The sequence below is a fragment of the Myotis nattereri genome (assembly GCF_964212035.1).
Source record: "Myotis nattereri genome assembly, chromosome: 16".
In the NCBI taxonomy this organism is placed as follows: domain Eukaryota; kingdom Metazoa; phylum Chordata; class Mammalia; order Chiroptera; family Vespertilionidae; genus Myotis; species Myotis nattereri.
The window spans coordinates 54,919,558-55,122,439 of NC_138091.1; the positions used below are offsets into that span (position 1 = coordinate 54,919,558).

At 62.8% G+C, this 202,882-nt stretch overlaps 8 protein-coding genes across 15 annotated transcripts; 2 read left to right on the forward strand and 6 right to left on the reverse strand.

The window, feature by feature from the left end:
• Nucleotides 1–3,838: 3,838 nt before the first annotated feature.
• Nucleotides 3,839–55,552, reverse strand: CYTH1 (cytohesin 1). 7 transcript variants are annotated; one of them, XM_081110352.1, is made up of 13 exons: nucleotides 55,438–55,552; nucleotides 19,207–19,289; nucleotides 18,231–18,295; nucleotides 16,131–16,197; nucleotides 15,796–15,914; nucleotides 15,129–15,209; nucleotides 14,101–14,213; nucleotides 13,350–13,498; nucleotides 12,944–13,055; nucleotides 8,403–8,479; nucleotides 7,388–7,453; nucleotides 6,798–6,952; nucleotides 3,839–5,137 (listed from the first exon to the last, which is right to left on the reverse strand). In XM_081110352.1, exons 1-13 carry the CDS (start codon nucleotides 55,457–55,459, stop codon nucleotides 5,059–5,061), a joined length of 1,188 nt encoding a protein of 395 aa, XP_080966478.1. In that variant the 5' UTR covers nucleotides 55,460–55,552; the 3' UTR covers nucleotides 3,839–5,058. The 7 variants fall into 7 exon arrangements, with proteins under 7 accessions (XP_080966478.1, XP_080966477.1, XP_080966476.1 ...); XM_081110351.1 differs by having other exon boundaries at nucleotides 7,388–7,459; XM_081110350.1 differs by lacking the exon at nucleotides 55,438–55,552 and adding an exon at nucleotides 32,829–32,915 and having other exon boundaries at nucleotides 7,388–7,459.
• Nucleotides 55,553–61,026: 5,474 nt separating this feature from the next.
• On the reverse strand, nucleotides 61,027–84,714 carry USP36 (ubiquitin specific peptidase 36). Its single transcript, XM_081110338.1, has 21 exons — nucleotides 84,654–84,714; nucleotides 82,642–82,792; nucleotides 80,743–80,999; nucleotides 80,038–80,259; nucleotides 78,229–78,339; nucleotides 77,560–77,662; nucleotides 75,162–75,229; nucleotides 74,682–74,752; nucleotides 73,677–73,759; nucleotides 72,715–72,826; nucleotides 71,558–71,698; nucleotides 70,862–70,962; nucleotides 70,057–70,195; nucleotides 67,750–68,406; nucleotides 67,094–67,221; nucleotides 65,784–66,305; nucleotides 65,239–65,432; nucleotides 64,985–65,086; nucleotides 64,035–64,150; nucleotides 63,587–63,736; nucleotides 61,027–62,711 (listed from the first exon to the last, which is right to left on the reverse strand). The coding sequence occupies exons 2-20, from the start codon at nucleotides 82,668–82,670 to the stop codon at nucleotides 63,605–63,607; spliced, it is 3,288 nt and encodes a 1,095-aa protein (XP_080966464.1). The 5' UTR covers nucleotides 82,671–82,792; nucleotides 84,654–84,714; the 3' UTR covers nucleotides 61,027–62,711; nucleotides 63,587–63,604.
• Nucleotides 84,715–90,025: 5,311 nt separating this feature from the next.
• On the reverse strand, nucleotides 90,026–122,932 carry TIMP2 (TIMP metallopeptidase inhibitor 2). Its single transcript, XM_081110376.1, has 5 exons — nucleotides 122,512–122,932; nucleotides 98,830–98,930; nucleotides 98,470–98,578; nucleotides 94,489–94,613; nucleotides 90,026–92,734 (listed from the first exon to the last, which is right to left on the reverse strand). Exons 1-5 carry the CDS (start codon nucleotides 122,639–122,641, stop codon nucleotides 92,537–92,539), a joined length of 663 nt encoding a protein of 220 aa, XP_080966502.1. The 5' UTR covers nucleotides 122,642–122,932; the 3' UTR covers nucleotides 90,026–92,536.
• Nucleotides 106,679–108,433, reverse strand: CEP295NL (CEP295 N-terminal like; the record flags this gene model as incomplete). Its single annotated transcript, XM_081110346.1, has 1 exon — nucleotides 106,679–108,433. The coding sequence occupies one exon, from the start codon at nucleotides 108,431–108,433 to the stop codon at nucleotides 106,724–106,726; it is 1,710 nt and encodes a 569-aa protein (XP_080966472.1). The 3' UTR covers nucleotides 106,679–106,723.
• Nucleotides 122,933–133,868: 10,936 nt separating the features above from the next.
• LGALS3BP (galectin 3 binding protein) lies at nucleotides 133,869–144,538 on the reverse strand. The gene is made up of 7 exons (XM_081110345.1): nucleotides 144,239–144,538; nucleotides 143,431–143,726; nucleotides 142,541–142,732; nucleotides 141,910–142,041; nucleotides 140,200–140,452; nucleotides 137,212–139,002; nucleotides 133,869–134,591 (listed from the first exon to the last, which is right to left on the reverse strand). Exons 2-6 carry the CDS (start codon nucleotides 143,480–143,482, stop codon nucleotides 137,871–137,873), a joined length of 1,761 nt encoding a protein of 586 aa, XP_080966471.1. The 5' UTR covers nucleotides 143,483–143,726; nucleotides 144,239–144,538; the 3' UTR covers nucleotides 133,869–134,591; nucleotides 137,212–137,870.
• Nucleotides 144,539–148,237: 3,699 nt separating this feature from the next.
• CANT1 (calcium activated nucleotidase 1) lies at nucleotides 148,238–155,339 on the reverse strand. Its single transcript, XM_081110359.1, has 4 exons — nucleotides 155,240–155,339; nucleotides 149,857–150,507; nucleotides 149,420–149,623; nucleotides 148,238–148,696 (listed from the first exon to the last, which is right to left on the reverse strand). The coding sequence occupies exons 2-4, from the start codon at nucleotides 150,443–150,445 to the stop codon at nucleotides 148,326–148,328; spliced, it is 1,164 nt and encodes a 387-aa protein (XP_080966485.1). The 5' UTR covers nucleotides 150,446–150,507; nucleotides 155,240–155,339; the 3' UTR covers nucleotides 148,238–148,325.
• Nucleotides 155,340–161,948: 6,609 nt separating this feature from the next.
• C1QTNF1 (C1q and TNF related 1) lies at nucleotides 161,949–181,294 on the forward strand. The gene is made up of 4 exons (XM_081110375.1): nucleotides 161,949–162,163; nucleotides 175,402–175,567; nucleotides 178,707–178,846; nucleotides 179,388–181,294. The coding sequence occupies exons 2-4, from the start codon at nucleotides 175,419–175,421 to the stop codon at nucleotides 179,936–179,938; spliced, it is 840 nt and encodes a 279-aa protein (XP_080966501.1). The 5' UTR covers nucleotides 161,949–162,163; nucleotides 175,402–175,418; the 3' UTR covers nucleotides 179,939–181,294.
• Nucleotides 181,295–193,035: 11,741 nt separating this feature from the next.
• On the forward strand, nucleotides 193,036–201,808 carry ENGASE (endo-beta-N-acetylglucosaminidase). Of its 2 annotated transcripts, none has more exons than XM_081110342.1 (14): nucleotides 193,036–193,143; nucleotides 194,285–194,352; nucleotides 194,463–194,664; nucleotides 195,555–195,703; nucleotides 196,393–196,550; nucleotides 197,051–197,199; nucleotides 197,432–197,597; nucleotides 198,408–198,511; nucleotides 198,843–198,951; nucleotides 199,134–199,324; nucleotides 199,832–199,980; nucleotides 200,399–200,507; nucleotides 200,794–200,908; nucleotides 201,114–201,808. In XM_081110342.1, exons 1-14 carry the CDS (start codon nucleotides 193,058–193,060, stop codon nucleotides 201,531–201,533), a joined length of 2,175 nt encoding a protein of 724 aa, XP_080966468.1. In that variant the 5' UTR covers nucleotides 193,036–193,057; the 3' UTR covers nucleotides 201,534–201,808. The 2 variants fall into 2 exon arrangements, with proteins under 2 accessions (XP_080966468.1, XP_080966469.1); XM_081110343.1 differs by having other exon boundaries at nucleotides 193,052–193,143; nucleotides 200,402–200,507.
• Nucleotides 201,809–202,882: the final 1,074 nt, after the last annotated feature.

Below are 202,882 nucleotides of genomic sequence, written 5' to 3' on the forward strand. Positions count from 1 at the left end.
GTCTGCACCCGGTGAGGCCAGGTCTGTACCCCGGGGAGGCCAGGTCTGCACCCGGTGAGGCCAGGTCTGCACCCCGATGAAGGCCAGGTCTGTACCCGGTGAGGCCAGGTCTGCACCCGGTGAAGGCCAGGTCTGCACCCGGGGAGGCCAGGTCTGCACCCTGGGGAGGCCAGGTCTGCACCCGATGAGGCCAGGTCTGCACCCGGTGAAGGCCAGGTCTGCACCCGGGGAGGCCAGGTCTGCACCCCGGGGAGGCCAGGTCTGCACCCGATGAGGCCAGGTCTGCACCCGATGAAGGCCAGGCCTGCACCCGGTGAAGGCCAGGCCTGCACCCGATGAGGCCAGGTCTGCACCCGGTGAAGGCCAGGCCTGCACCCGATGAGGCCAGGTCTGCACCCGATGAAGGCCAGGCCTGCACCCGGTGAAGGCCAGGCCTGCACCCGATGAGGCCAGGTCTGCACCCGGTGAAGGCCAGGCCTGCACCCGATGAGGCCAGGTCTGCACCCGATGAAGGCCAGGCCTGCACCCGGTGAAGGCCAGGCCTGCACCCGATGAGGCCAGGTCTGCACCCGGTGAAGGCCAGGCCTGCACCCGATGAGGCCAGGTCTGCACCCGATGAGGCCAGGTCTGCACCCCGGGGAGCCCAGGTCTGCACCCCGGGGAGCCCAGGTCTGCACCCCGGGGAGGCCAGCGTCTCCGCTTCTCACGCGTAGGCAGTGAGCCCCGCGGCATTTATGAAACCTCCGTCTGACCAACGGCCCACGATGGTCTTTGACGCTTCCTTCTGGGATTTGAGCATTAGTTTCCCGTGGGGTCTGTGACCGACTCTGAACGAAGCGCAGGGTGTGAGCTGTGGGAGGCCCCTCGGCGTGGCGGGTCTGTCCCTGCGTCACCGAGACCGTCTTGTCTTTTCTCCGGGGCCCTTGATTCCTGCCACTTGACAGTGCGCCCCGAGGGGTGTGAGTCGTTCTCCCTTTTCTGTGTTTTGGTTCTTTTAGGTCCCTTGTATTCCCATCACAGCTTTAGGGTCAGATTGTCAGTGTCTATAGGGTGTGCCCCCAGCAATGCACCCGCCTCTCACAGCTCAGTTGCTGCTTCTTTCTCCCAGATTTAACCAAGTGCAGTTAGTAGGTCATTCTGAGTGTGCATGCATTTTGGGGACAACCTGTATTTTTTAAAAAATATATTTTATTGATTTTTTACAGAGAGAAAGGGAGAGGGATAGAGTTAGAAATATTGATGAGAGAGAAACATCAATTTAGCTGCCTCCTGCACACTCCCTACTGGGGATGTGCCCGCAACCAAGGTACATGCCCTTGACCGGAATCGAACCTGAGACCCTTCAATCCGCAGGCCGACGCTCTACCCACTGAGCCAAACCAGTTAGGGCGACACCTGTATTTTGTAAAAGCTTCTGGGATATTGCTTAGGACTGCACTACACCTGCAGGTCAATTCAGGAACTGACATCTTATTGAGTCTTCTGGTCCATAACCAACAGGATCCTGTCTCTCCATTCGGTTAGGGCTTTTCTAATTCCTCTCAGCAATTTTGCCAGCTTTCTGCAGCTCTTTATCAGCAAGCTGCTTCCCAGGAGATATTTACACACACACACACATACACACACCCTGGTTCTCACACACACACACCGATTCTCACACACACACACACACATACACACACCCTGGTTCTCACACACACACACCGATTCACACACACACACACACACACACACACACACCCTGATTCACACACACAGACACACACACAGATTCACACACACAGACACACACCCTGGTACACACACACACACACACGCGCACACACACACACACCCTGGTTCTGTAACGCAAAGGAAACATTTTAACAAGAAATGAGAAAATACCCACTGTTGGAAAACATTCTTCCTACAGATCCTACTATTTTGAAAAACAGATGTTATGAATTATCTCCATGGTTACACCGATCTTCGTCGCCAAATACAATAGAACTGTCTCACCTGCTAGCATACCTCCTATTCGCTCACTTTGAGAATCTTGCTGCTTTAGAAACCCTCCACGGGGACCATCCCAGGGGTTGAAACCATTTTATCAAACATCTGAAAATAACACTTCTTCCTGTTCATTTACTTATTTTATCTAAAAAGCTTTTTTTGTAAGAATTTATTTGAGCCAAATGGATGGCATTCTGGGAACTGAGACCCAGCGCTCTCCTTCCGTTTGTAAGGAACCCTGACCAGCAGGAGGGGAGATGGAGACGTGCTGGCCGGTGTGTGACTGCATTGTCGGCAGAGGAGCCTGGAAAATGAACGTGTGATTTAATCGCCAGGGCGAGTCGTCCACCTCTACCCTCAGGGCCCGCGGGAGCTCAGCTCACCCAATGCGGCCACGGCACGAGCCCCGGGTTTCTGACAAGAGCCACTTGTCACTGGGCACTGGGGAGCCCCCCCACCCCCCGGACACACACACAGAGCGGATGATGGCAGTCTCCCACCTGACTCGGTGCAGAGCGGCGCTATCGGATGGGCGTTCATCAGCAAAGCGGGCGCTGGACCGTCTGTTGAACCTGTAAGCGTGATTGACACGCCAGCTCTGAGCAGGTGCCCAGAAGACGCCCCGAGGTGGGCACAGATGAGCAGCCCTCCCGCAACCCTGGCTGCATGGGGCTCGGCCAGAGCTGCCCCCACCCAGGGGTGCAGGGTCTCGGAGTTAGAGCCAACTCACAGACCCATGTGCTTGTCAGGGGCCCTCAACTCCACGGTAAGAGGAGTTATGCTGGGCCCTGCAGACGCTCACAGGTGCCGACCGGGCGGGCTGAGCTGACCACGCTGACTGCCCCACTCGGGACAGCGAGTTAGCCCAGTCCTGGGGTTAGAGCTTTGCGTCATAAACCATCAGCATGAACGGCCACCCCAGTTACACCAGAATGTCGTCACGTGAACCACCGACACCACGATGGATGCGCGCTTTTTAAAATATATTTTTATTGATTTCAGAGAGGAAGGGAGGGAGATAGAAACCTCAATGATGAGGGAGAATCACCGATTGGCTGCCTCCTGCACACCCACCCTGGGGATCAAGCCTGCAAACCGGGCCTGTGCCCTGACCAGGAATCGAACCGTGACCTCCTGGTTCATAGATTGAGCCTGGCTGGCCGGGCAGTACACGTGTGCTTGTGCAGTGAGCGCTGTGCAAGTCAGGGTGCGGCTGCTGCCTCCACAGCCCAGGGGCTTTGCGGGGAGCCCCACGCTCCCCCTGGGGCCCAGCCTCAGCACGCAGGGCCCAGGGCCCACTGAGGACCGATGGGTGTGAGATCTGGCCCTGAGTCCAGACACTCTCACTACCCGGGAGAGTGGGTCACATGGCGTCCATCCTCCCTCTGCCCGTGGAATAGGCCAGGGCCCTCGACAGAGGCCTGAGCGGCCTGGATGGCGCCAGAAGCCCCGTGGAGTGTCCCGACGGCCTGGGACCGGGCTCGTCCAGTTCCCCGAGCTCTCGGAGCCTCCAAGGCCCATGCACAGCGCCAGGCGCCTCCCCGTCCTGGCGGTTTTGGAGGAGACGCTGCTATGAAATAAACTCTGTGATTATGGGAAACTCGGCACGCGGTGCAATTGAGAGGATTACTTTTCAACTGTCCGTGCGGGGGTGGGGGGGGTGGGGGGGGGTGCAGGCAGGTGCTGACAGGGACACAGCAGGGGTGAGGGGGCAGAAGCAGCCCAGGGAGAAGGAGGAGGGACTCCCAAGGGGAGTCAGGTCTGTGAGAAGTGCAGGGGCCTCAGTGAAAGGCAGGAGGAGTGGAAGGGGCGAGGGGGGACAGACAGAACCCAGATGGCCACGCGCTGGGCAGACTGGAGTTTATTTGCTGTACTTCCTTGGCGCTAGTTTACAAAGAAAAAACCCAACCAAACAAAAACAATTGGAATAATAATTATAATTCTTTAAAAACCCTGTCAACAGCTTTCAGTCATTTCTTTATATTTTATATTTTGACAAACTTTTTTTAAACAAATACAAAATAATCTGAAAGGAGAAAAACTGTACATGATAATTTACACCCCCGATAAATAGACTCACACTGACGCCGGCAGGGGAGGGCTGCGGCCCCCAGGAGGCCTGGGCTTCGCGCTCGGCCTGGGCCTTCACGGGCTCCCGCGTAAAAGCACCTGAAGCCACTCCAGGGAGGACCTGTCCCAAGGGGACGGCCCCACCCCCCACCCCCCTCGCTCCCACCAGCCCCTTTTCCGAAAGCGAATTCCAGAGATGTGAGCGCCCTCCCATCGGGCCTGCAGGCGACAGGAGCCGGTCCCTGAGAGAAGCAGGGCCAGGCTGCTCCAGCCCTTCACCCCACAGGCCGGAGGGCGGGCCCCTCCCTGTCAGAAGGGACAGCGAGGCCACAGCACAGGCCGCCTGCCCGCCCTGCTACCCTGCCCTGCGGGCTGACCAGGGAGGAGGTGTGCGCAGGACGGCGCACCCGGGGGAAGCAGAGCCACTGGGCCTGCCGGTCACCGGGCTCTGTGGCCGCCAGTTTGGTTATTCGGATTCAGCGCAGAAAAACGCGTTCTGTCCTAAAGCCCAGGCGTGGGTGCCAAGGGACGAGCAGCGGAGTATCTGGCACGTTCTCCCGCTCAGCACTCCTGGTGCCTGGGACACACCCAGACGGGGCGCCAGGGTCACGTCCCTGCTGCTCTGCCGCCGGCCCAGGGCCCCCACCTGCCCGACGGGCAGGAAGCACGTGGACAGCTCTGCTTCACCTTTTTCTTTAAAAACAAAAACAAAAATATACTTTATAGGACGTGGCTTCTCTTCCATGCGCTTTCTCGACGTGTAACACTCGGCAGAGGCACGGTCCTGAGCGGGGCTGGAGGCTTCCTCCCGGGAAACCCCGAGCGGCAGTGTCCCGGGCTCGGCCGCGGCCGCTGAGCGGAGACCGCGTGGGGCTCTGCACGGAGCTCCTTCTTCCCGGAGAGAAGCTCGGCCCCTCTGCCCGCGGCCCGCCCGCCGGCTCCCACTGGAAACCACCGGCGAGGCTGAAGCAGGAGGCAGGGCGGCCCCGCCCGCGCTCAGTGTCTCTTGGTGGAGGACACTTTCTTCTTCCGCGCGGCCAGCATCTCGTAGAAGGGGTCCCTGCTGATGGCTGCCCTGGAACAGAAAGGGGGCGGAGAGGCTGAGGGAGGGCGAGGGCCCCTGTGCCCGCGCCCTGCCTGTTCAGGGCCCGCCCGCTGTGTCCGCACGACAGCTAAGGGACACGTGGTGCAGGCGATGAGCCAGCGGGGCGCTCCCAGGGCCGGACGGGGCGCATTCTCCCAGCTGTGCTCTAACTCGGGCAGACAAGCGTGTGGCTCAGTCCCATGATGGCAGCTGGCATCCGTCAGGGCAGTGACGCTGCGACCCAGCCAGCCCAGCTGCACAGGGCGGCCAGGTCTGCCCCGCGTCTATTTACATGTGTTTATTGATTTCGGAGAGGAAGGGAGAGAGAGAGACATCAATGATGAGAGAATCGTCAATCAGCTGCCTCCTGCACACCCCGCACTGGGGACTGAGCCAGTGACCGGGCCTGTGTCCTGACCAGGAATGGAACCATGACCTGGTTCCTAGGTCAATGCTCAACCACTGAGCCACGCTGGCCGGGCCCAGGTCACTCTGAGTGCCTGCACTACTCGCTCCATAACCCGGGCCCGGCACTGGGCCCAGGACCGGAGGGGCCGCACGAGTGCCTGCCGAGCCGCTCTCATGTTCCTCATTTTCCAGGCCGAGCTGGTTGTGCTCGGAAGGGCTGAATCTGAACTCGCTTTTCCAGAGAAGCGGCGGCCATGTGCCGACTGCTCTGGGGCAGCTCCCAGCCCCGGGCCCACCGGCTCTGCCCTGACCGGTAAGTGCCAGCTCCTGCGAGCAGGGCCGTTCACCAGCGACACTGTGTCGTGAGCCATGTCCCTAGGCCTCCTTGGGGACGCCAGAACGGGCAGTGCCTGCAGCGTGTCCTGAGGGGACCTCCGAGGTTAGAGGGGTGTCGTTTGCTCACAGCTGGCTAGCCCGCATGGCGCTGGCTTTAGTGGAGATGCCGCCAAAAGGGCAAAGACTACAGAGCATCAGACCTCCGGACAGGCGGCCTCGCGGACAACGCCCCTCCCATCGGACCCGGCAAGGACTTCGGGCCTCCTCGGGCCTCGAGTCAGTGTGGCCTCCCTGGTCTCCGGGGGAGTCAGAGGCCGTCACAGGGAGACGCTCAGGGAGCACTTGGGGCACAGCTGACGGACGAGGTGCGGGGGGGAGAGCGAGGCGAGGCCGTGCACAGGAGGCAGCAGCTCGCATGGGGGCACGGCAGCACCCTAACAGGCTTCGCAGGCAGAACGGGGAGCAAGCCTGTCCTGTGATCACCTCTCCTGCCGGCAGAAACGTGAGTGAGCTGTCCCCGCCCCCGCCCCCCCGCCCCCCCCCCCCCCCCCGCCCGCAGCTCCGTCTGCACTGGCGCAGGAGCCTGGGCACCCCGCCCCCCCAGCTATGGGGCTTCAGGCCAACATAGCCTGATGGGCCTGTTTCCTCATCTGTAAATGGGACTCAGAAATGACAAAACACAACCCCTATCACCAGAGCTGCCACCGTGAAGACGAGACCTGCTGCCGAAGACCTGAGAAGACCAGCCCCAAGAAGGGCTCCTGGCCCCGCCCGCCCGCGGCCTGCTCCCTGTGGGCTGGGAGGTCGCCTGGGAAAGCCAGGTCCGAGTGCTGGGACCCAGGAAAGTGACCTGTGGCTTCAGAGCCAGGAACACGCGGGCGGGAAAGCAGGCGGGTGCAGGCGCTACCTGATGCGTCTGATCCACTCCTCCTTCTCCTCGGGCGTCGGGGCGGAGATGCGGTACACGGTGTGGTTGCCCTCCACCACGCGCCCGTCCGCCTCCGTCTTGCAGGCCTTGATGACCTGGTCCTTACTGTCCGGGATGTACAGCTCGAAGCAGTTCTGCAACCAGAGCGGTGGTCTAAGCGATGCTGAGCACGCAGCAATGACCGTGCCCCGAGCCTCCACGCAGGCCCACAACAGGCCGCGCTGGTCCTGGGGCGGCGTGGCTGCTGAGACTGCAGGCTGCGTCTAACCAGGCCCCTGGGCAGACCCCCCCAGACAAGCAGCTCTATGGGTGCCTGGACGAAGGCGGAGCCAGCAGCAAGGCCACGACGTCCGAGGCCCACCTCTCCCGCCAGGCCGCCAACCGAGTGCCGCTCAGCAGGTGGAAGAACCAAGAAGTTACTGAGGCCTCGGCTTTGGCCTGAACACTAAATCCAAGGCACGCAGTCTCTTCCGATGCGTCTTTTACGTGACCTCGGCACTGCCTTTCTCTGTGAAGAGCTGCGCCACGCCCCCCCACCCCCCCCACCCCCGCTCACCGCAGGTACTCACTGGCTTCTTGGAGTCCTCCACCTCCCGGATGCTCAGGTTCTCCAGCGGGATGATCCCCCGGGGCTCCTTGTCCTGCGGGGGTTGGGAGCTTAGCCTCGGTGGGCAACACCTGGCTCCACACACCCCCGTGGGCCTTCTCCCACCTTCTCCTGCCTCAGCTGGGCCCACATCGATGCTCACTCAAGGACAGGGTCAGAAACCCCATGGGCGCCGTCTCAGCACCCCACCTGAGTCCCCATCACCAGAGGCCCCAGCAAAGAGCACGCTCAGGGCTCCAACAGATCCCGCAGGAGCCGTGGCTGGCCCTCAGTGGGAAGAGGCGGCGCTTTACATGGAACACGCGTGCCTCTGCCTGCCCTGCTCCTCATTCGGGCCTCAGTGCTGGAGTCCGAGGAGCCCCAGTGCCAGGGCTAGCTGTCCCGGGGCATTATCGGCTCATCACCGCCTCTCCCCAAACAGAGAGCGAGCGCCTCGTGACAACTCACCCAGGACCCACACGGGCACCTCAAAGTCCTGCCCAGGACACAGCAACCTTGTTGCCCCCTCTCTGGCCCTCCTGCTGGGAGGAGCTAGTGATCCCACAAGTACCTACATACAGCCAGACAGCCAGACAGGTGACACACAGCCAGCCAGACAACTCCACACAGACAGACAGACAGATGACACACAGCCAGCCAGCCAGCCAGACAGCTCCACACAGACAGACAGACAGGTGACACACAGACAGCTCCACACAGACAGGTGACACACAGCCAGACAGACAGCTCCACACAGACAGACAGGTGACACACAGCCAGACAGACAGCTCCACACAGACAGACAGACAGATAGGTGACACACAGTCAGACAGACAGCTCCACACAGACAGACAAGGTGACAGTCAGACAGACAGCTCCACACAGACAGACAGACAGGTGACACACAGACAGACAGCTCCACACAGACAGACAGGTGACACACAGCCAGACAGACAGCTGACAGCCTGGCCCAGGCACAGGCGCCAGTGGCAGCTCACCGTCGTGTACTCAAAGTAGTACAGGCAGTTGTCGGTCAGGATGAACCAGCGGCGTTTCCAGGTCTTTACCCGACCACCTGAGAACAAGAAGAGACGCGTGTGGGACGGGAGGCGCCGGGCAGGGCAGCCCGCAGCACGCAGCCCCCTCCGGGCGAGGAGGAAGCGAGGGCAGGGCCCAGGGGACACGGAGACCATGGCAAGGCTGACATCGGTGACAAGACAGAGCCAGACAGAAGCGCCTTTCACGAGTGCAAGTGTGTGGTACAAGCACAGCAAGCAAGCGAGGCGGCGCCCGAGATGAGGCCAGGACAGCGATGAGGATGAGCACGGGGTGGGGAGGGGGCCGGGATGCGAGGGCGCGCCACGCAGGTCTGACTGGGGCTGGGAGCTTCTCTCACACAAAACGAGGGGAGAGGGCCAGCCCGTCCGCGATCAGCCCCGCATGGAGCTGCTGCATCAGAGGGGAGGGACGGGGAGGAGGACTTCATCCCGTCGCCAGGGAACCAGCTCTCCTGGACGTGGGACCACACCTTCCTGGGGCCATGAACCCACTACCTCCCGCCTCCAGACCAGTGTCCTCACTGGGGACGCCCAGAGTCCTGTCTCGGGGGGCTCCCGGCAGCAGGGCGTGCTCACAGGAGACTTGCAGCAACAAGCAGACGGCCTCCTGAGCACCGAGTGCAGCTGCGAGCTGGGGGGCACCCTTGTCCTCAGCTAGAAACACGCAAGTAGCCCGACGTCCTGGGGAGGTGGCCGGGAGACTGGCCTGGCTGCGTGGACAAGCCCTCCTGCCTCGGTCACGACCACGACCATCCTTTTCGCTCCACTTGATGTAAGTTGAGGGAAAGCTCGCTGCGCGTGAGCCTACACCATGACCCAGAGGCCTCAGTGCCGACACGCGTGGCTCTCTAAGTGCGCGTCCTGTGGGCGGCACAGGCTCTGTCCGCCAGCTCGTCACTACGGAGCGCAGAGCATAGCTTCCCGAGTCTGCACAGAAGGCGAGGGCCTCCGTGTGCAGCCAGTGTGCCCTGCTCTCTCCTCCCTCCTTGCAGAGAGACGGGGGTTTGGGTGGAGTGCTTCCCACAAGGAGGTGCCTGCGGGTGAAGAAAGCCTGCAGCATAGGTCCCTGTGCAGGGTGGGCTCTGCGTGGGGCCTGAGCTCCCTCCAGGGAGGAAGGGGGGAGGGAGGGGGGAGGGCTGACCACTGGCACCAAGGTCTGAATGGCACAGCCTCGGCCAGGGGCAGGATTGGCCACCCGCCCTGTGCTGGGTCGGGCAGGCTGGCCCCTCCCCACAGCGGTGCAGGTACGTGAGCGCGGGCCTCTGGTGCCGAAGGCGAGGGTGAGGGGCGTGGATGGAGATGTGACATGCACGTGGGAATGGGAAGACTGGGCAGACCGAAGGCGTGAGGAAGGGAAGACACGGATTTCCTTAGAACTGGAGCCATTTGGATGTAAAAAGGGCCCCTGCCCATCTTGGGGTCCGAGAACTCAGCTCTTCTGCCTCTTGGGCCTCCATCCCCACACAGGGCTCCGCACCCAGGACACCTGGCCCCTCGCTGCTGACCATGCACTTCCCTCGCGGGACCCCCGGGACTTGGGGCTCAGGAGGCCATGGGAGGTCAAGGCCAGAGGGAAGGGGAGTCTAGTAGCAAAAGCAAAGCTGGGCGCCCTCCCCGACAGAAAGGCCGGCCGTTCCCTGAGCACCTGCGGCGTCACAGACTGCCCGGCAGCTCCACTGCGTCCCGGGGGGACACTGCGTGGGAAGAGCAGAGTGGGACAAGCAGACAGGTCAGTGCGCACCTAGGACAGTCCCTGTGGAACTCACAGGGCCACACCGCTCACAGTCCCGCCCGAGGGGAGGCAGAGGCAGCTGCCAGTCCCCAACGCTGTCATACGTCACTGCTTGGTGGCTCTTTCTCTGGGTGGCTCTGCCACGTCGAGCTGAGCCGACGCCTGAGGAGCTCCTTGCCTGGGAAAAGCACGTTCCCCAAACCAGCACGTGCAGAGGGACCCCGACAACTAAGGCCGATCTGGGGTGTTTAATGACGACTCGTTGAAAAAAAGGAGGGAGAAAAACAAGACAAAAAACAGAGCCAAACCCGGCCGGCGTGGCTCAGTGGCTGAGAGTCGACCTATGAATCAGGTCACCAGCTCGATCCCCAGTCAGCACACAGGCCTGGGTTGTGGGCTGGATCACCAGTGCGGAGCGTGCAGGAGGCAGCTCATCAGTGATTCTCTCTCATCGTTGATGTTTCTATCTCTCTCTCCTTTCCCTTCCTCTCTCTGAAATCAATACGTACATATTTTAAAAAATATTTTAATAATAAAAATATAAAAAACAGAGCCAAGGTTGGAATGCCCTCCCCGACACCTAGGACTTGAGCAAAGGGGCGTCCGGGCGTCCTGGTTCTGTCTCCGTTCAGTCTCCCTGGGCGTCGTCCTGCGTTTAGGAACCACATCCCCAGGTGCCTCTGGCACAGCGGACGGAGCCCGGTTCTGGGCGTCGGACGCCCCTCTCCACTGTGGGGGTGACTTTCTCAGCAAGGGCGCTGGGATCCCACCACACAGCCCTGCGTGGCCAAGGAGGAGCCGGGGTCCCCTGGCTTCTCGCACTGCCGCCCCAGGGCAGCGACTGCCCCTGGCGCCTCCCTGCCTGGCCACCGGGGCCACTCCTCAACGGGACCGGACCTGCCCAGTTCCCCAGGGACTGTACGAGAAGTTAGAAGCAGCATTAACACTACCACCAGCAACTAAAACAGGCCACCGAGTAACAAAGCCAGAGGCTGCAGCAGTCACAGCGCCGGGCAGAGCGCGAGCAGGGCGAGGGGTTACATACCTCCTGGAGTTTGGGGCAAGGAAAAGGAGCCAAAACCATGGAAACATACAAACGAGGGAGAAAAGAAAATTAAAACAAAGAAATCAAATCCACCTCCTTAGTGCAACGTATTAGTCATTCACGACTGCTGGGGGAGGGGCACGGGGCGCGGGGCTGGGGGCAAACATGGCCCCCGGCGTGCTGCTGCCTGGCCACGCCCCATGGGAAAGGGGGATCCCAGGCATTGCCGAAACCTGCCCCCACGGGCCCCCAATCAGCTCTCAGGAAGCGGCCGCAGACGGGGCCCAGCACTCCCGGCAGAGTGAGGAGACGAGGGGGTGGACTTCCCTCAGCGGGTGGCACTGCTTAGTGTGTGAGAACGCACACGCGGACCCATGCATGCTCGTGTGCGTGTGTACACAAGAGTGCACGTTCTGCGGCGATCCGGACACACACCACGCCAGGCAGCTGTGAAGCCCCGAGGACGGGGTGCTGGGGCTTTGGGGAAGGAACGCAGCGACCCAACAAGTGAGACCACGCTTCAACTGTTCTTTTTAAAAAACACGGGGAGTCTCGTGCATCTGCGTGTCCTGGTACAAGCACCGAGGCGACCCTTTGCTGATCTGATCTCGGCCTCGCTGGCCACGCTGGCCACGCTAGCTCCCTGGCCCGCATCAGCGCTGACACAAACCCTGCTGGAGGGACGTACGTGCAGATGCGTGTGCCGTTCCCTTCCCAGCAGCCCCCTTTACACCCGAGCCACGTGGCGCGGAGGGCGCAGAGCGGCGTGGCTGCCTCTGTGGTCGGTAAGCGAGAGCCTGAACCTCAAGGACCCCCTGGCTAGAGGTGGACGGAGCGCTGGCTGAGTCGGGAGCCCAGGACTCCCCCAGCTTCGGGAGCGCACGGGCGAGTCATTAGGCACAAACACGGGCTGGGCTTTCAGAGGAAATGGAGGCCCTGCCACTGTCCCGCCGGCCAGCGCTCCCAGGTGGGTCAGCAGCGGCTGAGCGACTTTGACTTCCCGCCTCCCGGGCAGCTGCAATGGGGAGCAGGACCCGCTACCGACGCCCTGACAGTGTGGGGCCTGGGCTTGCCAAGGCTGAGGCAGAACAGAGCACTCCCAGCAGCCAAACCCTGGCCTCGCCCCTCAGGCTCCTCTGGGCTCTGGACGGTTGATGGAAGCCCCTCCCTTCTCCCTTCTGGTCACTCAGCCCCTCCCGGGCCACGTCTCGCCATCGAGCGCACGGGCGCCCCAGGGAGGAGGAGTAACTTGTTTTCTGCATGGAGGGCATTAGCGTGGCTGGGTTGGGGGTGCTGCGGGGTGCACGCAGCCGGGCCGAGGTTCGCCATGCACACGCCCGTGAGCCAGATGCAGAGCATGATGATGCTGGGGGTGCGGGGTGCACGTGTGTGATGGGAAGTAGAGATGGACGCAGCTGGCCACCGCCAGTGAGCGAGAGGGGGCGGGGAAGAGGAAGGACCGGGCGCGTGGGGTGCAAATGCACGCGGCTGTTTCATGGAGAGGGAAGTCCCCCCACACTCGGGTGTCCCCTTGGGCACTGACTGGCTTCCATTTCCTTCTGGAGGTGGGTTTCGTGGTAACAGTATGGATGCCTCCCGAAGGCCCGCCACAGCGCCTCCGTGAGCACCCGAGTTCCCACACTCGTGCACGCATGTGCGCGCGCCCTCACAGGGCCGAGTCGGGGCTGAGCGGAGGGTCCTCACCGAGCTTCAGGAGCCAGCCCTCGCGGTCCGGGTTGAAGAAGGTGTGAGTGAGGTCGTTCCCATCGTCCTCCGGGATTTTGAAGGGCTCGTTTTTGATGCTCTCGTAGAGGTTCTGGGAGAGACAGCGCCGCTTGCCTCTGGTTCTAGAAACACTCCCTCCCTCCTCTTGCCTCACCCCCACCAGCACCCTGCACCCGAGGCCACACGCCTCTGGGCAACAAGAACAGAAGAAACAGCTCCTGCCTCGGGCGACTCCGGAGACAAAAAAAGGACGAGCCTCAGGCCAGCCCAGGAGGAGAGAAAGCAGCATGCGCCAGCTTCCCGTCCATAAACCACCGTCCTGGCCCCTGGCTGGGCCTCCCACGGCTCCTCTCAGCGCGAGGACACGCCCCCGACGGGCACTCACCCGGAGCAGCTCCTCGGGCAGGTCCCCGCCGTCGTTGATGCCGCGGTTCATGGCGATGAACCTCTCCACTGTGGGCTTGTCTTTGACGTTGGGGTTGTGCAGGCTGGTGTTCAGCATGATGATGGCGAACGAGAGGACATAGCACGTGTCTAGAGAAGCGGAGAGGCGCTCAGAAGTGCCCAGGAGGAGCAGGGCATGCGGTGGCGTTGAGGCCGGGACACGGTGGTGCCTGGCACTGGGTACTGGGCAGCTGGGCCGCCCCGGGAGAGCCAGGCGACAGTGTCCAGAACTCAAAGGGCCCCCTTTCTCAGACCGTAAAGGACAGCACCCTGCAGAGCACCGGGAGAACCACACCCCGCGCCAAAGAGAATCCGTATCGATCTCCCCCGCTTGGCGGGCGCACACTGCATTTACTCCCGTCTACACGGCCCTCCGCGGTGACACATGGCCAGTGTCCTCACTGAGCCACGCTGTGGCTAAACTGGAATTAAAACAGGCACGTAGTTTGAGTCCCGATCTCATTAGCATTTTCCTATGTCAATTAAGAACTTTTAAAACATGATTTTTAAGTGACATAACTGAGAGAGACCACAATTTATATGCCTCCTCCCTGTGGCTGGGTTTCTGGGGGGTTTGCTACTTTTTCCTGCTGCAAACGCCCCCTCATCGACGTGCTCAGGCAGGCGCCCGCCCTCTCTGCGAAGGCCCGAGCGCCGAGAGGAGCCCGCAGGCCGCCGCGCCGGCCGCCTACCCGTGGACTGGAACACGCCGGGGTTGCACTGGCAGTAGCGCTGGGCGAACGCCTCCATCATCCGGTCGATCTTCTGAGCCTCTCCCGGCAGCCGGAAGCTCCACAGGAACTGCCTGCGGGAGGGAGACGCTGTCACGGGCGGGGGCACCTTCCCTTCCCCGGGACCTTCCTCCCGAGGCCCAGGGACACGTGCGGGGCCCAGGGACACGTGCGGGGCGAGGCTCCCAACAGTGACGGCTCGGGCACCAATGCGCCGTCACACATCACTGTGTCCCGGGCACAGGCGCGGTGCGCGAGAAGCAGTGAACACCAGCACCTCCCTATGAAGAGGGGCTGTCCTAAGAACCACACACGGACTGACACACGGCCAGGGCTCTCGTAGGTGAGCCCGGCTTCCGGAGCACGGGGGGCGGGGGTGCAGCCAGACTCTCCCGCCCCTCACGGTGGCCCCTTGGAGCCAAGACCCATGGCCACAGGCTGACCTGTCCGCTCAGAGACAGCACAGGAAGTGAGGCACACAGCCCCCACGCAGGGAGAACACCCGCGGTAATTTCTCGGAGAGCACAAACGAGCAGGTTCAGGAAAAATGAAAGTTTACTTTTCTTTTTCTAAAATGAGGGGCACAGGTACCTACTTCCTATTCCAAGGCTAAATTAAAGTGTTTTCTAAACTAAAAATTGGGAAAGACTTCAAATTTTAAATACACGTCAATCTCCAGGAAGAATATTAACTGAGGAACCTGAGGGAAGGTTTTGCAAAGTTTGCCCTCAGAACACAACGTGGTTCCCTCACTTCCACCATCATCCCAGTCACCGCCCGCAGAGGGCATCTCTTAGGGCACTTCTGGGTTCCCACAAGCCCAGCACTGCCATTTCCCCACCCGGGAGGCAGTGCCACCCTACAGGGCCACCCGGGAGGCAGTGCCACCCCACAGGGCCACCCGGGAGGCAGTGCCACCCCACAGGGCCACCTGGGAGGCGGAGCTGAGACTTGGCCCCGCTTCCAGGCATCGCCTGGCCTGCACTCACCGCAGCGCTTGGACCAGGTTCAGGTCGGTGAACTCGTGTAAGCCCACAAATGCGTGGAGAACCTGGATGTTAAACTCGTCTCTATCAAGAAAAACAAGACATGGGGTGGGGGAGGAGGGGGGTGGGGAAAGCAGGTGTCAGACCCTGGAGTCCAAGGGCGTCCCATCCCCCCCCCAGCCGGGCAGTTTCCTTGCCCCTGAGTTCTGCCTCCTATGAGCTCAGGAGCAGCAACTGGGCCAGGGAGGAGGCACCGCCTCCTCTGCCCACTGCATGAGCGGACGAGGCACCCTCACACCAGCTGCTGCCCCCAGGGCCACGCCCCTCAGCTCGTGAGAATGCTACTGCTTCAGGGCAAACTGCCATCAAGAGCCCAGCATTCTCAGCCAGACAGTGTGGTTCAGTGGTTGAGAGTCGACCCATGAACCAAGAGGTCACTGGTTCGATTCCAGGTCAGGGCACAGGCCCGTTTCGGGCTCCATCCCCAGTGTGGGGTGTGCAGGAGGCAGCCGATGGACATCTTGCTCATCGCTCATCGATGTTTCTATCTCTCCCTCTCCCTTCCTCTCTCTCTAAAATCAGTAATAAAACAACCTGTGAAAAGAGAAGCCAGCATTCTGAGGCTTTCCGTGTGACTCGGCCTCCAGCTCCCGCCGCGCCCTGGCCTCACCTCTCCCCCAGGTAGTCGCCGATGGCCGTCTTGTTGAGCCCCTCGCCTTTGTACAGGAACTGGGCGATGTCCTCACAGGTGTTCTTCAGCAGCTCGTTCTCTATCAAGAACTGGATCCCCTAAAAACGCAACGAAGATGCGGGGATGCTCACCCCGGAAACATCTAGATAGGAAGCCGGGGGCACGGGACGAGGGGTGTGGTGCCCCGGACACAGGGGCGTGTATGATAAACACGCCGCTCACAGCGCCGGGCCACCTCGTGGGCTGAGCCTGCACGGCGGGTGAGCAGAACCAGCACCTGAATGCCCAGGGCCCGGCGCGTCCTTCGCTCTTACCTTTTTAGGGTCCATGTTAAATTTTTTCCTGCCCATGGCCACCTGTTTGTTCCTCTGCATGTTTTTCCTGTAAAACAACCCCAGCAGCCACGTCGGTGCCGGCACCAGGAGGGTCTGGAAGACCAACGTGACTCCCAGGCGCTCGTGGTGATGCAGGCTCTGAGGGGTCTGCCGTCCACCCAGGAGGCCCCACCCCGACCGGGCCTGCGCGTGCTCCTTCCCTCGGGGCTGTTTCCCATAGTGTCTGACTTTATTAACCTCTTCTTCCCACGCCACACGCTACCCCAGGCTAGAGTCCCGAGACGGCCAGCAGTTTGCTAAGTTGTGCAACTCCTACCAGCCAGTCTTCACACATGTTCGTCCCGCAGGAAGTGGAAGTCACCCCCAGCTGTTCGTCCCTTCTCCTGCCGGTAGACACTGAACTATTTCCATTTGGGCTATCTATATAATTTATATGAAAAGCCAGCCCCCGGAACGCCGTAACAACCAGAACGACTGGTTGCTATGATGTCCACTGCGGCCAGCCAACTGGCCAGATCAGGGGGTGGGGCCAGCCAGCCAATCTCCCACGGCCCCTCCCCACTCCACCCCACCCCTGATCAGCCTCTCCCACCCCAACTGAGGGCAGGGCGGCCGGCCAACCCCGCCCCCCCGCCCAAGGCCCCTCCTCCCAGCCAGCCTCGCCCCTGATCGCCCCCCCTACCCCAATAGGGGGCAGGACCGGCCAACCGACTGCAGCCCCTATCCCATTAGGGGGCAGGGCCGGCCAGCCAATCTCCTGCAGCCCCTCCTCACACCCGGCCCCACCCCAGATTGGCCCCCCCAACCCTGATCAGGGGCATGGCTGGCCAGCCAATTACCTGCAGCCCCTCCCCCTGGCTGGCCCGCCCCTGATGGGCCCTCACCACCACCCCTATGGCCGGCAGCCCCTCCCCCCAGGCAGCTCCACCCCCGATCGGCCCCCCCACTCAGATCAGAGGCAGGGCCAGCCGGACCCCACCCGTGCAGGAATTCGTGCACTGGGCCTCTCGTTTAGATAAGGATGCTCTGACCCTCCCTGCACAAGGCTGCCTTTCCCGAGTAAACCACCTGCGTGTGGCCTGCTGGGCACAGTGTGGGTGCACGTGCAGCATGAGAGATGGCCACAGTGCTGGCCCCGTGGCTGGCCCTTATCCTCCCCCGCCTTCTGACAGGAGGCCGCCAGGTTCTTTCCCTCAGCCACCTGAGTGCGGAGGGCAGCCGCGGCAGGTCTGGTGTGTCTCTTATGACCAATGGTGGTGAGCATTTTCCATGTGTCTACTGCACACAGCCTCTTGGAGAAAGTGTCGTTTCAAGTTTTTTGCCCATTTTTTATTTGGACTGCCTTTTTTTTTCAAGTTGTATGCATTCTTTATATACTGGTATATATTCTGGATACAAATCCTCAAATACAGGTATTGCAAATATGTGTTCCTTGTCTGTGCAGTATCTTTTTTAAGAGCAGGAACTTTACATTTGGTGAACTCCAATGTATCCATTTATTTTAAGCTACAGCTTTTTAAAACTGAGAAGGAGGCACGAGCTAGAACTGACACCCAGAGGCTGAGTGGCGAGCTAGCCCCTGGACCGACAGCCTCCCTGACCCACTGGCAAAGCCCCACGCGTTCCAAGCCCCGCAGACGGAAGCCAGGGGGTGTCAGGCTTGAACACAGCCCTGGGTGAATTAGACACAGCCCGGCACGTATCCAGCAGCTGCATGCGGCCAGGCGCCCCATTCAACTACCCTCTCATTCCCCGTGTTCCACGGGGTGGGAAGAGGCACAGCCCACAGCGCTCACCCTCTGCCGTGACCGCCTCCAGCCTCGCGGTCAGGTCCGCGTTAGGAGCGCAAACAGCTGGCGAGGGCCCGCACGGGGCACGGCAGCTCCGCAGGAGCGAGGGCACGAAGGGCCGGCACTGGCAGTTCTGCAGTCGGCCCTCCCGACTGCCCGCGCCCTCGACTCCTCGGTGCCACGGGAGGAGCAGCAAGGCGGCCGTGCACGGCACGCGCTCGCGGGACTGCGCTGCAAGGGCGGGGGGTGTGCGGGAAGCGGCGCCCCCGCCGCCACGGGATACACTCACCTCTCCTCCGTGGAGCCCAGGTTTTCAATTTCATTGGCCACTTCTGCTATCTCATCCTTCAGCCTCTGCAAGACAGACATCGTCACCGCGTCCCCCAGTCCCAGTGCTCAGGCCACATGAAGGCCACCAGCCACGGCCAGAGGCGCTGGGGACGCCTGCCCCCCGCCCTGAGCCGCCCGCAGAGAGCGCGCCAGCTGCCGCCGCCACAGGACCGAGGCCGCCGGGGCTGCCAGGCAGCGAAGGGAACGCGCCCCGCCTGCCGCCCGCCCCCTGCTGCTTCCCCTCCTCGTGCAGGTGAGCGGCATCAGAACGGTCACCGCGGGGCAAGGCCCTCCGAGCGTCACCATCACCGTCACCGGGAAACGGGAAGCAGAGAGAGAGGGTGGCGACCACCAGACACCGAGCAGCACCCGAGTGGGAGCCTGCGCTCTGCACGCCCCTCCCCGCACCCAGCTGCCCAGCGCTACCCCTGCGCATAGCTGCCGGACAGTCCCCGACGGTGGCTCTGCAAGGGACCAGCGAGCGCTGCTCACGGCCTGGGGCTGGCTGACAGGGGTCCTGACTGACACGGGGATGGCTGATCGGGGGGCTGGCTGACTGGGGTCCTGACTGATGCGGGGCTGGCTGATCGGGGGGCTGGCTGACTGGGGGCAGGGGGCTGCCTGTGGACTCGGGGACCAGCAGCTGCGCTGGGCCCTGCACAGCCAGGAGCTCAGTGGAGCGACGGCCACCTTCCGCAGGTGTTTCCCGCTTGTCTTACAGACGAAGAAACTGAATTCAGGGACTGAAACGCTGGCGCTGAAGCCGCTCGCCCAGGAGGTGGCGGCGCCAGGCCGGACGCGGGTCCCGCTCCTTCTGGCATCGCCCCACCCGCCCAACCCCTCACCCTGAGCCCCCGCCCTGCCTGCCGAGCAAGGACTCCCCACACCCACTCTGCCCGGCGCTGTGCGTGGGGGACACGGCGGCCGCCGCCTACCTGGATGTCGGCCAGCAGCTCCTGCTTCCGGCGCCGGATGTTCTCCAGCTCCTGCCGCTCCTCGGCAGTCAGGTCGCTGGGCACTGCGGGAGGAGGGCGCGTGAGGAAGCTGTCCTCTCACCAACCCAAAGCCAGGGCCACGGAGGACCAAGCTCCCAGCAGGTGCGTGAGGCAAGGCCCTGTACGAGGGGCCAGGGAGAGGCTGGCTGGGCGGGGGAGGGGGGGGGTGTGAGGTGAGGGTGAGGTGAGGCTAGCGGGAAGGGAGGGGATCACAGCGGAGGCTTCAGGCCCTAGTTCACCAATCTCCCTCGGCCCCAGCCCCCTCCCCCAAGTCCAGCTCCACGGGAATGATACCCGTGACACACTCAGGTGGGGGTGGGAGTGGGGGGACGGCAGAGCCGCGGGTTGGGTGCCTCTCTGGGGCGGGCAGGGGCTGTGCGCACAGAGAACAAACCTGGAAGGACAAGCCCACCCGAGGCCAGTGCTGAGCGGGGAGTGTGGGGTGGGGGGAAGCTCTCATCCTGACACACAGTCCCTTCCCATTCCCAGCACAGCTCCCCACGTCCAGCTCTGGAGCAGGTGCTGGGGCTGCAGAGCATGTGATCGGGAAGGGGGGCAGGGGCACCAGCAGCCCCGCTCACCCCGCCCCCCCGCACTGGGTCCCGCACACATCAGTGCACGGTGCGCCCGTTCCATCGCCCGGGACGTGGGCCGCCCTCGCCCTCCCGCTGCTGTGGGATGGAGGCCCCGAGCGGACAGCGCTGCGCCCTGCCTGGTGCCTGCAGCTCAGCGGGCGGCCCCGCCCTCGGGGACGGGCACGCGCTGGCGGCCGGGCATGGGCGCCTGTCCTCCGGGCCGGCGTCTGAGTGGGTCAGCTCGGTGCATGGGGTGGTGGCCGAGGGCCACGCGTAGCTGCAAGCGCTGGGAACGTGCCGAGTCCAGTGTGAGACGTGCTGGGTGAGATGCACCCCGTCTTGGCACGACATAGCCGGTCCTTGCTGTCTCACGGGGCCCACACGGGCCTCCGGGTCAGGGCCCCGAGAAGGGAACGCGGCGGACCGGGCAGTCAGGGTCACACCACTGTGGCCGAGACGCCTCCACCCGCCCAAGGGCAGCTGCTCCCCCCGCGTTTCAACACCGCGCCCCCCGCGAGGTCTGCCGGGCTCATCGCTGCCGCAACGGCGGGGCTTCCCTTTCCCGCTTCCCCGGCCTCTCCAGAAAAGCCGCATTACACCCACCCGCACAGCGACACGCACGGCCCCGTGCCCCCCGCACTTTCCGCTGCTTCACGGAGGGCCCGCAGTGGCGCCCGCCCGCGGAGCTGATTGGCTTCCCCAGCGCAGGGTCCCAGGCCAGCCCTGCTGCGCCCACACGTGTCCGGGAGAATCGGGGTGAGCGTCCGCACGCCGCCTCGGGAGAAGCTGGGCTAAGGACAAGTCGGCTCCGTCAGCGAAGCCACCGGAGCAACACCACGCCCCGAGCGCGTGCCGGCCTCGAGGGGACGAGGGCTCTGGTTCCCGGAGACCAGGGTTCCCTTTAAGAAACTAGTTTCCGGGGCTTCCAGACAACACACAGCCACGGAAGGGCACACGGTCATGAGGGGTCCCTGTGAGCTCCGCCCCCGCAGAGGTGAGACGGGGGTGTCCAGGCTGCTGTGCACCCGACGCCCCGTCTCATCGTCCCAGCGGGCAGGCCGCGGTGGTCTCTGTGCACAGGGACTGATTCCCAAGCAAAAACCAAATGGCTGGACCCTCCGTGCATGAGCAGCAAGCGTGGGAACTGGTGCCCCGGGGTCTCCCTGAGGAGGAGAGAAGGCCCACCTGCTGGGGGCCCTGGAGGACAGTGTATGTGTGTGTGTATGTGTGTGTGTGTGGCGGGGGGCCCTGGAGGACAGTGTGTGTGTTGGATGGGGCCCTAGAGGACAGTGTGTGTTGGGGGGACCCTGGAGGACAGTGTGTGTGTTGGGGGGAGCCCTGGAGGACAGTGTGTGTGGGGGGGGGCCCTGGAGGACAGTGTGTGTGTTGGGGGCGGCCTTGGAGGACAGTGTGTGTGTGTGTGGGGGGGCCCTGGAGGACAGTGTGTGTGTTGGGGGGGGCTCTGGAGGACAGTGCGTGTGTTGGGGAGGGCTCTGGAGGACAGTGTGTGTGTTGGGGGGGCTCTGGAGGACAGTGCGTGTGTTGGGGGAGGCCCTGGAGGACAGTGTGTGTGTTGGGGGCGGCCTTGGAGGACAGTGTGTGTGTGTGTGTGGGGGGGCCCTGGAGGACAGTGTGTGTGTTGGGGGGGGCTCTGGAGGACAGTGCGTGTGTTGGGGAGGGCTCTGGAGGACAGTGCGTGTGTTGGGGGGGGGCCCTGGAGGACAGTGCGTGTGTTGGGGGGGGCTCTGGAGGACAGTGTGTGTGTTGGGGAGGGCTCTGGAGGACAGTGTGTGTGTTGGTGGGGGCTCTGGAGGACAGTGCGTGTGTTGGGGGAGGCTCTGGAGGACAGTGTGTGTGTGGGGGGGGCTCTGGAGGACAGTGTGTGTGTGTGTGGGGGGGCCCTGGAGGACAGTGTGTGTGTTGGGGGGGCTCTGGAGGACAGTGCGTGTGTTGGGGGGGCTCTGGAGGACAGTGTGTGTGTTGGGGAGGGCCCTGGAGGACAGTGTGTGTGTTGGGTGGGGCCCTAGAGGACAGTGTGTGTTGGGGGGACCCTGGAGGACAGTGTGTGTGTTGGGGGGAGCCCTGGAGGACAGTGTGTGTGTGTGGGGGCCCTGGAGGACAGTGTGTGTGTTGGGGGCGGCCTTGGAGGACAGTGTGTGTGTGTGTGGGGGGGGCCCTGGAGGACAGTGTGTGTTGGGGGGACCCTGGAGGACAGTGTGTGTGTTGGGGGGAGCCCTGGAGGACAGTGTGTGTGTGTGGGGGCCCTGGAGGACAGTGTGTGTGTTGGGAGCGGCCTTGGAGGACAGTGTGTGTGTGTGTGGGGGGGCCCTGGAGGACAGTGTGTGTGTTGGGGGGGCTCTGGAGGACAGTGCGTGTGTTGGGGGGGGCTCTGGAGGACAGTGTGTGTGTTGGGGAGGGCTCTGGAGGACAGTGCGTGTGTTGGGGGGGCTCTGGAGGACAGTGCGTGTGTTGGGGGAGGCTCTGGAGGACAGTGTGTGTGTGGGGGGGCTCTGGAGGACAGTGTGTGTTTCGGGGGGGGCAGAGGAGGCAACTTCCGAAGTTCACGCCAAAACCACTGACCCCAGAACAATCCTCAGGAAGCAGGAGGGCAAAGCAGACGCATTTCAGACGCACGAGGACGCAGAAAGGTGAGCTTCCGCGAACCCCTCAGGAAGAGGGCTGTGTCCATAGGACGGGGACGTCTCCAGTCCCCGAGGGGACACAGGCTCATGGGGTGGGGAGGTCAACACAGGAAGCCCCTGGGCGCCGGACGTCATCAGAGACGGGATGATCAGGACAAGGTGATGGGAAAGCATGAGGGGCTCTGACAGGAGCGGCACCACGTGGTCTTCTCTCAACAGAACGAACAGGCACGGCTGGGGCATGGAAACCCGGCGCCATGCCGAAACCAAGGCTGCCACAGGCCGCCTGATGCAAACGAGTCAGTTCCCACAGCGTCTCCCCAACATGACAACCGGGGACCGCGAGCCGCAGAGCACCTGCTGCCTGGGAAACAGGAAAATCCGGACCTGCAGGCGGCCCGGCATGATGGCACTCGGCACCCGGCACGGCCCTGGGCACTGGGGCGAGCGGTGGCGGTGGGAGGCGAGGAAGGGACAGCTCCCGAGAGAGGGAGCCCGTTGGAGCGCGTGGCTCCTGGCGGGCGGTGCCGGGTCCTTGCCGTGAGCTGTGCACAAGGTAACGTCCGAGTCCACCTGTGGACACGACATGGAGGCCAAGGCGGGTTACAGACCACGAGTGAGGCCACCGCCCATGCGCATGTCACAGGGGAGGAGCGGGCAGAGGCGTGAGCCGGGCGGGCACCGTGAGGGCAGGGAGGCCCCGTGGCTTCCTCTGGGCGGGCAGCAGACCAGGCAGGAAATCCAGGTTGCAGCCATGGGGACGGAGTGTCGGAGGGAAAAACAAAGGGACCGGACATTGTGAGAAGCTGACAGTGGGCGCGAGCGGGAGGGGGATGGAGGGCGTCAGGAGGTGGCCTCTGGCGTTGACAGACCATCAGTGAGGTAAGAATATGAAGTCTGGCCCGGCCGGCGGGGCTCCGCGGTTGAGCGTCGACCCAGGAACCAAGAGGTGGCTGGTTCAACTCCCAGTCAGGGCACAAGCCCGGGTTGTGGGCTCGATCCCCAGTGGGGGCGTGCAGGAGGCAGCCAATCCATAATTCTCTCTCATCTTCGATGTTTCTCTCTCTCTCTCTCCCTCTCCCTTCCCCTCTCTCTCTAAAATTCAATAAAAACACATTTTGTTAAAAAGGAAAGGTAGGCAGTCTGGCAGCCCCTGCCGATCGGCAATCAGTGGTGCTTCCGGGAGAGGGTGTGAGGGCGAGGAGACGGGTGTGAGCTCTTGAAACTGGCTAGAACGGACGGCTCATTAGGGAGCGTGCACATGAACAGAAAGCGAACCGCGAATGCGGTCGCAGGGCCGGGCGCAGTGTGGCGGTGGCCGGACAGAAGAGGCTTCGCTTCCCACGGTGCCGTCCGAGTGGACGAGTCAGCTCGTCACTCCCCGGAGCAGGTCCTGCCTCCACCCCCCCCACCTGGAGTCACCTCTTCCCCCACCTCAGTCACCCTCCGTCAGTGCTGCTGCCTTCGGGTTCAAAAACCAGCTAAACACTTTTTTAAAAAGATTTCATCAGATCTCATTTTTCTAATGAAACTTTGCGATGAGAAAAAAAAATCTACCATTTTAACCAATGTGTTTCCTCTGCGTAAACGTACCGATGCGACATCCACCCTTCACTCTCACACTGCCCACGAGGGAGAGCCACGGGGAACTGCTGCACCATTCCCGGCTCTGGCTGCAGGGCGACGGCGGGACAGGCCTGAGCTGGGACTCGGTAACCACACCGACTCGGACCCGAGACACGCCCCCGCCCACGCCGTGGCTTTCCTGCGTGGCCACAAGGGTCAAACTGCAGAGGCCAGGCTGACGGGCCAGACGGCAGAGCAACGAGCACTCCCCCGACCGCCACGTGCTGCAGCCACGCGTCGGAGCAGGAGGCCGCTGAGCCCTCTGCTCTGAAGAGAACGGCAACGTGGGGGCAGCAGCCGCAGAGGACGTGGCGCAGCGCCAGGGCCCGGCCTGGGGCTCATGTACAAGGTTAATTTACAAGGTGTCCTGCTCTCGCACGGGGACCAGCCTGGTGCCGGCCCCTCGCAGGGTTCCGATTTAATGAGGACGATTAGAGAGCCCACAACAAGGGCCATGTGTTCCGCTGTGAACAGAAGAGCCACACAAGGAAGCTTCTATTTCTTTCTTTATTTAAATGCTGCTCTGCAGATTTTACTGGTGGCAGAAACCCAGAGCTGAAATGTGCCCCACGCCGTGCATACAAAGGAGCTGTCTTAAAGGGACAGGCCTCCTGCAGCCAGCGGCCTGTGAACAGTGCAGCACCTGCTGCCCATCAAGGCTCCTGCCCACTCTCCCTGCTCAGCGCCACGGCAGGTGCCCAGTGCCCGCAGGAAGTTCACGGGCAAATGCCAACGCGGGTCTTCTGACAGCAGTTTCTGCTGAGCAGAGCACGGGCCGCTGCCAACCCAACGGGCCCTGTCTGTCCTCCATCCCAGGGGCCTGAGCGAGAGTCAGCGTGTGCATTGGGGCCCAGACACCACTGAGGTTGGCGGCCACACGAGGGCCCTCTGCTGCTAAAGACGCAGTGGCCTTCTTTCCTCCACCACGACACCCAACAAGCGTCCTGTCACCCATCTCAGAGGCCTGCCTGTCCATGGAGGGTCCAGACTGAACCCAGCGCAGGGGGGCCATGAGCCTAGAAAGCCTTACCTTTCCCCAGTGGAGGGACCACCTGGCTCAGCTTCTCCCCAGCCCAGGAGGCATGGCCTGCCCCACACACTGCGCCCGGCCCTGCCCACCTGCCCACACACTGCACCCGGCCCTGCCCACCTGCCCACACACTGTGCCCGGGCCCTGCCCACCTGCCCCACACACTGCGCCCGGCCCTGCCCACCTGCCCCACACACTGCGCCCGGCCCTGCCCACCTGCCCTGGACAGGCTGCATCTGATGAGACTGAGAACTCAACCCAGCTCAGAACCCTGCTCGCCAGCACCCTGCTTGCCCAGGGCCTCTGCCTAGAGGGGCAACGGCCATTTACAAACAGCTCTGGTCAAGAGGGCTAATCTGGGGACTGTCCAGGTGAAAGCAGTGCCCCCCGCCCCCCGCCCCGCAGACCGGAAGATCAAAGCGCCTGCTGACACAGAAGTCCAGCCTGGTGAGTGCTGGTCCCGGCGAGGGGCCCCTGTGACATCACCTCACCCTGCGCCGCCCTGTGGGTAAGTCACCTCATCTCCCGGGAAATCCCAGGGACCAACAACGTGAAAAGTCAAAGGACTAGAAAGAACTCAGGCTTGGAAAACATACGAATGTTCAGCAAACTTCCTCAAAACTGGGTTCCCACTGGCGTTACACATGCGTGGGGGGTCGGAGCTCCAGACAGAATGCAACCAGGCCTCAGAGCCTCTCCAGGAGAAAGGCAACAGGGTCCGAAAGACAAAAGGCCGCTCAACGCTGCGGGAGCCTGGGGTTCAGGGACAGGCCTGGGGAGCTGGCAAGACCAGAGCTGGGCGCGAAGGGGGGTGGGGGGGCACGGCAAAGGGATGTGACCGTAGCCCCAGACCTGGTGCTAGTGCAGGGAGCGTGCTGCTCGGCCACGCCACCTGACAGTCTGTGACTCTGGGAGCCACAGCAACCCTTTCTCAAAACCCCATTCCCCGGCCCCAACGAGGACAGAGTCTGACCCCCACGGCCACGGGCCGAGGCCAGGATGCTGAGGGAAGCCAGCCGCTCACACGCACCCGGAGCCGTCCAATCCACCGTCAGCAAGAGGAAGGTGGGCCAGGGCTGGGGGAGGGGACGGGCACTGTTTAAGGGGGATGGAGTTTCAACTTCATATAAGAAAGTGCTAGCGATAACTAAGTGTATTGGACAGTAACGGAAGTGTATTTAACGCGGCTGAACTGGACCCTAAAAAAAGCATATTGTACATTACACATAGTTTATAATTAAAAATAAACACAGATTAAGCAGCGACGTCCTGACTTCCCGATTTCTGCTCATCTCCGTTCCCCTCCCAAGAACCTGTAATTTGATGTTTGTGTAGAAATGGCAAAGAACTGTCTCACCACAATCTCCGCCTAAGAGGTTGTGAACGCATGTCCCCAGCGCCAGAGCCAGGAGGAGTTAAGCGAGAGCTGACGTTCACGCAGCTGCCGCCCAGCAGGTCGCCGACACGCATGTTTAGACTCTTCTAGTTAAAATTCTTTCCACGCAGAACCCGCTCTCCCCTCGCAGGAAGCAGTCAAGGTTTATCACCATGTTCTGTGTTTGCAGGGAAACTTTCCTACGTGCTAACCACCAGCTCCGCCTCGTCCTCCCAGCCGAGAGCCCGGGGAGAGTGGGGACCCTGCACAGGGTCCCTGGCACTAGTCAGCCCGTGACCTTGGGGACCCCCGCCCACCCGTTTCCCAAGCACGCACAGGCCTGTGCCAGCCCTGCCCCCGTTGCTGTCTCTCAGGAGCTGGCACTGCACCCTTCACCTACCGCAGAGAAGAGAGGGATACGTTTCATCTAATGAAAGCTGGAAGCCGAAGACTCAGTTGGCATAACCAGCCAGCCAATGGGAAAGGAGGTCAAATTTCAAGACAGCGAAGGAAACTACGTCATAAAGCGTTACCCTAAGAGTGTGGTTTAGAAAGCAAGCTAGCAGCTGCCTCCACAGAAGCGAGCAGGAAAGCCTGTGAAGACCCTCGACCTGCTCGCACCTGGACCTGTGCTCTGCCTCCGCCTCCCGGGCTGCGCCAGGGGCCTTGGCTCTCAGGAAAGCCCGGAATTCCCTGCCCCCACACCTAACCCTCCGCGCCGCCCCCTTCCTCCAGGGCCTGCAGGCCTGTGCCAGCTGCGATCACCCCCACTCCTTGCAGCCGCCACACACCCCTGCACGCCCAGAACAGAGGCTCGGGGTCAGGCAATCTGTTCCCTCCGTCACCGCACCAGGAACTCAGTTGCACGCCGGCCCTCGGCAGCCTGGTTCCTCCGCACGGCGGCCGGAAGCGACCCCAGGACCAAATCAAATGCCCGCTCCTTTCCTACGCACAGCAGACAGAGGGCTCTCCCTCGAGGCGAGGTCCAAGTCCTCAAACCAAACAGAAACTCCTGCCGCAGGTCCGAGGCAGACTCCCCTAAACGTGCCCCTGGGCGTCCTATCCTCACCGAGCAGGGCCTCGGACTCTGGTTAGCAGCTGCTCTCCACTCTCAGGCGGAGATGAAACCACACCGAGTGCCTGCCCAGCTCTCGGAGCCAGAGCAGATGCGGGATCCCCCGCAGCCGGGCGGGGCCGGACACGGAGCTCCGGGCTCCTGGGTGGCAGGTCCAGAGGGGCCCCCGCGCTCCACATGATGCTCCACACCGTGGGCCCCCGGCCATCCAGCGGCCTCTTACCCCTGGCAAGTCCTCTCCTGCGGCCCCAGGGTCCTGGCAGCCCAGGGCAGCGACGTCAAAGCCGGGGCAGGTCACAGCTGTCCGCCTCAGAGCCCATGGTGGGCCGGCCCCGCGGCCCCGCAGCCCCGGGCTTCTGGGCGCTCCCGCGGCGCCTGGTGGAGGGAGCGAGGGAGCGGCACGGCATGTGTGCCAGCTCAGCCAGGGTGGAGGCGGCGGCGGAGGAAACAAAAGCTGCGCGGAAGCCGAGCAAAGGGAGCCGGGCTGGTGGGGAGGCGCGTGGACGGGGATGAGATGGCGGTGTGGTGCGGGGCTGTTGCCCGGCTGGCGCTCCGAGTGTGCGCTGCTTGGCTCCTCGCAGGCTCATTTCCATGAATGCAGTGATGGCCGCCCCTCCTCCGGCCCCGCTCTCCCCACCGCCTGCCTGCGGGGGAGGGGTGCACCGCCGCATTTGCTCACAGGCGGCCTGGCTCCTCTCCCCTGGAAGCAGACCCTGATGGCTGCATCCCGGAGAGGTTAACCCTTGCTTGAGGCGCCTCCTCCCCTCACTGGGCGGTGGACATCCACGGAGAGCAGGCTGTGCTGACACCCCTCGGCACAAGGCCGTGCTCTGCTCTGCACCAGCAGGCCGTGCTCTGACCACCTGCTGCCCACATCCCCCCTCCCAGCTCCGAGGGCTCAGGCCCCACTGCCCATGGATGCTCCGGCCTCTCTCCGAAAGGGCACGGGTGTGCTGGCCCGTCTACACGCCCGGGCAACGGCTCTGCATCCCGACCAGAGGCTGCAACGTCACACTCCAGCCCACTCTGGTTCAGTGTGACCCTGAGACCACCCTGGACGATGGCCAGTGACGAGGCACATGACAACAGCTGAGAGCTTGGTGGTGAGGTGACGAGGGTCACCAGGCACAGGTTTGGGACCCCAGGCGCAGGCCCCCACATAAACCCGGGAGTGACACGTGGATCCCCCCTGCGCGGGGCCAGCGCCCATAACCCCCGGCTGTACTGGACCCACAAACAAGGTAACTTCTGTGCTGACACTTCCATTCAGAGAAAACAGGGTTGTCACCAGCCACTGACCCCCGTCTGTCCCCACAGAGGGGCCCCGAGCTGCCGCGATGCAGGAAGCCCCGGGGGGTTCTCCTGGAGGCTCCCTTACAGAGAGCACAGGGGGCTCAGGTGCCAGAGAGGGGGCGCAGACCAGCTGCTGGTCCGGCAAAGACTTCACTGGATCTCGAGGTCAGAGGTCAGGCCTGCGTGAGCCTCTGTGGAGTGAGGAAGAGCACAAAAGCCAAGACCGGACTTGAGGAAGGAAGGAGGGTGCTGGGCGAGCCTGGGCCCTCAGCACCCGACTCTCCTGCCCGTCCTCCCCGAGCGTGGGGCCAGGTCCGTACACCCAACACTCACGCGCTCAGGAGACACGAGGTCCCGAGATCGTCTGTCTTAACTGTGTGACTCCGGTGTCCCCCGGGGGCCCAGCGATGGGCCACACAGGTCACCCGTAACCCACTCCTGCCCCGTGCGCCTGTGACCTCAAAGTGCCTTCCCAGCAGCGGTCCCCACAAGCTGCAGCCCCTCCTGGAGGCCAGTCTTCCCTTCAGGGGAGTCTGCGTGAGCAGGAGCAAGAGCAGGTATCGTCTGCGAAGGTCCCTGGAGAAGTGAGGAGTGGACACTAGGGAGACCCAGGTCTAGCCCCCGCCTTGATGTCACCGGCAGCACACGGCAGGCAGGTTCCATCAGCTCCACGCAAACACGCTTCCACGCACCTTCCAGAGCCACAGCGAGGGGGGCCACGGCAGCCTGCAGGACTCCCGTGTCCTGGTCTGGACGCCTCCCGCCCAGGTCCGCAGCACCTGCCTGGCCCCGCCTCAGCTGAGCACTCTGCAGGCTGCAGGGCTGAGGGCCCACCCGTGCCTGTCCCACCCAGCACTGCCTTTTCTCTCCGACAGCTGCTCCTCAGACACCCGTACCTGCCGCCTCCCTCATCCCCCTGCCTCCGGGCCCGGTCCTGCCCACCTCTGCTTGCGTGGCAACAGGACGTGGAGGCTGCAGAAGGCCCAGGACAACGCCGCCTTCTCAGAGGGGCCGAACCCACGCCCCTCTCTGCTTCCCTCTTCACAGGAAGGAAGGGCAGCCTGACCCTGCCAGCACCACGGCTGTTCGGCGCCAGGTGCCACTAAGAGCCGAGAAGACCAGAGTCCGTCCCCTTTAAAACCTGCCCAGCAGATGGTGGCGCCGGGCTGCGGCGCCGGGTGCTTCTGCGCCAAGCACTCCTGCTTTAAAATAAAGATCTAACCATTTCTGATTCTGCAAAATACAAATGTAAGCCCCGAGGACGGCTGTGAGCACTGTCTATGGCAGCCGTGGGCAAACTACGGCCCGCGGGCCGGATCTGGCCCGTTTGAAATGAATAAAACTATTGAAAAAAAAGACCGTACCCTTTTATGTAATGATATTTACTTTGAATTTATATTAGTTCACACAAACCCTCCATCCATGCTTTTGTTCTGGCCCTCCGGTCCAGTTTAAGAACCCATTGTGGCCCTCGAGTCAAAAAGTTTGCCCACCCCTGGTCTATGGGAATGGGAATGGCACTTAGAGCCACAGCACCCGGCTTGTCCTTCCAGAGCCCAGCTCGGCCTCAGCAGCCTGTCCAGCGCGGGGCTGCCCGACAAGGACTGCGGACGGATGGGAGGCGGTGGGGTCAGGAGGGGGCAGTGCTGCAGACGCCCCAGAGCCAGGGCCTCGTGCAGGCGTGGCATCGAACTCCACCCGGGGCAGCTTATGCACCCAGTGCCATCTCACTCCCACCTGGCAGCTTAGAGCTTCAAGTGCTTAGTCGCTTGCATTCTTACTAGGACTTCACAGCCAAGTCCAGCTGTGGGTGTGAGCAGTCTACCCCAGGCAGAGCCAGACCTCGCTCGGCCCTGCGGAGGCCTCAGCGCTTCGCCTTCTCTCACGGTTACCGTCGGACCCCCGCAGTCAGCCCTGGCTGAGCTCAGGGCCAGATTCCCACAGCTCAGGCCCTGCCAAGTGGGACACACGGGCCGTGGGGTGGGGCGGAGCCCAGCTGCAGCACACACGCCCAGTGCTCGGAACGGACGCCAGGACGCTTCGGCGAGGTCGAACCTCTGGCCAGGCCTGGAAGGACGAGCAGACCCCCAAAGGGAGCAGCAGAGGCCAAGGGAGGCGAGGAGGCCGGGCGCGGCTGGCGCCTGGGTCGGGTCAGGGTCGGGACACGTGGGGACCGGACAGCACGTGGAAGAGAGCCTAGCAAGTGCCTGTGAGGTCCATGTGTCCACACAGCGAGGAGTTGGGCTCCACCCTCGGGAACGGCTCAGGGCCCATCGGGGGATAAGCATTAAAAAGGTGAGAATGAGCAGCTGATGCCGACCGGGCAGCGAGGACAGCAGCGCCCGATGCGCGCGGGCAGCCCTCACGCAGACGCACCTGCGGGCACTGGGATGGCAGCTGGTGGGCGAGCCCTCCCGGAGGCCCGCTGGCGCCACACCTGCCGCGGGGCGTGGGTCTGCGTGAGCACAGCAGGCGAGGCCCCGCTGCTTTAGAGCCGCGTTCAGAAGGCCGCTCCCCGGCAGGGCGCCCCTCCTGCAGCCCCAGCGAGAGCAGCCGCGGGCGCGTGAGGCCCGCGAGGAGGGACCGGCCGGGAAGTCCACAGCTCCCCCACTCCCACCCCTGCCTGACCGCCACGTCTGCGTCTCCTCTCAACACGGACACCGATGCCAACCCTGGAGAGGACCGCAGGCGGGGAGCCAGGACCCGCCGCTCCTCCAGGCTCCCAGCTCGAGGCCGCGGTGCCCATCGGCCCTGCCCGAAGCGACGCCCGCCCCGACAGGCAGCAGTCCGTGGGCAGGCCGCCACGCAGCCGTTCACACCGCCTCGGGGTCGGAAGCCGCTCACCCGGAGGGCAGGCCTGCCCCCTGCGGTCCCAGCACCACGGCACGACGTGGGCTGTCCTCGTCCACTCTCACAGTGGCCCCTTTGACCCAGAGGCCTTGGCTGCTGTGGACTCCCCTTTCAGGCACCAGGCCCGCCACGGGGCCTGCTCAGCCCGCCCGGCCCGGCCTCTGCTCCTTCCCTCTTCCAAAGCCAAGTGCAGCCGGCCCGTTCCCCCGGGCTCCCCACACGGCACAGCTTCCCAAGCCGCCACAGGTGTGTCCCAGGTCCCCTGAGGTGGGACTGTAAAGGGGGCTCACTGCACCAGTTAAGGAGACGCAGAGACAGGACCCAGAGCGGACCATAACTTCACGAAGCCCACTGTGCAATGCAGCCTAACGTGCATTCCACTCACTCATTTGCTACCTACTGGCTCCCACACACCTCCCTCCCTACTAGCTCGCGGCCAGCCCCACTCCGTGTGCTGTGGCCTCAAACCGCTGCACATGGTAACACACACACGTGTCCACACACATCCACACACGACCCGAGTCCAGCGTGGCGAAGGCCTGGCCTGCGCTGTAGACGGCCGTCTGTGGAACCTTTGGGAGCTGTGAGCGCAGAGCCTGTCACCCTGACTCACAGTCGGCTGAGTGTGGGTGTGGCGGTGAGGGCTCAGCCTTCCCTCCAGCCAACGGTGGGGGGGTGGGGGGGCTCCCTCTGCAGGTTCCCTGTTCTCCACACTTTACCCCAAATCCTCGGTGCCCGCACTGTCCCTAATGTGACACTTCCTGGTGTCACTCAGTCTGGAGTTAGCTGTGACTGCCACAGCTTCTGACGACTGTCACTCGGGCAGGAAGTCGGGCACAGTCACCAAGTCAGAGCCCGCTCCCCAGGGCACCAGGCAAAGGCGAGGGAAGGAGGGCCTTGGTTTAAACACACACACGCACACACACACACACACTCGCCTCAGCGTCTGACCGCCAGCGCGCTCCAGCCTCTCCTGGGAGCAGTCACAGGGCAGCCTGGTGCCACTCCCCGGAGGCAGCGAGCCTGCGGCCAGCTCTCACGTATGATCAAAAGCGATACTGAAACCCCACTCTGCACCCGGCCAGGACGGACTCACCATCCTCCTCTTCGGCTTTAAGGACCATCTTTCCCGGCACACAGGACCCTGGGCAGCAGTGAGCTCTTCCCCTGACAGCCAGGCAGTGCCTCCCGGGAGGTGGGGCTGGGTGGGGCCAGAACACCTGCGGGGCGGGGCGGGGGGGGGCGGGGCGGGGCACAGAACAGCTGGCTGCTTCCTGACCCAGGAAGTGACTGGCTGCGCCCTGGCCAATCAGCCTCCTGCCACAGAAGGCTCACTGCTCACCGGCACTATTGGGCCACCACCCAGTTCCTCAAGTCAAGCCCAAGTCCTGGGCGTTAACCCTCTCCTCCCTAGAGCAGCTTGGACGGCGCCAGAGTCAGCAACGGCTGCCCTCTGACCTCTCCCGGCCCCCTGGGCACAGAGCTGCTGTCCCCTCCCCACTTTCCAGGCCTTCCTCAGGTGACCTCTCGGGGAGCCCCGCTCCCCGCATGACCTCACAGCATCTCCCAAGACAATGACTAAGAACTCGTCATCACTGGGTCCGGTAACGAGATCACAGGCAAAAAGCAGAAGGCAATTTTAGAGGCAAAAAACCCCGAGGGCGACATGCGTGGGGCATGTTCACTGCTGAGATCAGAGAGCATCAAGGCGGGGCTTTCAGTCGCCACCCGGACACGGTTCTTCCGGACTTGTGTGTTGTTCTCGCGCGCTCTCATGCACACCTTCCTCTCCCTACAGGCCTGCTCTCGCTCTCAGAGCACCGATGAGAGCCATAAAGCTGTGTGAGGTGTCTGTCTCTCTCTAGATACATTCATATCCTCTCACGATCAGTATGCAAGCACAGACAGAGGACTCCACAGGAAGAAAAGGGGTGTGAGTACAGAGAGAGCGGAGGTTTCACACTGTTGTACAACCAGCCAGTTACTTTGGCGCACCTTCCGTGACTGCATGACTCGCTCGGCTCTACGCCGCCCACACATTCTCACACCAGGGACCCGCCAGCCGCAGGCCAGGGTTCTGTCTGGCTCCCATACGCCACTGGCGCAAGGACACAGAAGAGCTGCCACTCAGGCCTTGAAACTGGGCGCACGGCAGCACACCTGGCCCAGCCCGGGCTTCCGTGTGAGCTCCGCGGTCCCACAGCGAGGTGCACACTGCGGCTAGAGGCGGCTGCACAGGCGGGTCTGTCCTTCAGACAGAAACCTGAAGCTGTCTGACTCATGAGGAAAGTGACTGCGGAGCTTATCATCCATACGGGACGTTCTGGAGACTGAAAGCAGGTGCTATTCAGAATGACATCAGCCCACGGGGGAGCCGGCCAGGCCCCGCAGGAAGGACACAAGGGACAAAGGAGCCGGCCAGGCCCCGCAGGAAGGACACAAGGGACAAAGGAGCCGGCCAGGCCCCGCAGGAAGGACACAAGGGACAAAGGAGCCGGCCAGGCCCCGCAGGAAGGACACGCGGACAGAGGAGCCACCAGGCCCCGCAGGAGGACACGCACACACCCTCTGAAGAGACAAGTGTCTAAGGCTGCAAACAGAAACCCCAGCTTCCTGCCCCGTTGCCCGCCCCCCATCTGCTCCCTAGAGGGAGCGCTCCAGCTACTTCTGCTGCTTAGCCCAGCGAAGTTTCTAAAGGACAGGCTCCCGCCCAGCCCACTTCTGGGCACAGCTGCCTGCCCGGAAGAGGAGGACTTAGCTCTCACTCCACCCGCACACGCGCACACCCACCAGCACACGTACATCACATCCCCGAGGAAGTTCGGGTTTCCATCGGTTGGCTCACAGCTTAGCTGACGTGTCTGTGACTAAAGTCACAGAGGATCAGGGTCTCTGGTTTCCTGTTGGCCTGGCTCTCTGTGGCTGTCACTGATTGATCGCCAAACGCTCTACTAAGGCACGAAACTACCGAAATGGCCAGCGTCCACGTGACGGTTCTCCGGCGGCCTCCACGGATCCCGCGCCCGCTCCAGCCCGTCCTGCGCCCGAGCCTGCTCCCGACAGCTCCCGGGAGCCCCAGCCCTCAGCACTGGCTTCGTCAGGTCCCCGTTCCCCTCCTCCTTGGGTTGCGAGCTGACTTCGGTGGGGCGCCTCCTCCACTATGCAGCACAGACAGGGTGTGGAGGGTGGGTTTCCTGGTGTGAAACTTCCTGTCTAAATCACCTCTGGTCTTCCCCCTGCTTGACTGACAGCTCAGCTGGGTATGGAACTCTAAGGGGAAACCGTGTCCTCAGATGACGGAGACGCTCCCCGCTGTCTGTCCCTGACTGCGCCAGTGGGTGCCATTCTCATTCCAGGCTTTCCTACGTGACTTCTCCCCTCAGGAAGCTTTGAGGCTCTGATCTCTACCCTCGATGTTGCAAAACGTCATAGTGAGGTGGCAAGGTTGTCTTTTTTCATACGTTATGTCGGCTACTAGGCAGACCCTCCCGCTGAAAGCTTCTATTCTCTAATAACGCCCTATCCCTTTTTTTTCAGTTCTCATTTTTTGGAATTCCTATCAGTTAGACATTAGACCGCCAATGTGGATCATTTCATTTTTCTTACCTTTTCATTCTTACTTTTATCTCCTTCTGAACTGCTTTCTAGGAAATATTCTTGCAATGGACTGAATGCTTGTGTTCCCCAAAAAGTCATATGCTGACCTCCCCCATGAGATGGTGTTTGGAGGGGAGCCTTTGGGAGGTGAGCAGCGGCGAGGATGAGCCCCCAGGAGGGTGGCCCCTGGTTCCCCAGATCCACAGGTGCCTGGGATACTGCAAACTCGCTGGAGGCTCCTTCTACCTGGGTGGCCTGAGAAATGTGGACTGCGCTTGTCCTCACAGACATGGCGGGCAGCGAACGGGTTGTGGGAAAACTCCAGGACAAAGAAACATGCTTGTGTCACAAAGAATTCAAATGGAGAATCCCTGGCATAGCCCCTGCCTGCACCTGGCACCGCAGCGATGGCACTGATCACGTCGCCAGGGCACACCTTTGTGTGGGGCAGAGTTTTGCCACTTTCAAAACAAAAAGTCAAAATCAGCCCTAACTGGTTTAGCTCAGTGGATAGAGCGTCGGCCTGCGGACTGAAGGGTCTCAGGTTTGATTCCGGTCAGGGGTATGTACCTTGGTTGTGGGCACATCCCCAGTGGGGAGTGTGCAGGAGGCAGCTGATCGATGTTTCTCTCTCATCGATGTTTCTAACTCTCTATCCCTCTCCCTTCCTCTCTGTAAAAAATCAATAAAATATATTTTTTTAAAAAGTCAAAATCAATTCAATATAAAAATCAAAACCCCAAACCATGCCCTTTGTTTATTTTATGACACACTTTGAATTTCCAAGAATAGTCATTAGCTTTTCAAAAAAAAGGAATGAAGATGCAACTCTCTTCACAGGGGCTGACCACACTCTCCACGAACACTCCCCACCCCCGCCAGCGCACACTGGTTCGCGTCGGTGCGACCTCAGTCCTGAATGGGTGGGGGCCCTGTCCCCAGGGAACCCTGCGTAAGTGACAGCCCGCTTCCTCAGGTGACGCAACGAAGCCCGACAGGCCCGCACTCAGCGTCACCAGCACCAGCACCGCCGCCCCCGGGGACACCTGGAAACGGGCCGCGCATCCTTTGGAAAGTCTGATGTGACAGTCACGGCGCTAAACACGCCATTCTCCACAAAGACAGCCGCAACAGCCGCATCACTGCATCACTGACGTCACTGACAAGAAGGAAGCTCCGGCTGGAGGACTTCCCGCGCACCTGCCAGCAGCGGCTGCCGCCTTTCAAATGCCCCTTACAGTAAAAGTCACAGTGGACGTGGCGGACTCGATCCATGCTGCCCTCTGCTGGCGGCTGGCAGCTGTGCGCAGGCTCACCAGGAGCCGTCCTTGCCCAGGCACCGAACTACCTTGGATGGACAGACGCACAGAGGAGAGAAGTCACGCTCTCCCTGGAACACAGGCCACGCCCTGAAACTTATTTCTCAGAAGCTCTTGTTCCGACGAAAGCTGCTTTGCCTTTGTCCCTACTCTCGGCTCCTCAGTGGGAACAGTAAGAGCCCCAGGCAGCCCCAGGCAGCATCACAGCTGGTGGTAGATGCGCCGGCCCCAGGAACTGGAGAGCGTGCGTGTGGGAGGGAGGTTACGAAAGCACTCAATATGGGGGTCTGGGCAGGCATCACTGAGAACATAAAATCGGGCTCCCCACCCCCCAAAACCCAGAACGACCAGAAAGCCTCCTCCTTTCCCACAGTCTGAGCTGCTCGAACCTCCCACTCCTTCTCTCGGAACCTCCCACGTCTGGGTCCCGCCACGTGCAGCATCTACGAGGTCAGAGCCCAAGGCCATCGCCAGGGAGGCCTGGGCTGGGGGCCCCGAGGCCGGGCACTGCGCCTCCCCCTTCCAGCCGTGCCGTCTCCGGAGCAAGTCTCGTCACCGGGTCCCCTGCATCCCTCACTCTCAACCGCAGGAGCTGACGCGCTGGGATGCCGGCCTCCACTCCCAGCTGCGCGCACACACCGCGGTGTTTCCAAACGCACGCCGCCTTTATCCCTAGGGACCCCGTTTGACTGTGGGTTCCGTTTAACCGCCTGTCGGCTGTGACGTGGCAGCTGGGTGCCGGAGAGCCACAGGCCCTGGACCAGGAGGCGGCCGTCACGCACCCGCGGGATGTGGACAACTAGGACTAGAGGCGGGCCCAGCTCTTAGGGGAAGGACATCAGGAAGAGAGTGACATCTGATGGAGGACTGGGGAGCTCAGGAAGCAGGGCCAGCCTCGGGGGGCATGGCGCCGTCTGGGAGAGCTGGGCGCTCCCGGACAGAGCTGTGTGGCACAAGGCCCCGGGCCACCAGCGCGGCCTGGCTCCCGACGCCCACCAGAGCCCGGCCATCCACGAGGCCTGCCCTCTGCCCTCACAGTGATGTCTGCCCCTCCAGGCCCCGGCCCCCCTCCCTCTCCCCTGCACACCTCCTCGCCCACATCCCGCTCCTCCTGGCAATGCTGTCATGCCCAGCGTCACAGAGAACACCTGGGAGGGCTGGGCTGCGGCGCAAGCTCTGAAGGAGCTGAACGTCACTCGTGACAAAACCTTGCCGGCCACCTGGAAAGGCCCTTCCTCGCGTGAGAGACCACAAACACCTCACACCGAACCCCACCCTGCAGGGACGCTGGGCCTTTCCTCCGGATCGGGGAGAAAGGCAGGAGTCCGCTTCCAGCGGACCCAGAGAGCCCAGCTTCCTCACCAGGTCCTGGCCCCAGAGCCTCGAGCCCTTGCCACGCCACTCACTGGGGCAGGCGGGGGCGGGGGCCTGGGAGGGGAAGCGGGGGGCCTGGGCGGGGAAGGGTGACACCACCGCCGTCACAGCTGGTCCCACCGGAGGGAAGGCACCTGAGCCAACCTGTTAGAAGCCGTCGCAGAGCTGTAACAGGCCGCTGGGTACAGAGCCCATGCACAAGGCAAATGCTAACACCCCACGTTACCTACAGCGCCCTGAGTCAAGGCCAGCAACGCGCAGGCTCCTGGGAGAAAAGGATGAGAGGTATGGAGACTAGAGAGGCCTCAAGAATGCAGGGAGAACGTGCTTTGACCCAGGACACTAACCATGTCAGGGTGCCTGGGGCCCACGGACTCAATGCCACTGCAAGTCACACCCAGCAGGCCGTGCTCGCTGTAGGCATGTACCAGTGTGGTGCTGGCCTGGGACAGGCTGACAGAGCAGAACCCAGAACTGCTGGGGCATGAACACTTGCCCTAGGACAGACTGGGGGAAATCACAGACGGCCTTTCTCTAAATGCCGCTGGACGCATATCCGGCCTGAGAACACCAGGAAGTGTGAGTGTGAGTGGTCACGGCAGTCTCTGTAGCAATTGCCCCAAACTGGAAACCACCAAAATGCCCCTCAGAAGTGGAACCAACTTTTTTTTATTGTGGCGCATTCACACCACGAGGCAGTGCACTCTGGTGAAGATGACAGGCGACAGCTACATGAGACAAGGTCAGATAAATCTCACGGACATAATGGTAAGCAAAAAAGGCTGCCAAGTAGAAGGGAACTTTATTGGGAGAGCCTCATAGCAAATCCCAGAGAAAGTGTTGAGAACAGACTAAACGTGTCCTAATGTGCTAGCCCAGAACACAGACCCCACATACCCCTCCCAGGACACTAATGTTTTATCACCCCAAAAAGCCATCTGTACCCACTGGCAGGCAGGCACTCCCAGCTGTCCACACAACCCAGCCCCCGGCGGTCACCAGCTGATGGACGTTTGGCTATTGTGAATAATGCTGCAATAAGCACTCATATAAAATACATTTTTATTGATTTCAGAGAGGAGAGGAAGGGAGAAGGAGAGAAACATCATGATAAGAAAGAATCATTGAGCCCTAACCTGTTTGGCTCAGTGGATAGAGAGTCGGCCTGTGGACTGAAAGGTCCCAGGTTCGATTCCAGTCAAGGGCATGTACCTTAGTTGCAGGCACATCCCCAGTGGGGAGTGTGCAGGAGGCAGCTGATCGATGTTTCTCTCTCACCGATGTTCCTAACTCTCTATCCCTCTCCCTTCCTCTCTGTAAAAAATCAATAAAATATATATTTTTAAAAAGATACAAGTACCATGCTAATAAGGTACAGTCTTAAAAAAAAAAAAAGAATCATTGATCGGCTGCCTCCTGCACGCCCCCCATGGGGATCGAGCCCACAACCTGGGCTTGTGCCCCGATCGGGAATCGAACCCTGACCTCCTGGTTCATAGGTTGACACTCAACCACTGAGCCGCGCTGGCCAAATACTTATGTATATTTTTGTGTGGTGTACAGCCTTTTAAACTATGTATGTCTATCACTGTAGTAAAAACAAATGTTCTCTCTGAATCCCAGCTATTCGGTGAAGCCCAGCTGCGAGCCCTGCGGCTCTCTAGCCGCGCCCACTGCGCTCCTGTGTGGGCACAGCTGGCGGTGCTGGCCGGTTTACGAGTTTCACCTCTGAACACTTTACGACATGCGAACTGAGACTTCATTCTCCGGGGTGACAGCGCCCGTGAACCTGCGTGCTGTGCGCCCAGGTAATCACACAGTAACCACCTAGGTGTGCCACCTGCTCCGCATAAACCCCCGCCATCCCACCGCGTGACCATCCTGGGTCACGAGGGAAACGTCTGACGATCAAGCAGGTCTACGCGGCTTGCAGGCGGCAGCAGTGACGGCCATCAGGCAAGTTCAGTCTTGAAGCGGATTACAGGAGAGCACCAGTCCAGCGCTCGTTGTCAGTTGAATTCCTGTGGCCGGAACTTGGGGAACACAACATTCCCGTGTGGGGGTGCACGAGCCCCTGCGTTGTGTGCGCCACTAAACCAAGGACAGGAGGTGTTAGGCTCCGCCTCACTGGCAGGAGAGGCGGCACCTGCAGTGACAGCGCGTCACGAAGGCGGTTCTGGGCAGGGAGCGCGGGGCCGTGGCCGAGGACGCCCGCCTTCCCTCGGATGCACAGGCACCCACTCCCCTCCCTCCTGCTTCCTTCCCTCCTCTGCTCACGAAGTGCACATCACCCCCTTTATCTGTGAAACCACAAGACCAGCCTTACGCCATCGGCCTCCACCCATCCTTGTCTGCTGACCGAGAGCACACTGCGGGCGGAAGCCAGCACGTGACAGAGCTGGCAGGAGGCACCCCAGGCCCGCTGTCGGGGGAGGGGCGGCCCAGGGGGCAGAGGAAGACCACAGCCCCAGCAGCATCTCAATACGGTCGTTCCTGACCTCCAGCTGCTGTGAAGTCTAAGCTCCGTGTCTTAGGAGGCAGGTGGTCTCGGGCCAGAACAAGTGGGAAACGCTAACGATTTTCGGAAGGGCGCGCCCTCAGCGTCTCTTTAAGGTCCGACCACTGTTTAAGGCACCGATTCGTCTGGTTGCTGACTCGCTGACACCGAGCTCACACCTCAACGAAGCTACCGACACACGAGCCTTCTCCGTGGGCACATCTCAGGCTTCCGGCACCGGGGCCATTTGAAACAGTCTGATCCCCAACAGGAAGCACAGAAATGTGGCACCAGCAGGGGGAGGTGGCAACTAGGCAGGGGAAGGTGGCACTGGGCAGGGGAAGGTGGCACTAGGCAGGGGAAGGTGGCACTGGGCAGGGGAAGGTGGCACTGGGCAGGGGGAGGTGGCACGGGGCAGGGGGAGGTGGCACTGGGCAGGGGAAGGTGGCACTGGGCAGGGGAAGGTGGCACTGGGCAGGGGAAGGTGGCACTGGGCAGGGGAAGGTGGCACTAGGCAGGGGAAGGTGGCACTGGGCAGGGGAAGGTGGCACTGGGCAGGGGGAGGTGGCACGGGGCAGGGGGAGGTGGCACTGGGCAGGGGGAGGTGGCACTGGGCAGGGGGAGGTGGCACTGGGCAGGGGCCTTGGGCGCCTGCTTATGGCAGGCGAGCTGCTCTGACAAGGCAGGTGCCGCCACTCGCACTGTTCAGAAGCGCCTCCGGGGCTGACCTGGGTTACCAGGAAATGGCGGTGAGCAGGCAAATTCACAAACACGGATCCACAACCACCAGGACCGGCCTATGAATCTGGGGGACCTGGGAGGACAGGCGGTACGTAAAGCTATTGGTTATATGGAATGATAACCCCAAATGTGCAAAAGATCCCGTTCCGGGGACGAAGCAGAGACACCTGACCTACTTTACAAGTCTGCAACCTGTTCCCGCTGCTTGTGGTCAGGGGACCCTCCGTCCGCCTGTCCCCAGTTACAGAGCCGACCCCCCCTCCACTCCGGCGGTCACAAGGGGGCAGGGAAAGAGGAGCTGCAGGTATGGCTCTCCCACCGCCATTTCCACAGGCACTGCCTGCAGGGCAGCGGAGGAGCCTGTCGCCCCTCGCTCTCGGGCTTCAGCTGTGAGCACAGACAGGCGGAGAGCCCTCAGGAGCAGGTGACGGTCTGCACCCCGACACGTAAATGCACGATGCCACACAGGCGCGTGCAGTCACGGGACACGGCCTGGGAAATGCCTAATTAGACACAGTGGCAGGTCGGCCCGGACCGTGAACTTCCTGTTTGTTTAGCACAAGGTAGTCCTGTGCGACCGTGGCTGGGAAACAAGACCTCCGAGATCACACTGCGATGGGCGCAGGGGGCACCGAGTCCTCCCCGAAATCACGCTTCCTTTCCGGAAGCCTCCGGCACGTCCACGAGGGAGCTGGGGGCTCCTCGCCCCTCCCCACCCCACAGGCCGCAGCCGGTAAACGCCTCAGGGGCTGCTGCCAGCGTGGCAATCAGCGGGAATGTGGCTGAGACAAACATCCCATTAAGACAGCACAGCGCACAGTGAGGACTGAGGGGACTGAGGGGCACGCGCCTCCCGATCTGACGAGACCACGGTTCCCGCTGGGAGTCGAGCGACGTGGCCGCGAACCCGCCTAGACCGGCCGCCTGCGGACGGCCATCCCGGGCGCGGGGATCAACCACTGCGATCAGCCCCCTCCGCAGAGCAGCCTCGGCGCCGGCGCCGGGCAATAGGAGGCCCCGGCCCTTCAGGAAGCTCCCGCGGTGCCGCTTCGGCAGCACGTGCGCCGAGATGGGAACGACACGGAGATGAGCGAGGCCCTGCGCACGGATGACAGGCAATCCCGGAAGCGGTCCGTGTTAAAAAAGAAACGAAAAGCAGCAGCTTCCCCGCGTGGCGTGGCGGCAAGAGCTCGGTGATGGCAGGGAGGCCCCCGCCCGCCGGCCACAGGGAGGGACCGAGTGGCCGTCCTGGCTCAGCCATAGTGTTCGTCTCGCAAATGTCCCGGGCAGAAGCCACGCACTGCCCAGAGAAGCTGGTCTAGACAGAGACGCACGCGAGGCTGGTGGAACTTTCCGGAAGGCCACCGCCCCGGCTCTGGTTTCCGCAGTTCTCTTGGGTGGATGTGCCCACCCCAATTTTAAGATGGTACACAATTGTGGGGCTTTATTTACTGCAAGAATGGAAAAAATTTTTCATTTAGTTTCTGACTGTTTCAAGTTTTATGTCACTTTTTCCCCCGGTAAATACAGATTTTTTTTATTGGTGCAAAATGATACTAATACCATTCTTTAACCGATTCGGATATTATACTATGTTAAGTAAGAGCTTTTCTAAGAGTTATTTTAAAAGCTACAGGCCTCTTACACACCTTCCTTATCACTATCACATTTTACATAGAATAATGAAACACTTATCGATAGAACTGATATGAGTTGATAGAACTCTCTGGAAGGCATTTAGCAGCACACACCAAGGCTAGAAATCAGAAGCTGAACTCACGGACCCAGGACGCCCCTCACAGGAGTCCAGGGTGAGGAAAGAATCGGAAATGTGTGCGAAGTATTACCAACAGCGACAGCGCTGCTACCGGAACAAGGCGGAAACCTCTGACCATTAAGGAGGCGCCTGTACTGGGCTTCCTGTGGCAGAGACAGCCACCATGGGCCCCGCACGCCGGGGTCACATGCAGCCTGCGCTCCCAGGGTGGGGTTGGCCTGTCTGCTGCTGGACAGGTGCCAGGCCCAGGCCCCCACTCCTCAGCTGCGGACCAAACCCTCAAGGGTGGCCATCGTCTGGGCCCATCCTGTCACCTGCAGGACTGGTCGGGGAAGGGCGCTCCCGGCTGAGGCCCCCCCGTCCAGCTCTGACCCCGCGCCCTGCAGCCTGCTCCGGCCCCTCCTGTGACAGGGTGGGCGCCTTCCCCGCCAGATGCCGCTAACGAACTGCTCATGTACACACTGCAATGGCAAAGAGAAATGTGTGTTTAAAAAACCTACAAAGTGTTCCCAAAAATGGCGGGGACTATCTCTTAAGCTTATTCTAAATCCTGAAATGGGAAACAAAGTTTTTCATCCATTCGTTACTCTTATAATATCCCAAAAAGGACTGAAGGCGGGGAACCCAAAGGAAGATGCAGAGAAAAAAGCCAGAGAGGAAACCGCACCCAAACGTCCTGGTGGTGGCTCCTGGGCCCTCCCTCTACTTTGCATGTGACTGAAGTTTGCATAACGTTCTGGTTCTCTGAGCTGAGGGAAGAGGGTGTGCAGAAGCCCCAGCACCCCCAGCACCCCCAGCACGCGATCACCATCAGCCCCCAGGACAGACCGAAGCCACTCAGAGGACACCTCTGGGAGTGGGAAGGGGCAGCTCCCTGCGCCACTTCCTGCTGAGACAGGCTGTAGGGTGGCCCGTCAGGGGCTGCCTAGCAACAGGGCACCCGAGGGAAGTGCCTTCCGAAAGGAACAAACACACGTACAGACACGGAAGCCCAGTGGGGAGGGGGATAAACTTGGTCGCTGTAAAGGGAGTTAAAAACACACACAAAACCCAAGCGTGGTTCTTTTTTGCTTCTTTGGTCGGCTGAGCCTCTTCTACAAACCTCTGCTTCAAGGCTCAACACCAGCCCCGGGAGTTGTGAATGGTCTCCAGCAAACCACATCAACCAGACGTGGCAGCCGAGAGGCGAGGAACACTCAGTCCCCCTCCTCCCTCCCGGGACCCTCACATCCTCACCCCTCATTTCACGCAACCCACACAGGAAACGAAGGGAACCACTGGTCGGGCCCACAGGCCAGGGCCGGGCGCGACCGGGAGAGCAGTGTGGGGCTCCTGAGCCAGTCTTCCACTCGGGGCCTCTCCACTGCAGGAGCTGAGGCGTGTGCACCGCATGTACGTGCACCCACTCATTCATTCATTCATTCATTCTTGGGTCCTACCCCACAGGACCTCCTTCATAAGGTTTGGTTCCAACAGGGCCCCAGAACATAGAGCTTTTTTAAAACTCAGTAGAAACTGCTTTCTCAAAACACTCACCCAGGCCGCAGCCGGGAGGTCAGTTGGTGGGCGCGTCATCCCGGATGCCAGCAAGGCTGTAGGTCCTTTCCCGGCCAGGGAAGACCTAGGTTGTGGGTTCAGTCTCTCGTCGGGCATGTACAGGAGGCAACTGATTGATGTTTCTTTCTCACATAGATGTTTCTCTCTCTCTAAAATAAATTTTAAAATATTTTTTAAATAATAAATAAAATAAAACTAGTAAACATCCCAGGTGAGGATTTTTAAAATATTGATTTCAGAGAGGAAGCGAGAGGGGGAGAGAGAGAGAGAAACACCCATGATGAGAGAGTGTCATGGATCAGCTGCCTCCTGCATGCCCCACACTGGGGATTGAGCCCACAACCCGGCCATGAGCCCTGACTGGGAACTGAGCCGTGACCTCCTGGTGCATAGGTCGATGCTCAACCACTGAGCCACACTGGCAGGGCCCAGATGAGGATTAAAAACAACCCTCACCCAGGTGCCTGCAGCTCGGTCAGGTCCGGGAGCCCAGCTGACGGGCTGACAGACTTGCGACAGGAGCCAAGCAAGCCACTGCTGTGGTCCATCAGCCAGGACCTGACTCCTCCACGGACAAAGGCCCCCCTGGCCCTGGGCATCATGGTCCCTTCAGGAACGTGCGTGGGAAGAGCCCTCCTTTTAACACTGTTTCAACCCTGGTCTCCCAGCCCAGCAGCTCTGAGGGCTTTCAGTTGAGCAGGGAATGCTGGCACTTCGGCAAACACAAACCCACTACAACAGGTCTGAAGATTTTTAATCAGAAGTAAAACGTAATTCTACACAGTTGGGAAGCTTGGTTGCTTAGAGCGCCATCCCAATATGCCAAGGTGTGCGTTCGATTCCTGGTCAGGACACACACAAGAATCAACTGACGAATGCATGAATAAGTGGAACAAATTGATGTTTACCTCTCTCCTTCCCTTCAAAATTCAATAATTTTTTTAAAAAGTAATTCTAGCCCTGACCAGTTTGGCTCAGTGGATAGAGCGTCGGCCTGCGGACTGAAGGGTCCCGGGTTCGATTCCGGTCAAGGGCATGTGCCTTGGTTGCGGGCACATCCCCAGTAGGGGGTGTGCAGGAGGCAGCTGATCGATGTTTCTAACTCTCTATCCCTCTCTCTTCCTCTCTGTAAAAAAATCAATAAAAATATATTTTAAAAAAAGTAATTCTACACAGATATCAAATGTCTGATGACATCACTTCTTGAAATCAACATTCACCCTAAACATCACCATCACACAGCCACCATTAGCATTTTTACCGACTGTCAAGAACTGCCTCTCTGCTCTCTGCGTCATCCTCACTCCTGTAAATCCAGCTGGTGCCCTGCCCTCTCCCCTCCCCTCCCCATGCCCTCCCCCCTCCCCTCCCCTCCTCATACCCTCTCCCCTCCCCTCCCCATACCCTGTCCCCTCCCCTCCCCATGCCCTCTCCCCTCCCCTCCCCATGCCCTCTCCCCTCCCCTCCCCATGTCCACTCCCCTCCCTATGTCCTCTCCCCTCCCCATGCCCTCTCCCCTCCTCTCCCCATGTCCACTCCCCTCCCCTCCCCATACCCTGTCCCCTCCCCTCCCCATACCCTCTCCCAGGCCATGGATTAGCTTTGGTTTCAGTGTTTGATTTGAATTCTTATAAAGGTTATACAGGTTTTTCTTCAAACAAAGAATGTCGGTTGATAAAATACAGATGTCTTTAATAAGCAGGATTTATGAGCAACCTGCTTTTTCACTCGGTATCCAGTGGCCTCTTCACGCCGGTAAGGCAGACAGGGCCTCACATCTGAGACGTGTACATATCCGAGCCCGAGCCACAGCCTCGAACAGTCAGCAGCTCCAGGTCGGCTCCCACGGCAGCGCTCGGCCGTTCCTGCTCACGGGGCGAGGCGACGGCGCACACCTCGGCTTCCCAGCCTTTTGAGCCCAAATGGACCTGGTTCTGGTGCCCTCCAGGCTGGGGTCTCTGGTGCAGCCACGCCGCAGGGCCTGTGCGCTCCAGAGGCCTGGAGGTGGGTGAAGTGTAACGTATTTTTGTGAGAAATCAACTGACCTTGGGGAAACACAGGGCTGCAGTGGCTCCACCTCCTGAGCCCTTTGAACTCCCCTTTCAAAATCCAGAGTGACTTTCAACTGTGCTCTTCTACCCACTGATTCTACTGTAAGGGTGCGTTATGACTGTTTAAAGTAGAAGTTTTAATTCCTTGTTAGAATGCTACTTATACACATATTTATGTGTTTAAGGAAATGGGAGAGTACAACGGTATCAGAAAAAGGAAAGAATGCAGTCAAAAATCTGGCTTTGTAGCTTTGAAATCTATTCAGGGTGAAAATTAAGCCAAATGAGGATTTCACAGGAAACTGGCGGAGGACCGGGACCCGCCGCTTCCATCACGTGACGGGGACGCGAGCAGCTCTCTGGGAAAATCATCAGCGATCTGCTAGCCAGTCCCTCCCCCGAGCAATGAGCTCCTTCCCGTCCAGCTCACTGTCCAGGGCTGTGCCCACTGCCGGACACCAGGACCATCCTCCTCACCATCGAGCGAATACAAAACCATTCCTGAGACGGGCCGAGCACCCTGTCCTCGCGTGGCTGACAAACAGGACAGGCCGGGGGGTCAGAGAGCTGCTGCTCTGCGGCTTCCCTGCCCCGAGGGAGGAGGGCGCTTCTACACCCAGCAGCGCTCAACAAAAGGAAGGCCGCAGGCCTGGGCCGGGGAGGTGCCAGAGCCTCCCCTCAGAAGAAAGAGGCAAAGGTGGCACCGTCCACCCCGGAGGGTCCCAGGGACAAAAGCACCAGGTGACTGTCCCAGAGGGGTCCGCCTGCCACGCTGGGCCCGCGGAGCTGCCGCGCTCCAGCCAAGGAGCTACAGCCGCCAGCCAGCTGACCGGATGGGGATCCACTGGGTTGCCTGGTGGAGGCCATGGAACCACAGGGCCCTTCTCGTGGAGAGGGAGGTGGAGAGCCGTGTCAGAGGGAGGAGATGTGTGGACTCCTCCAGACCATGTTCTGGGGCCTGAGCCAAGACACAGGTGGCGTCTACCAGGTGGAAAGGCCAGGCCTCCAGAGGAACCAGCAAAGCGATGACTGCGCTCTTCTGTACAGCAGCCGTGAGAAACGGACACAGTCATGCCCAGAACGGTCCGGACTCACAGCTGCTACCAAGAGGCCCAGTTGGTCTCCTGATTACTTAATTGTGAAAAAAAATCAGCGACCATTTTAAATGCTTTTTGAGACACATGAGTTCATCAAACACCTTAACACTTCCTAGAATCAAGTGGACTCACACCCGAAGCACCTGCCTGAGGCCACAGCCGCCTCGGATGCATTCCTTTGCTGCTCGCCACTCGCCCTTCAGGCAGCACAGCCCTGCTTCCGGTCTCATGTCCTGTTTAAGATGTCCCTGCACCCTCCCGGCGGGTCCGCACTGAGACCGTCCACACTGGCTGTCCAGGACCCGGCGCAGAAACCGAGCCCCAAGCTCTCGGCCAAGGACGGAGACCGAGCGGACCGGCACCTGCAGGCCAGAGGGCCCGGCGCCAGCTCCAGCTACGCCTCCCGCTTCCTGGGGGTCCCGAGCAACTTCCGTGTCCGAGTTCCACATCAAACACCCGGGGGCGGGGAGACGGGGGAGCCTGAGGACCCATTCACAAAGGAGCCTGCAATGGAGACCCACTGTCCTCATCTATTAACAGCCTGAGACTCCTGCCTTCCTGCTTCGGGGCTTTACGCAGCGCAGGAGACCACAGGGCCACCAATCGGCGCAGGAAACCACAGGGCCACCAATCGGCGCAGGAGACCACAGGGCCACCAAAGCAGCGCAGGAGACCACAGGGCCACCAAAGCAGCGCAGGAGACCACAGGGCCACCAATCGGCGCAGGAGACCACAGGGCCACCAAAGCGGCGCAGGAGACCACAGGGCCACCAAAGCAGCGCAGGAGACCACAGGGCCACCAAAGCGGCGCAGGAGACCACAGGGCCACCAAAGCGGCAGGAGCCTGAGTGGCCTGGGCAGGCGAGGCAGGGGCACAGGCTGCTTAATTCACGGGGCCGTCTGGGTGAGGGGCCCTGGGGGAATGGGAACTCGAGCAAAGGCTGGATTTGGGGGACAAGCACCCCGAGTGAACAGCTGGAGAGGCCGGGGTGGGGGGGGCGGGGGAGCGGCTGAGCTCTGTGAGAGGCCAGCAGCAGGACCCCCAGCCCCGGGTGGAACCCCTGGTCCTACTGCGATGCCACAGACCAGAGTCATCTCCATTCCACTGAGGAGGCCTCAGGGCTTCACTTCCTCCCCACTCTGTCTGGACGCTGAGGGAGATGGCAGAAGTCTTGGTCACAGTGACAATCGGCAGGAGTGGCCGAGTGGCCATGGCGAAGAGGCCGCCAGGGTCACCCTGGCCGAGCGGCGTGTCCCAGGCCCTGCACCATGGCCCTGGCAGGCGCTCCCACAAAGCCCGTTTTAAACACGCCTTCAAACAGGAATGAGGGGGCATTCTCGCGGAGCAGCGCTGGGTGAGGCCCGTCTCAGAGTCCGCAGGGACCCGCGGGTCCTGTCGGGTGACGAGGCAGCTCTCCCGACAGGGACACGGCTGCCAGGTGGGAGCCTGGGGCAGGAGGCCTGGCCCTCTCTCCCTCCAGGGGGACACCTGTCTTCCCAGCGCTGCCCCTTTGTGGCTGAGTTTCCCCTTTCAACGGCCTTTCTCTCGTCCGGAGGGGCGGCAGGAGGACGGCACAGTCCCTGGAAGGGGCGGAGGCAACTGCAGCGCGATGTGCGAAGCAGGATCTCGCACATCGCTGGTATTAACCCGGACCTGCTTCCCTGGCTGCTCATGCAAATCCTGGCCGCCCAAGCCCCACACGTGTCCTGGCCCAGCAGCCCTCAGGGTCGGCTGCGTGACCGGCGCCACAGCACCGGCCGGTTCCCAGGTGTCCGGGAGGAAGGGCCGGCTCTCAGCCAGCACCACCCACAGGCAGGGACCGAGGCCTGGCTTCAGCGTCTGAGCCGCCACCTCCTCCAACCTCGACCCGAGCAGTAACCAGGGGCTCCTTCAAGAAATCTGTTCCGTCACCAGCAGCGCGGGTATGAACCGAAACAACACCCAAACACGAGGGAGAGGGTGAGAGGGGCGGCAGGAAGCACGGGGCAGGGCACGGCTTGCTCTGCCCGCTCCCTCCCTTCCACACCAGGAGGTGGTTCGCTCAAACACACGGAACACTGGGGCACGAGGCCCCCCGGCACCCACCGTAGGGTCTGGAACTCTCCTGCTGCCGGGCCCGCTCCATCAGCTCACCTGGCCGCTGCCACAGCGCCCTAAGGATCGCCCCACCGCCCGGCTAAGCCACTGGCCCGAGGCATCTTCCTAAAACGCAAAATACTCACCGTGGCCCGAGAATGAAGTCCTGGTAACACAGGACCCTCCGGACTCTGTCCCCTCCTGCAGCCGCTCGGGCCTCCTCCCGCCCGTCCAGGCTCACAGCCCAGGGCAGCTCCCCGGGGCCAGTTACTCCACAGCCGGCCTTTGCCCACTGCCCAGCCTGACGCGTATTTCTGCCACATTCACCTCGTTGGCGCCAACCCCTTCCCAACCCAGCTGGTCTGGGAGCCCTCCTGGGCCCGGCAGGCCCGCCCTCTCCGCAGGGCTGCTGGGTGCTCAGGGTGCTCACCACGTCTCCGTGCGGCCCGCCTGCTGGGCTGCAGACGCCTGCGACCTGCTCCCAGGACCAAGCACACGCTCCCCCTGCAGACACGTTAACAGCACACACTCCATCGCTCACAGCCAACAAGAGTGCCCACGCCTGACCGTGGCAGGCGCAGGCTGCTGCTGAGCCGGAAGCCTTCCTGGGGCCGAGTGGGAGACGAAGGGGCTCCCGGGAAGGCGCCGTCCCGGCCCTGCGCTAACGGTGACCAGAGGGAAGCGCGCAGCAGTTCCAGGGGGTGTGGACGCACTTCTGGCCGTTTCTAACTCACTTCCCCCTCCCCTGCCTCTGTCATTGCAGGTGAAACTGAGTAACCTTCACTCAAGAGCCCACGGGGAAGCGGGAGGCAACGGAGCAAGGGCAGGCTCAGGCAAAGCGCTCTCTGGGGAGCCTGTCCCAGCCTTTCATGGGGGGCACTCCACCAGCCAGGGCCCTCCGGGTGGAAGCTCCCAGCCTCTGCCTCACGGGTCTCCTCCCCCTCCCCGCCAGGGGACCTGAAGCTGCGGGCACCCCTGAGCCGAAGGCACTCCTCGGGTTCTCACGCAGAAACACCTGACCTCGAATGCATGAACCAGAAGAAAAACCCACCTGGCGAGATGGCTGACGACACCGGCCACTCAGAAAGAAGCAGGTGCGAGCCGCGCCCCGGCCTGCGCTACCATCATAAGCCAGGCCCGCAGGCGCCTCTTCACTCACACTCTCCTCTAGAAAACATTGGCTGTTTGGCCAGAAGACAACGTTATCGGTGAGAGACCTTCAATCTTTAAGACAAAAATTAAGTGAAGGAAATAAGTGACTACAACTGGTCAAAATCTGACCCAAACCCGTCAGGACGAGCAAATGAGAAAAACGTAAACCACTGGATTTGACAAAGGCCATAGAAGGAGCTCGTCGCAGCTCAGTAAGTAACGAAACCGCCAGCCATAGGCACCGCCAGGCCCCCGCACGAACAGGCCCAGAAGCCTCTGCAGCCCAGCTGGTCACCAACAGCTCTGATGAGGGGCCATTCTGTGCCCACTGGACTGCTTTTGCGAAAGCTTTCAGATGCTCATCCTCAGCACTGGCACGCCTGCAATGACCGGCATGTCCCCGGCACCGCTATGAACGGGGGACTGGGACAGACAGCCTGTGGGAGCACCGTGCGTGGAGCATGTGTGTGCCCTCTGGCGCTGCTGTCACCCTGGAAGTCTCCCTTACAGACCACGAGATGTATAACGGGAACCCGATGTTCCAGATGTTCTGAGAAAGCCCTGACTCCACAGGGCTGTGTTCTTCTCCATAAAAGCAAGTCCTTAAGTGTGTGAGCAAACTGGAGGCCCAGGGCAGTCATCAGTATCAGAGAGAAACAGACAGTGGTCTGGCCGGGGTCAGACCCACAGAAAAGGTCTTGTTGGGTTTGGAGCGAAGCACTGAGGGCGAGCCCGGGCTCCCCGCGTGCCAGCTCTGCCCGGGCTCCCCGCCTGCCGGCTCTGCCCGGGGTCCCCGCGTGCCAGCTCTGCCCGGGCTCCCCGCGTGCCAGCTCTGCCCGGGCTCCCCGCCTGCCGGCTCTGCCAGGGGTCCCCGCCTGCCGGCTCTGCCCGGGGTCCCCGCGTGCCAGCTCTGCCCGGGCTCCCCGCGTGCCAGCTCTGCCCGGGTCCCCGCGCCAGCTCTGCCCGGGTCCCCGCGCCAGCTCTGCCCGGGTCCCTGCGCGCCGGCTCTGCCCGGGCTGCTCTCCTCACACTGTTCCTCCTCACTCAGCAGCAGGTGCCCGGGCCGCAGGCTCCTCCAGCGCACAGGCAGGAGCCCGCCGCCTCCCCTGAACGCAGGGGCCCTGCCGTGGCCCAGAGGCCGTCCTGCTGGGTCTCCTCTCCACCCCACGCGGAAGCGTGGCTCCTGCCGGCAGCTCTCCTCATGGTGCCGACGGGGTCATGGAGGAAGCTAATAAAACGCAGGTGGGCGCCGGGCGGGAGAAGTAACGGCCGGGACCGAGGTTACACTGAGTGGCCCTGCCAGCCTCTCCCGCACATCCGGTCCGAGAGCGGCGGGCACTGCACGGGCCCCCTCAGGAGCCGCGCATCCCGGGGTGGGAGCCTGTGGGACCCCAGGGAAGCCGAGGGCCCGCACGCTCACAGGAACCTTCAGGCTCAACTTCCCCGGGTTCGGAGCAGCGCGGAGCTGCGGGCTGAACGCCTCCGCTCAAGTTCAGAGGCACCAGAGGAACTGAGTCACTGGGCCTCGCCCTGGGCAGGGTACCCACCAAAGCGAAACACCTCTTCCTTTTGTGAGTGGCTGCAGGAAGTACAGGCCTAACGAGGAGGCGTCAGAAAGGATCTGAGGGGATGGAGACCAGTCACGGGCAACATGAATGTCTTTCTTAAAATGTCCGTTAAGCTCTTAGAAAATCACGAATTCCCTATTTCTTTTTTAAAAAGCTTTAAAGTGACTTGTTTCACCTTCCCCACCCCCACACATCTTCATACTAGAGCGCGTCACACCAGGTGTGTCTGTGGGACCCCTCACCTGTGCAGTGAGCCCTGCCTGGACAGCTCGCCACTCAGGGGCATCCACGCAGAAGGGCTTCGGAACCCAGGGGGGCGTCCCGGATCCACGCACCGCCCACTCACAGGCGTCCAGCCTTCCTGCTCGCTGCTATTTTCTTTAATCGACCGGGGCCTCTCCACTCTAAGACGCACCCTTTCTTCAGCATATTACAAATGGGTTATGTTCTAAAGTTTCTCTGATCCAGTGGCAGCCAGGAAATCGTAACCTATTTCCCCCAAAACTATGTTAAAAACAGTGGCTGTGTCCCAGGTACGAGAGAGTGTGTGGTGGGGGGCAGCCGATGGGTTCATGAGGCCGCGGCGGGCATTTCCTGGTGAAATGTGGGATCTGTAGCTGTCATCTCGCAAAGTGAATTCCCTGTGACACCCAGGAGGGAAACGGGCAGTTCTGGAAACTCGGGCCAACCTCCAAGAACTCAGAACCTTCCTCTTCGAACGATCATCGTACACGACGAGGTGCTTTCTCTGGGGTGAGCCCTATGGTGGGGATCCTCTTTCATTCAACCTTCCTGGTTCTTTCGAAATGCTAAGCAGATGCATAAAGAAGAACAACCCTTTCCCCATCTTTACGTGTGGTCAGTAGAATAACAGTCCCCAAAGATGTCCAGGTCCGGAGCCCAGGACCTATGGCTATGGCGCCCGACCTGGCAAAAGGGAATGACCACTGCGTGGTTCCGGCTGGGGGCCCGCACGCGGGGTTATCCAGGCGGGTCCAATGTAACTCCAACAGAGAGGCAGCCGTCGGGGAGAAAGGAGACCATGCTGCCTGCTGGCTGCCTGCTGCCTACCTGCTGGCTTTGAAGGCGGGAGGGGGCCACCGGCCCAGGAACATGGGCCGCCTCTAGAAGCTGCAAAAGGAAGAAGACGGGCGTTGCCCTAGAACCGCCAGAAAGGAACGCAGCCCGAAAACACCTCGAGGTTCGCCCGTGAGCACACGTGGACTTGCTAAGATAATGGATGGACACGAATGGATGTAGTCTCGCGCCACCACGTCTGTGCTGCTGTTGCAGCCGCCATGGGAAACGAACGCACCCTGCTTCCCCGCACCCTCCTAAGCACAGATTCAGGCCAGGCCTGGTGGCAAGGCAGTCACTGACTAAAAGCAACCCAACCAACCACTTCCTGCCTGGCCCGGAGGTAGGAACTCCAGGAGAGGGGAGAACGCCTGGCAGGGCACTGGGTCTGGGAGAGATTAAACGGCCAGAGAAGGTAGAGAAAATAGATCCTCCCCACTCCCCCCCCCCAAAAATAACCCACAAAAAACTAGAGAGAAGTCAGGAGGGGAAAAAATCCTTCGGAACCAGCCAGAGCAGTGGTTCTCCACCTTCTGGCCCTTTAAATACAGCTCCTCATGTTGTGACCCAACCGTAAAATGGTTTTCGTTGCTACTTCATAACTGTCATGTTGCTACTGTTATGAATCATAATGTAAATATTGATATGCAGGATAGTCTTAGGCGACCCCTGTGAAAGGGTCGTTTGACCGCCAAAGGGGCCACGACCCACAGGTTGAGAACCGCTGAGCCAGAGGGTTTTTTTGTGGGGTTTTGTTTTGTATTTTCAATCACAGAGAAAAGCACACACAGCTTTGACTCGGAAGGTAACTAGGGGACATCTGATCTGATGGGCGCCCGACCCACGCGGGCCAGGACCTGCGGCCGCGCTGGGGTCCCCAGAGCTGCTGGCCCCTGGCGGTGGCGGCGGCTCGGGGTCCAGCTGCAGGTCCTAAACCCACCTCCTGGCCAGTCCAGTTCCTCAGCGACTTTCTGGGCAACAAGCAGGAAGCCTGCGCTCGCCCCGGAGCCAGCGCCGCTCCGGTGGCCACATGAGCGTTTTCAATCCTGCGGCCTCAGCCTCACGGACACGATGCTCACCCCAAACCACCTTCCCAAACGCCCGCGTTTCGGGCTATTTGAGGGGGACACCCTGGCGCCGGCCAACGGACAGGCTCAGGGTAGCGGGAGGGAGCCGGGGCTCTGAAGTTTTCGCCAAGTTTCCGCTGTCTGGGTGCACACGCGACAATGCCAACTTGGGTCTCGGTCACCGCCCCAGCCCGGCGGTGCGCCCCAGCCCGGCGTTTTGGGGTCAGTGGCCGATGGACCCGGTCCGCCCTCATTCACCGGGACCGGCCGGGCGGCCAGACGCCCAGGTCCCGCCCCGGCGGCACCCCGCTGCCCCGCGCCCCGGCCGCAGAGGCGTCCCGGGGAAGCCCGTGCGCTCCGGGCGGGTGTGCTGCTTCCTCCTCTTCCTTTCAGACAAAGACACGGACCGGGGCGCACAACTTCCAACGCCGGGGGCCGGAAACCCCGAGCGCGCAGCCGGGGGCGCCGGGCGCTCCGGGGGCACCCGCAGGCCTGCGCGGGGCGGCAGCGGCCGGCGACTCAGACCCCGCGACCCGGCCCCTCCGGCCCTGCGACCCCGGCGCCTCCCGGAGACCCGGGCGCCCTCCGCCTCCCCGCCTCCCGCGATTCCCGGCCGGTCCGGCCCCCGGAGTCGCGTCCCGCACCACCATTCCCGCGAAACACGAGCCGCCAGAGGCGCCGCCGGGCCGGGGACAGGAGGAAGTGCGGGAGGGGGCGTCCGCCGGCCGGGCCGCTGGCCGTGGGCCGTACTGACCGTAGCTGTCGTCCTCCTCCATGGTGCCGGTGCCGGTGCCGGTGCCGACGCCGGGCTCCGCGCCCGGCTCGCTGCTCGCCCCTCGCGTCCTGCCGCGTCCGGCCCCGCTCGCCTCTGCCGGGCTCCCAGCCCCGCCCCCGGCCCGCGCCTCCCGCGGGGCGCCCCGCCCGCCGCCGCCCGCACCCCAGGCACGCGGCCACCTCCCGGCCCGCGCCTGCGCACGCGCGCCAAGGCCCCGCCCCCTCCCCGCGGCCCCGCCCTGCCGCGCCGCCGGCGCGCGCACTCCCCTCACCCCCAAGGACCCCGGCACGCGGCAGCCTCCTGGCAGGCGCTTGCGCACGCGCGCGCTCAGGCCCCGCCCCCGGGCCCGAAGCCCCGCCCTCCAACCCGCTCGGAAGCACACTCCCCGGCACGCGGCCGCTTCCTGGCTCGCGCCTGCGCCCGCGCGCCCGCCTGAGGCTCCGCCCTTTGGACCCGCCCCCTGAGCCCGAGGCCCCGCCCCCACCACCTCGCGGGCCCAGCAGGTTTCGGGTGTCGCAAGGACCGCGCAGGATCTGAGGCTGGCGCACCCACCCAGGCCCGCAGCCCGCAGCCCGGCCGCCCACAGAGGCCCGAGGTCGTGTCCGGCCACTGAAGGGCAGGGTGGTCCTCGCTGACGCCAGCCATGCCGGCCAGGCTGGCCCAGGGAGGGCCCGGTCCTTGGCCCCAGGCCGCAGAGCCCTTGGGATTCATTTGAATCTTAGCGCAAGGACCCGGGCCACCAGTTGTCTGCCTTCACACTTCCTGTTATTGTCTGAATTTACCTTATTTCCCAGCATTTCAGGATTTTAGTGACCCTGACACACGGGGTTGCTGGGGGGGGGGGGGCTCAGCCCTGACCCTGGACATGTGCAAAGCCGCTTGGCGTTCCCCCCGGGGGAGGTGGGACCCCGCTCGACGCCTATCCTTACTGGCCAACCCTGACACGCGCCCCCCAGCACATCTCCCTGGTTCTAGACAACAAAGACAAGTCACTAACTCTCGTGGGCAATCACATGATGAGGAATCTGCGCTTTCCTGCGGATCTGCTCTGATTAGCTCTGACCTGGGCGAACCTCGCACCCCTGCACCTGCTTCCCACCCACGAAACGCAGCCTCTGCCTACAAGGCGCCGGCTTCCACGCAGAACTGATCTCCGATGGGACTGGTCCGCCGCCGTCTTCCCTGAGGCTTCTGTGCAGCTCATAGTATTCCAGCCGGGTGAGATGGCTTTTGACACAGCAGCCTAAGGAGCCCTACTCGTCGTCCTGTCGGGGTGCAGCTCTGGCCCAGGCTTCTTAATCCCATGAACTGACTCTCCCCGGACTTTGGTGGACAACCTTGATGTCCCCTGAAGTCTAAGATGGTGTCTATTTTTATCCTCCTAAGATTGATTCTGGTGTATTTGCAAGTTTGATCACTGATTTCATCAGATTTCGACATCTTGGCCTGAGGTCCTTCCGTTTTTTGTGGGTTTTTTTTTTAAATGTTTTTACTGATTTCTGAGAAAGGGGGAGAGAGAGAAACATGGATAGGCTGCCTCCTGCATGCCCCCTACGGGGAATCCAGCTTGCAACCTGGGCATGTGCCTTGACCAGGAATCGAACCGGGGGGCCTCCTGGTGCGTAGGAGAATGCTCAACCAAGTGAGCCACCCCAGCCCAGCTGTCCTTGCGTGGGTTTTTTTTATAATTAAACATTTTATTTTATTTCTTTGTTAATCTTCACCTGAGGATATTTTTCTATTGTGTTTTTTTTCTTCTTTTTAGTGAGAGTAGATAGGAGGGGGATAGACAGAGAAAGAAAAACATCCATGTGAGAGAGATGCATGTGCCCCACCCAACCAGGGTCAGGGATCGAGCCTGCAACTGGAGGTACCTGCCCTTGACCGGAATTGAAACCAGGACCCTCCAGTCCGTGGGCTGACACTCTAGCCACTGAGCCACACTGGCTGGGCTGTCCTTGAGCAGCTTTGATGCTCTTAGAATTGCCCCACTTTGTCTGGGAGTCATCACAGTGGAGAGGCTCTCCCCAATGTTTACTACCCTCGGCCCGGGAGTCCCCAGAAGGCTCAAGGCATTCCTTAGCCGCTTTCTTCCCTGACCAGTATGAGGGTGTCCCCGGCCGTCAGAACTCTTGCTCAATGACCAAAGCTCAGGAATGAAAGATAACATGGTGATTGTCACCATCTTCATTCCCAACTTGTTACCTGACTCCCAGACTGGGTAGACCAGGATAGGGAGGCATACTGGGGCGATGCTAATCACCTCCATTAGCCGGGAACCTGACTGGCTGGCTACACATTCCTGTAAGTACCATCGTTTCATTACTGCAGTGTTTTCAACCTGCAGGTCCCGCATGGTTGAGCGACCAATCATTAGGAGAAGGCAGGATAAACAGCCGAGAACCCCCGCCCGCTCTCACCTGTAATAGGGCACCGCCTCCCCTGGGCGGGGTTACTCTGCATCCTGCCTGTGGGGCACCGCCAGGACATTCCATTCCTCACAATCCCCACAGGGAGCCTCATCTCCCTAAGGCAGCTTTGGAGACAGGCCCACAGAGGTCACAGGTTAGAGCCCTTAGGAGTTCGGGTCGGCGAGCTTCCTGGCTACCAGCCATGGAGCCCGGAGAGACCTCAAAGGCGAGGCGGGTGCCCCAGGCTCCTGGAGGCCCCCTGGTGAGGATGGGAACTCACCGAGTGGAGGCTTCCGACCCAGACCCCCCTGCCCCTGCCCCACCCCCTTCTCGGGCCTCACGGTGTCAGTTCAGAGAACCCGGAAAATGGGTCAGGCTCCCTGCGGGCCTCGCTGTGGTCTGTGGTTCAGAGGTCGATCCGCCTATAACAACTTCGTTTTTTAAACTGGCGCCTCCCTTCCTTACATAATCTCAAGAATTAGAATTACGATGGAAGTCTTTTAAGCAAAATCTAATTTTTTTCTGCGCTTAGTTTCCGGCAGAGTTTCACATTTCCTCAGGCCCCGGCTCAGGCCTCAGCAGGGCACAGGGCGCTGTTCCACTTTCCTGCAAGGGAACACCCGGCTCGTGTGGCTCAGGGGTTGAGCATCGACCTATGAACCAGGAGGTCACGGTTAGATTCCTCGTCAGGGCACAAGCCCGGGTTGTGGGCTCGATCCCTGGTAGGGGGCATGCAAGAGGCAGCCAATCAATGACTCTCTCATCATCGATGTTTCTCACTCCCTTCCTCTCTGAAATCAATAAAAACATGTTTTACGTCAGCGGTTCTCAACCTGTGGGTCGCGACCCCCTTGGGGGTCAAACGACCCTTTCACAGGGGTCGCCTAAATACATCCTGCATATCAGATGTTTGCATTATGATTCATAACAGTAGCAACATGACAGTTATGAAGTAGCAACAAAAATAATTTTATGGTTGGGGGTCACCACAACATGGGGAACTGTATTAAAGGGCCGCGGTGTGAGGAAGGTTGAGAACCGCTGTTTTAGAGATGATGCATCTACAAAGCGAGAAGGTTCCCAGTGAGAAGGGCAAAGACAGAGAGAGCAGTGTGTAGACTATTTCCACTTGTAATAGCGACCCCTGTGTGTAGTATACATAGGTGGTGGAACAGGGGGTTCGATGGGAAATAACTTCGCAGGGTGAGCTGATCACCCGTTCCTAACGGGGCAGGTCATGGTGGACAGTCACGCCCAGGCCGATAGCTCCTTTAGTGAAAGGTTTTAACAAAGCCTGGCCTGCTCTGGCCAGTGGCCCAGAGGTTAGAGCATTGGCCCACGCACCAAAGGGTCATGGGTTCGATTTCCGGTCAAGGGCATACCAGTTCAATCCCTGGTCCCGGTGCATTTGTGAGGGAAATCGCTGTTTCTTTCTCACATCGATGTTTCTTTCCCTCTCCCTTCCTCTCTCTGGAATCAATGGGGGGAAAAAGAGAATTAAAACATAGTAATAATAAAACTAAGGATTTGTTTTGTTGCCTTTCTCCTCTCCCATCAGGGCGAGGCAGGAGGTTCAGCTAAAGGGTCTGGTCAGGAAGGAACGCCCCCCCCCCCCTCCCGCCATGAGCCCGTGTGCCCAGGGACAGGTGAGGGAGAGACGGGCTGAGGGTCCACGTGCCGCGGAGGCCACCAGAGCCGCAGGACGCCCGATGTCCTCCAAGGCTCCCTTTCACCCAATTCCAAGCCTCTGCCTCGGGGGCCGGCGCTCCGCCAAGGCCGTGGCGGGGAAGAGGGGGCAGTGAGGGCTGACGGACGCCCCAGGATGCCTCCCGCTGCCCAGAGGAACGCCTGAGCCCACCTTCCCCACCTCCCGCAACCTGAGGCCAAGGGGTGGGGGTGACTGTGACAGGGCAGGGCGGTGACCCTTCCGGAAGCCAGCCCCCGACCCTCCCAGCCCAGGGGCAGTGGGCCAGCCCGTGTTCAGACTAATGGACACTCATGCAGGCGGCCTCAATAAACCCAAGGCAGGGACCTCTGCCCGACCCTGTCTGCAGGCTGCGCCCAGGGCGGTGGCACAGGGGAAGGGCAAGGGAGGGCGCTTCCGTCAGCCAGAGACCACAAGTGCACGCTCACGCAGGCCAAGTGCACGCTCACGCGGCCGGGGCGGCATCGCCTTGCTTTGCAAGCCCCCAGGTTTGATTTTGTGAGAGCTGCAATTTCCTCCGCGCGGGGCACTGGGCATGTGTGTGTAATAGAACTTGATTGTAGCCAGCTGTCTCCAAGTTCCCCACCGCCCCAGAGACAGCTGGCCCCGCGCCCGTGGCGACAGGAGTGGGGGGAGGGGGAGGGGCGGGGCAGCAGAATTTCCAAGGCGATGACACTGATGGGCGTGGGGGGCATCTTCTGGGCAGAGTCCATGTTCCTTAAGCAGCTTTCCCTGGTCACAGACCCCTGGTCCCTGGGAGTGCTGGCCTTGCTGGGGACCTCGGCCGCCGGCCGCCAATGGGAGGCGCCTTAACTGTGGCCAGAACACAGCAGAGAAAGACCTGCTTTCCCTTTCCCACCAGAGCTGGAGGCGCCCGCCCCCACCAACTGCTCACCTGGACATAGAGGATCAGGAGGTGCTTCTGTCCCCCCCTTGTCTTCCTCTCTAAAAATCAATGATTAAAAATATTTTAAAAATGTTTTTTATTGATTTCAGAGAAAGGAGAGAAACATCGATAGCCAACCACTGATCGGCTGCCCCACTCTGGGGATTGAGCTTACAACCCGGGCGTGTGCCCTGACCAGGAATCGAAACATGACCTTAGGGTTGCTGCTCAACCACTAAGACACACCGGCTGGGCTAAAAAAAAAAATTAAAAAATTAAAAAATATATATACACATATATTTTAAATATGTATTTTTTAAATGATCATCTCTTAATTTATTTTTATTGATTTCAGAGAGGAAGGGAGGAGAGATAGAAACATCAATGATGAGAGAGAATCATTGATTGGCTGCCTCCTGCATGCCCCACACTTCGCATGTGCCCTTGACCAGAATCAAACCCGGGACCTTTCAGTCTGCAGGCCAACGCTCTATCCATCGAGCCAAGCCAGCTAGGGCTAAAAATTATTATTTTTTTAAATCAAAGGAAAAGAAACAAGACATAGGCAAGACTCACAAAACCTGGTTACTTTATTGCACCAAGATCTTGGCAACATCGGGGTCCACAGCCCCTGGAGGGAAGTTCAGAGAATGGGGCGCAGACCTCCATACAGTGGCAGCAATGGCAGAGATAGGGGACGGAGAGGTGGCCCCTCCCACAGACCCCGGACCCCCACACCTCCACTCTAAACACAAAATTAAATTAAACCCCGATTCTAAGTGAGCAGAGGCCGCTGTGATAAAAGCTCGTTGTTTATATACATTTATATACGCACACGTCATCTAGAACCGGACTCACTCCCTGGGCCCAGTTTGGGGCATGATGCTGGGATGTCGTGGGAGGGAGGCCTCGCCGGACAGAGATGAATGCTCAGCGCTGCCCAGTGGCAGGTGACAGACAGCTCCTCAGGAGGTCCTACAATGACCCCATGGAGGAGGGGGGGTGGAGGGCAGGGCTGCCCCCGAGGCAGGGCGGGAAAGAAAGGGGATGAGTCTGTCAGACAACAGCACCCACTACTCCCGCCAGGGCTGCAGGAAACGGGGAAGCAGCTCCCAGGGCCACGCAGGCCACGCACCGCACGAAGGAGAAGGCCCTGCCCAGAGGCGACAGGGACAAAGTGCGGGTCTCTGAGCAGGTGAGGCTGACAGGCCAAGGCAGGCCCCTGAGAAAAGGCAGCCCAGCCGCTGGCTTTCTTGGGACCAGACGGCCCCCATGCGGCTGCTGACATCTCCCAGCTTTTCAGAGAAAATGAACCCAGGAAGGAACACCCAGACGACCCCCATGAAACAGTGCACACACCTCCCCGCAGCCCCCAGGGCCAGGGCACGGCCGTCGGGAGGGGCGGGGGGAGTGCCGCCCTCGGTCCGGCTCCCCGTGCAGCATCTCCCGGAGAAAGGAGCCGTGATTGTCAGATTCACTTGTACCTTCGACCCCTGGGTCACCGTGATTGTTCAGGAAAACGTCACCCCGACCGAGGCTTGCCCATGATTACTACTTCCCACGTGCGCAGGTAAGGGATCGGCAGTTACAATCGGCTAAACTGCAAAGCACTCGCCCGCGGAGCAGGAAGCCAGGCCTGCAGGAGGGAGGACATGCCGCTGGCGCCCCGGCCGGGGAGAGGACGGTGTGAAGCAGTGACAGGAAGAGGCCCTCCCCATGGCCACCTGGACAGAGGCCGCGGCCTGCGGCTGACGGGGTCGGGAAGGCGCTCAGAGCGAGCAGCAGCCGAGGGGCGGGGGCCAGCTCCGCAGTTCAAGCCCCAAACAGCCGCCTGCTCCCAAGAGCGTCCAGTTCCCTGCGAGGACGGGGGCCGGGCCGCCCGGCTCCGCTTTCTGAGCTGCCGGAAAGGCAGGCAGCCCCGCGAGGGACGGGCAGGCGCAGGCGGGGCCGCAGCCGCCAGCAGCAGGTGGTGGGCGGCCTGCCGAGAACAGCGACCAGCGGCCACGGCACCCCGATTCGCCAGCGCGAGAGCGCAGCCGCCGGCCCCCTCTGTCCACGAGCGGCCCGGAGGCGCCCAGTCCCCGCCGGCAGCCGCCTGCTCCCCCGGCGCCGTGCTGTCACCAGAGGCCCCGATCTCCGGAAGCCGGGCCGCGGCGCCATCCTCGGTGCCGGCTGGCGGTGCAGGCCCCGGGGTGACCCAGCCAGGAGTCCACACGGACCGCTCCCAGGAAGCGATGCCATCTCCGAGCGTCTGTGGGGCAAACAACAGTCATCCTGACAGAGAAAGGGCCCTGCGAGTCCCCTCCCACCCTCCGGCGCGTCCAACAGGGACCCACCCGGGCACTGGAAGCAGCAAGGCCGCCTCTGCCAGTGACGGGGGTGCGTGCACCTCGCTCCACACCCCACACCCCACGCCCCACGCCCCACGCCCCACGCCCCACACCCCACACCCCACGCCCCACGCACTCTCACTCACTCCACCACACTCACACTCCACCACACACTCACACTCCACCACACACTCACACTCCACCACACACTCTCCACACACACACTCACACTCCACCACACACACACACTCCACCACACACACACACACACACACACTCACACTCCACCACACACTCACACTCCACCACACACTCACACTCCACCGCACACTCACACTCCACCGCACACACACTCTCCACACACACACACTCCACCACACACTCACACTCCACCACACACACTCACACTCCACCACACACACATTCCACCACACTCACACACACACACTCACACTCCACCACACACACACACACACACACTCCACCACACACACATTCCACCACACACACACACTCCACCACACACTCACACACACACACTCACACTCCACCACACTCACACTCCACCACACACACACACACACACTCACACTCCACCACACACTCACACTCCACCGCACACACACTCTCCACACACACACTCACACTCCACCACACACACTCACTCCACCACACTCACACTCCACCACACACTCACACTCACACACTACCACACACCCGCACTCACTCACATATACACTCACATTCACACACATGCTCATTCACACTGACACACCAACCCATAGCCCACACTGACCTATCTCGGCAGCAGTGCTCAGCGGCGGTAGCTGAGGCTGGCAGCCTTGGCTGGATGAGTCACAGACCAAAAGTTCCGTCTATTCTGAAGTTTCTGGAAGGCATTGAAGTTTCTTTTCCTTTCTCTCTTGAACTTTTTAATTTTCTTTTCCTGTTTCGAGAATCACAGGTGTCACAACTGTCAGAAGGCGGTCTCTGGTCCCAGTGGCCACTACGTGCGACACAGCTCTCAACGCGCAACATAACAAGCTTACTCCTCCCGTGGCCTCTGGGAGGCGCCCACTCCCCACTTCACAGATGAAGGGACAGGAGCGACCGGGGACCAGTGCCCTGCCCGCGGCCACATTTACGCGGCCGCGCAGCACCTGAACCTGGCACCTGGCTCCAGTCCGGGCCACAACCACGTCAAACCGCCCGAGAAGCAGGCCTCCGTGAGCGGGTCGCCGTACCTTCCCACGATCGAACTCTTCATCCCAGTCGTCGATCACCGCGGAGGCGCGGGCCAACCTGCTGTCGTGCATGGCATCCCGGCTGACAGCCGACACCTCGCCGCCCCACGTCAGAACTGCAACAGACACGCGTGGTGGCCCCTCCGATCCCCACCACCCTCACTATTCCTCCTTTTAAAGGCAATTAACTTTGCCGGGACAACACCGGTTCTAGATCTGAAGTGACCGTTCTCTGTCCATCGCCGTATTCCGCACCACAGCCCACCCGGCCGTCCCTGTCCGCACACAGGCGCCCCTTCACCCTACAACTACCCCTCCCCACCCCGTGCAGTTGTTTCTAAACCCCCGGCCTCATCTGAGAAACAGACACCTCGTGTTCTTTCTCCGGGTCTGACTTATCAAAACGAGCTTGCGAGTAAGAAGCCCCCCTGAGTGCTGGGCCTGTGCTACTGCCCCCTCCCTCCTGGCCTGGCCTGGCCTGTCCCCCGGGGTGCACGCTCTGGGCTCTCCCACTCTCCTGCCCCCGGACCCAGGGAGAAGCTGTTCTGGATCTTTCCACAGATAACCTCCGCCCCGTGAGGACCAGTTCTTAACCTCTGTGCGATGGGGTCAGACAGGACCGTGTAGACCAGCGGTTCTCAGCCTTCCTCATGCCGCGACCCTTTAACACAGCTCCTCATGTTGTGGGGACCCCAATTTCATTGTTACAGATTGAACATCGTTAAAGCATAGTGATTAATCACAAAAACAGTATGTAATTATATATGTGTTTTCCGACGGTCTTAGGCGACCCCTGTGAAAGGTTCGTTCAGCCCCCAAAGGGTCGCGACCCACAGGTTGAGAGCCGCTGGTTTAGACCCTCTTCCCATCTTTACAGCCAAGTGACACCTGCGTGCTCCGGGCACCAGCATCCACCCCCAAAATGACAGAAGCCCAGGCTGGAGCAGCACCTTTCTTCCCGTAGGCTTTATCCGACGCGCATTCGAGCAGCTCCCACACCACGCTGGCGCCGCGCTCCCTGGACCAGGAGTGCCGAGGAGTCTGCTCCGGCCCTGCGAGCAGACACACTAAGTGTGCGTTGGCAGCCACCATGCGGGGGCGCCCACCCTGGACTCAGAGCAGGGCTCCAGGCCAGTCTTCCCGCCGGAAGGGGTGGCCCATGAAGCAGCCCTCCACCCAGGACCCTGCCCCGCCCGGCGCACACCTGCGAGGTCCCCGGGACTCTGGCCGTTGACAGCAGGCGCCGGGCTGCTCCCGGGGACGGCAGGGCCCCTCCAGCCTCCGGGGTGCTCCTCCTCTTCTCCTTCCTGCCGGGGCTCCGGCTTTCTCTTTTTCTTCTTCTTTTTCCTTGGAGATGCTGCCGTGGCCTCTGGCTCGACGTCCGAGGGGGAGCAGCTCCTGGGGTCAGCGTCAGCACTCAGCTCCCTCCCCCTTCCACTGGCGTGCCTGACCCACGGTCACCCGGACTAGCCCCACCCTGAGCCTGGCCGGGGACCAGTCACGCTGCTGTCCACGCCACAGCCAGGCATGGGGGCGCTGGAGCTCCACCCAGGAGAGCCCTACCAGCGGGTGACACGAGTGCAGGGCCAGCCGGGCTGGGTCAGGTGACCGCCTGTGCCTGGTGCCAGCCAGGTATGCTGCTGCCACCCACTCGCCCGGGTCAGCAGTCTGGACCTGCCAGCAACACCCACGGGGGGGGGTGGGGGGCATTGCTGGTGGGAGGCAGGGTGTCTGGCTCCTGGTTCTCACCTGTGCCAAGGCGGGTCCTGGCGGAGGCAGGCTTCACCTTCTCTGCCAAGGCCGTCCACTCCCTTCCTCCTCCTCTTGCTCATGTGGGGGCTGTCCGTCCTGCATCCCACCGGCCAGCCATTCACCAGGCCCCGGCCGTTCCCGGGCTGCTGCCCACCCTCTGCCTCCAGGCTGGACGCTGGTCGCTCCACGCTGCCCTCCGGCCTGCGCTCGGGGCTCCACTGCAGGCGGGTGGCGTCCGTGTCCTCGGGGCGCTTCTTCTTCCTCCTCCTCTTTTCAGGAGGGGCCGCTGCCTCCCCAGCCTCCGAGCCCGGCCTCGGGGCCTCTCCCAGGTGCTTCCGTTTCCTCTTCTTACAAAGGCTCTGGAGGGGCTCGCTGGCCTCGGGCTGGTGTGGGGGGGCCCGAAAGCCCCCGTTGACCTGAGGCAGGGGAGCACAGGCGGAGTTCGGGGGGCTGCTGGGCAGGGTGGCGGCGTGGGGGTGCTTTGGGACGCTGGATGATCCGGGAGCAGGTGACACAGCCCTGTGAGGACAGACGGGCAGTGAGACAGCTGTTCTCAGACCCAGGCCCACTCTCAGCAGCCCCCTCCCCCCAGGAACCTCAGCTTAAAAAACTGGGTGTAAGTTAAAAGACAGACTAGTGATGACATTCAGGCCTACTTAAGATCAAGGTTAACAAAAGTCATTGTCTCTCTCTGTTTCTCATCACCAAGCAGTACAATGTGCGTCTGCAAACTCCACTATTTTGCATTTTTGGTACAAATATGTAAAAGCTACAATGAATCCCCACCCTCGGGAGTCTCGGGGTGTCCAGGCACAAGAAGGGCCATAAGAGGGGCCCGGACAGGCCTTTGCATCTTCCACTCTGACTGTGTCCTCGGGGATCTGGGGTTCAGGGGAATCAGGGAATCCGATTTCACCAGGGGGCCTCCCAGGACGAGCGGGGACGAGGGACGGAGTCTAGAGCAGGTCAGGTCGGCTCTGACCTGTGCCCCGCTCGCTATGGACCCAGAAGGGTTAACTCTCCATACGGAGACCCCCACCTGAAAATGACTGACCAGAACGCCAGCCTGAGGTCACCAGAGAAACAGTCACTGTCACCATCTCCACCAGAGCAAGCTACGATGCCCACCGACTGTCTACACCTCACCACTCTGCGCTTTCCGGAATTACAAGTCAGACAAAGAAAACTGCCCAGTAAATACCTCACGCGCTTCAGGACCTGCCACGTGCACTGGCCTCCCGTGGCGGCCACCGCAGTTCTCGTGGGCGCACGGGGACAGCAGCCGCCCCGGCCCGGCCCGCGCTTACCTGCTGGCACCCACAGGCCGGGCGCAGGCGGCGGCGGGGTGAGTGGCTTTCCTGGGGTGGGTGAGGTCGGACAGTGGCGGGGGGCGCGGCGCTCGGTCAGTGCCGGGGGCCCTCCGCAGGGGGCTGGCCTGCAGTTATTGACATAAATAAAAACTTGGTGGTCTAAGAAAGTTGTGGTGAGTGAGAGGAAAAATAAATGTAAAAAAAAAAAAAAATACAAAAAAACAAATGAAAGAGTTCAGAAAGCAGGATGGGGGACAGCGAGGGGTGGGGGTGATAGAAGAAGAATCAGAAGTGTTTTTGGTTAGAAACAAAAAGGAAAAAGGAAGGAAATTTCAACAAAAGCCCAAGCAGGCCCATTCCACCACGGAGCTCTGCGTTGCACCCAGAGGCTCCAGCGCCCGTGTCCCGTGTCCCGCGGCCGCCCCGTGCGCCCAGCACCCCGTCCTCCCTCTGGATCCTGGTTCCTCCCCTGAGAGAGGGAGGCCTGCATCGCCCCAAGTCTGTCAGCACACGGAGTGACAGTGGGAAATCAGGGTTCTCTGAACCCCAATTCTGGGAAAGCCCCTCGGATCTGCAGTGCCCAGGAGGCCCCAGGGTCTCGCTCCCCCAACCAAGCCGCCCGACACTCCCAACCACGACACCCCAACACCCACCTTCTTGGCAGAAAGGGCCAGCCTCTTGGCGGGCGGAGGAGACATGGCGCTTGCGGGCTCGGTGGCCATGCTGCTCAGGGCAGGGGCCCGCGGCTTCCCCACTGTGGAGGCTTCGCCGTTTAGCAGCGCCCTGGGCGGGCCGGCCGTGGGGGTCCTTCCCTGAGAGTCACAGAAGCGGGCGGCCCCGCTCCTGGGGGTTGGGGGACCCTGGGCGGGGTCGCTGCTCCCTGAATGCTCGGGGCTGGAACTGCTGGAGGCTGCCCTGTCCGGGGCAATGCCCGCAGGCCCGTGCCCGTTGGCGGTTGCTGTGGGCACGAGCTTGGGTGAGGTAGAGAGGCCAGCGCCCCTGCCATCCCAGGAGCCTGGCCTATGGCTGTCACCCCTGCCGCTGGCCCCGTGGGACCCCGGAGAAGTCTTGAGGGGCGGGGAGAGGTGCTGCAGGGGGGCCGACTTCTTGACTTTCTTTCCAGGCTCATCCAGGATGGTCGGCAGGGGTGTGGGTGCTTTGGAGAGTCGGGGGGAAGGGGACCCCAAGGGCAGCTTTGGAGGAATGTGTCCATTCTGAGCCTTTAGGCCCGACAGGAAGCCGTTCCTGGACACGGGCACACCCGTCTCCCCGGGGGCCTGCAGCTTCCTCATGGCCACTGGGTCCGGTCTCTGAAAGACAGCGGGCGGGGCGGTCAGACCTGGCAATGCTCCGGCAGGTGCGGGCACAGTGCGCGCAGCAGGCCCCGGCCACGCAGGAAACACGCTGTGACTTCTCTAAGCAATCTTACCCACGGGCGTGTATCTTTACAGCCGCCTTCACTGTGAAAGCAGCACATTTTCACCAACATTTGAGAAATACAAAAAAACATAAAGGAAAAAATGACCAGTCCCATCCCGTTGCACAGCCACCGATGAACACACGGCGTTCTCTCCTTGGGGCTTGCTTCTGCAGGTTTGGGCCGCAGAGGGAGACCAGAAGGCTTCCCGATCCACCCTTTCAGACTCTCAGGAAAGGTCTGTGATGTTGGGCTGGCAGCTGCACGGTCTCCAGGGGTCCTGGAGTCCCCACCACAGGGAGTCCTCACCCCCCATGCAGACCCACTCCATCAGAACGCGAAGCCACGGCTCCGCATTCGATGCTGCCACCTCCCACCCCAGGCCTGAATCTGAGCATTTACCATCACAGCCGCCCAACCACTTCCTGGCTAGTGGAGTCTGTGCTTAAAAACTACTTGTTAGCTCTGACCGGTTTGGCTCAGTGGATGGAGCGTCGGCCTGCGGACTCAAGGGTCCCAGGTTCAATTCCAGCCAAGGGCATGTACCTTGGTTGCGGGCACATACCCAGTAGGGGGCATGCAGGAGTCAGCTGATCGATGTTTCTCTCTCATCGATGTTTCTGACTCTCTATCCCTCTCCCTTCCTCTCTGCAAAAAATTAATAAAATATAAAAAACAACAACTATTTGTTAAACGAACAACCAAGGGACTGGATCTGTCTCCGTGTTGGTCGGTGTAACTGCCTGGAGACGAGCGGCGGCCTGGGACCGTGTCCGTGACCGTGACCGCGCCCAGTCTGACCCACTGCGCCCCGCACCGCTCAGCGAGGGTTTGTTTCAAGCGTTTGCTCACTGACCCTGAGCCCGACTCCCGTCGCTTGAACGCTGGCGTCCTCTGCACGGCCCAGGTTGCATCACTGAGCGACTCCCTCACCTGCCTCACTGCTTTGTTAGGAACACGAAGCTCAACTTTTTTAGTAGAAAACTCCAAATACACACAAAAGCAACTTCAAAGGTGTTTCTTAATTGTTAACGTTTTGCTACATTAGTGCGTGTGCACCTCCCCCATGTTTCTCTTTCTGACCATTTGAGTAAACTTTAGACACGAACCCTTCTCCCCCCTAAGGACATCTGCCGCTGAGAATAAAGGCACCCCCTGGACACACCCAGTGAATACGTTAGGTCAGGGTATCGCGCTGGTGCTCTCCACACACCCTCAGCACTAAATGTGCAGACGGATGCGTTTTCCCGATGCTTCAGGCCAAGGGTTTGCTCAGCGAGCCTGTCCCTGTGCTTCTGCGTGGCAGCTGGTCCAGAGCAGGGACACAGCACGACCGTGTCCCGAATTGCTGGGTCATCACTGACCCTCCTCCTGCTCGCCCTGTCAGCTGACGACCGACTTAGGAGAGCGCATGGACCAAAGTAGGACAGGCTGTCTGCCTCTCTGCCCCCGGCACAGCGCAGCCTGCAGAGCTGGCTCCCCCACGGCCCAGGAGGCAGTGCGTGTGGCCGCGACGCAGGCACCGATCCGCTTGAGCAGGTACCTTTCCAGGCAGCAGGGACGAGAGGGTCCCATTGCTGGCGCTCTTCCTGCCGTGGTCGGGAGCCCCACCGGGGCGGCCGGAGAGGGCGGAGCCGGCCCTGGAGATGGCGCCCTCGGGACTCTTCTTGGAGCCTGGGATTCTGTCCAAGAAGAAAAGCGGTCAGGGGCTCTCCACTAGCGCTGCCGTCGTTACAGAGCCTCAGTGTGAGAAGGAGCCAGGGTACATAAAGTCAAGGTGACAATTTCGCTAAAATAAAAGAGAAGGCAGAAACCCGGAGACGCCTGACCCTCCTAGCCTGTGTCTCTGAAAGCCCCCTTGGCCCTTGACCCACGTGAAGTTGTCAGGTGGCCTGGGACATGCGCTCGTATGGCAGAGGGCGAACTATAGTTACAGCTCCAAGATCAGAGGCTGTTTCTCAGAAAGCCAGACTGACGCCTCCAGCTCCTCATCCAAATTGAGCAGAACACATACGAGGCTGCAAAAACTCCTCCAGCCTCCACGTTCTCCCACCCAGGTCGGTGACAACCAGCCCCCACAAAAGGCACCTTCCCAAGGTGCTCTGCGGCAGCCCACCCTGACCACTGCCCACAGAGGAAGGGGTGCTGGCTAGCCAGTGTCTCCGGTTTGGGCACCAAGAGAAGCAGTCACTTCCGCGTCACATTCACGTCACCCCCCCGGTGGGGGCAGAGGGAACCCTGCTTGGACCTTCCCAGAGGCTCTGGCTTTTACAACAGCCAGAGGACGTGGTCTGAATGTTCCTCCTGGTGGACACAGCCACACCCACGGTGAGGGGGGGGAGCGTTACCGCAGGTAGAAGAGCACGTAGGCCTGCTGGTTCAGAACCACCTTGATGTTGCTGGAATGGACCAGGGAATCGTTCATCTGGTACCACTGCCCGTTGCTTGCCTGGAGCAGCCCAGGGGGAGGGAAGACAAAACGAACAGCAGACATTCCATGAGCCTCACTTTTAAACAGGCAGCAAAGAATCCACTGCGCACCGCTACCCACATTAACTGGCCATGATTCCACGTTAAAATATCTGCTACCTGCCTCACCGTGAACGCGACCCCACCCCTCCTTCCTGGCCCACAGTCCCAGGCTCTTCCTCCCGAGGGCATGTGGGCAGCTCCCATTAGCGAGGCGTCTCCACCACCTCTGGGCCTCCCCGCGTCGTGTCCTGGGTTCTAGGCCAGAGCCTAGCTCAAGTGCACCCACACTGCCGACCCCGCAAGACAGTCTCAGAGCCGCTGCCCCACGCGCTGAGGCCACACTGGGCCTGAGCACCACTGCAGAACACGCCACTCCCCAGACACGCGTGCTGCAGAACACGCCACTCCCCAGACACGCGTGCTGCAGAACACGCCACTCCCCAGACACGCGTGCTGCAAAACACGGCCACTCCCCAGACACGCGTGCTGCAGAGGCTGCCTCTGTGCCTGGGCAGACCCGCCCCCCAATTTGCCCGGGTGCACCCTCCGCCGCCCACCGTGCGGGCACCAACCTTCACGTAGCAGTAGTAGTGCCCGGCGTGGCAGCTGTGGCCCGAATGGACCAGGACGGCGTACAGCCCGTACACGACGGGCTCGCCGCTGCTCTGCGACATGTACGGGCGGATGTTCAGAAACTCGGGGTAGCCCACGTCCTGTGGGGAAGCCAGGAGAAGGCGGTTGCAGGCTCTGCATCTGGCTTCCTTAGATCAGCACGCTGTGGTGCTTGCCTGCACATCCTCCCCCTTACCGATGGACTCCAAATTCAAATGCTCACACACGCCCTCGGCTGGCGAGCCCAGTGCAACCTGCCCAGATGCGGGCCCAGATCAAACTGTGTCCCAGATGGACGCGTTCCGCCGGGCAGCTCCACAGGACCTCACTCCCCACCGACCACTTCCCCCTGGCTTCCCGGTGTCTGAGCGGCACAGTGTGGTGGGAGTTCATACCTACCAGTATGGCCAATGAATGAGTGACTCCCCAGACAATTAAGTCTAGAAAATCCTTCATAACAAATTCCCCTCTGGGAGAGACAAAATGCTACATAGCTTAATAAAGGCTCTGAGAAGGCCTGCAATGAAAAAGAACTACTGGCATTTCAGAAGCAGTGGAGCACGGAGCACTGCCAGGGCACAGTGCTGACGTGCTGCCGAGCACCCACCGGGAAAGGCTGACCTGGCTGGCCAGCGAGGCAGCCGGGGCTCAGGCCAGGGCCTGGCCCCAGATGGTGTCACGAGGCTCTAACCCAAGAACAGACCCCTCGCTCTTATGCAACAAGACGTCTTCTGTTAACACACAGCCGTGCAGACAGTAAGCTTCACTCCACACCCACAAGAAGCCACCGCCTGTGGGTGCAGCTGGTCTGGACACGAACAGGACACAGAGGACCAGAGCCTTACAGTCCACGTCCATGTCCATCAGACGCTCTTAGGGACATGACCCTGCCCTGCCATCAGGAGCAGCCCAAGCCGGGAGAGGGTGGGAAAAGCCTAGGAAAACAGTGCTTCCTGGACAGGACTAAGTGCGCGTCGTGGCTGCTTAAAGATTTTGTAAAAAGCGCAGATTCCTGGGCCCGTCTTCCAGGGATCTGGACTCACTGGCTCTGGGTAGAGCCGGAGTCTGTATTTTTAAAGAGCAGCCGCCGAGCAGCCGAGCCCGCGGGGGCTCTCACCTTGGTGATCTTGCCCCCGCTGAAGTTGGCGAAGCGCTTGAGGGAAAGCGTCAGGACGTTGGACGCCCTGTGGATGGTGAAGCGCTTGCTGGCGGGCACCTTCTTCTTGCACCTGAGGGGAGAGAGGGGGTCAGCTCGTGTCCCCAGGGACCATCCTCACACTAGTTGAAAACAGTCACACTGCGCGGTAACAACAGCTCTTCCTGAACGAGACGTGTGGCTCCTGCATCCCTAACCACCAGCGCCACCGCGGGGAAGGAAGCCGCGCAGGAAGCAGGCCAGGCAGCGGAAAGCACTTCCCAGCTCGAGGCTCAGATGCAGAAGTGACTGTGGGCTGACACAGCAAAGAACAAACCAGAGCCGACCGGCTGGTGACAGCGGGGCAGGCAGGGACTCGCTGCACAAAGCCAGAGACACGGAACGAGAGGGAGGGGCAGGCGCACGGACAGGCAGCTTCCAGGCACAGGAGTGGGCCTCGGGGGTGCTAGACGGGGTGTTTGGGCACAGAATGATCAACCCAAAAGCAGAATTAAGAAAACTGTTCTTTACAGCTTTCAAACGACCTAACTAGACAGTAACAACACTCCCCCCACTGAGCCTGCACAACCCCCAAAGGACGGGTCAGAGCGGCATCTGCGGAGGTGGAAAATGCCAAGAAAACGCAAGTAAGGGCAGGTGCGGAATGGGGTCATCTAAGGGCGGGGTGGCAGCGAGGCCCTGCAGCTGACGGGTGCGTGCACGCCCCTGGGACACGGGACCACTGCCGGGCCTGCTTCCCACGAGGACAGGGAGGCCCCTGGGGGCACAGGGAACGCCGCGCAAACGTCGGTCAGACCACGGGGCGCTGTGTCCGTGGCCTGCAGTTTGTTGGAGGACAGGCTGATGGTCCTCAATCCATGTGGGCGGGCCACGCGCAGGCGGGAGGGGCCCCGGCCGTGCCGGGTCAGGTGACCGGGACTCACCGGGCGCACATGTAGGCGTTCTCCCCGCTCAGGGCGTCCGGCCTCACGAAGAGTTCGAGTGCACGCACGATGTTCGCCGCCTGCTGAGGGCGGAACGGAGCGTGAGCGCGGAGCAGGCTCCCTCCGCGGCGCCAGCACCAGGCCCTTCCAGGCTGAGCAGCACAGCCCACACTGCGCTGGCACAGAAACTGCCCGCCGCTGCCACCTGGGGCTCAAAGCCATAGCAGAGGGACAGGGGAGCCGGGCTGCCCCCCTTCCTGCCCCGATAGGCAGGCTCAGAGCGGAGCTGACCGGGGACTGGTCCCGGGTTCCACACACCTGCATGCTATCTTTGTTTTTTAAATGAGAGAGAGAAACGTGCACAGGAAAAGGCTGGAGAGAAATGTGTGAACATGCTGGTTCCTGCTGTGAGGACGATGCTAACTGAGCATCTCCCCTCACCTGGTGGGTATGGGCATGTGGGCTGGAGTGGGGTGGGTGGGTATGGGCGTGTGGGCTGGAGTGGGGTGGGTGGGTATGGGCGTGTGGGGTGGAGTGGGGTGGGATGGGGTCGGTATGGGCGTGTGGGCTGGAGTGGAGTGGGGTGGGTATGGGTGTGTGGGGTGGGGTGGGGTGGGATGGGGTTGGTATGGGTGTGTGGGCTGGAGTGGAGTGGGGTGGGTATGGGCATGTGGGGTGGGTATGGGCATGTGGGGTTGGGTGGGGTGGGTATGGGCGTGTGGGCTGGAGTGGAGTGGGGTGGGTATGGGCGTGTGGGGTTGGGTGGGTTAGAGTGGGGTGGGGTGGGTATGGGCGTGTGGGCTGGAGTGGAGTGGGGTGGGTATGGGTGTGTGGGGTGGGGTTGGGTGGGGTGGGATGGGGTGGGTATGGGCGTGTGGGGTGGTGTGGGTATGGGCGTGTGGAGTAGGGTGGGGTGGGGTGAGGTGGGGTGGGGCTTTTGGCCCTCTGTCCGCCAGGTCCTATTGCAAACAGACTGGGGGTGGGGGGCGGGGGGGCTGTGTGTACCCGGATCTCCAGCGCCACGTCCAGGTAGGGGTCGTAGGTGTCCGACACGCTCTTGCACACCGAGCACTTCACTGCAACAGAGCAGAGGGCGGTGGTGGGGCAGATACCCCACCAGGTGTCCGAGCCCTAGAGCCACAAGGTCCCCCGGCAAACCAGCCCCTCGAGACCTCAGCATCCAGAGAGAGAGCTCATGGGCCCCCAGAGTCCATAAGACGACGTACATCAGGCCCAACGCTGCCCCGAGGAGCTAGGGCGCCATGGGAAGAACTGCTGCCCTCACTGCACACGTGCTTGATGGCTCGCTCACACTTCCTCCCAGGAACAGGGTGCCCGTCAGGCACAGCTCGGGCACAGGGCGTCTGCGCCCAGACCCGGGCCTCGGGTCCTGCCTAGGAAAGAGCCCAGCCAGGCGCTAGCTCTCAGCATCCCCGGTTCCTCCTCAGTCCTGACAGAAAGGGGGAGAGAAGAGCTTCCGCTTACCACGCGACCTGAGGCAGCCTCCAAAAATCTGGTGGACCAAAGTGGTGGCCTGCGTCTGACGGTCCAACCTGTGAAAGAGCCCACAGCCGTCAAGCGGACGCCAGGAAGCAGCCAAGCAGCGCTGGCTCCCCGCCCACTGCACACCCCAGGGCATTCCCCCACAACCGGAGTCCGGCATACACAGCGGGGGTCTCGGCAGGACCCCGGCAGTGCTCGGATCCACGTGGCCCGCGCCCCACACCCACCCCGCAAGCCTCCCGTTGCTCTCAGTGGGCGACCTCGCTCCCAGTCCCCCGCTCAGGTCCTGATCAGTCCTGCACGGTCACCTCACCCTCCTCCACTGGTTGGGCATGTGCCAGCCTCCGATCGGGGACAGAGGCCACCGGGTGGGTCCTTTCCGCAGGACAGAGGGGTCCCAGGCAGGGGCTCGGGTCGGGCAAGCCTGTGCTCAAGTCCCCCAGCCCGTTTACTAACTACAGGACGCAGAGCACAGCGCCTGAGCGCTCACGTGAGGAAGACTCTCGAAGCAACACCATATCCAGCCTCTGCTCTGGGTTTTCACCCGCAGCCCCTGCACCTGCCTGACTCATTCCTCAGGCCACCGAGACCGCCAGGACACTAGCCGCATCGGCCTTAGCCTTCTTGAAAAAGATGGAAACTCCACAGGGGACGCCCAGCGCGGCCCGCTCCCTCCCAGGACAGCGTCCCCTCCACCGGCACCTGCCCCTCTCCCCAGACACCTGACTCCGCGGCCAGGGCTCCTCACCACATGTAGCGGCCCGGAGGACTCTACACACGTGCGCGTGCACATGCACACCTACACGCACACGCACACACACACACACACACACACACACACGAGAAGGCCCCAGCTCAGCCTGCTGTCCAGTCTATGTGACTGTTGACAGCAGGGCCACCCGGACCCCGGGAGCTCGGGGGGGAAACACTCCAAGACACATGGGGACCAAGAGTCACCAAATCCTTACTTTGCAAAGTCAGGAAATGAAAAGTGAACGGCACCACCTCCGCTCACCACCACCATCCACAGGAGGGACACTGAACCCCACGGCAGCCAGGAGACAGCAGCGCCCAAGTCACCCAAAGGGGCCGGGACGGAGCGAAGGGAACCACAGGACCCTCTCCGTTCGGCCCGACAGCCTCAAACGCCAGATGACTCGTAAGCAGGACACGGAAGCGATGCCAGCCGCCGGCATGACGCCACCCGGCCTTGGTGCAGGTCACGTGTGGTCCAGAAACACAAGTGAGGGAAACGGGGGAACCAGGCATGGCCCGAGTCACAGGAAACCCACAAGGACGCAGCTCTCAGACTTGGGGACCAAGGCACAGCGGGGAGGCAGCCCCCGAACATGGCGATTCTCAGCCAGAGGCCAAGGCAGACGGGCTCCCCGGGGAACCGGGCGGTGAAGGGCAAGAGAAGAAAGGAGAAACTCGGGGCCTGAGAAACCACGGCAATACCACAGCCACCCAGCCCTGGGCCTGCCCACGGAGCGCACTCCCCCGGGCCGGCAGGAGGGGGCGCCGGGGTGAAAGCCGTGCAAGTCGCCCAGTTCCGGGGACAGATGAAAACTGCTTCCACCCAAGCAAGTGTGGTTCACGCAGGAAACAGTGAACCAGAAGCAAACCTGCCCTCGAGGAAAACTAGCCCAGAAACAAGCTCAGAGCAGGGGAGGCGCAACCCGCACTCCCGGCTGCGTGAGCGCCTTTGGGGGGCAAACACCACCCCGAGTAGGAGACTTTCCAACTCAAATAAAAGAGAGTTCACTGAGCTCAGGAAGGACGTGGAAAAAGACTCGTGTCAGACACGGAGGCTGAGCTGCCAGTGCCCCTGGAAGAGGGCGCGGGTGAAGCCCACTGCCCAGACCTTAAACCTGAATCCGCCCCCCTTCAGCCCAAACCCAAACTCATGCATCCTACCCCCAGCCCAGCCTCCCCAACTCTCCCGCCTCCAGAGCCTGCCTCATCCGTCTGGCCCAGGGTCAGGGTCAGGGTCAGTCATGGTCCTGAGAGCTCCGCCTGGGCAGGGCTGGGGCCCAGTGCACTGACGTGCTGCGCCCACCCGCACAGCACCGCCTGCCGCTGTGGCCTCGCGGCCCAGCCACATTCCTCCAGGCCAAGCCCGGGGGTGGAGGGGAGCAGGTGGGAGGCTCCTGAGAGCTGCGTCCTGGGCTCTCCACTCAGCCCTCACACACCCTCTCCTGGGCTCTGAGCACCGGCCACGGCACCTGGGCAGGGGGAGCACAGAAGGCCTTTTCCAGGGAGCACGTGCAGCCTGTCTGAGGTCAGCAGGTCTGGACCTGACGCCATAACGCAGAGGAAACGGGGTGGGAGTGAGGCCTGGCCGCCCCCAGTGAGGAAAGGTGGGGAGGGCAGCACGTACTTGGCATAGCCGCTCAGGCAGGCCTTCTGCATGGCGTCGATGGTGTACCGCAGGAACTCGTGTGCGTCCTCCTGGTTCCCGAAGCGGAAATGCCGGGCAATCTCTGCGGAGGGGGGAGGGAGGAGCACCGTCAGACGGGAGGGGAGCCCCTGCTTCTTCAACGCCCCACGTGCATGCCCACCTCCCGGCGACCGGTCCACGGCAGACCTTTGCAAGGGCGGCGAGGAAGCAAGCCATGCACATGTGACACCCCCTCATGGCCCAACTTTCCAGGCTCAAACCCTCCCCACTGGACAGGAGCAGGGGCTCGGGGTGCCCACGCCGACCATAAACCCCCCCCCGACCCCGCATTCCCAAGCCGATGCAGCACCGGGGGATTCATTATGCTTCCACCCACCTGGCTTCCAGCACCAGCTCCCTGTTCCGCCCGGTGGGAGGCCATCGGACTTGGCCTCACCCCATCTCTGTCGCCCGCTCATCATGCTCACCTGCCCCCACTGTGACACTGTCCTCAGACCCCGACCACAGCCGTCCAGAGCCCACTGCCCTTCAGTGTGCGCCGCCAGCCCTCCACACCCAGTCACTGGCCCTGAGTCTCGGGACGCCCCGTCCCCTCCACACCCAGCAGCCACTGTGGAGCCCGCAGGCGGGAGGCCGGGACCCACTTACTTCTCAGGTCCCGGATGAAGGACACGGGCTTGATGGCGTTGCCGCTGTTGGCGAAGGCCTGCACGAGGTGGTTCTGCATGACGCACAGCATGCAGAAGCTGCCCTGCGGACCTGCGGGCGAGGCCTGAGGTGAGGCTCCCCCCCCTACACACACACACATACATGCAGAGGCCGTGCCCAGACTCCCCCCACACCTCAGGGCCACGACCCCCCGCACACACACATACATGCAGGGGCCGTGCCCAGACTCCCCCCACGCCTCAGGGCCACGACCCCCCACAGCTGTGCTCCTCTCCCCCGTGACCGCGTCTTGTGGGGACCCCTGTAGGTCCTCCTGCTCCTTCAGCACACTTGCTTACAGAGATCAGGCCTGATGCCCAAGGCGGAGTTCAGGGCACTGTGTCTCTGACTCCAGCTGCGTCACGGGCCACCAGCCAGGACACTAGGGCTCCTGCCCGCAGCCTGCCCGCGGCCCCCAGGAGGTGCCCGCTCCCGTGTCAGGGCTCAGGAAACCTACGTGAGGCCCCGTGTGGTCAACAAGTCCCGTCTGTGGGCCCAGCCTGGTGCCTGGTGTCAGATCACCAGGCGGCAGACACGTGCCCGAGCTGGCAGCAGCTGACCCCCCAGGCCGAGTCCGTCACCGATCCTGTCTGCTCCTCCCAGGCACTAGGCCAGACAGTGGTACGACCTGCCTTTAGTTAAAGTTATGAGACGCTGACGTAGAAAGAGAAGCACAAGACCGTCCCACCACCGGCTCATTTTAGGTTTCCCCAGGGAAGCACTAGTGAGCCTGCCCCCTCCCGGTGCTCAGCCCTCCCGCGCCTCCATCAGAGCCCGCAGCCCAGCCAGGCCATCACCACCTGAACCCCTCGGGGCGGGAAGACTGCGCACCCCGTCGGCGGCACTGCAGCTGCGGGTCAAGCTTCCTTTGCATCCACCCCCACGGTGTGCGACCACAGCCTGCTGTTCAAATCCCGCAGCCTGCGCTCAGCCCTCGCACACGCGCGGAAGGAGCACAGCCCATTACCCAGCCCGCTAGGGGACGCTACCCGCCCTCTCCCGCCGCCACGGCGGTGCTGCCCCGAACGGCCCCGTGCCCGTATCCTGGTGTGCGACCGTGACTGCAAGGGCGAGCATATCCTGCAGCACGGAGAGCTCTCCCAGCAGGTTCCACTCCACCCTCTCCCTCTCCCCGCCAGCACCCAGACACCAGCGGCCCAGGCCCCTCGGAATCAGCACTGAGCAGCACGCAGCCTGTTCGCCGCACACACAGCAACGCCACTGCGGCCCCAGCCGGGTGGCTGAGTCAGCTGGAGCGCTGTCCCGTACAACACGAGGCTGTGGGTTCGGTTCCCGTTAGGGCACAGACTTAGGGTGTGGGTTCGGTTCCGGTCAGGGCACAGACTTAGGGTGTGGGTTCGGTTCCGGTCAGGGCACAGACTTAGCTGTGGGTTCGGTTCCCATCTGCACCGTCGTCCTCCACAAGGCACAGAGCCAGTTTGGGCCCAATCCCCGCAGGCCAGACCGAGAGACTCGAAATATGCTCAGAGAAGGAAATATGCTCAGAGAAGGAAATATGCTCAGAGAAGTTTGGAGACCGTTACTCCTCCTGAGCAGTGCGTTTTCATGGCCTGTCCCGCAGCGGGCACCCCTGAAGTTGGGTTTTATCGGTTACTAGGTGTCATGAAACGTCACCCCTAAGTGTGATCCAGGCTGCACGGGGGCGCCACCAGCACGCGGGTCTAATTAGCCCAGCGGTTCCGGGCCTCGGAGCCCCCCCCCCCCATGGCCCCCACGGCGGGCACTCACAGCTGCGCGCGTGCTCCCGGGAGAGCAGGTAGTTGGCCAGCGGCGGCGTGTAGGTCAGGCACTGCACGGTGGAGTTCAGGAAGCACGTGTTGCCCAGGTTGTGGAGCCCGGCGCCCACGCGGTAGACGCGCTCCCACTTCAGAGACAGCCGCTCCACGGGGAAGAGCACCTTCTGCGGGGCGGGGACGCCGTCGCCTCCGCTCTCGGACACGCGCTCGCAGCCTGGGACGGACAGGGAGAGAGGGTGATGCACTTCCAGGCGCAGACAGGACCCGGTGAGTGCACTTGGCCGGCGCCTGTCCAGCACGGCAGCGAAGGGAACTGCTGTGCCACTGACTGGAAGCTCCATCAGCCCAGGAGGAAGCCCAGGCACCCAGGACCTTCCCGAGGGCGCCGGCCAGGACTTCTAGGCCTCCCACGGCGAGAGGGGGAGACGCAGGGAATGACGAGCGGAGGAGCCGGGCCCGGCCCCCTGCAGCTTCTTTCCAAGCCCAGGGCTGTGAAACACGCGTTCCCGGGAAAGCTAAGGACACGCTCTTTCTGCCCGGCCCCGGGTCACTACCTCTGCAACCCAGACCCAGGGACCCCACAGAAACTCACAACCCTGACCAACCTGCTCTGGTTCCTACCAATCGGTCAACGCTTCGCCCACCCACCTGGTGACCACCCAGCGAGGCCCCCTGCCCGCCTGCCCGGCGTCTGTACCCGGCCTCCTGGCGGGGGGCTCGTCCCCGCGGGGGCGCGCGGCGCCCTCCGGCCTGGGGTTCAGCAGCACGTATCTGCTCCGCAGGGACTGCAGCTGGTGGGAGAAGCTCCGGCTGGCCGGCTCGAACTCGATCTTCTGCAGCAGGACCTTCTTGGCAGAGGCGGCCAGCAGCCGCCCCAGCTCGCCATCGTCGGCCGAGTCCTTGCGGCCGGGTTTCAGGGCTTCCTTCAGCTTGTCGACGATGGGCATGGCGTCACTGCGGGGCGAGAAGAGCACGGGGCCCGGTAGCCAGGGGCCCGGACAGAGTCCGACTCCGAAGAGCCCTTCTTTGTCACCGGGAGCGCTCCTCTGGGCGGCTGCCAGCCCTACCGAGGAAGCGTGAACCACGGAGCCACCCGGACATGGAGGGTCCACGCTGCTCCTCTCAGAGACAAGGTGCCTCTGCAGAGAGCGCTGGACAGACAGGCGGCACCGGGAGGCCAGGGCCCCCTCGGGCGTGCCTCTCTCCCTCAGGGAGTGGGGGCTTCGTGCACGTTCCGTCCAAAGGCGCCCGGGGGTCCTAACGCGTGCTCTGAGCTAGGGAAACACCAGTTCTCACGCGACACTCTGGTTACACACCCACGTCCACGTAACACAGGGACCAGTGAGGCAAGTCGAGGAGCGCGCTTGTCTGCCCAGACCCATGCTCTCCAAATCGAAGCCACGGCCACACGTGGCCACTGACCACGTGGGAGGAGGCCGCTTCAGACCGTGCAGTGAGTGACATACCCCAGATTTCGAGGACTTAGTATGAGAAAGTAAAACATTCCAATAGTCTTTAGGTTGCTTATATGCTGAAATGATATTTGACATATATTTGGTTAAATAAAATAGACCGTGAAGCTTAATTTAAGCTTCTTCTTTTTCTTTTTTTAAAATATATTTTTAGTGATTTCAGAGAGAAAAGGAGAAGAGAGAGAGAGAGAGAGAGAGAGAGAGAGAAAGAAACATCAATGATGACAGAGAATCATTGATTGGCTGCCTCCTGCACGCCCCATTCTGGGAATCGAGCCTGCAACCTGGGCATGTGCCCTGACGGAGAATCAAACCATGACTCATGGTTCATAGGTCGATGCTCAACCACTGAGCCACACCAGCCGGGCTGCTGCTTATTTTTTAACATGGCTCGTGTAACACTTGAAATTGCACCCGTGACTGCATATGGGACAGATCACCTGCATAAAGGGACGGTGACGGGACTAGATGGTAAACACGAGGTGCCCAATGCAAGCAAAGGCAGCGGGGCCCCGGGCTCCGGAATGGGCAGGCCTGGCTGTCCTTTTCCACTTTAAACTCCAGGGACCGTCACTGTGACTCCCACAGGCCCTAGTCTTTATCAGACAGGGATGAAAATACTCCACAGGGTGTGAAATCAACGGGCCGACAAGCCCTGGACGAGGGCTGAGCGCCGGCTAGAGGGAGGGTGCCGGTGAGGCGGCCACAGAAACTAACAGACAGCAGCCCATCGCCTCTGCCAGCTTCTCTTCCCACCCCACAGCCACAGCTCGGACATTCCAGGCCCCGTTAGGAAAATAGGTCCCCATCAGAACAGCGCAACCCCCTCAGGCCCCTCCCGCCAGAGCAGCACCGACTACGCCAGGAGCGCCCAGACCTCGGCTCTGATGAGAGCCGATCACGTTTCTGGCCATGAAGCGTCCAACTTCACACATGGGCCAAGTCTGTTAGTCCGTCAAAATGTCTGTAAAGTACAGGATTGTAGAATGTATCTTTAAAAAAGAAAGTGCACGTTCTTTGAGGAAATAAAAGCATCCTTCGGGGGGAGGGGGGATCCTCTGAGAGCCCTCACCCTGCACGGTCCCATGCGGGAAGGGATGAAAGGCGCAGGGACACGCGCTTACCCGGGACGGGGGAGCCGGGGCTGCAGCATGGGTCAGGCTCCGGGCCAGGCTGGGCGGGTGTGGGGCCGGACCCTCCAATGCATGTGCTCCTCGCGCTCGGCCCGTTAAACCACCAAAGCTGCGAGCCTGACGTCCAGAACCGGGTCAGAACCTGTGGGGTAAACAGCAGCCGTGAGCGGCGTCTCCCCGTCTCCCCAGCCCCTCCAAGTGCGGAGCGGAGGGCGGACAGCTGCCGGGAACAGCGTGGACCTGGGAAGAGTCAGGAAGAGTCGGGGACTGAGTCACTCGCGGGGCACGGGATGAAAACAGCTATTTAAACTTTCACGTCAGTGACGGACATGTGAACAAAACCTCCCCCATCCGCCAGTCAGCCCCCCGACCCGTCAGCCCCCCGACCCGTCAGCCCCTCTAACCCGTCAGCCCCCCGATCCGTCAGCCCCCCGACCCATCAGTCCTTCCAACCTGTCAGCCCCCCGACCCAGCAGCCCTTCCAACCCATCAGCCCCTCCAACCACATTCCGAAGAGGAAGAGGTACCAAACAGAACGCTCTCCGCTCTCCTACTGCGTGAACCAGCGAAATTAAAAATAAATAAATAAATAAATAAGTTGAAGGAGCAGTAGGAATTGACAAATTTTCCCTTTGCTTGGTGTGCATTTCCCCCTCTAATTACCACCCAGCATCGCTATGATTACATGACACCGAGGTGCTTTCAAGCATTTCAGTGCAAAAATGCTCAGACGCACACAGCGCGGGGAGAACAGCACAGGGTCCCCCTCACCCCATTATTCAGCGTCAACAACCATCACCACCCGGTGCCATCCATCACTGCCCCGCCGTGACCCCGCTCCCGCCCTCGCAGGACTGAAGAGCCAATTCCAGACACAGCCCGTCTCCTCCCCACGGATAAGGGCTATGACACAAGACAGACAAAGCAGAACAGAAACTCCCTACAGTGTCCATGCTGAGCCCAAACTCACCCCGCACGCGGACAGGTGAGCTTGGGGGCAGGTGAGCTTGGGGGCAGGTGAGCTTGGGGGCAGGTGAGCCCTGGTCCGGGGCCAGCGCGGGTCCAGCTTGGGAGGTTGAACCCAACTGAATGGGAGATGAGGACCCGGCACCTGCCCAGAGCCCCCTCCACGTGGAGTTAAGTGCTGACAGCACGTCCGCCCTCTGTCTCCGCCCCCCCCCCCCCACACACACACAGGAAGCGGCCCCTAGAGATGACTTCCCTGGAGGTGCGGGGCACAGAGCACGGGCCTGCGAGGCCAGCATCCCCGCCAGGCCGCGGTTCCCGCCCAGGAGGGACCCTCCTCCCAGGGCCTCTACCTCGGAGAGCGCTCAGCGCCGCTCCGCCGACGGGCACCCCCCGCTCCCGACAGCACCCCGCACCCGCACCCGCACAGGAAGTCCTGCTCAGGTGCCACGCTAGCTCCTCCGACCCGGGGGGCCCGACAGCACCGGCCGAGGCCACGGCGCTTGACACCCACCCAGGACCGCAAGGCCCACGGGGGTGGGGGAGGTGATCCAACGCGCTTGCCGCGGGGAAGCAAACACCACCCGCTCCTCCGGACCTGACCGAGCACCCAGGCCCGGCCAGGCCCGCGGGAAGGACGCTCCCTGCGCGACACGGGGCCCAGCGCGGGCACAGGCCGCGCCTCCCCGCCCGGCTCCTCGGCTCCCTCCGGCCGGGTTCGCGGGGACAGCAACGGGACCCAGGCCTACCCGCGGGCCCCGAGCCCCTCTCCTACCACGCAGCCCGGGCCTCCCGGTGGACCCGGAGCCATCACGGACACGCGCCCCCGTTTCCCCGCAGAGCCCAGCCAGCCCCGTGGACCCTCGGACACGCGCCCCCGTTTCCCCGCAGGGCCCCCGTTTCCCCGCAGGGCCCCCGGGTGCGCCCGTGTCGGGCCGCAGCTTCCCGCGCAGCAGGCCCGGCGGAGGCCTTCCCCGCCCCGGCCGGACAGCAGCCTTGCCCCGGCCCACGCGCCGCCCAAACTCGGCCCAACTCACCCGGCCCGCAGCCCGCCCGCTGCAGCAGCACCAGCGCAGGCGTCTGCTCGGTCCGGGCCCCGCACGCTCACCATCCGGGCCCTCGGCGCTGCACACACGTGTCACCGCGACACTTAAAGGCGCCGCGGCCCGCGGCCAGTGCGGCGGAAGACAGAAATACCCGGGCGGCTTTAAGAGGAGGGGCTGGCCTCGGCCCCGCTCCCTGAGCCCGCCCACATCCCCCTTACGCACCGGAAACGTCACCTCCCCATCCGCGGTCCCGCCAGCCTACGCAATGACGCAAGCACGCCGAGCGAAGGCGCCCCGTCCCCTTGGCCCGCGCTCGCCGAGTTCCCGCAGAGCACGTGAGGGGCCCACTTCCGGGTCCCCAGCGGGCGGCGAGCACACCTGGCGCTGCGTGCTGGCCGCGCCCCTTCCCACCTGCTGTTACGCCAGGACGCGGAGGCCGGGCCTCACCCTCGGGGCCTCCAGTGACCCAGGCGGAGGCCGGCGGTCCCGGCAGCGGGCCCAGGGAAGCGGGGGGCGGGGGGAAGGAGGCGGAGGGCGAGCCCTGCGCAACTCCCCGACCCCTCCCTCCAAAGGCATCGTCCCGTGAAGACTACGTCAAGGCTTTGGTGGAATGTTTGCAAATATGCACTGCTTTTGCAATATTTTTTTAAAATATGCTTTACATTTTTAGAGAGGAAGGGAGAGGGATGAAGAGAGAGAAATGGCGATGAGGGAGGCGCCCCCTACTGGGGATGGAGCCCCAAACCCGGGCAGGTCCGGGAATTGAACCCGAGACCGCTGGGTTCATGGGTCCATGCTCAACCACCGAGCCACACCACCAGGCTGCTTTATTTATTTATTTATTGTTTATTTTATTTATTGTTTCGTTTGTTTGTTTATTTACCATCCTTTTCCCTTGAAGCAGCTCCGTGGCCTCCGGCTGGCGGAGAAGCCGTCCTAGCCTGACCTCTGGTGGTGTTCTCACATTCGGCAAAGGGTGCAAATAAAGGGTTTTCCCAAAAGGCAAAACCGGCGCATGCAGCCCTATCTACTGTGTCTTGTCTCAGGCCCCCCTGCCAGTTCCAGGGCAGGGACGTGGGGTGTAACTGGAACAAAGTTCACCCCGTAGTTAACACGTGGGTGTTGCTGAGTTGTTTGTTTTTTAAAGCAAATGAAAAGCAAAACCTTAGGAGCCTATTCCTTACCGGAGAATCCTCTACCAAGCTGCAGATTGAGATCTGTCCCCACGCGAGTCTGCTCTGGGCCCTAAGAATGATTCAAAAACACTCCTCACTACGCCAGGCCTGATACAGTACATGTGAGTGATTACAAGGGGGCCAGCTGCGGGCGGGGGCAACTGGCAGGGGAACGAGGAGACTTTATTCCAGCGCTGTCTCTAAATAGCAGGGGTTTGGGGACACTTCTCTTAACTAACTCTGAGCCTCAGTTTCCTTATCCTATATAATAAAAGGCTAACATGCAAATTGTCCCCTGGGGCGGGAGTTCGAGTGTCCGGAGCTCGAGACCTATAGCTCGAGACCGACAGCTCGCTAAGACGTGCGGCCAGCAGCCGCTAGGGGCCCTACCTGTGCATGAATTTCGTGCACTGGGCCTCTAGTCTGAAATAAAGATGTTCGCCAGCTTCTCTTTAATCCTTCCAATAACAAAACCAATGACATTTACTTCCATTGCTGAGCTCACACGTGCCAAATACCGAGCTGGCCACTTGGCCAACATTGTCTGCTTTAATCCTCAGGGCAACCCACAAAAAGATATGGTTCCTGTCTTACAGACGGAAAAGCTTGCATATGCGGGCTCCCAGCAAGCAAGCGGGGAGGCCCTGCGGGTCGAAACCCAGGTATTTATTAGGCTCTCCAAGTTCACACCTTTGGGTAACCCAGAAATCCTTGTGAGATGACAAAGAAATAGCCTGCGTCCTGCTCACTGCTTGGGAATGGAATCTGAGCCCTCAATGCTGGGAGGAGCCTGGGGCCACCCACACTCCAGCTCTGCTCCCCCTTCACCTTCCCTCCTGAGGCCTTCGGAGTGGAACCTTCTGGAGGTACGTTCACGGGACTCACATAAAACCCCTTCCGAGGGTGCTCGACCTCAGAGGTCAGCTGAACAATGCAGGCGACAACCACGGGGAGGCACATTCCATGCCCCCCAGAAGAGCCGGAATAAAGACTAGATGCTGTAGGAGCTTGTAGACCTAACGCGCAGCCACCGATTTGGAAATGAATTTGTGTTTCTTGTAAGTAACAGGAGCACTGACCGGGTGAGCACACCCACTGCTCCCGCCACTGCAGGGCTGCGGGCTGGCGGACCCCGCTGTGCAGAGGCAGCCCTCCCTCCCCTTCTTTGGAATCGTGGGTCCAGACAGTGCCTCCTGGACAACTCCCCTGGAGGCCCCAGGGGCCCCCCACACTCACCACACCCAGAAACCGCCCGCTCCCTCCCTCCCCTAGGCTGCCTCTCCGTTTCTGCCCTGTCACCCACTTGGGCTGCTGTGTTGGCACTCACACCAAATCCTCGCCCTTTCCCACTCTTCCCAGGCTGCCCTGGGAACTGTTCTGGGGGTGGGGGGGAGCCTGGCCACTTGGCAACTCTTGCAAGACCAGAGGGTGCAGGGAAGGAGAGGCAGAGCCATCCCTCCTGCTCGTCCAGAGCCCCCGCCTCCCACGTGTGCACGCCCTGGGCTCCCCCCGCGGCCTCCCACCGCGGCCCGCCACCCACAGGTGCTGACAGCTTCCTGTGGGCCCTCGCTGGCTTCTCAGGGAATTGCTTCTGTTAAACAAAACTTTGAACTTCCAAGGTGAAACTCCTAAGAAAGGTTTTATTGAGCCAAAATGCTAGCCCTAAAGAAGACTGGTCACCTGGCTGGCATGGCTCAGGGGTTGAGCATCGACCTATGAACCAGGAGGTCAGGGTTCGATTTCCCGTCAGGGCATATGCCTGGGTTGTGGGCTCCATTCTCAGTGTGGGGCGTGCAGGAGGCAGCCGATCAGTGATTCTTTCTCGTCATTGATGTTTCTATCTATCCCTCCCTTCCTCTCTGCAATCAATAAAAACATGAGGAAGATGAGTTGGCAAATGTTCAACGAGATAACATATGTGGAACCCTGAGCATAAGTCCCGGCGTGGCCAGTGTTAGCTGGCTGAGCTGCTGGGTACTGGGTGGTTTCCTAAGCAGCTGTCCACGGGAGTTCGGGCAGGGAGTGTCCTGAGCTGGGGGACAGGCCATGAAAGGAAACGGACAGCGCTTGTACCTGCAAAAGGGTCACCCCAGCAGGCCCGGGCCTGCTCACAAGCTGGTGGGGTCTGGGAACCTGGACCGCAGAAGGGCTCCCCCATTCGCTGCTCACAAGCCTGTTTGTTGAGCTGCACACCTGCTTCCTCTGGGAGCCTGGCGGGTGCCACGTGCTGGGCAGAGGGCGCCCCATCACAACCCCGGGGCGTCTCTAACCAGCTCCCCTGGTTGGAATGTTGCCCCTGCTCCGCCCCCCCACCCCAGCCCCCGCCTGAAGGGGCAAAGCAAGACACGAATGGCCTAAAAGTAAAAGGTCCGGCTTCCTTCTTCTCGGGGTGACAAGCAGCCCTGCCTCTGCACCCCACCTTCGCTCCCGTCCTCAAATGCTCCTCATACTCGCCCACTCCGTGAGGCTGGCGTCGGACCCGTCGCCTGGTCTCCTGGGAACTTCTCCCGCTGCCACAGCACAAGCACGGGCAGCGTCAGCTCCTGGTTCTGAATGGCTCCCCCGCCATCGGTTGGGCTCTTGGAGGGGAAATCTGCGAGCACAGCTGAGTGAGTGACCAGATCAAAGCACCGCCTCTCCCTCGCACTGCAGGATGGGCGAGGCGCTGCGGGGACCAGGTGCTGCGTGGACCAGGTGCAGGGGCGCGGGGGGGGGGGGGGCAGCTCCGAGCCCGGACCCCAGGCTGGAGGTGGGCCTGCCCATGGACTTCAACTCTTAACGCAAAACCCACGGTGACAGCAAATGGCCTGCAATAAAACTGACCCCAGCAAAGCACGTGTCTGGGGGCCACTGTTTCGGCTGGATTTTTTTTTTTAAAGTTAGGTCAGGTAAACATATCCATTAGGAATTAGGCGGGAAAAGACAGGGCCACCCAACTTTTAAAGTACTTGGACGGTCCTGGCGGCCCTTGCCTCCCTTCCTCCGCTCTCAGCCCCCCACCCCGCTGCATCCCCTACCATCACCACCCCACCCCGACCCCCGGGTCTGCTGCGTGCTCTGACCCGAGAGCCAGGCTGTCCCCCGTTGGCCCAGCCACTGTTCTGTCGCAGAATGAGCAAAGCTGAGGGGAAATAATGGTGTCTGGTCGGCTCCCTGACAATCTGGCCCCCCATCTGTGGGCCTGCAGGCGGCTTTCAAATTGTTTGCAAAGATCAAGGAAACTTGGCTGGTGGTCGGAACCGGAGCACGGTGCACCGTCGGGAAGCCCCGCTCTCCTGTCTGTTCTGTGGCAGCTCCCACCACGAGAAGCGTTTCTAAGAAGCCACGTGTGACCTGAACCCAGGGGTGGAGGGGGCGGCCAGCAGCGGTCGGCGCGCTGTTTGCCGAGCCCCGGGCCAGGCTGGGCGCCGACGCCAGGTCAGGGCACGTAGGACACAGAGTTTTGGCCTTATTTTCCCAGATGCTGCCACGCACCATTTCCCCACCGATGTCACCGACAGAAAACACAATCTGAACTGTTTCTGCAGCCGGGGACACGAAATGGATGGCATTTAATGCTCCGTGACAGAGCTCGGCGAGTGTGTGTGTGTGTGTGAGAGAGTATGAGAGTGTGAGTGTGTGTGTGTGTGAATGTGTGTGTGTGAGAGTGTGTGTGAATGTGTGTGTGTGAGAGAGTATGAGAGTGTGAGTGTGTGTGTGAATGTGTGTGTGTGAGTGTGTGTGTGTGTGTGTGGGAGTGTGAACAGAAAGACCTGTGCTCAGTGAATGAAAGGGCCCCTTCCTCCACTCCTATCATTTGCCAATTTAAGGAAATCCTGTCCGGGGTGTCTGCCCGGCTCTGGGGTGTCTGCCCGGCTTGGGGGTGTCTACCCGGCTCTGGGGTGTCTGCCCGGCTCTGGGGTTCCTGCCCGGCTCGGGGTGTCGGCCCAGCTTGGGGGTGTCTGCCCGGCTCTGGGGTTCCTGCCCGGCATGGGGTTGTCTGCCCAGCTCTGGGGTGTCGGCCCGGCTCTGGGGTTCCTGCCCGGTTCTGGGGTTCCTGCCCGGCTCGGGGTGTCTGCCCGGCTCTGGGGTGTCGGCCCAGCTCTGGGTGTGGGCCCGGCTCTCGGGTGTCGGCCTGGCTCTGGGGTGTCGGACCGGCTCTGGGTGTCAGCCCGGCTCTGAACATGAGACACACACGCAGGGAGCACGTTCTCGGTGATAATACTGTTTATTGTCCGCTGGCCGAGCGCTCACTCAGGAATGATACAAAGCATCGGAGACATGCGCAGGCTGCCTGTCCACTGGCCACGGCTCGTGTGTTCCCAGCACAGGAAGGTCCTATCCCAGCAAACACACATTGCCCCCCAAAAGTTTTTTTTTAAAAAACACACAAAGAAATCCAACAAAATCCACAAAGCTTTAAATTATGGCAGCAAGTCCGATATTATCATCAAGCAAAGGTTGGAGGAGAACTACCATGTAAACTTTATTTAAATAGCGTGAGTCGCTGCGTGAGGACACGGAGGGAGGAGTATAACATACATGAACAACGCCGAGCGGAGCCTCTGACCCCGTACACGCTGCGAAGCTCTACGTGCAGGGGCCTGAGCCGCCTTGGCAGTCGGCTGCCCCCCGGCCTTCCTTTCGGGTTTTTTTTTGGTGTTTTCCTGCTGGGCACGGCTCACAGGCCAACGGGCATGGATTAAATATGAAGGCCACCCTTTCGATCCTTTCCTTTGTAATAATTTGAACCAGAGGGAAGATGGGAGGCGGAAACAGCAACGATACTCAGAAAGGTCAGGCTGCGGCCGAGGGAGCCACCGCCCCGGCGAGGGCCACACCCCGCTCACACTCTGGGCCAAATGCTTCCGAGATGCAGAAACTTGGGGAGAAAAACCAAGTGCCCGCCTACCACCTACCGAGGGTCACAGAAACACAGCACAGGAATGGTCACAGCCGATGTCAGAGACAAACCGATCACGGAGTCAGCAGGAACGGGAGTCAAGGTTACACACGGGAACACCAGGCGGGAAGCAAACGGGCGGGCGTTCTGGTCTACACTGCGACCACGGGACCGGTCCACCCCGACATCTCACAGACATCACCCCTGCACGGCCCAGGGGGACCCCTAGTCTGTGCCCAAAAGGGAAGTCATCCAAGTCTATGCCGACCAGGCCCCGGGCAGCCACGGGGCCGCGTGCCAGGGGGAGACGGGGTCTGACGGGCACAGGGGCACCGCAGAGCAGAGCGGGCTGGGAAGACGGTGACCGCCCGCGGGCCAGGGACCTGCCTCATGGTGTGCGCGCGCGTGCCCGTGCTTCTGTGGGTGCATGCCTCACGAGCAGGATAAACTCAGAACTGGCTGTCTTTACAAAACAAGCAGGGGCAGAAGGATTCTCTTCATTCTGCTGAGCAGGGCCTGCCCGTGGCCACCCCATTGTGCCGGCGTCGGAAAGCCATTCTTAGGGAGCACACAGGTCCCCCGGCTCCCTCTGAATGAGGTTCCTGAATGGAGGCATCTTGGGAATGTAAGGACCATCAGCAGAGGGGGGTGCGCTGCACCTGGGTTCGCCTGCGAGCTGAGAACTCATCTTAAGACAAATGAGAGCCTCGAAAAGCCGCAACCGGCCCCGGGGGCCCAGAAAGACAGGAGTTTCCCCGAAGCCGCCTGCGCCTCCCTAGGGACTTCATCAGACACTTAGCTGGCTTCCCCCGCAGAAATCCAGGCACAGCAGCGGCACTGTCAGTCTCGGGGGGGGGGGGCGCATACTAAACCTCCGCAGATGGGGAGCCCAGCAGGACCCAGCTTTCCAACCCCAGGAAGTAACACAGACAGCACAGCTAGCTCTGGCCACTGGCCCCAAGCAACGCCCCGCAAAGCCAATCCATGCAACTCCCTCTAGACACGGATGCCAGGAGGAGGAGGAGGAGGAGGAGGAGGAGGAGGATGGAGGGACTTCAGAAGCTCAAGAACAAGCCAAGGGCAGCCAAGTGTCCCCCGACCTCTGTCCTCAGGGCAGAGCGTCTCACGCCCCCTAAGGGCTAGAGGAGGAGTGCAGGGGTGATGCCATGACCCACTTGTCACTCTCACCTTGCCCCAGCCGGGGGAGGCCCCCTAGAATTCTGTGGGTGCAGAAGAGTAATCAGGGCTCCTTCCAGACCAAGCCGCTCCCCACACAGGAGTTGCTGGTGTGGAAGCCCAGGTCAGCTCGGGGAGCCTGGGGCGGGGGACTTGCAAGGGGTGGGGATGACACCCCAGGGCCAGAGGTGTGGAAGCTGCGAGAAACGAGGGACATGCCCCTGTCAGGAGGGAGGGACCTGGTAGACCTGCTACACAGTCTTGCTACGACCCTCAAGTTTCTGCAAAACGCACATATCCAGGCTCTGCCCTGACCAGGCCGGGGGGAGGGGGACCCCCAGGTGCTGCCCGCTCAGCGTCTGTGACAGCGCCAGGCTGGGCCTGGGAGGGAAGCCGGGTCCCACCCCTGCCCGCAGCCAGGATGGAGGCTGGCCGCACAGAGCCCAGGCTGGGGGCGCAGGGGGGGGACCCGCCTCTCCCTCCAGGACCACAGCTGTACATAAGGGGCTACACGGGGGAGAATGACACTATTTAGACCCACTTGGATGACGGTTTTATTCATGCTATTTCCAGGAAGGGATGACGGAGCTGGACCAGTCTACGCTCTTGGAGGCTTCTCATTGGCCGAGGGGCCGCGGCCTCTAGGGGTCCTGGATGTCGAGAAACTCCTGCTTGGGGGGCGCCGCCCCGCGGTACCAGGCGCAGGAGCCGTCGTTCCTCTTGATGCAGGCGAAGAACTTGGCCTGGTGCCCGTTGATGCTCTTTTCGGTGACCCAGTCCATCCACAGGCACTCGTCCACGGAGGAGATGTAGCAGGGGATCATGGGGCAGCGCGTGATCTGGGGGGCGGGGGGGGGCAGGGAGGAGGACTCAGTCGGGACCCGGGCCGCGGGGCGGCTCCAGGACCCAGCAAGGCGCCTGGCGAAGGCGGCCGAGGGCAGTCTGTTGAATGAGTGACCGCGCGAGGGCAGCAGGGGGCTGGGGCTGGGGCTGGAGTGGAGGCGGCTGTCGGCAGCCTTTCCTGAGTGCCGGGCGATCCACACAGCGGCAGGCGGCCGCCCAGGGGGAGAGGAAGCCGGTGCACCCCCCCTGCAGCCCCAGCCACTGCAGGCCGCCTCCCTCCACGCCGGGCCGGCTGGTCTACCTTCTCTGAGCCCCGCAAAGCGACCCTACCTGAGCCCCGCCCTCCTACTCCTGGGAGTAGGTGAGCAATAGCGACAACAAAAGGCCGGCCGGCGCGGCCCAGTGGTTGAGCGCTGACCTATGAACCAGGGGGTCACGGTTTGATTCCCAGTCGGGGCACAGGCCCGGGTTGTGGCCTCAATGCCCAGCCCGGGGCGTGCAGGAGGCAGCCGATCAATGAATCTCTCTCACCATTGATATTTCCTTCTTCCTCTCCCGCTCCCTTCCTCTCTGAGATCAATAAAATATATTAAAACAACACCAACCACGAAGGGTCTGAGCTTCGGAAGACGGGCGGGAGGAGTGAAAGGGGCGGCACTCCGCTCTCCAGCACAGGGGCTCCGAGGGCATCAGCGCCCAGCACGGGGCTGAGGAAGCCGAGTCCAGCGGGTGGGGGAGGAAAAGGAGGCACGTGGCTTTGACTTTGTGTTGGGCTCAGAGTGCGCCCAGCACACGTGGACTGCGGGTCGGAACCCTCACTCCGAAGGAGCTAAGGGCTGGGCAGGAGGCCAGCTACCCGGTCGAGGAGGGCAGGAGGGCTACACGCAGCGCCTGCCCCAGGGCCCCTCCCAGCAGCCTCCGCGGGACGGGCTCGTGCTGGGCCCGGCCCCTCCGGACTGCGGCTCACTCACTGGGGTGACTCAGGGGCGCCTGGTGCCCAGGGCGCTTCCTGCGATGGGCTGCGGGGCGGGAGCCCTGACGGTGGCTCACCATCTGCGACTGCGAGAGCGTCAGTGACGCGCCCTGGCTGGTGTGCTCAGTGGATAGAGCATCGGCCTGCAGACTGAAGGGTCCCGGGTTTGATTGCGGTCAGGGGCACATGCCCAGGCTGCTTGCTCAGTCCCCAGTAGGGGGCGTGCAGGAGGCAGCTGATCCATGATTCTCTCTCATCATCAATGTTTCTCTCTCCCTCTCCCTTCCTCTCTGAAACCAATAAAACATATTTTTTTAAAAATTTAAAAAGAGGCTTAGTGACGCTCTCGCTGTACAGCACAACCTCTGGCCACTTTGTAAGAAGGGGGCTGGGGTGTCTGGTGCGAAGGACCACAAGGGCCCACGCGTGGAAATGGCTGCAACTCTGGCAAAACTGCAACCCCTGGGGCCTGTCACAGAGCAAGTATGGACACTTCTCTTTGTAGAAAATACTCACGGAACCATATTCTCCCCACAAAACTCCTCCTCCCAGGAGCTACGGTCACATGGCCAGGTGCCCCTTACTCGGCAGAGGCACGCCTCAGGGCTCGGTCACCACCGACAGCCTCACCCGTGGGGAGGCCACACCTCCCAGAGTCCTGTGCTAAGTCAGGGCCCTGTGCATAGAGAGGCCGGGGAAAGCCAGGGGTGAAACCCTGGCATCCACCTGGAGGTGGTGGCAGAGATGAGTTGAAGCCTGGAGGAGGCAGCGGCTTACCTTGCACTCACAGCCCATCTGGTACCTGTGGTTCAGGCTCTTCTTCTGGGTGGTGCTCAGGGTGTCCCAGGGCACAATGAAGTCACAGAGGGTGATGTGCATCTTGCCGCTCCCATCGGCCTTTCCTGGGGAGAGAAGGGACCACCGAGCTCAGCGCAGGGCATGCCGCCTGCTTCCTCGGCCCATGCCTGCATCCGGGCGGCCCGGGCACGGTGGAGTGTAGTTCTAACGGCACCACGTGTTAAGGGCAGACTTGTGCCCTAGCCGGTTTGGCTCAGTGGACAGAGCATTGGGCTTCAGACTTAAGGGTTCTGGGTTTGATTCCGGTCAAGGGCACGTACCTCAGTTGCAGGCTCCTCCCTGGCCCGGGCCCTGGTCAGGGCTGGTGCAGGAGGCAACCAATGGATGTGTTTCTCTCACATCGATATTTCTGTCTTTCCCTCTTTCACTCCGTCCAAAAATCAATGGAAAAAATATCCTCGGGTGAGAATTAAAAAAAAAAAAGCAGCAGCAGGGTGATTACTCCAGCACTTATTCTGAATCCTAATAACTAACAAGAGAAGGGTTCAGGCAGCCTTCGACACTTCAAAAAAAGACAGGTGTTTTTTCCGACCTGCATCCCCTCTCTGTGAGCTCACTGCTTCAGCCCCATCCCTGGATGCTGTGGCCTTCACACCGCACGCACTGGCGCACGCAGGGCCTCCCGCCCAGCGGCTCGCTCCTCCGTCACTGGCAGGCTGAGCTCTCCCTCCGGCTCGCCCCCCCGCCCCCGCCCCGTGCCCGGGCATGGCTACTGCATCCTCGCTTGGCGTCGATGTCCCCTGTCCCTGTTCCTTGCCTTTCTTTTGCATCTTGCTCCCTCACCACGTCGTAAGCATACGCCGAAAGGCTGGGTCTCACGCCTCTTAGCCGCAGCGCCCTGCAAGCAACTGCTCAATAGAAGTCCCCTGGGGAAGCCGTGGGGGTCCCAGCAATCTGCCGCTTATCTGCTGTTGTGGCGGCTTTCCCCTTCGACCTTTCCACCACTAACTCAAGCCTTAGCGGCAGCAGGCAAAGGCTGGCGAGGGTACGAAACGCAAATGGCATCTTTTCAACAGCCCTAGTGGCTGGGCCAGCGGGCGCTTCGGAGATCGTGGGTACATGGGGCAGCATCTCAGAACGTTAAAAGGAGACCCCTTTCATAATAGATAACTCAGATCTGATTGGGCCCGGCTGGTGTGGCTCAGTGGTTGCGTGTCGGCCTATGACCCAGGAGGTCACAGTTGGATTCCTGGTCAGGACACAGGCCCAGGTTGCGGGCTCGATCCCCAGTGTGGGGCGTGCAGGAGGCAGCTGATCCATGATTCTCTCTCATCATTGATGTTTCTCTCTCTCCCTCTCCCTTCCTCTCTGAAGTCAATAAAAATATATTTTAAAAAAATAAAAAAGACTCGCGTGGGCATGCCTGGCTCGAGCATCTGCTACAACAGTCTACGTATGTCTGCCTCGGAGGAAAGCAGTCTTTCTGGGATACAGAAAAACAGGAATTAATTAAAATTTGTTGCTGAGGGTTGCATGTTTATTTTTCCTTGTGGGGCTCGAGAGGACTCGGGGAGAATATTACGGGGCCGAGTCCCTGAGAACCCCCAAACATGCGTGTCCAACTCCACACGTGAAGGTGAGTCACCGACCCAAAGGGGGCGGGCTGCCCCGGGCCATGTGGTCACTCCCAGGGCGGCAGCCAGCGCCTGCGGAGTGGCTCGCTGCGCCCCAGGATGTCTGGTTGGCCCGTCCGGACTCCAGGAGAGAAAGATTTAGAATCCGTGGTTTCACCCGGGGCTGCCGCTGAGCCCGGGGAGGAGGTCGGGGTTGCCAAAGGGCACACAGGTTCCTAGAACAGGGAGGTATGAGGCCGGCAGCAGCCAGACCAAGGTCCCCACACCCCTGGGAGCCGAGGGGAAGGACCCAGCCCTGCCTCCTTCACAAGTGCCTGGCGGCCCTGCAGTTTGGGCAGACCGCCCCTAGAGGGCGGTGTGTCCCTCGCGGGCTCTCATTCTATTTTTATTTCTGTTAATCCTCACCAGGGATATTTTCCCATTAATTTTTATTTTTAAATGTTTTTTTTAAATATATTTTATTGATTTTTTACAGAGAGGAAGGGAGAGAGCTAGAGAGTTAGAAACATCGATGAGAGAGAAACATCAATCAGCCGCCTCCTGCACACCCCCCACTGGGGATGTGCCCCTAACCAAGGTACATGCCCTTGACCGGAATCGAACCTGGGACCCTTGAGTCCGCAGGCTGACGCTCTATCCACTGAGCCAAACCGGTTAGGGCTATTTTTAAAATGTCTTTATTGATGTTTTAGAGAGAGAGGAAGGGAGAAGGAGAGCGAGAAACATAGATCAGCTGCCTCCTGGGGATGGAGCCTGCAACCCGGGCATGTGCCCTGACCAGGAATTGAACTGGCGACGTCTCGTGCATGGGACAGTGTTCAACCAACTGAGCCACACTGGCCAGGGCTCCATTCGTTTTTAGAGACAGTGGAAGGCAGGGGGAGTGACAGAGGAACATCCATGTGAGAGAGTCACGTCGACGTTGCCTCCTGCCCGCGCCCCGAGCAGGCCGGAGATGGAGCCTGCACCGAGGTCCGTGCCCCCCACTTCCTCCTGTGGGTCCTCAGGTGCAGCACAAAGAGAGGACACCGCAAACCAGAAGCCGCTGGTTTGCTACGGCAAGTCCCCTGCACCATGGGGGATTCTGTCTCCTTTCTCTTCTCTCCAGATCGCATTTTTCTGATCATAAAAATAATCGCTGTCGTAATTTGCAAAACGGAGCCCATCCAGGGAGCTAGGAAAAGGAGACATAAGCAATGATGAGCCTGCCTCCCGCTGTTCCGGGCACGGGCCGAGCGGGCCCCCTGAGGCCGCTGGGGACGCCCGCACCGCGGCCTCCCTGCCTCTGGGGCAGCAGTCGGGGCTCCGATCTCTGCATCCTGATTCCGTCCCCACCCCCGCTCTCCCTTGGATGGCACTTTCCCTACAAAAATCACAGGCGCGGGAAGGGAAGCCGGTGGGGCTGCCTTGGAGAGGCGTCTGGCGGTTCCTCGAACGATGAAACGGAGTCACCATATGTCTCGCGATTCCACTCCTGGTATCCACCCCAGAGCAATGAAAACACACGTCCACGCAAAAACGCGTGCGCGGCTGTTCTAGCAGCACTTTCACAATAACCCCGAGGTGGGAACAGCCCCCGTGTCCACGGAATGATGAATGGGGAGGCGGGTGGGGTGTATCCATTCAGTGGAGCATTCCTGGGCCACAGGAAGGCGTGGAGGGCTGACACCCGCTACAACACGCGTGATGCTGAGGGATAGGAGGCAGACGCGAGGGCCCACGGGGGACATGGTCCCATAACACGGAAGTCTGGAGCAGGAAAATCTCAAGTCAGACGCGGCTCAGGGGTTGCCGAGAGCGGGGGGGGGGGGGGGGGGGGGGTGGAGAAGGGGGGTTGGGGAGGTAAGAGCTGGGGTACAACACTTGCGGACTCGGGCGATGGCTGCACAGCCCTGTCAACACCAAAGCCACTGAGTCACACTCTGTCTGTGGGTGAGCTGAACAGTGTGTGAATTATATCGCAATGAAACTGCCAACCGAGAGCGGATGCTCTTAAAGCAGCGAGACACTCAGGGCCCATAAGAGGGGGGAACCTCCCATCGTCCCCGAGCGCAGGAGCCAAAGTCTCGATGTAGCAGCAAAGAAACCAGGGGCGGGGGCTGGGCATGGGCTGGCGGGAGGTGGGGACCCCCGGACAGACCACAGGCCTCCTCCTCCTCCCCCGGGGACCTGCGCTTAGGAATGGCGACTACGGTTAGTTATGTTCTGTGGCTTTTACCACAATGCGCCACGGAGATGCCGGTGCACCGTCATATCAACAGATTAAAACGAGGTTCCCTCTCGGCCTCGGGCTCCTGTCCCCCGGCCCAGCCTGCGGCGCACGCACCTGCGATGAGATACTCCTTCTTGCCTCCGACGTCCAGCGAGACCCCGCAGATGGCGGAGGACGGGGCCGTGTAGATGAACTCGATGTCCCTGTCAGGTCCCTTGAACATCTGGGAAGACGAGGGGGGGCCCGGGTCAGCGGAGTGGCCGCAGCTGCAAACTCCGCTAACCCGGGGGCGGGGCCACAGCGCATCCCATCAGCTTCCCGGGCGTTTCCGGGTCAAGGGGCCCAGCGCACCTCCAGACGGGCAAGGGGGGGAGCTGGGGTGGATGCACTTCTGCGTGGTCTCTGGTCTCTGACCTCACTCTGGCCACCCCCCCTCCGCTGCCCCTCCCCCCCCACCCCCTTCCCCCCCCTCACCTTGATCTGCTTGATCTCGTACTGGATCCTCTTGATGGGGTTGCCGTAGACGTCATTGCCGGAGCCCACCTCCTTCTCGCTCACCACCTTGGCCCTGATCACTGCAAAGCACAGGACGCAGAGGTGAGCGGAGCCCCCGCACACGCACATGGGAAGGGGCAGCAGAGAGGCAGCAAAGCCAGGACCCTGCCGCACCCCGTAACCCGACAACTCGGGGATCAGGGCTCCCGCAGCCACTGGGCAGAGCTCTCCGTCTTTCCGTTTCCAGGAGTATCAGCTGGTGCCACCCACCGTCCTAATGGCTTTCAAAGCTTTGCCCTGCGACATGCGGCCGTGCAGGTCACTCGGGGTCAGTGTCACGTTCAGGCAGATGGGAGGGAAAGAAGGAACATGGAGCGGAGCGCTGGGGCTCCACAGAGCGTCCCGCCCCCACCCCCGCCCCCACCCCCACCCCCGCCCCCGCCCCCGCCCCCACCCCCGCCCCAGACGGACTCAGACCTCAGGACCTGCTGGCCAGGCCAGCTTTTCCCAGAGCAGGGGGGCCAGGACCACCGAGTGCTCTCTGCATCTCAGCCTGGTGCCGGAGCCCCGCCCAGGCCCAAACCCCATTCTCATTTCTTCTGTGGGAGCTGAGCCTTGACGGACACAGCCCAGGCCAGGACCCAGCCCGCACGGCCACAGCTAGGAAACGCCGCCAGGGCCGCCAGGACCGAGGGCTTGTTCCTGGGTAGCAGGCCCTCGGCCCAGCGGCTCCTCCCACCCCAGCACCAGGTGTCTCTTTAGTCACATCCCAACTCACGCATCCACCTCGGCTGCCTGCTGCCCACTGCCCGCATCTACAACAGGAAATGCTTGGCAATCCGGTGCCAGCGGCTACTTGCGCTGCCTCAGTGGGGCTGGGACGGATCCATTCCCAAAGCTTTGCGTGTGCTCTGCCCACCCCAAGTGCTGAACCCAGAGGTCGAACCCTGGCACCTTCAGGACAGGGGTGCCCGCCCTCCGGGTCTGGAGGTGTTGGCTGGTGCTTCCGGGACCGTTTCCCTAGAACTAGCCGCCTCTGCCACTCCCTTTACTTATTTTTATGGATTTCAGAGAAGCAGGGAGAGGGGGAGGGAGAGAGAAACATCAATGAGGAGTCCAGCCAGTATGGCTCAGGGGTTGAGCGTCAACCTATGAACCAGGAGGTCACGGTTCAATTCCCGGTCAGGGCACAGGCCGGGTTGCGGGTTCCATCCCGTGTGGGGCATGCAGGAGGCAGCGGATCAATGATTCCCTCTCATCATTGATGTTTCTTTCTCCCTCTTCCTTCCTCTCTGAAATCAATAAAAATATATTTTAAAAAAATTAAGCCCCAGGCCTGGACTCCTGTTTATTGAACACCTACTATGAGCTGGGCCTGGCACTGGCCCCGCAGTGGGCTGCTCTGCCTCACTAGCCCCCCAGCTACAGGAACCAGAGGGAGCAGGAGGAGGGAGAGTCTTTGTCAAGATTCGTGTGCTGCTTTGCTCCCCAAAAAGACGGCCTCTCCCCAGGCCGCTCAGATTTTGCCTTTTCTTTCTTCTTTCCCGTCTGCCGTCCACCCAACATCTGGGTTTGGGATCCAGGGTGACACACTGGCTGATGAATTCACCTCCAGATGTCGGCTACTGGAATGCACAGCCGTCCACTTAACTCAAAGCACACGCAACCACAGAGCCCCGCCCCCACCCGGGGCCGCGGACACCGCATGATGTCACTTCCTCCTGCCAGGAGCCTGCAAAACAACCCCCGCGGCCGCCAGCCTTCGGGTGGAAAAGAACAGGGTGGGCGGAAAGCGAGGCTCACGGAAGGCGATCCAGGGAGCACGGGCTCCGTTTGGGCCGCGAGCGACCGCAACCACCCAGGGAAAGACCCACGCAGGCCAGGCTGTCCCGCCGCCACCCCGAGGGGCAGGGGGCAGCGAGGGGCTTGCGGGAAACCTCGGGGTCCCCAGGCCCTGACTCATGTCCCCTCCCGCCCCCCCAACACCTCTGAGCCCTGCTGTGTCCGGAACAGGCCGGGTGCACTCTCTCTGGGGGCCCGGACCGAGACCTGCCTCTGAGAAGCTCTCTGAGGTCACGCGTGTCGACTGAGCTGTTATCTTGCCACGGGCCCAGCCGCTCGGAGGATCCGTGTGCCTCCCGTGTGCGTCTGTCCTGTAGGGCCTCTCGGACGGGGCTGCTCTGCCGGCCCGACTCCCAACCCCGAGGACAGGGAGGCCTCCGGGCGTTCACACGTGACTCGCAGCGGCCGTGGCCTGGGCCCAGGCCCTCAGCGCCCCGAATGCCAGCCCCCCGGCCCGGAGGCAGAGCCCTGGCCAAGGGAAAGTCACAGGTCTGCCCAGACGCGGGGCAGGAATCCCAGGATTCGGAAAAACACCCGTCCCCTGCGAGCTCAGAACCCGGCCCTGACTCAGCCGGGCAGGGGTGGCTCAGGGCCCGCAGAGGGCACGTCCCGGCCCCGCCCACCCCAGGCCTCCAGAGGGACGGGGTGCCCTTGGGTTTGCTCTCCGCCTCTGGGAAATGCCCAGCGGTCCCCCCATGAGGGGCCCTCGCTCCCAGTGCCACTCGCTGTGGGAGGGGGCCTGGGGGACTGGCCAGCACATTTGCCAGAGACCCTACTGGCCGCAATCCAGAGGGAGGGTGGGAGGACGGGCCGTCCTGCTGCGGCGACCGGAGTGACCGCTGGCCAGTGCGCTGGGGCCTCGGTGTGAGCGCGGGAGCCGCTGCGTGTGGTCACGCCGGCGCCCGCGGAGGATGGCTCATTTCCCGGGGGCAGACGGTGTAACGCCGTCCCCGTCCGGCACTTGGTCCATTTCTGTGCTTCCGGGTAGAATTACATGCCAATCACTTCAGAGGCATTTAGAAACGATTTTCTCCCAGACGCTCGGAACCCAGCCCCCATGCCCTCCAGGCTGGGTGGAGGGTCCGGGATCCCCGGGTGGGCCCCGCTCTACTGGGGTCCTGGGGGGGCGGCCGAGGGTTCCATGCTTCTGCCTACGCTCCCCAGAGAAGGGCGCCGAATTTAGACATCTCCACCCGCCAACCACAGCGCGCCGTCCTCCCAGATGCCTGCAGCCGGCTCCCGTGCTGCCCCCTGGGAGAACGGTCCCTGCCCGTCGATGACAGAGGACCCCTAACTGCTGGCCTGTAACTCGTCACCTCCGGGGGCACTGGGGGCTTTGGGGGCCCAGCAGAGACAGTTGGGCACCTTCCCAGTGGGCCTGCGTCTGCTTCGCGAGCAGGTGGGCTGCCCTCAGGCCGGAGGGCCGGGGACCTGGAAAGGGGACCGTGCAGGCACAGTGCAGACCCACTCGGGCACCCGGCCGAGGCCACACCCCTGGACTGCACGAGGACGGGGTGCGGCTGAGCAGCCCGGAGATGTCACAAGGGATGCATGACATCAGTGCTGGCTCGGTGCCCAGAGTCCGAGGCAGGGTCCGGCCCCACCGGCCCCTGCAGCCCCACTTCCCACCCAGCCCCCGCCACCCCAGGTGCCCTCAGTGGGCGGGGGGAGCGGGGGACTTCCCCGAGCACTCGCAGCCTCCCCTGGCCTCCACGCTGGGCCCCCCTCGGTCAGTGGTGGAGCAGGCCTCCAAGTCCACTCCTTTTAGGGAAATGAAGGAAAAGGGGCTGTCACTTAGTAATTAAAAACAGCCCTGAGCTGGGGGGAGCCGAGGGTTTCTCGGGTCCCTGCTGCGGCCGTGAGAGGCCACACTCCCCCCTCAGGGCCCACAACCTCCCGTCCCCAGGATCCGACCTCTGTCCCCAGCTCTGGGGCAGGGCCGTGCCTGTCCAGGGCGAGGGCAAGACTTGGCCGGTGGGACCCAGGTCAGGGTCAGGAATGCCTGGAACGGGAACTGCTCAGAGCAGAGGTGCTTGGGGTGGAGGGTGGGGTGGGGCAGGGAGGGTGACTGGGTGCAGCCCCAGCCCCGGGACACGCTGCCCACGAGCCTGGTACTTAGGGGCCTGCCAGGCCTGCCCAGTGCTGTCAGGATTCCAGCACGCACGTGAGCGGCTGTCCCCTGGATGCCTGTCTCCATGGAGACCAGCTCTCCCATCTCTGTTTCCTGCCCATGTGCTCCCCCAACCCCAACCTTGGAGCTGGAGGGAACGGTCCACACCCCGTGCCCGCCCCATCCCCCCAGGACCCTGGCACGACCCCGACCCCAGCCCGGCGCCCTCTGCCCTCCGCCCTGTGGGCCCAGCGGGACCTCACGCCACAGGCCTTGGTCACATGCCCGCAGCCTGGGGCTCGGCCCTTCCCGCTCACGTGCTGCTGAATCATGTGAAAAAAATGCACCGGCCCTGGGAGGGTTTGCCGAGAACAGAGCGGCTTTGTGGGGGCTGCTGCTCCCACTCTCTCCGCCCAGCCCAGCCCAGCCCAGCTCGGCCCTGCAAACCCCAAGCCTGCAGCCGGGGCAGGGGGAGCCGCGGCAGGGAGGGGCCTGGACAGGCGCTAAGGGACGGCTCTCCCCTCTCTTCCCCTCCCCACCCACAGGCTAGGAAGGGGCCCAGAGAGGCAGGGCGGACAGCTTGGAGGGAAGGGGCAGCAGACCACGGCCTGCCCACGCTGCCACGGGTGGCAGGGTGCTGCCCGCGCCTGGCGGCCTCTCCCGCTCGCTGGAAGGACTCTCAGAGGTCGGAGAGGACCCCCAGGCCCCCAGCTTTGAACATCTTATTTTCCCTTTTATGTGCATTTCGGAGGCCCCGATGTTATCGCACGCAGTATGGCTGTGCACCTGAGGACCCGCAGAGCAGCACACGGGATTCGGGGTCACATCCAAACCCGACGCCGCCTTCTGTGGGACGGCTGGGAGGGCAGGTGCCTTGTCCTTCTGCCAGGGACCGTGTGGGTGGGACTGCCGGGCAGAGATGAGTCAGCCTGCACCCTGTCTCGCTGCCCGCTCCCCACACCTACTTTTAGCTCAGAAGGGGCGCTCTCACCTACAATGCAGGGACCACAAATACGACCTTTGAAATTGGAAACAAAAATAACCCACTCCCAGCCAGGCTCGTCCAGTCACCAGCCTGCGGCTTCCCGGCCGCGTCAGGAGACCTCACGACTCAATGTTTGGGTCCCTGTGGCCTCGGCTTTAAACCCGGTGACCCAACAGCACCCTGAGCCCGAGGCCATCCCCCGGGCAGACAGGAGCCGCAGGTGGGGATCCCCTGGGGCAGAGAGGAGCCGCAGGTGGGGATCCCACAGCACCCTGGGCCCGAGGGGATACCCCGGGGCAGACAGGAGCCGCGGGTGGTCTTGTAACACAGGAGGCTGAGCATCAGCCCAAAGCCAGCACCCTGTCCCGCAGGCCACCCCCTAACAGCCCTCCTGGCCACAGGCTGGGCCACGCTGCAGCCTGCCCCACGCCATTCCGGGAGCCCACACTTTCTCCACGACAAGCGGAAAGGCCACGGACTGACGGTGGCGCCCGCAGGCTGGAACGTGAGCTGGTGGGAGGAGCCTCACCCGAGCTACTGGTGCACAAGGGGGCAAGTCTGGGGGCTCGGGCTCCTCGGGGACACCCCCTGGTCAGTCACCGGACCTGCCGGGGCCTCCCACCACGGCCACCGGTCACCGCACGTGTCCTCGCCACCTTGTCCCCTCCACCGGGACCCCAGCATGTGCACTCACTGTGCGTCCCAGAGACAGGGCAGTGCCCGCCCCTCCGTTTAATAAGGAAAAACAGGGTAAGATCCAGGCAGCATTTTCCAGGGGAAATAGAAAAAAAAAAAAAAAGGTGAAAATGGAAGAAAAGGAACACCGGGACCTTTCCCGCCCCTCTGACCCAGCGACCTCTGACCCAGCGTGGCGTTCAGACCTCCCCGTTCAGACCTCCCCAAAGCGCTTCCGGACCCCCAGCCCCGTACCCACGTGCATTAGGGGTGCAGCTCTCTTTGGGGGAAGGACATACACAGAGGAGATGCTGAGACTGGGAAGCAGGCTCAGGGCGTCACGTGGTGACAGGAGGCTGCAGCCAGTGGGGAGGGACGCCCACGTGTGACATGGATGACGTGACTGCCCCGAGACCCAGGCACACGACATCACATCCTTTTTATGAAGTTCAAACACAAGTAAAACTCAACCGCTCCACGCTCCCTGTGTGCGCGTCCACGCCCACATGGTGGGGTGAGGGCAGCCCCGCCGGGGGCACAGGCCTGCACCCAGGGGGCAGCAGCCAGAAGAGGAAGTCACAGGCAGAAGCCACTTTGCAGCCAACAGTCGAGGTCTCGTGCACGGGAGTGTGCACAGGGGTGTGGCCGGGAGCGTGCCCGGGAGTGTGCACAGGGGCGTGTCCGGGAGTGTGCACGGGAGTGTGCCCGGGAGCGTGCACAGGGGTGTGCCCGGGAGCGTGCACGGGCGCGTGAACGGGGGCGTGCCCGGGCGCGTGCACGGGGGTGTGCCCGGGAGCATGCACGGGAGTGCGCCTGGGAGTGTGCACGGGGGTGTGCCCGGGAGCGTGCACGGGGGTGTGCCCGGGAGCGTGCACGGGAGTGCGCCCGGGAGTGTGCACGGGAGTGTGCACAGGACTGTGCACGGGACTGTGCCAGGGGGCTCAGGGCTGTTCACGGTTTTGTCTGCAGAGTCTACAGGAGAGGAGGAGGCCGCTCTAGACCAACGATGGGAGGATGGGAGGATGGGAGCGTGTCCTGGGTGAGGATGCACAATCCAGGGGGTGTGTCTGAGGGCCTCGGAAGGGGGGTGGGGGGCGGGCACCATCTCCTGATAGGCTAGTCCAGGGTCAGGTGACTATGGCTCCGGCCAAATCCAGCCCCACCTATTTTTGTAAACAAGGTCTCACTGGAACTCTGCCAGGCCCTCCACTGGTCTATGCCGGGACTACGTGGGGGCTACGCGGGGGGCGCTGTCCACGCAGGGCTGTGGAGCCAGAGCGCCTAAGCTAGCTTCTATCGCTCTTCGCGGAAAATGTTTGTGCCCCTCTGTCCCGGTCCCTGAGGATGCAACTGGCAGACGAAACCCTACCCAGTGTGGGGTTTCCACGCGGCTGAGTCAGAGGTGGGGGGCGGGGGAGGGGGGTAGAAACTGACAGACACCCAGGTTCCCACCAGAGGCAACCCAGAGGGTCACCCACTAGGGTTAGTGGCTGGGAGCCACTTCCCTCTCTGTCTCCTCCTCTTCCTCTCCTTCCTCCTTTGGTCTCCCCCCTCTTCCCTTTCTCACTCCCTTCCTGTCTTCCTCCAACTTATTAATATTCGCTACAGGAATGTCACTACGAGCCCTAGCAGGTGTGGCCCAGTGGATGGAGCATCAGCCCACGGAACGAAGGGTCCGGGGGTCCATTCCGGTCAAGAGCACACCCCTCAGTTGCAGGCTCCAGCCCCAGCCCTGGCCGGGCGCGTGCAGGAGGCAACTAATCGATGTGTCTCTCTCAGATCGATGTTTCCCTCTCCCCCCTCCCTTCCACTCTCTCTAAAAATCAATAAAAAAAAATGCCCCCGGGTGAGGAGTCACAACAAGAACGTTACTGAGTGACACCTGGCGGATGATGCGGGTCCCGTTGGTGTGAAGGACTGAGGGAGGTCCAGGTGACATCTCCGCGCAGGCGATGCCTTTCTGCCGCTGCCTGCCTGACCGTGGGGGCCCCGCGAGTCCAGCGTTTATGGGTCTAAAAACCTCTGAGCGCTGATTTGACCCGAACTCCTCCTCTGAGCTCATGCCTCGAGGACACACCTCTGCGCGCTGGGCCGAACCGGACCCGGACCCACCCCTGCCAGGCCCTGCTTCCTCGCTGAGGGGCCCTCCTGGGTGGGACTCGGGCTGAGTGACGGGCCGGCGACGCAAACACAGGTCCGTCTCACCCCTCGGTCCGTCCGGGCCCACACCCGGAGGTCGGTGCTGTATTGACCGGGCGGCGCTAACACTGAAACTCCTGCAGGCGCCTCCTGGCTTGCTCGAGGAACTGCTTGTGCGACTTGCTTTGCTCCAAAATTTGCTCTTCAAGGTCACGGATCATCTGACTGTGCGTGGTGCCATTGTCATCGTCCTCCTCCTCGCTGCTGGCGGCCGGCGGGGATGCGGCCGGCGGGGCGGGGGTGCTGCGCTCACACCCCCCGGCCTCCTCCAGGTCCGGAGAGGGGGGCCCCGGGACGTGAGCCGGGACGTGCGCTGGGTGAGCGCTCATCTGTGGCCCTGTCTCCGCCTCCGTCTCCGCCTCCGTCTCCGTCATCTCCTCTCCTGGCTCCATCGGGGGCCGGCCCAGGGCTTCCCAGCTCAGCTGCGGGAGTTCGAGCACCTCCACCAGCTGCGGTCGCCATCTCTGCTCCCGGCTCTGCTTGGGCCAGGCCGGCTCCGAGCGGGCTCTGCCCACCTGTGCCGGCGGGCGAAGCTGCGACAGGAGCATGTCGGGGCGGGGCGGCTCCTGCCTGGGCCTGAGGCCGCACCAGAGCGGGCTCTCCTCCTCGGGGTGCGATGCCAGGTACCCCTCGTCCGACAGCAGGGGCTCGACCAGCCTCCGGTACTGCCGGTCCTTGAGCTGGCACAGGAGCTCCTTCAGGTTGGTGCTGGGCACCGCGGGGCGGGCGTCCTCCTGGGCTGGACCCGGGGCCAGCTCCATGAGCAGGTCGCCCGCCCGCCTCTCCCAGCAGGGCTCCCCCTGGCACCCGCACGGCTCAGGGAAGCCCAGCTCCTCGCTGGGGCACATGTCTGCCCCCGGCCTGGCCTCCAGGTACGTCTTCAGCTTCCGGTTGGTACTGAACAGCTCTCTGAACACGGACTCCAGCTCCCTCTTCCACTTGCTCCCCTCCCGGTGTTGGGGTGGGGACACCGGGGGCGAGGCTCCCCTTCTGCAGGGCACGTCGACCGGCCACGGCGGTTCCGGATTGTCCTCCTGGCCCGGACCGTCGTTCTTTGGGCCCGGAGCCAGGTGAGCCGTCCTCGACGGCGACCTCCTCCTGCCCGGGGCGCCGTCCCTCTCCCGGTCGCCCAGGAGCACGACGCCGCCCGCAGAAGCCCAGAGCGTCCCCATGTCCAGGTCCCCTCGCACCCGAGGGTCGGGACGGTGGCCACCGCCCGTCTTCCTCGAAGACCTCCGCTTCCCCTTACTCTTCTCGGGGGGACCCGGGGCAGGACGGGGCAGGCCCCCGGCCTTGCCGGCCCCCTTCTTCTCCGCGCCCACCACGGTCCTCCGGGACTTCAGCGGATAGGGCCGCAGTCGGACCAGGTCTTCCTGCCGGCGCTTCTCTCCTCTGATGGCCGCTCTCTGCTTCTCCCGGGCCCTCGGCCGCCCGGTGGCTCCCCGCCGGGCCGGGCCCTGCAGGTCAGGCCGAGGCTCTACGGACCACCCGCCTCCCGCACCCAGCAGATGCGCGATGTGCAGCCGGTCCAGGTCGCGGGAGCGTGGGTGGGGGGCCTCCGGCCAGCCCCTCAGCTCCTCGGCCCAGTGCTGAGGCTGCGGGCTCCTCCATGGCCCCGGGTCCGGCCTCCTCTGCACGGCCAGGTGGCCTTTCTCTGGGACCTGCAGCAACTTGTGTTTCTGCTTCGGAAGCATGGCCTGGTCGCCGGGATGGGGACTCTGGTAAGCGGCTCTCTCTGCCCCCTGCTTCGCGTGGGAGATCTTGGAGGCCATGGTGTCGGAGGGACGCTGGTGGGAGCGGGGGGCCGAGGAGCCACAGATGCCACGGCTGTTCCACGTCAGGCCCGCGAGGGCAGGAGGGTGCTCGCCACTGCCCGGAGAGCGAGCACGGCCCTGGGGACAAGGCACACGGGCTCGGAATGAGGGGACAGGCTCTGACGAGTCCCTGCCACTCTCTCCCTCCACACACCTGCCCCCCCGCCTGCTCTCGGTCTCCCCCTTGCTGTCCTGTGCACCTGAAGGGCACTTCTCCACGGGGAACACGGGCAGGGTCTGGAGACATTTTTGGCGCAGCGGAGGCAGCTGCTGGGCAGCTCGTGGGCGAGGCCGGGGATGCTGCTGAGCCTCCCGCAGGCCCAGGGCGGCCCCAGGCACCGGGCTCATGACCAAGAGTGGTCCGAGCGTCCACAGCGCCAAGGGCGAGCGCCCTGTCCCACACTGACCTGTGAGGACTCCGGGGGCGTGGGGGGTGGGGGGGCGGTGCAAAGGGCGGGCCCTCGGGAGGGAAAACTACTCATATATGGAAGGAGGGCCCGGCCCGCGTGGCTCAGTGGCTGAGCGTTGATCTATGAACCAGGAGGTCGTGGTTCAATTCCTGGTCAGGGGCCCATGTCCGGGTTGTGGGCTCCATCCCCAATTGGGGTCATGCAGGAGGCAGCTGATCCATGACGCTCTCTCATCATTGATGTTTCTCTCTCTCTCTCTCTCCTTTCCTCTCTAAAATCAATAAAGATTCTTTAAAAAAAATAAATAAAGGAGAATGGAGTGGAGGAGGAGGAGCTTGCTACTCAGAATGTATGTGTGTTCAGGGAGTTGGAGAGACCTGTGCAGGTGTGTGGGGGGAGGCATGTGCGGGGGGAGAGGCATGTGTGTGCACGTGTGCGTGCAGGTGAGTCTGCGTGTGTGCACATTTGGTACTAGAATCCGATGCAAACCACCTACGAATCAGAGAGGAGACTAGACCGGAGTTACTTCTGTTGTCATGACTCCCAACTCTTTCCTCGTGGAATTCTCGAGGAGGACCCCTTGGGCAGCAAGAAGGGACAGGGGCTCAGGCCCGCCCGAGGGAGGGGGTGCGTTCACCCGAGAGCATGGCATCACGTGGCGGCCCCTGCCGCTGAGGTCAGCCAGCCTGCGGGCTAAGGAGGGGCTCCCTGGACAGCTGCCGTCTGCAGGGGGCGCCCCTCAGCTGCCCTGCCGGCCCTCACTTGGTCTGTGTGGAGCGGGCTGAGCCGTGGAGCAGAACCCGGGAGGCCCACAGGGGCCCCAGGGACCCCGGCCCAACCACGGACTGCCGTGGTGACTGTGCAGCTGCTCCGGGCACTCTTTTATGGTAACCTCTGAGGTGAGGCGCTGCTATCACCCTGGGTTCACAGGTGGGGAAACTGAGGCAGGGAGCCATGAAGAACCTGGACCTGGATCACACAGCTGGCAGGTGGCACCGACAGGCCCTCTGCCGCTCGGGTCAGTCCGTGACTGTCACCCGCCTCGGCTGGTCTCCTACCGCCAGCTTTCGGGCCATCTGACCGTTTGGAATGGTGGGTCGTGTCTGACTCTACCAGGCTGCCCGCCACCATGACGAGAGCGGGGAGGGACAGGAAGCGGGCTCACCAAACACAGCGACTCAGATTTCAACAAAGGTGCCAAGGCAACTGAATGGGGGGGCCGCAGGGGATCATCGTTCCCCCCCAAAATGCTGCTGGGACCGCTGGCCATCCGCGTGTGAAAACGACGATTCCAGACGCTTACGTCACCAGGGGCAGAATCACACCCCTTCCACAACAGTAGCCCCAAAGTGGATCAGAGACCTTCCACGAGGTCTAAAGCCGCAGACGCTCAGCAGGGAACAGCAGTGCCCCTTCAGGCCCCTCAGGCCCAGCACCGACGGCGCCAGGGACACGGGAAACCGGTCAACTGGGCACCCACTGACGTTACAAACCCTCGCGTTTCAAAAGACACCCCTGACCAGCGAAAAGACGGGGCACAGACTGGGAGGCAACAGCACAAATCACCGAAGACCTGCGTCCGGGACACACACCCTCCGTCAGAGCACCGGCAGCCCGTTCGGCACCGGCCAGACAGCGAAACAGGCCTTCGGCAGAGAAGACACGTGCGCGGCTGACAAGCCAGGCAAGAATGTCCAAGGTCAACAGGCACGAGGGAAAGGCTACCGGGAGCTACAATGAGAGGTGACCGCAGGCGCCGGCACGGCCTCTATGAAAACCACAGCTGAGCCCGGCCGGCGTGGCTCAGTGGTTGAGCGTCCACCTACGAACCAGAAGGTCACAGTTCGATTCCCAGTCGAGGGCACGTGCCTGAGTTTTGGGCTCGATCCCCTGTAGGGGCCGTGCAGGAGGCAGCCGATCAGTGATTCTCTCTCATCATGGATGCTTCTACCTCTCTCTCCCTCTCCCTAAAATCTCTGAAATCAATAAAAATATATTATTAAAAAAAACACACACACAAAATAAACAGCCCCTAAGTGCTGGTGAGGATGAAGGTTGCCAGAAGCCGGTCCATCCTTGCTGCTTGACACAGTCGCTGCAGGGAAGAAACATCCGCACAGCACATGTTCCAAGGGACCTGGCGTTTATGGCACACTGTTCTTCATATGCTTGCTCCCCTTCTTAGCACTATGTGTTCTAACCAGGGCCACCTCCCCGAGAAAGGTTGTTTCCCCAGGTGGGGATGTTTCCCTGGAGTTAGGGATTAACGGGACTAAGGGAGGGAATAAATCAGTAAAACCCCCTAGTGTTACAGAAATGCCGTGTACTGCTTATGAGGAACTTAGACGAAGACTGTTAGCAATAAATTTGGGACTTGATAGGCCCACACCCCCAGGGGTCTCTACCCACCAGAGAAAGTGCCAAAGCCTATTATACCCCTAAAAACCTGCCGACGCAGGGCAGTCCCAAGGAAGACCACCAGCAAGGCTAAAAGGACATAACCTTTACTGAGGCCATAGAATAGGATAATCTCCCTCAGTTACTTCCTTATAGCTTAACGGTAGAGCAGTAGCATAGTGACTTTGGAATAGAGATAACAAACTAGCCCTTATAACGGAACACAGAGACTGACCTTTAGAATAGAATGTAGAAACATAGACGATAGATAAGATTAAAATCAACAGAGCTAGATAAGAGATAAGATTTTTAGCAAAGGTCAGATAAGAAACTATAAACATAAAACAAGGAACGGTAGAAGGTCAAAGGAGGACCCAAAACATACCCTGATGTAACTGTAGAGGCATGCTTATAGAAGCGAGTAGCATAAATACAGCTGTGACAGGACAATAAAAAAGAACCTGCCTATGCTGACCATCTGAACGCTGTCTCCGTGTCCTTCATTCTTCGCCGACGCCGTCCACACCTTTGGGAACCCCTGGACCGCTGGGGCTGGACCCTGGCAGAAGGTCAGAGCTGGGAGCCAGGATTTGTCCTACCCTGACCTCGGACCTCCCGTGACTGACAGGCGCTATGAGAGGGGCCCTGGTGCATATACCTGTGTGCGTGCAACAGACCACCCTCCCCTTCGAGTGTGTTGCCTGCACCTGGAAGGCAAGATCCAGCAGTGTTTCCCGAAACTCCCGGAGAGCCGGCTCTGGCTCTGGCACCCGTTGTCCTGGGTGAAGCCGCTGGTTCCAGGCCCACACTTAGAGCGAAGCCGTGGACGTGGTCTCTACTCTGCACCTGTGTCTGGATCTGTGCCTCCTCACCGGCTCCTTTCCCAGCCGCTGAGCCCCTCCAAGAACCTCTCAATCGGGCCCCCCCCCCCCACACCCATGCCTGACCCCGCCACCGTAACGGCCCCCGTTCAGCTACATGACGTCAGCACCGACACCATCAAGTCTCCAACAGCATCTGCAGGCCACCTGCACCAGTATCTCCTGAGCGGCTAGTTGAAATGCAGATCCCAGGGCCCACCCCAGGCCAACCCTATCCCAGCCTCCGCGGGAGGCGCCTGGGAATGCGCTCAGTTAACCGTCTCCCGCGCGCGTGGGCCATCTCTGCCTGCGGGCTTGGGGACGTCCAGCAGGTCACGGTTCCACACCCCTTCCCAGCGGGCTGGCTGCCAGGCGCCTTGCCGGTCACATGCCCACACTCAGGAACTACATCCATCTGGACGGAGCCAGAACTGCACTCACCAGTTCCTCTTCCTCAAACGGACACCCCCTCCCATCCCCACATGCCCAGCCCAGGTCCTGCTCCTCCTCCCACCACCGCGTCCCCCCGGCCTCACCGGCAACAGGGAAGCTGCTCTGGCCGGCGGCCCACACGCTCAGCGCCGGGGTGACACGGGTCGGCGTCTTTTTCCTTTGAAACACATAAAAATAGCTCGAAAAAGGCTCCCAGCAGCCCGGGCGGCCAGAGAGAGCACACTTGGTATAATTAAAGCTGCTTTCCCAGCAAGCTTCGTCCCTCTGCCTCTGGGAGCACAGAGAACACACCGGATGGGAACTTTGGGGAACTCTGGGCTATCTTTAGGATTGTAACGTGGGGAACAGCTAAAGGCTTCTACGATGCATTGGTGGGGGAGGCAGGTCCATATGGAATAGTCTCTCTCAGCCACGTGACCCCGGGATATAATTTGGGTTTTTTAAGTCGACTTCTGCCAGCTTCCTGTGTCCTCCCTGGGGTGGCTTTCCGTCGGCCTGACGGCTCCCACCCGCCCTGACCGGCACCCACACGAAGCACCTTGTTAAAACCATGAGTGAGAGCCCGGCCGGTGTGGCTCCGTGGTTGAGCGTCAACCCATGAACCAGGAGGTCATGGTTCAATTCCTGGTCTGGGCACATGCCGGGGTGGGCGGGCTCCATGCCCAGTCGAGGGCGTGCAGGAGGCAGCCGATCAGTGATTCTCTCTCACCGCTGATGTTTCTCTCCTTCTCTCCCTTCCTCTCTCTGAAATTAATTTCTTTTTCAAAGCTTTAAAAACAACAACTGTAAGAGTGGATCGTCTGGGGCACCGATGGCTCTTCCAGCCCAGTCCGTGAGCGTGGAACCGGATCTCATCAATCCCAGAGGCGGCGCCCACAGCACACATTTCCCGGGGGCTGGGAACCAGCCCACGCGGTGCCGGGAAGCGAGCCTCCGGCTCAGGTTGCTAACAGGCCGCACACCTGCCGGGTCACACGAGACAAAGGCAATAGGACACACCTACACTCACGGGGACCCAGAGCCACCGGGCCGTGCGGTGCAAAGGGGGTGGAGGCCTGTGGAAGCAAGGAGGCCCGAGGGCTGGAGCTGCTGAGCCGGGAGTCGGCGGTGACCACCAAGAGGCAGTGTGGTCTCTACCCGCGCTGACAGAGATGCCTAGAACAGGTCGGGTAACGGCCTAGTGCAGCCCAGTCTGCACTGTTCAGACTTCACCGGATGGTCCAGGCCTCAGGGGGAGAGGGGCCCGGGGAGGAGGTGTGCCAACACCCCGCCCCCGCATCCCACCCCCCAGGAGAGAGCATGGCCCGGGAAGCCCTTAGCACAATGCCTGGCCCACCAGGCGGCTCAGTCAATGTCAAGCACCGCCGAGACGGGAAGGAAAAGGCCAGACTCGCCCGCCAGGGGCTGTCAGCCGGCGCGCGCCCAGCGAACTTTAAACAGGCAAGAGGTGCCGGCAGCTGGCACCACCCAACCGTACAACATCACGGGGGGAAGTTTCAAGATCAGAATATACCTCCTGGGATGCTTAGGAATTGACCTGATTAGAAATATACACGAGAACTTCGACGTTACTACTCGAGGAAAAAACCCGATTACGGAGAGCTGTGTCTTCCCAGACAGGAGTCAGAAAAGGCAGAGGTGAGGCCGGGAGGAGGGGCTGCAGCCTCGGCGTCCAGGGCGAGAATGAAACAGCAAACAAAAAAGCTGTCATAGGAAGATAAGCCCTAAGGAACCAAGAATGTTTTAGGAGGGGCTTGCGGGTGACAGAAAAGTCTAGAATGGCATACCGAGATGATGAAGAGTATCAACTGTGTGACCCAGGGTAAGTTTCTTAACTCTGGGTGCCTCAGTTTGCTCATCTGTAAACTGGGAATAATAGTAGCAACATCCGTCTATACAGATGCCAGCACTCGTACCCACATGCCTGGCGAGCTGTCTGAGGAGGCGGGGGTACTTACTGTGCGTGCCTCCAGATGACTGAGTGAGACCACCGAGAGCACATCAGCAAGGCAGGAACTGGCTGGATGGAAAGAAGCGCTTTCTCTGGGGCTGTGCTGAAATCATTGGGCTGCGATGGTAGGTAGTGAGACACCCATCACTGGAGGCATCCAAGCCAAGCCCAGATAAAACAAACATCAGAAACATTTAAAACCTTTTCTCGGAATTCTAGCCTCTAAAAAGATGCTCTGTGACACCCAGCATGCTGCCCAGAGCCTCCACTTTCGGCCACTTTCCGGCTCTCAGCTAAGTTCTGGGGTGGCGGGCGGTCCCTCAAGCCGGCTGGGTGCTGACGGGCTGTAGGAGAGTCACCTGGGCGGGGGTGGGCACGCCAGAACAGGGTCACCTCGCCAGGCCCTCAGCAGGGTCCCTACCGCATCCCGGGTGAGGCTTGGGCTAACCGTCTCCTGACCACAGACAGGGCTCTGGGACAGTCCTCGGGGGCCGAGGTGGCCGGGCAGCCAGCCTCGGGGGACGAGCCCGGGTCACCTCGGCTCCTTATCCCCGGACCAGCTTCACAGAGACACACACGAGGCACAGGGTCCCCACACTACGGGAGACACCGGGCTACCAGGCGGGCCGCTGACGGCCGAGCCAACTGGTGGCTTCCTACCTGTCTCCTCCTGTCAATCATCAGTGTCCCTCGGACCTTACAGACCCCAGGCCTCCCGCCTGGGTCAGGGGTCCCCACTAGCGACAGCTGCCGTGCCTCAGCCTCCACTCTTCCACTCAGCCACACGCATCCCCAACCCCGCCCCTCCATCCTTCCCGGGCGAGGTGCGTGCGGAGAGCCCCCGGGTGCAGGGACTTGCAAGTCCGCCGCCTCTGAACAGGAGGCCTGGAGGCCCTGACCGGCCACATCCCAGGGGCCTGTCAGGAGCCTCTCCGAACAGCTGGGCACAGAGAGAACCCATCCCCGCAGCAGCTCAGGGCTGGACACCACGGGAACCTCACCCTGGGCTGTTCTGCCTGGGGTCCCGGGCCACGGACCCAGGCTGGCTGGAATGGCAGCTCCCACCTCCTCTGGCAGCCCTCGTCTGCCCAGCTGGTGAACTGGGGCGGGCCGCTGCCATGGCAACGGCAGAGCTGCTGTGCTGTGACATCAGAGCAGTGGTGAAGTCAGGGACAGGGACGAGCCAGCCAGAGGGCCAGCCCTCAGGACACCTGTGGCGGGTCCACCGTCCTAAGGATTTGGCTCAAACAGCTGAGCAGCGGGACGGCCAACGCCGGGCACCATGGAGGCCCCGGGCACGAGGGCCTGGCAGCCAGACAGCCCCCGCCCTCCCCGGGGATGGCGCTCCCCGTCGGGGTGGCGCTCCTCTGAGCTGTCGCATTTCAAGGTCACAGCTCGCCACTCCTTTTCCCGCAGGGGGAGCATCTGTTCCCACTCGGGTCGGGGACAGTGAGCCAGCGGGGGGCGGAGGACAGGGGAACCCTGGCCCAGGCCCCGTGGTGCGCCCCGCCCCCCACAAAAGAAGGACCACACCTGACCTGTGTCTCGGGATAGGGGCACCGTCCATCAAGCTAACCATTAAGAAAAGTAACTGGGGAGCAGCCTGTGGCCCCCAAGAAGGCAGAGCAAACCCATCTCAAGGCCTGCTTCCTGGGGAGCCCACGCAGGAACTGGGCTGCGGTGTGGGCATGGAGGGCGTGGCGTCTCCGAGGAGCTGACCCTGGGACAGAGCCTTCGTCTGGGGCCAGAAGGGGCCGTGGCCAGTCACGTGGCCCCTGACCCCTCATAGAGCAGAAGGCATCCCCCTCAACCGGTCCACCCCCACCAGTGTCTGGGTCCCTCTTCTTGGCCTGAGAGACACCGAGTCTGTGCCTGCTCCTTGCCCGGAGAACGCCCGGTCCCTCTGCCTCCAGCACAGTCTGGTGTGGCCACCCTCCAGCAAGGGACACGTTCTGGGGGAGGGACACTGTGGCAGTCACAACCTATAGCCCCCTGGGCCCCGGCGGCCTCTGGGCCGTCCCTCCTCTCCAGGTGGCTCCTGGCGGATGGCAGTGTCCAGCCACTTCCGCCTTCTGCCCTCAGTTAATTCTCAGCAGGGAGAGGGCTTTCTCCCGGGGCCTCCGACGGGCTCAGCTGAGTCTGGGAAGGTGGCCGGGCCTGGCGAGGCTGCCAGGAGAGCTCAGCCACGGTGCCCTCAGGCTCTGGAGCCCAGAAAATGTGGGCAGAGTCGCTGCACCTTTGGGGTCCCTGCGGAGAAGGGATCATTTCCCCCCCGGGGCTCCCTGCTCTGGAAAGCGGGGAGCGGGTAAGCAGGGGCGAGGCGAGCTGCCCAGGAAGCTGATACTTGGGGGGTCATCCTTGGGACTCAGCCCAGGGCAAGTTTTCCTAAAGGACCAGAGAGCAATGATTCGTCTCTGGGGCTCGGGGGGCTCTGAGGCTCGGGGGGCCCTGGGGGCCCGTGCTGTGTCTGAACTCTGCGGCGGGAGCTGAGCGGCAGCTGTGGCTGCGCCACGAGTGAGCTCGCCTCCCAGCAGGACCTTGTTTACAACTGGCGGCGATTGGCGGTCTGCCAAGCCCCGAGGGCCGGCCAAGGTCAGGAGGCCGAGGGCCATCACGTGCCTGTGCTGGTGAGGAACTGGGAAGGACAGCGGCCGCCGAGGCCCAGGCAGAAACCCACCTCCTGAGCCTCGTCTCCGACATGACCCGAGGCCCGTCCTCCGCGTGTTGCAATATCAGCAGCCGTGCCGGCTGCGCCGCCGGGACCGCACCCAGAACCACGGAACTGGACACGGAAACGGGGGCCCGCACGGCGGGTGCGACCCCCCAATGGAGCTGGTTAAAGCCGGGCCGGTCTCTCACCCCGAACAAAGCCCCCACCGCTCTCCTTCCCACCCGAGGCCTTAACTCGCTCACGGCTCACGCGCATCAGAGGGTTCGGCAAGCGCAGAGCAGCAGCAGGAAACCACCGCCGGCTCCCCGCCGCCTGGACCGTCGAGGGACACGCTCCCCGCCCCCCTCTGTCCACACTGAAATGCGCGCACAAAGCAGCCCAGGGAATCGTTACCAGACACCAGGAAAGGGTCATCTCTGAGGGGTGGGGGGAGGGCTGCTGGGCCCAGCAGAGACAGGTGCGGGGAGTGGCAGCGCGCTGTCCTGGCCTGGCTGCGCTGCTAACTTCCGCTGACAGCGTGCACTCAGTCCGGGGGGAGACACGACGTCGAACGCACGCGGGAAACCCCAGCCTGAGCCGATACCTCGGACATGTTCCTCAGTCACAAGCACAGGCCTACCACGCTGGCGAGACGACGGCTTGTGTTCTGCTGTCAGGATAGAGCCCCACTTACTTAGCTCATCGCCAAGGGACGGGACACCTCACACACCAGGCCAGCGCGCAGGAACTTCCCTGCCCCGGACTCTGCACCCTTCACCCACCCGCTCCCCAGGCCCCCGCCCACCCCCAGCCCCAGCCACAACGTGGACCAGGCTCCTCTCTCTGTTAACCCCCTCTCGCTTTAAAACAGTCCTCTTACTCTACCTGCTCACAGTGTGACCCCGAGCAAGTTACTCACTACCTGGGCCTCAGTCTGATCGTCTGTAAAATGGGGGTAAGAACGGAGAATTAACCGAGTTAACGCCAGGAATGTGCGGGATGCGGTTCCAAGCACTTGGCACTGAACCATGACAGCTGTGGTCGCTGTCCTTACTGTCAGCGTCGTCTTCCCTTCACAGAACATCACAACATCTCTCCTCACCGCCCCCCCCCCCCACCGTCCCCTCACCCCGGCTGCTTCTCAGCCTCCCTCTTGGAGGCACCAGGACTCAGCTTGTGGCTCTCCCAGCTCCCCTACTGTGTGCTAACCATGCCGGCCCCCGGGGCTGGGTGATGAGCACATGCCCACCCACAGCCCCTCGGTACAGATCAGTGGGTCTGCCTCACGACTGGGGTGGCTGTGGGCCCCTCCCCCGTAAGCCTGGGCGTCGCCAACACCCCTGTTCTCCATGTGCTCAAACCTCACCCAAAATCCGCACCGGTGTTATCTGCCTGACAAAGCCAGCCGGACGGTGGAGCAGAGACAGGTGACCGAGCCCCCCTGCAGCTCACGGATCCCTGGCCAGGACTGGATGCCAATTCCAGGGGGCAGAGCGGGTCCCAGGCAGGGCTCCGTGTCCTCAGATCACAGATAGGGAGGGAGCTGTGGTGCCAGGAGAACTCCCCTACAGCCTGCCACCCCGCTGTACCCCCCCCCCGGCCCCCTGCAGCTCTTCCCTCTCCTGGTCTCCCAAACCCAGGAGCTGCCAGCAGCTCACTCCCTATCCCTCCCCAGAGAACACATCATCACAGGCACACAGGCACGCTGTCCAAAACCAGCCTAGGGGCTCCTGTCCCCCTGCCCAGCCCCTCCCACCCTCTCCCCACCTCCCATCCAAACCCTGTGCCTGCAGATCCCGGGAATGCGTGTCACCGTGGCTCCCAGTGACTCTGTTCAGTATTTTCCGAAGCACACGGAATCTGACGCGCTTTGTACGGGGCCCTGGCGGGGGGGAGGGGCCTGCGGGGCTCCTGCCCACCCTGACCCACGTCCTTATTGGCATGGGTGTCTGGCGCTCCCCTCCTGAGGGCGGGGACAGTGCCTGCTGCTTCCACACATCCCCCGCCCGACATCAAACCCAGGCTGCACAAAACCCAGATCGATTCTGCACTTTGCAGGAGTCGCCACCTCACGTGGCCCCGTGCCCTCAAGGCCTGACTCAACTCAAAGGAATCCCATCTGCCTCACTCTTCCTGACGTGTGTCATGTAGGGGGAACCACAGAGCCACTTGTGAGTGCGTGTGTGGGGTGGTCACTGGCCCCATCCGTGCGTGCGTGAGGCTGGTCAGGAGGCCAGCGTGTGGCCTTGGGCATCGCTACTCAGGCCGGGGGGGAGACTTTATTCTCTGGATCCAGAGACTGGCCCGGGCACCAGCCCGCCCAGCCCCTCACTGCGGGCCGCCTGCACCGTGGTCCCGGGGTTTGCCGTGGAGGGTGAGGGGCTCCATTAGAGGGAGGGAAGCGGGCCAGCCACACATCCGCGCAGGGAGCAGGGGCTCCTGGGAGCCCCGAGCGCCTCTCACCACCTCCTTCACCCTGTATCTCACAACCTCATAATGAGCTCTTTGCAGATCAGAGTCCCCATCCTGCCAGCGGCCAGAACTGGGGGACCCGTTCCGGAAAGCCTCTGGCTGACAAGCCTGTGACTTAAGCCACGGCCTCTCGCGGATACCAAGCCATGCAACAAAGCTGCATCCGCCTACTATGAGAGGCCAGCACCTGCACTCAGGTCCGCCTTCAGCACCCCCAGGCCCACAGGCCACGCCCTCTCCCAGACCCCAGGCCGCAGCTCTGGTGGCACAGTAGCTCCTGTGCCGCTTTTAAAACTACAAAAGCTGAGGTCTGGGGACCCAGGCCTGAGTGACCTTTATTTATTTTTAATGTTTTATTGATTTCAGAGAGGAAGAGAGATAGGAGCATCCATCATGAGAGAGAATCATGGACCGGCTGCCTCCTGCATGACCCCCACTGGGGATCAAGCCCACAATCCGGGCCTGTGCCCTGACCGAGAATCGAACCGTGGCCTCCGGGTTCATAGGTCGAGCGAGAGTGACCCCAGGCAGTTCTGCTCCCCACCAGAGCGGGGGATCGAAGGACGTGGAGAACCTGTGCCCCTTCAAGGAGAAGTGACGTGGAAAGGCCACTGGCTGCCTTCCCCGGGAGGCTACCCTGGGCCGCCCAGGACCCGCGTGGGGATGCCCCGGCTCTGTACCCCGAGCCGCCTGAGCACAGAAGGGCCGAGTGTGGAACACGCAGGGCAGCCAGGCTCAGATTGCACCCTGCACAGCTCATGTCCGACCAGACCTGGGACGGAGGCCTTATTTGGAAACAGGGTCTTTGCAGATGTGATCAAGTTAAGATGAGGTCATGCGGGATGTGGGTGGGCCCTAGTGCAGCGACTGGTGCCCTTAAAGGAAGGGGGAAATGTGGACACACACACCCCGGGAGGCCCGTGGAGACGAAGCAGGGAGGGCAGTGATGCGCCTACCGGCCCAGGATCGCCAGGAGGCGGCGCCCCCGGGAGGGGAGAAGGCCTGTAACCAGTCCTCCCTCGGAGCCTCCGAAGGAACCAGTCCTGCCCATCCTTATTTCAGACCTAAACTTCGAGAATCCGTTCCTGCTGGTTTCAGTGTGTCGTCCCCCACCCTACTCCCGCCCCAGGAACCTAACACACGGGGCTCTGCCGTTCAACTCCGGCATCGGCAGGCCCCAGGCCTGGGCGCTGGGATGGGGGTAAGGGTTTTAGCTGCAGGAGGATTCTGATGCGATGATTTGGACGCTAACGCCAGGAGGTCCGGCGAAGGAGAGTCATACACAAAGCAAGGAGGAGGGCCGCACACCCTGCAGCTCGCAGACCCGGCCAATGGCTGCCCTGGGTCCACACCCCAAGCAGAAACAGCCCCAGCCCCACTGGGCAAGCGCCAGGGGCTGGTCACGCTGAGTGGTCCCACTCCACTGCCGCGAGCCGAGCCCAGGAGCCCAGGAGCCATGATGCCTCCCAGCCTCAGCCTGTCTGCCCCATACCCTCAGCTCAGAAACTTGGCTTCTCTCCTAGCCAAGGGGCCTGGATCCCTAGGGGACACCCCCTGGGAAGGCTGATCCTGGCTCCCCCTCGAATCATGCTGAGCTCCAAACAGACCTACTTCTCCCAAATCGGACTTTTTGAGCAAACCACTCCTCAAACACACACCCCACGGCCAGGTGGCCTGAGCCACGGGAGGCCCACAGGTGGGAGCGCCTGAAGACCTCCTGGGCTAGGCAGCAGAGGCAGCTTAAAGGGCCAACTGGGGAGCCACGGGGAGCCACAGGGAGCCATGGCGGTGTGGGGAGTCCAGGGGGGCACGGCTGACAACAGGAGAAACCCAGAAAAGCCAGCGTGCGGTCTGAGCAGCCGAGGGCAGCCCAGCGCCGCCACCTCCGGCCTGGAGAGGAGGAGCGGGACCTACACCTGTTGAGAAGCGGGAGGGAGCCGCAGGGCCACCTGTGGTGCAGGGTCCGCCTGACCCGGCCCCAGGACAGCCTGGCTGACCCCACCTGGGCTGTGAGGCCTGCAGACCCGGATGGAAGCCTCAGGGTCCCGCGGGGTCCCCGCTGGCTCCCCGCCATGCCACCACCCCTCTCAGGCCAGAACAAATGACTGGGCTCCTCCTCCCTTGCCAGTGCCCATCTCTGAAGGGCAAGGAGTCCAGAGGGTATAACCCCTCCCCCCCAGCTGCCCGGCCTCTCAAGCCCCAAGTCTGTAGCTTTTGTGGATGTCCGATAAAGTGGTCCCCCGCGGCCAGCCACTTCAGGACCCTCCTTCCTGTCCAGCCCTGGGCGCAATGCCGCCTGGCAGGGCCGTCCTGAGCAGCCCCGCTGAGCCTGCCCAGGGGAGGGACGCATCCATCTGCCCCCCGCCCCCCACACACACATAATCCAGCGACCCCCAAATGGGGCCGGTGGAAGAGGCCTAGACAGAGAGCCATTCCCCACCCGGCCCCAAGCCCCGAGGAGCCCGGCTGCCATCTCAGATGTGCAAGTTTCTTCGCGGATCCCCAGCCCTCCAGCCACCAGGCCAGGGCTCCCCTCCGCTCGCACACGCCGTGTCCCCCACTCTCCCCGCCCCCGCGCTGGCATCCCGGGCCGCTCCGCCTGCCAAAACCCAACCCGGGCCCTGGCTCCCCGTTCCGGGGCTGGAGCTGCAGCGGAATTTCGGTGGAATTTTTGCGGAGGGAGAGGGAGGGCGTGGAGGCCGGGGAAGAAAGTGCGATTCTGGCGTCAACTTGCAGGATTGGAGCGGGCGCTCAGGGCCGGGCGGCGGGGTGCCCGCCAGCTCACGGGGGGTCCCGCGCGCCCCGCGGGGGGCCCACGGGGCCGGGGCGGTCGCCGTCCTTACCTACATCTGCATTGCAAAACGCCTGTTGCGGGTGCACCGGGGAGCAGCTGCAGGCGTCGGCCCGGCGGAGCAGCGTCCCCACCAGCAGGAGGCCGAGCGCGAGCGGCAGGCTGCGGGCCGCGGCGCCCATGGCGGGCGGGGGCGCGGGCCGGGGGCGCGGGCGAGGGGCTCGGCCGCTGCCGCCGGGGTTCGGGGAGCTCCCTCCTGGGCGGGCTGGGGCGCGCGGTCTCGCTGCGCTCCTGGGCGCGCCCTGCACACCCGGCCCGCACTCGCCCGCACAAACTTTCTCGGGTCTGTGTCACGGGGGAGGCGTGGGGACGGCGGGGGCGCGGCTGGCGAGCGGAGAAGAAAGGATGGGGGGCGGCGAGGCGAGCGGCGCGGCCCGAGTTCCGGCTCCTCGTCTGCCTCCGGGGCCGTGTGCGCTGCGGGCTCGGCCGGCCGGCTTTATAGCGCTCCGCGCGCGCCGCCGCCCAATGGGGTTCGAGGAGCCCCGAGGCCCCGCCCCCGCCTCCGCGCCTCGCGGCCTCCCCCGGCCCCGCTTTTGTTGTGCCCAGCGCGGGGGCTCGCCGCTGCGCACCTGGCTCCCCCCGACACCCCGCCCCGCCCCGGGCCGCGCCCCGCAGCCTCCCCCATCGCCAGAGGTTGGGGCGGGGGGTGATGCGTGCGAACAGCGCCCAGTGGGCCCTGACTCAGCACATGGGCATCAGGGGGCCCCCCCACCCCTTCCCCTTCCACTCCAGCTCGGTACGGAGGTGCCTGCACCCTGCCACCCCGGGGCCCTCAGGTTCTAGCCAGGGATTGAGCAGAAAGGGTGTGTGCGCAGGGCAGAGGTCATTTCCTGCGGCCCCGCCCCATGCGGGGGGGGGGCGCTGAAACTTCTTGGGGACCCCTTTCTCAAATGGAGGCCTTGGAATTGCGAGCGCGCTTCGCCAGTGGAGTTGGAAAGGCTGGGGGAGTGGTTACTATGAACAAAACAGGATTTTATATAAACTGGCCATATTTTTGACCAGCCAACAAGAACCAGGGGGTGGGCCCCCGCGCGCAGGAGGCAGTGGATTGGACAGGGCATTGCTGGGCTGCGCTCACCCTTCCCTCCCTGATCCCACAAATGTGGGAGCTGAAGCACTTTTCCCAAAACAGTTCAGGGTTCCAGAAAGGGCGGGGATCCTGGGGTGTGGATGGCATGTGAAGGATGATGAAGTGTGACCCCCGCGACCCTGTCTGCCTGTCCCTGAGCCCCTGGGCGGGCGGGGCAGCTGCACCGGGACCTCACGCTTGCTGGGGGGGGGGGGTGGACAGGGCGAGGGGGTGTGTGTGTGAGGAAAAGGCGCAGCTAGAGGAGCCCGCCCGCCCGCTGACTGCGCGGTGCGGGCTGGAGGGAGAAACTGGGCGGCACTGGGTGGAAGGCCCTTCCTTCGTTTCTGGTCGCAGACAACTGGGAGGAGGGAGAGCTGGGCAGAGCAATAGTGTTAGCGGCCTGACGGGCCCAGAGTCACTTTTCCGGCTTTTGTTCATATAAAATAGTGTCACCTGCTCGCTGCTCGGGCGCCAAGAGGGCGCAACACGGCAGGAGGAATCCAGGAAGGGCTGCAGCTCTGGCCTGGGCCCCGCTGAGGGAGGGAGGACCTGGTCAGGCCGCCTCCCATCCAGGCAAGAGTGGGAAGGAGGCCGGGGACCGGGACCGGGAGCTGGGCGCTGGGAGCTGGTCGTCACCGTGTCTCCTACCCGGCCTTCTCTACCTTAATACTGCCGTGGCCAGCAGGAGAGCCGTGCCAGACCCACCCGCGCATCCTGACCACGCCGCCTGGACCTGTGGCTCCCCGTGGGTTAGACAGGAGGGTCCCCGCGGGTTAGACAGGAGGGGGCAGTGCCTGTCAGTGCCTGCTGGGGGAGGTGGGGGAGCTTCTAGGACCCTCAGACCACACTCCCGGGGTCACCACTTCCTACCAGGAGCACCCACCTTGCCCCGCCCCCTCCCCCAAGAGACTTTCCCAACAGAGCCCAGCAGGCTGCCGCGTCCCACTCTGTCTGCCATCCTGGGCTGGGCTTGGCAGAGTCAACACTACCCAGGGCCAGGAGGAAGCGGCACGCCCTCCCGCCCTCCTCAGGTAAACAGAGTCAGGATGGCTCAGGGCCTGGGCAGTAAGCCCCGCCGGCCAGGCTGTGCCAGGAGCTGGGGAAGGGGGTGCCCTGGGAGCGCCTCTTCCCGGGGGCTCACTCTCCCCGTGTCTGGAGAAGCTCCTGAGCCTGGAGTGTCCTCTCCCTAGAGACAGAGGGGCGCCAAGGCCCCCCCACTCCTTCGGGCAGGTTCCCGATAACCGGGTGCTCTACGGTGCACGGGCATGAAAACTGGCCCCACGGCCCAGCTGGTGTGGCTCAGTGGTTGAGCCTCATGGACCTATGAACCAGGAGGTCACGGTTTGATTCCCGGTCAAGGCACAGGCCTGGATTGCAGGCTGGATCCCCAGTGTGGGGAGTGCAGGAGGCAGCCGAGCCATGATTCTCTCTCCATCTCTCTCTCCCTCTCCCTTCCTCTCTGAAATCAATAAAAATATTTTTTTTTAAAAAAAAAACTGGCCCCATGTACCCAGGAAGCTGGACCCGAGAGAGCGGGCACGTGTTGGAAGGTGTGAGTGCGGCCGCGAGAGGGTGGCTGGGGGCAGCGGCGTCCAGGTGCCTGGCTGACCCCAGGCGTCTGTGGTTTGTGACACGTGGTCCTCAGAGAGGAACTGGCGGCGGCTTCAGGGTGGACATGGGCCCCGCAACCCTGGGCCTCAGCCTCGCGTCCACGCAGGCGGGCGGCGCCACCCAGCAGCCACCTGTCCCAGCACCCCCAGCAGGCTGCTTCCACAGGACACCCTGAAGGCGGCAGGAGGAAGTGGGGAATGCCCGAGCCACCTGTAGCACCACGACGGGCCACGCCCCTGCACGGCCCACGGAGCCGCTTCGTGCCCAGCGGTGACACGCTGAAGCGCATTTCGATTTTCGTCTCATTTCATTAATTTTGTGATGAATCCTCTCCAGCCAGGCCTGGCTTCTCAGCCCCGGCCGCACTGCTAACCACCCCTCCCCCCCAGCTCATTCTCTGGTGGGAGACATCCTGGGCTCGGCGGGGTGTTGAGCAACATCCCTGGCCTCCCCCCTCCAGATGCCGATAGCACCCGCCCCGGCGTCTGTCCAGATGTTGCTCAATGTCTCCGGGGAGGGGGGAGGGGGAGGGGGGAGGTGGAGGGGGAGGCAAAGCCGTTCTGGTTGACAAGCCCCGAGCGATAAAGATCTGGGGTGGTGAGAAAAGCAAAATGCAGGGACATAAACAAGGCTCGCAGCAGACCAGTGTGTGTCCCGCCACACCCAGGCACGCTCCTCCGCCCCCCCCCCCCCTGGCTCCCCGCACCCCCCCTCTCCGGCTCTGGGGGAGAGAAGGCAGGCAAGGAATGCTAACAAGATTGTTTTCGTTTAAAGTGTCCCTGAGTAAACAGCATGCATCTGATTTCATTTACGGGGAAATTAAACGTATGCATGGGTCATACATTTGGCTCAGGCCTGCGGACTGAAGGGGCCCAGGTTTGATTCCGGTCAAGGGCATAGGCCCGGGGTTGCAGGCTCAGTCCCCAGTAGGGGGCATTCAGGAGGCAGCCAATCGAGGATTCTCTCTCATCATTGATGTTTCCCTCTCTCTCTCTCTCTCTCTCTCTCTCTCTCTCAGGGAGGGAGGTGAGAACCCAGGCCTCCTCCATCCCCGAGCAGCCCGAGCTGGAGTTCTGCGGACCAGGGCTGGCTGGGGCAGGGGGGCACCTGGGGAGCCGCTGCCCAGCTCACAGGGGTTATTGAGGCTGAGCGTTTGTGGTTTCGGTTTCCTCTCCCTTACTCTCCAAAATCAATAAAGAACATATTTATTTTTTTACATTTTTTAAAAATATATTTTTATTGATTTCAGAGAGGGAGGGAGAGGAAGAGAGAGATAGAAACATCAGTGATGAGAGGGAATCATGGGTCGGCTGCCTCCTGCGCGCCCCCCACTGGGGATCGAGCCTGCAACCCCGCATGTGCCCTTGGCTGGAATCGAACCTGGGACCCTTCAGTCCTCAGGCCGAGGCTCTATCCACTGAGCAACACCAGCTAGGGCAAAAAAAACATATTTAAAATAAAAAATAAGAGCTCTCTAAAAGGCATTCATCGAAGAGTCAGAGGAGTGGCTCCAGGTGGTGGGAAGGTTGGTGACGGAACGGAGGTCAGAGGTCGCGTCCTGCTCCTTAGACAGGAGTAACACAGACAGCACTTCCTGCCAGCACTGCCCACGCCGGCCTGGGCACGGGCTTTCCCAGGAGCCCCACCTGCGTGCTCTGGGCTCAGCCTCCGGGGCTGTGTTTCAGGCTGTCCCCAGGGCATCGCTCAGGACGTGGGGCTTGGCCTGTCTCCTTCCTCGGCCTGAGCACCTGTCACCTCCCTGCCCCTCCCGCCTGGCAGGCTCTCCCTGGGCAAAGGTGGCCTTGAGCCAGGGCCCCCACTTGCAAGCCTGTCTGGAGAGTCACCCCTCTCCCCGAGCTGCGGAGCAGGTCCCGGCACCACCCCAACACCACCGTGCTGTCCTGGCCCAGACTAGAGCGAATCCACGAGAAGGGGGACACGGGCCGTCCTGGGGGTCAACAGGGAGCCTAGGAAGTCCTTGGCCTGAAGAGATGGCCACACCTGAGCCGACAGCCTGGCTGAGAGCAGCGAACACCTCCTCCAGGCAGGCGGCTGTGAGCGGGGAAGCCTGCGCTCCCCTCCCCACGACACGGAGGGCCCATCCTGCACACTGGCCACCTGCCTTCCGTGAGTGCGGGAGGGCCCGGGGCCGGGGGGCGGGGGGGGGCACACACCTGAGCTCTGCCTCCTCTCCCCGTCCCTCGCCCACCTGCCTGTCCCGACATCGCCAGGCTCTCCCCGGATCCTCCCCGAGACTCGTTCCTGTGAAACAAAGGACTCGGAGAGGCAGGGCTCGGAGGCAGCTGTGCGTGCTTTCGTGCCCAGCTATTTCCTCTTGGCGCCGGGCACGTGGTCATGTGCTTCCTCCCGGGCGGGTCAGGGAGCGGGCCCGGGGAGCGAGGTGGGAGCCCAGGCCTCCTCCATCCCGAGCAGCCTGAGCTGGCGTTCTGGGGACCAGGGACCAGGGCTGGCTGGGGCAGGGGGCAGGCACCTGGGGAGCCGCTGCCCAGCTCACAGGGTGATTGAGCTGCGTGTGTGGTTTCGGTTTCCTGTCCCTGGGAGCCGAGAGGCAGGAGGCCCGGTCCCGCCTGCCCGCCACCCTCCTCTTCCTTTGGTGCCGGGAGTGACGGGCCCAGGGCCATGATGTCATCGCCTAATCCAAACAGAAGGGGCTGGTGTGGCGGGTCCCATGCTGAGCGCAGCAGTAAACTTCACTGCAAGGCTGTGATTAGGGCTGCGCCGAGAACTGCCTCTCTCCTACCCCCGCCCCAGTCCTCGTTTTCTTGCTCTGTTTCGACCTGGTCTCCTCGCCCCCCACCCCTGGTTCTCTGTCTCCTGGGTGCTCGGTGAGGTCCGCCCTCGGTCAGGAGCCCCAGTCAAGGTTCCTGCCCGCTCAGATGCCAACCGGCCTCGCCCCCAGCCCAGCGCTGTGGCCAGCGTGGGCGCATAGGGCACAGGTCCCAGCCCCTCCACGGCCCCGTGCAGTGGGGGGAGCGGGCCTGGGGACGGGAGCCTAAAGGCCTGCTTTCCTCCTTGAGCTGCGATGCCAGGCGACAGAAAGAGCAAGTCTGGGGGGGCGGGGGGCTCTGGTCCCAACAAAGAGACCAGCAGGCAGGCGAGCCGTGAGAAAGGCAAGGACGGGCCAGCTGCAGGGAAAGTGAGTCATCGGGCCCTGACCGCCGTTTCCAGCTGGTTCTGGAGTTTGGGGTCTGGCTCATGGACGCTCTGGCACTGCAGCCTCTCCTCCGCCGGAGACAGCCGCCCAGCCCTCAGGCAAGAGGGGCGACTGCAGTGCCAGGGCCAGCTCTCTGGCCCCCGCGATTCGCAAGCCTGCCCAGCCTCTGGGCGGAGAGGGGTGTTGTGAGCAGTCAGTCCTGCCCCATTTTGCTGCCTGTCTCCTCTCCTTTGGGGTCCCTGGTCCCATCCTGACGCTCCTTGGCCCCGGGAGCAAGTCCGGCCGGCCGCTGTCTCTGCTTTCCCCTCACAGGTGTCCCCCGGGTGCCTGCAGGGCGGGCACGGGTCTGGGCGGCCCGGTCTCCAGCTGCGAGCCACGCTGGGCTTCCTACAGTCATTCAGGGGCTGTGGGCCCCCCCAGGGCTCCCCATGGGGTCTGACTGGGGGAATCTAGGGGGTTCCCCATGAGTCTTCGAGTATGGCAGGCATTCCCTGCCCCCCTGGCCCGGCAGCACACAGATCTCTTTCCAGCCCTCCTCCCCCACGGAGCCTGGCTGTGGCTGAAATCCTTCCTCACTTGCCCAGGCTTCCAGCCGAAGGTGGGTCATGGGCGGCTTCTGGCCCAGGAGGTGCCCAGCCGGGCTGTGTGGAGAGCAGGTCGCCAGAGGGGAGAGATGGGAACCCCCTCAGTAGCCCCCGCCTGGACTTCCTCTCTCAGGGGTTACTATTTTCCTGCCCATCTTCCCCATGACTCTGCTTCCTAAGGTTACAGCTCATTCACTCACTCATTCATTCATTCATCCATTCATTCATTCAACAGGTAGGTATTGGGCAGGTGCCTGGGGGTGCGGGTGCTGGGGATGTGGACGGCCCTTCCTCCCACGGCACCGGCCCCTTTAGTGGAAACCAGAGTCCATGGCAATGCGGTGCTGGCGGGGCCTGTGCTGGGCGCCTGGGGGGGGGGCGGGGGGAGGCCTGGGGTACAGGAGGCCTGGAGGCAAGAATACCCGGCCACGGGGGCCGCTGTTCTGGACACAGCCCCGCTGCATGAGGTGGGAGGCCTGGTGCTGGCAGGGGCAGCCACTCAGAGGGTCGGAGGCAGCGGGGGCTGAGCGCAGCCTTGCAGGGGGGTGGGGGGGGGTCTGAAGGTGAGTGTCGGGGATGGAGACAGGGGGCTGGGGGCAGCCTTGCGGGGGGGTGGGGGGGCGGTCTGAAGGTGAGTGTCGGGGATGGAGGGGGGGGGCTGAGTGCAGCCTTGCGGGGGGTGGGGGGGCGGTCTGAAGGTGAGTGTCGGGGATGGAGATGGGGGGAGGGGGGGGCTGAGCGCAGCCTTGTGGGGGTGGGGGGGGCAGTCTGAAGGTGAGTGTCGGGGACGGAGACCGGCGGCAGCTGCTGGTGGTGACTCAGCGCCGGCAGAGTGATTAGAAACACGTGTCCCCGAGAGGCGCACTGCTACCCGGAGCCGAGGGTTCTCGGGCCTCCTGGGAGTCATGGGGGCGGGGGGGGGGGCTCGGTCAGCGGCCAGCGGCGGGCCCACAGGGACCCCTCGCTCACTGTCCGCACCTTGATGTGCTGCCGATTGCCTCTCGACTCTGGTCGTGTTCCCACTTGCGACATTAAAAGCCACTTTAAAAAAGTTTGTTTTTAAATTGATTTCAGAGAGGAAGTGAGAGGGAGAGGGAGAGGGAGAGAGAAACATCAATGATGAGAGAGAATCAGGGACCGGCTGCTCCTGCACGCCCCCCCTGGGAACTGAGCCGGAAACCCGGGCCTGTGCCCTGACCGGGAATCGAGCTGTGACCTCCTGGTTCACAGGTGGACGCTCACCCACTGAGCCCCGCCCGCAGCCGGGTAAAAAGCAACTTTTTATTATGAAAACGCCAAACAGTCACAGGGGAGGAGGGGGTGGGCTGGCCTGCGGGAATGAGCGGCGCCGGCTTTGTCCCAGCAGCACCCGCCCCTCGGGGGTGCGAGGAAGCCGGTCCGGGCTCCTAAGTAAAGATGAAAGAGCATCTTCTCAGAAGGTCGACCTTCTGGTCTTCCCGGCGCATTTGGTTTTACGTGGTGGAATGAGCCTCAGACTTGTTTCTTCTCTTCAGGCACAACCGGCTGAGTGAGGCCTTCCCTCCCACCGCCCGCGGGCACAGGGGCGATTGCCAGCCTCGCCCGCCTCTGTCCCGTCTGGAAAACGGGTCCCTCTCGTAGCGCTGTCCAGAGGACCCGGTGGGAGGGCGCGTCACACACGCAGGCCCGGGGTGCTACTGGCTCCCGAGCCAGGATTCAAACCTGAGTCTGCCAGCTCCCCACCTCTACCTTTCCCACCAGCACACACCACGCCGCATGTCCCGGTGCCGGAGCCGCGGCCGCCCGGAGCCACGGCCACCAGGGACCTTTGCTTGGGATCTCCAAGGCCCCTCTGCCCTGACCACAGCCGTGGACGCCAGGGCTGGGGAGACGGCCGGTCCGGGGAAGCACTTTCTTCAGTAAGTCAAGGCCCCTGAGAAGGAGCAGCAAAGGGGCCTCCCGGCCAGCGGGAAGCGGGAAGGGGGTGAGCAGAGGCAGGTGAAGGCGGACCTGGCACCTGGGGACAGGTCGGTGCCCTGGGTGACCCCCGCCTGGCCGTTGGGTGAGGGAACGGACGTCCAGATGAGCTGATATTCAAAGGATTCAGGGAATGTGGGTCACTTACGCACAAAAGGTCCCGCTGGACACCAGGAATGCGGGAGGCCCTCGCCATGCCTCCCGCTCCTCTCCCTCCCCGCGCCCCAGCTCAGCACCTCCTCTCCCTTTCCGACTCCCTCGCCAGGCTTTCTCTGCATTCCTGGGCGCAGCCCTGCTCCACCCTGCCCGCCCTTTCAGCTCCAGCCCTCACCCAGGTCCTCCTTCTCAGGGTCACGGCCTGTGGGTGCACGGATCAGGTGACTACCCTCACTCGGCTCGAAGGCTGTGTGTAGTCAGGGCCTGGGGTGGGGCGGACAGACCTGCTCAGAGGGGCGTGGGCATGGACACCCCTCTGGAGGGAGTGTCCCCCACCAGGAGGCGTGTGGAGTGGGGGTGCGGTAGGCCCGCTATTGCCAGCTTGCTAGACCTTCAGCCATGGGAGGAGGGAGCCGGGGTCTGGGCGGCTGGAGGGCCTGCCACGCCCCCTGGCACGGTGGCCACAGGCCAGGGGCTTCGGAGAGGTTTGTTCCGCCAGGAGGGTCCCCCGTGGGACCCCATGCCCCAGGCCTGTGAGCTCTCCAACCCCAAAGGGAGAAAGAACCCTATTCAAGACGATGTGGTCCGAACTCTCGCCTTGTCCACGACCGCGTCTCCTGGCAGCGGCGGCCGGCGGTGGCCACTGCAGGCTCGGACGTCGCCTGGAAGGCATGTCTGGGGCTGCGAGTCTCTCATCGGCTGCCAGAGAAAATATTTTTTGCAGGTTTCTTGTGAGCTGAGCAGGAAAACACGAGGCCCAGCAGGATGCGTGGGGGAGGGAGGCCCAGCCCTCTCCAGGCGCCTGGAAGACAGTCGGGATGACATCACCAGGCTCACGGGGACTGCAGGTCCGGCGGCCGAGAGGGGACCCAGTGAGCAGAGCGGTCAAGGGCGGACTGGCCTGAGACTGGGGCAGGTCATGGGGTCGCTGGAAAAGCCATGCCCTGGAAAGGCAGACGAGAGGCCCCGGGCGCGACGGCTACTCCCCGGGAGGAATGGGCTGGAGATGACTTCTCCAGGGGCCTGCGTGAGCCCAGCTACAACACACAGACAAGAAAACCACCAGAGCCGGTGAGACATCTGAAACCCAGGTGGAGTTTTGAAAGTTCAGATAAACAAAAAAGGAGAAAATGTAACCAATGCTCATACAGAGAGAACCGTGTTACTACATGGGCATCTGTCATCTGTCATCCATCTCTTCAAACACACACACGCACACACACACACGCACACACACGCACACACACATGTACACACACACACACAGCAAGAAATACTATATGCATGGTTGCATAGCTGGCTTGTTTTTTAAGCCAAGAAGGGATCATGAACATCTTTCCGTGTCATTAACTCTCCTGCGACGCGGGTTGAGCATCTGCAGGGCATTCTGACGCGGGCTGCCCCCAGGAGGCAGGACCACCTTGCCAATGGCAGCTCCAGGCTTGATGGTCCTTACAGCTCCCAGCCCCACAGAGGAAGCAGGTGTCCTCAGCCGTTACTATGGCAAAACACTCAAGAAAGGCTCTGATTGGCCAGGCTTGGATCCTAAGCCCATCCTTGAGCCAATCACTGCAGGCAGAAGGATTGAGGGCTTTGATTGGCCAGGCCTGAGCCCCATGCCCATCCTGCAGCCAGGAGGAGGCTGAGGGGAGGGATGAGTGCCTACCTCCACCCGCCCCTTCAAAGGAACACCATGGGCCCGGCCAGTGTGGCTCAGCGGTTGGGCGCTGACCCATGAACCAGGGGGTTGAGGTTAGATTCCTGGGTTACGGGCTTGATCCCCAGTAGGGGGTGTGCAGGATGCAGCTGATTGATGATTCTCTCTCATCACTGATGTTTCTATCGCTGCCTCTCCCTTCCTCTCTAAAATCAATAAAATTATTTTTTTCCTTGAAAAGGATCATCATGGGTCCCCTGCTAGGCAGATACCGAAGGACATTTTTTTAAAATTCAAGCACAACATATACACAGAGAAGGACACAGATCTCAAGGGTCCAGCTTGATACACCCCTGCACGGGGGACACACATCCAGACGAGAAATGAAACATCACCAGCACCCAGTGTCCTTCCCAGTCCCCCCCCCTCCCCCGTCACTGGATCTCAGTCCTGCACTTCCTCTGGCTTCTACTTTAGATCAGACCATCCCAAGCACACCCAGCCTTTACAAAACCTGTCTGGTCACTTTGGCAAAGGTAATTATATTTATACTAGTGACCCGGTGCACGGATTCGTGCACAGTGAAAGGAAATTGATTAGAAGGTGGCCAGCGGGGCGGGCCTGGGTGAGACGGGCCAGACACGCCCTGGAGACAACCTCCCGTGGTCCCTCCCCGGCGTCTGCGGAGTGAGCGGGGTCCCTCCGGCAGGCGGGGTCCCCTGGCCTGGCCTGCGGGGATCGGGCAGAAACCGGCTCTCGGACATCCCCCGAGGGGTCCCGGAGTGCGAGAGGGCGCTCTGCAAAGTTGCTGTCGTACAGGGTGCAGAACGCAAACACACGTGTGCAGCAAACCAGATTCGGGGCCAACAGTGCCCAGCAACAACATAACCCACAGCCCAAGGTGGAATCGCGCAGCCCCGCGAGGAATCAGGCTCCCTCCTCTCTGGTTTCGGGGTGCGTCACCTGAGAACCGCCACTGCCAAGTCACTGCAGCTCGGCAGCTCCTGCGTTGAGCTTCTGCCCCGTGGTCATAGCGACCTTTCCTCATCATAGGGACTGGTCGGACGGTGGGAGGGACACTTAGCAGATTAGCCTTTTTTTTTAAAATTTTTATTTTTATTTATTTATTTTTTTATTGCTTAAAGTATTACAAAGGGTATTACATGTGTCCATGTTATCCCCCCGCCCTAGACAGTCCCCTAGCCTCCCCTATCCCCCAGTGTCTTATGTCCATTGGTTATGCTTATATGCATGCATACAAGTCCTTTAGTTGATCTCTTACCCCCCTACCTCCTGCCCCCCAACCCTCCCCGGCCTTCCCGCTGCAGTTTGACAATCTGTTTGAGGCAGCTCTGCCTCTGTATCTATTATTGTTCAAAAGTTTATAGTGGTCTCTATTATCCATGAATGAGTGAGATCATGTGGTATTTTTCCTTCATTGAAGCAGATTAGCCTTTTATACGTACAGATGGACATCGAAGTCACTGCTGACAGTTTGTCTGCATTTACCTGCAGGGAGTGACCATCTTAGGAGAAAGGTGATGAGGCGGCAGGAGTCTTAGTTGTTGTAATCGCTCAACATCTGAGAATAGGGACCAACCATCCCCTTTGCTTCCTGAGGAGGTGATCCGGAGCAGAACCGGAGCAGAACTGAAGGACAGGCAAAATCAAAGGAAGGTTGTACTGCCGTTAGGATGGGTCACACGTGCCAAACACCGCGCTCGTCAGCGTCAGTGCGTAAGGAAACCAAAGTCCGCGCTGATGCCGCGCAAATGCTCTGGGGGCTCTGGTCCTGGGGTCCCTGGCTGAGATGTTTAAGCCATTCTTTTTTCTTTTCTTCTTTTCTTTTCTTTTCTTTTCTTTTCTTTGTTTGAGTGTCGTTTATTGATTTCAGAGAGGAAGGGAGCAGGAGCAGGAGAGAAAAACATCAATGATGAGAGAGCATCATGGATTGGCTGCCTCCTGCCCGCCCCCGACTGAGGATCGAGCCCACAACCCGGGCCTGTGCCCGACAGGGAATCAGCCCGTGACCTCCTGGCTCATGGGTGGAGGTGCAACCACCGAACCGCTCGGGCCCAGCGGGAGGGGCTGGTGCTTTATTTGTAGTGAAAAGCAAACCCAGCAGAGGCCGAAGCCAGAACACGAGCCCGTTTTCAGGAGAGACGGCGACCTTTTCTTCACGCTCCGTTTCTCAGGACGGGTGAGGCGTGACCTAGCCCCCCCCCCACCCCCCCCCGCCCGGGGCCCGGCCCCGGACAGCGCTCCTGCCTCCTGGCTCTGAGGGACCGACCAGGGGCCCGCCCTGCGGGAGGGGGGCTCAGGGTGAGAGGCTGGGCACACACTATTTTCCTGAGGCCTCCTTTCCTCGTGCTCAGCAAAGCTGTGAGTGCCAAACCTCGGGGGCCGGGGGGGGGGGGGGAGGGGAAGGGTGTGGACTTGTGAGAAGCTGACCTTGAACAAAGGCAGCAGGAGAGGCCGAGAGGCCGGGGAGGCTTTCACGGGAGGGGCCTGGGTTACTGCACGGAACACGCTGGTGGCGTGGAAACAAACAGGCCCCTCTATCAGCGCCTCCCCCACCCCCCGCCCAGCTGCCCACGACAGCCCCACGGAGCCAGCGTTCCTGCCAAGGGCTCCCCGTGCCGGTCTCCGGGGAAGAGGGACTTCCTTGCCTTTCTCCCTGTCTTCCTTCCACCAAAGCCACCCCTGGGCGGCGTGTGATGCGGGTTGTGGTTGTGCTTTGAAAACAGGCCCTGGCCGTGGGCTCAGCATTAGAGCATCGGCCCGCAGACCGAAGGTCCCGAGCCTGCCGCCGAGGCATCGCCCTGGACCGGAATCGGACCCGGGACCCGAGTCCCCAGGCTGAGCTCTAGCCACTGGGCTCGGCGGGTACGTTAGGAGGATGAGTACGCGGCTCGGTGGGCCCAGGCTGGGAGGGCTGGGAGGCGGACAGGCCCACGGGGGCTGCAGCCAGAGAAGGTGAGGGTCCAGGTGGCGGGTCTGAGGAGGGCCCTCTGGGGACGGTGCCCGGTGCTGTGCTTGGCAGGACACGTGACAGAAAGAGCTGCGGACTCCAGCCCAGCTGCCGGAGCGGGCGAGCCAGCCGGCTATGGGGAGTGACTTTCGCTCCCTCCCGGCTGCTCCCCGCTCCCAGGGGATGGATAGGAAGGAGGGAGCCTCCCCCTCGTCCTCACTGTCGGGCTGACGGTCCCCGGGTTCAGAAAAGGTCCTGGGGAAGTGGGGCTTCCCTCCCGCGCGCTGGCTCCGCGGCTGCATGGCGGGCCCACCGCCCTCGAACCCAGGGCTCTCCGTTTCCTCCTGTTGTTCCGGGCTGGTCCCCGCCCGCCCACAGCTGGTAGCTGTTACGCTGCCCTCAGAGGTTTACAAAGGCTGCTCTGCGTTCTCCCTCCTCTGCCAGCGCCCAGCCTTAAAGGGGCCCAGCCAGCTTCCCCGCCTGGGCCTCAGGGACCCTCTCCCTCGGGATTCTTCCCGGGTGTCCTGGTGTGGAGCGGGTGCCGGGATGGGACCGCCAGCGTCTGGACCACCCAGACTGCCGGGAGGGGGGCTGGCCTCCTCGTCCCCCTCAGATGGGGCTTTCACCCCCTCCCCGGGCAAGCTCAGGGCAAGACCTACTTCTGGGGGACACCATGGCAAGGGAGTCACCGGCGCCCGCTGTGCAGAGGCCACGCTGAGGCTCAGAGAGGTGCAGCCTTCTGCCTGAGGGCACACAGCACAGAGACAGGGTCGAACCCGGAGACGGCTCCCGTCTGTGGCCATTTGTGATGGCAGCCCCAGGACAGCAGCCCTGGCTGGTGTGGTTTAGTGGTTAGTGTCACCCCATGCACTGAAGGGTCTCGGGTTCGAGTCCCAGTCAAGGGCACATGCCTGGGTTGCAGGTTTGATCCCTGCCTGGTCAGGGTGGGTGTGGGAGGCAACCAATCGTTGTGCCTCTCACATCAATGTTTCTCCCCCCCCACCCCCCTCTCTTCTCGTTCCCTCGCTCAAAAAATCAATGGGAAAAATATCCTGGGGTGCAGAATAGCAACCACCAAAAAAATAAGCCAAGAATGGCCAGCAAGTGGCTAAGGTGCCGGAGCTGGGGGCGGGGTGCGGTCTGCTGTTTCTGCAGGGCTGTGGGAAGAGGGCGGGTGGGGGGGGGGCATGGTTGCCATCCTGGCTGCCAGCGCCTGAACCTCCCTCCCATTGGGCGAGCCTTGAGCCGCCTCCCTTCCCGAGGCCAAAACAGTCCAGATGCTTGTTGTCTGAGGCCCTGGCCAAGAGCGGCCGGCCCGAGGCCTGGCTCGGCCAGCCAGATGCTCCCACCTGGACCCAGTGCCGCCATCCTCACTGGACACCCAGGCCTGGCCCTCCTGCCTTTGCCCGGATTCTGGGCCCGGCCGCCCAGTACCTTCTTGCTCCCCCCCACCCCCGCCCCGCCCTCCCCCTGTCGACGGGTGGCTGCCTTGTTCCCGAGTTTTCGCTCTTACCAATGATGCTGGCGTTGAGTCTGTGTCCCTCATCCCTGTGCACACGGTTAACAGGGGACAGGTTCCTGGAACTGCTGTCCCTCCCACCGGGGACACGCCCTGCTCCCCGGAACAGTCAGGTGGCCCCCACCGGAGCCCCCAGCGCGGCCCCACGGTGCCCATGACCCCAGTGTTAATACCCAGGCCGTGTGCGTTCACGTGCGATCGCCCGTGTCGCCCACTAGCCCGGGGCTTGGGGAGGACAGAGACCGGGTCTGCTTGTGCGCTGCACCCGGGCCGGCACCCCCAGCGTCTGAGGCAGAATGGACGCCACACCCCTTCTGCGTGAACGAGCCGGCAGCAACTTTAATCACCCGAGACGGGACTGAGCGGGAAGGCGTGAGGAAGGCCCGGCGGCCATGAGGCCCAGTCTCCTCGCTTCCGGCCAGCGGGCCGCGGGGACTGGGGATTCTCGGCCTGGGGTGAGCCTCGCTGGAACCTTCCGGCGCTTTCTTTCAGCTCAGAGAGATCAGTGGGAGCAGGGGGACATCTGGAGGCCCGTATGGGAGACGGCTGTTGAGGAGGGGAAGGAGCTGGGCTCAGCGCCTGTGGGGGGAGGGGGAGGGGAGACGCCCCTGGGGGAGGGGGAGGGTGTGCCCCTGGGGGAGGGCAGCCCCCGGCTAGTCCACCCCCGAGGAGTTGGTCAGGTAGAAGGGGCGGATGACGCCCCGGAAGCTGCTGAAGGAGCCTGCAGGGCAGGGGAAGAAGGACGCCCTCCTGGAGCTGTTGGCGTTCAGGGCGCTGGGGATCGGGGCCTTCCCGCCCTCGAAGGCCGTGACGTCGGCCACAAAGCGGCCCCCGCAGAGCATCAGCGCTTTGTTCTCGTAGCCGATGGTGGGGTCGGAGGAGCCGGACTTGGAGAGGCCCAGGACCGGCATCTCGTCGGAGGAGCACGAGAACCCGTAGTTCCAGCAGCTCTGGACCGTGGGGAGGTAGCCGAGGGTCCAGGAGACGCGGCTGGTCCGGAAGAGGAAGCTGGGGTGCTGCGGCGTCTGGAAGTACCCCGTGGGCGCAGACGTAGGGCCGTAGCCGTAGCGGTCATAGCTGTCATACTGGTCGGGGTACGAGCCATAATGGTAGGGGTACGAGTCATAAGAGCGGCGGGAGGACTCTCGGGAGCTCCTGGCCACGGCCCAGCTCCAGGTGGGCGAGGTGTAGAGCCGGGGCTGGTAGGCGTCCTGGCTGAGGTTCAGGCCGCGGAGCTGGGCCAGCAGCGGCAGGGGCACCGTGTGGAACTCCAGGGCCTGCAGGGTCTGCTCCTGGAACAGGGCGCGGTGGCTGCGGTACAGGCTCAGGTTGCTCTGCAGCTGGAAGAGGTCCTCGGGCGGGATCATGGGGAAGCGGACCTCCCGCACCAGGCCCTCCACGTCCCCGGGGGCGGCCCCCTTCTCCCGGCTCCAGGCGTCCAGGGCCGTCAGCAGGGCCAGCTCGCTGGGCACGGCCAGCTCGCTCCGGGAGAGCAGGGCGCGGAGCAGGGCCGTGGGGACGCGTGGCCAGGCCTCGGCCCCCGTCAGGGCCTCGAAGTTCCAGGCCAGGAACTGCACGCACAGCTCCTCCAGCGTGGGGTCCCGCATGGCCAGGGCGTAGGCGTGGAGGTCCAGGGCCGTCTGGAAGGACAGGTCCTCGGGCAGCAGGAAGGCGAAGAGGCCCGCGCAGTAGGCCTGCAGCTGCTGGGCCCCGAAGACAGAAGCCAGTTTGTGGAGGCACTTCACGTTGGGCAGGGACACGTCGATCCGCCGGGAATAGAAGTACCTGGAGGGGGCGGGGGGCTCAGCACCAGGGGCCGCCCCTTGCCCCGCAGGACGGCAGGTGTGCCCGGGGCGGCTGCCACCTCTCTTCTGGGTTTGCCATTGACCCACTGACCCCTGCGTGCGGCCATTGAAAGAGGCATCAGCCCTCATCCTCCCCCCGGTTTATCTCAGGTCGACCACATTCCAACCTCGAGTTTGCTCAGAGCCCTGGGCACCGACAACGGGGTGGAGCCCGGGCCCGGTCGGCTGGGAGAGGCCCCACCACCTCCTGGTCTCCCTCGTCCATCGCCATCCCCGGGGCCACCTTCCCCGCAGGTGGGCCGAGCTCGGCCTCGGCAGGGCCTCGGTGCCAGGGCCTGTGGGCCACCCTGGGCACTGCCCCTTCCCCCGCAACAAGCCCCCCGGCCCCGCACCCGGGGCCCAGCCAGTGGCGGTGACAGAGGGCGGGCCCGGCAGGATGGTTTTGTCGCCGCCTCTTGCTTCTCATTTCAGCTGCGCAGTCCCCACCCAGCCCCGGGCTCCGCCTGCCCGAGCGGTGGGAGCGGTCACCATCGTCCCGGCCCTGCCAACACCCTGAAAGGCGTGGGGTGTCAGTGACCCGAGTAACCACGGGCACTGGCGAGGGGCCGGGTAACTGGCAGAGGCCTAAGCAGCGGAAGGGGGTGTCTGCGGGCTGGCCCCAGGGGAGGGGTCTCCTGAGGCCTCCTGGGGCGGACACACAGCCTCTGCCTTGGAGGCAGGAGAGAGACAGACAGACAGACAGGCAGGCAGAGAGCCCCGAGCGCTGCCGGCTGCGGCACCGGCCTCCTCCTCAGACCGGCCTAGAAGCAAACCCGCCGGACGGGCAGGCTGGGAGCAGGCCTCCGCCTGTTAAACGCCACCTGGGTCCCAGCGGGTCCCTCTCGCCTGGGAGCGCAGGTCATAAGGGAGACCAGGCTTTCCTAGGATTCTTCCAGCCCAGTTCCCACAGCCCCGCGGGGCCCCCTGGTGGTGGCGAGTGAGCACTCCCACAGGGCCGTGCCTGTGTGCGAGAGAGTGTGTGTGTGGTGCGTGTGCATGTGTGTGTGATGTGTGTGTGTGGTGTGTGTGCATGTGTGTGTGATGTGCGTGTGCGTGTGGTGCGTGTGCATGTGTGTGTGTGCGTGTGCATGTGTGTGTGCGTGTGCGCGCATGTGCCCAGCCGCCCCGGGACACCCACCTGATGAAGTCTGTGGCCACAGGCAGGCACTCGGCGTCCACCTCCATGGTGACGGTGCTGCCCGGCTCTGACCACAGGGCCTGGGCCTCGGGGTTGCTGGTCAGGATCAGGCTGTGGGCGCACAGGCTCAGCGGCTCGGCGCCGTCCGCCTTCACGGCCACGGTCAGGTCGCAGCCGCGCTGGCTGTCGAAGATCTGCGCGAGGGCCGCGGGCAGCGCCCCGGACAGGTCCAGCGTGTGGGCGCCGCCGGTTTCTAGGAGGGGCAGGGAGGGACCGCTCGCTGGCACAGCCAGCTCTGTGACCCGGAAGTACTTCTCCTCCCCGAGTCAGGTCCTCCCTTAAATTGCGGCCTCTGACCTGCCTTACTACTCAGTAAGGCTCCTTGGGCATGGACGTCTGCACGGAAGACGGGGTGCTCTGCCCCAGTGGTCCCCATTCTCCCAGCCCACACCCCGGCTCAACTCACTGCTCCCCAAACCCCGAGGCCCCGTCCTTTAAAATTCCAACCCATCGATCAATTGACCACCCAGATGTTACCTTCTGACCCCAAGCTCCTCCTGTGACGGCCCCAAGCAGAGGGTCTCGGATGACCCGTGCAAGGCCGGGGGTGGGGGGGGTCCTCGGCAGCCTCCTTCAGGGCCCGGGGCGGTCGCGGGATGCACCCCTCCCCCTCCCCCAGGCATCACTGGGAACTAACTCCACCTGCTCTTCCTTTGCCACAAACAGGTTTAGATCAATCCCCACACTCAAACCAGGTGGCTCAGCGTCCCTCCCCTTCCCACCCCAGATCTTCCTGCCCCCCCCCCCCGCCCAGCGTGCTGCTCCCCTGTACCCCACCCAGCCAGGTGTCCTGCACCCCCACTCCAGCCTGGGTGTTCCCCTGCACCCCGCCCAGCTGGTGTGGCTCAGTGGTTGAGTGTCGACCTATGAACCGGGAAGTCAAGGCACATGCTCAGGTTGCAGCCTCAATCCCCAGTGGGGGGGCGTGCAGGAGGCAGCCGATCTGTGATTCGGTCTCATCATGATGTTTCTCTCTCTCTCCCTCTCCCTTCCTAAAATTAAAAAAAAAGAGAGATGCCCCAGCCATGGCCGGTGTGGCTCAGTGGTTGGAGCGTCCTATGTACGGAAGGGGGGAGGGTTTGATCCCTGATCAGGTTGGGGGGTACAGGAGGCAACCGATGTTTCCCTCTCTCTCTATCTCTCTCCCTCCCTCCCTTCCTTTCTCTCTCAAAAAGAAAGAAAAGGAACCCCCAGGCCTCTCAGCCCCAGGATGGACCCTCAGCCCCAGGCCCCTCGGCCCAGGACGGTCAGCCCCAGGCCCCTCGGCCCAGGACGGTCAGCCCCAGGCCCCTCGGCCCAGGACGGTCAGCCCCAGGCCCCTCGGCCCAGGACGGTCAGCATGCGCCGGGGGCCTGTGTGACAGGCTGCGCTGGGACCCGCAGGAATGAAAGGCTGGCGCTTAGAGAGAAGCCTGCACTCTGCAGACCCCTGGGCGTGGGGCCGTGGCTCGGGGACAACCCCAGACAGTAGGACGGGCTGCCGTGCGCTCTGCAGGCTGTCCCGCCTCCAGGAGAGTGGGCATCACCTCGAACCCGCCCACGGGTGTGTGATGGGCTTGGAGGGCCTGGGAGCCGCATGACCAGGATCCTGGCCCAGGGCAGGATGCTCGGGGGCCCAGACTTTGGGGGGTCAGGTGGGGCAGCCACGCACCGTTGCTGCAGATGACGCCGGCGTCCTGGTTGTGCCTGCACTTGCTCCTCAGCCAGCCCAGGGACGAGCAGTTGGCCAGCGAGGACTCTGTCCCCGAGCACTGCACTTCATCCAGCATGATGGGGCCCGTTCCTGGGGGACAGCGAGGACAGACACTGGAGGGGCTGGGGCTCCCCGGGACGCCTGACGAAGAGCTGCAACCTTGCTGGCTCGGGGCGGGGGCGGGGAGGGCATCCCCAGACCTGAGCGCCTTACGTCGTGCCCACGTGGGTCTTTACAGGGCTCGCCGTGGCTACTGCGGGCTCTCGCTTCTCTGTGCCGCCAGCTGGCCTTCCTCCCCGGCCCGCCCGCCCCGTGGACAGTGAGTTACTGGATCTCGGTTATTCCCTCTTAGGAGTCGCAGCCCCTGTGCGGGGAGGTCTTCCTGCTCAGCTTTCCTTCGGGTGAAGGAAGGTCAGACCCCGGGAGAGGGGCTGTGGCCGAGGCAGGGCCCTGGCTGAGCCCGTGAATGACATGCCACGGGCAGGGGAGCGAGCACAGGCGGAGGGAGCGGGAGGCCCTCCCGTGTCCCAGGTGACGGCCGCCCCCCTCCCCCGGGGTGGGCTGCTCGGGAGCAGGCGACGGGGCCTACCTGGCCCGAAGGCGGCCCTGCCCAGGGCCTCGGTGGCGTTCTCAAACCCCAGGGCGCGGCAGACGACGCTGGCGTCCACCAGGTCCCACAGGTTGTCACACACGGTGCCCCACTGGCCTCCATAGAAGATCTCCACGCGGCCCTCGTTGGGGGCGTCCCCGTCGGCCAGCCGCATGTCACCATCTCTCACGCCTGCGGGGCTCCCGAGGGCACACAGGTCAGCGGGGCAGTGGGCAGCGGGCAGGGCTTTGGGGGGGGAGGGGGCGGAATCGGGCCCGAGAGCTGGTGCAGAGAGCGGGCAGGGCTTTGGGGGGGGCGGGGGGCGGAATCGGGCCCGAGAGCCGGTGCAGAGAGCGGGTCCCGGCCCCGGGGCCCAGGTGCTGTAGGCCAGGCTCAGCCCCGGCTGTGGCTGAGCGGCACAGGGCAGCTCTCAGTTGGGGTACCGCAGGCTTCCGCGGGGTCACCAGGGTGAGGAAAGTCCCCAGGCCTCGGGGTAAAGAGCCTGAGGCAGGCGCCAGGACTCTGCAAGTCCCCGCCCTTGTCCCCCCCACATCTGGCGGGTCTGACGGCCCCTCCTGCACACCCCACCTTCCCCGCCCCCATCTGTCCCCTGGGAGCTGGAGGGAGTGGAGAATTCCTTGGTTTCCCCCCAGGTGAAGCCACACGACTTGGGACACCTGGACCCCAGTGAGAGAGGTGTCCTGAGCTGACCCTGTGACCTGAGCTGACCCGTGACCTGAGCTGACCCGTGACCTGAGCTGACAGATGACCTGAGCTGATCTTGGCTGACCCAGTGACCAGCACCGGTGGAGCGCTGCCTGGCCTCCCGCAGGCACTAAGCCTGCCCAGCCAGGGCGACACAGATGCGGGGCCGCTGGGGCCCAGCTCACCTTGAGTCCCTGCGACCAGTAGCCACACCCAGAGGAGCCAGGGAAGGGCCATGGCGGCCTGGGAGCCTCGTCCTGCAGCGGAAGGAGGCGGAGTGAGGCAGCGAGTGAGGCAGCGAGTGAGCCCAGCAGGAGCAGGCGCAGCCTCCAGCCTTCCTAGTGGAGGGCAGAGGGCGCCACAGGGGTCCCGCTCCTGCAGAGCAGGGAGGGTGCTGGCGCTCCACGGCCCCTGGTCTCTTCCGAAAGACGTGCTCCAAGGACCCGCAGGCCTTGCCCGGATGAAGGGGGGCTGGGTGTCTCTGGGCAGCAAGAACAGAGGAAGAGCTCATCTCAGAAACCAGGCCCTGGGGACTGTGGGCTGGGACAGGCAGGGAGAGGCCCAGGGCCTTGCTAGGGACCGGCTCCACCTCAGGAAACAGCCCTGCAGGAGTGGCCAGAGGTCGTGCAGACAGAACATTCCGTGAGCCCTGGGGGGAGGGGAGCCAGAGCAGGCTGAGGGGTGCATGGGGGGCACAGACATCCCGGCCGGCCCTGGGCAGCCAGGGAGGGCGGACAGGCCGCCCTGCCTCTGTGCAAGTTGGCAAGAGGGCTTGGTCCTCTGGGCAGGTGCAGGCCTGGGCACGTGCGCAGGTCAGGGGCAGGCGGGGCTGCGTCCGAGCAGGCGGTGTCCACGGGGAGCGACCCACCTGCCCCTGCACGGGACGCCCCGGGGACCCGGGAGCAGGTGATGACCCTGGGCTCGGGGGCGGGAGCGCCAGGGCCCCCGCTGGGCACCAACGGGAAGACGTGGCCCCTCAGATGCCACCCTTACCTGCCTGCGCGCCGCTGGTGGTCCTGGGCCCGCCTTCCTGCTGCAGGCCCTCTGCAGACTGCCCTTCGCCTGGACCGCGAGGAGCAATGGTTCTGAACACCCCGCTAGTTTCGATTCCCAGAAACCACGTGACATGGGTTTTTTCTGGGGTTGGCTGCTCTCAGGCTCAGGGGGCCCTCTCCCTCCCACCCTCCCTCCCTCCGCTCTGTCTGTGGGTGGTGGTGAAGGCGGCTGCCCAAGGCAGTATCTGGGTGACTTGATAACCACAGAGGGTGAAAGGGAACAATCCTCACCCCGGCCCCTGGGGGCGGGGCGGGGAATGGCGGGGAGCATGGGGGTGGGGTGGGGTGGGGGATGGGGAGTGGGGCGGGTCTGCATCAGAGCAGCACGGCTCCTGCTCCTGTTAGCAGCTGACACCTGGTGCTGGTGGAGACGCTCACAATCTCAAGTTGCTCCATCTTCAGCCCCAGGGTCCCAGGAAAACCCTGCCCGTCACCAAAGCAGACGGGGTCTGCTCCCGGGCCTCATGCCTCCCCCCCGCCCCCATCAAGGGAACGTGGGACGACAGCGTGTGACGCTCTGCAGGTGGCTCAGTGTGATGGGAGACGCGCAGGCCCCAGGCTCCATCCTCGGCCCGGGTGTGACAGCGGACGGCGCTGCTGGGACAGGAAGCCACTGCTGAGTGGGGAGCGCGCTGGGGGCTCTTGGGGGCGGGACCCTGGCTGGCCTGGAAGATACCCCACGTGCCCCACCCCGGCTCCCACACAAGGCAGGAAGGGGTTCGATAACCTGTAGCGAGGCGCTGCCGTAAACCTCGGACGTGAACTGTTCTTTGTTAATCCTCACCCGAGGATATTTTTCCATTGGTTTTCAGGGCGCGTGGAAGAGAGAGGGAAAGACAGAAACATCGACATGAGAGAGACACATCAGTTGGTGGCCTCCTGCATGAGGGCCCGGGGCCAGGGAGGAGCCTGCAGCCAAGGTACGTGCCCTCGACTGGGAATCGAACCTGTGGCCCTTCCGTCTATGGCTGATGCTCTAACCACTGAGCACACTGGGCAGGGCCCGAGGCGACTTCTAGCTTACTTTTTGCGCGCTGGCCACGGCAGCAGCAGACCACGCAGCCACAAGTCCCTACTGTGCAAGCCCGTGTATGAGGGCTGCCTTCTGGTGCCTGGGACTCCATGTACAGTCCCCGCTCCAGGCCCCGCCCCTGCCCCCGGGGCCCCCACTCTCCTGGAACTGCCCAGGCCACTGTGACCCCCTCTCAGTCCTCGGACCCTCTCCAGGCCTTTTCATTGACCTCCCACAACACTGGACGTCGACCGACCCCTGGCTGTCCACCCGCTCAGGCTGCAGCAGGAAACAGGGGGCTCTAGCCTCAGATCCTTCGGGGGCTTTCAGAAAGGGGTACAGGCGCTCCCCTCTTGGGAGCAGAACCCCGCCTCCCCCTCCACACACACCTGCCTTTCTCTCTCCTGAGTGCCAGGGCCTCCTTTGCTCTCTGACTTGTGTCCTGAGCCCACGCAGCCCAGCTGGCTCCCTCTGCTCCCTCTGTAACTTTCTACATAAACGTTCTTTAAAAAAAAAATTATTGATTTCAGAAAGAAACGAAGAGGGAGAGAGAAACATCAATGATGAGAGAGAATCATGGATCGGCTGCCTCCTGCACGCCCGACACTGGGATCGAGCCTGCAACCTGGGCCTGTGCCCTGACCAGGAATCGAATCCTGACCTCCTGGTTGATGCTCAACCACTGAGCCACACCTGCCGGGTTAAATGTTCTTTTATAATTTGAAAATAAGGGGGTGGGCTGTTTACAAAGTGTGGTACCTGGAGCTGTGACCCCTCGCAGGCCAGAGGGGGCAGGGCTGCCGAGAGTGCAGAGGGGTCCCAGGTCGCCCACTCCCTCCGCCTCCCAGAGGCCGGAGGAGGAGGCTCCCTCAGGTCAGCCTCTGGGGACCCGGGCAGGGAGGGACAGGAGTGGTGTGAGCGACAAAAGGAAGAGAGGAAGAGAGGACCGGACCACCTGAGGTGCCCCCCCCCCCCCCCCCCCCGCCCAGCAGTCCCCAGTGAGGCCTCTCCTTTGAGCTCTGCGGCTCCTGCAGGTTCCAGACCCTCGGACCTCTGCGGGTGCCACTCCCAGGCTCCCAGGCTCCCTGGGGAACTTCCCACACCTCCAGCCACGAGCAGGCACCAGGAGCTGGCGGCTGTGAATGGCTCTATTGTTACCTCCCCTCCCAGGCGGACAAGGAAATCAAAGCACCTGGCCAGGGTCCCGCAGGGAGAAGGGCCAAGGCCGGGGTGGAGCCTACGGTTAGCTCTTAACCGTGACCAGGGAGCACCTGGGAAAAGCTGGCTCCGTGACTTGTCTTCCAGAGACCCGTCCGCGAAGGTGGCTGCACATCAGCAGCGACTGGGCCCGCCCCCCCCAGAGCGGGAGGTGTCAGGGTCTCTCCTGTACCCCTCGTGGAGCCCTGGCCACCACACGGAGCAGGAGAAGCAGACCTCCCACCCCTGCGCTTTATTGTCCACAGAACCATGGCTCCCGCGAGGAGGCAACCGTCACAAACACGGGGGGGGGGGGGGGGTGAGGGGGGCGGTTTTAAAACACTCCCAACCGCTGAGGGGCGAGTGCGGCAGCTGGGCCCCGCCGGGCCGGTGTCACACGATCCCTCCGAGTCCCAGTGTGGTGACTGTCCCCCGTCCCCCGACTCCTAACTCCACCTGCGTCTCCACCGGGAGCAGCTCAATCGCTGCCGCTGGCCAAGGCGGGGCTCAGGGAGCCGCCGGGCACGGGGAACAGGCGTGCCCAGGGGGAGCCACGCTCCAGGGAGACGGGCCACCGCCAACAGCTCGCCTTCGCTCTCTCGCTTTGACGTCTCAGGGGAAGAAACGGATGCCCAGCCGCGGGGAACAGGGGCCTCGCGGGCGCCCTCCTGGCGGCTGTCAGTTCCACGCTGAGAAGTCTGGGGCGGGTCCACGCGGCCCTTCTCACGTCCCGGCCCCGCGCTCTCCTGGGGGTGAGGCAGCTTCCGGGCCAGGGCCTCCTCCGCTCGGTCCCGGCTGACCCGTTCCAGCCTCCGCCCGCTCCCCCGCGGCATCGGGGACAGGCCCCGGGACCGGGACCCACGGAGACAAGCGGAGCTTGTGTGAAGTTTCCCTGGAGATGAGCTGCTAGCTCCCGGGAGGAGGAGGACGGAAGGGCAGGAGGGGACAGGAAGTGTGGGAGGGCCTGGCGCCTCCATCACTGCGTCCCTCGGCCCAGGGCTCAGTGTGTAAAACCCGCCTCGACCACTGTAGCTCTAACTACGACTTCCTCCGCTGCGGGGAGGGGGTTTAATGTGGGACTTTGCTCTGTGTCATAAGATCTGGCGATTCCTTTTTATAAGAAAGGAGATGGCTTTAATTAGAGTAAGTTAATAATTAAAGCTTCAAAGAGCTACGGAGCCACAGAATTTTCCTGAAGGGAGGACATGGACCCGGCCGAAGAAACAGATTGTCCATGTGAGGCTGGGGACCGCGGGTGGGCTGGCGGCCTGGGCTGCCCCGCTCACAGCCCTGCCGCGTCTGTCCGTCTGTCCGCGGTGTCAACAGGTCCTCTCCAAGCAGGGGGGACGGCCTTCGCGCCCGAGGTTCGGGAGGGAGGGGGCTTGACTTCCTGGTGGGCGGGGGCACTTCAGATCCCCGGTCACTGCCATGTCCCAGACGGGCTCCGCACTTGATGGCAGGAGCCAAGATACATTCATTGAACAAAAGAAGAGAAACGAGGCCCGATGGAAGGCAGGGCAGGGCCGCCCGGAGCCGGGCCCGCCTCATGCAGCTTCCACCGCCAGAGGGCAGCACACAGGCCCAGGGCCCGGCAGCCCGGAGCCTGCCCTGGGGGTGGCCCTTCCGGCTCTGAGAGGTCCCTCAGCTGCTCCAGGGGCCTGAACCTCTAAACCCCAGACCCACCCCGGAGTCCCGGGAAGAAAAAGAGCAGAACAAACACCACAGAAGGGCAGGCCCGGCTTTTTATAGAAGTGGGGCCCTGATGCCGCTTAAAGCCGTCAGCCCTCGGCCCGCCTGACGCCTGAACCTCTAAGATTTAAATAAACTCTATCCCCTCGTACTTGACGTTCCCGACCTTGGTCTCGGGCAGCAGGAAGCGCCCGTCCAGCGTGAAGGCCATGATGTAGGTGGCGACCTTGCCGCCGTCCTCCTCGGACTTGAGGGCCACGATGACCTGGTCGTCGGTGTTGGGCACGAACTTGAAGGAGGAGAAGCCGTGCGTGGGCACCACCTCCCCGACGCGGCGCACGGAGACGGCCCCGAAGTCCGCGCTGGCGCTGAGCAGCAGGTTGGTGCCCTTGCGCTCGTCGTCCCGCTCGCTGTAGCGCTCGTGGCTGGCCCGGCGCGGCAGGAAGAACCAGCGCTGCAGCGCGTCGCTCCAGCAGGCGGACTCGTGGATGAGGTAGCCTGGGACACGGCAGACGGGGCTCAGTGTGGGGCCCGGGGCTGCAGGGCGGTGGGCGGGCAGCGCCCAGGCTGCCTGCACAGGGGCCTGGTGCCCAGCATGCACTTGGAAGCTGCAGCCCTGGGGCGAGGGCGGGGGGCGGGGGGGCTCGCTCACAGCCCCGCCCTCCCTTCGATCCCCAGAGGTGGCCTCTCGCTCGGTCCTCGTCGCCCAGAGGAACGAGGATGGACACGCCAGAGCCCGCAAAGGCCTCCTGTCCGGGGCCCGTCTTCCCCGACCAGCCTCCCCGGGAACGCCGCGCGGCCACGCCGTGCGGTCTGTCCTCCTGCTTCCCTGTGCTGGTCAGGGCGCAGACGCAGGGGAGGGGACCAGCAGGCTGCTCTGCGGGGCGGGCTCTCCCATGAGGGGGCACGGGGCCTAGCTGGGGTCCTCGGCCGCGTCCCCCCAAGTCCAGAGCTGGCCAGGCCTCTCCGAGCATCACGGCACCCACCACAACACTGGCGTCTCTGGGGGGTGAGGGGAGAGCCAGAGCTGCCCCCTCCCGCCTCCACCCGGGGACAGCCATCCGGGCTCCGTCTGGGGGCCGTGACTCGGGGTGAAGGGTGACACAGAAAACACCTCATCTGCCCCCAGAATCCACTGGCCGAGGGTGCACCCATCTGACAACTGAAATCAGCAGATTGAGCAAAAAACGAAACCGCTGCCGCCCCGGGCCCGGCTCCTACCTGGCGGGTGGATGCCGGCGGCAGCCCGGAGGGCGTTGTAGCTGGCCACCCAGTTCTCGTGGTCCACGCTGCCCCGGAAGCCCACCACCTTCACCCACTCGGGGTTCTCGTTGACCACCTCGCCCGTGGTGGTGGTCCACTCCTTGCCCAGGCCGCCCACGTACAGATGCTCGTCCTTCACCGCCAGCCACTCCGCCTTGAAGCCTGCGGACAGGAGACGAGAGGGACTGAGACCCGGCCGGCCCTCTGCCCACGGCGCCTGGCTCCTGGGGGTCTGGCCACCCTGGGCGTCCGAGGTCACCGTGTTAAACTTCACTTGAGTGGACAGGACAGCCTGGCTCGAGCCCCATCCTGGAGGGTCAGCAGCGGGCACAGGACGTACTCTCCCCTACGCCCCCCCTCCCCCTGGGCCAGCGGCGGGCGGGGCTGGCCCTCACCTTTCCCCACGGTGCCGTCGCCGTCGGACAGGATGACCCAGGGCACGGGCGTGTTGCCCTCGATCCGGTAGACCACCCCCGTGCGGTCGTCCACGGAGTAGAGCTTCCCGTTGAAGACGACCAGGTCGGACAGCTCCATGCCCCGCCCCTTTTCCGCCAGGTGGGACTCCAGGACCCTGTGGCCCGGGTCCCACTCCACGGCCACCTGGTCCCCGCTGTGGGACAGGGTCAGGTAGCCCTTCTGCAGGTAGCTGAACCAGGTGTTCTCCTCCCGGGCCTTGGAGTCCGTGTCCAGGTCGGCAATGACTGCGATGCGGTAGCGGGTCCCCCCCGGCGTCCTCTGGGGGGCCGACAGCGGGTAGGTGTCATTGTATCGGTCGGCAGCCGCCTGGCTGAGCCGCCAGTTGTGGGCGCTGGGCGCGGGGGGCCTGGCCGGCGCCGGGCGGTGGGAGCAGAGCAGCCAGAGCACGGCGACGCCCACGACCGACGGCAGGATCACCTTCCAGCGGACGCGGAAGCGGGGGTCCGTGGCCTTGCTCATGGACGCCAGCGCGGGGAGGCGCCCCACACTTATCCAGGCGGAGTGCATAGACTCATTCCATGCCGGGGGCGGCAGGGCTGGCGGGCGGCCGCGCGAAGGGCTGGCGGGACCTGCACACGGGAGGGGGGGAGGGGGGTAGGGAGGTCACGACCTGCGAAACTCAGGCCCAGCAGGGCCAGGCGTGGTGGCCCCGGCACCTCCTCGGCTTAGTGAAACCCGGACTCCAGCGACATCTGTTGGCCCTTCTTCAGCGAGAGGAGCCGTCCTCCCACAGAAAATCACCCATCCCCTCCTCCCGGCCGGGACTGAGGGACCGTCCGCGCAGGCTGGAGCGTTCGGTCTCAGGGGAAGAGCAGCAGCTGGCATGGCAGGTGACCGAGGGCACAGGGCTGCATTCTGTGGAATGCCGCCTCCCCCGGGAAGCCCTCCCTGGAGGCCCTGGTCCTGACAGCACCTCCACCCCTTCCCTGGACCCTTCGCCACCCGACATCAGGTACACAGACATCACTGTCCCCTGAGGCCCACATGGTGGAGGGAGGAAGCACACACCCACTTCCTCCACAGCCCCTGTCCCACGCCCACCTTGGTCACAGGGACCAGACCTGAGGCCCAGCCTCAGGGCAGCAGGAGCAGTGGACAGGCTGCCACCAGGTGAGTGTCATCCTCACGGCCCCAATTCACTCTGTACCCACCCCTCCCACCTCCCCGTGCCCGCCCTGGCTGCTCTCTGTCCGCTCACTCCTGGCGGGTCAGTAACTACACGGACAAGCTGGTAGCTTGTGACTGACTGTAGCCCCACCTGCCCGCCCCATCCTGGAGGAGCCCTGTCCCTCCCGCCGCCAGGGCCGGGGCTGCCTGCTTCCCAGAGATGACGACCGACAGGCCTGCTCCTGAGGCCCGAGCAGTCCCCCGGGGACCCCACTGCACCTCCCGCCACAGCTGACCCTCTGGGGTCCTCCTCCGCCTGTCTCTTCTCAGCCCCCGAGGCCGCTCACCCCTCCTTCTGAATCGACCTTGTAACCCCTACAGCGAGGGCGCCCCACACCTTCCAGGCTGCGTGCCCGCCCCCACGGGCACCTGGGACAGGAAGGTAAGCTGCCCGCAGCGTCCGCTGCTGGGGGCCTGGGGCAGGGCGAGGGCGCATCTCTATAAAAACCAGGTAACCAGCCGGTCAGGCAGGCCCACCGTCCCGGGTGGGGGGGTCCTCGCCCCCACTCCCCCAAGGCGGAGGGGCCGACTTCCCGGCATCAGAAAACCAGGGACTTGCTCCGTAAAACACAGGTTCCCCACCCGGCCAGGCTCCCCTGCCCAGGTGGCCTGCAGACAGCCCTCTCCATCAGAGCCCCAGGGGACGGCACCCCGCCGGCAGCCCCCCCGCCGGGCAACAGCCCTGGGGAGAGGCACCAGGAGGAGGGTCGTGTCCCCCCCTCCCCCCCCCCCCACTTTCCAGGGAGCTGTGTCGCAAGAACGGCTCACGAACACTCCCTCCTGTTTCTGGCTCTTGTCAAACCAGCATTTCCTTGTAGAGCAGCAGGTCTGCACCCGGCAGCGCGCAGGTTCCCAGGCCCCGGGGCAGCACCCAGGGAGACCCTCGGTTAGGAGTGAGGACGGGCTCAGGCACCCCTACCTTCCCGGGCCATGCTCAGCCTGCCCCCGACTCCAGGCCCGGCTCAGACGAAAGGGGCACCCTTCCCGCGCCTGCAGCCCAGAGGGTGGCTCTTGGGCTCAGTGGGGAGTGGTGAGGGAGGGAGTGGTCGGACAGGTGGCAGAACAAACAGCTGCAGCGGCTCCTCCCTCAGGATCTGGGAGGGCAGGGAGGGCTCCCGGATCTGAGATTAGGGCCCTCCCAGCTCCCTGCCTCTGCCCGGACAGGGCAGCCCTTTCCGCCCAGCGCCCCCTGCAGCCACCGCCTTCCTTCCCCGCCAGCCACGGCCTCTGCCTCTGATGACAGCAGGCAGTCCCCGCTCTGCCCCGGCACACTTCCCATGGGAAAGAAGAGCTGAACCCTCGACAGCCTGGAAGCATGCTTGCCGCACACGCTGGCGGCTGCCCCACCCCTCCCCGGCACCCCAGCATGCACTGCTCCCCGAGTCGGGCCCCTTCGTGCTCGCCCCCCACCCTAGAGGAGTGTACTGGGCTCCTCTTCCGGCTGTCACCTCACGCACTCGGCAGCGGAAACGGCAGCTGCCTTGCCAGACCGGCAGCGGGATGTCGGTCTCTGGACTAACATCAAGGCCGGTCCCTCCCGAGGCTGGAGCAGAGAACCCGCTTCCTGGACGTTCGTCTCCAGCCCCCAGTGGCCGCCCGCACGCTTCGGCTTGTGGCCCCTTCCCCCACCGCAAAGCCAGCATCTCTGTGCCGCCCTCACTCCCTCGTGCCCTCTGCCTCCCGCTTCCCGGGAGGACCCTGTGGTCGTCACCCTGGGCGCTCCCGGGCATCCAGCGCGACCCCAGTCAAGGTCAGCTGACGAGCACCCTGACCGCCAGCGTTCCCGCGGCCATTCCTCTGTGCGGAACCGGAGCCGTGAGTGCCATTCACCGGCGGCACTTACTACAGACAAGCCAGTGGGAGTCCAAGGGAAGGCACGCGAGAGGGAAAGGGAACACCTCCCAGGTTCCTCTGGTATCAGGATTTCTTCCCAAGCAACTGTCTAGGTCGAAATCAGGGGTGCGCGCCCTGACCGGTGTGGCTCAGTGGATAGAGCGTCGGCCTGCAGACTGAAGGGTCCCAGGTTCGATTCCGGTCGAGGGCATGTACCTTGGTTGCGGGCACATCCCCAGGAGGGGTTGTGCAGGAGGCAGCTGATCGATGTTTCTCTCTCATCGATGTTTCTGACTCTCTATCCCTCTCCCTTCCTCTCTGTAAAAAATCAATAAAATATATTTAAAAAATAAATAAATAAAAAATCAGGGGTGGGGACCCTTTTCCCTGCCAAGGGCCATGTGGACACTTGTAACATCATTCACCGGCCACACAGAATCACCCGCCTAAACATCAGCTGCTGCGTCTGGTCACAGATCTCACTGCCTCACCCGATGCCCTGGCGGGGCCGGACCGAATGGTTCTTGGGCTGCATAAGGCCCCTGGGCGGGCGGCCCCACCTGCTCTACATCAACAGAGCCCTCCTCACCAGAAGAGTCTGACACCCCTGGCGGCGGCATCACTACGGCGGTCCAGGAACCGCCACGGCGCCTGCTTTGCTGGGCCATAAAAACAGGGCGTGGACCCGGTCTGGGGCACAGCTTCGGGAAGAAAGGAGACGGCGCTCAGGGAAGGCAGCAAATGACCAGACGCACGCCTCGCCCCGCCTCGCCGGAGCGGTCATCTGGCGACAGTGGCACCTGCCTACCTGGGGCGTGTGGTTCCCTCCCCCACCCTGTGTGGTCAGCTCACCTGGACGAGAAAGAGTAGGGAGACCGAGAGCCCCCACTCCGTCCGACCACGGGGGTGGCCTCGGACAGGCCGGAGCCCCCATGCTCCTCTCGGACACGCTCTGCTCTGGGCGGCCAGGAGGCAGAGGGCGGGCCTGCTGACCGCCTCCCAGCCCTTTCGTGGGCGGTCAGGCCTGAACAGAGGCTCATTGAGGCCCCAGGACGGGCACCGGGAGGCCACCCTGTCCGCAGGCTCGGGCTGGACTTACCGAGGGGAGGTCAATGTGGGGGGGCTGGAGGTTGGGGGGGGGTCCGCAGCCCAGCCAAGAAGATCTGTCAATGGACTGATCTCTGGGTGAGGACCGAGGGGATCGCAGAGACCCCGCGGCTCCCGAAGGGTGTGCCCTGCTTCCTTCCACGGACCTTCTGAGTGGCTACGCCGTTGCCAAGTGCCGGCCCTTACCCCGAAGGGCCAGCGAGATTCAGTCACCAGCACACGCGTGTTCCCACACGCAGGCCACATACCCCGAGACAGGCCTGAAACGGGGCTGGAGCGCTGAGACCGCCCTCCTGGGGGACACAGGGAGCTCGGAAGAAGGGGATCACAGTGCCAGGGCCCTGCCAAGCCGGGGACACAGAGGACACGGAAAGGCACTGAGCCACATGCAGGAGGTGCTGGTCCCAGGTGAAAGGGTCCAGACGGGGGGTGAGGGGGACAGGGAGGGAGGACGGGTGATCGTCTGAAGCAAAGGAGAGGAAGGCCTGGGGGGGAAGGGGGGGCGCGGTGAGAAGGCTGGCCTGCTGCAGGTGTGACCAAGTGTTGGGCAGATGGGGGAGCCCCTAATCACTCAGGAGAGGCCCTGCACAGGTCAGAGTTGGGGTACTGAAATCAGAGGGGAGCAGGAAAGGGCTGTCATCAGGGAGAGGAAGGGAATGCATCCATCAGGGTCAAAGGGGGAGGAGTCCCCTAGTCAGGGGGGCAGTGTCCCCAAGTCAGAGGGGGGAGGAGTCCCCAAGTCAGAGGGGAGGCGTCCCCAAGTCAGAGGGGGGAGGTGTCCCCAAGTCAGAGGGGTGAGGTGTCCCCAAGTCAGAGGGGCGGTGTCCCCAAGTCAGAGGGGTGAGGTGTCCCCAAGTCAGAGGTGGCGGTGTCCCCAAGTCAGAAGGGGAGGCGTCCCCAAGTCAGAGGGGTGAGGTGTCCCCAAGTCAGAGGTGGCGGTGTCCCCAAGTCAGAAGGGGAGGCGTCCCCAAGTCAGAGGGGAGGCGTTCCCAAGTCAGAGGGGGGAGGTGTCCCCAAGTCAGAGGGGGGAGGTGTCCCCAAGTCAGAGGAGGGAGGTGCCTCCAAGTCAGAGGGGGGAGGTGCCCCCAAGTCAGAATCTGCGGGAGGGCGGACCTGCGGGGGAGGGGGCGGGCGGAGGCCGGCAGCGGGCCCGCAGCAAGCGGAGCGCGGGCGGCCGGGGGCGCCGTCACTCACCCGGTGCAGACTGGCTCTGGGCCCGCGGACGGGGACCTCGCAGCGCGGAGACCAGGACCGAGCGGAGGGCCGACTTCCGCCCGGCGCGCTCGCCCCGCCTCCGAGCAACACGCTCCCGGCAGCCTCTGCTCTGCGGCTGCGCGCCGGCCGCGGCAGGGGCTGCTGGGAGTTGTAGTTTTTGTGGCTCGGCTAGCGGTCCGGGAGGAGGAGCCGCGGGCGGGGTAAGGGCGGGAGGGACTCCGAGCAGAAACGGAGGGGCGGCGGGGCGGGCTACCGGAGGAGGCTCCCATTCCTCGGGCTGAGGCCATAGAACCCCCGCCTGGCCTCTTTCTGCCACACCTTCTCAGAGACCCCTCCCCCGGGCCCTTCGGGCGCCCCGTCGGAATCTTGATCAGTTTCCAAAGCAAAGCTCTAAGGGTCTCATGGCCCCAGCGGCCTGGGCCGGGGTTCCTCTGACTTGCAAACAACAAACCCCTTCCCAAGTCAGGGTCTCTGGTCCGTCCCGCTTCTCCAGCCCCCGATTCTCTCAGTGGAATATGTTAAAGACATTCCCGCTCCACTCCCAAGTCCCCAAGGATGCTCATCCTAGCAATCCTGGGGAAAGCCGGGTAGGTGGGGGTGGGACCGGGCAGGAGCAAGGTGTGGAGGCGCTGGGGGGCCTGCATCTTCAGCCTGTGGTGCCTGCAAGCCTCCGGGACCTCTCGGAACCTTTCGTTAAAGTTACAGGCACAAAGGAAATTTCAAATTGTATAAACGGTGCGCAGTGAAAAATAACCTCCCCTCCCCCCTGCATTCCCTCCCCGGAGACAGGCGCTATTATTAGTTCCTTGTGGTTATTCTTGCAGATAGTTTGTGGCACACAAACAAGTCATAAACACGTATATTAAATTACCTTTTTAAAAACCCAATGTAAACGTGCTAAACACATGGTTCTGCATTTTAGGGGGAAGGGGGAGGCAAGGAGCAAGTCTTTTTTTAATTCATTTATGTTTCCTATCATGCTAAACCATGTTCCAACAATAAATCATGTATTACTAAAATTACTTTAAATTATTCAAACTTTTATCTACAAAGGTATCTATCTATCTATCTATCTATCTATCTAAAAAGCCAGCTATGACGCCCACTGCCGCCAGCGAACCAGCCGGATCTGGGGGTCGGGTCTGCTGGCCAACCCCCGCTCCCCTCCCCCACCCGTCCCTGTCCCCGATGGGCCCCCACCACCTTGATCAGGGGCAGCGCTGGCCAGCCAGACAGCCATGGCTCCTCCCCCAGACTGCTGGCCCCCAATCGCCCTCCCCACCCCATTTGGGGGCGGGGCCCGCCAGCTAACCTCCCACCGTCTCCTCCTTCTGACAGGCCCGGCCCCATCTGCCCCGATCTGACCTGTGCATAAACTCGTGCCCTGGGCCTCTAGTGTATATATATAAAAGCCTAAGCAGACTGGCGACCAGCTGGTAGCTATAATGTACACTGACCACAAGGGGCAGATGCTCAACACAGGAGCAGAAACCACAGGCATGGAGACATGGAACAGACTGATGAGTCTCAGAGGGAAGAGGGGACGGGGGAGGGTGGGAAGAGATGAACCAAAGATCTTATACGCATACTAGAGGCCCTCGGCCTGAGGCTCTCCGACATCCCCCGAGGGGTCCCAGATTGCAAGAGGGTGCAGGCCAGGCCGAGGGACCCCACTGGTGCACGAATCTCTGCACCGGGCCTCTAGTATCTTTATATGCCTCCTGAGCTTAAAAAAATGAAACATAGTCCTGTGATCTTGAAAGCCCTCCAGGTACTCCTCCCACCCCAGAGGTGACCACAATCTTAAATGTTAGGTTAATCATTCTCATGCTTTTTTTTTTATAATTTTAGCAAATAGCTATGTATCTCCAACCCATACACATGCCTATAACAACTTTTACAGAAGGAAATAAAGCTGTGTGCAGGGCTGAGAGAGCCCCTTGCCCGCAGAGGTTACCAGCTGTATTAATTTTACCAACTGGATGGCCTGACGCGTCCGCTCACGGTCTCCTGCCTGAGAGGGTGGCCATCTCTCTTATAGCTTTTGGCTACATATACATCGTCTTTTGCACATAGGAACCTCCCAGGGCTGCTTTTAGAAGATAACCCATCCCTTCCCCATGGACATGTGTGCGATGACAGTGTTATCATAGATCAACTGGCACGCGGCTCTGATCGTTTTGTATTGGTATAAGATTTCACACCAGCTCCAATACCACTGTCCTCATTAGTACCTCTTTTTTAAAAAATATATATACTTTTCGCCCTAGCCAGTTTGGCTCAGTGGATAGAGCGTTGGCCTGCGGACTGAGGGGTCCTGGGTTCAATTCCAGTCAAGGGCACGTACCGTGTCGCTGGCTCAAACCCCAGTAGGGGGCGTGTAGGAGGCGGCCAATCCATGATTCTCTCTCATCATTGATGTTTCTCTCTCTCTCCCTCTCCCTTCCTCTCTGAAATCAATAAAAATACATTTTGCCCTAGGCCAGTTTGGCTCAGCAGATAGAGCGCCGGCCTGCAGACTCAAGGGTCCTAGGTTTGATTCCGGTCAAGGGCATGTACCTTTGTTGCGGGCACATCCCCAGTGGGGAGTGTGCAGGAGGCGGCTGATCGATGTTTCTCTCTCATCTTTGTTTCTAACTCTCTATCCCTCTCCCTTTCTATAAAAAAATCAATAAAATATATTTTAAAAAAATAATAAAAATACATTAAAAAATATATTTTTAATTGATGTTTTATGGTGCTGGGAGGGGTGGGTGAGCTGTCACGGTTTTACCAGGCCTGAGGGTCCTTTCAGGGTCCCCGTGATCCCTTCCCATCACAGCCACGCTCCGTCATATCCTTGAACTTCCTCTTTGCGCTCGATTTTAAGTGTGTCTGTAGGGTAGAGATCTGGCAGGAAGAGGACTATGTCAAAGGGTGTTGCATCCTCGTGAGCCGACTCGTGGTCAGGCTGTGCCGTGAAACGGTGCCCCTCACTGCCAACAATGACTCAGCGGTCACGGTCACTAGGTTTTCCTCCGATTCCCATTCCCCGGGTCATCTTTGCATCCCGGGAGCCCTCGCGGAGGCCTCCTGCTGGGAATTCTCTGCTCTCGGTTGTGGCTCTGCATAGAAGACTAGACTTCCTCGCTTTGATTATTCATCCATGTGTTGACTCAGCGACTCATCCATTTCACAGCCCAGGGCTCCGAACTGCGCCCTCCACCAGGGGGCCCTCCCATTGTACTTGTTACGGAAAACATCGCCTAACCCAGCGGCCTCTGCCCACCTCCATCTAACCCAGCGGTTCTCAGCCTGTGGGTCACGACCCCTTTGGTGGTTGAACGACCCTTTCACAGGGGTCGCCTAAGACCATCCTGCATATCAGATACTTACATGACGATTCGTAACAGTAGCAACATGACAGTGATGAAGTAGCAACGAAAATAATTTTATGGCTGGGGGTCACAACATGAGGAACTGTGTTTAAAGGGCCAGAAAGTTGAGAACCACTGAACCCGGAGTCCTGAAGAGGACTTCCCCCAGCAGCGACGTTGAGAGCTGGGGAAACGGAGGCAGGAGGCGCTGTCTGGCTGGGTTAGGTCCAGAAAGCCCATGGGTGGTACAGCGAGCCTGCGGTGGTGGCTTCTCCCCGGGACTGTCCGTCTTGGCCTCCGGCGTGCCGAGGGGACGTCCTGGGAAAGGTCCTTAGACGGCTCTTCTCCAGGTGCGGGGAGCAGAAAGGAAAGCAGGTCAGCCCGTTCGGTCTCCGTAGCTGCCAGTCCCGATCCCCACGTGCCCCGAACCTTCCAGACCACGGGCACCGCCATCCAGGAGCAACCCGCGTGGGCCAGCCGCCAGGGAGGCTGGGTCTGGCTGCCAAGTTTCCATCTCAGCTCCTTCTCCAAACCTCCGTGGAGACTGTCCCGCCCCCGCCCCTTGGCAGTGGGACCCCGCCATCTGACCCTGCCCGTGGCTACCCTTTGGCATGGAATTCAGAAGTTTGCAATACCAGTCTCGGCGCTTGTGGGACCACGGGGCGGCCCGGCCCAAAATAGCTGGGAGAGGCAGACCGTGAGGGCTGCCCGCGGTGGGCAAGGCCCAGGGGCCATGCTGGGGGGAGCCTCGAGTCTGACAGACTGGAACAAAGGTCACCTCGTTCCCCAACGATGAGAAAACAGATGTGCTGAAGAGCCGTGATGGCCCAGGGAGGCAGGAGGGATTGGCACATGGGGGGACCCCGTGTGCTCCCCGGGCAGTTCTTCCCCGGAATGTCTCGTCCACCTGGGGGGGCAGTCTGGGGCTCCGGGGGCCCAGGAGCTGGCCCTGTCCTGGGAATATTCAGGCAGCCTTTGGGGATTAGCCCAGAAAGCCTGGTGTGGGAGGCAGAGCTCCAGGAATCCCAGGGTGGGCGTGGCCTGCCCATCTCCGGGAGGCGGGGCCTCGCCTCTGGTTAGCCCCGCCTCTGACCGGTCCAGGGCTGAGAAATCTCCCCAGGCACTGCTGCTGGCTTTGGGCTCCGATTGGAAAATGCTGGGTTTTTGGGGGTTTTTGCGTGTGTGTGTCTGTTTGTTGTTGTTTTTTGTCCTGACTCCTGTCCTGGAGCTGGCCAGGGCTCTGTCCAAGGGGAAGATATCTGCTGAGTGGGGAACATTCGCCCTGGTTTCTGGGGGGACCGATGGCCGGCCATGGACGAGAACCAAGCCGTCCTCGAGACCGCCCCTGGCTGGCCGAATTTCCCATCTTCCTTACTCACACGCTGTTTTTTAAATATGTATGTTTCATTTTTATTGATTTCCGAGAGGAAGGGAGAGGGAGAGAGAGAGAGAGAGAGAGAGAGAGAGAGAGAGAGAGAGAAACATCCATGATGAGAGAGAATCATGGATCGACTGCCTCCTGCACACCCCACACTGGGGATCAAGCCCACAACCCAGGCATGAGCCCTGACCGGGAATCCAACCGTGACCTCCTGGTTCAACCACTGAGCACACACAGTTCTCGGGGAAGTTCAGTCGTTCGCCAGGCCGGGGCTTGTTGAACGGAAAGTGCCTCCTGTTACGCACAGGACAAAGGCCAGCTTATCTGGGTTTTCCTGTGTGACAATCAGCCAGGGACATAAGTGGGGCCAAGCCTCCAGCACGTGCCAGAGATCGTGAGCAGCCTCGAGGCCGCTGACGCAGAAGCAGCGTCTCTGATGGGGACGACCCGGTTCCTCAGTCTTGCCAGAGAGCCCCTGAGCTCCCCAGGTCCCCCAGGACCAGGCAGCTCCCTTGGCTCCCACGGTGGGGGTGGGGCGGCGGCGGCTGGGTCCCGTGGAGCTGCCGCTGGGCTCTCACTGGCTCCCCCCCAGAATCCCCCTCTCCTCCACCTCCCTGCTCCCACGCCTGGTGGATGGCAGGCACCCCACCCCTTTGATGTCTTCCAGGCAGACACGTGGGGAGCAGAGGCGGGAAGGATGTCTCAAGGCGGGGGCGGGGGGGCGGTTGGGGGGGTGAGTCGCAGGCTCTTTGCTTTGTCCTGTGCATCCCAAACCAGTGTCCCAGGGCCTGTGTCCTCTGCCCAGGGGTAGCCAGGGAGAGCAGCCCGCTTGGCGTGAGGAGGAGGCAGAGGGCAGGCACAGCCGCAGGGCAGGCTGGAGGGGACGTGGGAGCAGGTCAGGAAAGAAGCAGAAAATATAAAACTGTAACCGCAGCAGAGTTTTGCTTCTCTGGGCAGATCCCATCTCTTCTCGTGATGCGATCCGATTCCAGAACAAGCCAGCCTGGCTCAGACATGGGGGGTGGGGTGGGAGGGAAGCACCCAGGTACCCCGAGGTAGCTATCGGGCTGTGAGGCAGAGCCAAGGGACTGGCTTAGAAAGAACTTGTGTATTCCGGCTGGTGTGGCTTAGTGGTTGAGCATCGACCTATGAACCAGAAGGTCGCTGGTTTGATTCCTGGTCAGGGCACATGCCTGGGTTTCAGGCTCCATCCCCAGTGCGGGGTGTGCAGGATGGATGGACGGATGGATGAGTCTCTCTCACCATTGATGTTTCTTTCTCTCTCCTCCCCCCTCCTCTCTGAAATCAATAAAAAAATATTTTAAAAAAGAAAGAACTATATAAGAGGGAGGAAAGGTGAGATTCTCCTCTGGCCCCGCTCACGCCGACCTGGATCTGACCAGAGCAACAGACCAGCCCTGTCCAAAGAGGCACATGTGTCTAGACGTGTGCACACAGGCACTTCTGCGCTCTGCTTTGGGGGGGGTTCACAGATTTCCCCACACGCCCGTGGTCCCTGTCCCCAGGTGGAGGCCCCGATCCAAGGCGTGTCTCAGGGCTGCCACGGGCGAGACTGGATCCCTCCCCGCTGGCTACCGGTGCCCTTGAGCTCCCGGATCCCACCCCCTGCCACCAGGCAACTTGGGGTCCCCAACCCATCTTGTCCTGGGCTCCCAGCCGCCCCACAGCGGGGTGGACTTCCAGGCACTCCGAGTGGCCACCCTGTCCCGCCTGGGCCAGCTCCGGGCGGCGGGAGGAGGGGGCAGCCGGCCCTCCCTGCCTGCCGGGCACACACACAGTTAACTGTCGGCGGCTGCTGTTTGGATAACAGGCCCTGGGAGCCTTGGAGCCGCGCACATCTGGCTGGGCTCCGCTCCTTACGCGTCGGTCCGGCTCGCTCCGGCTCTTCCTTCACTTTCGAGAAACCCGTTTCCGCTTCTGGCCCAGAGACCTTGGAGCCCAGGAGATCGAGGTGCCGCCGGGGCGGCCGCTGCCTGCACCGCCCCCCCTTTCCACGCCTTCTCCCCGAGGACTTTTTCCCTCTTCCCGGCTCTCTCCTCGGACAAGTCTGTTCTTCCCCCGACTGCCCGGGAGGCTCCGCTGCCGAGGGAGATGCTCTAAGAGGCGGCGCTGAGAGCGGGAGGCCGCGGGAGGACGCGGCTGGAGGTAGGTGGCGGGACGCGGCGGCGGGACCAGCGCTGCCCCGGCTCCTTTAGCGGCTTCAGCGGGAGCCGGGAGCCGGGCGATGGGGCAGACGCCTTAGCTGCCGGGCGGGCCAGGAGCCCAGTGGGAGGGGCCCTGGTGGCCCTGGTGGCGGTTGTGGCAGAGCGGCAGAAAGACTGGGCGCAGGGGGAGGTCCAAGCCTGGGTCCTGCAGGGAGCGAGCCGGGCTCTGTGGCCGGTGGATGCTGCCAGGAGCGGGGACCTCTCCCTGAGTTTTGTGGGGGCTCCTCTTGCTTCTCTGGCAGTTTTCGGAGGGTGTGAAAGGGAAAGGAATGGTACCCAAGTCCCCCTCTGCTCCTGTGGGGAGCCCCCCACCCCGATGCCGCCTGGACCACCTGACAGCAGGTCAGTCCCGCCCGCCTGTGGCCACTTGGACGCCACCCAGGACAGGAGGTGCTGACCTGAGCCGTGGGGTTCCCGGCAGGGCTCCGGCCTGGATGGGAGAATGCAGGTCCCTTTTCCAGGGACCCTCTGGGCTGCGGCCCAGGCTGCTGGGAGTGGCCCGGGGCTGGGCTGAGCCCCTGACCTGCCCTTGGCCGCTGGTTGCTCGGCCTCTGGGTGCCAGCTCCCCCACACCACACCACCCAGCGCTCCCGGGCATGGCCAGGCTGCAGGTACACTTCCCACCGTCCTGGCCCCGCACCGTGTCCGCCTGGGCCCACCGTGCCGATTCCTGGCAGCCCGGTGTCTCCCGTGGACGCCCCCCCCCACCCCCTGCCCCAATGCTGGGCACTCACAGCCCTCGTGACCCACTGGGGGGCAGGGAGCCTCCTGGCTGGGGCCTGTTTCTGCCTTTTTTCACTTAGTTTCTGAGAATGGAGGCCGCTGGGCTCACTTGGAACTTTGAAAATGAGGAGTGGCCCTGGCCAGTGGCTAAATGGTTAGAGCGCTGGCCCATGCATGGTTGGGTCTTGGGTTTGATTCCGGTCAAGGGCAGGTTCTCTCCCCGGCCCCTGTGGGAGGCAACCTGTCAGTGTGTCTCTGTCTCTCTGTCTCTCTGTCTCTCTGTCTCTCTCTCTCTCTCTCTCTCTCTCTCTCTCTCTCGCTTTCGCTCTCTCGCTCCCTCCCTTCTACTCTCTCTGAAAAGCAATAGAGAGAATATGCTCAGGTGAGAATGAACAGAAAGGGAAACGCAGAGAAGGCGGAGTGTCCTGAGGAACGGAATTTCCTCCACTGCTGGCTGCGCCCGGGTCCCTGGGGGCTGCTAGGTCCTCGGAGGCCGCGGGGCCTGCCTTTTCGGGCAGGAGGGCCGCCGCCACGCACGTCCCCAGACCGAGGCCCTGCTGCTGGGCGCCAAGGGGAGAGGCCGCGGGGCCAGGAGGCCGCTCTTCTCAGGCCGCCTGTCCCTGTGACCGGACGGGAGGGAGGACACGCAGGTGGAGGGGAGACGGGGGTCAGAAGGCAGACTCGTCCCCTCCCTTTTCTCCTCCCCTCCTCCCCCTTGACCTGAGAGCCGAGGGGGAGAGAGGAGCTCCAACCACCATCGCGGCAATAAAAATAGTGGCAGCCTGGATGTGTGTGCATGTGCGTGTGTGCATATGTGCACGTGTGTGTGCGTGTGTGTGTGTGTGTTTCTCACACAAGCAGGCCCAGAGCATAATTCCCCACAAGCCTGTCCATGGCACATTCGGCGTCGGAGCTCCGAGAGCTCACCCCTTGCCTGGAGGCAGGAGACCAGGACAGGCCTCCGGCCTGCATCTCTGTGCGCAGAGAAGGCATGTGATTGGCTGGAGGATGCACAGCAATCGGCGCTCAGGCTGGAACCCTAGCTGCTCATCTCCAAATTCCCGCTTCCCAGCTGCCCCCGAGACAGGCCCTGGGTACAAGGAAGGCGGCTCTGTTTCCCAGGGACCCTGGCCTCGCCTCCTGCTCTGCCTCCTGCTCTCTCTCCTCCTTCTCCCGTCTCGAGGCCGAGGGAAGTGCCCCCTACATGGCATATGCCCGGGAGACAGCGGAGCTCCGTGCAGGATGCTGCTGCCCTCGGGGCGCACATGAGCAGGGGGAGAGGCACCCCGCAGGTGGGAGCGGACAGCCGACGTGGCCGGGCAGGCCCAGGCTCCTCCCGCGGGACGGGACGGCCCGCCCTGTTCAGGGAGCAGCGCGGCGTGACTTTTTGGAATATGCTGCTTTCCGTTGTTCTTGCTGGTGCCTCTCGCCCGCCCCTAGCCACCAGCTGTAATTAGCATGACTCACAAACCAAATATTTTGGCCTCCAACGTCACCCATCAAAACAGAGATGAAAGGAATTTGGTAGATAGAGCGGGAGCTGCTGGCGCCCCCCCGGGACTCAGAGGCTCATTGCACTTTTCCCTCCGGGGCTAGAGGCGAGTGCCGGTCCCTGTGCCCGGCCCGGGGCCCCTGGGACCTGAAGGCTGGGGGTTCCGGGTCCCCAGCTCAGCCGACTGCCCCAGGCAGCACCGCCTGCCATTCCACTGGGGAGGGAACCCCGTCTCCCTGCCCGAGACCCAGAGATATTTAATTGGGGGCTGGCCTTCGGCAGCAATTCACCTCGGTGTGTAAGGACTGCGTGGACTGCGGGGTATTATTTTTGTCCTGATTTTACCTGTGAAACTCTGCCCTCTGCCTTCTCTCTCTCTCTCTCTCTCTCTTTCTCTCTCTCTCTCTCTCAAAATATTTCTATTGATTTCAGAGAGGAAGGGAGAGGGAGAGAGAGCTAGAAACATCAACAATGAGAGAGAATCATGCATCAGCTGCCTTCTGCACACCCCACACTGGGGATCAAGCCCACAACCCGGGCATGTGCCCTGACCGGGAATCGAACTATGACCTCCTGGTTCCTAGGTTGATGCTCAACCACTGAGCCACACTGGCTGGGTGAACTCTGCCGTCTCTTAAAGTCAAGTGAGACCAGGCAGCTCCCTGGACAAGATCTCAGGCACCTCCCGGCCCTCACGCAGTGCCAGGATTCTCTGCAGCTTGGAGGACGGTGTGGACAGGACCCGTCAGAGCCTGCATGGGGGCGGGGGGGGGAGGGTGGGCGCGGGGAGCAGCCCCAAGATCTGGTCCCAGATGCCGGGGCTAGGGACCCTCAGGAGCCTGCCTAGGTCCGTGCCAGGTCCCTGGCCTGGCAGGGCCAGTCTGCACACGGAACTACGGACGCCAAGGCTGGGCACACTGGGGTTCCCCTTTCCCCGAGCCCGCAGCCAAGCTTCTGTGACCTCTGACACTCACCCCTCGCCTTCCGGGACAGGCTCAGGCTGCGATAGCAGTGGGGGCTCGTGGCCCCTGTGGGGACATCTGCTCTACGGGTCCAGCGGAGAGATGCCGTGAAACGGAGGTGCGCATGGCCCTCCGCGTCCTGGGCAGGCACCACGCTTGCCCACCTCGCTTCCCAGAGCTGGGCTCCAAGGGGGCGGTGTGGGCAGGGGCACTGGAGGCTTCCTACCACCCCTGTGGGTGCTCCTCGCCTGCCCTGGAGGCCCCTGAGCCAACCCTCCTCAGCTGGGCATGGGACTGGCACAGCCGCCTGGGCATCTGCCCGTCCAGGAGGCTGTAGGGACGGCCGTGGCCCAGGCTCCCTGGCTCCCTGGCTCCCTGGCTCCCTGGCTCCCTGGCTCCCTGGCTCCCTGGCTCCTGCAGGAATTTTCCTTGAAACGAGATGAAGCCGCGCTGGAGGCTGAGGGCAGGGGCAGGGGAATAAGGCAGACGGTGGGCGGGTGGGGGGGGATCAGGAAATCCAGGGCCGGAGAACGCACGAGCCCTGGGGGCACCAGGGCTGGTCTTCGGGGAGGGGCCTGGGAGGTGCTTGCAAACACTCAGGCCTCCACCCTGGGAAGCGACAAGTGGGTGCTGGGAGAGGGGAGTGGATTGGGGGTTGGAGGGTCTGTGGGGCTCCTGGGACTTCAGACATCAGGACTCCCCTCCCCCTGGAGGTACAGTGATGAGACTGAGTGAGGAGCCTGGGAATGGCACCTGTGGGGGCCGGGCAGCTGGGGACGTGGGCTAGAGGCCGACACCTGGCCCCCCAACTGTCCACTCCAGCTCCCGTCGCCTCCCGCTTCCCGTCCCCTAGGAGGGGTCCCCAGGCCAATCCCCAGGCACCACTCCAATGGGCTGCCGGCCACCGGAGGGCGTTGGGGGCTGGACAGAACCCTCGCGGCCTCGCAGGACGCGGTCTGCCCGTCCTCCTCCCTCTACCAACGCGGGCTTCTGTCCACTCTGCACATGCCCGTCCCACGGCCACGCTGCCCGCGCCCTGCGTGTTGAGGGGCCCGTTCCCCGTGATGCTGTGCCCGAGTCCAAGGGACTAAACCCGGGATGGGCTGTGAGGTGCTGGCAGGCTGGCACCCGGAGAAACCTCAGCACCAGCAGAGGCAGGCGCTCAGCGACCTGCTGAGTGAGTGAGTGAGTGAGTGAGTGAGTGAATGAATGAACGAAGGCAAGGGCCGGCGGGCGGCGGGCTCCTCGGAGCCGAACGTGCAGCTGCTGTTCCAGGTGGAGCCACGTGGGCCCCGCAGCTGGACGCCCGGCAGCTGGACGCCCGGCAGCTGGACGCCCGGCAGCTGGATGCCCGGCAGCTGGACGCCCGGCAGCTGGACGTCCGGCAGCGGGCGCTGTGGGACCGCAGTGGGCTGAGCCTGCCCCACCTGCCATCCTGAGGTGAAGGGTCAGGCATCCCAGGGGCTCACCTGAGCTCCAGCCCCTCCCCGCTGTGCGGCCTGGGGGAGGGGCTCACGGGAGAAACTGAAGTCGGTGACACTGTATGTGGAAACGCAGCCGCCCGAGCCGCCACCTTGTCGTCACTTAATCACGGTTTAGGGGCTGTTAGCGGAATCTGATAAACGATGGCCATGACCGTGCGTGGCCATTGTGCAGTGGGCGCAGGGCCGTGGCTCCGTGGCACCGAGCCATGTCCGTGGGCAGCTCCCCAAGGGCAGGTGCCACTGCTGCCACCCACTCTGGTCCGGCTAGTGTCCGTCCGGCCTGACCTGTGTCCACAGCTCGAGGCGCCTGCTCCCCGCGCCCCAGAACCCGCCCTCTGCCTGGTCCTCGGCACACACTCACCAACCACTTGGGAAAGACCGTGGGCGCCGGCCCTGGGTGACTCGTATCCCACGCGCCCGTGCGAGTCCCTCCCCCTCCTGCTGTTCTGTGCATGGAGGCAAATTCCCCGAATCTGCAGGCCCAGGGTGGGGCTTATTTGTCGCTTCTCTAAGTGGAAAACAACGTGGACTTAATGGGGAAAAGCTGTGCCTGGTCCAGGGCCCAGACCCAGGCCGGCGCAAGCGAGCCCACGGCGCATCCGTGCTCCACCACCCAGAGGTGCTGGCTGCCAGCAGCCAGGTGGGTGGCCTCCGGGTCCTGTGTGTGCCTGTATGTGTGTGTGTGTGTGTGCACGCGTGTTTGCAGCCTGTGCTTTCGCTCGTCGCCACTTGTGAACGCCTCTCTGCGTCCCTAAACCGTCATTTGTCTGCAGAGGCCACGGAGGGGGCTGCTGACAAGGGAGACCCCCTCCCGGCATCATTTGCTTGTTTATTGAGGTGCGTGTCCTGGTTTGCACCAGCTGGGACACACTAGCCGGGACGCACCAGCTGGGACACACCAGCCGGGACGCACAAGCTGGGACGCACCAGCCGGGACACAGCGGGAGGCGTTCGCTTCCCTAGTTTGTGTAATTAGACTGTTCGTCGGCAGGCAGAGGGGGCTGGTGGCCGTGGCTCACGGGGGCGTGGGCTGTGCCCCTTTCTGAAGCACCCGATTTTCTGAGCGCAGGGAAGAGGCGCATTTGAAGGAAAGACAGCCAAATGGCCACACCAGGATTCCGTGTCCCCCGGACACTTAGTCCTGTGCCCTGTGTCACTCTGCCCCCCTGTCCCCCGTCCGTCCAGCCACCCCGCCCTGAGGGAGGCCGCAGCCAATTGTGTGGGCTCCCCAGCCCCCTGGGACGACGGTGCTGCTGGGGAGTGGCCGGGAGGAGCGAGTGGAGGTCCACCAGAGGCGAAAGCAACCGCCAGCGCCGGGGCCGTGGGAGCTGAGGCCCAGCTCCCGTTCAGGAGGAGCGCCTGGTCCGAGGGGCTGGGCGAGGAAGCAATGCTCACAGACGCCTGGACCGGAGGCAGGAGAGGGGCCTTCCCGGAGGAGGTGGCCGGGCTGGAGCCTGAAGGTCACCTCGATGGAGGGAGGGACGCGAGGGGACCTGGACTGGTGTTGGGGACTTCGAGTAGCTCCAGACGGCCCAAGCGAAGGACACATGGGCAGGGAGGGGGGGCCGGCAGGGCCGGAGGGGAGGCGGGAGCCGGCGTTAGACGGTCCCTTTATTTCCACGTGACCCTTGGAAGCCAAGGGTGGGGTTCGGATCTGCAGCTGTGGACGCTGCCCCTGGTGAACAGTGGAGAGACGCGAGGCGGGAGGCAGCCAAGAGCTGACAGGGGCGGTGACAGAGGCCGAGGGGGAGTGGACGGGACCTTCTGGCATGGGGGGATGGGTCAGAGGTGGCGGGCACGAAAGCCCGGGTCTGCATGGCTCCCCGATCTCCGGCCTGGGTCCCGTGCCATCGGCACCGTCTTCCACCAGCTGAAAGCCTCAGGGGCAGCGGGTCCGGTGGGCGCTGGGTCCAGGGTCTACATGGAGCCGAGAGATGTTCGGAAGGTGGTCAGGGACCTGGTTCTGACCCGGAGCCGCCAGCAGGTCTTTCTGCAGAGAGAGTGCCCCCGCCCCGTCCCCCCCGGCCGGCGTTCACTCTGTGCTCGTCTTCGTTTTGTTTATTTTGACGAAGTTAGCGGCCCCGGGGGCCCGTGGCTACCGTTTGGAGAGCAGACAGGCCGGGTGGGGACCGAGCCTGGGAGCTTTCAGCCGCCGCCACCGTGTGGGAGTGACAGGCAGCCAGTGGGGGGAGGCGCCGAGGGCCCCGGACAGCGGAGAGCCACGTCTCTCAGGGGCGAGGGCGGCGCTGGGCAGGAGGAGGCCGTGGCCATCGCTGGCAGCCGCTCAGCGCCCGCGGCCGGCGGAGGCGGGAGGCCGGCATGGAGGACGGCGCGCTGTCAGCAGAGCCGCGGGGCCGGGCCGGGCAGTGGGCTGACCGGACGCTGAGCTGGACTCTCGTCTTGCCCGGAAGCCGGCGGGCGGGGCACAGGGCCCGGTCTCTGGCCCTGGAGGCAGCTGTCAAACGCGAAGGTGACGTCCAGGCCCCAAACGCAGAGACGGCCGCACTGTTGTGAGAGGACGGGTGGCGGGCGCAGGTGCGGACCGGTCCTTCCTCCCCGTCGGGGCGCGGTCGGCTCCCGAGGGCGTGGGCTGCGGGGAGGGGCCGGGCCAGGCCACCTGCGGGGCGGCTCAGGGGCAGCACCCGCTCCTCTCCCCGCTCCTCTCTCGCGGGCTCTCCAAGCAGCGGCCAGCGCTGCCCAGACCACAGCGGGAGGTCGGCTGAGGACAGGCCCGTCAAGGAAACCTTTGTTTGCGCTGGGCCGGGAGGGAGCGGAGCGCTGGCCGGCTGGCAGATGCCCCCGGAGGCCTGGCGCCGGCAGCCCCCGGGCCCCATGGGCAGGGCCTGGGCAGCAGCGCCGGCTACGTCCGCTCTCTGCCCCAGGTGAGCCGTTCCTGGCCGGGAGTCGCCCCAGGAGAGGATGGAGATGTTTTAGGGTGCGGGGGGTCGTGGCCCCTTTTTCCTTCGCTGTTTTGTCCCCAGTAGAGCCGGCTCCCGAGTCCCTCCTTATCCCGAAAGCCTCGACCCAGCCCTGGCCGCGGGCCCGGGGAAAACAAACAGCCCTCAGAGGTGATTGCTCCCCTGAGCCCCGAGAGCCGCTTCTTGGAAGGGGAGGGTCAGTGTGTGGGGACACCCCGTCTCTCAGGAAAGCACCGCTCACGTCCCGGTGACAGGAACCCCCGCACCCCACCTCCGCCTCCTCTACACGACTGGGGGCACGGGAGAGGGTCCGGGACCCGCTGGGGCTGCGGGCCGAGAAGGGACGATGAGCTACGAGATGGGCGTTGGAGCTGGGGACCCCGTCGTGCACAAGCTGGCGTCTCCCTGCCCCTCCTGCCGGGGCCCGAGCGCGGTCAGTGGACGGCACATGTGAGGACCGGCTTCTGGGGAGAATATCCTGATGGTCATCGGGGCCAGAGGGGCACCCCCAACACGATGCCTTCTCCCTCCCGGGCACCCGGGGCCTGGGCCCAGGAGACCTGCAGCACCCGAGAGCTCGGGGCCGGGTCGGCCGGAGAATCCCGGCGGGTGTCAGGGCAGCGAGGGCAGGAGCGCGGGCAGCTGAGGGCTGGCGAGGCCTGTGCGCATGAGGATGTGAGGGACGCGGAGCTGACCTGCGTCCTGACCCGGAAGACACGAGGTGTGGGAGGGGGTCCCAGCAGAGGCCAAGCTTCCTCGGGAGACGCAGGTGGAATTTGGGGCGACGTCCAGGCCCTATCAGAGCCCGACAGAGATGCTGGTCTGGGCTGGATTGAGGCCTGGAGCACAGCCAGGCCTCCTGGGAAGCCTGGGATGGGGCCAGTGGGGGGACGAGGAGAGACCCTCGGGGGATGTTAGAGGGGGCTGGTGGCTGATGCGATGTGGGGGTGCAGGACAGGCAGGCGTCTAAGTGACTCCAGACGTCCAGCTGCTCTTGCTTTGCGGCCTCCTCCCCGCCCCGCCGGCCGCATTGCGCCTGAACACCGCTCATGGGCGCTCCCTGCCGCCCGGGAAAGTCCTGCCCCGCCGCCGCCCGCCTGCCCGACGCGGTGGCTCCCAGCCGTGCGTGGCTCCCGAGAGCTGGGATGTGGCCAGCCTGACCCAGGAGCTGAATTTTGAATTTTGTCTCCATGTCATTCATTTGCCATGAGGTAGCCACCCGCAGGGGCAGCGCCGGCCAAAATGCCTCCCACGCGCCATTTCGATTCCTCGCGGGCCGTCTGTCCGGCGCTGCCCTCGGCCGTCTGTCTCCTTCGCGAGACTGCGATCCTCGGGAGTCTGTGGTGGATCCCGTGTCCCGAGCCCTTCCCCAGGCTGTGCAGGCCGCACTCGGCACGCGCCCGCGGGGCTCCTGCCGGCTCTCGGCACCCGGGCAGCTGGGCTGGTTTGCTAACCACTGCTCATCCGGGTCCCGGTGACCCTGGCTCCGCCCGTGGCGGTGGGAACACCGTGTTCACCAAACGCTCTGTCCCCGGCGCTGGGCGGGTGCGGCTCCAACATGTGGTGCTGAGTGCCCCCCCCACCCCGCCCCGCCAGGGGGGTGACTGTCAGCCTCGGGGTGACAACACGGAGTGGGCGGGGCCAAAGGCGACGGGCGATTTTAACCAGAAGAAAGCTCGGACGGACTGTGAGCATCACCTCCTCAAAGGCTGCACCCCAGCCCTGGCCGGGCGGCCCAGTGGACAGAGCGTCGGCCTATGGACCAAAGGTCCCGGGTTTGATTCCTGTCAAGGGCAGGTCCCAGGTTTCAGGTTCCCCCTGGGGTTGGGCCCTGGTCGGGGCGCGTGCAGGAGGCAACCAATCAATGTGTTTCACATCAGTGTTTCTGTCTTTCCCCTCCTTCCACTCTCCCTAAACATCAGTGGGAAAATATCCTTGGTGAGGATTTAAAAAAAGGGGGGGTGCACCCCAGGCCCACGCAGGACTGAGAAGGTAGATTGTGAATGAGGAGGTGTCTGCAGCCTCCCCTCTCCGCCCCCTCCTGCTGGGAGGCGGTTGTTCCTCGCTGGGGGCCGTGAGCTGGGGCCCCGGGGTGGGTTGAGGAGCTGCGGGTCCGGAGGGGAGGCGGGAGGGAAGGGCGTTCCTGGGGGTGCCCTGGAACCTGGCAAACGGACTTCTTCCCGGGCTTGGGGAGGCGAGTCCAGACTGAGTCACGCTGGGAGTGACCCCAGATGCTGAGGCCGCGGCCCATCTCCCGGGAGCCGCTTCCCGGACCCGCCCCCGCTGAGCCGGAGCTGCCTTCCAGGGGCAGGCCTGTCCCTCGGCGGGGACGCTGGTCTGCAGCTGACCGTCCGAGGTCGGGCCCCGGTGACCAAGTGAACGTAGGCGGGTGCGACGTGGACTCTGCCGCCGGCCTCGGCACAACAGTTCTGGAGACGTTTCTGGAGAAGGGAGGCGCCCAGAGCGGAGCCCCTCTGCCCTCACGGCCCGCCCGGCGCCCCAACTCTGCTGGGCCGTCACCCCCCCAGCCCACGTCCACCGACACCCCGAGCCAGCCGCACGCTGGCCCCACCACCGCTCCGGGCACAGAAACCCCTTTTCCCCACGAGAAAGAGACATGGCGGCCGGTGTGGCTCAGTGAGGGAGCATCGCCCATGGACCAACAGGCCCTGGGTTCGGTTCCCGGGCGGGGCACATGCCTGGGTTGCGGCCCTGATCCCCAGCAGGGGCCGTGCGGGGTGGGGGGCAGCCGATCGATGTGTCTCTCTCATTGATGTTTCTATCTCTCTCCCTCCCTCTCTATCTGAAAAGCAATATAAACATATTTTTAAAAGAAAGAAATAAACTGACGGTGGAGCCCTGACTCTGGGGGGAGGGGGCGTGCCCCGGGGACACGTGGTAACCGCGGGAGACTTTCCGGGTGTCCCAGCTCGGGGTGGGGTGCTGATGGCCCCGCGGTGGAGTCCAGAGATGCTGCCCAACCCCCCACGTCGCCTAGGACGGTCCCACAACAGAGAGTGGCCCGACCCGAGGGCCCGTGGAGCCCGGCCGAGGAGCCCCCGGAGCTTCTGCTGTTTTCCCGCCTTCCCTAGATTTCCTCCCCGCCCCGCCCGCCTACCCTGCCCCCAACAAAAAACAAGTTGAAAGAAAATGCAAGCTTGGCATTTAAAAGAAAAAAAAAAAAAGAGTGATTCTTAAGGCGACAGGGAAAAACAGGAAATGCAGAGATAGGGAGATGCGGAGAATTCAACTGGACAGACGCTTGTTGACAGCGGTCAAATTCAGGCTGGTCCAGGGGACACGAGGAGGCCCAGAGGTCCCGTGGGCTGTGCAGCCGCAGGCCGAGCAGAACCGCAGGCGGAGAGGGCGAGGGCGAGCCACAGGCGTGAGGAGGAGGAGGGCAGGGCTCCGCCGGCGGCAGCGGGCGAGGTGTCAGGCGGGACAGGAGGCACGAAGTCCGGGCTTGAGGGCAGGTAAGATCCTGATGGGACAGCAGGGCAGCCTGTGGAGTCCGCATCCCGACCCCTTCCCCTGGCGCTTGAAGATCAGGCGATCTTAGGCTAACGGGCAATCTTTGTCCCTGTCTTTCTTTCTTTACTTATATTTTTAGTGATTTCAGAGAGGAAAGGAGGAGAGATAGAAGCGTCAATGATGAGAGAGAACCATTGATCGGCTTTTAAATGGATTTTAATGTGCACTTTATGAATTACACTGTCTCAGGCAGTGGAAGGAGGCTGCAAGGACTGGGGGTGACGAGGGGATGGCGCAAGCGGTCTGGGTCACGGGAAGGTCTCGGGCCTGATGCTTGGCTGGTAGAGAACTTGGAGGTGGGGGCCGCTGCCGCCCTGCGGTGGAGGGTGGGGTCATGCGGAGGTGTGGGGGGCAGGGAGAAGGAGGTTCCTGGGGGGCGGCCCTCCTGGCTCTGAGTCTCGTCACACCTGCCTTTTCTGTCCCAGGCTCTGTGCCTCCCCCAGGGCCCCTGGGCTCGGTACGGGGTCTCTCCAGAGCCCCTCCCACGCGGCGTGAAGCGTGCAGCCCACAGGCCGGCCCTGTGCCCAGGGTCCCGCCCTGGCCGCCCCCAGGCCTCCGCGCTGTGGGGTGTGAGGAGCCCGAGGCCAGGGCCTGTGAAAGCCACCTTCCCCGGCAGACAGCCACGCAGCCACGGACGTAAGAAACCGCCTCAGTGTTTCCCCAAAGGTCAGAGGAGGAAGGAAAGCTTGGACGCAGGGAGCTTGTTGCCCCCCTTCCCCTCCCTCCCGCCCCCCCCCCAGGCTGGTCCCACCCTAACGGGGTCGGGGCTCCTGTTCCCATGGCCGCTTCCTCCTGGGCGGCCGAGTCGGCGGCACTCGGGCCCACAGGTCCTTCCAGTTACACGGTGAGCCAGGATGGGGGCCTGAGCACAGAAGTGGGGCTGTTTTGAGCCCAAGCACCACCCCTTCGGGGGCTCATGGGGACCCCAGGGGACGCCTCTTCCTGGAAGGGCTGTCCAGCTTTGCTGAGAGCCCCTGAGCACCGGGAGCGAGAGACAGGGGTTGGCCCCCTGGAGACAGCCGTCCACTCGCGGGGTCGGGACTGGGCCTGGGCCTGGGCCTGAACCCCTCTCCAAACTGGATGCTCCTGGACGCTCACTGGCGGCGCCCCCTGGTGGCCGCAGAGCGACGTGCAGCCACCTGCCTGCTCACGCGTTTCCGTGGTGCCGCTGGGGCCCGGGCACCGACAGTGACCACGTGACTCACTGCGGGGAGTTTGCTCATTGTGCTAACCGGGCGATAAATGTCCCTCTGCGGGCCCAGCGGCTGCGGGGTCCCTTCCTGGGCGGCTTGTGGGCTCAGGCAGCTGGGTGCTCCCAGGGCCCTGGGGGGGGGGGGGCTGAGGCTCCAGGGGCAAGCTGTGTGCACATGGATTCTGGGAGTGCACGTGGGAGTACTTGAGAGTGTGAGAGTGTGTGAGTGTGTGAGTGTGTGAGTGCGCTGTGAGTGTGAGTGTGCTGAGTGTGCTGAGTGTGAGTGTGCTGAGTGTGTGAGTGTGTGAGTGTGTGAGTGCGCTGTGAGTGTGCTGAGTGTGAGTGTGCTGAGTGTGTGAGTGTGCTGAGTGTGAGTGTGCTGAGTGTGTGAGTGCGCTGTGAGTGTGAGTGTGCTGAGTGTGTGAGTGTGAGTGTGCTGAGTGTGTGAGTGCGCTGTGAGTGTGAGTGTGCTGAGTGTGAGTGTGCTGAGTGTGTGAGTATGCTGCAAGTGTGAGTGTGCTGAGTGTGTGCATGAGTGTGAAACTGTGACAGGGTGTGAGTTTGCGTGTAGAAGTGGACCGAGGTGTGTCAAGTGTATGCACGTGTGTGTGAACATGTGGGTGCTTGTGAACCTGTGAGTGTGCTTATGTGTGTGAATGGAAACTGAGGGTTGTGCATGTGTGTATTGCATGTGTGACTGTGTGAGACAGCATGTGTGACAATGTGTGTGACAGTGTGTGTGTGAGACAGCGTGTGTGTGAGACAGCGTGTGTGTGGTCGCCCTCCCAGCAGTGTCCTGGGCCTGGGAACAACTTGCCTCCCGGCTGTCTCTCTGCGGAGCCCCTGCCAACCGCCTCCCCCGGTGTGTCTCCCCCAGCAGAGCGCGGCGGGACCATGGGCTCCCGCGGACCCGGACGCGTGATGGCGTGCTGCCTGCTGCTGGCCTTCGCCTGTGGTCCGGTGCTGGGCCGCGTGCCACCTGACCCAGAGGAGCAGCAGGAGCAGGAGGGCACCGAGGAGCCGCTGCTGGACCATGCTGAGAGGTGAGGCTGCAGGTGAGGGTGCAGGTGAGGCTGCAGGTGAGGCTGAAGGTGTGGGTGCAGGTGTGGGTGCAGGTGTGGGTGCAGGTGAGGGTGCAGGTGTGGGTGCAGGTGAGGCTGAAGGTGTGGGTGCAGGTGAGGGTGCAGGTGAGGGTGCAGGTGAGGCTGAAGGTGTGGGTGCAGGTGTGGGTGCAGGTGAGGGTGAAGGTGTGGGTGCAGGTGAGGGTGCAGGTGAGGGTGCAGGTGAGGCTGAAGGTGTGGGTGCAGGTGTGGGTGCAGATGTGGGTGCAGGTGTGGGTGCAGGTGAGGGTGCAGGTGTGGGTGCAGGTGAGGGTGCAGGTGTGGGTGCAGGTGTGGGTGCAGTTGAGGGTGCAGGTGAGGGTGCAGGTGTGGCTGTAGGAGCTCTGGTTGGCTGGGCTGAGGCTGGGGTCCCAGCTCCCAGGGGGCCTGTTCCCCTCTTGATGCTGGGGAGCTGCCCTCAGGGAAGGTGGCCTGGAGGACGGAGGAGCCATTTCTCCTCTCAGTGACCCGGCAGCTCATCTGGAGCTGAGACAGGGACCAGCCTCATGCCACCCCCAGAGGAGTGCGGCCCTGGGCGGGGTGGGCAGCCTCAGCTTCAACTGAAGAGCACAGCCAGCCCCGGCCCAGCCTCGGAGTCTCTCCTCGCTTTGCCTTTGACCTGCTGGGTCCCGGGAGTGGGCGCAGGACGGTGCGGGCCCAGAGCCGGTCCCACGACCCCGGCCACCGGATTAAGCTGAGGACGGGAGAGGATGGGGTGGGATCGCTGACGTGGGCAACAGAGGCGTGGCTTTCCCGAGACGTTATGAGACTTCCGAATGGCACCGTCTCCGCACTTGACCTTCCATGACAGGCCTCAGGCCCTGTGGGAGGCTTTGTAGGAACAGAATGTGCGGGCTTCTCATGAAACTGTCATTGTGACGCGTGAGGTCCTGGCTCCCAGGTGACGCCGGCTCCGGCTTTCAGTGTGTTCACTGATGTGAGCCCTGGTCCGACCTGGTCCCCAGCCTTCGGCTTCTTCAGGGAACAGTGTGACTGGGGGGGGGGGGGGGTTGGGCAAAGGAACCCCCTCCCCAACCAGCCTCCTCCTCCCTGCCCCCCTCTTCTGCTTTTCATGCCACAAACATGGATTGAGTGGCTACTGGGCCGGCCGTCTCCTAGGCCCTGGGGCAGACACACGCAGGGCACGGTCCCTGGCCCCCGGGGACTCTCAGGTTGTGGGGGGCAGACGCACACAGTGCCAGGTGGGGGTGCTGGGAAGACTCAGCCAGGAGCCTCCCCGGTGCAGGAGGAGGGGCAGCCGGCCCGCAGCTGGGATGTGCAGTGTGAGCCCTGCGTCCAGGGTGACTGATGACGCTAGTTAGGGGTGTGGAAGGAAGAGGCTCGAGGGGCGAAGCGACCATGACCGGCCACCAGTTTTACACGCATGCCTCGTGGGGCTTGCTGAGCCTCTGGATGGAGAGTCCTGGCCAGATTGGGGGTGGCTGAGTCCAGGGCCTATATTCCAACTTCCTGGATATTCTGGGGTGTGGACGTGTGCTGGGGTCCAACCCCAGTGGGTCCAGGGGTCCCCAAAGGTGTGGATGGAGTTGGTGAAGAGGGAAAGACTCGGGGGCAGCATTCAGTTGATCAGCATGGTTGGGTTCTCTTGCCTGGTTCTATTGCCAGGTTCTGTAGGTTCTCCAGCCAGGTTCGGTCGCCAAGTTCTGTCCAGGTTCTCCTGCCATGTTCTGTCTAGATTCTCCAGCCAATTTCTGTAGCCAGGTTCTGTCCAGGATCTTTTACCATGTTCTCTCCAGCGAAGTTCTTCTGTCTCTAGGTTCTGTGCAGGTTCGGTGTCTAGGTTCTGTGTGTCTGTTGTCTTGTTACATCTGTATTTATACCAGTTGATTCCAATCCTATCAATCTCTATTCCAAAGGTTAGGGCGTTTCTTATCTCCATTCCAGGGAGTAAAGATTATGTAGCTTAAGCATGATTGTTCGTAGTTAAAGTGATTAATTACCCGCCTGGCACTTAGTTAAGGGGTTTTACTCCCTCCCTAACTTCAGGGGAAAATCCCTACCTGGGGAAACAACCTTTCTCAGAGAGGTGACCTTGGTTAAAACACATAGCGCCAAGAAGGTGAGCAAACATGTTAAGAACAGTATGCCATATATGCCAGGTCCTTTGAAACAGCAAGGATGGGCCGGCTCCCGGCAGACGTGGGAGTGGGTTCGTTCAGGAGTGGGCCCATGGAGAGGGACCGAGAGACCGTGTCCCCTCCAAGAGGGTCCTGCCCCAGCCGGTGCGGCAACGAGAGGACCGTGCAGTGCGGCACATCGCCACCAGGTGGCAGCATGGGGCCGCCACCGTCCACTCAGCCCGGAGCCAGGTCTTCCCATGTCAAGCTGCTCTCTCTCATCTCCAGCTTCGGGGCTCAAAGGGACCCCAAGCCTCCAGCCAGACCCTCTCACTCACAGTGAGCCGGCTTAGAAGATGGAGCATCTTCTAGAATCGCAGACGCATGAAGGGGACGGCCAGCCACGGCATCGTCACCGGCGCCCAAAGGCCTCGTCCTCCGGGCTGGTCTCCCAGCAGCCTCCCTCTGGCAAAGCCTCAGATTATTGCTGCTTTTGTTATTACTGTTTCTATTGTTTTTGGTTAATCCTCACCCAAGGATATTTTCTCATTGATTTTTTGGAGAGAGTGGAAGGGAGAGGGGTCGAGGGGGAGAGACAGAGAGAGAGAAACATGAATGCAAGAGAGACACATCAATTGGTTGCCTCCCGCACATGCCCTGACCAGGGCCAGGGATCAAGCCTGCAACCAAGGTACATGCCCTTGACCGGAATCGAACCCGGAACCCTTCCGTCCGCAGGCCAACGCTCTATCCACTGAGCCACACTGGCCAGGGCCCATCACTATTAACTGCTGTTCACAGAGGGCGGGGGCTCTCTCCCAGACCTCGCTGCGGGCCCCGTGGGTCTGTGCTGAGGGAAAGCCGACAGGGCCGCACGTCTCCGGGTGCGGGGGCGGGGGTGGGGGGGAGAGGGTTGGTCAGGACGCCAGGCCCTGGCAGAGGAGGGGCTCCGGCTCCGACCGCTCGTGGCTGTCATGTGACCTGTGTTGTCCTTACTCCCTCAGGGCCGAGGACAAGCATGGCAAGTACAGCCCCCGGCAGGACGAGGAGCCCCCGGCCTCCCGATGCTATCGCTGCTGCGACCCCGGCACCCCCCTGTACCCCACTGTCCCGGTGCCACAGATCAACATCACCATCCTGAAAGGTCAGGGGCTGCAGAGCTGGGCGGAGGGACTGTCCCCCGGGGCGTGGGGCTGCTCTGTCCAGACAGGGTGGAGGGGCGGGCTGGCTCCCTCGGGGCCCGGGGCTCGGGAGGCTGTCCTGGGGGAGGGAGGAAGTGCTGTTTTGGAGGCTCCTGGCCCCTTTCCAGGGGGAGGGATTGGCCTCCCCACCTGCATTCACACACTGGGCCTCTGGGGTCCCTGTGTTGGCGCTTGGTGCTCCCCCCGCCCTCCATCCAGCCATCTGCGTGCCCGGGTGCTGCACGCGGCGGCTAACCCTGCAAAATCGCGCTGGGAAGACGCGCGGCTGGGCCCGGGACCTGCGTCCGAACATCTGCAGTCCATGGCGCCGTGAGCGCGGCCTGGACGCGGCGGCTGTTGCCTTTGGACAAACCCACATGTTCCCTCTCCGTTGCCAGGACGTCCCAGCAGGAGCCCTAACGCTGCTGCCTCTGGGTGGACACGGCACCGCCCTGGGGCTGGGTCGGCTTTGCCTGACGCCACGTGTTTTTCTGTCCCTTTCAGGGGAGAAGGGCGACCGGGGGTACCGGGGCCTGCAGGGAAAATACGGCAAGACGGGCGCGGCGGGCGCCAGGGGCCACGCGGGCCCCAAGGGGCAGAAGGGCTCCATGGGCGCCCCGGGCGACCGGTGCAAGAACCACTACGCGGCCTTCTCCGTGGGCAGGAAGAAGCCGCTGCACAGCAACGACTACTACCAGACGGTCATCTTCGACACGGAGTTCGTGAACCTGTACGGCCACTTCAACATGTTCACGGGCAAGTTCTACTGCTACGTGCCCGGCGTCTACTTCTTCAGCCTCAACGTGCACACGTGGAACCAGAAGGAGACGTACCTGCACGTCATGCGCAACGCGGAGGAGGTGGTGATCCTGTACGCGCAGGTCAGCGACCGCAGCATCATGCAGAGCCAGAGCCTGATGCTGGCGCTGCGCGAGCAGGACGAGGTGTGGGTGCGCCTCTTCAAGGGCGAGCGCGAGAACGCCGTCTTCAGCGACGAGTTCGACACCTACATCACCTTCAGCGGCTACCTGGTCAAGCCCGAGGCCGAGCCCTAGCGCCGCCCGCCCTCCGAGGCCGACCTCCCCGCTCCCGCCCCACGCGACCCCGCGGCCCAGCACAGGCCGCCTGCCCCCCGGCAGCTCCTCCCCACGCTGGGTCACCGGGTCCCCGCGTCCCCCGCTTTGGCGTCCACACGAGGCCCTGCACGGGAAAGGGAGGGGCAGACGGCCGTGCGGGCCCAGCCTCGCTGTCTCCGGAGGTAACATCGCGGGGCGGGCGCCGTGTGAGACTGGCCACCGCTCCCCGCTGTGGACGTGTCCTTAACTGACCCGCACGGGGTCCCAGAGGAAGTCACCCCTCCTCCTGCAGCTCCAAGTAATTATGCAAATCTGGAAAGCTGAGCCGAGCCCAGGAGCCGCAGGGAAGGCAGGAAGGCGGTGCTGTGTTCCAGCAGCCGCCCGCCCAGGGGGCCGTTTTCTCTCCTCTCCACAGGAGACAGAGTGGCCACACCCGGCTCCATTCTTTTAGGCCACGGAGGAGCCTTCCCACGGGCCAGCGGGACCCATGTCCGCCTCCTGGGGACGTCCGGGTGGCCTTGCCCGAGGGTTCAGGGGTCTTTCTGAGCCGCAACAGTGAGGGGGGTCAGGCTGGGGAAGCCAATGTCAGCTTCGCAGAGGGACAGCCGGCCCTGGCCTGGGGCTCTGTGCTGGGATCGCGGCTCGCTGTCGCCCACGGGCCCCCGACGGCAGCGGGGCACCTCAGGGCCCCAGACCTGCAGATGTTTCTCTGAGGAGCAAAGCTCAGGACCCCCAACGCAGAACGCAGAACGGTGCAGTCTGGCCTGGCCCTGCTCCACTGCCCACCCTCCAGCCTGGGCAGGGCCTCCATGCCCGTCCCGGGCCATCACCTCTGACCCTCCGCTCAGGCAGCCACCAGGGGCGAGCGGGCCTCTGATCGTCTCACATCAGCGTGGGAGGAGCTGGGAGGGCTCAGGCCCCGCCTGATTCGGGCTTCCCAGGGGGAAGGCATGTCCCACCCCCTGGGGTCAGACCCCCTCTGGGTGGGTATGGGGCGCCCGGGGGCTGCTGCCGAGATTGGTGCTCTGGCCTGCGGCCGACTGTGGCCAGGCAGCCTTCCCCGTCTGTGAATGCCCTCCCCTGGTCACTGCACTCCTACCTGCCGGCCCTCAGCGGCCCCGGGAGTCTTCCCTTCACCATCTGGGGCCCATGAGCCCGGGGCCCACACGTCCCCCCAAAGGAGTTCTGCTGGTCAGACGCTGACTCCGTGCCTCCAGGGCATGCCCTGCGCAGGGTGTCCCCGAGCAGGGTGCCCTGGGCAGGGTGCCCGCTGCCGCTCCCCGCTGCCCCGACACTCTTTCCGAAAACATTAAACTGGCATCGTGTTGTTTCAGCAGCGAGGCCTCCGTCATGTGGTCATTGAACCTCCTATCGTCACCCCTGAGCCCCACCTACCGCCTGTGGGCGGCCTGGGGGCCCTCAGACGGGCACCTGGGGACGTGGGAGCCCAGTGGGCACCGGCAGGGTCCTCAGCTGCCTCTGGCCTCAGGGGATGCAGCTCGCAGGCTCAGCTGGACGCAGCCTGGGGGATGCCCTGTGCTGGAGGAGCCCTGAGTGGCAGGTGGGACTCGGCCCCCTGCATCTGTTTCCTGGGCAACCCAGCAAGAGCCTGATGGCTTCCAACAACAGAGACCAGTTCTCCCCAGTCCTGGAGGCCAAGGCTCACCCGCACCCCCCACCCCAGGTCTGGGGGGGGGTCCTCCCTGCCCTTCCGGGTTCCGGGCCCTGGCGCTTTGAGGCGGTCTCTCCGGTCTCCGCCTGTGTCTGCCTGCACACAGCCTTCTTCTCGCGTCCCTTACGTCTCCCTCCCCTCTCCCTCCTGGACACTGGTCACTGCACACGGGCCCAGCCACACCCAGGATGGCCTCCTGGCGGATCCTCAAGTCCATGATGCCTGCAAAGCCCTCAGCTCCAGAGGAGCCAACGCACAGGCACCGGGCCGAGGACGAGGCTTGTCTTTCAGGGGGGACACCGTCACCCACTGGCACCTGTGGGCTCGCACCCTCCGCCCCTGCAGGCTGCTCCCCCCGCAGCCCACAGCCGCTGGCCGCCAAGTGGCCGAGAGCAGATGTGGCTTCTCCCTGGCGCCTGCCAGCCGGGTGCTCAGCCAGGGCCTGACCCGGCGCCGGCGGGCAGTCCCGAGGCCGCCCACTCTTTCTGGGCCGCGCTGGCCAACAGGGGGTGTCCTTCCTTCGCCGGGTCCTGGGTGAGCTGTGTGGGCGCTCAGCCTTGGGCTGGGGCCAGACCCGGGCAGACACTGCCATCCTGCTTCCTGCCGGACAAAGAGCAGGTCCCGTACTGCCCCCCCCGCCCCCCGCCCCCAGCTGAGGCCATGGGGCAGGGGTTCCCTTTCCACGCACTGGGAGCAGGACTGGGCATCGTTCCCAAAGGTGGGCTGAGAGGATGAGTCAGCTTCACCCAGGTGCCCACCGCCAGCCCTCTTTGCAGGGACAGTCCCACGGAGCGTGGACCCCTGACCCGACGCCGAACACGCCAGCTCGGAGAGGAGGCCGTGCTTGTTCCGCGGCCCACCCACTGCCCCCCTTTCTTAAAAAATGTTTTGTACTGGTTTCCGAGAGGAAGGGAGAGGGAGGGAGAGAGAAACATCCATGATGAGAGAGAACCATGGACCGGCTGCCTCCTGCACGCCCCACACTGGGGATGGAGCCCGTAACCCCAGCATGTGCCCTGACGGGGAATGGAACCATGACCTCCTGGTTCATAGGTCGACGCTCAGCCCCTGAGCCACGCCGGCTGGGCCCACTGCCTCTTTGATGTCCCGCCCTCTGAGCTCCCCACACCCCTCCTCGCAGCCGCATCTCCCACTCCCTTCCCGCTCCCTCTTTCTCCCAGTATCACCCGCTCCTCCTTGCGGGGTGCCAGGGGCATGATCACACACACCATCGGGGACTGGCCCACCAGGGGACTTTCCTGGTTTTAACTGCAGGGTAACATGGGTGCCAGCCTTCACGAGTCACCTGTGCCCTCTGACGCCCGCCCTGAGCTTCGCTTCGTAGGCCCCTTCCCCGCGGCCGCCCCCGCTGAGAAGGACCGGCGGACCGTCCCTGCAAACTCAGGCGCAGCACAAATGAGACCTGCTTGCCCAGCTCATGAAAAAAAACAACAACCCAGGAAGTTGCAGAAAATGATGAAAACAAGATGCCTCTGTGCAAATGGGAAGTTGGACCCCTACCTCACACCATATAAAAAATTTAAATTGAACTGGATCAAAGGCCTAAGCATAAGAGCTGGAACTGTAACATTTGTAGAAAAAAACTACACGTAAGTGATCATAACCTTGGATTAGGCAACGGTTTCCTGATATGGCACCACAAGCACGCGCCCCAGAAGGAAGCAGATAAACGGGGCAGCACCAACGTTTGCAATTCTGCGCTTCCAGGGAGCCCATGAAGACAGCGAAAAGGCCACTCCGAGGAGGAGAGAACGTCTGCAGCGCGTGGACCCGAGGAAGGATCGCCACCAGCCGACATGACATGTCTGTGCCTCAGAGCAGAGAAACGGCCCAGCGAGAAACGGACAATGGATCTCTATACACGGCTCCAAAGGAAGGGGGTCCAGACACCAATAAGCACACGCAGAGACGCCCGCATCATCAGTCGCCGGGGAAACGCAGGTCAAACACAGCCAGACACCGCATCACAGCCCACAGGATGGCCCTGGTCCAAGGGCGGGGTAATGCCCTCGGCACCCCACCCCCACCCCGACCGGTCTCCCGCTTCCACGTGTGGAAGGAACAGACCCCCGGACGCCCCTTCTTCCAGCTCCGGCCCCCGCCCCCCTTCCCGTCGCCGCCTTCAGAACCATCTCGCCTCCCTCGGCCTCTGAGACCCGCCAACTCCTTTCTGCCCAGCAACCCTGAGCCCAGATGCGTCAGAATTACCACCACCGCCTCCCCACCCCCACCCCTCCGCACTGCTTCCCAGGGGCAGGCCCTTCGCCGGCTCAGCCTGCCCCGCGGCCCCACCTACCTCTCTTGGGGCTGCTGTGCCCCCCGCTGTGGTTCTGGAGTGCAGAGAGCTGGTGAGAGGCCCAGGGCGCCCAGCGGATCCTGAAGATGCAAACCCCGCGTGGGGGTGGCCGCGCCCCCTTCCAGGCCGCGCAGAGGCCTCCCCACACGGGGGAGGGGGCCCTCGGGAGGCGGGAGGCCGCGTGGGGGGAGAGGACCCCGAGCCAGGCCCCGGTGCTGCCTGCAGGCCCAGCGCTCACTTCCTGGGAGCCCGTCCTGGGGGAGCAGGTGAAACTCATCGGGAGGACGGGGCTGGGCGGGCGTGTCTCCGAGAGAGGCTCCCTCAAGCACTTGGAGTCGGAGCCCCTCTGCGTCCCCCCGAATCTGGCTTCTGCCCGAGCCTCTCCCTGAGACTCGAGGCACCTTTTTCTGGTTGTTGTTAATCCTCACTTAGGATATTTTTTCCCAGGGAGAGAGTGGGGGGGGCGGGCGAGAGGGAGAAACATTGATGTGAAAGAGACACATTGATTGGCTGCCTTCTGCATGCACCCCGACTTGGGCCAGGAATTGAACCTAAGTCCCTTTGGTACACGGGCCAACGCTCTAACCACTGAACCACGCCGGCCAGGGCTACAGGCATCCTTTCACCACCCTGGAGCCCCTCCCAGCTGTGGGCCAAACACACACAGGAAAGCCTGTTGCCGAAGAAACTACGACCACCCGCACAGGCACGCCTCCTCTCTCTGCGGGGCCGGGGAAGTCGGGCGCTCCAGAAGCTCTGGGCTCTGGGCTCCGGAAGCTTGGCTGGGGTCAGGGGTCAGGGCCAGGGAGGGGGGACAGGAGTGTCCTGGTTACTTCTTCCTGAGGGTGTCTGAGCGAGCGTCCTGGAACCGACCGGCGGATGAGCTCACCCGGACGCAGGTGCCAGGGCAGCGCTCCAGGGGACCCGCCCACGGAGGGCCCTGCACAGCGGGAGGGCGGCCTGGGGAGCGAGTGGCCTCGCCTGCCCCGCACTCCGCCCAGCCCCGCACTCCGCCCTGCCCTGGATATGGCTCCACACGCCCGGCACAGAGGAAAAGCAGCCAAACTGGGCATCGTCAAAACGTAAAACTCTGGCCTGGCCGGCCTGGCTCAGGGGCTGCGCATCGGCCTATGGACCAGGAGGTCCTGGTTCGATTCCCGGTCAGGGCACAGGCCTGGGTGGCGGGCTCCATCCCCAGTGTGGGGCGTGCAGGAGGCAGCCGATCCACGATTCTCTCTCATCATCGATGTTTCTATCTCCCTCTTCTTTCCTCTCTGACATCAATAAACATATGTATTTAAAAAATGTAAGGGTTCGCGGCGCAGGAGACAAAGTCAGAGAGTTAAAGAGCCAGGCAAATCAAAGGTGGTACTTTAATCGGCACTCGGCGAGCCACAGGGCCCCAAAGGGCGGGGCCAGTGAAGTCCCAGCCAAGAGGGAGTGAGGCACTTTAATACAGCTGTTCAGTGAGGGCGGGGGCATGAGCTGCGGGGGTTCCCACCGCGGGCAGGTCCCTCACGGGTTCCAGGAAGGAGTCTCTGTCGCCATCTGTCTGGCACGCTGACCTGTTAGGAGTTCCAGGGAGGGCCCGGTATCTGCGCCGCCATCTGCCTTGTGCACGCACGGGCTCCCGGGCCTCCCTCCGACCTAGCAAAAAAAAATTAAAATTCTGTGCTTCAAGGGACGCCATTCAGGGCAGAGTGGCCGGCGAGGGCAGGGGCTGCTCTGGAGAGAGCTGCACAAGTGGGACCAGAGTCCCTGTCCTCCCGGGGACTGGGAAACCGCCCCTGACAATGGAGGAAATGCTGCGACTCAGTGCAGGCAGCCGCCACCTTAGCTGCCCGCTGGTTTGAGTTCCCGCTTCCTAAACACCAGCCAGCAAGGGTCTGATGCCCAGCAGGTGGGGAGCGCACAGGGCGTCACCACAACGGGAAGTTAAAGTCGTCCCCCCCCCCCCCCCCCCCGCGGCTGAAGAGATGGAACGCGGGACTGAGACGCGTGGCCGGGATCTGGACACGGCAACAGCCATAAGGGCCGCGTGGGAGTCCAGACGGGACGGGGAGCCGCGCTCAGCCTGTGCCCAGAGCAGGCGGGAAGATCGGTGACTTAGAAGCTGAGGCAGAAGGAAAGAGGAAGCACAGGTCAGGACCGACTTCGTGTTCATCAGCTGAGGAACGGGGTCACGAACACTCTTGGTTGTTGAAACGCACGCCGTTCGCTCGGGGGAAACAGGAGGCCTGAAGAGCCTCAGTGTAAACCAGAGGCGCCGTGAAAGGCTTTCCGCAAAGCGCACTCCTGGGTGGGGCTGCTCCTGAGTAAGCGGTGCCGGTGTTTGGAGGGAAGTAACCCCAGCGCTGCACAGGCCCCTCCGGAAAAGGGGAAAAGGGGGTGTTTTCCAACGCGTTTTTATCATCGTCTCATCCACAAGCTGATGAGAAAGTGGCAGGAAAGGAAAATGGCCGGTCACCTCGCTGGTGAACGCGGACAGGAAACCCCCAACACCGCACTCACAGCAACGGAGGAGCTTTCCGGAAAGCGCAGAGGACCCGGGTCCATACCATGAAAGCGAAGCCTGACCCTGACATTATAAACAACTTGACCTCCGGGCACGCTGGCTCCGACGGGGGAAGGCCCACGGACCCTTTCCTAAAACACGACCGAGGCTGGAGTAGTCCACGTGTTCGTGACGGTGCGGTCGGGAGATGCTGTGGGAAAGATACACAAATACGGACGTGGGAGCGGGGGGGGGGGGGGGGGGGGGGGGGGGAGGAGCTGGCGGATCCCACTCCGCCCCGGGAAGGGCGGTCGGAGGGCTGGAGGGGAACTAACAGGAGTCGCACAGTCTTCCCACTTAATGAAAACCAAAGTTCCGCTGAGCCAAAGCCGGGGGCACAGCGGGTCACCCTCAGAGGGCAGTGTCCCCCCTCAGCCCCTCAGGGCAAAACACGAGAGGCTTCAAAATAAGTCGACCAAACGGGCCGCGTTTGAAACCCGAGAAGACGGGTTTGAAACCCAAAGAAAACGAAAGCGGAGAAGACGGACACGGAAAACAATCGGGAAACAGAGAAACTCAGGGCGGGTGTTTTGAAGAGACGGATAAAATAGACAGGGCTCCAGCCCAAAAGCATCAGGAAAGAAAGAGAAAGAACAAATAAACCACAGGGAGCTGAAGAGACGCACCCCTGCGAGAGGAGAGCGGTGATTAGAGACCACGGGAGGCCTGGGGGGAACGGACGCTGCCCGGAAAGCAGTGGTCAGCAGGGTGGGCCAGGGAGAAGGGGGGAGGGGTCTGAATGTCGAGAACCAAACAGGAAGACAAAAATTAAAGACCCGCCGGGCGGGCGGCCTGGCCCGTGTCCCAGAGGCGCCCTGACCCGAGGCCCACGCGGAGCCTCTAAGGCCAGGCCTCAGCTCCCAGGAGGGAACCTGTGTTTGTTTACGGTCACCTCCCAGCTGCGGGCGGGCGCTCGGAGCACCTGGCCCACACGAGGCACCTGGAGGTTCTACAGGTAACGAGGCAGAACAGCCCGGCCGGGTGGCTCAGTGGTGGAGCGTTGACCTCTGAACCAGGAGGTTGCGGGCTCGATGCCCCGTGGGGGGCGCACAGGCGGCAGCCAATCGGTGATTCTCTCTCATCATTGATGTTTCTCTCTCTCTCTCCATCTCTGAAGTCAATAAAAACATACCTGTGTGCGGCACGACACCGCTGTGTACAGCACAATGTCATGTGGTTTCCGGGACGTACGTGCACGTACAGTAATGTTAAACCACCTGGGCGGACACGGGCCACGCTGCCGGTCCTGGGGGGACCCTGAGGGGCCTCTGAGGATGGGGAGGGGGCAAGGAAACAAGAGGGAGGGGGGTAAAGAGACACTGTCTGCAGGGCTTTCACTCATTGGAAGGCGAAATTGAATGAAATGTCTGTGTAGTTAAAGCATTAAGACAAGGACCCGGTGAGTGCAGGCATCCAGGTCTGCCGTGTAGCGTGGTAGTTAGCCGTGTAGTGTGGTAGTTAGCCATGTAGCGTGGTAGTTAGCCATGTAGCGTGCTAGTTAGCCGTGTAGCATGGTAGTTAGCCGTGTAGTGTGGTAGTTAGCCATGTAGCGTGGTAGTTAGCCGTGTAGTGTGGTAGTTAGCCATGTAGTGTGGTAGTTAGCCGTGTAGTGTGGTAGTTAGCCATGTAGCGTGGTAGTTAGCCGTGTAGTGTGGTAGTTAGCCATGTAGCGTGGTAGTTAGCCATGTAGTGTGGTAGTTAGCCATGTAGCGTGGTAGTTAGCCGTGTAGTGTGGTAGTTAGCCATGTAGCGTGGTAGTTAGCCGTGTAGTGTGGTAGTTAGCCATGTAGCGTGGTAGTTAGCCATGTAGCGTGGTAGTTAGCCGTGTAGTGTGGTAGTTAGCCATGTAGCGTGGTAGTTAGCCGTGTAGTGTGGTAGTTAGCCGTGTAGTGTGGTAGTTAGCCGTGTAGCGTGGTAGTTAGCCATGTAGCGTGGTAGTTAGCCATGTAGTGTGGTAGTTAGCCGTGTAGTGTGGTAGTTAGCCGTGTAGCGTGGTAGTTAGCCGTGTATCATGACAGCTTGCCGTGTGGCGTGGTGGAGGAGTCTGTGCTCAAAAGTGGAGGGCACATCCCTTTGTTTTGCAGGCACCACCACCACCACCGCCACTCCAGTCACCTCCGTACGTGGCTGACGGAGAACTTGCTCAAATGGACCCTGTAAGCTGCCAGGGCTGCTGGGGACGTTGTCTTCACCTGGGCAGCCAGCGGGCCGCTAAATGGCGAGGCTTCGCCCTAACCGGCTTGGCTCCGTGGATGGAGCGTCGGCCTGAGGACTGAAGGGTCCCGGGTTCGGTTCCGGTCAAGGGCATGTACCTTGGTTGCGGGCACATCCCCAGTAAGGGGTGTGCAGGAGGCAGCTGATCGATGTTTCTCTCTCATCTAACTCTCTATCCCTCTCCCTTCCTCATAAAAATATAAATGGCGAGGCTTCTCTCCCTAAAGGAAGGGGCGAGAGGGACATTGGGAACAATAGTTCCGGCCTCACCTTTCCCCATAGCAACAGCCCTGGGGCAGGTGCCGGTGACGGCCGCTCCACCTGCTTCAGCTTCTGGTCCCGGGACATCGTGGGAGGCCAGAAGGGAGAGGCTGGAGGAAGGCAGCACAGGCAGCTGTGAGCCCCGACGCCCTCGCTGGGCCTGGCTGAGTGGCAGGCGCAGCAGCCAATGCAGGTAACCCGAGGCCACCTGCAACGCCAGGCTGGTGACACAGTGGAGGTCAGCTCTCCTGAGCCCACCTGGTGCCTGCGCTCGGGTGGACAGAGGCCTGCAGGGCGGGATGCCCCGTAGCAGGCAGGGCGGCCTGCAGGGAGGCAGAGGCGTGGACTTACAGGGAGGGCTGCCAGGTTTAGCCAACACAGGACCCGGCTCAACTGGCATTTCAGACAAACGAGAGTGATTGCTTGTGTAAGCGTGTCCCAGGTTTCGTTTGCTGCTTATCTGGGATTCAAATTTAATTGGGTGTCCTGTGCTCTACCTGGAAACCCTCCAAGTCTAGGGTCTCGGGGGCCCAACCAGGCCTCAGGGGGGTCTGGGGCCCCATGGGGACCTCCAGGTTCATCTTGATCCCCAGAGAGACCGGTAGCCACAGGGGCCTGCTGGGCAGACAGCTAATGGGCCAGTGCAGCGGCCTCGCTGCCCCCTAGACCAGAGGCCCACCTACTGAGAGGAGCGGAGAAGGCGGCCCTGGCCCATCCCCCCAGAGACGGAGCAGGACCTGAGGACCATTTATTATTACTTTTTATGTTATTATTATTTTTAATCTTCACCCGAGGATATTTTTCCATTGGTTTTTAGTGAGAGCGGAAGAGAGAGGGAAAGACAGAGAGAAACACTGGTGAGAGAGAAACACATCGATTGGTTGCCTCCTGTACGAGCCCTGACCGGGGCCCGAGCCAGGGAGGACCCTGCAACCAAGGTACATGGCCTTGACCAGAATCAAACCGGGACCCCCCCCCCCCCCCCGACCGAGTCTGCAGGCGACGCTCTATCCATTGAGCCAAACCAGCCAGGGCTGGAGGCCCATTTAAAGTCTCTAAGGACAATGTTTCAGTTCTAAAGAGGGAGTGTTTGTTGATTTATGGTCACCTCTCACCTGCAGGTGAGCGCTCGGAACACCTGGTTCGATGCAGCCCGAACAATGACCCTGCATCTTCTGTGCTCACCCGCGCGCAGGTGCCGAGCTGGACGCCCCCGCAAACTGCCCGGGTCTTTGCGATCTCTGTCCTCCTGGGATCGCGGTCCCCTGACCCTGAGTGACCGGTCCTCCCGCCGCCTGGCCCAGGCCCCCACTCCACAGCCTTAGTCATCGTCCCCGTGCTCGGCTCAGGGTGGATGGAAGCGCTGGGGCCTTTTAAAGTTCAAAGTCCACAACGATAATAAAGAGGTCGTCGGTGTGGGCGGTGGATGCAGGCCAACTGCGTCCCTATGAGCCTCACCCCCACCCCTGCCCCCCGCCTGTGCACATGTGTGCACACGCTCACACTCACCCACACATGTGCCTCTCACACCCACACTGGCCACTCCTTGAGGCCATTCCTGCCAGACACACCCCTTCCCCCATCCAGGCAGCAAGTGTTGAAACCTCCTCTCCCCTGCCTTCCTCTCCCCTGCTGTACCCTCCGACCCTGCGACCCTCAGTCTGTTTGGGCCTCTCCCACCCTCCTCCTGTTCCAGGTTCTGGGTCCTCCCAGTGGAGCTCTGAGAACAGGCAGTTCCTGCCCCCCCGCCCCCCCCCCACCTCCCGCAGCTTCCTGGAGAGAGGCCAGGGTGAAAGCCAGCGAGCTGGCCACAGAGCTGCAGGCTCACACCCAGGAGGGCTTAGGGGTCCAGTTTTCAGCCGCCAGGCCCTTCCTGGGCCAAGTTCATTTGGGGAGACCTGAGCCACGTGGCTACGCTTCCCTCCCAGCAGCCTGTCTGCTGAGCCCACTGCGCTCACTGCCCAGGAGCCCCCGGAGAGCGGGAGGCAGGGCCGAGGCACAGACATGGGGATGGGGCTCCCTGTGAGCCCCGCAGTGAGAGGTCTGGGGGTCCCCCTGCGGGGCACAGGGCTCAGCTGTTCCGGGAACCCGCTCAAAGCCCCACAAGGAGGGGCCGTTTCCGGGGGCCACGGCTCCGATGACTAAGACCGGCCTAACCCAGCAGGAACAGGGGCTCTCCCCGTTGTGGGGCCAGAATCTGAAATCGGGGTGTCAGGGCTGGGCTCCAGGGAGGGTTCCTCCTGCCTCTTCAGCTGCTGGGGGCTCCCGGGGCTCCTGGCTGCATCCCTTCAATCTCAGCCTCCGTCCTCACATGACCCTCCTCCAAGTTCATGTGACCACACCATGTTGGCATGGCCCCACCCCTTATTCACATGACCCTGTTAATGCAAAAAGCATTCAAACCTGTAAAGAATTTCTGTGAGGCCGAAACCGGTTTGGCTCAGTGGATAGAGCTTCGGCCTGCGGACTGAAAGGTCCCAGGTTCGATTCCGGTCAAGGGCATGTACCTGGGTTGCGGGCACATCCCCAGTAGGAGATGTGCAGGAGGCAGCTGATCGATGTTTCTCTCTCATCGATGTTTCTAACTCTCTATCTCTCTCCCTTCCTCTCTGTAAAAAATCAATAAAATATATTTAAAAAAAAAAAAGAATTTCTGTGAGTTTATTTGAGCCAAACTGTTGACAATCGCCAGGGAGCAGGACCTCAAGGCATTAGGATAATGCTCCGGAGAAGGTAGCTTCTCACCTTGTTGGAGAAATTACCATCAAAGGTGGAGACATAAGTGGGTCACATGAAATCCATTGGTGATAGATTAGGGAGGCGGGAGAAAGCAACGCGGGAACTCTGGGATTGGACAGAGTGAAGTGATGGACACATGCTCCTTTCACACAGGTGGGCACAGGATAGCTAACAGCGGACAGTTAACAGGATATAACAATAACAATGAGGGTGCCATTTGTTGTGTCCTGAGGGGTATCTGTTACCCGGATGTTTCACAGGTGTTTTCTTAGATGCAAAAAGGCAATAGGCTCGTAAAGATGAAGCTGATCTGTCAGGAGATACGGGGCCTGTCACGGAGAGGTGTGGGGCTGGGTGAGGAGAGAGGGGCTGACCCAAGGGTGGCTCTCTGGGGCCCAGCTCACCTCTGGCCTCCCTGGTCCCGTCCTCCTCGTGGCTCAGGCCCCTTCCTCCCGCCTTTACTGGGACCTCTGTGCCCACAATGTGGGGCGATGCCAGCTCTGGGTGCTCCCGCCCCGGCGAGCTGGGGCCCTCGGAGCACAGGGAAGCTGTGTCCCATGGACTCCCACATCCCTGCTCACATCCCCATCTTCCCACAGTGTGCGAACTCACTTGTCCACAGGTCCGGGGCTCCCCCTTCCCCCCCCCCCCACCCGCCCCCCAGAAGAATGGAGTCCTGCCTGAGTTGCCTATTTATGTCAACATTCCTGATCTATACCCAGGTCTCTTCTACGACTGTCTTTCGCACAGGTTGTGACGTGCCTGGCTCCCGCGCTAACGAGGAGGATAAAGCCTCTAACACTTGGCCGCATGGTACCCAAATGAGAAGCGTGGTTTCGCCGTTTTTGAAGTTTGGGAACAGGGATCAGAGCTGAGCTCGGATCTCACCTCTATGGCTGACTTCGTGACCTCCGGACGGACGCGCCTCTGAAGGAGGCTGGTGAGGACTGGAGGGTTCGCGCACAGGAACCTCAGGGCGCCCGGGCTCAGACCCAGGCCCCCGCGGCTCTCCGCGCCCGCCCCGCCACAGCCCCACTCCAGCCGGCCCCGCCCCTATCAGGCCCCGCCCCCACCCCTCCTCTGACTATATAGCCCAGACGCAATGGCCCCGCCCCTCTTGCTGCCGGCCCCGCCCCTCAGGCCCCGCCCCCGGCTCGCCTCTGGTTATAAGGTCGCATCCCGGCGCCGCCACAGCCTAGAGCGCTGGCCCGAGCCCCGGGAGCCCAGTTAGAGCTGCACAGCCGCGTCGCACGGTTCCCATTGGTCGGCGGGCGGCCGCCGAGGCGGACCCGAGCCTGCGATTGGCCGGTGGCGGCTGTGGGTGGTGGCAGGCGCGGTGTCATGGAGGCGCCCCGGGTGCCGCGGGAACCTCACTCGCCTGCACCGGCGATTCCGGAGGAGCGGCGCGAGCCGCGGCCGCGGAGGAGGTGCGGAGGCCGGGCAGTCGGGCCGCAGTCGGTGGGCAGGCAGGTTCGGGCGCCGGACAGCGGCCTCCGGACCCCACGCCTCCGTCCGCTGGTCCTGCACGCCTCGCACCGCAGCTGGCGCGGGACCAGGTCTCCGGACGCCCCCGCGTCCCACGTGGGAATTGAGTCCATGATGCCCGCGCCGCTGGGCCGGGGGTCCTGGGAGGCGCCTGGACCCGGCTGGGCCGGCCGCTGAAGCAGGTTGGGGTGCATCGGAGTCCGTGCGGGACAGGAAGCGGTGCTGGCGGAGCGGGAACTTTGGATCTGGAGGGAGGAGGGAGATTTCAGCGGGGGGAGCAGAAGGAGCGTCCAGCCTGCTAGGCGAGGACGGCGATGGCAGACCTGGCCGGAAGCGCTCTGAGCGCTGGGTCGCTGTTGAGCTGCCAGGACAGCAAGTAGCCTCCGTAGCTGAAGTAGCTTTCCCCAGTTTAAGGGGCCAGAATGGGCAAAGGCACCGAGGCCTGGGAGGGAGGACATGCCCTGGGCCGGGGCTTCCTTCTTCCCGCCATTCTGGGACCTGGCAGATGGTACACGCCCCCGAATGAACCGATGTGAAGTCCAGGGCCAGTGAATGGCAGCGGCAGCGCCTTCCCCGCTGCTGCTCTGGAAAGGAGAAAACCTTTTAAAAATGAAAGATGCTTATTTATCCAGGGTTTTCTGACTCAATGTCGCAACAGTGTTCTTTTCCTCAGAGCAACCCTCCGTGAGGACCCTATGTTATACCCCATAGCAGCCCTGCCCTGGGGGGTTAGGGTTCCACGGAACACACTTAGGGAAACGTGGACGGTAGAGGAAGCTTGGCCCCTGCTCTCCTAGGCCCTTAAACTTCCTAGTTCTCGGAGCTGTCCTGCTCCTTGGCTATAGCAAAGCCTGTGAGGTGTGTCTCTTTGGCCTCTGCCGGGTGATAGGAGGGTCCGGCGTTCATCACAGCGAGAGGGGGGGTAGGGGGGCACGTCTGGCCAAGCAGATGCACGTGTCCATGGTTTGTTTGTGACTGTCTCCCTCCACGAGCCTCGATAGGGCCTGGTCCACTCGCTTCTGAGCGTTCTTTTTCTTTCCCCTTTTACTTAGAAAAAAACTTAAAAAGTCCCTCTTTGCTTAGAACCGAGGAGGCTCAGGAAGCAGCAGTCTTTCGTGAAGTGGTCCGTTTCGCCCCGGACCCTTTGCCAGGTAAGCGCCCCGAGGTGCTCAGCTCACTCGAGTCTCTGAGCTCACGCCTGGGCTTCCGGCCGGGCTCCCGCTTCCTGCCTCAGGTTGCCTCTGCTTCCTCTTCTGACCAGTTAGATACTATGACAAGGACACCACCAAGCCCATCAGCTTTTACTTGTCGTCACTGGAGGAGCTCTTGGCGTGGACGCCCGGCGCGGAGGACGGCTTCAACGTGGCCTTGGTGCCCGCCCAGGACCGGCAGCCCCCTCTGAGCAGCCGGCGGCCCCGGACCTTGCTCTGCCATGACATGATGGGCGGGTACCTGGACGACAGGTGAGGACATGGCGAGGAGATCGCCTGGTGGACGGGCTGGAGGCGAGGGAGGGCAGAAAGAGGCCAGGCTGGGGAGGCCGGAGCCGGGCGGAGAACAGCGCAGGCCTCGGCGTTGTACGTGGAAGAAGAGGGGGTGGGTCGGGGGGAGCCTGGCCGGAAACCTGGCTCCTCCCCCGATGACTTGCTCTCTTTCCCTCCCTGGACTCTGACTCCGTCTTGCCCCCTGGCTTTGGCCTTGCAGGCCTGACCAGGGAAAAGGTCCCACAGGCTGTGCAGCCTTCGTGGGCAGGTCTGCACACGCCTCTCCCACCCCCAACCAGCGGCGTTTGCTGCCCCATCAGCGCACAGATCTCCACCGCCCAGAAAACAGCCCGGGCAGCCGTGCCGGGAAGGCTTGCGGCAGAGCTGGCCATCCAGGGGGGCGGGAGTGGCTGGCGAAACCGGGTGCCTCCCCTGCAGGCATGCTGTCCGGAAGGTGCTACTGCCTCCACCAGAGCAGGACGCCCAACACCTGGAGCTTTTGCACGAATCCTTCTGCCTCTATTTCCTGCTGTTGTGTTCCTCTGGGCATCAAGGAGCTGACGGCGAAGGCTGCACAGCCTGTGGGACATTTTCCCTCCGTGACAGCCCTATGCTACACCCCATAACCGTCCTCCCCTGAGGAGTTAGGGTTCCACGGAACACACTTAGGGAAGCGTGGACTGCTGAGAAAGCTTGCCCTCAGGACGGTGGCGTGGTCGGTGTCTGTGGGTGCCCGGCGCACAGCAGGCCTTTGGTCGGTGTCGACGGACGGGACCCAGGAGAGGCGTCACTCGTGGTTGCTCTCACCTGGAGGCCGCCGAGTCCTTATCCCGCGTCCTGGGCCCTGACCTGGCTCTGTTCCTCCCCAGGTTCATTCAGGGCTCAGGGGCCCGGAGCCCCTACACCTTCTACCACTGGCAGTACATCGACATCTTCGTGTACTTCAGCCACCACCTGGTCACCGTCCCCCCGGTGGGCTGGACCAACGCCGCGCACAGGCACGGGGTCCGCGTGCTGGGTGAGAGCTGAGGCTGCGCCTGCCGGTGACCCGCGATGACGGGGCTGGCTGTGCTGGGGAGAGCGCCGGGCCTGGGGGCTGCCCTGAAAGGTGGGGACAGGTGGAGGCAGACTCGTGCTGGGGAGCAGATGAATATCTAGTTTTGTGGCCGCTGGGTCGCTGTGGAGCTGCTGCTGAGACAGTGAGTCGCCTCCACAGACAACAGGCAGGCAAAGGGTGGGCCCTGGCCGGCGTGGCTCAGTGGATGGAGAGTCAGCCATGGCAAAGGGTCCCGGGTTTGGTTCTGGTCAGGGGCCTGTACCTTGGTTGCGGGCTTGATCCCCGGCCCTGGACGGATGGATGGATGTGTCTCTCTCACATCGATGTTTCTCTCTGTCTCTCCCTCTCCCTTCCACTCTCTCTCTTAAAAAAAAAAAAATAAATGGAGAAGAGAAATATCCTCGGATGAGGGATCCAAAACAAACAAACAACAACCCAAAAATCAGGTGGCGGCGGACCCCTGGGTGCAGCAGTCTCTCAAGCTTCCTGATCTGGTCCTTCGTTGCGAGAGTCACACCCACGCCGGCCCCGCCCGCCCCGTGTCTGATTCACAGGCACCACAGCGGTGCTGCTGGTGCAGGGACCTGTGCATTGGGCGGCGTCGGTCGGAAGGGGAGGTTCCAGGCCTGACCTCGTTCTCCGTCCCGCAGGCACTTTCATCACCGAGTGGAAAGAGGGGGGGCAGCTGTGCGAAGCCTTCCTGGCCGGGGATGACCGCTCGTTCCAGGCAGTGGCGGACCGGCTGGTCCTGCTGGCCCAGTTTCTGCACTTCGACGGCTGGCTGATCAACATCGAGAACTCTCTGAGTGTGAGCGCGGCCTTCCTCGTGTTGCCTCCAGGCCCAGCCTCTGCTGCCTCGGGGTGTGCCTCCGCCGTGCCCTCCCCTCCCCTTGCCCACACCCAGGCCGGCTCCCCGGCTCCCCGTGACAGCAGCTGGGCAGCTTCTCGCTTCCCAGTGAGAGCCCGCTCCTGCCCAGGCTCCCCGTGTGGCTGAGCTTTGCTTCTCTGGCTCCTTCCAGTGGATCCTCCTCCTCCTCCGTCTCTGCTTGGCTTGGGCTGCGTGTGTGGCTTCCTCTCCCGACACCCTCCTTTCTCTTGGGGTTTATCTTTCCTGGCCGCTGTGTCCGCGTCCTTCCTGCTTCTGAGAGGAAAGTGGACGTCTGGCTGGGCCGCCCTCGGGGGCTGTGGGGTGGAGGGCTTCTGGGACCCTGGCTGTTTGGTGGGGATCGGTGTCCAGTCTGTCCTGCGCCAGGCACTTTGACAAACACCTCGGGGCCTCACAAGGGTCTCGTCTTCGCCCCTCTGCAGCCGGCCGCCGTGGGGAACACGCCCCGCTTCCTGCGGTACCTGACCACTCAGCTCCACCAGCAGGTCCCGGGGGGCCTGGTGCTCTGGTACGACAGCGTGGTGAGCAGCGGGCAGCTCACGTGGCAGGACGAGCTGAACGAAAGAAACAGGTGAGCCCCCAGGGCGGTGGCACACGCACACAGCTGCGGGGTGGCGAGGGGGACGCAGTCGCCTGGTTGCCAGGCGCTGTGCGGGGGTTGTAGGCCATGGTGACGGGCCGGCCCCTGTTCGTGGTCGGGAGACTGCCCACAGCCCGTGGTTGAGTGGATGCAGGTGCTGGGGGGGCGGGGAGGGAGACGGTGGAGACCATGGGCCCTCACCTCGGCCCTCCCCTCATCCCAGGGTTTTCTTCGACTCCTGTGACGGCATCTTCACCAACTATAACTGGGGGGAGGAGCACCTGGTGCGCATGCGGGGCCCGGCCGGGGAGCGCCTGGCCGACGTCTACGTGGGAGTGGACGTGTTCGCCCGGGGGAACGTCGTGGGCGGCCGATTTGACACCAACAAGGTGGGTGGCGGCCCTGGAGGCTGGGGTGGGGGCAGTGGCCTCCCCGAGGCCCCGCTGGCTGTGGGCCATTCACCCCACTCCCCTCCAGGGGGAGACAGGCGCAGTTACCCTTCCCAGATGGGAAACCGAGGCACCAGGAAACATCGGTGACCTGCCCCGGGCCAAGCTGGGCCCCAGAGGTCTAGCTGCCGCCCACCTCTACGGTCAGATGGTACGTCCCTGGAGGTGCCCGGCCCTGTGCCAGGTCCCTGCTGCCTCCTGTTGGATGATTCGCTGGGCTGCCGTCACAACCGCCGGTGACTCGGGGACATCAGGGTCACGTCACGGTGCCTCCCTTCGCGGGCAGCTCGGGGCTGAGGATGGAGGCGGCCCCTGCCGTTTGGGAGCCGCTGTAGCAACTGGTGAGGCTCCGGCAAGTGGAGTCCTGTCGGCAGCGAGAGGAGAGCCGGCCGGGGCACCGGGCCTACTGCGACTTAAACGGAGTCAGCCTGCTCCGCTGCCACGCCTGCCCCTTGCTGGGTGCCACGGCGACAGTCCCACTCCTTAACGGAGCTTGAGTGATTCCATTAATCTGCTAACGAGATTCACGCCTCCCGCCGTGTGTGTGACAACATGATGGGAGGCAGGAGAGACAGGCAGCCGTGGACATGCCACCTGCAGACCCCTGCCCACCGGCCGGTTCCCGGTGGACGACAGGGACCAACCTGGAAAGCCAGGGAGTTGGAGGGGGGTAGCCCAGCCTCCTTCCCAGGCCCGCCTGGCGCTGGTGTGTCCTGCTGTGCCCAGCGTCCCTGACCGCTGTCTCCGCAGTCGCTGGAGCTGATCCGGAAGCACGGGCTCTCGGTGGCCCTGTTCGCGCCCGGCTGGGTGTACGAGTGTTTGGAGAAGACGGAGTTCTTCCAGAACCAGGACAAGTGAGTCCTGCCCGGCCCGGGGCTGCGTGCGGGCTGGCGGCGGCGGGGGCTCGGGGCTGCGCTGGCTTCTCCGAGCGGCTCGGGCCTTGCTCTCGGGCGCTGGTGGAGGCGGACAAGCGGCAGCACCTGGGCTGCTTCCAGGGGGAGCGTCCCGGAGCCCGGGGGGCTGCACCCACGTGTGCACCTCCCACACATCGTGTCTGTGGTCCGGGGGCCGCAGTCGCTCTGCAGGGGGTGGGGGAGCGCCCGCGTCCGTGAGGGCTCAGGGGCGTCGAGCGCCCTCCACTCCGAACTTCAGCAGCGCCCCCCACCCCTCCGCCCTCCTCTGCAGGTTCTGGAGTTTGCTGACTCACTACCTGCCCACCCACAGCATCTGCTCCCTGCCCTTCGTCACCTCCTTCTGCCTGGGCATGGGCACCCGCAGGGTCTGCTACGGCCAGGTGTGTGGCCCCACCCTGGGTGGCTGGGCAGTGGGGCTCCCTTTGCTCCATGCTCTGGGCCTGAGCGAGGGAGGGGGGCCTGGGCGTTCATGAGGGGCCGATGGCAGCTCTGCTCTCCCCGTCACTTCCCTGCACACCCTGCCGCGTGCCCGCAGCCGCCTCCAATCCTGCTTTCTCTCCAGGAGGAGGCGGTGGGGCCCTGGTACCACCCGGGCGCCCAGGAGCCGCAGCCCCTGTTTGGGGAGCACAGGCTGGAGGGGCCCGGGGAGGGCTGGGTGAGGATGCACAGCTGCCTGGCCGACGCCTGGAACGGCGGCAGCTCCCTGCTCATTCGGGGGAGGATCCCGCCCGAGGTGGGCCACGTGGCTGTGAGGTAGGTGCCTGGGCGGGAGGAGGCGTGGGTCCTCCGCTTCCCCCGGTGTCCCGTGGACCCACTGGCTGGGCGGCTGGGCGGCGGAGCCGGGGGAGGACGGAGGGCAGAACCCAGGCGGTTTTATGGCAGCGAAAAGCACGCCACACACTCGACCACCTGACCCGGTTCTGAGCGTCCACGTGTGAGCTGCGCACACTGTGCGGCCTCTCCGCACTCACCTGGCAAAACTGGAAGCGTCCCCACGGCCCCCCCCCCGGCCCCCAGCCCGCGGCCGCGCCACGCTCTGGTCCTGTGGGGCGACTCCTTAGCTCCTCGTCGGAGGACTTCAGAACAGGGATTTCTCAGTCCCGAGGGGGTCTGGCCTGGGGGACGGCCGTCCCCAGCGTGGCAGGACCGGGGCGTGGCAGCCGGTGCCGCCCCAGTGCCCTGTCCCTGGAGGGAGGGGGGGCCCGCCTGGCGGCCGGGCTCTCAGCTCTGGCCTCTCATCGCAGGACCTTCCTTCTCCAGGTTGTTCTCCCTGCAGGTCCCAGTGCCCCCCAAGCTCTTCCTGTCCCTGGTGTATAAGCTGGAGGGGACATCGGAGGTCAGAGTGGCTCTGGAGCTCACCACAGGGGACGCGGGCAGCTGCTCTATCGGGGACATCTCGGCGTTGAATGGTGAGGGGACTGAGCTGGCTCCTGCCTGCCTCGCAGGTCTCTTCCTCCTCGGGACGCTTTGGGGGGAGGCATCCAGAAGGTGGGGGTCCGGGGAGCTGGTGTGGGCAGTGCCCGGCATCCGCCTCTCGGGGGGGACGGCACCACTGTGGCCCAGCTCAGGGCGGGGGTCGGCTCTCAGCCTCCTGCTGGTCGTGGCATCAAGAGGGAGGACACCCAGGCCAGGAGACCGCGGAGGGGCCTGTCCTGAGCACCCACCCGCATACTTGCCTCCGCCCCGCCCTGGTTTCCCGCTGCGGCCTCAGCCTGTCGGGGAGGCCACGGGCGCCGGGGGCCACGGGGGTCTGGCCCAGCCCCGGGCCCCCCTCAGGGACTCCTGGTGTGGCTTCTCCTCTTCCTCAAGTCCCGTGTCCTTTCCCAGCAGAAACCAGCTCCCGGCACAGACCCCGACCCCTGCGGGTGCCTCCCACCAAGCTGGCCAGGTGGGCGGCCCGCTGTGGCCAGCAGCTCGGCGGGGGCTGGGTCCAGCGGTGAGTCCCTCTCCTTCCTGTTCAGGCCCCCACAGGGGACGGCCCCGCTGGTGGGGACTGGAGGTGTGCGAGGGCCCCTGTTGAGAAATCCCAGAACTGGAGGGATGGAGGGCGCTGGACTGACCCGCGCCCCAGGCAGCTCCCGGGCGCCAGCCATGCGCCCTGGGTGCGGCCGTGGTCCCGCCTCCGGTGCAGGGCTCCCCACGGACACCAGGGTCCACTCGGGATGGGTCTGCCTTCCCGCCGTGGCTGTGACCGCCGTGACCCGCGTCTCATTGGCCTCCAGCTGCTACGAGCTGAGCCTGCGCAGCTGCTTCCTGCAGGACCTCTTCGTCAGCTTCTCCCGGACTCCGGGCAGCCAGGAGGAGGAGGACTTCGTCTGTCGCCTCGGGGAGATCCAGGTCAGGCATCCGGGGCGCCTCGTTGGGGGCTCGGCTGAGGCGTCTGTCCCAACGCCCAGCAGGGAGAACGCCGCCCGAGCTGAGCGCCCTTTTCCTCTCCCCTCGGGCTCAGGGAGGCGGGTGGGGGTGCCGGGGAGTGGGGCGCGCGGGGCGGCACCATGAGCCCCCGGGGCTTCCCAGCCATGCCGTGCCTTCTCTCCACCAGGTGGTGGACGCCGACAGCCTGCTGAGCCCTCTGCCCCAGGTGCAGGTCCTCTCCGTGTCCAGGGTCGGCTGGCAGCGGGCGGCCCCGGAAGGCGCGGGCCCCCCGACCAGGCTCCGGCTCAGCTGTACCCTGCACTGGTCCTACCCGCTGCCCCACGCCCGCTGCTTCCGGATCCACTGTCGCCCAGGGGCCGGCGGTGGCCCTCCCGGCACGGGGCCCGCGGGGCCGGAGAAGCCCACGCTCCTGGGCCTGGCTTTTGCCAACCAGTACCGTGTCGTGGACCTGGCGGTGGCTGAGGCCCAGCCCGGCCAGGACGGCCGCGTGGAGTTCCTGGTGGAGCCGGTTCCCAGGGAGGGGTTCGTGGTGCCGCAGGCCGAGTGGGGCCGGGCGGCCCTGCTGTACTCCGTGCCCAGCACATGAGCGGACACCGAAGCCGGAAGCCGGCCCCACCGCACGGCCGGGGCTCCTTGCACGCGGGGCCGTGGACTGTGCAGACAGCGGCCCAGGACCTGGGGCCCGTGGCTTTCCCGGGGGGCCTTGGTGGCAGGAACAAGGCGGTGCTCTGGGTGCTGATTCCCTGAGGTGCCTGGACCCCGCCTTTGTGCAGTCTCTCTCTGCAGCACACAGTTCCGGGGAAAGCGGGAGGATTTGGGAAAGTCCAGTCCAGAAAATTCCATAAAGGGCGTTTCCTAACAGGCCGGCGCTGAGCGTGGCGACTTTATTCCGCAGGTGGAACAATTAGGGACGGGCTTCCGCTGTGGCAGGAGGGCTTCGGAGCAGGCCCTGGGGACATTGCTGAGGGTGCGGACGCCAGCAGAGGCCCGTGGGGTTCAGTGAGGGGTGGGTGCAGGGTGCTCCCGGAGATGGCGGGGGGAGCCCAGGGCCAGGCCAGCAGCGCGGCACCTGCAGATCGCCGTGGGCTGTGCTTTCCCGGCTCACTGCCCCGCGGGGCCCAGAGCATTGCCACTGGCTGCGCCTGCTCGTCTCTCCAGCGGGTGGGCGTGGGGCTGGCATGGTCTGCCCCTGGGCTCCGCCTCTGCCTGTGAGTGTGGATCCAGGCTTGGGAGCAGGGGGCCCAGGCGTCAGCCCTGTCCACCGCCTCTCTGTGCCTTCACAGCCCCCTGGACTCTCCCGGGGGTGGGCGCGAGCAGGGGTGTATGGGCGGCAGCCTCTGCACTGTGGCCCCTTCCTCTCCCTTCCTTCTCTCCCCAGCACCTCCCTGCTCCCTCCAAGGGCCAAGGTGGCCAGTGGCCTCCCGGGAGGGAGGAGGGGGAGGTGGCTTCTCCAGCCATGGCTGAACTGCTGTGAAGCTCCCTGGGGGTGGGGTTCTCCACCCCATGGCCTCGGGGAACCCTGCTCCTCTCTAGTGCCCCAGGGGACCAAGGCCTTAAGTCCCTCGTTCTTGGGGTCCCTCACCCCAGGCCTCCTAGGCCAGTGATGGGGTTACTTCCCCATCCCTATGGCCCCCGACCTCTGCTGCGAGATGCGGAGTGGCTCTAAGGCTGGGACACTGGGGTCCCCTCCCCACTGCCTTGTGTCCAGGCTCGGGGTCAGCACTGTAGTGACGGGGGAGGCCACCAGGTGGCAGTGCAGCCTCTGCTCAGGCCCAACCGCATTGGGAGGGGTGCAGGGTGCAGGGGTCGCTGGCTACATCCGAGACTGGGGGACAGCCCAGGGCAGCGGTTCTCAACCTGTGGGTCGCGACCCCTTGGGGGTCGAATGACCCTTTCACAGGGGTCGCCTAAGACCATCGGAAAACACATATATAA

Excerpts from the sequence above, each read along its gene's own strand:
- CYTH1 (XM_081110350.1), bottom strand. The coding sequence starts at position 32,856 with ATGGTCCTTAAAGCCGAAGAGGAGGATG. Across the intron at positions 7,460-8,402 it reads ACTACTTTGAGTACACGACG|GACAAGGAGCCCCGGGGGAT; the intron begins GTGAGCTGCCAC and ends CAACCCCCGCAG. Across the intron at positions 6,953-7,387 it reads TGGAGGACTCCAAGAAGCCA|AACTGCTTCGAGCTGTACAT; the intron begins GTGAGTACCTGC and ends CTCTGGTTGCAG.
- USP36 (XM_081110338.1), bottom strand. The coding sequence starts at position 82,670 with ATGCTGCAGCCCCGGCTCCCCCGTCCCGG. Across the intron at positions 77,663-78,228 it reads CTTCATCCGGGACCTGAGAA|AGATTGCCCGGCATTTCCGC; the intron begins GTAAGTGGGTCC and ends CCCCCTCCGCAG. Across the intron at positions 71,699-72,714 it reads GCGGGGGCAAGATCACCAAG|GACGTGGGCTACCCCGAGTT; the intron begins GTGAGAGCCCCC and ends GCTTCCCCACAG.
- TIMP2 (XM_081110376.1), bottom strand. The coding sequence starts at position 122,641 with ATGGGCGCCGCGGCCCGCAGCCTGCCGCTCGCGCTCGGCCTCCTGCTG. Across the intron at positions 98,579-98,829 it reads ACGAGATCAAGCAGATCAAG|ATGTTCAAGGGACCTGACAG; the intron begins GTGAGGGGGGGG and ends TCGTCTTCCCAG. Across the intron at positions 94,614-98,469 it reads GAAGGAGTATCTCATCGCAG|GAAAGGCCGATGGGAGCGGC; the intron begins GTGCGTGCGCCG and ends TTCTCTCCCCAG.
- LGALS3BP (XM_081110345.1), bottom strand. The coding sequence starts at position 143,482 with ATGGCCCTTCCCTGGCTCCTCTGGGTGTGGCTACTGGTCGCAGGGACT. Across the intron at positions 140,453-141,909 it reads CGGCGTCATCTGCAGCAACG|AAACCGGCGGCGCCCACACG; the intron begins GTGCGTGGCTGC and ends TGCCCCTCCTAG. Across the intron at positions 139,003-140,199 it reads GTGGCCACAGACTTCATCAG|GTACTTCTATTCCCGGCGGA; the intron begins GTGGGTGTCCCG and ends CGCCCCCTCCAG.
- CANT1 (XM_081110359.1), bottom strand. The coding sequence starts at position 150,445 with ATGCACTCCGCCTGGATAAGTGTGGGGCGCCTCCCCGCGCTGGCGTCC. Across the intron at positions 149,624-149,856 it reads CGACGGCACCGTGGGGAAAG|GCTTCAAGGCGGAGTGGCTG; the intron begins GTGAGGGCCAGC and ends TCCTGTCCGCAG. Across the intron at positions 148,697-149,419 it reads CGCCGGCATCCACCCGCCAG|GCTACCTCATCCACGAGTCC; the intron begins GTAGGAGCCGGG and ends GCCGTGTCCCAG.
- C1QTNF1 (XM_081110375.1), top strand. The coding sequence starts at position 175,419 with ATGGGCTCCCGCGGACCCGGACGCGTGATGGCGTGCTGCCTGCTGCTG. Across the intron at positions 175,568-178,706 it reads CTGCTGGACCATGCTGAGAG|GGCCGAGGACAAGCATGGCA; the intron begins GTGAGGCTGCAG and ends TTACTCCCTCAG. Across the intron at positions 178,847-179,387 it reads CAACATCACCATCCTGAAAG|GGGAGAAGGGCGACCGGGGG; the intron begins GTCAGGGGCTGC and ends TGTCCCTTTCAG.
- ENGASE (XM_081110342.1), top strand. The coding sequence starts at position 193,058 with ATGGAGGCGCCCCGGGTGCCGCGGGAACCTCACTCGCCTGCACCGGCG. Across the intron at positions 198,512-198,842 it reads TTCTTCCAGAACCAGGACAA|GTTCTGGAGTTTGCTGACTC; the intron begins GTGAGTCCTGCC and ends CCTCCTCTGCAG. Across the intron at positions 200,508-200,793 it reads GGCGGGGGCTGGGTCCAGCG|CTGCTACGAGCTGAGCCTGC; the intron begins GTGAGTCCCTCT and ends ATTGGCCTCCAG.